Source organism: Lynx rufus, unplaced genomic scaffold (assembly GCF_022079265.1).
Source record: "Lynx rufus isolate CCGP_SWC_20201006 ecotype Redwood Valley unplaced genomic scaffold, mLynRuf1.p SCAF_1, whole genome shotgun sequence".
In the NCBI taxonomy this organism is placed as follows: domain Eukaryota; kingdom Metazoa; phylum Chordata; class Mammalia; order Carnivora; family Felidae; genus Lynx; species Lynx rufus.
Window position 1 is genome coordinate 28,312,649 of NW_025814823.1, and position 210,751 is coordinate 28,523,399.

A 210,751-nucleotide genomic window follows, 5' to 3' on the forward strand; every position below is an offset into this window, starting at 1 on the left:
ACTAGACCAAAAACACAGTATATCCAGTCAGCCAGTCCCCCCAAACCAAGCCAACTCTAGGCTCTATGCTTATTTGTTTCTTCTCACTCCAAGCAAAGCTGGGGTGCCTGGGTGGCTCAGTCGGTTGAGCATGCGACTTCGGCTCAGGTCATGATCTCATGGTTTTGTGAGTTCAAGCCCCTCATCGGGCTCTGTGCTGACGGCTCAGAGCCTGGAGTCTGCTTTGGATTCTGTGTCTCCCTCTCTCTCTGCCCCTCCCCCACTCATGCTCTGTCTCTCTGCCTTGGAAATAAATAAACATTAAAAAATTAAAAACAAGCAAATGAAGTTGACAATGTGGCCCCAACCAATCAGATATTTCCCACTTCTCCTTTTCCCTGTTCTTTTTTCTTTAGTCTATAAAAGCTTCCCGACTTCTGCCCCATTTTGCAGTTCTCCAAAGGAAACTGTCCACTTAAGGAAGTGTGAAATAAAGTTTATTTGTATCACCTAAGTTGTTTCCTTTAATCATTTTTTAATACTAGGAATCTTCAGTAAAGTCTTGATAAATGGTATAAACCAAATCTGTCCTGTTATAAGAGGAATTAATGGAAAGCTTGTTCTATGCCTGGGATGGTGTAGGAGGGGCCACAAGTGCCCCTTCCCATGCTCCTTATACAAGGTGATGTGGAGAGGGGAAGACCAGTACTAAGGAGCCAAGGCAGTGTGTGACCAGTCAGAGAACACAGGCTTTGTCTAAGTGCACCTAAGATTGTACCAAGGAGCAAGAAATGTCTCACGTGTCCCCAGGGGACATTTTAGTGGGCTAATTTCTAGTAATCAAGTTGGCAGTGTCTCCTCCAATGTAATTTTGCTATTTAACGGAAATGTTACTTTCATCTGTTTGCATAGTCTAACGGAGCCAAGACATTTGGATTATATGCACAGGAAAGAAATTTGGCCCAGCAAGTTCCAATGAACTGTTCTAGATCACATAGGGGCACTAAATGCCACCATTTAGACTAAAATTAGCTGGTTTAGTCTGGTTCCACCTATACAAAACTAGCCTCTCAGCTTAATGCCCCTAATGACCTTTAGACTACAAAGGCAGGCATCGGCTTTCCCCCGGAGCTTTACACTAGCAATCTCTGACAGCCAGAAGCAGATTCCATGTCGCTTCCTGTTTGAAAGCTTAGGTCTCCCTTTGGCCCACTTGCCGAATTCCTGTTTCCTGCCTGAGTGATGGCCCCAGCTGGCAGTTCTTGTAAGAGAGAGAAGTCAAGTCCTTTTCTTTTCACATTGCTCAGTTTTTGGATTTTGTTTTTTTGTGGTAATAAATTAATATACAACTCATTATGTAGAACACTGGAAAATACAGGAAAAGATAATGGAGCAGACCACCTCTTTTGGTGGGTGATTTACATACATTATTTAATAGTAGTTAATAAACCAAGGTAAAACATACTGGAAGTGGAAAACTGTGGACATTATAAATTCATCAGCCATTTAAACATATAAAAATGCTTTTCATATTTGAAAGATAAAGTACCTTGGGGTGCCTGGCTGGCTCAGTTGGTTAAGCCTCCAATTCTTGATTTTGGCTCAGGTCATGGTCTCAGGGTTTGTGAGATCAAGCCCTGGGGTGGGTTGGGCTCTGCACTGACAGCAGAGATCCTGCTTGGGATTCTCTCTCCCTCTCTCTCTTCCCCTCCCCCCTCCCCTGCCCACCCACCCCTCCAACCCATCCCTGTGCACGCATGTTCTCTCTCTCTCTCAAATAAGCTTTAAAAAAAAAAAGCTAAAGTATCTCATCAAGCCTTTGTTTTAAAAGTATGTATATTATACCACAATCTGATATGCCTTTTAACTTACATACTTACCTAATTCTTTTGTAGTGAATCTCTTGAAGAACAGAAACACATCTGAACCATTATAACATAATACCTAGTAATGGCTTCATATATTGTAGGTCTTCATTAAATGCCCAATGACTTCTAAAATCATGACTATAATTATTAGCAAATAGTACAGATGATAATTTAGAAGTACCACTCCAAATTGGACTTCTGAATGAGCAAAATAAAGTTGACCGCTATTATATATTGTACTAGAGTAAAATGAGTCTTCCTTTCTTTTTTAAGATTATTTATTTATTTTTGGAGAGAGAGAGAGAGAGAGAGAGAGAGAGAGCACATGAGTGAAGGAGAGGCAGAGAATCCTCAGCAGGATCCACACGGTCAGCACAGAGCCCAGCACCAGGTTGGAACTGAAGAACCATGAGATCATGACCTGAGCTGAAACCAAGAGTCAGACGCTTAACCAGCTGAGCCACCCGGGCGCCCTTGAGTCTTCTGATTTAAATCATCATTGTCATAACTAAATTACTGACTCAACTTCCAATAAATAAAATACTACTTCTGTACTACCTTTTAGGAAAATGTAATACGTTTTTGTCTGAAATTCAAAAACAAATAATCACTCATAAATGTAATTACTTCATAAGAAAGTCTTAAAGATACCATTGCCCGACTGATTTTAAATGGTTGATACAGAGTTAATTATAAAATAGAAGCACAAAGTTTTATAAAAAGCTTTCATTATAGGGGTGCCTGGCTGGTTCAGTCGGAGGAGTATGTGACTTGATCTTGGGGTCATGAGTTTGAGCCCCACATTGGGTGTAAAGATTACTTAAATAAATAACTTTTTTAAAAAGCTTATGTTTGACGTTTCTAACTCAAAGAAGCACAAATGTAATCAAACATTTCAAATGCACTTAGTATAAGTAAATGGAAAAATGCTTTAATTTGCAAAAAAACATTATACATAACTTTTCAGAAATGTCTTTTGCAAAGATGAAATACACTTCCTCTTCATGTGAGCCAACAGTATACATGCTAACTACTTAAAAAAAGATATTTGATAACTTCTCCTGGATTAGGTATCTAAAGGGCCAGGAAAGTCCTTTGAATAGTGTCATAAACTTATGACAAGATAAAGCAGATCCTAGAACAAGTTGTTCCTGGGTCTATCATTCCTTGTTGCTTGGCTGCTTTGCTTTTCAAAGGGAATATTAACATGCAGATAAGAACATCCTTATTTATTAGTTAACTCACACGAAATTCAGCCGAAACGTCTTTATGTGATTAGATCTTTAAAAGTAGGTAATACTCATGCATGCGAAGCATGAATATTGATTGCATGCCTATTTATGGTCCAGGAAGCATTAAACGTTGTGATAAAAATCTAGGCCCTAAAGTAGCAGGACTTTTAAGATACCTTAAATTCTTCCTAGGCTTTATTCTACTTGGGGTTTTAAGTCATTGAACCATGCTAGAGATGTCTAGTCTAGCCCCATACTAATGTTGATTCCTATTTGTTTTGGGTTTCCTGGGATCAACCTTGAACAAATTGGCTCCCCTTCCCCGCAATGGAACTTGTGACCTCAGCCTTCTGCAGGACAGAGTGGGATTCCTCAGAGGCAATCCTCAAGAACTCCAAAGTAGCCCACTATCTCTGGTTTGGGCTAGACAAACCACTAAGACAAAAATGTCTTAGACTTTGGTTCTTCCAGAGGGAAGGGTGTGGATTTGGGTTCAAGTATAAAGGGGAAAATAATCAGTACTGCATTAGAACGGAAAGTGTTATCTTTATAAACAGTGGGTATCAAATTTCTTAGCATCTATGCAATTTATTTTTAACATACCCTTTTTACGCCCAAATTTATAAAGTCCCAATCTCTTTCTTTTTCGTATTCTGCTCTTATCTCTAAATTGATTTTAAAATTCTTCCTTTTGAAGATGTGTCCTTATCTCACATTTGATTATACAGGTTGCCATCCTTATCAGTTGCTGTAATAAGATTCTTACCAAGATCTTGTTATCTTGAAACATCATGCCTATAGGCAGGGTATAATGGGCGTAACAAGATTCCCGCAGAGCTCCAATTTAACAGTTTAATGGCCTATAATTTTCTCTCTCTCTTTCAGCTGTTCAGTAGCTATTTTGAAATTGCCGAATAAACTCCTGATGAAAATAGGTGTGCAATAAAATGAAGTCTGATAAATTTTGTGGATGGCTTGAGGAAATGCCATTATTACTATTTTTTTTTAACGTGTTTTCATTTTTGAGAGACAGGGAGAGACAGAGTGTGCATGGGTGGGGAGGGCGGAGGGGCAGAGAGAGAGAGGGAGACACAGAATCCGAAGGAGGCTCCAGGCTCCGAGCTATCAGCACAAAGCTGGACGCGGGGCTCAAACTCACAAAACGAGAGATCATGACCTGAGCTGAAGTGAGACGCTCAACCACTCAACCGACTGAGCCACCCAGGTGCTCAGGAAATGCCATTGTTTTATGGGAAACAGAAGTCAGCATTTTACATGGTGCTGATTGGATTTTGGTTTCAAACCCTGTGCCATTCAAACTTTAATATTTGCCTGCATTTTCAAAATGACTTTTAAAATTATCAGGAGCATTTCTTGTTCACTGAACTCTTTATGCAATTCTAAGAATTCTCAACAAGGTTCCAGGAGGAATTAAAGTGCTATAATTGAAAGCTGCTGAAATGTACATTACCCTATCCAAGTTTTATTGATTTATTGATTGATTGATTGATTTTATTTTTTAGTAATCTCTACACCCAATGTCAGGCTCAAACTTGTGACCTTGAGATCAAGAGTCTCACGCTCTTCCAACTGAGCCGGACAGGCACCCATATCCTATCTGATTCTTAATCATTATTACCTCTCCACACCAGCATCCACTGAAGTGCTTGCATTTTTAGCTCTATCCACTTATAAGGTCAACGCTGTTTTCTGCTATAGCAACCCCACATTAAAATATGACCAGACAATGCCATTTTGCAAATAGCTCTTTCTGCAGAAATAACACTTGCTTCTTAGATACTGTACAGAATCCATATGCCAGTCCCTTCTGCCAGTACCTGGCAAATGCTTCCCCTCCTTGTTTTCAACAATCTGATTCACCACCTCCATTGGGCACAGGGTTCTGTGACACCACAATGTTTCCTCTTCTGTTCTAGCTTGTATTGGACCTCTTGTCTCTCATCCTGAAATGTCAAATAATATGTGAAGAGACCAAGTAAATCCTCTACTTGGCCTCAGAAAGAAGTCTCTTGCAAATCACGTGCATGTCATAGAAAATTAACTTGAATTCTGCCCTCTGCTCGTTTGTTAGCTTCAGCCAACTTAAGGTTCTATTTACCTTAACTCATGACTTTTGATAACCGCGGGTCAAACAGTGAAACGATATACAACACATATGCAAGAACAAACACCTGCTGGGAGAGGCAAGCCAAAGACTTTTTGTGCCCACTGCCAAGCATTCAGTTTCCCTGGGCCACCTTCATAATGGATTTCCTCACTAAGCTCCCTGCCTTTCAGTAATATAAAACCAACTCCATGGCTGTTCCAATAACAAGTGGCTGGCTCACTTCCACCCATGCCAGGAGCCACTGGGATATTTTCATGTTGGTCATCTTTTACCTCCACAAAGCATCAACAACATTGCTCTGGTCTGGGGATCCCCCTGCTTTTATATTCAGGGTGACTTTATACCCTGTTTTTACCCAGTGCGATCACATACAATCCTGGCACACTCAAAGTTTTTGCCTATTGTTAGCGCCTCTTTTCTTTCTCAAAAATATCTCAGCGTAGAAAATAAATTATTAGGACATCTTATTTATATCCTGCCTTACACAGAATCTCTTCTTTACCTCCCGGGTCTAAAGGACCTGGCCCAAGATACCACCCAGACCGCTAGCTGGGCAGAAATAACCAGCCAAACCTAAAGCTGTCTCTTCAGCTCCACTCTCCTTCCCACTACCAAGCTAACCAACTGATTGTTTCTCCTTCCCACCATCTAACTTGTTTCTTTAAATGTCATCTGCCCTTATCTCAGAACACCAAATGTACATGAGCTACATTTTCTAACTAAGGAACTTCCTGGGCTTTATTCTCTTTGTCAGTGTTTGTGGTCATAGAATAGGTTGAGGAATTCTAAGCCACAAAAGATCATTCTTGACAGGATCTCTCGAGGAAGCCCAAATTACCTTGAAACCATATGTCAGCAGGGGACCCCAGGACACCCCTAGCGGGATGTTACTAGTCTCCATAACATCTTCATAACTTCTCTTCCTACAAACTTTCAGCCAGCTGCATGACACCCTTATCATCTTCTCAGCACTATAGCTGTCGTGTGGGTGACCTACAACTACAGCCCCTAAATGCTCTCAGAATCTACAGCTCTCAAATTCATCAGCCTCTCCTGTGTTTTGCCAAATTCAACTCCTACCCTTCGTGTTAACAAAGGCTATTCAGGAATACGCAGTTCATGGCATACTAAATTCATGGATGCACTGGAAACAACAGCAACAACAACAACACTCCAAAAAATGTAATGCAAGCAGAAGGGGACTGCCACCTCACCTCTGCTTGCCATTTGGAGACCATGGCTACTACCCTGCAGAGATGATGCAGAGGTCCATAATGCTGGGATTTCTATTGCCATCTTGTCCCTAGAAAACTTCGGTCCATTTAAAGGATGTGGCATCACCTCCTATCCCTAAGGATCTGACTCCCCCTGAGAATTCTTGAAAAAATATTTGGCAGGAAGCCTTCATAAGATAAATCTCTTTAGACTCTGACTCTGCCCGGCTCCTGTTTCACCTATCATTTTTTGCTTCTTTACGACCAGTTTGACAGCTATGCCACTTGAAGGTAGGCAGGGACGATGTCTTGTTTATTGCTGTCACAGAAAAAGAGTAGGTCTCAGATTTTGGCAATAGCATCAGTTATACAACAAACACGTTTCTGCTGCTCTGCTACATCTTTTCACTCTCTCTTTTCATATGTTTGCCTGAAGAATGGGCACCAAATAGCAGCGGAGGTCTGGAATCAGGGTCCATAGATTTGAAAATAATGGGGCTTCAGGTTGGGTACGGCTCAGTTGCTAAAGAAACTAAATTAGACATGAGCCGTAATAGTCTCTAAGAGGACAATAAACAGAGGGATCTTGGGGAGAAGCAAAAAGCCCACCTAGGTAGAGCCAGAAAGAAATCTTCAGACAGCAGAAGGGCCAAGCCGTTCAAAGGCAGAGGTATTCAGGAGACCTAAAGGAATTGCTTACAGATGTTGTATTTCACAAGGCAAGTAGCTTGGGAGCATGCCTTCCTGGGCACACACTTAAAAAAACTCACAATGCCCCAGTCATCTCTAAGACAAATGGTTATATTCCAAGAAGTACTTTATCTCTAGGCTGAGGAGTGAGTGAAAGAGAGACAGCTGTGTTCTAATAAGTGGATTTCTATTTTGAGGGTGTGGATCTCAAGAGTCTTTAATTTGATCGGTCTGACACAGGTTAGGAAGGAAGTCCGAAAGCTTAGCAAGTGCTGAGAGCTGTAAATTTTCATCACTCTTAGCTGGGCTATCTATTACCCTCCTCCACTAGATTGGGACAGGTTTTAGGCAATGGAGCTGAGTGGAAATCCAGTGGGAGCTCTGAGCTTCACATCCAAAGAATAGTTCATGAATGCAACAGGTGTCAAAAGATCCAATGCCAGGTATAAGAGGAGATCCAAAAAGCTGATAAGATAAGACATCAAGGAATCTAGGCTCAACAGATACTCAACAACCCAGGCTGACATCTGGCAAGCACTAAGAAAGGGTATCAACAAATAAAATGGCCTCTATCCATATGGGTGCAGGAGTAGGACATCAGCTGGCAAAGAAAAATGGCCCAAACAAGGGAAGCCTCCAATCCCCAGTCGACACCATAGTTACCGAGAAACAAGGTTCAGTGAAGAACTACATTATATGAATAAAGAAACAAAGTTATTAGATTTGGGGCACAAGATCAGAGTCAACACTAGGATATTTTGTGCATCCTAAAGAAATTTTGAAGTAAGGATAAATCCTAGAGCTGGGTTCCGGGTTGTTCTACAGAGAGAAGATGGAGGCACAGGTGGGAGTTGGTGGAGTAGAGTTTTAAATTATGAAACACTTAAAACAAACTGAAAATAATATAACATAGTTTTGAAGAAGCAAAATGTTCCAGGTACAGATAAAGCTTTATTCTCACTATCTTTTCTGTTTTCTTTCTCTCCATAGAAAACCACCATCCTGAAACTGATGCATATCATAACCATTCATGTCTTTATACTTTTACTACATAGGTATGAACCTGTAAATAATATATACTATTTGAGTGTATAAATTTTTACATAAATGTTATGTGGTGTATATATTTAGCAACTTGCCTATTCTTAATGTTTGTTTGTTTATTTATTTGTTGAGAGACACAGTATGAGTGGGGGAGGGGCAGAGAGAGAGGGAGACACAGAATCCGAAACAGGCTCCAGGCTCTGATCTGTCAGCACAGAGCCCAACACGGGGCTTGAACTGTGGAACGGTGAGGCCATGACGTGAGCCAAAGTTGGCCATTCAACCAACTGAGCCACCCAGGTACCCCATCAGTTGTCTATTCTTTTATTCAGCATTAAGAAATCCAACATACTGATCAATGCATTGATTCATTTCATTCAATTGTATTAATAAATGACTTTATCCACTCTACTACTATTAAATGTCTCTATTTTATTTACTACAATCTTGCAGTAAACATCCTTATACATATCTCTTTGGGCCCATATGTATATATGAGTGGAACTGTTGGATCATAGAACAGACACATCTTCAACTTACTAGGTATTACCAAATAGGTCTCCAAGAGGTTATACTGATTTATATTCCCACCTGCAGTGTGCACAAATTCCCATTTCTTTTAATCCTTATTAAAAACAGCTTTGCCAATCTGAGGGACCTAAAATAATATTTTATTTCCCTGCATTTCTCTGGCTACGGTACCATTGAACATATTTTTAGATATTTATTAACATTGATTATTCTGAATTCCTTTGATGGAAATAGCCTGTTCATATAATTTGCCCATTTTTCTAGTGGATTGTTTGGTTTTCAAAAATTGATTTGTATGAATTTATACAGATGGCCAAGAAGCACATGAAAAGATGCTGATAATGACTAATATCATTAGTCATTAAAGAAATGTAAAGTAAAACCACAGTGAGATAACCTTACCTACTAGAACTTACCTCTTAGAATTGCCTTAAAAACTGATAATAACAAGTATGGCAAGGATGGGAGCAACAGGAACAAATACTCATACGTCAATGATGGTAACAAAAATGCCACAGAACTTTGAAAAGTATTTGGCAGTTTCTTATAAATACATGAGTACATATCTTCCATATGACCCAGAAATCCTATGTTGTTTAACTGAAAGAAAAATACATGTTCATATAAACTCCTGTATGCAACTTTTTATAAAGGTTGCATTCATAATCACTCCCAACTGAAAACACCACAATGTTTTTGATTGGCAAGAGGACAAATAAACCGGAATATCCATATAATGAAATCCTTCTCAGCAACTAAAAGGAAAAGCTACTGTTATAAACAATGAGATGGATAATTTCAAACTTTTTAAAGCTACATTAATTATATGAGACCTTAACTGCAGTGCTGATTACACAGCTCTATGCAGTTGTCAAAATGTATTGAACTGTACTAAAAGGGATGAATTTCCCTGCTGACGAATTGTAGTTCAATAAACCTGACTCTAAAAAATAAGTGATTTGTACAAGATATGTGTATATATTACATATACATGTGTGTGTATCATGTATACTACTCCATGGCGGTTTATTATTTTTTTAATTTTTTAAATCAGTTTTCTTTATTTTTGAGAGGCAGAGAGAAACAGAGCACGTGTAGAGGAGGGGCAGAGAGAGAGGGAGACACAGATTCCAAAGCAGGCTCCAGGCTCCGAGCTGTCAGCACAGAGCCCGATTCTGGGTCCGAACTCACGAACCGTGAGATCATGACCTGAGCCGAAGTCAGACACTCAACGACTGAGCCACCAGTCTCCCTCTAATCTAATCCATGGTGGTTTATATGCTTAAAAAACATTTTTTTCAGCCTGTGGTCTGTCTTTTGACTTTTATATGTTATTTATTACTTAACAGAACACTTACATTTTTATTTAGTCAAATTTATGAATCTTTTTTTTTAAATGGGCTATGTTTTTAGTGCCTCACATAAAATAACTCTTCCTTAGCCCACTGACATAAAAATATTGTCTTATGTTTTCATTTTGACATTTGAAGTTTTGCTTTTCATATTTATGTCTTTTATTTATTAGAATTAATTTTGACTATGGGGTGAGGAAGGGATTTAATTTTTTCTTTTCAACATCTAATTATTCCAGCACCACTTACTGGACAGTTTTTTTTTTCCCCCTTAATTATTAAGCATCAACCTTTTTTTTTTTAAGATTTTATTTTTAAGTAATCTCTACCCCAACATGGGACTCAAACTCACAACCCTGAAATCAAGAGTTACAGATTCTACTGACTAAGCCAGCCATGTGCCCCTAAGCATCAATTTTCTTTCTTAATGTCTAGGGAACATGACTGACACCACCCAGATTTTTCTACATACATTTTTCATCCTCTAAAATAACATGACATTCGGAGTATCTGGCTGGCTAAGTAAAGCGTGTTCCTCTTGATTTCAGGATTGTGAGTTTGAGCCCCAAGTTGGGTATACAGATTACTTACATAAAACCTTAAATAAACAAACAAACAACAAGCAAATAAAATAACATGACATTCTACAAGCCAAAAACGTTGTCACTTCTGAGAGATGACATTAATAACAAATCAAGTGTTTATTATATGCTCTTTTTTAGAATAAAAATTCTAAAAAAAAAAAATAGAAATCAAAGTCTCCCCCAAAGTTAGTTTTTAACAATTATTATCCATTTAAAAAAAAGGAAAATCTGCATTCATGCTCGTAATATATAAACAAACTAAGAAGTATTCTAACTATATATTAAAAATTCAATATACAAAAGATGAATCTAATGCTGTGGTTAAAAATAAATACATTTCCTCAATAATATTACAGACCAGATTATTAAAATGAGGACAGTCTAAAATAAATCTAATGTGAGCCATGTACATAATTTAAAATTTTGTAGTTAACAATATTAAGAGTTAGGAGGAACATGCAAAATTAATTCCATAATATATTTTCTTTAACACAATATATCCACAATGTTATCATTTCAACACTTAACCAATGTAAGAATTATTATTGAGACATTTTACATTCTTTTTTCATATCAGGTTGCAAAATCTGATGTGTATATCTAAATTCAGACTAGCCCCATTTCAAGTGTTCAATAGCCACACATAACTAGTGGCTACCATATTGGGTAGTGAGATTTGGTCTTTCCTTCACAAATGACTAAAAGTGCTGGATAAAATCTAAATGAAGACAAGAGCCTAGAACGTTAAGCTTATCACTGAAACAGATTTTATTTGAGGGCATTTGCTAAAAGGGCTAAATTGAGCTCACAGGATCTCAGGAGGGAGATAGTCAAACCAGAACCCACCCGAGGTGGGGAATCTAACAGGAAAACCTCCTTCCTCCATTCAGCTAAAATACCAAAAGGTATTTTGACTTACTGGGGGAGAGTGTGAGGGTGAATCAAGGTAAGGGTGAATCAGAAATTAACCTGTCCCATGGGCCAGGACTAGACCATCTCCAGGGTAGAAAGCTACCTTTAAAACATTATTGATTCTTGTGAATAAAGTAAAAAAAAAAAAAATCATAAAGCAAACGACTAAATGATTGAAATTGGATAATAATGAAACCACATGTTAAAAGTTGGGGGTTGCATGAGACCTTGCCCAGGTCTTGCAAGGGCCCAGTCTTTCCCATTCAGTCCTGAGCAGGGCGTGGGCCTCTGCCCATTGGAGGGCTTATCATCTGGAATTAGTGTGCAATTACAAGTCTGGTATCTGGGGGATTTGCTCTCCGGTCTGAACACCCATAGGATTTTTCCACTGAACTCCATCTCTCTGATTTAGAGACCTGTCCTGGGTTTCAGTCCATTGACTTCCCTTATGTGATTGAGCTTGTCCCTTGGATTTCTAGACAAACAGATGACTATCTTGCACCCATGAAAAGTGCCTAAAAAAAAAAAAAAAAGAAAAGAAGAAAAAGAAAAGAAAAATTCTTTGTGGGAATGTACCTAAAGTAGTACTTAGAGGAAAACTGATAATTTTACATGCTTTTATTAAAAATAAAGATGATTGGGGCGCCTGGGTGGCGCAGTCGGTTAAGCGTCCGACTTCAGCCAGGTCACGATCTCGCGGTCCGTGAGTTCGAGCCCCGCGTCGGGCTCTGGGCTGATAGCTCAGAGCCTGGAGCCTGTTTCCGATTCTGTGTCTCCCTCTCTCTCTGCCCCTCCCCCGTTCATGCTCTGTCTCTCTCTGTCCCAAAAATAAATAAACATTGAAAAAAAAAATTTTAAAAAAATAAAAAAAAAATAAAAAAAAATAAAGATGATATACTAATCATCCAACCAAAGAAGTTAGAAAACTAAAACAGAAGAACCCCCCCCAACCAAATAGGAGGAAGTAATAAAGCTATGAGGAGACAGCTTTATAGATAATTCATACATTCAAAGAACAGCTCTATTCTTACACAAGTTCTTTTACAGAATAAGAAAGAAGAAATACTCCCTCAACTCATTTGAGTTACTGTAAACTTGAATCCCAAACTGGACAAGGACAGTGAAATATCACTTAAGAACATAGAGGTAAGAGTTCTAAACAAAATATTGGGTATCTGGGTGGCTCGGTTAAGCATCCAACTCTTGATTTCTGCTTAGGTCATGATCTCAGGGTTTGCCTGAGCCCTCCATCAAGCCCCACGTTTGGGGGTGCTTCACGCTGACAGAGGGGAGCCTCTTTAGGATTTTCTCCCTCTCCCTCTCTCTGCCCCTCCCCTGCTTGGGTGCACACAGACTCTCTCTCTCTCTCCTTCTCTCTCAATCAATCAATCAATCAACTTTAAAAAAGAGTTCTAAACAAAATATTACAAGTAAGATATTCTCTTTATTCATTCAACAGACATGTTTTGAAGACCAGCCAGAAGCCAAGCTTTGTGTAATGCAATGGGAATGTGATGAATAATATATATTCTCTTGTTATTAAGAGAAAGCGAATTTGGTGGGAACAGAGCTGCATTAATAATTATGATGCAATATAATCGCTCTAGTCAAGATATGCAATGGGAACACAGGGTAATAAGAACAGAGACTAGAATGTCTAAGTTTGCCTTGGCAAATTTTAGAAGGTTCCACTGGGAGATTCCTTGAGCTGAGAATTGATGGATAAGCAGGAGTTTGACAGGTAGAGAAGAAGTGGTGTTGGTAGTAGAGATAGAGAGGAGAGTAGGGATGTATTTTAGGGTAGTTGTGTGTGTGTGTGTGTGTGTGTGTGTGCGCGCGCACTCACACGTGTGTGTATGTGGAGGCAGGGAAGAATGGAACAGATGAGGACAAAAAAAACCCTAGCAATTCAGAGGAGGGCTTAGAAGTTTTCCTTTAATTTATACACAATACACAGGGGAAAGAAATGACTTTTGTTAGTATCTAAAATACTCTGTAAAGTTAACAGAGACTATACAACAAATATGAGTAGGTATAAAAATGAATATAGGTTAGGGGCGCCTGGGTGGCTCAGTTGGTTGAGCATCCGACTTTGGCTCAGGTCATGATCTCATGGTCCGTGAGTTCAAGCCCTGTGTTGGGCTCTGTGCTGACAGTTCGGACCTCGGAGCCTGGAGCCTGCTTCGGATTCTGTGTCTCCCTCTCTCTCTGCCCCTCCCCTGCTCATGCTCTGTCTCTGTCTCAAAAATAAATAAAAACATTTTTTAAAAATTTTAAGATGAATATAGGTTAATATTTAAGTTTACAGAATTTACAATGAATTAATCCACTAATCTTAGTGTTTAACTTTAAATTTTTGCTTAGGCTTGTTTTTGCTATTGTTTTTACTTCTATTATTTCAATATATTGAGGTCCATATAGAAAGTCTATGTCAAGATAACTTCTTTTCTTGATGAAAATAGAAACTGATTTTTACTTTTAAATTTAAAAATTACTTCAGGCCAAAAAAACTAAAAAACATATTGCCAGCATGCTATAATCACTTTCAAATCAGCTGATGTGCTTTAATAATTTGATTTCCAGTTGAAATGGCATAGTTCATCAAATTATAATTAGGCTAATTACAGTGTTCCATATTACTGTTTCTTGTTGGTTGAAAAATTGTCATCATGTAATAATGAGCTTTTAGCCATTTATGCCTTTGGGCTGAATGAACTTTTAAAGTAGTCTTAAGATATTTAATATTCTTATTATCAGTTTAATGGCCATTGGCTTCTGTCCCTTAATTGGTTATCAGTGTTGCTGAATTTCTGCAGGGATATATATTGAACAAATTATAAGAGATACATTTTATATCCTGTTTCAGATTTCTTATTAATTTCCAACTCAACTGCACTTGGTGAGTCCCCAGTTTGTATGACTTGGGTTTTTGAAATTCATGGACAACTGCTTGGAGCCCAGATCTTAGCCTTCAAGCTTAACTTTAGTTTTGTTAAATGGCGGCTGTGGGTGAATGGAGAGGTTGGATCAGATCAGTGGTTCCTAAACTGGCTGCAGATAAGAATCCCCCAGGGAGGGTGATTTGAGGGTGCCCTGACCCCTCACCCAGAGATTGCAGTTCTGTAGGGCTGGAGTAGGTCCTGGACACTTTTACACATGCTTTCTGGATGATTCTCAAGCAGTCAACTGAGCACTGGAAATTGATGAACTAGTGTTGCATTTGAAAACTTGGGACCTGTGGGCGCTGACCTGTCAGTACAGGGGTTGGGATGCAGTCTGTCTCTGTAAAGAACTTTATTGGAATATAGTCCTGCTCATCATTTATATATCATCTATGGCTGCTTTCCTGCTACAGTGGCGGAGTTGAGTGGACCTGCCAGGGACTGCATGGCTCACAAAACCAAAAATATTTACAGGCTGACCCTTTACAGAGAAAGTTTGCTTACCCTTTCACTACTGGGTTACAAAATCACTTCGATAGGTGGCAATCAGTATTAAAAAAATAAATAAAACAGAAAATACCAATACTATTTAATGCATGTAAATACATGCTATGTTGTTAAATTTGCTATTATATACATGCATGTTTGTAAATGTGTATATGTATGTGTGTGTGTAAATATATATATATGTATATATATATATATATACACAGATATCTGTATATACACATACATTTATGCATAATGGGGAATATGTATTTCTAATTGTGGGTAGCCGCCAAAAAAATTTGAAAAAATCAAACTATAATCTGAGGTAGCTTTCATCTGTGGACTTTGAGCTGCCAGCGTGCTTTGGCAACATGGATGTGGGTGGGAGAGAGGAGGGAGTGGGACAGGAGCTACGCAGACAATATGCTTTACCTGACTCACTCTATGCTTCTTGGGGGCTGCTTCCTACTTGGTAAGGCAGTGTCACTCCTTTAAGGAATGGTAGTGCTCAATGTCCGTGTTTGTTCAAAATGTCATTGCTAGAAATAGAACCAACTAAAGTTGTGTGCAGGGTGTGAGGGTGCTCTAATGGGGCAAATACTAAATTTACAGGGTTGTCATAAGGATTAAATGTACATATAGTGCTTCAAACTGAGAGGTGCTATATGGTGCTGGGATGCTACTAGCTTTTATCTGCAGCCTCTCATTCTTACAGTTGTACCCACATCCCATTCGTAAGTCTAGCTCCCGAATGTTACCAACCATAGCACTGATTGTCACGTTTTGTGAATGCACTAGTGGCGGTACAGGGACTAAGGGAGACAAACATTGGGGCCAGAGCTAGGGAAGGAAAGATGGGGTTCAAATTCTTGGACTGCTGGGACGATTCTTATTTCTAAAAATAATAATAATACAGAAAAATCTGTATTTAGACTTCCCGGTGAAAATTCTAATTTGCTAGCACTATGCTATGGTCTGCGTATTTGTTGGAATCCTAACTCCCAATGCTATTAGGAGGTGGGGACTTTTGGAGGTGATGAGGTCACGAGAGCACATCCCTCATTAATGGAATTAGTACTCTTACAAATGAGATGCCAGAGAGCTCTCTGGACCTTTCTGCCCCATGAGGACACAGAGAGAAGATGGTCTTCTGTGGCCAGAAAGTGGGCTTTCGCCAGACACTGAACTTCCTCGCGCCTCGATCTTGGGATTTCCCGGCCTCCAGAACAGTAAGAAATAAATTTCTGTTGTTTAAAATCCACTCAGTCTATAGCATTTCGTTAGAGCAACCCAAAAGGACAAAGACAGACTATAAACTGTTGGCTGCCAAGATTAGGAAATGGGCTTTCTGATTAATCAAGAATCGTAATTATGTAAACACACTGCTTGTTAAGAAAAGCAGAAAGAATTCGTATATAATAAAAGATAATTTGCAATGTAAAGTGTAAGTAATTTAATATGATTCAGAAAGCCCTTTGGAATCAAGCTGTGCCTCAGGGTCGCCATGGAGATGCATAAAAGTTTCGGTTGCTTTTAATGGGATGCTGAATGACAAGCTTTTTCAGAGTCTAAACTCAGGTTCCTTTGTTTCCTAATTTGGTTAGGGCCCTGGATTTTTTCATTTATGTATAATTAATTGCAGGATTGATAAAGAGACACCAAGGTGTTCTGGTCTTCTGATCCGATGCTTGAATCACTTCTGACTCAGTCAACAAATAGATATTGTGCATGACCATGTGCCAAGTACTTTTCCATACACTGGGTCGTACTAGTGAAAACATTTTCTTCTCACGTGGAGTTCACGTTCTTGCAGCCTGTGTTTGAACACTTTTCTCAAAAGGGAACACATTCTGTGACACAGCCCAGTGCATCTTTAGACGTTGCAGTTTTTCTTGCCAATTTCACTTGCTTCTCACATTTAGAACGAATGCAAAACCAATCCTCTTTGATAGTCCTTCAAAGATTTGAAGACAATTCTTACATCCAACCTCCTATCCTCTTGTATCTACTCCCAATCTCCAACCTTGAAACACCCTCTACGCATTGTCTTCCTCTGTGCTCCCCACATATGTGGTGGCGTATTTTTTTCATCGCATGCCACTCTGTTACAATAAACTGTCTTCATCACTTGACGGTAATCTCAAAGCATTACTCACAGCTCATTACCACTGGGGACAACACCTGCCATGCATTAGGTAGCAAGTGCTTGTTGGTGAACTTCAAGGATTCATTGCTATAAGGATAAACTAAACTATATTTTACCATTAAGAATTCCCCCTCCTGGGGCATGTGGGTGGCTCAGCTGGTTAAGCGTCCAACTTTAGCCCAGGTCGTGATCTCATGATTCGTGGGTTCAAGCCCCACGTTGGGCTCTGTGCTGACAGCTCAGAGCCTGGAGCCTGCTTCGGATTCTGGGTCTGCCTCTCTCCCTCTCTCTCTCTCTGCCCTTCCCCTGCTCATGCTCTTCCTCTGTCTCAAAAATAAGTAACGTTAAAAAAACAAAAAAAGAACTCCCCCACCAGATGGATCTTACTAAAAAATAAAAGAACTGAACTATCGTTACATGTAACGGTTTGGATGAAATCTCCACGGAATTGGGCTGGGGGGTGGGGGTGGGTGGGAATAAGTTGTATACTGTATGATTCCATTAATATAAAATGAAATGACAAAATTATAGAAGTGGGGATAGAGAGGACGGAGGCAGGAGGGAAGTAGGTGTGGCTATAAAGGGCAGCTTAGGGGATCCTTGTATGGCCTTGGGGTGAAAGAACTGTCCAGCATCTGGACTCTGTCAGTGTCAACAGCCTGGTTGTGATATTGTACTATAGTTGTGCCGGATGTTATCATAGGGGGGAAATGGGTGAAAGGTACACATGATCTCTCTCTGTACTATTTTGTACAACTGTATGTGAATCTACAATGATCTCACAATAAAAAGTTTAATTAAAAAAATAAGACTTTCTCCCAGAAAGAAAGTAGGCTTCACACATTCTCCAAATGCATTCTTTTTATTTTGAGAAGGACGATCTCAAGGCAGTGCCCTTTGGGAAAGGCATCTCTCATCATCATGTACATCGAGATCAACCATTACTCCCAGCAAAGTACAAAAATACACACATCAGTGACTTCCGTACAATAAATACATAATCATGCATCCCACAATAAAAGGCACGGAAAACTGGTCACTTAGTAGTCATAAAAATTACTAGCTACATTAACAAAGCCACCCAAATTATCTGTATAAGTAACTGTAACAATATATTCCAAAGGTGAAAACACATAAAACATCTTTAAAATAGTATGCAATAAATATCTCAATTGTATATATTTAAAAAATTATGCCATTGTAAACAGCATGTAAACAAACAAAACACATTTCCTTACCATTATTAAAAGTAATTAGAGCCAAAGTTATAACCTCTGCTCTGTCAGGTATATTTCACTGGCAAATGTGCTAAGCAGTTAAAAGTTTCACTCTTTTCTGCAGCAAACAGAGCCCGTTGTGTAATAATAAATAGACATGATCTGCATCTTTCAGATACAAGTAAAAGTTTCAAAACAGACTACCAAAATGTAGTAAATTCTTAACTATAAATAATATGGCAAAGGCTAGAGTAAAACTATCTTTTGCAATGTGAGGGACAAAAGGAGCTACACTGTCAGGTTTTCAACATGATAATAAACAGGAGGCAAATAATTATGATTATCTTTATGGGAAGGTAAATTAAGTGTCCAGCCAAGTCTCCTCCTTTTGTGGACCTTTTACAGTATCGAACAAAGAGTAAAATTGTATCAAACTAAAAATTTCTTTTCCTAGAGAAGGAAGAAATGGTTGATACTTTATTTATATTGATGGGAAAGAATGACTTCAAAATATGCCTATCAAAAGGTAAAAATACACACACTTAATGTTTTTTCCATACTTACTGACAATATTTTTTTTTCCTTCTCATAAAGGAACCCTATTGCCTAACCATCAATAAATATGCAGAGAAGTTAATTTTTTATAAGTCAAATATTTTTGCTTTCTTTCATCAATATCAGTGCATTGTGGCATACAAATACTTGTAGTATATTTACTATATGCTCAGATAAGTATGCTACCTGTTAAATATTATTACTCTCTACTCCCCATTAAAAATTAAAAATAATTGAGGTGGAAATATCAACCCATTAATTTCAAACGGAGTCTTTGAACTATACTAGAAAGCATTAGTTTATAATTTTTTTCCTTCTGCTGTGGGTTTACAGCCATACCTCATATATTTTAGTGTATGGCATTAATAGGGATATATGCCTTTCTAAAATGGACTTGACATTGAATTCATGTTCTAGAAATCTATTAGCCACTTGGACCACACATAGCACCTATAGAGATGGGGTTCTACGGGATCGATGAAAGATATACTTGACGAGTGATGGTGAAAAATTATTTATGGCTGACCTGAAAGTGCAAAAACTGGACATAAAAATGGGATTAATTTTTCATGACGCAAAGTTGATTTTTTGGGGTGGAATGAGATTATTCTAAAATAACCTGAGGAACATTTGGTTTAAACAGTGTCCCCCCAATTTCTCAGACTGTAGAAAATAATTCTGAAGACAGACTATTTTATTGTATAACCAGCATCTAATCAAGTGCCCCGTACAGAGCAGGTGGAAAAATGTCTCTTACATGAGCAAAGGAAGAGGGCATTTAATTTAATTACATGCATTTTTGATTACTATTTAACTTTAGGAATTATTAACTGTAAAGAATTTTTGTGTTGACCTCTATCACGATTTGGGGACATGGCTGAAGTGTTTTATAGAATCAGAAAAGAACAAAACAAACGCTTAGGTAATAGATCTTAGTCTTTATGTTCTAGAAGGGGGGGACAACAGGCACAAACAAGCCATCTTACATTTGCATCATAAAAAATGAAATAATCCTTAGCTATAAATGACCTGAAATCACACCAATTCAGCCTAGATCTCTGGTTGGCTATTACTTTTGAGAAACTTTCACCTTCATTATTAGTTCTGATTCTTTCCCAAATATCCTTCCTTATTTTGTCTAGGTGATCAATGCATGTGTTTATATAGACTGTAGACACTAAATGTGTCTGCGAAACAGCAAGGTGGTCTTTAGGGCATATGCATGAATTACAAACAAGAATTTGACAGCGATTTGAAAATTTTGTAAGCCTCGTTTTTAGAAACAAGAATTCAGGTTTGGTCACATTTGGTAAACACTTCTGACGAAAAACTAACAAATGATTATCCTTTTCGAAACAATCTCTCTTCCTTGATGTTTATCTCCTGTTGGCACGTGTGCCCAGAGTGCACACATGCTCACCTGCTCATGAATACACACATCCCTCGTGTGGCTCAGGGAAGTCTAAGCTTGCATTTGTGAAAGTATAAAATTATAGAGAAGTTTGGGTTCCATAGGACCTTCATTCTTTCAAAAACATTTATTGAAGTCTTATTATATGGTAGCTTCACACTGAGACTACAAAGATGGAGAAATTTGGTAGGGGGAGGAAAGGCAGGCACACACACACACACACACACACACACACACACACATGAAATTACTGAAATATGATGTTATTTTAACAGAGAAAGTTTCAAGATGCTATGCAACATGAATGAAATACTTAACTTTGGGAAGTCAGGTAGAGCTCCACGGAAAGTTAAATCTGAACCGAGTTTTGAATGAGTTGATCTCTAGCAAGTGATTATGCTAAGGCAATGAATTACAAAAGGCCTCTAGAGGAAATGGCAGCTGAACATGGGAAGAGGCAAAGCCATAGAGACCCTTATCTATCACAGTAAGGGGTTAGGTTGCTATGCTCCAAAAAAAAAAAAAAAAAAAAAAAAAAGAACCTACCTAAGAAATTGTAGCAAAGGAATGACAAAGAAAATACATTTCAGAAAGACCACTCCCACTCCGTTCAACCATGTGGAAGGTGAACTAGAGGTAGGAAACAATGTATGTAGGAAAACCGGTTGCTGAAAAACTACGGCAAAAGCACAGGAGAGAAAAATCACGAAGGTCTGTATCAGCAGAGGGCTGAGCTACGGCAATGGAATTATCACTTTACTGCATATAATTAGAAATGGAACATAAAATGCCAATGCAACTTTTGAGACGGACAAAAAATGAAATATGCAACTGCATAAATACTGAGAAAACTTTGATATATGAAATGCTTTTGCAAACACAATCCAAAAACAAGATTGGGGTTAAGCACTTGTTTTGTTCCATATTTTAGTTCAGGAGTTTCTTGGCAGAAGCAGGCAGTCACATCATGTTGCTATGAAAATTATGTCATCTCAAAAGCTTTTTGAAAGCTTTTCAAGTCAAAGAAGGAGAGGAAACAAAAGAACTGTCCAAGTTCGCAATTCATTCATCATTATGTATATTAAAAAATCGCTGCACAACAGATTTGTAAACAGGGTAGGCTCTAACAGAAGTTATAATTAATGTTAATTATACTAGGGCCGTCTGTATATCAGGTCATTGTGAGACACAAATACCCAGAAAAATAATTTCTTCCCGTCACTCTACCAAATCATTCTGGAATTGTTTAGAGACCCGTCTTCATGAAAACTAGGCTGTGTCATTAAGACAGATCCAAATCCCATGCAAATGAGTTCTGCTTTGGTCTTTTCTCTATATCATCCAGTTTACAGCCTCTTATAATTTCAACATTTTTAGGGGAAGAGGATGTAACAGGACTTTCAAGTTATCATATTATGCTATATTCAGGACAAAATTTTTAAGTTATCAGTTAGTGACTGAATTCAAATGTTAGGTAAAAATAGAAGGCAATATTCACTTACCTTCATCGATATTTAATGATTTTAACATGGTTATTCGAATTTTTTCCCCTAAATTGTACTCAGATTTCCATTATGGCAATAATTAAAATAATCTCCAGTTTAGTTTCTTTACAGGAAGTTTTGCAGGTACTTTTCATGAGGGAGTACCATTCCACAGCCAGGAAATGTAGCTAACGATCCATGCTTCAGATCAAACAGCAAGAAAACCATTCAGAATTCATTTAGTACAGAGAGCAAGCGATGTCACAGCATGAAACAAGTAAGTCCCATATTTCATTTTTGTAACCACTGATTTAAAGTGACATTTTTCTCTTTTGGGTGTTAATCTAAGAAAAGACATGAAGGTCTTAATTAAAAAAAAAAAATCAACCAATCTGCTACTATACAATGGTTGTTTGCGGTGAATGTAGAAAAAACAAAATGAATCTGAATTTCTGAAGATTTTAGAAATGAGAGTTTAGCCTGCCTTTAAATGAATAATATGAACCTGTAGTAAACAGGTGAAAATACCCATCCCCTACTCTGCTACAGAGAGGATTAATGTAACTTCACTTTCATTTCAAATGCAACATCAGGGATATTAATCTGGACTTGTAATCTTCATGCTATAGTTTTGGAAGTCTTTCTTTGTATATCAAATGACAGTGGGAAAGAACTGGTAAATTTAAGGGGCGCCTGAAGGGCTCAGTCGGTTGAGCATCTGACCGGCTCCGGTCCTGATCTTGCAGCTTGGGAGCTGAAGCCCCTCATCAGGCTCTCTGCTGTCAGAGTGGAGCCTGTTTCAGATGTCTGCCCCTCTCCCACTCACTGTCTCTGTGCTCTCAAAACAAATACACTTAAAGAAAAAACAACTGGTAAATTTAAGTATGATTCACACTTCCATCATTTTTTCGGTAAAAGAAGAATTACCAAGTACTTATAATTGATCATTTTGAGTGCTATGTCTCATTGGGAAAACTGCAACACCAAAATATACATAGTTTGTAGAAAAGGCATAGCGAGCCAGTGCCAGAGTCAGTTACAGAACCACCTAAATCTAAACCATATACCCATCTGCAGAATCATATAATTCAGCTATTTATAATATTGTAAATTCTAATAATCTTTTGTTGTTTCAAGTAAAAGGAAAATCTATCACTGCTAACAAATCTCAAGGCTTAGCAAGTTCATGAAAATCTCTTCAACTTGTGTGGTATGGTCTGATCCACATTTACAAATATTCTATAGGAACTAGCTAAGTCCTTCTGACTCATTCTCCTTCTGTCAATCACAAAGTTGACAAAGCACAGACATTCACTTTGTAATAAACACAAATGATGAGGTCATCCAAACTACCTGCCTAAATGACTTCTAAATTGCAACAGTGGGATGAGCTCCCTGAATTCATTGGCTATTTTGGTAACATACAGATACAGTCTCAGACATCATCGCGCGTAACTATTTTAGGTTTTGTGGTATTGTGCCTACTAGACACGGAACACATGTTCTGTGTTTCTACCGTACAAGGTGAAAGATATCTATGTTCAAACTATTCATTTCCAAATCTTTGGCAAATATCCAGCTCAAGCTCCATTTTCTTTATAATGTTTCCATATTTCCATATAATGTTTCTCATATGTTTTTTTCTCCCTTTAATCATTGCTTATACAACAGTAAAATTAATATAAAACTCCATATCTTTAAAATTATAGTAAATTCTTAATCTCCTACTATTGTTCTTAAATAGTTCACAATTCACCTATTGTTCACACTGTAAAACAATAAAATGGTTGAATTTAGGGCTAGTTAAATTGTTTTCTTTGGTATGCAACATTGCCTCACCTTAAGTCAGAACATGTGATTTTATTCTGGTTGGTAGGTTATGCCCTTACGTTTTCAATTTCTAGCTTTTTAAAGAGTTGAACAGAGAATACTTTTTTAAAACAAAAATAACTCAAAACTCAATTCAAGCCTCACTGACTTAATTGACAGAAACAAATAAAGCATTAACCATCATGGTTACTATTTGTAAAGTAGACAAGAGTCAAATGCAAACACGTGTTTAAAAATATTCACCCTGGAATCTAAAGCTGGCCCCTTGAAGTACGCGGTATTTTTGGGGTTTGAGAGTTTCAATGTTCAGTTTAGTGTTATATTGGCATACAATCACAGAGCTCTCTCTCTTTTAAAAGAAAAATGGAAAGTTTATCACAGAAGTTCTGACTTGAAGATAAAATATATATTGGCAAAATCTAGCACAGTGAATCCCCTTGGTTACATTAAATTCTTAATATTGGTGATTTTATTTTGGCTTTATGCCTTTTTTCTATATGTATTTTAAATATGCAAATTATTTTTTAACAAAGTCCCTATTACTATTCAGTTACCTACGATGGTAAAAACAGAAAAATACCATTTTTTTTAAGAAGGAAAAAAAACTGGGCATCTGTTTGACAGAAATGAGTACTTCAAGTACGTAAGTAAATCGTTAACAGAGCTATTATACCCTAAGCCACAGCAGTAACAAAGAAAAGAGCTAGAATATGCATTTTGTATAAAGATTAAATTTCACAACATAATAAATAAATGCACTGATTTATACAACTTGAGAAAACCTTCTACTGATGATCACAAGTAATACTGTCTTATTATTCAGTTTGTTGATATGAGCACTGCCTCACACAGAGATTCAAAGGTAGAATTCTCACCTCCAAAGCCACAAAATATACAAAGCTGGTTTGTTATTAAATATTTTGTCTGCCAAAATTCCTGCAAACTAAAATACATCTTGGCAGTTTGAATAACCAGCAGGATAATTATTTTGGTATCAAAAGATAAGAAAAATTTTAATATGAAAATTAATAAAACCAGTAAAAGGAGAAACCTGTTGTATAAATAGACATTTTAACACAAAAGTGAGACTTTTATCTCACTTAAGAGGAAGAAACAAATTTGATACAACTTACGTGAAGATTTGAAAATAATTATCATATCTTCCCAGCTCTAGATAAATATATTACTCCAATTTATTAATCATCTTCAATATACAATATATAACTCACAAAACTGGGAATGTTACAATACCAAAACCTTTCACAGCACTAGTTACCAGTTACCAGAACTGTAAGAAATCTTTAGCTACATATCAGCTTAATACTTAGAATATACAAAGAGATATGGCTAACCTGTGGTAAACAATAGTGCAAACAGTAAGGACCACAAAATATATTCTTTTTCTTTTTAGCTTGTTTATCTAACTGCATTATCCTACTTCAATAGCATCATCAATGGAATATGAAACTTATCTTAATGCATTTTAAAAGTATCCCTATGTTCTTTTAGGTACGGTTAATTTACTCTTGAAATGCAGTTCCTATGAAATACCCAGGCTATTTATAAATTCCTATACAATGAATAACTTGTAGCTAAAATGAAATATTTTAGGTGGAGTTTTTATAGCTTTTAAGTAGTGGCTTGGTTTCTATTTTTCCAACTTAAACTTGGATGTGCATAAGAAATTAAGAGAGAAGATATAAATATATGTAAATAGAAGATCTTAGTTACATAAGGGGAATCAATCTGTCCATCTACAGTAGTAATATGGGTCTTTATCTTAAACATTGTTACTGAGTTTAACGAAGTCTCAGTTACTGTAAAAGTTATTTTCCCGAAAATAACAGAAAGAAGTATAGAAATAGGTACAGTCCAGCTGTCTTTTATCTCTCTGTTCTCTGTAATGATAAACATTTACAGTTTTTTCTTCTAACAGAAATATCTCAAAACAAAATCTGGAGACAATAACAAAGAGGAACAATAATAAAGGTAAAGAATCCTTTGGGTATTATAAAAACCAATAATCTTTGCCTTTTTAAAGTTTTGCGTGTTTCTTTAAGAAGGCATCCGATTGCAGAGGCATTGTGTTACCCATCTGACACGGAGATTGCTACACAAAAGTCACCTGGGAGATGCCATAGCAGAGACGGGTTCCAGGCTCCATGGCCCTCGGCAAGGGGAAGCCAGAGGGGGAGAGGTGAGGCTACCGAGTGCTGTGGGAACTGCCCAGAGAGGTTATTCCATTGACCAATAGTTAGTATTTGAGGAATCTTCACTTTTCACTCTTTCCAACTGACTTTAAAAGCTTGGTGTTTTAAAACTGCCTCTTGTATTATTATCAAACTCTGAACCCATGGTTTTACCCAACTTGCATCTGAAAAATGCAGGATGAGTTCGTTTGGCAGGAAGAGGGCAGGAGAGATCCTAAATCTCAAGGTTGAGAGATGTAACATTTAAGGAACTTTAGTGAAAAACTATATCCATGTAGGATTCACATGTGTAGAACATGAGAGTCCACTGTGTTGTCAGTTCAGTCAGAAATAACAGATAATGTACTTTAGAAATGATGTATATGTAAGTTTCCGCTGTAATTTTCTAAGTCATAGCTTTGCATGAATATTTTCTTTCTTGATGCCTGTTAAAAATAACTTCTATCAAGACTCAAGTGGTGCCCTCTTTATTCATTAAAATTAGCTAAAGAATCTGTAGCCAGTAATGTTTTGGTAAATGATATCAATATGTAAAAATTATTAAGTGAAGGATTACTGACAATATATCATTGGGAAAGATCTTATTACAGAATAAAATAATTTGTATTTTGAGGATCAAAATATATCTCAGGTACTATTTTAAGGAACTATTAACTGTCTGAAAATCAAGATAAATTAGCATTAAAAAAAAAAAAAGTCCAGCAAAACATGCCTTCCCGAGAGCTTTAATGACACATTCACTTTACTTGGAATCATTTTGGCTCTTTTTTTTTTTTTTTTCCATGCTTACTGGTTCATTTAATGTGTGTGTGCTGTTTGTATCCTCAAGCATGAACTACGTCAACAGGATAATCTGATGATAAGAGAAAGTGAAATGTACGAGCTGTAGGAGACTGACCTGGTCTTTACTTATCTCCTTACATATTCTTCTGAAATGTTCCCTGTGACTTAAGTTGTGAACAAATGAGAATGTGACATTAGGAAGAAACTGAGCAAACGTAGATTGTTAGTGACTTCAACATGAGGTAGGGAGCTGGAGAGAGGCCAGTTACGCCTGCTAGCCCATCCCCTTTCTATCTTAGCTACCCAAATACAACTCCTGGGTAGGCAGGGTTTATCTAGAACCAGAATTAGGAATAAGCATTCAGAAGAAAACTTAGCAAAGGTGATGAATGAGCTAAAGCTCCTTTCTGGGATTTCTAGGAAGTAGTGGGTTGGGGAGTGAGCTATTTGAGGGCTTTTTGAAGCATTCGGATCCTTAATATCTGGGAGCGATAAAATGTGGCTAGGCCAGTGCTAACCACCACCAAATCTTGTTTACAAAGAAGATTGAAATTCAGTAGGTCTGGAGGGGACCTGAAATTCTGCATTTCTATAAGCTCCCAGGTGGCATGGGTGCTGCTGGCCCAGGGACCACGTTTGAGTAGCAATGATCTAGACCAGTGTTGGCCAGTACGATTTTTGCAATGATGGAAATGTTTAACACCTGCACTGTCTATTGTAGTTACTGCGCACTTGAAACGTGGCTGGTGCAATGGAGAAATTAACTTTCTAATTAAATTAATGTAAATTTAAACAGCCACATGTGGCTAAGTGCCTATAATACTGGACAGCAAGGGTCTCAACATTCACAGGTCATCTCTTCTCAGCCAGAGCAATCTATATCACGGTCCCGAAATCATCTAACCCATCCGTTCATTTAGATTAGCAAGTTTCCTTTTTTAAAATGTGAACTGTAAAATTCGTTTTCTTTAAATTGTTTTCTTCCTAGCACTTTGTTCAGAGGATCCGCAACAGGCACTCAAGCGGGGAGAGGTGAAAGCAGTCATTCTGTAGTATGGAAGTTGATGAAGAAAAGGTACCAAAGAGTAGTGAGAATCTGAGCAACCATCACTGCATTGGGCATGTGGGAAATGGGAGGCCAAAAGCTGGCAAGGAAACTCAGAAAGGGAGGTGGAATAACACTGAAGGGAAGAATTGAGTCCTTTGAAATTTTACTTAGGCCTGACCCTGTCCCTTTCCTTCTTGAAAAGCAAGTTTTGGAATGCCTGGCTGGCTCAGTCACTGTAGCATGTGACTCGGTCTCGGGGTTGTGAGTCAAGGCCCATGTTGCGTAGGGAGATTACTTAAAAATAAAATCTTAAAAAAAAAAAAAAGCCAAGTTCTTCCTCACGGAAATAAGACTTGAAGGAAATGGATGCTGGCTGTGATTCCCCTTCACCTCTCCCAAATTATCCAGGTGTGGGAGAGCATAGCGGGGAGGAACAGTACAGTTACAGCTGACAGTCAAGAGTAGGCTTAAGCTTCTCACCTCAGCTTCTGAATGGATCAGGGTACAGAGGCCACAACTGCACTCCCCTGAGCTGGGATCACCTCCCAGAGAGAAGCTCTTTCTACTTTCTATTTATAGCTCCATCTACTGTAAGAAGCTGGCTCCTCTGTGAGGCTGACAGGGGCCTAAGGAGGCTCTGAGGATACCATCTTGGCAAACAGGTGTGGGCAAAGTCATGTGGGTCCTACACAGCCATGCATAGACAAAGCATACAGGAAAGATTGCTCTAATTTAACGACAAAAAAAAAAAAAAAAAAGATACTGAAATTGTCATTTTAAAGGATTTTCCTCATCCAAAAGCCATCTGCAGGAAAACTCTAGTTAAGAGTCTATTAACTGAGGTTTTACAACATAAAGAGTTATTACCTAAGAGTAAAAAGATCACCATCAGCCAAAAAAAATTAATCATTTACATCTTACTCTCAAATTCTGAACATGTAATAGCTTAAGTCTCTTCTGTTGGCAAAGGGGTATTTTGGGTGAGTGAAAATCAACCCAAAATTCATTGGTGAGTCCCATGCCTCTCTGCACCTACATTTCTCTTTTTGGTAGAGCTGGACAGGTATCTGTGTCCTCAGCAGAATTCCGAGACTCTGCCATCTCTATTTTAATTTCACAGGGAAGTGCCTGGAAGAGAGCGGGACAACTTGCAGGGGACAGGGGGTGCGGATTATCAAGGGACTGGAAGAGAAGCCCTTTGATTTCATAGATGAGGGTAACAATACACTTACTAAGTGAGTGGTTTTTTACTCTTTCATGCTACTTGATATAATTTCCTTTGAAAATTTTCTATTTATTCACAACTTAGACAGGTAGAATATATAGTCAGACATATTTGGTCAGGAACCCATCAGGCTCATTTATTTTTAAGATGTCTTAATTTTGTGATTTTACTAGTAAATATGCAATGTATAAATAAGAATAAAGTGTCAAATGTTTAAACTTCTTTGATACAATTAAATTATGTCTGACAATAGTTCACTTTAAGTGCTTTCCCGTTAATATTTCTCATTAAGCATTTGGCAAATAATTGTCTAGAAAATATCAGTGAGAGTACATTTCAAGATTATGTGTGTTAAGCATGAATATACAAACACGGTATATGTGTACAGACACATATATGTGTATATGTGTATGTGTGTGTATTTGTATCTACAGAGCACCTGCTTAGAAGGCTACTTCATGAAAATTGTTACCACTGGGTCAATACCCTGTTTACTTCTCTTATATAGGAGATTTTGAAATATTACAATTAATTTTTGGTACATAACGCCTAAAGAAAGATGGTCTGAGGATATTTTGGTGACTTTTTAACAAGTATGCCTTTGGCTTTCAAAGATTTGATAATTGTAATGTTGACTCGTACTGAGCTACACTGAAGTAGAGTGGTTTAGAAACAAGAAAATAATACCTGCCTGATATAAGAATTAGGTGAGATAATAGTAATAATGGTATAAGAATGAGATGAGATAAAAGCCCTTAAGAAAAAATGTAAATCTCTTGTTGGGAAGTTGTGTCAGTAGTCACTCTAGCTAGTGGATAAGTCTGGGTGACCAATCGGCATACGATCAGTATACAAACCCCAGCTGAGACCTTCAGAAAACTGGATGTCAACAGCCCACTATATTATAAATACAAACAGAGTATTGAATAAACACTAAATTAAAACCAAAGATAAGAACAAAATGTGGGAATTTTGGTTTGGGAAGCTATAACAAGTTTTGTTCGGCAATAGAACACATACTTTTATGAAAATATCCAGAAAATTTTCCTACTGTGCATACCTAGTGTTGATAATAGAGTGAAATAAAATTGGCTTGCATAAAATGTGTATCATTTGTTGATTATGGCACAGGCACGTGTTCACAAATTCTCAGATACAGAATATTTATCCAAAATCCCACATCAAAGAACAGAAAAGTGCCTTTAACCAACAAAAAGGTACTTAGGCAGTAATAAATTAAATTACATTAAAACTGACATGGAAGCCAGGTTTTAAGATATTACATGTGACATGCAAGAAAAAGAAAGACAATTCAGGCAGGAATGTCGTGCATTAAGATTTGCATTCATTCATAATATTTGAGGGGTTTTAACCATATTCTATGACCACTGAATGCTAGCAAAGTGAGGCGATACCCATCTAACATTCAAAACACAGCTTAATTTACATCTTAATCTCCTAACCAACTATTTTAAGGAAGAAGCCAATGCCTCCAATAGTGAAACCTAAGAGTTTTAGCCACATATTGTTATGCAGTCACAGAGTAAGAACATTCCATCTGACCAGGTTTAAGGAAAGTAAACATTTCCATCTTTTAGACAATGCAATTGTCTCAGATTCCTCCTACCTTCTTACTTATATGAGCATATTTTAACATGTCAAGTTTGCACAATAAGGAAATGGCTTTGTGGAATGTATTTTTTTGGCACGAAAATATTTTCTAATACCTCAAATCAAAATTTTCACCCACAGCAAAATATCAAGCCACAGAGGTGCTCAGTGGTGCTTACTTTTCTAGGCAGAAGACTACAGAAACAGACAACTGCTTCCAAGAGCTTTGTATTAAGTAGCAATTACTTCCCTTCCAAGGAATAGCACCAATGTGATTACACCTCAGACTGGGGAGTGCTCCTTCCAAGCTCTTTAATTCCCTGGAGAATTCGCTTCATATGGCCCACTTTCGTTATCCCCAGGTCCTGAAAGAAAAGAAAGAAAGAAAGAAAGAAAGAAAGAAAGAAAGAAAGAAAGAAAGAAAGAAAGAAAGAGAAAAAAGGTGGAAAGAGAAAAAGAAAAAAGAAAGAGAAGGAAAAGAAAGAAGTTTATTGACCAGAGAAGACCGAGGTTTAAATATTTCACCAGCAAATAGTATAATTAGCATCCAGTTCATTAAGTTTAGTTTATAATCAATGATTTAGGAAGCAAAAACTATAAAAGTCAATTTATAAAGCAAAAATTGCCAACCAGTAAAAAAAAATCGCATCCTACACAAACTCTTAAACGTTAACACTATCATAAATTATACACAATACAATTCTTTAAGAGTCAAAATTGGTTTCTCCTATTCTTCTTCTTTTTAAAACACAGGTCCTTTTGGGATCTCTGAGAAAAGTGGCATGTGACATCAGGGCATCCACAGTTAGTCCTAAGGCAACCATGAACATCCTTCCTAAAGTAGTAAACTTAAAAGTAAAGCCTAATCCTAAAGAAAGATATTAGTGGCCACCACCTACATGTGGAATTTAAATGCATTTACAGTTACATTTAGAGTCTTTGATTTGAGTGGTCTATTTAAATATCCTTTCTACTTTGTAATGCAGAAGTATAAAAAAATTACATAAACATAGCTCTCTGTGGGTTGATGCTTTTCCTCAAAACACTCGTGGCTCCTTTGCCTCAGAACTCTCCTTGTTTCTTACAGAACTGTCTTTCTATAAAGAGCCAAGAATTCAATATTTAGCTTTCAGAAGTGGAGGATGGTTCCAGAGTGTGCAGCACACAGCAGGCACCTGGCAAAGAAATACTTGTTGCAGGAAGGAAGGAGATGCATACAAGACAGCCATGATGCTCACTACCTGAAAAACTAAAAGAAAGGGTGAAGGCCTCCAAACCCTGTAATTTCTTTTTTGTTTAATTAGCTTTTATTTTTTTTATTAAAAAATGTTTATTTATCTTGAGAGAGACAGAGAGAGAGAGACAGAGAGCAAGCAGGGGAGGGGCACAGAGAGAGGGAGAGAGAATCCCAAGCAGGTCCCTCACTGTCAGCACAGAGCCCAATGTGGGGCTCGAACTCATGAAACTTGAGATCATGATGACCTGAGCCGAAATCAAGAGTCGGATGCTAAACCGACTGAGCCAATCAGCCACCATCACCCACCGCCATAGTTAATTTAAGTGTAATGAGTATGATCAATTTGCTAACAGGTGAAGTCAAACAAATTCTGAGTAAAACAGAGGGTTTGGTATATTTGAAAATTAGCAAAAAGATGGCTTCCAAAGTAGCATCGAAAACAGGATTATGAGGTACCACAAAATCATGTGTCTGAGAAGATAAAGATTCCAAATATCCATTCTATTTTGTAGGCTAAGAGCATTATTTATTTTTAAGCTTTAAATGAAATAGATCAGAGTATTTGAAGTGCGTGCACACATGTGCTCTCTCTTCCACACACTTTATGGGCTCTTTGAATTCTATAGCAGTAATGCTACTGACACTTTTTTTTTCTGACAATTTTGAATCTTTCTAGAAAATACTTTTTCTACAGCAAGTACTCTTTTCCAGCCTGAGATCATTTCTAGGTCATGCTTCTACAATATGTAACTGACCCTGAAAAATATTTTCTCATATGACACCAGGTCATTCTTTTTTATTTTTATTTTTTTTAGTGTCTATTTTTGAGAGAGAGAGAAAGTCAGAGTGTGAGCAGGGGTGGGGAGGGGCAGAGAGAGAGAGGGAGACCCAGAATCTGAAGCAGGCTCCAGGCTCTGCACTGTCAGCGCAGAGCCCAGTGGAGGGCTCGAACTCACGAACTATGAGATCATGACCTGAGCCGAAGTCGGATACCTAGCCGACTGAGCCACCCAGGTGCCCCAACACTGGGTCATTCATAACCAGTCTTAAGGAAGTGTGTGCTAAAATAGCAAACTCAAAAGCAAGACCAAAACCTAAAGAAAGATAGCTGCTCCTGCTACCTAACTTTGAGATATAAATGCATTTACAGTTGCATTTCGATTCTTTTATTTGAGTGGGATATTTAAATATTCTTTCTGCTTTGCTAACATAATTATCTGATTAATAAATACACTTAATATTAAATATTTTATTTCAGGCCATATGCACATTGTATTCTTGAGAATAAAAACTTCTCTGGGAGAGGCAGACTCTCCTCAGAATTACCAATTTGGTGTAATGAGATGAATGTTTTCCATAGAGTTATACTAACTCCTAGCTGTATTTTCTTTATTTTGAGTTCAATACTCTCATGTCTTCTAGGAGTTAGGCTGTGATAAAGTTATGCCATGACATCTATTACACCTTTCTTATTTTTTCATATTCTTTATTAGTGGCCTTTTCTTTCTTTGGATGAATAGGCCTGATTTGGCAAAAACATACTTTGTAGACATTCAGTTACCTTTGAAGCCACACATATGCAACTTTCCAAATGGAAAAAAACAAAAACCAACCACACAAACAAAACCACTGGATCTTTACCATTTTCTTTGGTGTCCCTCACTTTTGCCTACTGTCTTCCTGGGGGTGAAATAACGTAATCAGTTTATATGTCTGCTAAAGCACCTTAGAAATATTTTTCCTTTCCCACCTTTACAGGGTCACATTGCTATCTCTAGTCGTCTTGCTAAGAAGAAAGTAACACTTGAGCCAAGATCTGAGCAGGAGTTAGCTAGGTGAGGAGGGGTAGTGAGGAGGGGCAGGGCTGGAGTGGGACAGCAGAATAGAGGTTTGGTTTTTGACACGTGAAGACTGACACCCCTGTGTGATAGGCAAGTTTCAAGTAGAGGTGGTGATATAATCCTAGAGCTCTCAAATGAGGTCAGGGCTGGAAATACAACCCTGTGAGCCACTGCCATATTCATGGACCATACCTGAAGCAATGGAAATGGGTAAGATTACCCAGGGAGTAGGTAATCCTTTACCAACATTGGTAGACTTTATGCCAAAAAGTCTGCTCCCTCTTACAGCTACACCCAGAGAGCAAGGGGAGCTCATCTTCTACCTTCATGAAGGCTTTGTCCGACAGCTGGTTCTTTCCGTAAGATTATTTTCCTTTTCTCATTCCCTCAGACCGTGTTTTAGAACCAAAAGAGTTAAAAAGGACAGTGTCAATACAGATTTCCAAAAGACAAGTTATAAGGGAAAGAATGTAGTTTGTATTAAAAATAAAAACAAAGTAGGGGTGCTTGGGTAGCCAAGTCAGTTAAGTGTCTGACTTCAGCTCAGGTCATGACCTCACGGCCCGTGACTTCGAGACCCGCGTTGGGCTCTGTGCTGACAGCTCAGAGCCTGGAGCCTGCTTCAGATTCTGTGTCTCCCTCGCTTTCTGCCCCTCCCCACTCATGCTCTGTCTCTGTCTCTCAAAAATGAATAAACATTAAAAAAATTTTTAAAAATAATAAAAACAAAGTAGACCAAAAAGTTCCATGAAAAGCTAAAGAGAAAATTTACTAAAATAATTCTTAACCATTTCCTTTTTACTCTTACTTTTTTCTAGCCAAGTCCTATCACTCTAACTTTGACTTTGCATACATATGAGCTTTGTTTCTTCATTCTGCAAATATTTGCTTTGCTCACTGTGTATGTGTGTGTCTATTTGTATGCTTATAGGTGCATATACATATATATAACATACAGAGATATATTTATATATACATACACATACAGTCTTTTCCTTTAATATACGCTTACTCATGGCAAATGAAATGTAAAGAGAGACTGGCATAGCATATCAATCAGTAGCTAGTCAATAAATATTGCTGCCTGCCAAGGATATGAGAAGCTATCCTTAGATACAATGATGCCTTACATTTATTTTTTTGTGCACTCATTCCACGTTTTGAAGCCAATCTTTACTCTATGAACTTTAGCACTGTATATTTTGGTTTTTTCCAGATTTGGGACTCTCAACTGTGATAATTAATTAATCTACTTCTTTATTATTATTCTGGTTAAAAAACATTTACATATAAATGGTGTCCACTTTTAATGTGCTAAAACTGTATGACTCTGCTTTATAAAATCCTACAGATTACCCATACATTGTTCAAAGATCTCTGCTACCGTATTTATAGATAAAGGCACAACAGTTCACAAATTTGTTAGGGATTTACTGTACCATAATTCCATGAGAATCAGAACCTGGCCTACTGGAAAAGGATCACTCCAAAATATATCAAAGGCTTTGTCATTTTCTTATTACTCAATCTTGGAATTTTAAAATGGCAGCGTTTGGTAAGAAAATATAAGATGACAAAATTCTACTCCCAACCTTAAGAAAGAATACTCTACTTTGGCCACTGGCAGTCTCCACCTGAAAAATCCAAGAGAACCACTGCTTACCGCTAATTAATGATATTCTTTCTGGTCATAAATGACAAAGGGGCTCTAAGCTGCATTCCAGCAAGAGTAAAGCATAATTTTTACTTCATTTACTAAAGAAAATAATACATTTATTTTTGAGCATAATACAATTTTAACAGTAAATCATGGGAAGGGCATTTGAATTTATTGGTCTAGTTGTTCACGTGACTTCTGAAAGGGCAATCAGAAACACAACAAAATCAGAGGACTCTAAGTAGCCACTGCTGTGAGTCCCTTATTTAGTTCCATATATTAGGAAGACTTTGTTACTGGTATTTTCAATTGATTTTTAGTTGTTAACCTTTGGTTAGATTTTTAAGTCGTCTTCAGCAACAATTACCACCTTTCATGCCGACTCAATAAAGTGAGCTGATGGAAACATGAGCCATTTGGAAATATTAGCACAGGAACAGCCGTATGCATGGATGCAGAGAAAAATTACTAACTTCATGCTAAGCTTTAGCTACAATAATCAGAGAATGATTTTTGATAGGAAAATATTGCTGACATTCTTGTTTAAAAAGCAGAGGAACTCCAACCACAGGACAATGCATATTAGATTACTGCACATTTGCATAACATAAGCCAAGCTAGAAGCACATAACAAAAGAGGTGCAGGATAAAGGATTCTGTTTTGCCAGGAAATTTTCAAAAGCAGAAGAGTAGCACAAAGGAAATACCTTAAGATCTCGCCTTTCCAGATGCAAAAGTTCAGCCCCTCTGATGTCATGACGGATGAAGATTTCTTTGTACTCTCCCAAACTGAGCAGATCCAGCCAAGCAGCAACTTCCTCTGTGCCCCATTTTTGAACTACCAAAGTTAAGAGCAAAACCCCCTTAATTTCTACATGCTCAATGCATTACAAAGCAAAGGTTGGCCAAAGAAGATGCAAAACAGAGTACAGCGGGCAGTGCTAGCAAAGGGAAAGGTTAAAGGTGTTGTTTCAACAAAACTCCAATTTCATTGTTCCCCATGCAGGTTACAGACCATCAATCAACACAAAGGTCTGACTAGGCAAAAACATTCACTGCTGGGCACCCAAACTACACAATAGGAATAAAAAATGTATTTCTCATGATTAGGATAAATAGTACAAGATCAAAATAAGCTCTGATGATTTCTTTAAGACCATATATGGCACTAATTTAATTTAATTAGCTACAAACGCTAATCAAAATATGAAATCTGAAACAGGGTACTGAATTTTACACAAACTTCTGTTTTGGGTCTTGCTGTCTTCAAGTATCGCCTTTATTGATTCTATTACTATTTATAATTATAATTATTGATAATTACAGCACCAAACGTGTTGTTAGATCATTTTAATGTCCTCTAAATGCCGTCAATGCTTCTAAGATTTGTTGGATTGTTATTTTCCAATGTACATAATCGTGGTTGTATACATTTTATTCAACGTTGCTTAGCTGAATTAAAGATTATTTATTTGCCCTATTTGGTTTTAAAATGCCCTTCAATAGCTGCTCTACGATTGTCAAAAATAAGGTCATGTATCACTTTTTAAAAGGAGTTAGCTAACTCGGAAGAATTATAAAATGGCTTGATTATGAAAGGCACCTACTGTCCCATACACAGAACTTGAAGGTGTTTTAGCACCAGTGCAGCATTAACGTTAATTTCTAGGGGAAGGTGGAAAGGGAACAAGACAAACAACATCAAAGGCAGAGTTTAATCTTCGCTTGAGAATGCAAATGTCACAGTAGATTGTCATTACTGAGGGAATGAAATGGTGTAGTAAGTCTTTGAAACAGGAGAAAAAGAACAGGTAACTTTAGGTAGAAGATATATTTAGCAAGTTAAAAGATATATTTAGCAAGTTTCTATATTTCATTTATGAAAATCTCGATTTTGAACTCTGACGAGAAACAAGTTATCCACTGATGCCTTGAATTGTTAAGCAAGACAAAGGACCATCTAAACAGATGCACTGATGTCCACTGAAGAGAGTACAAGCAAACCTCGTTTTCTTGTGTGCATCATAACTACAGGCTCTTACTGGTTTTTGGACTTTGCTTGAGTATGATATGATTTACTTTATTATGGTAAAACGAACACAAAACTCTCCATTTTAGCCGGTTTATGGTATACAATTCAGCAGCATTTAGTACATTTGTAAAGTGCAATGGTCACCACTAATAGTTCCAGAACATTCTCATCACCTTGGTGACACTGCTTTAATAAGTTATTTTTTCCATAATGTAATACTTTCCCTTCCAGTGTGGATCACCTACCAGGCTGTGAACCTGTCTTCTGTTTCTGAACCTTTTCCTTTTTAAATTTTGGCACTATACGAAATACTGTGCTTCTGCTGTTTCTCTTGGTGCAATCCATGGGGGGTTCCTGTTCGGGTCGAGCAAGAAGAGAATTTTCTCAGGACATTAAGAGAAGAAAAACTCACTCTGATATTACAGACAATGCAGGAATAAATGCAAAACACTGCTGAAATGACAATGCAGGAATAAATGCAAAACACTCCTTAAAATAAAAGTGTACAATGTTATGTACTACCGAACATGTACTGATTCCCCGAAGATACCTCTGTTCATAGGAAAGCCTTTTCTTGCTTGTTCAAGAACAGCACATTTGAAAGTAGCGTCCAGAATTCGTTTTCCCTGGAATGTCCCTTTTTCAAAAGATGATTTCAAATTCTATTGTCAGAAAGTCTACACTTACAAAGAAACAGGCCAGATTTTACATACCTCATCTTCGTTTGGATGTAAGATATAATAAAGCCAAGGAATCTCTGTTAACTTCTGCAACTCCACCTCCACAGAATGTAAGGCATTAGATACCCGCTCTTCATGTGGGGATTCTAAGTGCTATTTACCAGCAGGTTAAAAAACAAAACAAAACAAAACAAGTCTCAGTGACCAATCTCAAACAGAATAAACATATTTTATTTTTCTAGCAGACATCCTCAACTCTTACTAGGCTAGGTTATTGTTGTTGGTAATATGAAGGAATATAGAAAAGAGAACACATTATTTTATATTGAGCTCATTTAAAAAAAATCTGAATTGATTTATCTGTACTTCCCAAAGACAATATAAGTAGTCAGTGTGACTTTAATAATGTCACAGAAAAAAAAAGTATGGGTGGTGGTGTTGGTTTTTTTTTGTTTGTTTATTTCCTATGTAAATTCTTTCCTCTCCCTCCCTTCCAAACCATGCATCCATCCATCTATTCTGCGGCATTCTGGTAAGTAATCTCACTATTCTACTTATTTGAGGCAGAAATCCTTCTGATTTCCATAGGTCACTACGTAACCAAATAATGCTATTTTAAAACTTGGTCAAAAACATGTCACATAATAAGAACTGGCTGGTACAGAAATCTCCTGGAGAAATAGAAGAATAAGTTTAAGGGGGGGGGGAACCCATGAATCTCAGAAAAATTTATGACAAAAAGCTGTTGTCAAAATAAGGGCAAAAGCTACATGGTTTGAAATCTGGAAGGGGTTTTGGAAACTTTATAGAGAATTTAACCAGTCACCTATTTCCCACTTATTTGAAACAGTTATTAAAAAGCATGTAGAAATTCAATGGTAAAGGTGAAATACTGTTATGTGTAGGTCGGGAAGGGAGGTGACTACATTCCAGTTACTTGTTACTAACTATGCAACCAAAGGAAGGCTGGCTGATTTTAAGAGTCTTAGTTTCTTCCTAAAATAGTATAAAGATTATTTCTAAGGTCTATTCCAGCTAATCAATACTTCCATAAACCACTTTAAAATTGTAGAGTACCTACATATAGGCTTGCAGAATTTTACACTTAAAGTTCAGAGAAAATGTTACTGTTATTTATTATGGTCATTCTTCCCCCCCCCCCCCGCCCTGTTATTCAAGGTATTTGCCATTTCTAGCAGTTAATAAAAATTTGGAGATTCTCCAGTTTGTCATGTAAAATTCACCATTTTCCTTTGAGTCTAAGAATATATGCCTTATAAAATTGATAAAATGGTATTATACATTTATTCAAGAAGCAAAATGAAGTGTAAACCTTAGTTGATCTCGAATATGAGTGACTCTGTATTTTCACATCAATGTTATCAAAGGTTATGGAAAAACTCACTGGTATACATTTTAAACCAAACACCCACATTTGACAATGACAGAAACAGACTGAAATGATTAAAAGTCTGAGTGGGTGCTCCTTCTATATTAACATAATGTAATTAATAAATATTAACCAACTAACACTCAGAGGGTACTTTCAAAGTAGAGAGCTAAAATACAGAATAACTTATGCTTCTAGTTCTCGTCAATCATAAGTTATCTTAATCATGTTTCAAATAAGGCAAAAAATACATGTCCTTGACCTAAACTTGGGACCAAAGTCACAGCTCATTGGATTTCATTGGACACATTTTAGAAAAGCAGCAAAAAGACTCCGGTTAATGACAGAAGTTCCAAGAATTGGCAAAATGTTCCATTGGTTTTATCATAAAAGATAACCAACGTTTCCTCCTAAAAGTTTTTCTTCACAGCCAAAGCATCAGCAGCCACCTGTGACCCAAGGAACTTCTATTTCAGCTTCCTCTGGAGGTGGGTAAGAGCAATGGACACCATTCAACCTTTATATATTCACTCTTCTTGGAGTAGAAGATGCTCCAAGGATGCTCATCTGGACCCCCAGCAAACAGAAATTCCAACCACAGTCACTTAGTTGGCTAGCTAGCCTGTGACACACCTCCCATTTTCCCACTAGGCCAGACACTATGACTTTTACTACCACTTTTATTTAGGTGTGTATTTTCCAAAGCAAGAGATAATATTAGTCAAGAGAAATGTTTTAAGATCACCACCAATCAGTTAATCAGAATTGTTACAAGGAAGTTAAAAACAGCTAACACATTTAGGCTTTCTACACAGTTAGGACAGCACGTGTGAAAACCCACAAGTGAACACTAGGTGACAAGAAGACCCAATATTCTAGAACATTTGAAAAAGGGGAGAGAAGAAAGGCTGACCGGTCAGACTCTGGGCAAACCAAACAGGATGTCTGTGGAACAGTTCCACTGTAGCACTTATGCTTGAGGTCCATGGACTGTGGTTAGATTCACACCTGCCCTAAACTTGATTTCCAGGACCACTCTGAGTTAATCTAGGGATATGGCTAGTTCTTGAATTTAGTTCTTGAAACATCCAGTCTAGAAAGAGTTGCCCTTTAAGCAAATCGAAAAATCATACCAATCACATTTCAAAATATCATGTTTCAAATCTATCAAAGCTGACTGGGGACAGTAGAACTGCATAAAAACACGATGGCATATGCGAGGGGAAACTTCTCCTGTTAGTCTGAATCATTACTCCCTGGTTTAGCCATGTCCTTTCCTGAAGGCAAAAGCTAGGTACAGAGAAAGCTGTAAGGATGGAGGCCAGAAGGCTGATCCTGCCTTAGAATCTGATGAATGCATGCTCCTGACTGAAAGGGAGGCCCATACATTGATCATCATTCTTGTGTTATCAGTCGTTTTCTCCTTACCAAAGGAACCCTGCCAACTAGTAAAGATTCTGTTTCATTATACAGTGCCTTCACATTGATGGCTATTTCGGTGGCAGTGTCTCTCGTAAGACTCTAGAAAAAAACACAACAACACATCAAAGACAAGTAGTTCTGTATTAAATTGGGATTCAATCATCAGCAAATACCTTAAATTTTATTCTTCCAAGAAATTCACATCACAAATGTTTTTTAAAAACCTACCAAATTTGTATTGCCATTGAATAACTTCACACTCATGTTTGTTAGTATGATTACTTCTTCTGACCTTTACAGCACAGAACCAAACAAATGCTCTGACTGTACTGAGACACTCAGGACCATATCTCCTACATACAAACGTGTGCCTGCTCCCAACAACATACACATATTCCCACAAAAAAGTTAAGTCAAAGGAAACGATGCCTTAAAGGGGCATTATCAGATCATAGTCAGTTCTATCCACTGACTTTGACTCTCAGAAGTTCCAACCAGATTGCTTTTTTAGCACTTATCTATTAATTTAGGTGACTTCCATCCAGTAATTAAAAAGAATAAAATGATGCTATATCAGTTTTCTGTACCCTACAGTCTTGTACTGTGAATCACATTTCAAGAGAGTTATATTGTATCCCTTTTATTCACTATTAATGTGTACATTAAAAAGTTTACAGAAGTTAAAAAATTGTAGTCTCTACATTAAACATTACCAGTTTAGTAGAACAAAATGAAGTGAGAATAGCTTCTGTGTACAACTTCAACAATGAATAAACATCGCTAATAAAATACATAGTATCTACCTGTGCCCACATCAAGGTGTAGGGGACAAGGTGAAAGAGAGGACAAGGAGGAATGGTAGCAGCCTGAACAGAACGAGGGGAAGGAAGATGGCAAGGTGACAGATGACTGAGAGTGAAGTGTGTGTGTGTGTGTGGGGGGGGGGGGCGGGAAGAAGAGAATTTAAGAGCAGGAATGGAAAAATGGCAGGAAAAGAAAAATCAGGAAAAATGTGGGCACAGATTTACCATAAGCTTCTGGCAGACACTCTTCTAGATGTATGTTTTTCAAAGGGTGTGGCACATTGTATAGCATCGAAATACATGTGTAATACCAAACAATCCGTAGAATAAGAATGTACCATGAGCTCCTCACCTCTGGGAACCGTGGGTTGGCTTTATTCAGTGCGTGGGAACACGCATTCACAGCGTGGGCCAGTTCTTGTTCCAAAAGACAATGGATGGTGGCTGCGTCACAGATCCTGAAAGCAAAAGTAAAGCAGACGAACCAAAAAAACTTTGAGCACTGCTGATTTTTCTCAAGTGCAGAAGTGGTACACTAAGGCAAGTAATAATAATAATAATAATAATGTCATTATGGAAAATTTTTTAATGAGTGCTCAATTACGAATAACAAAGGGTAAATTTAAAAACTTCAAACCCCATTGCGACAAAGAATACTAAACCAAAAATCTTAATAGGAAAAGTTAGGCTGAGCATCACAGATAAGCATATTGAAGTGCTATTTGGAAGAACAAAATATAAGAACACTTCATTTTGAAGTATCATTGTAAAGTGAGACAGGTCCCAAATGTCGGGAGCAGAAACTTAATCTTTTATTCATTGAAGCTTCGACTAGAAAGAAACAGAATGGATTAAGGGAAGAACATTGCTGTATTTGTCATCTATTGCTAAAGTTCTTTACAGACATTATCTAATTTAATATTCACAACTTAAAAGGTAGCTGTGATGAATTTTCTCTACTTTATAGATGGAGACCTTGAGGCTTGGAGAGATTCAGTATGCATACAAAGCTAATTAAGTAATAGAGCTAGGATTTGAATCTATGTCCATCAGTTCCAAAGCCTGTTGTGCCACAGTCCTCTAGAATCTCAACCTTCAAGAATGTCCTGAACAGACAGGATCCTGGAGGGCACTCAGGCCAAAGAAGAGAAAGGAGGAAAAGTTCCACCAATTGCTAGAAAATGATGGAAAGTTTGCAGATAAGCAAGAAAGCCAAACTATTCAAATCCTTTGTTTCTGGCATCTTCAAGGAGAATGAGCTACACACAAGAGAAGAGACTAGTCCTGTATGGTTGAACCAAAAGTAAAGGAAAAGAGTTTAAATCTTAAAGATGATACAATTGATATCCAAGCCACAAAGGAATTTGCAAATGTCGTCTCAGTATTGCTACCAATAATCTTGAGAAATGATGAAGAATGGGACATTTATCAGAAGGACAGAGGTGGGTAAAAGTTATTCTAACTTTCAAACAAAGGAAAAAAGGTAAATCGATTTCAGATGAATACTTCGACTGCCTACTAAATCTAGAAATTTCCAATGTAGTTTAAATTCTGTAAGTCCAACATAGACCCTGTCATTTTCCCCTCTCAAATCTCCTTTTCCTCCTGAATCCTATGGTTCCTTGAAAGGCTCCATAATCCATCCAGCCATTTGGTAGAAACCTTAGAGTCGCCCTGTCTCATAATTCAGGCCATTTAGCAAGTTTAGATCCTAATCTATCTTAAGTCTCTCTTCTTCCCATCTCTATTACCTCAATCAGCTGTTTCCTATCAGGACCATTCCAAGAGTGTTCACCCTGCCCCTGCTTTGCTGTCTTGCAGACAACACTCCACATTGCTTCCAGAAACATTCTGATAAAGACTTGGCTCTTCTTCACCTCTCCATCCACATATCCCACTCTATCACATATACCATGCCACCCTAGTTTCCTGAGATTTCCTAAAAATACTATGCACTCACACTCCTCTGGGCCTCTGCCCAGGCTTGTTCCCATGTTTAGAATGCTCCTTCTCTTACTCTCCACCCAAGACTTGGCTGGGAGATCACTTCTTCCAGGCAGCCCTCCCTTACTTTTGTGGCCTCCTCTGTTCATCCACAGTGCCCCACTGTGAGTCTTGTAAGTCCTTTGGCCACATTTTTCCCTACTACCCTGCCAGCAAATTAAGAAGAGGGACCACAACACAGCCATTTTGTCATCCCCAGGGCCTAATATGGAGGTTGGCATGTAGCAAAGACTCAAAATTATTTGCTGAATATTAAATGAGTAAGTTTTGAAAATAGATGAGTGAGCCTGATTTTCATCTTTTACAAAATTAAACAAACAGACTAGTGAATATATGGGGAACCAAACTAGGTTGACCAAAAGCAAGTCTGGCCAACCTTCACTTCCCTTTTTTTGATAAGGTTATTTGGTTAGTTGACAGGAAGTTAATATAGGAAGTATATTTGGTTTCAAGGGAGATAATATAGGAAGTATATTTTGGTCTCAAGAAAATGCTGTAGCTCTATTTTTGATTTTTTGAAAAACCACCATATTGTTTTCCATCGTATGTTAATTAGCTAGATTATGGTAATTATTTTACACTGTATACATATATCAAATTATCACATGTATACCTTGTGTATATAAGTGATTTTATTTGTCACTTATCCCTCACCAACCTGGAAAAGAAAGAAAAACAACCCCATTGTAACGTGGAGTCCACAGAAGTTGTTTGTAGTACCCTAAAACTAATCTCTCTGTGAATAAGAAGCTGGGAGGTACAATAATGCAGTTCTGTGCATATAGCTGACTATTCATTTTCCTTTACCTTGCTTCTAAGCTACTTAGTATCTTGCAGTTATACTTTATTCTAATTCTGAATGTTGGTCTCCAGCTATAGGGAGAAATGCATATCTTTTCTCCTATATCCCCAACTTCTAGTACATTCTAGGTTTCTAACAAATATTTAAAGAGCTTTGCTTTCCTTCTTTTCTTTTTCAAGATTTTTATCAGTGACCAGATGAAGTGTGGGAAGAATATAATAGCTACCACTACCAGAACACTAAATAGGCCAGACATGATGCGACAAGACACGGTGGGTCTCATTAAACCTTCACAAAGACGTGCAAAGTTAGCTCTTATTATCCCCATTTGGTAGAGAAGATTTAGGTGAAGAGGTGGTAAGAAACTTGTTCATGGTTGCCCACCCCCCCTTCCTCCATTGAAGTTTACTCCTGCTCATAGTGATTTATATCTGTTCTACATTCATGGAACTTGGTTTTTTGCTTGTTTGTTTAATCTTTTCCCTTTTTGTCTACTAAAATTAATTTCTGTGCTGTCTCCCGATCTCCGGATATGTCTTTTGGAAACCGATTCTCGGACTCTTCCCACCCCCACACCCCCAAACCTCCTTGCAAGCAGGATTAATGTCTGCATTTCTTTCTACATTCCATAACCATTTAATAATTACAAGGTAACATATCAGTAAGTAGTATAGTGTAAAGATTGTGTAAAACTGGGGAAATAAACAATAACAGAAAGAGCATTGTGTGTTAGGTAACATTAGGCAAGCTCCCCACTGGGGTTCAGGAAGTCCAAGGTCTGTTCGACAGAGAACACAGGGTGTGCACCTGTACGTGTTGGCGGGGGTCTAATGAAGGAGTGCAGTCCTTAAGGAGGCATGAATGAGGCAGCAAATGCGGAAGGGGAGTAAATGCATCTCTCTTAGATACCCACGAACAACTGAAATTATGTATCAAAAGTAAAAAAGCACATTTGCCAAGGCTAGAGTTCTCCCCGCCCACAGCCGGCAGGCCCACCATACCTAGTGATGAGCTCCTCTGCCGCCTGGGAGCATAGCTGCATCTGGGACACCTCCTCTGTTGCCAAGTCAACGGCATGCTGGATGTACAAATGGGTTCGAAGAACTGGTTTACCGGAATCACACTTCTGTTTATCTTCCCAAGATTTTAGAGTGCTTTCAAAAGCCTATTTACAATCAATATTGCAAGGAATTGTTAGTTTGAAGCTCTGAGACCCAAATAAGTGTGTATTTAGATGTTACATGAATGACTTTGAAACTATTGCTGTTTTCCTAATCTAAAGCCTCATTAAAGAAATCATAAGATACAGAAAAGGTATCTTAAAGTTTTCCAGTGTTATCAGAATAGGTAATGTGATCAATGACAATGAATGTATCACTGAAAGTTTTTAAAAAGACAGCTTCAATTTATGCTTCAATCTTTACATGCATAATGGATAAGATGGGTGTTGGCAGTCTTATCTGTTATGGGTGTAACCTTAATTAAAACATGTATTCTGGAAAAGGCAAAACTGTGGAGGCAGTAGAAAGGTAGATGGTTGCCAAGGGTTGAGGTAAGGGAGGGAGTGGTGGATGATAGGTGGAGGACAGGGAATTTTTAGGATAGTGAAACTATCCTGTAGGATACTATAATGGTAGATACAAGTGATTACAGATTTATCAAAAACTATAAAACGTACAGCATGAAGAGTAAACTATGAACTTTAGTTAACAATTATCAATATTGGCTCATCAACTGTAATAAATGTACCACATTAATACAACATGTTAATAATAAGGGACTATATGTTCGTGAGGTAAGGAGGTATATGGGAACAGAATTAGAATTCTCAGTATTTTCTGATCAATTTCTCTGTAAACCTAAAAGAAACAATAAAAATATAGTCTATTAACTTTTTTAAAAAATTAAATGTTCATATTTAAAACTACAATGACTTGTCAGATTTAAGAGACAATTTAAATATTTTTCCGTGGTTTCTATTTTTCATAACAATTGAATATTTTTTAAAACTCTTGATAAAAATCTAGAAGAATATTTTTTTACATACCCTGTCCCTTGTTAGCATCTGAGCTCTGTTTTTGTGCACAATTTTGATAATCCCTGGAGGCTGAACCCATGCTTCGCCATCTACCTGCACTGGGACTCCCTCATCACCAAATATAGTGATTTTTACCGTACGGCACTGAAATAAAACAAGTCATTTTAGAGAACAAATCATCCTGAGAAACCGACAATTGGCATTCAAGCTTGACTTTTTGTCCATTCCGTGGAATGGAATGTCTATTTTTCCACTTACCACGGCACGGTAACAACTGACACGACAAGAAAGTTCATATTTTATAGATGAACAGACAGCGTAGGAATCATTTGGAATAGCTTCCCCAGTGGCCCGAGTAGTGAGGTCAGGTCTGATCAGAGAAAACAAACCTGGGCTATTCGATGATGCTGCAGTTTAATGACCCTGGAAACTGCCATTTGCATGCTATCAAATATTGCAACGACTTCCAGGATCTTGTCATCAAATGATGGTGCAGCAAATATCTGAAAAGAAAACCTATATTACATTTCCCCTGATGAGGTTAAGGTTTCGATGAAGTGGCACATCAGCAATGTAAAGTCTGCAATATATATAGTAAAACCTACAGAAATAGTAAGCAGGAAAGTAAGTCAATTTTAATAGGAAATGATAGTCCAAGGACCACCCCCCCCCAAAAAAAAACCCACTGTAGATGATTTAATGTAAACAAACTTAATACAAAAGATTTAAAACCCACATGGATAAAATGTTCATGCCCTTCATAAAGCACTCTTTAAACCAGCGAACTATTCTATTCTAAATAATCCATCTTGGGGGGACCGAGGTGGCTCAGTTGGTTGAGCATCTGACTTTGGCTCAGGTCATGATCTCCCCATTTGTGACTTCGAGCTCCGGGTAGGGCTCTGTGCTGACAGCTCAGAGCTTGGAGCCTGCTTCGGATTCTGGGTCTCCCTCTTGCTCTGCCCCTCCCCTGCTCATGCTCGGTTTCTCTCTCTCTCTCTCAAAAATAAAATAAACATTAAAAAATTTTAAATAATCCATCTTGGCATAAAATGCATCAAATATCTGTTCACACATAACTCAGATGTCTTGATAAAATGATGCACATAATTTCAGGAAACCTAAAATACCCAGTTTACCTGGCATGTTCTAAGGGAAATCCTTCAATGTTTACAAGCAATATGTATAATGTGCTTTATATATTAATATGACAACTTTTTAGGGCATTTGAGAAGATGGTAACAGACACCTCAGAGGCTAAAAATGATGCAGGCTTACTTTGTTTTGATGTTAAATGCATTCCCACAAAATCAATTTAATCAAACAATTTAAGTTCTGGCTGTCTTACTTTGTCCCCTTTTTTCTCTCTTTGACTATATGATAAACAATTATGCCTCGGAAAAAAAAATTATTCAGCATAAAGCAGTATCTAAATTAAAACTGAAAATATCAGGGCATGAATTTGCAAACATTGATGATTTCTTGTCATTAAAAAAATTTTTTTTCAATGTTTACTTATTTTTGAGAGACAGAGTATGAGCAGGGGGTAGAAAGAGAGGGAGACACAAAATCCCAAGCAGGCTCCAGGCTCTGAGCTGTCAGCACAGAGCCTGACATGGGGCTCGAGCTCACAAACTGTGAGATCATGACCTGAGCTGAAGTCAGAGGCCTAACTGACTGAGCCACCCAGGTACCCCGATTTCTTATCATTTTTGTTAGCAGACTGCGTGGTTTTTTTTTTTTAATTAATTAATTAATTAATTAATTTTAATTGTATTTTTTTAATTTACATCCAAGTTAGTTAACATATAGTGCAACAATTATTTCAGGAGTAGATTGAGACTGCGTGGTTTTAAATCCTGTCTGTGCTACTTCCTATGTGAACTTTGTGTCAGTTTCTTCACTGGTAAAATTTAGATAAAAATCGTGATTGTCAGTAATGAATGTGAAGCTCTCAGAACACTGTCTGATTACCTAGGAGGAGTCATTAGCTTTATTTACCTTTATCTCCTTGATTTCTTCCCTTTAAGATATTTAAGAGTGGAAGAGTAGTTATGGGCTGACAAAAAGTTCACAGCTAATGTAAATTTTATAGTTCTTACATTATTTACATTATTATATGTGTTACATTGTTAAGTTGTGTTTTTTTCCTCCTTTGACAGGAAAGTCTAAAAGGACGACAAACATAGACCTAAATGTTAACGGCCAAATGAGCCCTGTTAACATTTCTAAAAATAAAAATAATAGCCACATAGATGTAGAGTTAAAAATACAGAAAGGTATTTTGGCAGGCAGAATAACGTCTCCCTTTCTACCCCAAAAATGTCCATGTTCAAATCTGCAGAAGTAGTGAATGTTACTTTACGTGGCCAAAGAGACTTTGCAGATGTGATTACAGGGGGAACCTTGAGAAGGGGAGATTACCTTGGATGATGCAGTGGGCCCAATGTAATCACAAAAGTCATTCAAAGTGGAAGAGAAGGGCAGGAGGGGAGATCAGAATGATGCACTGTGAGACTCAACCTGCCTTTGTTGGCTTTGGAGACGTTGGAAGGGGCCATGAACCAAGGAATACGGGCAGCCTCTAGAATCTAGAAGGCGCAAGGAAATACTTACATCATCTTCTTTAGTTCCACCCCAAAAGTTGGTGCCTCCGGCATAGCTGGGAATGTTCAACACTGCTATTCCTTGCAGACTGGGGAGAGGAATATACTGCCCATCACACTGTAAGGTAAAAAGCTTAGAAGTTAGAGAAAAAGAGCAAAACCACTAGTTGGGAAGCCACTAGAATGCCAAAGACAAAGGATGATGGAGGGAAGTATGTTGGTAATGTTTGCTCTCCTAGAAACATACTCCTACACATTACCTTTATCTTATTTTTTTAACTAAAAAAAATTTAAGGTGTAAATTACTATAGTTGTTACAGAAAACCAACCTTAAAAATATTAACTTTTCTGCCCAGATTGGGAGGTACTTTTCTTTTTTTTCAAGTCACTTACATTTTCACTTGTATTAGGGTCATCTTTGTGCTTATTATAAGCAACATTTTGAAAGCAAGCTGAGTGAGGGCGTCTGGGTCCTAGCCACCCCATCTAGCCCCTCTCAGAACTCCTGCTACTGGGCTGCCACTCTGTCACTAATGGTGGCTGGCCAAAACTCTGGGTGAGTTTCTCCAGTAGCCAAAACCAAAGCCAGGGAGAGAAAAACCATGCATGTCAGGAAGTATCTTATACTTACTGTGTCTTCTAATTAATCACAAAAATGAAAACTAAATTACCACTGAAATAGGAAACAAATATCATATGGCTGGTGAGTAATTATACATGACATGTAAGTCAATTCTCAATCCTTCACCTTAAAAAAGAAGAGCTTGCAGATGTCATTCTTAAAATAGGGGCTATATTGTCATTAAATAACTCCTGCAATAAAAGATAATTAATGTAACTTTATAACATTGCCTTTTAATACCCAATCAAAATCATCTCCACTCCTTAGAACAAATGAAAATCCAATTCCAATCCATATTCAACCATTTGAAATAACTGAGAACATTTTATGCTTGATTGTACTCCTATAGGTATTTTTTACACATTCTTTTCTTTTTCATAAAAACACATTCAAAGGTCTATACTCTATCCAAAGGGCCAATCATGGTACACAGCAGGTGCTCAATGTGTATTTCTTAAAATGAACACACATTAAGTATTTAGTAGAATAATGAACTTTTTCTGAATCCAATAAATTGAACAGGTAGCTCTGTGTGCTTTAGAACAGCTGTTCAAATCATATCACTAACTTAAAGGAAATGGAAAAAATGCCAGTAACATCCATCTTAATTTTTAAATATATTTTTTAATGTTTATTTATTTTTGAGAGAGGGAGACAGAGCATGAGCAGGGGAGGGGCAGAGAGAGGGAGACACAGAATCCAAAGCGGGCTCCAGGCTCTGAGCTGTCAGCACAGAGCCCGACGCCAGGCAGGCTCGAACTCAGGAATCACGAGATCATGACCTGAGTTGAAGTCAGACCCTTAACCGACTGAGCCACCCAGGCACCCCACATCCATCTTAATTTTATAAGCGGTGATAAATCAAACTAGCTGATCATGTGGTTATGTTCTAGTGTGGAAGGCATAACGGGTTTATCTTTACTAAAACATTTAGTTGATAATGAATGAGCCAGTGCTCATTCCAGTATTAAGATAACACCTAAAATAATAACGCTCTGTTTAATCTACATACTTCTCTGTACATAGGCTATACCTTAATTTAAAATATCTGGCTATAAAAAGACACAAGAAAGAAAGACATGCATATTGGCATAAACTATGAATCCTGGAACAAGGGTGAAAGAAAATAAAAGTCACAGAAGTTAGTAGACTTTTCAGAGCCAGATGGTCTCCAACCATCTTTCTCCTCTTATTGGAGGAGATTAAATAACTTTTGCTGTCCTTAATTTCCCATTTAAATTAGTAAAAAACTACTGAAAAATTTAAATGCTCAAGATCTCTTTTTAGTTTACTAACTATTGTTAGAAATAATTGGAACGAACATACATTTGAATTAAAACAGTCTATTTACTATAAATGTTTTTTTCAGGGATTTCTGAAACATCAGGCCATCATAGAATTGGGTCAAGATTTATAAACTTAAATGAGAAAATCTGTGAGAATCTGTTACAAACGCTCTCCTATAAATGCACTCTCATGGCTGCACCTTCTCACAGGGCACCAAGACTCCACAGTAGCATCCAAATTTCAAGTGCCAATGATAATGATAAGTGTATTGGTCATATCCAGGGTCTAGCCCTCCCTTAGTATAAAGTTGGTAATCACTTCCACTGAGTGTTTAAACACTCAAAGAGGAATTGAAGCCAATTGAGTTGCCCAAATGAAATTATTTTTCTAAGTAAGATAACATGAAATATCTTTACTTCAAGATGAACTTACCTCAAGTTGAACTCTCTGTTCTAAATTCTTATACGACCTTTGTAATAACTCCCGGGTTCCGAGGACTCCATACCACATCAAATTTTTAGTTCGGCTCCTGAAAATAAATATTGGCAGACATTTCAATAGCTATTATTTATTCATCTTTAAAGGCAGAGCAAGCAAAAGAGGTAATAAATGAAATTAAAGTGAAATTGCCTTCCTGTAATAACATTATAACTATTACCCAAAATTACCTGCATTTTTCAGGGTGTTCTTCTCTCTTATTATTAAATTCTAATGAAATTTTTGCGTCTAATCCAATCCCAAAGTAATTGTTCATGACACATTTTTCTGAATATCCATCTCTGTGATAATATGGAAAAGTACATAAGAGTCAATTTCAGATTCATAACAATTACAACTTGCACACAAAACAGCACTTAAAACCATTTAAGTTTCCATTCCTTACAGAAGAGAGTAAAACTTAGCAGGAATTATTTCCTGTTCATATGCCATGTGTACAACCCCAGTACATACGTGTAATTTTTGGTACATGTGCTAAAAGGGATAGGGGGCCATGCAGAGACAGAATCATAGTAACGCTTTTCTAAAACTTGTAATAAAACCTTGGTTCTTTTACTTCCTACGTGAGCCCTTTACTACATACATAAGTGGGAGGGTCTTGCAGTCAGGTGCCAATCCTCCTTTCTTGATCATTAGAAAGTCTCATCCGCTGTACTCTTATCAATGGACAAACTATATGTTAACTAACATGAATTTAAATTAAAAAAATATGGGGACGTCTTTGAGGAGTGTCATTAGAGAAATGAGATGTAACAAGAGAAAAATTATATGCAGAAGTAAAAGTTCATACTGAACTGCCAAAAAAAAAAAAAAACCCAAAACAAAAAACAAACAAAAAAACACGTGTACTTTTAAGAAGGGAAGAGATCAATGTGGGCCAGATGCTTCCTGAAATAAATAATACAATATTCCAGGGAAAAGTGAATACAGGTATGCCTCATTTTGCCATAGGGAAATAGGCTAGACAGGACCTACCTTGAGAACAGATCCTGAAAACAACTGTTTCAAATGCATCAATGTACTCATCATCATCAACTTTTGAAATTTTCTGATGACCCCCCCTTTTTTTTTTTTTTAGCATTTATTTATTTTTTGAGACAGAGAGAGACAGAGCATGAATGGGGGGAGGGTCAGAGAGAGAGAGGGAGACACAGAATCTGAAACAGGCTTCAGGCTCCGAGCTGTCAGCACAGAGTCCGACGCGGGGCTCGAACTCGTGAACCACGAGATCATGACCTGAGCCGAAGTCTGACACTTAACCTACTGAGCCACCCAGGCGCCCCTGATGACCCTTTTTATATGGGGAAGCATATTTCTTGTAACTCATTGACAATTTTACCGTTCGTATAAAGTAGAAACAAGAAAAGTCAAAACGAGATATTTACAAAAGTATTTCCTTACACGGAATCTGGATCTGGGTCAATAAATGGCGTTGCACCAAAAGGATCAATATTTGCCAGTAACATTTTGTTGATAATAGAACTCCCAGCAATTGAGGCAGCTAATCCTGCTCTTAAACCTGGACAGAAAAATAAATACATACAGGATCACATGTTAAGAAAAAAGATAAAGAGCCAGTGCATTGTTTTCAGACTTAATCTCAGATACCTTGCCCCCAAAGCATGATTTTCGGTGTCTAATCTTCTCATTATTCAAAACCAAAAACTATAACATTGGTGATTACAACCAGGATCCATATGTGGTCATAAAAAATGCAGCTGATGAAGACTCAAATAAGAGTCTCTTTGTGACAGTTTCTCATTTACCATTCTAGTGATTCTATACTTCAACAAGTAAATATTACCTCCTATGTTATAGCAAATAAGGCAGTAAATCTGTAAGGAATTTGCAATAAAGGCTGAATTAGCAAGAATGTCACGGTGTTACTACTTCCATATGCTCAAAGCATAGATAATAATATTCAATTAAAAGTATTAACAGATATACTAAGTGAAATCCCAGTGTTGGTATCAACAGTAAGTATGAAAATATTAAGCACAGGTATTTAAGAGCAGTATTGAACGTAAAAAAGTGAAGCATTTATCTTACCTCTAAATATGTAAAACCTCAAATTTATTTCAACAAGCAGTTAGCTTTCTACTAAGTAGTTACGATATTCAAAGCTAATCAATTTTATGATCTACCCAACCCAAAACTGAGGCTAGAAGCATTAAACTCTGCAAAGAAGAAAAATAACAAGGGCCTAAGGGAATAAACAAACAAAAAGGAAAGAATAGCGAAGGAAAGTATGTCTTGGAATTGAGAACCACTAGGAAATTAGGAAAAAAGTCCTTTTTTTAAGCCAATATTCCTTTCCTCAACAATGTGGTCTTCTTAGAAGATAATTATTCATTATTTCAGCTACAAAGTTTAGCTGGTTATTAAATAATCAAAATGAATTTTATTCTGTCATTTATTTTCATAGTTTTGAATCTGCCACGGCAGACTTAGTTATGCCAGTTTCTTTTATGTCTACATAAGTAAATAAATGGACAAAGCCACTATTTTGGTAAGAAAAGAAGCACACTTTAGACAGGTGAAGAATCAGGCTCCAGCCACAGAAAAGGATAATATTTTCTAAAATGTTTTAAGGTCAGGCATATTTACAGCTTTAGCCAGAAAGGTCATCTCATGGTTTCAGGTTTGAATAGAAATATAACCTCTAGACGTGGAGGTCTTTTTCCAGAATCAAACATGTTATGGGTTTATCTACTTTAATATTTCACTGAGATATAATTCACATACCATGAAATTCACCTTTTGAGTAAGTGCATAATTTGTCTGTTTGTAGTATATACACAAAGTTGTGCAATGATCACTACCATCACATTTAGAACATTTTTTATTACTCTACAAAAAACACCCTGTACCTGTTAGTAGTCATTTTCCTTGCCCCCCATTCCCCACATCCTCAAACCCTGGAAACCACTCACCTATGTTCTCTCAGGACTTGACTACTCTGGGCATTTTATATAAATGTAATCATATAGTATGTGGCTTTTTATGTCAAGCTTCTTTCACTAGGCATAATGTTTTCAGAGGTATTCATGTTGCAGCATGTATCAGTGCTTCATTCTTTTTTTTAAAGATTTTATTTTTAAGTAATCTCTACACCCAACACGGGGCTCAAACTCACAACCCTGAGATGAAGAGTTGCATACTCCCCTGACTGAGCCAGCCAGCACCCCCGTTCTTTGTTCTTTTTAATGAATAATAGTCCACTGTATGGATATTGTACATTTTGTTTTTCCATTCATCAATTGATGATTATTTGGGTTGTTTCTTCTAATTGGCTATTATGAGTAATGTTGCTATAAACAGTAACATACAAGTTTTTGTGTAGACGTGTATTTTCACTTCTCATGGGTGTATACCTAGTAGTGGGTTTTTGGGTTATATGTTAACTCTGTTTAATTCTTTGAGGAACTGCCCAACTGTTTTTGCAAAATGGCTGCACCATTTCTTTTTTTTTTTTTTTAATTTTTTTTTTCAACGTTTTTATTTATTTTTGGGACAGAGAGAGACAGAGCATGAACGGGGGAGGGGCAGAGAGAGAGGGAGACACAGAATCGGAAACAGGCTCCAGGCTCCGAGCCATCCGCCCAGAGCCTGACACGGGGCTCGAACTCACGGACCGCGAGATCGTGACCTGGCTGAAGTCGGACGCTTAACCGACTGCGCCACCCAGGCGCCCCATGCTGCACCATTTCATATGCTAACCAACAAAGTATAAAAGTTCCAATTTTTCCACATCCTTGCCAATATTTGTTATTATCTGCCTTTTTTGATCATAGCCATCCCAGTAAAGTGAAGTGGTATTTCATTGTGGTTTTGATTTGCATTACTCTGATGACTAATGAAGATGAGCATCTTTCCATGTGTTTATTGGCCACTTGAATATCTTTTTGCAAGAGATCCTTTGCCCATTTTTAAATTGAAGTATTTGTTACTGTTGAATTTTAAGAGCTCTTTATATATTTTGAATACTAGTCCCTTATCACATATACTATTTACAAATATTTTCCTTTATCCTATGGATTGTCTTCTTTCTTTCTTCCTTTTCATTTATCCTTTTTGATTTATGAGAGGAGAAAGTTTCATGGAAAGCCACAACAACCCAGAATCTGCCAAAACTAAAAATCAATGTATCATTTTGATGATGGCATATTGTCAGTTCACCAGACCAACTACCCCTCCTCACTTTGAGGGAAAATTGAAAAGCTGAGCAAAATGTAAAATGAATTTATTTGAAGATCATTAAAGAGGTAGACCAAAGATGAGGGCTTACCAACCAACCATTAGAAAAGGAGGATGACTCAGTCAGGTGAGCCCAGGACTCAGGGATAGCCCTTTTTTTGTTTGGTTTTTAACTTTTTTTCTAATTTTTATTTATTTTTTTTGAGAGAGTGAGCACATGTGTAAACGGGGAGGGGCAGAGGGAAAGAGAATCTTAAGCTCAGCATGGAGCCTGATGCAGGGCTCAATCTCACAACTGTGAGATCGTGTCCTGAGCTGAAATCAACAGCTGGACACTTAACCGACCGAGCCACACAGGCGTCCTTAACTTTTTACTTTATATTATTGTGGTAAGAACACTTACTATGAGACCTACCCTCTTAACAAATTTTTAAGTGTACAAGGCAGTATTGTTAACTCTAGGTACAATTTTGGACACCAGATCTCGAGAACTTACTCACCTTACTTAACTGAAATTTTATGCAGCTTGACTGGCAACTCCCCATTTCCTCTTACTTCTAGTTGTTGGCAACCACCATTCCACTCTTTGATTTTATGGTTTTGACTATTTTAGATACTTCATGGAAGTGAATCATGTAGTACTTGTAATGTGACTGAATTATTTCACTTAGCATAATTTCCTCCAGGTCCATTCACATTATGACAGATTACAGATTTTTTTTTTTTTTTAAGCTGAACAATATTCCAGTGTATGTATATACCATGTGTTCTTGATCCATTCATCACTCAGTGGACATTTAGGTTGCTTTCACGTCTTGGATGTAGTGAATAGTGCTACAATAAACATGGGAGTGCTAATATCGCCTCAAAATAATGATTTCAATTCTTTTGATAAATTCCCAGAGTGGGATTGCTGGATCATATGGTAGTCCTAATTTTAGTTTTTAAAAAAAATTTTTTTAATGTTTATTTTTGAGAGAGAGAGAGAGAGAGAGAGAGAGCAAGCAGGGGAGGAGCAGAGAGAAAGGGAGACACAGAATCCGGAGCAGGCTCCAGGCTCTGAGCTGTCAGCACAGAGCCCAATACGGGGCTTGATCCCACAAGCTGTGAGATCATTACCTGAGCTGAGATCAAGAGCTGGACACTTAACTGAGCCATCCAGGCACCTCACATCCTCCCCAACACTTGTTGTCTTTTGATTTTTTTGTTTGTTTGTTTTTTGATAATAGCCATCCTGAGTAGTGTGAGGTGACAGCTCATTATGGTTTTTAATCTGCATTTCCCTGATGGTTAGTGACCTGAACATCTTTGGTTTGGTACCAGGGTAATACTGGCCTCAAAGAATGAGGTGGAAAATGTTCCTTCCTCGTTTAGTTTTTGGAAGAGTTTGTGAACTGCTGATATTAATTCTTTAAACACTTGGCAGAGTTCATTAGTGAAGTGATTTGGACCTGGCCTTTTCTTTGTAAGAAGTTTTGTTATAGGTCTAGTTAGATTTTCTCTTCTTGAATCGGTTTTGTGGGAATAAGCTTAGGAATTTTCTGAGCCTCTGCCAATGGGTTAACAAGGTATAAAGAATTAGAAAGTCATAGGATGTTCACACCCAAGTTTGGGTAAACAAGATTAGGTAAGTAAGATTAGATAAGGTGGAGCAAAGGCCCCAGTATAGATAGGGCGGGGCAAAAGCCCCAGTATAGGTAAGGCCTGGGCACAGGCCTCAGTATAGATAAGGTGGGACAAAGGCCCCAGTATAGGACAAATGTATATGAGGTAAACAAGATTAGGTATTCAGGGCGGAAACAACCCCCAATTTAGTACTTACAATAGCAGAAAGCTGCTTTCGCAGGAAGGAAGGACCAAATTAGGTAAACAGGTAAATAAGGCTTGAGACTGAAGCAGGGCAAAGTTGCAGCAAAAGAAAGGTGCCTTGTTGACCCTGAGGTAGCATGCTCTGTCTTTCTTGTCCCCTAGACCAGTTTAGGTAAACAGAGGTAGTGCCTCATGTCTGCTATAAACAACCTTCTGCCCAACACCAGGATTTTGTTTTGTATTAACCCAAATCCCTAACCCCCGCATATCTTCAAAACCCCCTTTCCCTCACGCCCATGAGTTAATGTTCACGATTTCACTGTCTCTTTGTGCACACCCATCACCACATTTGTAAGCCTTCTGATCCTAATAAAAACAGAACAAGGACCCTTACTCAGGGCTCTTGTCTTCTCCTGGACATCAGCTTCTCTCTCGCATTTTTAATTCTGCATCCCACTTTCTTGCTAGACGAGAAAGAACTCCAGACCCAGAGTCTACGACACAGTTTTAGTAGTTTGCATGCTTCTAGGAGTTTGTCCATTTCATTGAAGTTATCTAATTTATTGCCATGTAATGTTGATAGCTTTCCCTTATTTATAATCCTTTCTATTTCTGTAAGGTTGTTAGTGATATCTTTCCTCTTTTATTCCTGATTTCAGTAATTTGAATCTTCTTTTATTTCCTTGGTCCCTCTAGATAAAGACTTGTCAATTTTGTTGAACTGTTCGCAGAACCAACTTCTGGTTTCATTGATTTTCTGTATTGTTTTGTATTCTCTTTGTCATTTATTTACACTCCAATATTTCTTCCTTCCTTCCTAGTGATTGCTTTCAGTATGTTTGCTCTTCTTTTTCCAGTTTATTAAGGTGGAGAGTTAGGTTTTGAGATCTTTCTACCTCTTTAATATAGGCCTTTACAGCTATAAATTTCCCTCCAAACACTTCTTTAACTACATCAAGTAAGTTTTGGTATGGTGTATTTTTGTTTTCATTCATATCAAAGGATTTCAAAATTTTTCTTATGGTTTTTTTTTCTTTAACCCACATATTGCCACATTCCCAACATTTCCATCTGTTATGGATGTCTAATTTCATTCCATTGTGGCCAAAGATCATCCTTTGTATAATATCTCAATCTTTCTAAATTTATTGAAAGTTGTTTTATGGCTTCATATATGGTCTATCCTGGAGAATGTTCCATATGCAATAGACAATGTGCATTCTGTGGCTGTTATGTGGAGTGCATTGTAGACATTTGTTAAGTCTACTTGTTTTATGTGTTTTTCAGTTCTTCTATTTCCTTGTTGATCTCTCTCTCTAGTTGTTCTATTCACTACTGAGAGTGGGATACTAAAGTCTCCAACTATTATTATTTTTGAATTGCAATTCACCTTTTAAAAGAGCATGTAGGAGAGACTGACTTTAAGGGTGTAATTTGGGATCCAATCTACCCTGGAATAAATCTTGACAGTTCTCACTAGGTCAAACAACTGGAACTTAAGGAGACATCTGAGACATCTCTATTTTCCTCCTTCCCTGCTGTACAAGTTCTTTGGTTTTCACTAGCACTAACTGAATCCCAAGGTAAATTCATCTCATCAGAGCTGGCATAGATGCCTCAGATGTTCCAAAACGAAGCAATATTAGTAGTCTAAAAATGACTACAGAGAGACCTGTGGCTTACAACTAAAAGGAAAGCTGTGGAGATACTTAAGAGGTAGTAGAACATAGGATTAGATTTACCCAAGGTGCTTAATAAATGCAGATTCTTGAGCTCTATTCTAGATAAAATTTCTCAGGGCAGGGCCCCAAAACATATATTTTAATACTTCCAAGGTAATTCTTACACATACATACACACACACACACACACACACACACACACACACACACAAGTCTAAGGATCTAGAGTCTGGTTGATAAGAGTGACAAGAACATTCTCTCAAAGGGACATTTATCTTTCAGACCACATTTCAATAGTTCATGGAAGTGAATACTTAATACATTTTCACAGAAATACTTAAAAAAATACCATGTTTCAGAATCTATACTACCTGGGCAGATTATTCTGGTGTTGAGCACAGGCAGGTTTTCTTTGCTGGTTGCCACAGCTGGACCAGGGCCAGAGTCAGTTTGGGAACGACTTGCCCGGCCATCTGGAGACCGAGGCGCAGGTGCAGTTTTAACTGTTGGCAAAAAGTCCCAATTATAAAAAAGATAATGGTAAAGCTATTAAAGTAAGCAAGTCCTTATAAATTCAGGACATAAGATAGTTTAATACATGTTGAAATCAATTAGCAGAACTGAAAATATTACATTGCGTTTACCTATTCTTTTCCCTTTGTTTTCACTTTCTTGAGATTTACTGAACGGAGGGATTCTGCCACGGGTCTTGATCACTCATTTCAAACAGATGGAGATCAGTAGAACATAGACGCCTATCATAATTAAAGCTCAGTAATACTCATAATTTGAATGTGACCAACCCATAGTGTTTTAAATTCTTTTTTTTTTTTCAACGTTTATTTATTTTTGGGACAGAGAGAGACAGAGCATGAACGGGGGAGGGTCAGAGAGAGAGGGAGACACAGAATCGGAAACAGGCTCCAGGCTCCGAGCCATCAGCCCAGAGCCTGACGCGGGGCTCGAACTCACGGACCGCGAGATCGTGACCTGGCTGAAGTCGGACGCTTAACCGACTGCGCCACCCAGGCGCCCCCATAGTGTTTTATGTAGGTGATGAATCGTGGGAATCTACCCCCAAGACCAAGAGCACACTGTATACACACTGTATGTTAGCTAACTTGACAATAAATTATATATATATATAAACAAAGATAAAAAGAAACTTTGAAGCCTGATGATTTTTGCAAATGGAACATATGTGTTATAATGTATACTACCAATGCATTCTTTTTGTCATAAATGTTGAGTGATCAGAATTAATTAACGTAGTTCCTACAGCTAATGTGCGAAACATGAGTTAACATTGTCTTCTATACATGAAAGGAAGATGGTATTTTTTTTCAAATGAAACCGACATATGTTTCCTGCACTTCTCAATTAATTATAAATTCATAACAATGATTTACCCAGAACGGTTCTATCATATTCTTGTAAATGCTCAATACATTTAAAAAGTTATACCAAACCAGAATTTTTCTCAAAGTAAACAACAAAAAAGCAGATTTAATTCTGTCTAAACTGGGGTCATTTTTAATGGAGAGCAAATAGTATCTTTAACTCAATTAGGAGCTATTGGCAGGTGTTTTAAAAAAACCAGTAATCCTCAAACTCAATTTAAAAATACTTGAAAATTTAATTATCTTTACTCTCCCTAAGACTAATTACAAACTAACCATATTAATCTTACACTCTCTCTGTCTCTTCAAAAACAGTCCAGTTGTACCAAAGAAAAGTAGCTGAACAGCTCACTTTTTTCTTTTTTTTGGACAGATGTGAGACCTGGGGCTAATTTCTAATAAAAACAATCTTTTGATATTCATCTCTGATCAAAAGCAGACAGCATCTTAGTGACTAAGATTGATGTAATATTGCAGGTAACTAAATTACTGTTTCATGGTTTTTCTTAAACATAACATCTCATTGATCATAGTAACATACTGTATTATACATTTCAGGCATATGAATTATTGCATAATTTAATAATATAATGAATGTTCTTAAAAAAATAACGATTATTTAATACAGAAATGCTTCAATTGCTACTGACTCCCACTAAATTGGATTACTAGCTAGAAAACAAAATCAAATATTGCAACATTAAAGACTTGTATAAATTTATGTCTATTTCAATATCAATATCTATAGTTGCATACCCATATGTTTCAGTTTTCTTTGCAGACTACAATGCAAGTGCTCAGTTCATGAGACTATAGTAAGATGGGGTGGTAGCTGGTTGGGAAACCAGCTACCGTTTTACAGTGAGTGCTGAAACACCAATCGTCCCAAGAGAGCCTTCCTTATCTTAGGGAAAATTGTCATGCAGCATATTGTAAGAATGCCATTTGCAGTCCTGCTTAAGTCAACTTCGTTAAGGGATGAAAACACACAAGTCAGCTTATTAAATTCTAGATGAAGTAAATTTGAGACGATACAATGAAGCTTCCAAAGATTTTGACAGGATGTAATGGTAGATCCAAATTGAAAAGATAAAAGATCAGAGGGATGAGCATAAACTACTATCATTAGATTTAAAAAAAAATCACTTGCACGAAACAGGAGGAAAACAGGCTTATATGGCATTACTATAGAACACTCCATAACAAGAACTCTTAGGGAAGCCTTCGAAAACCAAAATTGCCCAGAATGTGTAGTGTATGGCTAGCGGCGTGCTATTATCTGGAGGGCTGCATTCAAAATGGGGCATCATATTGACCAATTGAGTGCAACCAGAAAAACAAAAAAGTTTGAAATCAAGTTAAAAATTGGTAAAAGAATTAGGAGATAATATGGAAAAGAAGATATAAGGGGTAGAAGAGGCTATGATGCCATGAAAGCTGTTTTCAAAGGTCTGCCACATGGTAGAGTTATCTTCAATACTGTGAGGTAATGTATAGGAAATTGTTTTTAACTATTCATAAAGCACCACACAAACGCCAGCAGTTGTTACTATTAACATTATCACACATAAAACTCCATTAGTTAGTGTGGTCATGGGTAGAAATTTAAGAAGAAAATATAAAGCTGAATATAGAGAAAAGCTTTCTAACAATTGAGAGCTGATGTTAAGAATGGGATGTATTGAAAGTGAGTGGTGGGGCATCTGGCTGGTTCAGATGGGAGAGCCTGGGACTCTTGATCTTGAGGTCATGAGTTCAAGCCGCACGCTGGGTGTAGAGATTACTTAAAAAAAAATACAATATTAAGAAAAAAAAACAAAAGAAAGTGAGTGGCCATCTGTCAAGAGGGTTATAAAGTACGCCTGTATTGGATTATATGCTGCGACAGGGACCGTTAAGGTCCCTACAGTCTAAGGTTATAGAGTTGAGTCGTGTGCTGAAATAGGTACACGTAAAGTCTAAAAGGGCTAAGGTTGTAGAATATGTATGCATTGGTTGCATGCCAGACATGTGAGGTCTAATTTCAAAGTTGCTAAGAGTTTCACATATAATTAAGGAGAATTCTTTGGAAGTTAATGTAATTAGTAGCAACGGCAGTGGCAGGAATAGCACTGGTAATAGTGATAATGACTGCAAACACTCTTTCAGAGCACTATGTACCTGACTCTATTCTAGGCACTCCACATATCTTAACTTCCTCAACCTTCACAACAGGTAGGCATGTCATTATCCGCATTTCACAAACGAGGAAAGCACAGAGAAATGAAGCAATCTGCCCAAGTGCATATGTAATGAAAATAAAGCAAAAGCTTAATGAACGCAGTTCTGATTTAATAGTGTTGACTTTTCATTAGTATTATGTGATTACTTTCATATTACTTGTCAGCTTCATTAATACTTTAATTTCTGCTTTGTTTTATTCTACTAAATTAACAGCTATTCCTTTATACAAGCTGAAATATTAAAAATATAAATTCATCTTTGAACTTCAACAGGCAACTACATATTAATTTCCTGGAAAAAATAATTTTAGTAGAGATAGGGTTGTAAATAGATGTCCAGTGATTTTAGAGATTAATGTAGCAATAGGAAATTCGCAAACCATCCGAGCTGATCAGTGGAATTCAAGGGACCGCTAAACTACTGACATGCCAAATTTCGTGCCTGTGGGACCTACTGCTTTCACAGAATTCTCAAATGCATCTGTAGGCTAAAAACAGGTTAAAATCTGTTGATTTAGGTGTTTCTTCCTTTTTTCTTCAGGAAAATGAAGATATTTAGCTATGGTTGGTCCCAGAATCCTTAGTTCATTATGATGATCTCCAGATTATCTGATAAAAAAGGGATGTGACCACTTGACAATACTCTAAATGTTACCTTTATTATTTTACTATTCACGAATATCTAAGCTTTAACTTTTGAAAAGCCTTGTTAAAATTAAAATACAAAGTTTATTACAAACCGATAAGCCTTTTGAAAAGTAAAAGCAGAATTACATTTTATTGAATTCCAAAATAATTAGTTTTCTTACCAGTTGAAGGCTCTTTTGCACCATCATCTTTAGATTCTTCTTTAGATTCATCTGTTTCTGTGCTATCATTATCGAATGACTGGCTAACTGGTTCACAAGGGTGAACACTCTGTTCATCCAGAACTTTAAGTAGTAGGAGAGAAATATGTTTGGACAAGTAAAAGTAAAATCCATAAATATTAATGTATGCTTAAAAAGGAAAATGAAACATAAACCAAAAGAAATTCCATATTCACAAATTAATGCTAGTTGATAAGTTTGGGGTGATGTCTCTAAGTACTAGAGATTATACAACTAAATATTTAAAATTGTAAAAGTTATATTTTTACCAGAAGAAAAAAATAAAAAATTTGAGAGTGAAATACAAGTCCAACTACAAGTTATAACCTATAAAAGGGATTTCAATGTTAATTTTTAATTAAAGTTAACTTTAGTCCACTATTAAAATTCTAAGAGAGGTATATACATTATATTAATACAAAAAATTAAAATATAGGTGGAGCTTTTACAAACTCTTTAAAAAACAACATAAACATTCAGGAAACAAATTTAAGAAAGTATTTTCAAAGTAGTTTACAGGTTGGATTTTCTTTGAGAACTCAACAGATTCTAATGACGTAGAAGATATTTAAAATTTTATAATTATTACTTAATTTTCAATATTTCCAGTGTACTTTATCTCTGAGATGTTACTTTATTTAACATAAACATGCTGATCCTTACTACTAAAACAAGAGAGGGGATAAATTTCATTCTAATGGCCCTATCTTCTGTCTTGCCTGAAAATTTTCTATGTGTGTATAGCCTGACCAGTGTGAAAATTCCATTGTGCTTGCAATATAAGAATGCTGCTAACTTCTTCAAAAGCTGATTTCGTTCATGTGTACCTTTGCCGGCTTCTTCAATGACTTGCCTCACTGCTTTCTTTAAACTGTTTGCCCGCAACATTATTTCGTTTGGTCTCACAGCTTTCTGGGAGGAAGGTTTTGCAGGGTCATCGGTGAGTTGTTCTTTGTTTTCACACAAAGATTCTTCACTGGAAGATTCCACGGTATCTTCTTCTACAATGAGAGAGCTGATGCCTGGGAGAACGGGGGCAGCCTGGGAATCTGTGTGCAAAGCTTGAAGCAGTTGTTCAAGCTTTTCATTTAGGACTGAACACTAAGAAAACAAAAATACACTAATGAATCTCCATTTGGTGGGAATGGAAAATGATAATTTAAGTGAATGGCTTCTGATTTTAGAGGAAAGATGCCTATATTAATATTTACCATTAACAGGCCATCTATTATAGATTATACTTTAGATAGTTTATGGACTAAGTAATCTATCATTTTTAAAAGAAGTACAATTATGTGAATTTTTACATGCACGTCCAGAATATTCCAATTCTACCATCTTTATATAACTATTTTCCCTTAAAAGAAAGTCTCTATTATCTTTATATAGTTGTTTTTTCTTAAAAGAACAAACACATTAAAGTGACACATTACGCAGAAAATTTACACGTTACACAGAAAATTTATGCATTATAGAGAATATTGCATAAACTTTTTAAAGTAATCAATGTATGGTACTGTTTTGAGCATCACACATTGCAGGTCTGGCTGAGCCTTGGTAAGCTCTCCTTCAAAGCTTTGGTTTTAAAAGGAGTGAAGGGCACCTAAGGGATTAATGGCTCAAAAAAAGAGCAAAAAAGGAAAATGCACAATGATAAAGAAGTAAAAGAAGATGGAGAAAGAAAAACCAGCTGTCGGACCTTGTTTCTGTCTGCTTCTCTTGAATGACTATGGGTAAAGAAATATTTAGGACTGAAGCTGTTGATGTGACTGCCTAATTTACCTTTTATTCCACACAAGTTCCAGTTCCTTCTGCCTCCATTTATTGGCCTTTGATGTCATGCTAACACAAGGTTACAGTGGAAATAGTTAACAGAAAAAAGTGTGGCTACAGAGGCCTTTCTGAAGCTCTCCACAGAGTAGAAAAACAAGAAGAAAAGAGGCTGAAAATGTCAAATGTATGTTTACTTCCATTTTCTTTTCCTTTCACTCAGTTAAACCACCATCGACAGCATGAATCTGGAGGAGACCATTCCTTTTCAAGCCCAAGAACCTTTTGTAAGAACTCCCTGTCATGAACATATGAGAGCAAAGAGAGTAGCTTTTAAGTTTCTTATGTTAGCCTCAGAAAGCTCATAAAGGGGGAAAAAGTCTATAAAGAAAAAGGCAAAGCAAGAAACAGAACCCTGAAAGGGACCAAGGGCCATACTGTCTGGGGAACTTAAGGAATGGCGCTAAGATGGATGGACAGAGCCTGACGCCCAGTTTGCCTGGAAATGGAAAGCCATTCCTCTCTCTGCACTGGAACACCAGTGGCTCTGCATCTCCCACCTGTGACCCGACTACTGTGCATTTCTCCTTCAAGATGTCAATCAGTAGGGAAAGGGATGAGTTATAAAATTCGTGTTGTCAGATGGTCTTCAGTAATGCAGTTTTCCTACCAGATAACCATAAAATAGAATATGTTTTAATCCCTTACATCTGATTCAAAGGACTTTTTCTCTTGATTTAAGATGTTTTGGTAAGAAAGCCACTTAATCAATCTAGCTGTAAAACACCGTTCAATGCCAGCATTGTTAGTCAAAACTTTCATGCTCTAAAGGTGACCTGCTTACTTTATTGGCCACAGCATCAGCTGCAACAGCATTTTCCAACGTTTTTTCGTATGCCTTCTCTACTTTGGCAACAAAGTCCTTTACAGTTTCACATAGGATCCTTTGAGGAAAAGAAATGGTGAAATTCAGTAAACCCAGTAGGCTGATTTGGTTTGATTGACAAACATTTTAAAAAACAAGCACAATTAGGTAAACTATACCTAAAACAAGCACAATTAGGTCAAAATATAGGGACCATTTGTATAAAAAACCCATACTCTTATCTGCTGTGTAACACGTACTATAGAAGTTCAAGACATTCTAAGTGATAAACGGAAATGTACGTGAATAAACTTTGCTTTATATAATTTAACTAACAGTCCTTTTAAGGTTATAATAAGTCCTTCTCAAAAATTTAAATTAAATTCTTGAGAGGAGCATTTGTAAAATTTTTTTTTTTTAACGTTTATTTTATTTTGGAGACAGAGAGAGACAGAGCATGAACGGGGGAGGGTCAGAGAGAGGGGGAGACACAGAATCCGAAACAGGCTCCAGGCTCTGAGCTGTCAGCACAGAGCCCGATGTGGGGCTCGAACTCACGGACCGCGAGATCATGACCTGAGCCGAAGTCAGCCGCTTAACCGACTGAGCCACCCAGGTGCCCCTTGAGAGGAGCATTTGTAGATCCCATCTACAAATTTAAAGCATTATCTCCGGCATCTTATATATTTTCATAACAGAACTTGCAATGTTGAAAAAACAAGGATAAGTTTGTCACTTAAAGTTGTCACTGTCACTCTAATGTTCATTATCTGGGTATCTTGAAAGTATATTGTTCCTAAAGAGGAAAGAGATTGTGTAGCCAACCTGCCACTTGGATTGAGTTATATTCTCTGCAAATCTATTTCCTTAAGGTGACCAGTATAGTCATAGGCAAGACTAATTTAATTTAGATTTTGTTAGTGTCAATAACATATGCTTTACTTGTTCCTTTTACATAAATTTGGTTTCTTTGCAATAGAAATAGATTAGGAGAAAAAATAATCTGAAACCCCAACACTGACGAAAATCTGTCTTTCAAAAGTCTTTGGGACTGGTGTTGAAACAATCCAACAGAATGGTATGTGACCAGCTTTTTGTAGCGTGGGCTTAGTGAGTCTGAAAACAAAATCAGAATTATTTTAAAACAATTATATTTCTCTTTATTATGGATACAGTTTAGGAATTTGAAGGAAAAAACAAGCAGGTTCCAGCAATTATTTTTTTCTATTATCCTCACAATTTTCTCTGGTATGTGAGTGATATAATGATTAAGTTTCCAGATATTTAAGTGTTATGAAATCAAGCCATTCAATAGATAGAGTACACACACACACTCCAAACGTTCACATTTATTATCTAAGAAATAAATGAATTATTCCTAACAATTTAACAATTTTTATTTTCTTTGTTGTTTTTTGGCAACCATCTCTAGATTTCACTCGGACAAAAAGTAGTATTTCCTAACCTTCAACCTTTCTGTTGGCTTTTTCAAAATTTTTAAAATTTTATTTATTTTTTATTTTCTTACTGTTTATTTATTTATTTTTGAGAGAGAGAGGCAGAGTGTGAGTGGGGGAGGAACAGAGCGAGAGGGAGACACGGAATCCAAAGCAGGGTCCAGGCTCTGAGCTGTCAGCACAGAGACCAACGCGGGGCTTGATCCCACGAACCGTGAGATCATGACCTGAGCTGAAGTCGGACACTTAACTGACTGAGCCACCCAGGCGCCCCTCTGTTGGCTTTTTAAAATCACAATTCTCCCGAGACTCTAGATTACTATTTATTAGAGATGCATTCATGTGCTCCACCTCAAGGTTTGTCCTCTTTGTTCATGTATAGCACTTTTATAGAACTTGTTGAACTATTAAAGTGAGGCTACCGTGAAAGTTTTTCTATGAAGTTTACTGAAAGTTTCTCTAAGATGTCCCACCTCTAAGAAGAGGAGACACGGACAGTTTCCCCTCTTTACAGAACTCCAAAATAGACCTTTTCTTTGCTATTGTTACAACACTGCCCTGATATAATTTTCTGTCAGAATTTGTGAAATTGCATATGCCATAACATTATCATAACTACTTTTGCTGGCATTTTCCTAATTCTTAGGGACAGAGCCTGTTGGTCCATCGGCCTAGGAATGCAAGGGGCAACAAAGGTACCATGCTGTTGAGGCAGGTGGAGGCTGGAGGGGAGAGTACGATTCTGTGTTAGAGAATACTTGCCATGGAAGTTGTGGGGAAAATTAGAAGAAATGGTCTATCTTAGGATCCAGTAAGTTTCATATTCCAGAAGATATAAAATATGTACACTCGGGAGAAATGAACTAACTTTTTACTACACCTAAATAGTGACTGTAGAATTCTTAAAATTGAAATAAAACGTACACTAGTATGATTTCAAAATCATACTACCTGGGAACTTGCAAACTGGAGAAAAGCAATTTAAAGACGTATTTACTGTAGGGGTACCTGTGTGGCCCAGTCGGTTAAGCATCCAACTCTTGATTTCAGCTCAGGTCATGATCACCCTGTTTGTGGGTCCAAGCTCTGGATTGGACTCTGCACTGAAGGCACAGAGCCTACTTGGGATCCTCTCTCTCTGTCTCTCTGTCTCTCTCTCTCTCTTTCTCTCCCCCTCTCTCAATGTCCCTCCCCACTTGCTCTCTATCTCTCTCTCAAAATGAATAAAAAAATAAATAAATATATTTACTATAATAACGTAAAAGACATTCTCCAACTGATACAGTTTCTACTTTAATGCATAAACTTCCAGAAAACAGGTTTAAAAATCAAATAAATGAAAGTGGAACATGGATTTTCTCATAGAGTTATAAATATTTTTAATCCCTAATTATATTTTAAATTAATGTTAGTCATAACTTTGACAAGCTATTTCCAAGCATTTTATTTCTTTAGTTTTGTTCTCTTCCTTCCAAGTTGAACACAAATATGTAGTTGATTTTGCACCAAATATTCAGTTGGAGCCAACCATAGTCCACATTTAGCATGCTTGATGATTTCCACTATGATCTCAATCAGATTGTATTCATGGCATCTATACTTTTCATCACTAGTAGCAGTATCTTCATTTATCAATTTTTCACTTATTTTTTTAATAGTGGCAAATGACAATAAAACATGCAAACACTCCATGCAGAAAAATATGGCAATGGTGCCCAAACAGATGTGCATATTGGCAGGCAGGTATCATCTGAAAAATTCATTTTCCATCTGATATAAAGAAGTTCCAATCAGAAATTAAAGATGATTTTCAAATATCAATGCATAATATATTAAAAAAACCATTACCTACTCTGTGCTCTGAGGAAAGATTGTAATAACTACATATCTTATCTCATCTATTTAATGGGGGAGAGGAGCTAGCCTAAATTATCTCTAAGATAGATTCCAAATCTAAAATTCTATGGTTCTAGGGGCATCTGGATGGCTTAGTCGTTTAAGTGTCCGACTTCAGCTCAGGTCTGATCTCACCGTCCGTGAGTTCGAGCCCCGTGTCGGGCTCTGTGCTGACAGCTCAGAGCCTGGAACCTGCTTCTGATTCTGTGTCTCCCTCTCTCTCTGCCCCTCTCCCACTCGCACTCTGTGTCTCTCTCAAAAATAAATAAACATTAAAAAATATAAATAAAATAAAATTCTATGGTTCTATGGCAATAGTTCCAATCTTACTATTTTTTTCTGGCCAGCGATCCCATATTCTAAGAAGTTTTATCCTCAGAACAACTTGCATTTACTTAATAACTTTGCTTTGTATTTTTATTAATAAATGACATCTATAATTGCTAGCTAATGCTTCTGATTCTCAGAAGGTAACTCATGTTTACAAAATTTCAAAATCAAAGAAATGTTGACATTATGTTGGTTAGTTCATAGTAACTACGTTAGTTAACCTACATATTAGCTATGCTAATGGAATATATAGCATTTCCATAGTATTTTCAGCATTTAAAAAATAGTTAAGACAGCTTAGTCTGCTGGGAATTACTATTTTATAAAACAAGTTTAAACATGCACAAGGAGGTTAAAACATTCTTCCTGAATATTATATCATTTAACAAGTAACTAGCATTATCAAAGGAAGGGAATTATTTATGTTATCTAGGTGGTGGTTACAAGAATGTGTATGTGAATGTGAATGTGTGTGTGTATTCTTTTCTCTCATCACTTAAGTTATACCTTTATGATTTGGGTACTTTACCGTGTATATGTCATGCCTTGATAACAATTTATTTTACCTTATTTTATTTTTATTTACTTTATTTAACTTTTATTTAATTTAATTTAATTTTAATTTTATTTTAGAGAGAGAAAGTGAGAGTGAGTGAACATGACTGGGGGAGAGGGGCAGAGAAAGAGAAAGAATCTTAAGCAGGCTCCATGCTCAGCATGGAGGCCGACGCAGGGCTCGATTCCATGACCATGAGATCATGACCTGAGCCAAAATGAAGAGTTGGATGCTTAACTGACTGAGCCACCCAGGTGCCCCGAAATTTTTTTTTTTTTAAGCAGGGAGAACTATTTTATACTTTACAAGTCTTAAAGGGACATATAACCCAAATGCAATAATTGAACCTTGTTTGGTTCTTGACTTGAATAAAACAACTGTTTAAAAAAAAACTTTGAGATAATTAGGGCAAATGGAATACGGATCGAGATGGTCTTAGAGAATTATTACTAATTTTATTAGACTTTTTAATAAGATTATTAGGTATATATACTGAAACTAGAATAAAAGGATTTCTGGGACTTGCTTAGAGATACTGTAGCATGGAAAAGTGGAAGTGGATGACAAAATTTTGACAGACACTGAAGCTGTGTGATGGGTATGGTGGGAAACCATTATACTAGTCTCTCTACTTTTATGTATGTTTGAAAATGTTCATAACAAAAATTAAATTTGAAATATACTATATTAATGGTACAAATTTACTACATTTTGTCCTTTCTTTTCAGTCTTAAATCTTTTTATGGCAAATCCCCAAAATTTTAATCTGGGGTTATAAAGGCAAGACAGCTGGGCAGTATGGGAGCACACAGGAGTGACAAGAGGGGACCAGGGTTGGAATAGAATCTGCTTAGAGGCAAACGAAGGTCAGAGAGAAATCCAAAGCTAAAGTTAATAATAGTGGAGCCTAGAGAAAGAGCCAGGCCAAGGTCAAAGAAAAATTTGAATGTAACTGATTAAAACATGAGATGATGATACCATAATTTAATATAGCACTCTGGAGTTTATAAGCTCTATATTTATTTTACTACTCAACTTAAATCTCCTAGCAGTTCCATGAGAGAGGAAGGACATTCCTACACTTGATAAAACAGACCTGGGCCACAAAGCTACTAAATGGTTGAATCTCAGCTGGGACCTCAGATTTACTTCTACTTGGCCCAATACTGTGACTTTCAAACTGTGTTTTTCAACACTGTGTTTTTCAAACTGTTTTCCAGAAAGACTTCAAGGATTTTGCAAATACTTGATTCAAATTTCACTTAGAAATATAGGATATATATATTTTTTTACATGCTCAAATAATCATTAGAAATATGAGAGACAAGTAATATGTTAGCTTTCACTTCAGAATTCACAGTTTTTTGGGGAAAATCTTAGACTATATTTGATGCAGTTTTCAGCTATTTCTGTGTTTTATTTTGGTTACATGTTAGTAAGGAAATTGTCTTCAATAATCAAAATAAAATACAGAAATAATTAGAAACTGCATCAAATAAAAAATTATAACTGTTATCTATAATCTCATTGCTTAATTTTTCTCACAAATGGCTAACAATTTAATCTTGTCCAATTTATTAATGACAACAAAATAGATTTTTAATTATTTAAATATTAGAATTCTACATAATATTTTGTTTAAAAGAAGACAAGGTTATAAGCCAATTATATCTCAGTTAAGAAACATATCAAATGTATAGAAGGCAGTAATCAAACACATCAAACACATGAAGGCCAATATCAAGAGATTTGCTAACATCCAAATTTGAAATATTTAAAATATTAACTGCACTATAAAAAGAACAATTCTTTTTATAACTTGTTATAATTTTAAAAAGTTTCCAATCAGCTTTCCATTTTTTCTAGCAATAGCGTCTAAAATGTCCTATAAAAACAAGCATTTGATTCTTAGAGCAAGGGTGGCAAGCGCAAATGTCTTCCTTGTAGAAGTAACTTAAGAAGTACCTAAGGAATGACGTGGGTATATTTATAAATTTGGCCCAGTATGAGGAAGGCCTAGGGAGTGCTGAGGCTTGGGAGGAACTGGAGATTTTTACATTTCACCATAAGCCATGCAACTTGTCAGAAAACACCCAACCAGGGGTGCCTGGGTGGCTCGGTCGGTGGAGCGTCCGACTTCGACTCAGGTCATGATCTCGCAGTTCATGGGTTCAAGCCCCATGTCGGGCTCTGTGCTGACAGCTCAGAGCCTGGAGCCTGCTTCCGATTCTGTGTTTCCCTCTCTCTCTCTGCCCATTCCCCGCTTGTGCCTCTGTCTCTCCCTCTCTCTCAAAAATAATAAATATTAAAAAAATTAAAAAAAAGAAAACGCCCAACCAAACAACAGCAGCAAAAACCCAGCAGCAGCACTGTGCATCAGAGCATCTGCTGCCCACCTCTCTGGGCAACCAGTCTGCTCCCCTGCCTTAAGCTGTTCCTTCCTATTATTCCTTAAGCAATACCCTTCCTATTGCTCAGCCCGGTTTCCTATTCCTGGGGGTTATGGCAGCAAAAGCAGTCGTTACTGTATTTGTACTCTGTCACAAGCAAATTTGTTTGTAATGATTAATCTGGTCTTCCCTTGAGTCTTTGCAAATTAAATATATAATATACTAAGGTTTGTGTATTTTTCCTCCCACTACTTCCCCAGTCCCTCACTCCCTTTCTTTACTTCTTCTTTGTCTCCTCTTTCTGTATAACAGTAATATTTCCTTGCTAAGCCAGAATCTTAAAGCATGCTTTGACCTTTGCTTATCAGTTGAAAATTTCAGCGGGTTTCACCTGTGACTCTAGTTGACTTTCCAGCTCTCAGGATATCAATATAGGATATTTCAAAACTAAATTCTAAATTCCGGGCAGGCAGCATTTAAGATAATAAAATCAAGTAGCTTTGGCTCCATGTACAGAATCAACTTAACTAAAATCTGATAACTTTGAATTAAAATATAATTATGGAATTCTAACATGCTGATAAATGTCACTTTGAAAAATCTCTTCAATATTTTCCCTTTCCTGATGTAAACAGTTCCTAAAGAGTAGTGTTTATGGAAATAATAAATTATGGTGAAATGTGTTTTCCATATTATAATCATAAATGCTTCTTTAAATAGGAACTTAGATTAATTAAACTCTAATTCATATCACACCTTTCTGATAAAAATATTTCAGGTTAAGCATTAAAAAACCCCTCTAAATATATACTTCACTGCAAATAAGATGCTAAAGTGATTTTTAAAAAAAACAATGCAAGTTTAGTATATCTAACTTTATAAGGTACTCTAACTTTATAAGTTACTTCACCAATATTTTGGGGGGGGGGGAATCACAAAAAAAGTGACATAAATGGTAGGAACAAGCTGTCCTTTCATTTTCACCATATAACTCTTTCATGACTTGAACTCTGTTACTCACTTGGCAGATGATATGACCACGGCATGTTCATCAGAATTGAGGATTTTTGTAAGATGAGCTGCAACTGAGTCCTCATAAATTGTCATCTGAAAAAGTAAAAAACCTACACTGTATTATTGTTGCTGGCATTTATACAACTCAGTTTATTACCACTTCCAAAATGGGATCATTTAAGACACAAGTGACACAGGGCCGTGAGTATAATGAATTATATGAAAAGTCATCATACAAAATAGATAAATACTTCCCTTCTATAAAAGGCTTTTAGTTTCTGAAATTCCTTAATCTATAGTCTTAGAAAAAACCCTAAAATCCATTAAATTAGAAAAAAATGTCGAATGGCTGAACACATAAAGAACTCCTCCAGGTAGGCACAAAAAAAAGCCAGACAACCCAATGAAAAATGGGCTAAAGACTAGAAATTTAAAGAGGAGGATAAAAAAAAAATGGTCCACAAACAGATGAAAGGAAATCAGCCTCATCAGCTGTCAGGCAAACACAAAATAAAACCACAGTGAGGTTCCACTGTATTTGCCAGAAGAGTTAAAATGAAATAGCAGCAACAATGCCTGGAAAATGCCAAATATTGGCAAGGTTGTGGAGCTACAGAAGTCTCATTCACTGCTGGTGGGAGAGCAGGCATTGATATAAACACTCTAGAAAACTGCTGGGTGTCTTTCAAAGCCAAACATATGCATATATAGCATAGGATCCAGCAATCCGATTTCTATACACACACACACACACACACACACACACACACACACACCCAGAGAAATGTGATGTGCGTTCACCAAAAGACATGTGATAGAAAACGTTCATAGCAGCATTCACTCAAATGCAGAATGGATAACACATCGGAGTATATCCTCGCAATGGACTAGATGGGGGCAATGAGAATGCGTGGTTTACAGCTATGCCATAACACGGATGAATCTCACAGACATAATGTTGAATAAAAGGATTCAGAAAAGAACTGCTTACAAAATGATTCATTTTATAAAGTGCAGAATGGACAAAAATAATCTATGCTGTTAGAAGCCAGGAGAGTGGTTCCTGGGGTGGGAGGGGAGGGTGGTGAATGGAAGAGGGCCTGTGGGGGCTCACAGCACGCTGATAATACTGCCTTGTGATCTGCGTGTTGATTACATGGGTGTATTCAGCTTGTGGAAACTTACCAGCTGTACATTTATGATTGGTGCACTTTTCTGGGTGCACAATTCAATAAAAAGTTTTTTAGAATGTTGAGTAGTCTGTCATACAGCCATGTAAATAAATCTCTCAAATTAGGAAGTAATCAAAATGCTCAGGGAGTCCTGTCTCCCCTTTTCTGTTTGACTCAAAATGTAAGATTCTGTTGAAAGAACAGATCTTCCTAATATGCAAACATGTGCACAGTATTTAAACAGCCTCTATTCAGAGCCTTCCATCAAATGTTTGCCTCCAATATGTACAACGTCCTACAGCTCAAAAATTTCCAGTGTAAACCACCTGCTCTGTTCCAGCTGGCCTCCTGTGTTCTTCCGCCCTTCTCTGATATCCTTTTGTTGCTTCTTACCCATTGGCACCAGGTCATTCAGACTTAAATGCAGATTCAGTTACCAACCCCCCTCCTTAAAGCCTTCCTGACTAGCGTCTTTCCAAAGAGATCTCATTCCCGATTTCTGCCCAGTTCCATGAGTGGCTAATCAGTATGTCACTCTTTTACATTTCTATCTTACTTTCTTCAGAGGCAGACCACGTATAGAAAGGAATTCTTACATTAAGGAAAGGATGGGAGGGGAGGAGCCTCAAAGCCTCACGCAATGTTGTGCTCACTTGCAAATCCACTTTATTCATCTTCCAGTGTAAACATTAAAAGTTGTATCTTTATACTCAAGATCAGAAAAATGAAAATACATCTTTTAAAAAAGCAAAGAAAGGAAGTATTTTTCAAAATGATTAGTTTCATTTCTTTTCCCTACAGGATAGATTGTCATAGAGCCTAAGAAGGTAGGGGAAAGTATTTTATACTCTCAGTAATTCCCTTTGAAATTACATGTAAAAATCCAAGTTTTTGCCTGTTAAAAATAAGAAAAGGCAAAGAATACAACCTCTTCCAGAGGAAAATGAAATAACTCTATGTCCAAAGATAAAATTATTGATGTCCCTTATTAAGCTATTATGTAGTCACTTAGAGTCAGGAAGGTAAGGTAAGAATAATAGTTAACATTTTTATTGTGTACAGACACTGTGATGAAGTATTCGATACATATTTATCCCATTAATTGTCCTGTTTTATAGCCAAGGAAACTAAAGCTCAGTGAAGTTGTGTGATTTTCCCACGATCCTGGGCTAATGAAGAAAAGACAAACTAGGGGGCCAGGTCTGCAGCTTATCCCACTATTATTCCCGCCCCACCCCCCACCCCCCCACTCCAAGCAAGTCCTGATCTTTGGTTAACTGTCAAATATAAATTTTGTCATTTCTCAAGTGCACCATTATACCAGCCTTGTAGCTGGGATCCCTATATCTCTCTAACCCCTTTCAAATCATTCTCCACTTCATGATGCAATGATCTTTTTCCAAAACACAAATCTGAGCATGACACATCTCTGCCTAACATGTTAGAGGGGATCTTCCTACTTTCCAGACAGAGTCAAAATTCTTCAGCTAACACGCAACACCTTCCACAATTCCCAGGATTCTCCATGATCTGAACCCTCCTTCTCTCCACCGTCATGTCTTTTGATGCTCTTCCCTTGCACCATGAGCTCTAACTCAACAGAATTACTTGTAGTGTCCCAAATGCATGAAGGTCCTTACTATCAAGCTCTGCATGATGCTCTTTTTCAACTGGCTAATTCCTACTTCTCTTTGTTTGTGCTGAAAACCCAGTTTAGGTACAATCTCTTCTGTAAAGACTTCACTGAGCTTACCAGACTGAGAGCCCTCTCTTCTGTGCAGCCATTATACCCTGAAAATAACCTAAACATAGCTGATCATTTATTGTCTGTCCCTCAAAATATATTCTCCAGCTTTCTCGCTTTGTGGCATCCTTAATGTCTGAATGATTTTGTCACATACCCTTAGGCCTAAAGGAACAGCTAACAGTAGTTAAGTACATACAACTTAGTATTTATGTCCTAACAACTTAATAGCCACTTGAAAAAATAATACACATAGATTAAAAGAAAAAATAGTATCATATTTAACTCTTAAATAACGAGCTGTGAGCCTGTAGGCACCGTGTACGTCTCAAGCCTTGTAATCAGATTGGACAAGAACTCTCTCATTTCCTATTCAACACTGACTTTTGTGTGGTGTTTGCTTTTTGTCACAGTGACTACTGAAAACCCAAGCTGTGCAAAAATGTGATGTCATCAAAAGAAGTGTAGTGCAATGATGTTTCAACTGTCCAGTACTTCAAGCTGTGTGCTGTCCAATAGATGTTGAGTATTACAATTAAATTCTCTTTGAAATTTGAACACATCTTATGGTAGCCCTCTGAATTCACCAGAGTGAGTGCCTGGAGGCCCCCTGCACACAGCTTGGGAATCAGCACTGTAAGCTGACTGGAGCTGGAGGGCAATCTTTTATGTCTACTCCCGGATGCCAACAGGCATTTAATATTGTTAAGTGAATGAAAAAGTAACGTTATAACATCTTAGCATGCTGTTACCAAGCATCTAAGAAACAAAGAATTGAGGGGAGAGGAGCTTTCTATAAGAGTAAATAAAAAAAATAAACTAATAGGAAGAATTTCGTTTCCAGGGATTTGAAGCCATTCGTTCCTGTGGTCAGGATGGAGGTGCAGCAGTTCACATCCTCTTTTTTATGACCTTACCATTAATAAATGAGCATCTAGGGGCACCTGGGTGGCGCAGTCGGTTAAGCGTCCGACTTCAGCCAGGTCACGATCTCGCGCTCCGTGAGTTCGAGCCCCGCGTCAGGCTCTGGGCTGATGGCTCAGAGCCTGGAGCCTGTTTCCGATTCTGTGTCTCCCTCTCTCTCTGCCCCTCCCCCGTTCATGCTCTGTCTCTCTCTGTCCCCAAAATAAATAAAAACGTTGAAAAAAAAATTTTTTTAAATAAATGAGCATCTATTGACTCACTAGACTGGTGTGATTTGGGTATGATACAAAAGAGACTAAAAATAAGACTCTTACATCAAAAAGCTTTGAAACCAATTGGAAAGCAATAGGAATCTGGCTTCCAAGAAACAGACAAGGTCAGAAGGCTTTGATGCCAAGATGCCCCCTAGTTCCAAAAGTGTGTGGTATTTAGACAAAAAATTAACAGTAAGAATTTTTTATTAATTGCTCACTTTGTGTCAGTCATGACACCAGATGACAATATAATGGTGAATGGATAACACGTTGCCGCACCGTGACAGTACAATTGCACCAAGATAATGGCAGGTGATAATGGAAGGGGGCTATGGAACTCCCAAGAAGGAGATAGTAGTGGGATTTGGGGGATGAAGGGTGCCTGCTTGGAGCAAGTGATAGCTGAGGTGAGGACAGGAGTGAACTAAGCATGATATCGCTGGAAGGATACATACTCATTCGTAAAAGGGTACGGGAGAAAAGGACATGACAGCATGGGGATTTCACACTAAATACAAACAATGTGTTTTCTACCAGTGAGTATCAATAGAATCATTGTTACTGGAGGAAATCGTGGAATCACTACTTTTTCAATGTTTAAAAAGTATAACAGGAAACAGAATTACTTAATTATGGCCATAAGGAATTCATCAACAAAACTGTCACAGTTCTTTAAACTCTGCAATTCTACGGTGCCAGCGGAATGCTAAGTTAATAAGATAATCAGGAAGTTCAACCACATTTGTGTCCTTTTAAGGAAAACTGAAAAAATAGTAATTTCACAGTCACGCATAAAGGAATTTAAAACGAATAAAAAATATATAAGCTGGGAAATTAGGTTGGGCCTAAGAAGGAAGGTTCAGCTTGCTGTTCTTACAGTCTTAAAGGTAAAAAAGTCACATGGTGACGAGTCAGAGTGATGTAGAACACTCACTTAACGTGTATTCTGAAGGCATGCTATTCCTTTGTTATGAAATATTTTATTTTATTTTTTTTTCAACTTTTATTTATTTTTGGGACAGAGAGAGACAGAGCATGAACGGGGGAGGGGCAGAGAGAAAGGGAGACACAGAATCGGAAACAGGCTCCAGGCTCTGAGCCATCAGCCCAGAGCCTGACGCGGGGCTCGAACTCACGGACCGCGAGATTGTGACCTGGCTGAAGTCGGACGCTTAACCGACTGCGCCACCCAGGTGCCCCTGTTATGAAATATTTTAATAGGAAACCAAAATAAACTGTTTCATTCAAAACCTTTTATACTAAAAAAGAGATTTCTTCCATGTAGTTACAACCATATCTCGTATTTAACGACTATACATATGCAATAAAAGTAAAATTGTTTACCTTTATTTTTTATGCTAGGAAGTAGACATCTCTTAAGTAAGTAGAGCAAAAGAATTCCCCCTTTTGTCTCTTTGGGGAGAAAATTAATAGCATTTACAAAAATACTATTAAGAAAAAAGACTGGTTCCTATAAAAACATGTATTATATTTGTAGTTGGATAAGATAATACTATAAATAAAAATGCTGCTAGAAAGAAAATAGTAAATATATTAATCCTTAATAGCAATTATCCTTGGGTGTTAGGACTAGAAGTAAGATTATTTTTTCATACATTTTTGTGTTTTCCATATTTTTAGAGGCAGTTTTTGCTACCTTTATGTGAGAAAAGGGCATTATATAATTAGCTGGTTTAAGGCATAGCCCCAGGTTTCTAGTTATCATTCCTTTCTTCAGTTTTGACAAGACCATAATTTTCTTAATGACAAAATAAAGATTTCAACTATAAACAGATGAATTTTCCTAGAGGGAAAAATAAGTTATTATAGACCAAACGGTCTTGTTAGTCACAGAGTAATCCTTTGAAAAGTAGGGTCTGTTTTCATTCTCCAGTGCTTTGAGGTTTAATCAAAATGCTGAATCTTTAAGAACATCTAAAAACTGTAGTTAATGGTCTGTACCAGGGATGGAAAAAAGTGTGCTGTCTTTCTTCCTTTGTTTTTATCTTGATCAGCAGGCTTAAACTGGAAACCTATAATGGTGAACACTCAACAGAGCACGCAAAGTAGGAAGAAATTATATAATACTCTGGCCACAAGTATTAGTGTGTTTGCAAATTGCTTAAGGGAGCTGAGCTAACACCTAATAGACAGGTGATCATGGCCAAAGCAGAAGTTGAGTAAAAGCTAACAGGAACCTGTCATCAGCTGGCCTGCCCTGGAGCCCTGTTGGTAAAAAGAAGCAGGCAGGTGGAATATCAGGGGGAACCATCAGGGGTGAGGAAGGGGAACTTGCATGCCTGGTGCTTTGCACACATTTGTTACTGCATTAACTCTTTCCAACATTGCAACCTTGTTCTATAGATAAAGTAACAGGGGCCCATGACAGTGAGTGATGTGGCTAACTTCACGTTTCCAGTGTGGGTGGTCATAGAATGACTCTAACCTGCATCATATGAATTCTTCCTTCTGAGAGAGAAGACTAGAAGCGGTCAATGAACCCATACCCAAAATAATAAAAAATAAAACTAAGCAAGCATGCTACCGTATCTTATAAAGTTTTCTTACTTGGTCAAGATATTCACCCCTATTTCCAAATGATAAACAGGCAAAAGGTTAAAGTCTTACATAAAATTCTTCGGATGCTTCTGGAGGTTCTGGAAGTAGAGAAGCTTTTGGAGGCAACTTGAGTTCATAGGTCATTATACTCCACCTGAAGGGAGAAAAGTCTTTGGTCTAAAATTCCTTTAAAATTTAATAAACAGATTCTGTTCTCATAAATATGCACAAGTCTGCACAAACTATGGTTTATTGTATCTAAGACAACCAGATACTGGAAAAAAGAGATGGAATTTTTGGCAATCTCATAAAATGCTGAATTCATGCTTTATGATTTCCATATCTTACCAGTTCTCTGGTTAGTGACTTCCAAACTCCATGAAATAAGAAATGCACATAGATAGTAAAACTTCCCCTTCTTCACTAATGCAATGAATTCTGACTTTTGTATTCTTGGGGTGCAGCGAGAACAGTGTTTAAATTTGCAGCAAAAAGCCATTTCAAATACCCTGCATAGTTTGGTAAGCACAGAACTGGGAAATCACCTCTGGGGTCTTTTAAAGACTGGAGACAGAAGCCCCTTTAGGCACCTAAATGACCGGGGTATCCCTCTCCTGAATAGTTTGGGATAACCATAACTTTAGACAAATGCTGTACCACCCAGCTCTCTTTTGAAATATTCTGTCAGCAAAAGAATCGACCATTACAACATTACCTTAGGACAGGGAAGGTTACAATTAATTAGGTTATAGCTCATTTTAGAGTAATTACATTTTAGATTGGTGACTCCCTGATGAGATTTTGTTATTTTCGGGAACAGTTCCACAGATGGCTAATCCTATCAAAGTTGTTTTGATTCATGCTAGCTTAAGTCCATAATGATATTTTGACATTTGTCTTCTACTTATGGTGGTGGTGGGGGGGGTTGGTTACTGCGTACTGAGTCCTGTTGCTCCTAAACTTCAATCCTAAACACTTCCTCTAGAATATTCAGGGTACACATACTGTGATTTCTTTTTTATACGTGCGGCGTTTAGAGAAAAGAGGTTGAGATGTGGTCAGGACATCATAAACACCTCCTTGATATGAAGAGGTCTTTCTAATATTTCTTGGTCCCTGGGAAAGGATTATCTTTTTTAGTATTCAGTTCTTTGTTGGTTCAATTCATTCTTAGTATGCAATAATTAAGAAGAGATATTCTAACAAATCTAAACTTTATGTGTCTTCCGTAGCTTTAATGAAGCCGCAAGATGATGGGGCCTGTTATATGACCTATTATAGTCATCAAAAGCCCCCACACAAAATGAACTATTGAAGCTTTCTGACCTGGAGAACAAGGACAAGTAATTGCTGTATCAGCATAGCCTTCTGTTTTTAAAATAGGGAATAAACTGAGAATTGATGGGGGAGGGAGGGAGGAGAAAGTGGGTGATGGGCATTGAGGAGGGCACCTGTTGGGATGAGCACTGGGTGTTGTATGGAAACCAATTTGACAGTAAATTTCATATTAAAAAAATAAAGATAAAAAGATATCTTCTGTATATAAAATAAAATAAAAAAGTGGGTTCATTAGACTAGTTTTCTCAGTTATTGTTACAATTCATTCATTCACTCAAAAAATATATTTATTGAGTGTCTACTCTATGCTGGGCTCTGTCCTAGACCTCAGGCGTGAAAAGAGTAGGTAGGACCAGGAAGTCTCTGTCCTCATGGGGCTTACAGTTCATAAAATTTAAACTGCCAAAAATGATTTAGTAGGCCATATTCAGTCTGGTTTTGGAAGAAAATTCTCTTTTACCTGTCTAGCATTTTGGTACTGGCTCGTTCCAGCTTCTCTAGTATCTGAGGAAGTTGGGTGTCGTCATCGTATGAACCTCCCCAGCCCAGAACGCGGGCAAGGTCATTTCCTGTACCCAAGGGCAATACTCCCAGCTGACACTGAAAGAGAATACAACAGGGAGACCTCAGACAAGCTGAGAAACAGGAGCTATGGCATTTCTGCACCTCCCTGGTCAGCAGATTAGCATACGTGCATGCTAATGAGTACATGTTAATGTAGTTAATGAGTCAGGAAAGACTGAGTACTTGCCTGTTTATTCAAGTTGAGCTTATCAATTTCTGACAAAACCCAACCTACACTTCCATCTCCTCCACAAACAAGAATTCGAAAGTTGTCAAACTTCTGGAATAATCTTAAACTGAAAGTAAAAAGGATTTTATTTTAATACAAATAAATGAAAATCACTTCCCCCAATTCTTTGTTATTCTGTATTTGTTGGTATTCGTGTTCAGATAACTATAAGAACTCTTACATATTAATTATACTATAAAAATTAAAGTGCAATTCTTAAGAAAACTTCTTAATCGTAAGGAGGAAAGGGGATTATAAATAGAAATGGGAGATAAAATTAGGTGAAAAAGGGAGTTGGAAATGAGAAAACAAAGAAGCAGACCCGGGAAAGAGAATGAAAGGTAAGGGATACAACATGGTAAAAGTTGTGACTTTTTTTTCTTTCCATTATAAGGATATGTTATTTCCTTAAGAATAGTATACTACCAACCAGGGATGGTGAATCTAGGACACTGATACTACTGATGCTCAAGGCAGTTTCTAAAGAGACCCACCAAACCTTGTCAATGTATCACTTTTCGGACACCCACTTGCGTCTCCTCCGCCTCATCCCCTAGACTTGGGTCAGTCTTTTTACTTTTATATTCCTTTTCCTTCATCTCAACTTTTGACACATTGCACCTTCTGAATGTACCTTTGTACACCTCAAGTATTGTGGGAAATCTAAAAAATATAGAGACAATCTCAAGAGGTTTCACAAAGGGCCTTCCTTGGAATTATATAGGTGAGAAAAGGAAATGTTAAGAATGTAAGATATTGGAACTGTGAAGGATTATTAAACAGATGTGCTAGAAAGGAAGACACAGCTAACCAGCAACGGAAAAGACACAAGTGAGGGGAGAAGCCAGGTAAGGAAATACCAGAACCCAGGGAAGGGGTTGGAGACAGATGAAAAAGATGAACATCCATGGGCTCAGAAGGGCCTGAGACTTGGCAAGAAGGCAATGGGAACAAGGAGAAAGACTCTGAAGAGCAAAAGTGAAAAGAAGCACAAAGACTGAGGCAAGAGATAGAAAGGACAGGAAAGGGTAAGGGCCTTCTGGGGGTACCTAAAATCCCCATTCCTACTTCTGTGTTCATGCTTTAAGAGAAAAGTTGAGTTGACAGAAGTAAATCATGGAGAGGTTGCAGGCCCTTGGTTCTAATGACATTGTATCACCTCTTCAACAAAATCATATGCATACACTAAAAATGTATTTAAAGTACCGGAAGGTATATTTTCCCTCACTGAAAATACATTTAATTTTTTTTCAGATTGTAAGTCATAGGATATTCCAGAAAGCTGAAAAGAACAATCAACAACTATTTTTTGTCATTTATATGAATGAGTCTCCAGTCCTTGGGACCTGCAATAGTATCTGTGCTTTGGTTAAATAATTGATTATTTGTATTACATAAAAATCAATGCTAGCCTTCCACGCAGATCATTTTCTAAAATTATCATGTATTTCTATATTTACACAGGTTCCTTCTCAAAGCTAAGTAAACTGTTAGTACTATTTGATGTATGATATATTCTAAAACATTTTCTAAACAAATTTTGGGATTTTCAGCACATAAGGAAGTTGTATAAATATCAAAAAGGGGAAGTTAAAACGTATAATTAGAGCTTTAAAAAGGGAGGAGTGGGAAGGTCAACATAGAGATGTCTAGATGAATTGACAATCTTCATGAACTGAAAAATCAAACATTTCATGCTTGGTGCTACATTTCATTCTAATGAGATTAATCAATAATCAATTACCCTAAATGAGGACCTCCGTTCATTAAATCAAACACCTGAGCCGGATTTAGCAACTGTTTAAATCGACGAAGGAACTTTACTCCCTGATTATCTCCACTCTTAGAATTGACAAAAACCAATAGAGGACTAACACAGAATGAAAATGTCGCTCTACAGAAACCTGTAAAAAAAAAAAAAAAAACAACAACACAGTACAATATGTACAGCTGTCTCTATTAAACCATTAATGAAACTTCAGAGAAAAGAACATAAATTCATAAAGAACCTTGTTTATTACTTGAACAATAAATTATAATTTAGCCCCCAAAATGGAGACAGGTTTATTATTTACACAATAAGACTACAGAACTTATCTCTTATGATATGCTCTATAATGACAAATCCTAGCACAGATGGGAAAAGTGTTAATCATAGATATTTGAGATATACCACCTACCTTAACACTCAATTATCAGAAACCGATCACAGTCTGTAAATTCACATTTGTCAAAGAATTCATATTCATATTCAGCATTATAAGATATTTTAATTTCTCCTTCATGAGGCTTTAGAAAATATTTTGAAAGTTATCATGAGTAATAGAAACTTATTATAGCAGGGCTTGGGGGAGGGCTGTTAACAGCACAGATTTTAAAAAATTACATATTCTGCAGCCAATATTCTTGTATTTATAATACCTATTGGCATAGTTTATATAAAAAGTTTGAAAGCCACAGGCACTTTTTCAATGCAAAACATTACTAACGGTATACGGTAAAAGCCTTTTGTAATATGGTTTGCTTAGAAGGAAGACAGGTTCTTCAGCACTTAACAACCAAGTTGTAAGATTCTGGAAAAAGTGATGGAATTTACAGGAATATAAATTCCTCAAGGAAATTATAGAAAAACAGATTTCAATAAGTGCTATGCTGATGGGTAATTTCAAAATTATGGAGGGAAAAAAACACAAAAAGTTAACCTTTTTGGATTGCGTTTTGTTACAGGGTAATTTTATTTTATTTACTGAAATGTAAAATGTGAAATGTAAAAAGTCTTATATGTAGGAATTTCACCAGTGTAATAATAACTATGTTAAATTTTAATTTTAAAATGTTCTTATAAAAGTTAAATGTACTGGGGCACCTGGGTGGCTCAGTTGATTGGGCCTCCAACTCTTGATTTCAGCTCGGATCATGATCTTATGTTTCAAGCTCCCTGACGGGCTCTGTGCTGACAGTATGTAGCCTGCTTGGGACTCTCTCTCCGCCTCTCCCCTACTTACACAAGCTCACTTGTTCTCTCTTTCTCTCTCTCTCTCTCTCAAAATAAATAAACTTAGGGGCATTTGGGTGGCTCAGTCGGTTGAACGTCCAACTTTGGCTCAGGTCATGATCTCAAGGTTTGTGGGTTCGAGCCCGGCGACGGGCTCTCTGCTGACAGCTCAGAGCCTGGAGCCTGCTTCAGATTCTGTGTCTCCCTCTCTCTCTGCCCTTTCCCCGCTTGCACTCTATCTCTCTCTCTCAAAAATAAGTAAAGGTATAAAAAAAATTTATTAAAAAAAAATAAACTTAAAAAAATTTAAAGGTACTATTCAGCAATTTGAATGAATTATTATATAAAAACTGACCAAAATAACCAATTACAGTTCAACTTATTCTAGGAAAGTGAATGCACATATCAACATTTAATACCAAGAATATACATATTTACACAATGATACATACCATCAGAATCGGTGCTGTTCAGTGCAATTGGAGGTATGACAGACACTTTACACTGGCCAAGGGGACACACAGGATGGTATAAATCTTTGCAGGCAGTGTGTACCTAATAACAAACAAATAAGCCTTCAAGAACCATAAAAACACATCGATATTTTCTTATGGTATAGATTACATCTATGGGACTAATAACTGAAGATCGACTATATCACAAAATATTCAGTAACTCATAAATTACTTTCATGGTATAATGTTTATAACTCTAAGGAATGAGCTAATTATTTTAGAGATGGGAATCTGATGTACTCTGTGCAGCCTACTTTTATGGTGGCCTCGGGCAAGTAGTGTATATCGAGAAATGCCTGGTGAGGGATGCCTGGCTGGTTCAGTCAGTAGAGCACGTGACTCATGATCTTGGGATTGTAAGTTTGAGCCCCACACTGGGTGGAGATATTACTTAAAACACAAAAATAAATAAAAATTTAAAAAAGGAAATGCTTGGTGAAGGCAAGGAGAGAGGAAGAGAAGGGAACAGAGTGCAGAGGAAGGGAGAGAGAGAGGAAGGAGGCAAGCTAACTAGTACTTGTCAATATCATCGTCCATAAAAAAGATGATGGGCTCTACCTTATAACATTCTTACGGAATTTCATGAAAATCCGTGAAATTTTTAATGTGTCTCCTCTTTCTGCAGTGGTCCTATAACTTTTTATTCACATCTTTTTTTAAAAATAACATTTTCATGTTCTTATAGGTATAAGTACACCTGTGCCTATGGGCTCCATAGAGAAAAGGAAAAGGTCCTATCATTATACACTTATCTTGGAAAGTGATAAATATCATAGACACCCAGTAAACATGTGAATTCTGTAAAAACAAAGTTTCAAGGGTAGTCAATATATTATTTCGAACAAGAGCAGGGCTAACTTATTAAGTAGAACCCAGGGAATTTACAATACTTTAGGTACTTACTCAGAGAGACTTAAAATGTTTTAAGCAGTAAAAGCAGACACTTCATAAAGCATTTACTTAATACAGCTTTATTTTATTAGTCTTTTTAGAAAATTGGCATGTTAATTAAACACATATTTATCAAAACTTTTGAGAAAATAACTAAAATTAAATACTGATTCTTATTCTACTGATGACCTAATTTTGGACAGTTCCTTATTATTATTTATAATAATTAACATCCCCAAATGGATTTCAGAAAAAACAAGCATGCACAGATAGTTTTAAAAAGACTTTAATGGGGAACCTGGGTGGCTCAGTGTGTTAAGCAACCGACTCGATTTAGGCTAAGGTCATGACACAGAGCAAAACAGAAAAATATTTACAGCAAAGTTAAATGAAAAAAGCAGAGGACAAAATTGTATCTTCACTTTTTTTTTTTAATTTTAAAGAGAGAGAGGGAGTGTTAGTGGGGAAATGGAGCAGAGGGAGAGAAAGAGAGAATCTTAAGCAGGCTCCATGTCAACGTGGAGCCCCATGCAGGGGCTTGATCCCACAACCCTGGGGTCATGACCTGAGCTGAAACCAAGAGTCAGTCATTCAACCACCTGGGCCCCTCAGGCTCCCCCCTTCCCTCTTTTTACAGGAAAGGTAAAACTATGTCCAAAGACTGGATGACAACCGAAAAAATTAGCAGTTGACTCAGTAGAGTTGTGTAAGACCACAGTTGTGTGAATACCATAGTAAAGACTATGGTCTTACTTTGTTTTGTTTTAAAGTAGATGACTGTTTTACAAATTAGACACTCTGTGGGAAACATTATTTTAAAGGCAAAATAATATGCAAAGACATATACAGGAAGATCGTGTACAGGAAGTACAAGACCGAGAAGGATGTAACAAGGTGATGGTGGTCCAGAAACCTGTGTGTCTAGTGAACGCAGTACAGGTCAGGAATGACTTCAAGATAAGGTGATATCTAGGTTTGCCAGAAAAAAAAGGGAGAAGACATTCTAGAATACCTGCTTCTACATCCTGTAAAAATCCTTCTATCCTGTTTGTGAAAAATTTTAAAGGTAGGGGTGAGTAGGGTGAGAAAGTAAAATATCCAATGAACTCCCACTGTTAAAATTAACAAAGTTTAAAAATGACTGGACCAATACAAGTAGAGTCCTATATATTGTAGGTAAAGACAACTTTCATAAAACCTTTCTAAAATAATTCGTCACACACAAAATCTGCTTTCTTTTCAACAAGTTAGAAAGAAACAGCTGAAGTTCTAGAAATAGAGAAATAGATCTACAGACTAATGAAAATAGCAGTAGAAGCATACATCAGTGGTTGCACCCTGAAAAGGAAGTCTTAGGTGGGATAAACTTCAAAATCTTATTTATGAGAGCACTTTACTTATTTGTTTGTAACATTATCTTACAGGCCTTTGGAGAGCACTCTTTATATTATTAAAAAAAATTTCTTTAATGTTTATTCATTTTTGAGAGACAGAGAGTGATCAGAGGAGGGAGACCCAGAATCTGAAGCAGGCTCCAGGCTCTGAGCTGTCAGCACAGAGCCTGATGTGGGGCTTGAACCCACAAACTGCAAGATCATGACCAGAGCTGAAGTCAGATGCTTAACTGACTGAGCCACCCAGGGGCCAGGAGTACTCTTTTAAAATAAGGAATGTGCCTGGCTGGTTCAGTCGGGAAAGCATGTGACTCATGATCTCGGGGTTGTGAGTTCAAGTTCCACACTGGGTGTAGAGATTACTTAAAAAAAGAATTCAAAAAAGATAAATAAAATAAGGAATTCCACAAGAGGGTTTTAGGGGATATGGTTGCACCAAAACTGCAAAGAGACATGTCTAATACGGTTTATATATTACATGGGATAAGAGAAATTAGAAGTAACACCTGTGGCTAATAAAAGGGGCAATTGATGAAGAATAACAAAAGCATAAGGATAGAGAGAATCACTTTGATTTATAAATAAAAAGGAAACAGGGGTCCCTAGGTGTTTCAGTTGGTTAAGCATCTGACTTTGGTACAGGTCATGATCTTGTGGTCCATGGGAGCCTGCTTTGGATTCTGTGTCTCCCTTTCTCCCTGCCCCTCCCCTGCTCATGCTCTCTCCCTCCCTCTCTCTCAAAAATAAATAAACATTAAAAAGTTTTTTAAAAAATAAAATGAAAAGGAAACAGATTACCTATCAGGTTTGACAAAAAAGCTACAGGACTTATCTTCTTTATGGCCTATGGGATGAATCTCACTCATTGTGAAATCAACGCATCATACTCACATCTTTTTCATTTGATGATCTACATCATACTTATTAAAAGAAATGAGTTTTCCATATTTTGGGGGGGCCTGGGGAGTGACTTCCAAGACTCAAAACAAGACCAAAAAAATCAGCCCAATGCAAGGCAATCACTGTCATAGTTGGACAGCATCGCCCAGTGCTAACATGAGCACCCACAGCGGTTGCCTCCTCACCCTCCACGCCACCCTCTGAGTGGCCTGCGTTCACCCTGTAAGTTCCTGCTCTGACTGCCCTCGTGAAGTCTAGAGCCCAGCACTCACATAGTATGGCATGGACAGGACCATTCCTTGCTGTTGATTCTATGTTATGCTGTGCGTACTTCTCACTGCTTCCTTACACATGTAAGAAAACTTTGTAATGTATAAATATATATATACTATGTAAATACATAAATAATATATACAATACATAATATATAAATATTATATAATAATATTTATCTATATAACATAGATATATCCCAACAAAACTGTGGGAAAGAGGTCTTGACAAGGGAAATATAAAACAACAGTATTGCAAGAAGGATATTTAAAAAGTAACCAGACTGGAAGGAATACTTTGAAAAAGATGAACATTACAATGGGCAGGTATGCTACCAGGCTTTATTATACCATACATTCCTTTCCCCTAAATCACATAGGTTAAAAAAACTATGAAAAGAACGAATTAAAAAGGGCTCTCACCATTGTCTTACACCAAAGGCATTTCCAATCTTGTAGACGCAGAACACTCCCGCATGTTTTGTCACAGACAGCACATTTGGCACTCACGGGCAAGTTACCCTCTAGCCATTGGTGAGGCATAGCTACCTGTGCAGCAGGAGTAAAGAGCAGTCAAATTAAAGACTGGAGGATGTCATTCTCACCCTAGGGAAGATCTAAAATATTTCTTACTCAGTGGAATCAATATATGTACCACTCATGGCATCCATTCATTTAGCCCACATTTATTGACATCTATTGTGCCCAGAGCACTGTAGCGATACAAAAATAATTAAGACTAAAGCCCTGACCTTCAGGATTTGTAGTCTAGCTGAGGAGCAATGAATGTAAAGGCATTATCATAAAGTGATTACAAAGTGCTATCAGAGATTTGAATGCAAGGTGCAATGGAGACAAGGTTTTGAAGGTGGGGGTCACTGTTGAAAGGAGGCCCCAACATCTGAGGAGTGAACATCTGAATAAACACCTGAGCTAAGCCTTAAAGAGTATCTTGTCAGGTCGGGGTCTACAACACCAGCCCAGCACAGCAGCCACTTGTAAGCTCTGTTCACATTTCCCTCAAAATTTAAGAGCTGAAGGCAACTATGAAGGATCTAACTGGAAATAGAAACTCATAATTAACCAAAACCTTCCATTTCATCCTGCTAGTAAATATTCCCACTAACTCTGTCATTTTTCACAGGGCAGACAATAAAGAGAGGAGGTACTGGGAAGAGACCAGAGACAGAACTGGGCTTACTCCGTCTTCGTCCTCTATGATGTCCTTCCCAATGGAGGCCAGAGTCGTCCATTTGCAATTATTTGTTGCCCTCACTGCACATCTTTTGTGAGCCTTGAATTTACACACTAAAAAAAAAAGTCAACCATTTCTAAATGAATATATACTTCTGGAATAATGATTAAAGGAAATCATAGCATGAAATTAAAAAGGAGGGGGTAGAAGAAAAACAATAATTTAAAATCTTAAATTACTCTTCAACAATAATAAAGGTATTCTGAAAATACCTTTCCAGAAGGTATTCATGTATTTATGATACATATGGCTATGTATGTATAAAGCTTTTTATCAATCTATAGATTGCTACTTAGAGAGGTTCTACTTGTTCATAAATAAAACATAAAGGAAATGAATACAAAAGAATTAGTTCTTTAGGAGAAAGGAGACAACAGTCACATACACACACAAACACAGAACTAAACAAAATTTAGTAATACAGAGGTGCTGGTAACATCCTATTTCTTAATCCGGATGTTGGTTACATAAATGTGTTTCATTTGTGAAAAATCCTATGTGCTGTACTCCTCTGATATTTGTATTTTTCTGTCCATATAATAAATTTAAAATGAAAGATTTGAAAATATCAGTAAGATAAAGAACAGGATAATTCAGAGGAGTTTTAAATTGCAAGTATGTCGAGAAAATATCCAGTCATCATGGGAAATAGGTTGATAAGGGTCACAAAGATGGCACTGTCTTTTAAAAGCATTATTGTTGGGATTACTACATCATAATGTAGACTAAAGTAGTGATGAAGAAATACGCTACATGCATCACTAATTGGCTCAGCAACAATATCAAAAAGGAGCCTATAAAAGAGACATAAGAGACACTGAAACCTACAAGACATTGATGAAAGAAACTGAAGACACAAATAAACTGGGGAAAATATTCCGTGCTAATGGACTGGAAGAATTAATAATGTAAAAATGTCCATAGGACTGAAAGCAATATACAGATTCAATGCAATCCCTGTCAAAATTCCAATGGCATTTTTCAAAGAACTAAAACAAGTAATTCTAAAATTTTTATGGAACCACAAAAGACTCCAAATAGCCAAAGCAATCTTCAGAAGGAACAAAGTGGAAGGCATCATGATCCTGATTTGAAACTATGTTACAAAGCTACAGTAATCAGAGTAGTATGGTACTGGCGTAAAAACAGACACATAGGTCAATGGAACAGAATAGAGAACCCAGAAATAAATCCACACATATATGGCCAACTAATTCATGACAAAGAGACCATGAATACACAATGGAGAAAGAATGATGTCTTTAATAAATGTTGCTGGGGAAACTGGACAGCCATATGCAAAAGAATGAAACTGGACCACTTTCATGAAAACAGGACTGAACTGTACATAAAAGTTAACTAAAATGGGTTAAAGACTTGAATGTAATACTAAAAACCATACAACTTGTAGAAGAAAATTCCTGGACTTTAGCTCTTTGACATCAGTCTTGGTGATGATTTTTTGGGTCTAACACCAAAAGCACAGGCAACAAAGCAAAAATACATAATCAGGACTATATCAAACTAAAAAGTTTCTACACAGCCAAGGAAGCCATCAATAATATGGAAAGGCAACATACTGAATGAGAGAAAATATTTACAAATCATATATCCAATAAGGGGTTAACATTTATATATATTAATATACAAAGAACTCACACAAGTCAATAGCAAAAACCAAGCAGTCCACTTAAAAAATGGGAAGTGGATCTGAACATTTTTGTAAATAAGACATACTGACGGCCAACAGAGAAATGAAAAGATACTCAATATCACTAGTCATCGGGGAAAATGCAAATACAAAACCACAATGAGATATCACCTCACACCTGTTAGGATGGCTATTATAAAAAAGGTAAGAAATTACTAGTGTTGGCAAGAATTTGAACAAAAGGGAACTCTTGTGGACTGTTGGTGGCAATGCAAATTGGTGCAGCCACTATAGTAAACAGTATGGAGTTTCCTCGAGAAATTAAAAATAGAACTATAATACAATCCAGCAATCCCATTTCTGGGTATTTATCTGAAGAAAATGAAATCACCAACTTGAAAAGACATCTGTACCTTCGTGTTCATTACAGCATTATTCGTAACAGGCAAGGTACAGAAACAACTTAAGCGTCCATCAATAGACAAATGGATACAGAAATTGTGGTATCTGTATATGTATTTACACAATGGACTATTATTCATTCAGCCATATAAAAAAATGCAATCTTGCCTATTGAGACAACACGGATGGACCTAGAGGATATTATGCTAAGTTGAAAGAAGTCAAAGAGAGAAAGACAGATACCTTATGATCTGACTTTTAGGTAGACTGTAAAAACAACCACAACAAACCCACAAAAAAAACCAAGCTCATAGAAACAGAAAACACATTGGTGGTTACCCGAGGTGGGGGTGTGGAATTGGGCCAAATGGGTGAAGGGAGTCAAAAGTACCAACTAAAATAACTAAGTCACGGGGATGTAATGTACAGAATGGTGAGTATAGTTAATATAATGAATTGAATATTTGAAAGTTGCTATGAGAGTAAATCTTAAAAGTTCTCATCATAAGGAAAAAATTCCATAACTACGGATGGTGACATGTTCCATTTGGGTAATCATTTTACAATGTATACAAATATCAAATAATAATAAAAAAAAAAAACGAGAGAGAAATAAGAGGAAACAACCAGGAAAGAAGCAGCTCATATATGAAAAACAAGTAAACCACAGATTATTTGAGAAATTAACCCTTACTTATGAAAATCAGTACTTGAGTACTACTAAACTGATTTATCCTTTTAAGGATACCAATTATCCAAGCATTAGTGGATACTGATGTTACACCTGTTTCTGACTTTTCAGAATATATTTTTTTATTGTACTAAGTTTTATTCTAAAGAATATAATTAAAAGTTTGAGATCACCTTAGTGGAAATAACAAAGGTAACTGCTGCTAAATGCTACATGTAAGGTGACTCCTTTTCACATGATTTTTTAATGTCTAACTGTAAACTGCTAACAAATTTAAAATGATGGGTTATATGCCACTGGTTTAAGACAGTCCTAATTTAATGTGGCATGCAAATGAGAGGGTCAGGTAAAATAATGTTCAAAATGCTTCAGATGTCATGGATAGCCAATAGGTAAAAGGTTACTTAAGCTGAACTGTTTTTGGGTTTTTTTTGAGAAATATTAGTCTACATTAGTTTCATTTATCTGCTCTTTTGTGCACCTTGACAAATGCTTTCCTGGAAATCATACAGCTTTTGTTCTAAATGATTCTGTGACTCAAGCACAGATTTATATAGAATAACTAATTTTTTAATGGAATCTCATTGCCGATAAACAATAGTGTAAAGAAACAGGAAGTATAAGCTTATACTATAGGAAGTTTAGGAAGTATAAGCTTAGTTTGAAAAACAGTTTTAGCATGACCTGCTCCCTTTCGCTCTCATGTTCTATTTTAAAATTGAGGTTAATTAGCATCCCTAGGTCTTTTCATCTGTTATGGTGTTTCTTAAAAATGTGGTCCTAGTTTTAGTTTTATTTGCAACATAATCCCCAGGCTTGCTTTTTAAGTACAAGTAAGTATTTGGTATTAATAGTCAATAATTGTTTTTTACAGAGAAGGAAGTAAAAGAGAGCAACAGGGAATAATTTCACAGCTTTTTAAAAATTTTGCCATTAAAAATCAAACAGCTCAGTAAAAACAAAAATTACACTTGTAATAATAAAGTGCTTCATGCAAAGAGTCTTGAAAATTGCAAAGTTGCTTAATATAGCATGTAATAATAAAAAAATAAACCAGACTGTGATTATGGTCACTGAGGAATGGAAATTATTAATAAACACTTTAATTTTGTTAGGCGACAATTAGATTTCTCCAAATAAGTTATTGTGAAATAAATCACTTTCCCTGACCTATAAAGCCATTATCTCAAAACCACAGAACTTAAAAATATATACTGACAAGTAACAAAATTATGATTTTTTATCTGCAATTTCCAGTCTACCACACTGAATCTTTCTAAGTGTTCAACACTGGCTATAATAAAAATTCATAGAGTCCCATGTTAACATATTTGATGTTATTGATTAAAAGAGAAAAAAATCACCATTTACTTTTTTTTGTTCAATTACTGTTTAAATAATTGTGAAGAACAATTATGCTTTGAAATTATAATTAACATTCTCAATTGATTTAGGGAATTATTTACGAAAAGTATTCTATCTTCTATTTTTCATTCATATATTTCATGTATGCAAGGCTTTAAAATAACAATTTTAGTAGTTATTCAACACAAACCCAGAAGACAAATCATTACAGCTTGTTTTACTGTGAAACACATTAAGTAAATTTAGTGATGGTTTCACACACTGGAAACTGATTTCCATTCCAATACAAAGTTATTCATTGTCACAGTTGAATGAAATTTTTTGTGTGTGTTTGCATCTTTGTTATGTCTTTTAAAGCTTCTTGTGTCCTATGCCTTTTGTTTTATCAAGCAAGCAGTTTATTCAGATTTGGAGGTAGTTTCTTTTTTTTTTTTTTTTTTTCAACGTTTATTTATTTTTGGGGGGACAGAGAGAGACAGAGCATGAACAGGGGAGGGGCAGAGAGAGAGGGAGACACAGAATCGGAAACAGGCTCCAGGCTCTGAGCCATCAGCCCAGAGCCCGACGCGGGGCTCAAACTCACGGGCCGCGAGATCGTGACCTGGCTGAAGTCGGACGCTTAACCGACTGCGCCACCCAGGCGCCCCTGGAGGTAGTTTCTAAAGTTTAAGTATAACTTGGATTACAAGAAAATTATGCTAAATAACCACATCCTTATAAAATAAAAAGGTAACTTCTTTACACATTCATAAAACCCTTGGGATTTTTAAAGCCTTCTGGTGTATTTCTAACAATACCAAGGTAGGATGCCACAGGTTTAAAATTTTTATCAGCAGAGGGGTGCTCCTGGGTGGCTCTGTCGGTTAAGTGTCCGACTTCAGCTCAGATCATGATCTCACAGTTCATGAGTTCAAGCTCCACACTGGGCTCTGTGTTGACAGCTCAGAGCCTGGAGCCTGCTTCGGATTCTGTGTCTCCCTCTCTCTCTCTGTCCTTCTCCTGCTCAGGCTCTCTCTCTCACTCTCTCTCTTTCAAAAGTAAATAAACATTAAAAAAAATAAAATAAAATTTTTATTAGCAGAGAAAATGAGTACTAACAGACATTTTTCTAAAACTATTATTTAAAAATACAATAAAGAACCATAAAGAAGTCAGGAAGACTTCATTATTAACAGAATAACATAACAAACTTATTTAAAGACTTTTAAGTTTCTTATTCTCATCAGCTAATGTAATTTTCATTTTTCCTTTAAAATGTTTAGAAACGACTTAGTCATCCCAGCTTAAACTCAATTCACAAACAAATATATTTAATAATGCCTAATTCTCAAATCGGAAGAGTACCACAGAGTATCTCAGATCTGATATCTTTTTTTAGCATTTTTTTTTCTTTTTTTTTGGAATAAGAGGTTAGGAGGCAACACTAAGGGGACCTTCAAAAGAACACCTCTGAGTATTACAGACCGGGTAAGAGTAGACTCAGAGCTAGGAACCCTTTCAGATTACTAAAGTCATAAAGAGTAATTACACCTGATTTGCAATCATTGTTTAAATCTAAAAAACACAAAACAAAAGCCAAAAAAAAAAAAAAAACCACATGTAATGGCTCTTCCAAGTGTTTGTTTTCATGCATTTTCATGCATCAATCAGGCCATGATGCAATCTTCAATTATTTACCGGATGGATTTCTTACACAGCACAGCTACTAACTTCCCCAAGTTACTTGACTAGAAAAGTAGCTTTCCTGTTTATATTCTCTCACTTAATTTTCATAGTATCTCTACATAGTATAAATGACTATTATCTCCGTTTTACATATGAGGAAATGAAAGTCAAAAACAGTGGAACTATTTCCCCTGGTCACCGTTTGCAATGCTGGGAGCGGAACCAGAACCCTGAGGGTAAAACTGAGGAACTCTATTCTCAACCTCTGTGCTGTCTCATATTAAATAGCTGGAACTATGATGTATCTCAGATTTTATACCTTAAAATGAACGAAAACTGTGACTCTATTATTATTTTATTATTCAAGAATAGAAAGCTATTCGGGGCGCTTGGGTGGCGCAGTCGGTTAAGCGTCCGACTTCAGCCAGGTCACGATCTCGCGGTCCGGGAGTTCGAGCCCCGCGTCAGGCTCTGGGCTGATGGCTCAGAGCCTGGAGCCTGTTTCCGATTCTGTGTCTCCCTCTCTCTCTGCCCCTCCCCCGTTCATGCTCTGTCTCTCTCTGTCCCAAAAATAAATAAACGTTGAAAAAAAAAAAATTAAAAAAAAAAAAAAAAAAGAATAGAAAGCTATTCAAAATCAAGACGTTTCTGTATTAGAGTAAAAAAAGCCAGTATTAATATTAGATACAGTTCAGAAAGTAAAGTGTGCTCACTGAGGTATGGAATTAAATAAATCTAAAGAAGTTATGAGTTTTCTTTTGGTAATTATTAGTATATTTGCTTCTATTGGTCACTGCTTTTTAATTAAGAAATGCACAAATCCTAACACGAAAACTACAGCATTGGCCTTATTTTTAGAAAAGGATGGCCTCCATGTAAATAAAACATAAAATGAAATAAAAGAAAACATTTAAAATAACGAAATAGAGGGGCGCCTGGGTGGCTCAGTAGGTTAAGCATCTGACTTTGGCTCAGGTCATGATCTCAAGGTTCGTGGGTTCGAGCCCCTCATCGGGCTCTGTGCTGACAGCTCAAAGCCTGGAACCTGTTTTGGATTCTGTGTCTCCCTCTCTGCCCCTCCCCCTCGCATTCTGTCTGTCTGTCTCTCTCTCTCTCAAAAATAATAAAAAAACATTTTAAAAAGTTAAAAAAATAATGAAATAGAAATAACAATAGAAATAACAAACAATAGAAATTCTGTCAGCGTATGTGCTGTCCTCACTGAAAGTTTTGTTCTCCGCAATCAATTCAGAACAGAAAAAGAATTCTAGAAAACCAGCATGATAGACAAAGTCTAGAGATGTTTTGTGGAGCACCTGCTAGTTCCTCGGGAGCGAAATGCTACATTTTGATTTCTACTTCCTTCCTAATGATTCGTATCATCTTTCTCTTGGTAAAATATTTCCCCATCAGTCCTGTGTGCTCTGAGCTCCACTTTAAGCTGCAGTGAAACTTAAACACTGTGTTCCCACTGAGGTGCTCCCAGATGCAGCTCCCACCTGAGGGAAACGTTTCCCTGGGGTGATGTTTCTCTGTTCGCGGCACAGAAGTACCCACAAGATGTGGCACCATCGTGCCACAGTGGTCAGTGCTGAGGGAGAACACAGGCTGGGCGCTACAGTACCTTCGCAGGACAGGCCGTGGGAGGTGACTCCAGAAAGACTCTCTCTGCACACGTTACAGAAAGTGGGTCGGGCATGGGAGCAAGCGTACCAGTTATGCATCCCTGAGAAATGTTCCACGTTAAACTGGGCCACCTAGAAACAACGAGACACAGGTTTGGCAAACAAGAGAAGGAGACGAGAGTGAGTTAACATTTGGAATGCATGAGTTATGATTAAAGTTTCAAATCCGTAATTTTTACAACAAGAACACTCTCCTTTAAGTAAAAAAAAAAAAAAAAAGAAAAAAAAGAAAAAAAGGAAGAAATGTCAATATCAGATTTAAGCAAGTTACTTAATGAATCTACACATACTTTGCTTTGTGGAATATAGCTTTAGTTCTTCAGATAACATTGGTTTTCTAAGAACATGAGGCGCTAGAAGAGAAGCCACTTTACCTCGTAAGGCTCTCTGGTCTGGACAGACTTCAGTGAGCTCATCCAATCCTCCATTTCCTTCCTGTTCTCAGCGCACAGCATTAGTCTTCTGAAGGGAGTGATTATCTGAAAGGGGAATTCAATCTAATGATTGTTAATCACCGAAAGGACAGATTACTGCAAAACTTAGCAATCACGCGAGGAAATTGTATTTCTAAACTCAGAGTCCTCATTTCCTTGATGAAGCAAGTGAGAGTCTCTGTAACGTAAATAATTTTCTTTCTCTGAGTATGATACAATGGGGTCTAGGAAAGAAAACTTAGTTCTAAGGAGGAATTTCTTGTCTTTAAGCTCACTGCTATTTAGACTTTTTTAGTCCATTACCAAAGGCTGTGAATCCAAATCAACAATGTATTCTTACTTCATGGAAGGTATCTTGAAAAGTGATTTTAAGTATGCTTCGAAATAATTCATGGTAAGCTTCAAATTAGTACATAGTTTTCGGTATGGAAATAAAAAAAAATTGAAAACCAGAGGAATGCAACATGGAATGATTCATAATTGGTTTTTGACAATATCAACAATATTCTGTTATTAAATAATGTGGGATTTACATACCATTTCCACTGTCTATTTTAATATGATTTATATGAAGGATTGTTTCTTCATTGTATAGAATTCCCCTATACTACTTTTTAGCGAGAGCCAGGGAGGGAAGAATTAACATAAAAACCCTTCGGTTGGCTTTAAGGGAAGAAAATAATTGTGACTCTTATCTTTTTTCATGTCACTAAAGAACACAGACCAAGAGTCTTACAGCAAATGAAATGAAGGCTTTGTGCTGTTATAGCATCAAAAGTGCTCCAAAGTGAGATTCTGAAATGGCTTGAAATTAGCCCTATTTATGTGTGAATACAATATTCTGTTTGTAATCTTGAAGTTGCTAAGTCCTAAGCATTCACTGCAAAGAAGGGACTACTTATATACTTGTGGAAGAAGAGCAAAATTTACACACGCACCTAGAAACTATTTCCAAATAATAAGTTATATATTTATATAGCAAATAACTTTTCTTAAGTTAGAAGCCATTTGATCGAGTGATAATCTACATACTTCATTATAGCACAGATTTCTGAAGTCATGAAAAAGGAATAATCATCTAAAAATAAAAGGAACAATTCCCAACAGGAGTAAACCAGCGTGCCTCAAATCAGTACTGTTCATCATAGGAAATAAGTCCATTATTTAAAACTGTAGACACCAGCCCAATCTTAGCTACTCACCGCTCATTGCCTCCTTTCTTTGGTCTTTAGTGTAGACTGCACAATCCTTCCTTAAACCAAGGGGCCCTTTCATACATCTGACAGGCACTCACACTTAAATACAGTCAGCCAGAAGTCACATGGAGGAGAAGCATCAACCGTTCAGCTTTGGGTATTTGTTAATTGCATATGAAACTGAACAGAACCTCACTTCTGCATTTTCTTCTGTTTTCCACTACCCTCTTTGGATAAAGCTTTTCAGCAGTTGGTCACTTCTTTTCCTGAATAAATAGTTAATGAAAGAGCACTGACTCCCTCATTACTCAGGAGCTAAATGGATGCTTTATTGCTTCAAAATGTTTTTCTAGGACAGCTCATCCAATGCAGCAGAAGAGATACCATTATATCATAATACTCTCCTGGCTCTGATGACTGGCATGGTACTCCAGAAATCTCCCACTTACACTGGACTGACTGAATAAATCTGACATTTACCTGAATAAGTATTTACCTCTAGCATTTATTTTCATTTATTTATTTATTTATTTAGTTAGTTAGTTAGTTAGTTACTACACTATATGATGAACTCTAAGGATTCCCTCTCTTTCATTATGATCTTGTAGTGAGACAAATATTATTCAGATAAATAAACCAGGCTTGTTATTTTATTCTTTGATTTTGTTTTGTTGTTGCTGAATTCGAAGGAAAGCAGTATATTTGGTGGTTTTAACTATCTTTAATGCCTTTATATTCATCATAAGTCATCGTGAATTCAACAAAAAGGGGAGAAAAAGAATAGGGAAACAGCTTCTAATTTTTCTTATAGCTTTTGGAACTACATAAATGGCTCAATCCTAAAAAAATTTCAGCAATGTATATCACACTGATATGCCAATGAAGTAAATGTATAATTTTGCAGCTTCCTCCTTTTAACATAAATTTGTTTAAAAGTGGTCAATAATAAGCAAGTAAACATCATAACACATTCTTGGGGCACCTGGGTGGCTCAGTTCAGCGTCTGACTTTGGCTCAGGAGGTGATCTCACACTTGGTGAGTTCGAGCCCTGCATCAGGCTGTCTGCCGTCAGCACAGAGCCTGCTTTGGAGCCTCTGTCTCCCTCTTTCTCTGCCCCTCCCCTGCTCATGTGTACATGCTTGCTCTCTCTCAAAAATAAATAAACACTTAGAAAAAAGATCATAACACATTCTTAAAATAAATGTTAAGTTTTTAAGAGCCAGAAATAACTATAAGCAATTTTGATTTATAGGCCTTGTGATCAAGGGTGATTAACAAATCCACTGATTATAGTTATAAGAAATATGTATGAAAAAGAAAATCTTTTGTAAATCATGATGCAGAGATGTCTGGTTTTGTGGCTACCGTATTAAAAATGCTTCCTCCAAAAGCCTGGAGTAGTCTGGGCCTAACTGAAAACAAGGCTGGTTTACCAACCAAACCCATAAAGTCTCCCAGATTGACCCTTTCTCCTCTGGGGTAATCCCTCACCAGCCCACCAAAGCTCTGAGTTCTCTCCCCACCTTTTATTTGAATTCTTCCTCATATTCCACCTTTGTAGGAAAGAATAGGATAATCATAATTGTTAGCTGACAGGCTCTGGTTTTATCCTAACTAAACTCCCTTACACTACAGTGGTTTCTCATCCAAATCTTTATTAGGAAAATATTTGAGAAGCAGCAAACTCTGAAAATTATTTGCTTCTCACTCTGAAAGTATATTGAACTCAGCGTTTTTATTATGATAGGTGAGTAGTGTGGGAAGGTGGAAAGACAGAGGTGTGGGAGGGGGCTATTCCTAGGGAGGGTTCTCTGAGCCTGAGGGGGAGGACGTAGGCCAGGAAGTCTAGAAGACTAGAGCCCAGAGCCCAGAGCCCAGAACCCAGGGGTACAAACCATATGGGCTTTGCCTTAACAGTCCAGAAAAGAGATAAGGAGGTAAACCAAGGTTTGCTTGTCTGAAAAAGTGCTGTATAAGATGAACACATAAGAGAGCCATCTAAATCAGTTTCCTAAATGCTACCTCAAATAATATACAAACTCTCCATTAATAGAGATATTGCTCCATTTGGAGAGTTATTGGCCTATTTACTATTAATCCAACAACACTATTACCTATGGCTAAGAATCAAAAATTTCTTAGTCTGCTAAAGCATATAAATACATAAGAAAGGAGACATTAAATACATAAAGTTCTATAGAAGAGTAACATTACAGTTAAGACTTTAAACACATAAACATGCACAGGGAAAAAAAAACCCACAAATACTGTATTGGTCATCTTTCAGTGAGGGGATTACAGAGAATCATAATTGTATTTTTTGTTTGTCTATGGTTTCTAAAGTAAATATGTAGTACTTTTGTAACAAAACCACTATTTTTTTTACTAACAGAAGAATTTAAAACTTTGCATTGTTCACAAGCAGGAGTTCTTTTTTTTATTTAAAAATTTTTTTTAATGTTTATTTATTTTTGAGAGACAGAGACAGAGAGTGAGCGGGGGAGGGGCAGAGAGAGAGGGAGACACAGAATCCGAAGCAGGCTCCAGGCTCTGAGCTGTCAACACAGAACCCAACACAGGGCTCAAACCCACAAACTGAGATCATGACCTGAACCGAAGTTGGACTGAGCCACCCAGGCGCCCCCGAAGCAGTTCTTAAAGTTGGCTGCACATTAGAATCACCTGGGAGATTTTTTAAAAAATCCCAATGTCCAGGCCACACTCCATACCATTTAACTCAGAACATCTGAGGCTGGGACCCAGCCGCCAGCTTTATTTTTTTTTTAACTTCCAGATAATTGCAAAGTGCAAGTATGTTTGAAAACCAGTGTCCTAAAGATATTTTACTTGTTCCCCACAACACTGTTAGAACTTAAGAAATGACAGAAGTTTCTGTAGCCAAGTGAATTACAGGGCATTGCTAGTCTGCAAATTCCCTATTGGAAGCCATTAAGGTAACAGCATAGTGATTCAGCGCCCAAATTCTGGAGTCAGGCCCACTTAGAATGAAGACCAACAGCGTCCTTTCTTACTTGTGCGGCTGTGAACAATGTTTCCTCCTCTCTATGAGCCATCGTCTTGCACCTGCTAAGTGAGGATAAAGCATTAACTCCCAGCTCTACAGAGTGTGGTGTGGGATTAGTGAGACCATCCAAGTAAAGCATTCAGCACAGCGTCTGTTAGGAAACCAAAGCTCAGTAAATACTAGCATCACAGTTCTTGGCGCTGACAGCAATTATGTATCTATTTACAGACTTCTTCTGTAATGTATATATTTCTTTTTTAAGTGTGGTCCACAGTCCAAGACAACACAAACTGGAAGCAGTTCGCTAACAAAATAGTCACTGACTAGCAAACCACCAAAACCAGAATAATGATAATGAGTTTTCTTTAGAAGATACTAGGAAAATATCAACAAACAGATTAGGAAAAATATTGTCTCCCCCCCCCCCCCAAACCCCTCCCGTTAACTGCACTGGGTCTCAGCTTCCTCACAAAAGGAACATAAGACGGCAAAAGGCTTGGCAGAGTGGAGGGCATCAGATCCCTGTGCAGTACTGAGAGAGCTCAGCATGCCCTCTCTAGTAGGTGTCATGCTTAAGACATTCAAATAGAGAGTTTCTTCTTCTAACTTAGAGTTTTGATTCTGCAATGAAGGGCACTTTACAAACTTTTGTGGTAATTTTTTTTTAAGCTTACTTGTCAGTTTAAAAAAAAAATTTTTATGTTTATTTTTGAGAGAATGAGAGACAGAGCATTAGCAGGGGAAGAGCAGAGAGAGAGAGACAGAGAGAGAGAGAGAGAGAGAGAGAGACAGAATCCAAAGCAGGCTCCAGGCTCTGAGCTGTCAGCACAGAGCTTGACGCGGGGCTTGAACTCACGAACCTTGAGATCATGACCTGAGCCAAAGTCAGATGCTTAACTGACTGAGCCACCCAGGTGCCCCAAACTTCTGTGGTAATTTTAAATGTCCAACAAACTTTTTCCACTAGGAGACCCTTATTTCTTTACACCAAACTGATCACCTCTGCTCTATCAAAATACTTAAAAATAAACTATACACATTTCCTTTTCCTTTTTATTTTTTAATACTGGCTTTATTGAGATATAATTCACAATACTATTCAATCCATCTGCTTAAACGGTACAGTTCAATGGTTTTTATTGTATTTACAGCATTGTACAACCATCACCATAATCTATTTTAGAATGTTTTCACGTCAAAAAGGAACCCTCTTAATAACAGTAACTCCCCATTTTCCTCCGAATCTGGCCCCACCCCCAGCCCTAGGCAACAACGAATCTACTTTGTCTCTAGTTATGGAATGAATACATCATGGAAATAAAAGGCACAGCATAAGGAATATAGTCAATGACATTGTAATAGCACTGCATGGTGACAGAGGGTAGCTAGCTACCCTGGTGGTGAGCACAGCATAATGTTTACAGTTGCCAAATCACTATGCCATACACCTGAAACTAATGTAACATCGTGTGTCAACTACACCCAAATAAAAAAAATTAAATATTTTTAAATTAATTTTTTAATTAAAAATTACTTTTTTTAATTAAAAAATAAAACTAGGTCTGACATCAAGCAAAATTGAAGTCATGTTCGATAATGACTACATAATTAATCCGTTTAAATCAAATCAGTTTCTTGACCCAAATTCATCTATAAAGTTACCCTGCTATCCCGACTTGAAATTCAAAATCAGTATCACTTTCTAGAGATGTCATGGCAAAAATAAAAAAGGGAAACTTTAAAACATGGAGTAAGAAAAGAGATGGACAGGGGCGCCTGGGTGGCTCAGTCGGTTAAGCGTCCGACTTCGGCTCAGGTCACGATCTCGCGGTCCGTGAGTTCTAGCCCCGCGTCGGGCTCTGTGCTGACAGCTCAGAGCCTGGAGCCTGCTTCCGATTCTGTGTCTCCCTCTTTCTGACCCTCCCCTGTTCATGCTCTGTCTCTCCCTGTCTCAAAAATAAAATAAACGTTAAAAAAAAATTAAAAAGAAAAGAGATGGACAGCATTGCAACATGGATGAACCTTAAAAACATTATGCCAAATGAAAGGAGCCAGTTACAAAAGACCACATACTGTGTGATTCCATTTATATGAAATGCAGTACTTATTTTTTTTATCCTTAGTGATTAATCCTGAACTGCCTGATTGAAATAATAATTCATATGCAGTGAGAAGTCTTTCTTGGATAGCAGAACTAACAGGAAGTCTAAGTGTACTCGTAACAATTTTCTATTGCCTGAATTTTTATAACTTAGGGGATATAATTTGACTTTTGTTAAAGCCAAATCAGGTAGAATTATGTCTTTTTAAAACTAGGTTTGCTATACTTGAAGTTGCCAAATGCTGGGTCTTAACATACCTGCCTCTTCCAGCCTCCCTCAAATATATATATCCAACTCTTAAGTGGTGTATGTTGATTTTTTCATTCCTCTTGTATGAAAGGAAATAATTCACTTGAACAATTTAAATGCGCCAGAATGCAATGTAGTCTCTCATCCTAAGTGAGTATCATGAGGGTAGAGACATTTACTCCCTTATTTCAAAAGTGGCCCGGGGCACTCTACATCCAAGAGCACAGGTCCTCAACCACATGGGTGCACCTGCATGGAGCTAAGAGTTTTTATAAAATATACAAAACTTAGCTAGTCATGCTCCAAACCAGACTCGGTAAATCGAAATCTCATTTTGGAGGGAGGCATGGATAATTTCAGATGTAATCAGTAGTTTGGCAAAGCTATACAGGTGATTCTGATGCACATCTTTGCTTATCAGCCGTGAAGGGCAATGGAAGCATCCAACCTGTCCGTTAATCAAGTCAGGATCTGGTCTAAGTGATGCAGAGAGAGTGCTGTTAATCTTTATGGCTCCGTATCTCCCTTTTCAGGACCCCTCTGCTCCCCAATTTCCAGTGTTCTCATCTGTACCTAACAGAATTCCTTTGTATGCTATCAATCTGAAATAGTCTACCACCTACAGCACCCCAAGGGATACAACAGAGGTCACCAAATGATGACCTCTGATGTTTTTGTTCGATCAATCTGTTTGAACCCAGAAGTGGTGAGTTATAAAACAACAACAAGTTAAAATCCATTTTAGACAGGTACTTTGCTCCTCACAGTACAAGCAGCTTAGACCTATTTTCTTCAGCTGGCCACTTCATACACTTAAATTACCAAGTGGCCCCTGGAGGCATTTGAGTTCACAAGTCCTGCATAGATAGACTGACTCCTTTTTCTTCTGGGATCAATACTTCACTGTTTCATCACCCAGTTGCCCCGAGTCCCATCTATTTTCTAAGATGACAACTTCTGACCTAAAAGTAAATTTTTCTGAGGCACTACCAGATGATAAAGATTCAATGCGTATTTTCTCCCAAATGATGCTTGAATTTTAGTGGGAGACTAAGAAAAGTACAGTCACAACAAATGCGCATCTGGCAAAGGAAGAGCTATGGACATTTTCAACAGATAGTATAATTTAAGTCTGTAAAATAACAGAATTGTATATTAGGAAGAGACATTATTATACTGCTGCAATATAGTAAACACTCATGATATAGCTGTAAACACTGTGGAATCTGCATTACGTGCTCGTGAAGAGAGTAGTTCCATAAAATCGCAGAGCACACATTTAACAATATGTCAAATGATGTAAAATAACATACAAAGATGTAGTGGGCTAACAATAAGACTGAGGTTGACAGGTAATTCACATACACTCAAGAGCCAATTATTAACCCATTGCTGGAATTTATAGGGAAATCCTGCCATGCCGATAGCACACTATTGTGAACAGGATCCTAAACCATATGGCTTGGATGCTGAACTAAGGTCTTCCTATTCCCTTTCAGAATGCTTTACAAATTTTTTCAGATGTCTATTTAGAACTATATTTAGATTTATACACAAAACACACATACACACCCTTTACTGAAAGTTAAAGAGGATCTTTGAAAGTCATTCTACCCTTCTGGTTTTGGCTGACTGATCATCCTTCCAATGGATGAGTCATTCTAGCTGAATAACAACGTACTGATCTTTGTGGGCATTCCTGTAATGTAGACTAGGAAGTACCAAACATCTGCATAGGTTCTCAAAATAAAGAGGGAGGCATTAGTCATGAACACAGGGAAGTCTGCCCCAATGCTGCTTACTTTTCTAAGGAGAAGTTATATATCATTTGTATATATAACATTAACTTCAAAAATGAAGCTATAACTCAAGTAATTACCTAAACTTTGGTATAAATCATTGAGAATTCTGTAGCATAGGGGCGCCTGGGTGGCGCAGTCGGTTGGGCGTCTGGCTTCGGCTCACGGTTCGTGAGTTCGAGCCCTGCGTCGTGCTCCGTGCTGACAGCTCAGAGCCTGGAGCCTGCTTCGGATTCTGTGTCTCCCTCTCTCTCTGCCCCTACCCTGCTCATGCTCTGTCTCTCTCTCTCTCTCTCTCTCAAAAATAAATAAACATTAAAAAAATTTTTGAGAATTCTGTAGCATAATATGAAATTCGTGACAAAATTCTACAAAGAAGTGCAAGTATGGACAGAATCAATTTTGATGGAAGTTTTTTTGTAAATATGTAAAACTATTATTCTGACAAATGTACTAATTATAGAAAGGAAAAAGACCTCTGGACAAGAGCAGAACGTCTTTGCCAAGAAGATGTCTGTCTTCTTATCTACAGGAATACTTGACTACAAACTTACGGCAAAAAGACAATATCTCATTGATTCTTTAATCAGCTCTGTAAATTAAGTATGGAATTAGTTTTGTTACAATACATTGAAGAGAAAAAAACAAATGTAGATACTAAAGGGGTTGTCTACAATTAGCTAATACACTCCTTATATGAGAAGTTAACAAAACAGTAATAGCAGTGTTATAACAAGTAAAATCAAAATCAAAAGAAAAGATTATTCCTTCACTGCGAAATACTAAATTCAGAAACTATGGGCAATCTCTCTCTTCCGCAGCTTCTGCATATCCAGGCTTTGTTTGAGAAGAACGATGGAAAAGAAGCAGAGTTAAAATCTAGCAACGCCTACTGAAGAATGAGGGGTCAAGTAGAATGGTGTGAAAGGTTTGCTTTAAAACATTCCAGAGAAAACAGGGAAAGAGAGAGACGAGATGAAGCAATGTGGCAACACGCAGACGGCAGCAGGAGCTGGGCAATGGGAATGTGGGGTTCACAGTTACCCTGAGTTTGTATATATTTGAAAGTTTTCACAGTGAAAACAACTGTACCCAAACATCGGGGAACCCCAAGCAAAACTCTTCAAGGAACTAAGGAGGTGAGGGACCTGGGTGTCTTAGGGATATAGGCTCTATTCAATCCTTGCTCTGTACTCAACTTGCAGACCATACCTGCCAAGACTCAAGTTTCTGACCTTTTATGGCCTTCTCTTGTATCAAACTCAAATTAGATGAATAATGTGGTCTCCTTAATCAAATGACCTGAAATGTCCATAGAAGCTGAAGAGGTAAGTCTTCCAATCACTGAGTGAGATGGGGTGGGATGGACTGAGCTGAAGACAGCGTTGCAAATCTTACTTCCATAATTCTTTTTTTTTTTTTTTAGGTTTGTTTATTTATTTTGAGAGACAGAGAGAGAGAGAGCATGAGCAGGGGAGGGGCAGAGAGAGAGAGGGAGATAGAGAATCCCAAGCAGGTTCTGTACTGTTAGTGAGGAGCCTGAACTGGGGCTCAATCTCACTAACTGTGAGACCATGACTTGAGCTGAAATCAAGAGCTGGATGCTTAACAGACAGCCAGCCAGGTACCCCAACTTCCATAATTCTTTTTTTTAATTTTTAAATGTTTATTTATTTTTGAGAGACAGAGAGAGACAGAGCACCAGCAGGGGAGGGGCAGAGAGAGAGGGAGACACAGAATCTGAAGCAGGCTCCAGGCTCTGAGCTGCCAGCACAGAGCCCAACGTGGGGCTCAAACCCACAAACTGTGAGCTTGTGACCTGAGCCAAAGTTGGACATTCAATTGACTGAGCCACCCAGGCACCCCATCGACTTCCATAATTATTGAGCTTTGATGACTCTGCTTAAGATTAGGTCAGCACAAAACCTGCTTCTTGACTAAGAATAATGGCTTCATAACAAAGTCATTGTCCATGTTAATCTGATTTTCCTCTATAACCTAATATTGTTTTTTTCTACTGCCTTAAAGTATTAAATATAAATAAAACATAAATTCTGATATGTTTCCATGAAAAAAGGAAGCACAGATTTCAATGCTATCAAGTACCAACCTTCTCATTACATACCCAGGATTTCCAATGTATCTCACATTCTAAAAAGTGAATTTTTCCTTTATTTCAATGTAAAAATCCAAAATACTCTAAAATCAAAATTTTACTGAAAGCATTTAATAAAATATTAACAATAAAATAGAGACATGTAAGCTGGCAGGACCCAGGTTTCAAACAAGCAAATGAATTCAACATGGTCTAATTCATATCGTGTTAGAATCTATACAGAAAGTGTTAAAGAAAGCCATCTATTTAAAATCTTTTGGGGACTATCTAGTCTTTAAGATTCTGTTGCAGAGTAAAGGACCTACTTGGAACTACCCAGAAGCCTCTGGTTCACTGGAGAACCAAAGATAGAAGGACATAGTGAAACCGCAGAAGAAAAAGGTGGTCCCTGTGCAGGCTTCGCTGCCCTGCCCTGCTCTCTCTGGAGAAAGGCCATGGCAAAGGCCTCAGGGAGTCTATCAAGAGAGACTTTCCATGATGCTTACTGGGGTATCCTATTCTATCATTTATATAGGTAAATTACATGTATAATAATAAACCACTGCTTCTTTGAAGACTTTGATAAAGAAAGTTTGGATTCAAGTTGGTATTAACAGTTTCTTAGAATTCAAAACAAACTGTAGTTATTAATGTTTGATCAATCCCTATGGCATTAGTTTCCTGTTGCTGCTGAACAAATTCTCTTCAGTTGTGGTGGTAAGAAGTTTAAAGTCAAGGTGTCCAAAGGGCTGCATTCCTTCTGGAGGCTGTAGGGAAGAACCTTGTTTTTTCCTCTTCTAGAGGCTACCCTCATTCATTGGTTCATGGCCCCTTCCTTGCACCAAGCCAACTTCACATATTCCCTGACTAATTCCTCCTGCCTCCCTTTTACAAGGGCCCCTGTGATTACACAGGACCCACTGATAATCCAGAATGATCTCATCTCAAGATCCTTAACATGATCAAAACTACAAGGTCCTCTGCACCATATAAAGTGACATTCACAGGTTACAGACATTCACAGGTTACAGATGTAAATATCTTTGGGATCCATTCTTCAGCCTGCCACACTCATAAAATAACTATGATACACAATTACAGCTTTTGCTATTGTAATAGTGAACTGGGAAATCAATGAGACTATAATCTATTTTCCTATTATATTCATAATTCTAATTACTATCCATGGATGCAAACAACCTTTCCTCAGAAGAATTAATAGTTAAGTTCTTGAAAAATAAGAAGGGTGTAGGGGGCCGTAATCTTGATAAATAAGCAGAATGATTACTTTTGCAGATCTTACACTTTCAGAGTGCTTTGCTGTCAATATGATCACATATATTATCTCATTCCATCTTTCATATGAAAGGTCCATGTAGGATTTGAAAATGAATTCTGTCTGCCTCCCTAGCCATCTACTAGCAAGGAAGGAATATCAAAGAGTTTACTGACATTACCCTGGACAAACAGGCAGAAAAGGCTTCACATGCTGCTCACTTTTTCTTCTCTTAAAAATGATCAGGGCAACTGTACAGTTATATCTCGATCCGATACATACTTGGAGATTCTTTAAAGATGAGCAAGAAAAGGTGCTGGTAAATTAATAATAATGATAATGATAATGATGATAACAACAGGAAGAAGAAGAAGTTGAAGGAGAAGGTGAAGGAGAAGGTGAAGGAGAAGGAGAAGGAGAAGGAGAAGGAGGAGAAGGAGAAGGAGAAGGAGAAAATTTGCTAACATAGATAGGTCTCTGCAAACCAGGCACCTTTACAAAACAAAATATTGACAAGATATATAATCATATATAGTATCGGAAAGTATCACACTGTACATTGGAAACTGAGAGGGTTTTTTCTTAGCAGTAATCACAATAACAAGGATCACAGTGATTTTAGAAATTATTTATGTAAGCTATCACACACACTTCTGCTGTAAATTAGCCATGAGTACTAGTTAATGGACACATTAAAAGTTTTACCACACATTTAATATTTTCAGAATGTACCAGAGATTGGAACAAAGCATTAGCCTCATTCCCTTGGCACAAGCTCTATTTGTTTGTAACCGTAAATTGCTTTGTACAGAACACATATGTAACGGGAAAGTTCAAAACAAAATAATTATCTTGTTTGTACCAGTCACCACAAAACTAAAACATTTCCAAAACCTAAATTTTCCATTACACCACAATCATACTTAAGGAATAGAGAAGACACCGGATATGCTAGAAACTTACAAAGAGCCATGAACATGATACCAAAGGAGTACTTTAAGCCATTTTAATAGTTTTTAAAGCATCTTTCAATTGCCTACTAGACATTGCCAAGATACCTTACCATCATTTCAAATTCTCAGTGTCTAATTCACAGTGCCTTCTTTTCACTCTCCACAAGCCTACTTGTATTCTTGTTTTCTACCTGTAATTAAAGGCATCATTTATATAGCAGTCCTCCCAAATTCAACAACTCTATGTTAGTTTCCTCCTCTCCTCCTTCCTTTCCTGTTGGCCATGGCTCTCCAGTCTTTCCCACAAGATCTCTCATGCACCTCTTCCTTCCCTCCCGTTACAGATGGCCTTTATGATGGTTTGCTTGAACAGTAGAGCAGTGTCCAACATGGGCTTCCTGCTAAATCCATAACTCTTGTCAAATGCATCTGATAAGAAGTTGCCAGAAAGGGCTCTCATGTAGCACTTAGAACTTTTCTTGAATAAGTAATAAGGATTTGTGACACAAACAAAAACGTTCAAAATATATTTAGGACGAAAAATACATCTCCCTCCCAAGCCTGCCCCCAGCTACCAAGTCTCCTTCCTGAAGGCACATATCTGTCAGCTTCTACGTATCTCTCCAGAGAAATGCTCTGTATATACAACAAATACACGATCTTTCAAGGTTTAAATGTATAGCTGCCTGCACATACACACAAACAAGCACAGAGTAACAAACACAGAGTAACATTTTACACATGCTCACTGTTCTACATGTGGCTTTTCACACTGATCACAACTTGGAGTTCGGTGTGCATTATTATACACAGAGCAGACTCCTTCTTCTTCACGGTTGCATAACACTGTACTCTGTGAAATATTTCATAATTCATTTCAACCAGTCTCTAACTTAAACATTTGGGGTATTTCCAATCTTGTGCTATTGCAGTGGGTAAGTAGCCTTGTCCATATGCCTTGGCATACATAAACAGTACCTTTCATGACCTCTGCTAATTCTGGATAGCGTGGGCAGGGAAGCCACTGATGAACCCAAGGACTTAAAAAACCTTCTTTACAATCAATCCTGTGAAGTGTGTATCTTGGTCATATTGTATTAAACCTCAGGTTAAAGTCTTTTGGAGGTTTTTCAGTAGCACTTTTGAGGACAGACCTGTGAGTCCTTGGTGGTAGGCATGCTTTTATCCATCCTGAAAAGGCATGTACAACCTGAAACATATTCACGTGAACAACAATCTACTTGTACAAAACAGCAACTCTAAATTCCTACAAAGGTTCTCAAGGGGAGAAGGATTAGCAGGTTTGCCCTGATAGCTTTTCTTACATTATGAGCCTAACAAATAGAGCACTCCAAGTTTTTAGTTTAGCTACAAAAGGACCAATAGTTTCTTGCTGCCTAGAACTTTGGTCTGAGGAAGCTCATAATAACTTTAAAGAAGTATTTCTCCAGGCTATACTCTTGGAAAAGATGTTATATCGTTACATGAAAAGATAAACATGATGTACTTACAGAAACAATGATAACGCATTTCATTTCTAAAAGACTGATGTCCAAGTTAGAGAAAAAAGAATGCAAATTTCAAACTCCACTTTTAAATTATCAGCTTTCATAGTATAAAGCCGTCTACACTACATATAAGTCAATTTTAAGAGGCAAAACAACCACTCAGATTGCATTAATGTGGTATCATTTTAGAGCGCTATAAAATAGGTTAGCCACAGAGACATAAAAAATATGTGGTTTGCCATTATCAGGCATCAGATAATTTTGAGACCACTGCAATCATCAGTCACAGGCAAGAATCGTGTTTTTAAGACTTATTGTTAGCATAAACATCATCTGGTCATGATGTAAAGAGTTCAACGAGGATACAAATATTTATGGGTATATTATAATCCGTCATCATTGAGGAGAAATGAGGAAACTGTGTGCTTTTAAGCTAAAACTTGAAATGACACATTTCTCTGAAAGGAAAACTAGGGTCTATCATCATTCATTCAACAGCACATTCCTTCCTTCGTTCAACAAATACTTATTGTCTTTCCCCTCTGTTCCAGGCCTTGTGTTAACCCTGGGGATCCAGTGGTAAAGAAGACAGTCTTTGGGTATGCAAGAAATTTCAGTCCCCACCATCTCCCCTCACTCCTTGCCACATACACACACCATGCAAAGGTCTCTCCAATAGCATTCTTGAAGGATGGTCACTTAGCTCTTGCTGTTTGGTAGAATGAGACAGTGTGTGCAAAGTGCCTGGGAATCTCTAAATCCACTCCTTGCCTACTCCCAACAAACCCCAAGAGCCGGGAGCCCCAAATTCTACATTAGCTGTATATAGCTATCAGCCACCCAACCTTGAGAAATTCATTTCAGCCCTCTGAACCTGAGTCCGCTCTGAGAACTCTGTTCTTGAAGGCCCCTTCCAGTTCGTAGGGAATGAGAGGGCTACAGATTTCTAATAATGGACAGAGGCATTACCTCACAAGAGGCCTGTTCTATCAGATGACTCATGTTAGAAAGTTCTCTTTTAAGTAGAGCTAAAATTGTCCCTCTGTGAATTCAACTGTGAATCTTTCTCCAGCACACTGCAGTAACATAAAACCTGTCGACTGCCTCTTAGACATGAGAATCCATCACATATTAAAAAGATGTCATTTCCCCAAATCTTTCAGATAGAAAGTGGCCTCTAAAGTCAGTCAATCCCACGATTCCCAGACCTTTGTATAATATGGGTTGCCTTCCTCTGTGAGCTCTTGATCAACATTTCTATTCAAAATATAGTGCCCAAAATAAAATATAGTATTCTAAATCGGCAGTATGACCAGCAAGTGTTTAGCAGTGTATCAGGCAATGCTATAGAAAATTCTGTGATTGACTTGGAGGAGAAGAGGCAACCGAAAACATAAAAAAAAACCAGAGGAATACTATCTGACCAAACTCATTTAAAACTCCACAATAAATGGGGCACCTGGGTGACTCAGTTAAACATCCAACTCTTGATTTCAGGTCAGGTCATGATCTCAAGATTTGTGAGATCTGCCATCTGAGCTGGTGACGCAGAGCCTGCTTGGGATTCTCTCTCATTCTCTCTCTCTCTCTCTCTCAAAATAATAAATAAATATTTAAAACAATAAAAAAATAACTCCACAATAAAGAGTCACAATGGCAGAGTGGTCAGAGCACAGACTGAAGCCAGATGACCTGGACGGGTTCAGATTGTCACTATTTACATGTATTAGGTGTTGCTTCTCCATTTCAGATTTGTCATCTATAAAATGGAGAGCATAATACTACCTACCAGGACTGATATAATTAACTGAATGAATTATCAGCATTTCAAGACGGCACATCGTAGTTATAGTAAATATTATCATCAGAGTAGGCAACTTATTTATCTAAGTGATTATTTATTTAGATGATAATCTAAACACCTGTTTTGTGACATGCATTCACAGATGACATAAAAATAACTTTTCATTCCTTCCTTTGTAATTGAAGATTGAGGTATTAGTGGATAAAAGTAAACTGACACTTCCTTAGGTTCAAAGGATCTGATATCTCTCTTAAGAGAGAAGATGAACTGAATTATAATAGAGAGGAAGCTAAGGGGAAAACAGAATCAACAAAAAGTACACATTAAAGAAACAAGTTCTGGGGCACCTGGGTGGCTGGGTCGGTTGGGCATCCGACTTTGGCTCAGGTCATGATCTTATGGTTTATGAGTTCGAGCCCCGTGTCACGCTCTGTTCTGACAGCTCGGAGCCTGGAACCTGCTTCGGATTCCTTGTCTCCCTCTCTCTCTGCCCCTCCCCTGCTCGTGATCTCTCTCTCTCCCTCTCTCTCAAAAATAAATAAGGATTATCCATTTCATCAGTTGATGGAATACTACATGGCAACAAGAAAGAATGAAATGTGGCCCTTTGTAGCAATGTGGATGGAACTGGAAAGTGTTATGCTAAGTGAAATAAGTCATACAGAGAAAGACAGATACCATATGTTTTCATTCTATGTGGATAGAATGTGGATCCTGAGAAACTTAACAGAAGACCATGGGGGAGGGGAAGGAAAAAAAAAAAGAGGTTAGAGTGGGAGAGAGCCAAAGCATAAGAGACTCTTAAAAACTGAGAACAAACTTAGGGTTGATGGGGGGTGGGAGGGAGGAGAGTGTGGGTGATGGGCATTGAGGAGGGCACCTGTTGGGATGAGCACTGGGTGTTGTATGGAAACCAATTTGACAATAAATTTCATATTTAAAATTAAAAAATAAATAAATAATTAAAAAAATAAGCATTAAAAAAAACTTTTTTTAATAAAAAAAGTAAACAAATTCTTAAGAACATTTTCCCCTCCCATTAAACGGCTGCTCATTTCAGTTATACTATGAATGTATAATTTTCAGCATTTTATGTGCCATAAACATTATATTCTCTGTATTGGTTTTTATGCCTACTTTTTGAAACTTCATTGGAGGAATCAAATCTAATGATAATCAACTTTCAGTCATGTCTGCAGTGGCAAGTGACCCCTGAACTAAAATGACTCTTTGTTCCAGTGCTCATTTAGTTCTAAAAATAAATGCTACCACATGGTTTCTGTGTTTTACACAACTGAGAAAAGCCAGCATGGGTGTGCAGTAACCGCGAGATTCCAAACGCACCCACAGATAGCTCACTGAAAATGTTCAGGGTAGTTAGATAAACCAAATAAATTGCCTCTGTATTTCTTTCTAGTTAAAAAAAAAAAAAAAATTTAAAAAAGCTTTCTTTACAAACTTCCATAAAAAGTGTTAACAATGTCATACAATAATTTCCTTAAAAATGATGACTCATTTAAGATGTAGCCTAAACGACATTAAAATGTAATGAAAGCAGTCATTTGGACAACACATTTTTTTTTAATTTTTTTTTAACATTTATTTATTTTTGAGACAGAGAGAGAGCATGAACAGGGGAGGGTCAGAGAAAGAGGGAGACACAGAATCTGAAACAGGCTCCAGGCTCTGAGCTGTCAGCACAGAGCCCGACGCGGGGCTCGAACCCACAAAACGTGAGATGATGACCTGAGTCGAAGTTGGACGCTTAACCGACTGAGCCACCCAGGCGCCCCTGGACAACACATTTTGAAAAGCCTAATGTATAAATGTGATTGTGATGGCTTTCAAATCATTAAAAAGCTGTTCTTTATCATATACATCTACATAACAAGGTATGATTGAAATTTCATTCATTATAGCACAGTTGCTTTCCCGAATAACCTATTAATATGAGGTAACAGTGGAGATAAATCTTCACTGCACCTCTGAAACATAGGCAGGGTGGGACGCTTTCTCAAGATAAAGTTCATCCACACACTCCTTCAAAATTCCCAAACTTGTTGGGAATTGGCAACACGCTTCCACTTGTGAAGCGCACAGGGGGGATAATGACCTCAGGGTTATGACAGCCACTAGCGCTTGGTAAACTATATGTGCTCGTCACTGGGCTGGGGATTGCGATGTGTTATCACATTTCACTTAATCCTCAACCCCATGAGGCGGGCTCCGTCGCCGTCCTCGGTTACAGGTGAACTCGTTTGTCCAAAGTCATGTAACTAGACAGGGCCAAGCAGGACACAAACCCACACTGTTGGACTTCGTGGTCTAAAGTCTGCAACCGAGTAAGTCACAAAAAGCCGGGATATACGCATCATGGTAAGTGAGAAAGAGACAAACAGAGCAGCGGAGGTGAGAAGAGAGAGAGAACAGGGGCAAAGACTAACCAGATGGAAAGAACACTGTGTGAGAAGGAAGCACCCTGGCTTATGCATCAGGAGGGCTGGGACCTGGGACCCTTCCCCAGGAGGCACTGGTGTGACCAAGGGGAAGTCAATTCTCTCCGGTCTAAGAGAAGAACACCTTTGCCTACAGCACAGTGGTGTGTTAAAATAAAAACGTGGAAGTGGAAATAAAACACCAGAACACCATGCAGAAATCAATAAAACAAGAAAAAAGAAAGGAAATGAGACAATTAGAAAATGAACGACAAAATTAAGAACGTCTCGTAGATGCCACCATTGTAGACGTGCTATGGTAGAACTTAAACTACACATAAATTCGTGATGAACGTTAATGGATCCTGAAGGATTATAAATTGCCAAGAAGGCTGTCAGGGTTGTCCTTTTCCATTCCCTGATCACATCACTGACACCTAACGTCACGGAAAATGCTTTCAGTTTTTTGTTGTTATTGTCACTGCCGTCTATTGCAGAAGACACATGTAAAACCCGAAACTCCAACCTTGGTTAAAATTAGCCCAATTTAAGGGCTAAATATGCATGTGTGGATGTGTACATACACATATCTGTATACACTTAAAAATCTGTTTTTTTCAACACTGTGAGATCCGGAGGAAAGGAATTTGGCGATGTTGTGTGCCCAACAGAAACAGCTAACAAATGGGCGTTGTTTTAAGCCACAAAGTTTGTGGTAATTTGTTACAAAGCAATTGAAAACTAACATGTACCTGAGGTGACTAAGACAACCAAAAAAAAAAAAAAAACCACCAAGAAAATTATTCATTCCAAGGATGGGAGCACAGGACTGTGCAAGGAAGGAAAAGTAACCATCAAGTAGGCAGGTCTGAACCATGTCCACAAGTCCTGTGACGCAACGCTCATGGTGTTTATGTTCCCTCCCTTGAAGCTCAGTCAGCCTTAGTGACTCACTCGTAACCCACAGAATGCGGCAGAAATGATGCTGAGTAACCTCCCATGTTATGTCAGTTTCTGCCGTGGTCTCTAAAACAGTGCTCTAGGACCCGTTCTACTAGAGAGCTTGGCATTGGGTTTTCAGGCAAAGCACTGCATTTCCATTTTCCATTTGCTAATTATAGATTTTCCATTTACTATTGTCCCTTGTCAATACATCATCCTTAGGGACTTCAAGGCATGGCTGTAGTGAAGCTGAATTTGGCCATTCCTGTATTCTCTAGCCATAATACCACCAAACTACACCATTAACCTTTGACATGAACTAGCTAAAATAACAGCATTAATAGCAGTCAATGCAATCCAGAAAGGTAGGATATTTAAATATTTAAAGATAGAGAGGATTGCCAATTTTTGGTTGAAAATCTATCTCTTATTCTATTTTATTCCATAGAAAGTTCTACCAAACTGATTTGCTATAAGACTCTAAGCAATCTGCCTAACATTTTTGTCTTCCCATTTCTGGACCAACAAACTTCAGGAATAACGTTTGGTTGAGTGGATAAATTTCTTGAAAATATTTCAACCAAAAGTCTTCTCATGTGTAAAATAAACTTTCATCTTATTAATTAAATCAACAAATACTTATGGGTAAGTTACTATGAGGTAAAACAACATGACAGAGTTTCTGTCCTCAGGGAGCTGATAATAAACATAAGTACCTAATTAAATAAAAAGGCAGAATATAGTGAGTTCTATAATAAAAAAGATACAACAGGAGAGACTGAATGTACTTGTAGGCCAAGAAAGAGCTATGCAAAAGATCTGAATAACTTCTCTTAAATTCAAGCTTTTCACTTCCTTTTACCTTTATATACACCAACACCTTGGACCTCATCTTTACCTGAAATTGTTCTATCTTTCAAATCTTAAATTTTGGAACCCTCTTTCAAACTAAATTCTAGATCCCTTTTGGGGGGAAACTCTTATTGTCCACTCCCCCATGAGCGTCCAGTGTCCACAGAGGAGAGAGGACTACTAGGGAAGGCAAGTGGTTCATCACCCTACCCCACCTTCACTTGGGAGGAAGGAAAAAGAAGCAACAATTTATCAGAAGCTCTGTACTTAATGTTGTTGGGTCTTGTTCAGCCATGAATAAAGCCGTCCCTCACTCCCTACGTTTTATTCTCAAGAACCGAGAACACAGAAGGGAAGATGGATGAGTTATTGATCCCTCAAACATCCAATAATCCCTTTACCTTTCTGTCTGATACATCCTACAAACCATCTACCCTGGATCAATTTAGTTGTTCCCTCTCCCCATCCTAAAGAAAATGCGACAGGCATAGAAATAAGGTGCATTATTAAACTTGACCTCGATGTTTGCTAGACATTATTTACCACCTCATAATCTACTACAGGTCCCTGTTCAGTGCCAACTCTCATTTTCTACAGAAGCGACTCCAAAGCCACCTAAACTCTTACTCAGGGCAGAGGACCCTGTCTTCAATTTCATTAAGAAAACAGTAGTATTTAGGTTTGAGATGAATGAACTTTCTGCACACACCTAACTCCATAAACTTTCTGTCTCCTAATCAATGCTGATCTTTACATGAGCTCTGGCTCCCACACCCTTCAGCTTATTCAGCAGTCATGCTCCGTCCATTCTCCCCCTACTTCCTGGACACTCCAACTTTGAGTCTAACACTTCTTTTCTCTCTTCATACACATTCAAAGCCCATTTTAAAGACAAAGCAAAGCAACAACAACAAAACCAAAATTCTCTTCAAGCCTGAACATTCTAGCTTTACTTGTTCTCCTTCTAGCAGCCAAGCTTTTCAAACCAGCAATCCACCCCGGCCTCCCTGCCTTCCTGCCTTGTTCCGGAGTGCAGCCTAATGCATTCCACCCGGTCCCTGAAGTCATTCCCATCAGTGTGACCCAGTCACCTCCAAGGTAACAAATTCCATAAACGCTTTCATCTCTCCTTTGACTTGACCTCTCTGCAGTATTTGATGTCTGAAACTTCCGTCCTAAAACGATCTTCCACAGGCTTTTCCTAACATCATCACCTTCTAAAACTCCTTGTATACTTCCAAGTGCTCTGTCTTTATTGGTCCAACTTGAAATTTTAACATTTTCCCAGGATTCTATTCTTGGCTTTCCTCTCCTCAAACTAAACTCTCCCTGGGGAAGGGGGAGGGGCAGGAATATTTACACCATGAATTATCCCACGTGCCCATAAATCAATATGGCTAAATCTGAATGCATTTGCTTCCTCCCCCACCCCCGCCCCTGCCAGTGCTTACCTCTACCGCGGCACTGCTCTGTGTTTGTTCATCTGTCTGCCTTCCCTGCCCTGGCATGCCTGGGAGAGGGACACAGCTCGCCTCTGTCAGTAGTGGTAGCTTCTTGAGCAGGGGCTGGGAGTGTGCAGGGGGCAACAACACAGCAAGAGCAGTGCATCTTAGAGGGCCTAGGAATATGAAGTTATAAAAAGTACCCCAGATGGACTTCACTGCACTGTATTGTGACTAGCGCACAGTGGGTATTCAAATCATATTTTTTGAATGAAAGAAGTACAGGAAGAATGAGATATGTGGATACGCTTTGCAGAAGTGGCAGAATTCCAACAGCTACAGAAGGAGGAGGAATCATTCGAGCCAGAGGGAACGGGAAAAGCCCGAGCACAGACAGAAAGGCTGGACCAGGGAGCTGCACGAGGACAGAGTCTCAGGAACACGAGAACGCCGAGGCGTGATTTTATAAGACTTTAGGATGGAGCCACAAACGCCACTTGACGGGCAACAGCGAGCCAATGAGTTCCTTCCAGCTATGTGATTTGTAATCGGGAAGGAATTCACTGAAACCGAGGCTACCTCTTAAGTAGCTATCAAATGAATTACTTAAGTGAGAATAAGTGAAGGCCTGAACTATAGCAACCACCTGAACTGCAGCAACAGAGCAAAAGTAGAACAGAAGGAAAAAACATTCTTTTTAAGATTGAAGATAAACAACCTTTTTGAATATTCATAAACAAAAGAATTAAAGTATTACATTTAAAGGAAGTGAGGGGCACCTGGGTGGCTCAGTTGGTTGAGTGTCTGACTCTTGATCTCAACTCAGGTCATGATCCCAGGTTCGTGGGATCGAGCCCCACATGAGGCTTTTTGCTAAGCGTGGAGCCTGCTTAAGATTCTCCCTCTCTCGGGGCGCCTGGGTGGCTCAGTCGGTTAAGCGTCCGACTTCGGCTCAGGTCACGATCTCGCGGTCCGTGGGTTCGTGCCCTGCGTCGGGCTCTGTGCTGACAGCTCAGAGCCTAGAACCTGTTTCAGATTCTGTGTCTCCCTCTTTCTGACCCTCCCCGTTCATGCTCTCTCTCTATCTCAAAAAATAAATAAATGTTAAAAAAAAAAATTAAGATTCGCCCTCTCTCTCTCTCTCCCTCTGCCCCTCTCCCAAACTTATGCTCTCTCTAAAATAAAATTAAAAATTAAAAAATTCAAATAAATAAACTTAAAAGAGGTAAAAATGTTAAAGCACAAAAACTAAAAGGTCTAAAATGGAAAACACTGTAAATACTTAAAAAAATACATTTAATACCTTGGTTTATTAACCCAAACAATCATGAACAGTATTGGGTACACAACGTACTCATCAAGTGTATTGAGTTGGCAGGAATTCCAACGCACAACAGTTGACACACAGTTGGTAACTAAGAGGACTTTCTGTACCTGTTTAGGAAAGGTCATTCTATGACTTTTGAGAAGGGAGTCAGCAGAATAGAACCATACCGTGAAACTGTTGTTAGCATTTTTGGTGCTTGCTTCAGCTACACTGGCATCTGAGAGGTCGACTTCATCAAATATCAGAGACTGTTAATGAAAAAGAACACAAACACATTAAATGAAAACCTAACTCAATGCTCGTCAATAATTTTTGTTGTTGTTGTTGTTGTTATCGGGCCATGACTACGAAGCGATGTCAGGAATTAGGAATAGAAAAGGAAAGGAAAGTCATTCGTGACACTTTGCCGTTTCTTCTTAAGAAGAGTGAGTAAAACCATGAAGCACAATTAACTCTTAAATCACAAACTGGGAAGGTCTTTAAAGAACCCTGGCACAGTGTTTCAATGCAAAATGCTGTGTGCCCTCTAGAAGCATAATTTATGGGGACCCTCCTAACTGTGTCACACACACGTACACACAAAGCAACACCTCCTGACAGGCAACAAACAGCCTGTAACAACTTTGCCAGCAGGCAAACATCCTCCTTCCCACATTTGCTAAGTGAGAAATGAGAACTAGTCCTGAGTCGGATCATGGTGAGTTCCTGAACTTTCTGAACCCTATTTTCCTCATCCATACATGGGTTCAGATGAGAAGGTGAATGTGCTCTGCAAATATAAAATGGAAGTTTCTTTTGTACTCTTCAAAATGGTTTCAATCAAAAAAAGTTCCCGTGAGAAAAACTCCAGAGAAACGGAATCTTTAATATTAGTGTTCCATTTGGAGATTAGGAGATTCTAGTAAATGAACGTATCCGTCCCACTTTGGGTCATTTGGCCATTTTCGCACTCATTCCACGTCCCTGCAGCAGGGCAGGGATGGCAGCACACATCTGGGGCTGCAGACAAGGGACCGTCCTCTCATAGCTTCCGCCACCACCCCCAAGATCTCCAGGGCGCTTGTGAGTCCACTTCACTCCAGCCAACCTGTTAGACTTGTTCCCTGACCAGAAGGAACTTAAAATCTAGCACAGGAGAAGAAACAGACACAACCCATTTTAATGCAAGAGAGACTATTAAAAGTGGAAAAGAAGAAATCTGACAGAATACTATGAAATTCAGATAATTTCTCCAGCAGAAGACACTTGAACTCTTGCTCTCATGAATGATGCAGTAAGAATATCTGAGGGGATCTTAAAGAAAGCAGGGAGTTTCATCAAGTGGAGACAGAGGGAAAGTCATCTGCCGATGGTACACATGGGGTGAGGCCAAAGGCTGTCAAATGGCCAATGCTTCCCTAGAGATGAATGTGAAAAGTCAGCATGGGGCCAGATCAGGGACAACCTAGAACATAACGACTTTTAAAATAGAATTACTTGGTTTGGTTATTACTTCTACAGCTGCACAGACCAAGAATTAGGTTTGTTTGCATATTTGATTTTATCTCCTGGTATATAACTCTACTAATTATGTCAGAAACATACAGTTTTTAATATGGAAATTATCAATTATCCAAGTGAGACAGCAGCAAGACATCTTAATGTTAACTTCTCAAGGAATATTAAAATGTCAGTTTTAAATGGAAGCTCATCATTACTCATTTTTTTCTTACCCAACCACATCATTCTTATTTTATTCAACTGTTATGTAACAATCATTTAAAGCCTTGATTTTATTTCACTGTGGTTTTTATTCTTAACTGCTAGCACAATGGAATGATTGTTTGTATTATCTCATTTAAGCCTCCTCAGAACAACACATGCTGCCCACAGCCACTCCACTAGAATGTGCTGGAATTGGGATACGAATCTTGTCTGAAACTGGAGTATGGATTCTTAGCAACTATAGCAATTCTCTCTCTCATGGTCAGGGAAAGATTTATAAGGTAAAAAGGTAGCAAGAAAAGAGGGAAACCCAACATTTTTGAGTTTATTACATTTAATAAACTTTACACTTAAAGTTTTACTTTAATTGTAAGGGAAGCGGAAAGGAAGAAAGAAAACTACTTTAGAACCTTCCCATAAGATTGTCCTTGGTGGACATGCCACGAAATTGACTTAAATAGACTCCCTTGGGATTTGGTCCAAGGTGGATCACATTCATAATACTAAATGCACAGAACAGTTAAGGCTATCGTGAGCACTAAGACAAAAAGTTTACAGAACCAAAATTTTTAATCCATTCACAACTTCAAGCGCTTCCAAGTAATATTCTCCCAAATTACCTTTGAGTCCTTTGCATAATAAAGTGTACGGCCTCGAAGTTTGAAGTAACGCTTTTTCCACCTCTGGAAAGAACTGGTTTGCTTCAATAGCTGTCCCTCTTTAATACTGGTCTGGGGAGAAACAGAAGCATAACAACATGATGAAAATCAAATTCAAAACCAAGTAAAATTCAGGGGCGCCTGAGTGGCTGAGTCAGTTGAGTGTCCGACTTCGGCTCAGGTCACGATTTCACAATTTGTGGGTTCGGGCCCCCCATTGGGCTCTGTGCTGACAGCTTGGAGCCTGGAGCCTGCTCCTCATTCTGTGTCTCCCTCTCTCTCTGGCCCTCCCCTGCTTGCACGCTGTCTCTCTCACTCTCTTAAAAATAAACATTAAAGGGGCGCCTGGGTGGCGCAGTCGGTTAAGCGTCTGACTTCAGCCAGGTCACGGTCTCGCAGTCCGTGAGTTCGAGCCCCGCGTCGGGCTCTGGGCTGACGGCTCAGAGCCTGGAGCCTGTTTCAGATTCTGTGTCTCCCTCTCTCTGACCCTCCCCCGTTCATGCTCTGTCTCTCTCTGTCTCAAAAATAAATAAACGTTAAAAAAAAATAAACATTAAAAAAAAAAAGGAAAATTCAGAGTTAATGACACCCTATCATTGACATTTTGAATATTATTTCCCAGGTCTTATAAATTACATGAGAGAATGTTTTCTTCTTTCGACTCAACCAAGGCAGAGCATGTACAAAGCCCCAAGGAGCTAAGGTGAATTTGACATGGTTCCCTGCCCTCCAAATAGTCACACATAATATAGGAGACACATACACCAAACTAATATTTACAGTCAAGTGTGATGTATACATTGCCTCATATATAGTATTTAATAATGGTGGACAACGTAGAGGGGCAATATAATGTAATGATTAAGAGCATGGGGTCTAGAGCCAGAAACCTTATGTGTACCTCCTAAGGCCACCACTTAGTGGCTGAATGATCTTAGGCAAGTTACTGAACTTCTTCATGCCTTTATTATTCATCTATAAAATGGGGATGATACCAGGGCATACCTTAGAGGGTTGTTGTGAGGAATGCATTAAAAACATATAGAAGACTTATTGCATGGCATACAGTAAGCGCTCATCACATGTTATCATTAGCTGTGTGTGACTGTAACAAACACACAGTCAAATCACTATGCATGGTGGTCCAGAGAAAGTCCAGAGGGCTCAGGGTGGGTTTTGAAGGAGTTTATCAGAATGACAAGGGATGGAAACGTGTACCTGAGGTGTGTGCAAAAGTAGAAGGGTTTAAAACAGCATGCATATTTGGGAAATCTTCAAAGGACTTTCGGTTATAAACGCAGGGTAGGGTTTGCAGCAATAGAGCAGCAAGAGTTGTGGCTGGAGGAGGTGGGCAGGGGCTCTGTGATTCTGGGCCAGCCCCTGTGGCCACATGCCTCGTGTATGAAGTTCATTTCAGTATCACCAACAAGACCCTGAGAACCCTCTGGCCTCATCTAGTATCTCTCCATCCTTTTCTCCCCTCTGTCCACAATGGTGCTTTGTTTTTAAGCTGCCATCAATGCTCCTCTTAGGTTTGGACACCACCTACTCTCTCCTCCTGGGCCACCCTTCCTCAGATATCCATCTGAGCAACTCCTTCACCTCCTTCAAGTCTTTGACCTTCTCAGTGAGACCCACCTCACTGACCTCTTATTTAATACCACAATGAGCTCCCCTGATTTTCCCTCATCTTATTTACTCCCTCACACAAAGGACTTTCCTCTTCTAACATATAATGTAATTTTCGCACGTACTACGTTTATTGTGCTACCTCTATTAGAGTAGAAGTTACCTGAGTTTATTATACCTAATAAAGTTAAACTTAATGCTTCATTTTAATTGGAAGGAAAGAAGAAAGGAAGGAGGAAGGAAATTACACTTACAGCAAATTGAACTTATAGTCTTGCTCTGAGAATGTTCTTAGGAGACACGTCACAGGACTGACTCAAATAGATTCCACTGGGGTGGGGTCCAGGAAGGGTCACATTTATACTGAATTCATAAAATGCTATAGTGAGTCTCCAAGTCAAAAACAGCTCATAGAACCAAAGTTTAAAAACCCATCTCACTGGACTGCCCACTGATATACCTCAAGTGCCAAAAATATCATTCAGCACACACGGTATCAGGATCTATATGAATGAAGAGCAGGTACTGAGTTTAAACACATGTCTGTCTGACTCCAGAGTTTACTCCCCATTTCTGTGCCATACCATCTTTTATTATTAACGAGACATAAAATATTGAGAAAAATCTGTTGCCACCAATAAGGTAGTTAAGGTATATGAACGTTTACTTTCACTTTCAGTATGAGATGTTCTCTATAGCTTGCTCTAAGACTGTCTTCGAGGAATTGTAAATTTAAAAAAAAATTTTTTTTTATATTTATTCATTTTTGAAAGACAGAGAGAGACAGAGCACAAGCAGGGGTGGGGCAGAGAGAGGGGGACACAGAATCCGAAACAGGCTCCAGCCTCTGAGCTGTCAGCACAGAGCTCGACGCAGGGCTGGAACTCATGAACCGTGAGATCATGACCTGAGTCGAAGCCGGAAGCTCAACCGACTGAGCCACCCAGGTGCCCCGCAAACAAGATGTTTACATGTTGAAACTCTAAAATTAAAAATAGCTGCTACTTTCATAATAATCTTTGTTTTGCAAAATGTCTCACCTTATTATGCACGTAAATTTCCATACAAACTCATGTGATAAGTGAAATCACTGTTAAAGATATTAAACAGTTTAATGAAATAGTTGGATGCCATTTCACCTGACTTTCTCTATGCTTATCAAAAATTTTAGGAATTGTAAATTTTGATGATAACAAAATATTTTCGAAACTTCGTACCAAAGAGCTCGGTTTGGAGTCAGACAGACAGACTGCAAGCCAGGCTCCATCAGACACCAAAAATAGGAACGTGGGCAAGTTGCTTCAGCTCTCTGTGCCCTAATTTCCTCTCTTGAAATACAGCAATAATAATACCTACTTCACAAGCTTGTTGCATCTAATTTAATTATACAGTAATGGCTGCAGAGCACTTAGCACACTGTCTGGGTTACAGCAAACATTCAATAAATGGCAGAAAGTGTTATTATTATGATATCATTATGCTATTAAGTTCAGGGAGTATTTGCCAGGCACCAAATCCTAAGAGCTTCTTGGAAGAAGAGAAGTGTTTCCAGGCCACCATAAGGGCAAAGAACAGCTGGAGCAGAAGGAGAACGTCAAGAGATGAGGTTCAGGGAGATAAGAGCCAGAAGATGCGGCCACAACGGGGAGTTCGCTTTTTATTCTAAGTGCAAAAAGCTAGTGAAATGGTTGAAGCAGGAGAGCGAGAATGAGGAAATGTCCCAGGGAGAGGGGCTGGAGATCGAGCGCAGGTGGTAGCATCACTGAGACGAAGGCAAGGACAGCAATTTTATTTTGGAGGCAGAATCCACTGGACTTACTGATTGGCCTAAAAGGCAAGAGAGAGGAGAAGAGCCAACAAAATGTCTAAGCATTTGGCTTGGGCAACTCGATGGGAAAGCCTGAGAGAGAAAGGGGCAGGAAGAGTGAGGCAGTGAGCTGCTTTACTGTACTGCCGTAGCATCTGGTGTTGCCCGGGGGAGAGAGTCGGAATTCTTAAATCTGAACACAAAGCACTGAAATGCTGTAAAAAGATAACTTACCTAAAGAACAAATCATTTGTTCTGTAAGCGAATGTATCGGGATTTCTTACAAAGTTTCCTTTAAAGCAACGAGGAAGAAAACTCCATGTTTGCTCCATTTATATTCTAGAAGCATTGTCTGAGGAAAGCATAAATACCCTACTTCATTCTCCACCTGGTTATCAGAGTGATTTTCTAAAATGAAAACCTGAATATACCAAAGCTTGACTCTCTTTTGCCTGCAACAGAAAGCCCAAACTTCTGCATGTATCAAAGAACACCCTGCATGAGCTCCCCAACCTCATCACCGCCCCTGCTCATGCTCCTCCCTCTGCCCTAAATGTCCTGTCCTCAATTTGCCTGTCTTGAAAGCTCCTCTTCATGGAAAACTCTGATCCATGCCAGTGCCCCGTGACAGCTTCTCTGACCCTTAGGAGGAAAGAAATAACTACTCCCACGTTTGCCCTCTCAGGCGCCCTTACCCTATTTGTATAGCAGCATCTATGACACAGAATGGCGTCGATTTACAGGTTGTGGCCAACCATGGTGTGAACCTCCCAAGAGCAAAGACTGCATCTCACACCATCTAACGCATTAGCCAACGCATTAGCCAACACCTTAGGGCCTCCGTAAACGTTGCACTGAACAACTTTTAGCTGAATGTAAAATAGCATGGAAGAGAACTTTGTATTTAAAAAAAATTTTTTTTTTCAACGTTTATTTATTTTTTTTTGGGACAGAGAGAGACAGAGCATGAACGGGGGAGGGGCAGAGAGAGAGGGAGACACAGAATCGGAAACAGGCTCCAGGCTCTGAGCCATCAGCCCAGAGCGTGACGCGGGGCTCGAACTCACAGACCGCGAGATCGTGACCTGGCTGAAGTCGGACGCTTAACCGACTGCGCCACCCAGGCGCCCCAAGAACTTTGTATTTTAGAAGAACAAAAGAATTGGAAAACCGAGATAGTGCCCGGAAATGATTTCACGTTTTCCAGCATTGGGCAGATCTGAACCTGATTCTTTGCATGTATATAAAAACAGCAGACACAGTGCACAAAGGTGTATGTGGTCCCAGATGCACTCCCTGGGTGAGGGCTGGGGAGAGATGGGAAGAGGGATAGGAAAATGTCTATCTACCCTGATTTTAAGGATACTGCTAAATTCAGAGATGATCCCTACATCATCACTTTCAAAGCAAAAGATGTAGCTTTTTTCTACATCACTTTTTGTTCTTTAAATCTTGCATAAGCATGGGTTAATCTGCAGTGTGTGAGGCTGTTGGGGGGGAGGGGTTACAGACATGTGTAAGACATAATCCTTATCTTCACGCATTTACAAACTTCTTTATGTTACACAGTTCATCTTAAATTCTTAAAAACGAAAAAAGAAAGAACATTCTGAGGCTAGCTTACTTACTTTTAAGAGATGGGATTTAAAATACTTAACTAGAAGGCAGTTATTCACATGAAAGTCAATCCTCAAAATAAACATCTGTTTATATGCGGCTACTTAAACAAACACTTCTGATAAAAGAAGCAGCATAACAAAAAAAAATGATTAATTTGCAACAGTCCTAGAAAATATAATCATATTATCAAAGTGTGGTTCAGAGAAAAACATGCGTGGCTCCAGAAATCTCAAAATACTGCATACACTAAGAGAACAAACAGGGACTCTTTCTTTAAGATCACAATATTTATTATTTCAATGTTAATGCTCAACTAGAGTAACTACTTGAGGTTAGTAACAGATACAAGAAAGTTACGACCAGATAGTTATAATTAAGAGCCTATTAAAATTAAGTATTACATCTTAATTTTATTTTGTTCATAATCTCTAGGATAAGGGATAAACTCTCTCCTCCCTCAAAAACGGGCTTAGAAATGTTTACATTTAATTGACATTTAGTCGTATACTCTGGCAGATACTGGTTTAGTAATATCTAACACGTATGAAAAATCAGTGAAGACATGTAGACTTGACTATATACCAATAACCCAACTTGCAGATGTTAAAAACAAAAAGTCAGAGGTGCCTGGGTGGCTCAGTTGGTTAAGTGGCTGACTCTTGATTTCGGCTCAGGTTATGATCCCACAGTTCATGGGACTGAGCCCCAGTTGGGCTCTGGGCTGATAGCGTTGAGCCTGCTTGGGATTCTCTCTCTCCCTCTCTCTTCCCCTCCCCATCCCTCCCTGTCTCTCCATCTCAAAGTAAATAAGTAAAACTTTTAAAAAGGTTAAATAAACTTGGCTTTGAAAAAATTATTTCAATGAGATAAACTTTAAGTTGAAAAGTCTCTTGTTTAGCTGGCTTTCTAAAATGGCCTGCAGCCTCATGTCTCAAAACTGTGGAATTGTTCATTTCGTGCCCCCGGTTTATATCAAACAAAAGTAATTTCTCTCTTAAGTCATACACAGACACGGTGCTCTAAGAGTTCCCCTAAAGTTTCAGCAACACTTGTGTGTCACAAGTTGAAGCTGCTTGGACGGAACACCACTTTCACGTCCCGAGGAGAACGCAACTGAGTCAGTCACTCAATGAGTCTTTTTGTAAAGCTAAGAATTTTCGAAAAATCAGTTACTGCCTGATTTATCTGATAAGTGCACATTTTCGTATGCTGACTTTTTTGGCCATCAAATAGGTGTGGTGAAAAGCTTGATATAGTGAAATGGAAATGTCAGCGATGACTCATCGCTTACAGATGTCTTCAAAAATTCCAGAAGAATCTCTGCTTCTCCTCATGGTGTCCCTACATGACCCCTTAACTTCTCTTCTAAGAAATGGTAATAATAAAATTTGTTGTTATGGAATGAATGTCTGTATGCCCCCCCTCCAAAATGAAATCCTAACCCCTGATATGATGGTATTAGGAGGTAGGGCCTTTGGGATTTGTGCCCTTATACAACAGACCCCAGAGAGTTCCTTCTGCCACTGTGAGGGTGCAGCGAGACAACGGTCATCTATGGACCAGGAAGCAAGCCCTCACCAGACACTAAATCTGCCGGTGCCCTGGTCCTGGATGTCCCAGCCTGCAGAACTGTGAGAAATGAATTTGTTGATTAAGCTCCCCAGTGTGTGGCATTTGTTGTTACGGCAGCCTGAACAGACTAAGATGTGGTTTGAGAGAGTTTTCACACCACTTCTCTCCCATCTTTTTTCTCTCTAAAGATTTTATTTTTAAGTAATCTCTACCCCCAAGGTGGGGCCTGAACTTAGAAGCCAGAGATCAAGAGTTGCGTGTTCTACTGACTGAGCCAGCCAGGCACCTCCCTCCCTCGTCTCTTGTGACTTCTGTCAGCTCCATCCCCCCCGAGAAGAGAACTTTTCTCTGGTGCCAACATTTCCTTATCCATTTTGTTACATAAGCTCCAGGAAAGCTGTCTATGCCTTCCTGGGTGGACACCTATAAGTGTTATGGGTAGGTGTTATAGGCAGACAGAACCTATAACATCGTCTGTTTGACTTTCTTTAATGGTGAGTCTCTTTAGCTTTACAGACTTTAATCCCTAAGTTGGCAATAATACCTGTACCTGTATATCACTATGTGCTATGATGACACGTGAGACAATGGATATGAAAGCACACACAGTTCTTTAACAATGTGGTATGACACGGTGCCTGGGGGGCTCAGTCGGTTAAGTGTCCAACTCTTGGTTTCAGCTCAGGTCCTGATCTCCCGGTTGGTGAGAGTGAATCCCGTGTCGGGCTCTGTGCTTACAGCGAGGAGCCTGCTTAGGATTCTCTCTCTGCCCCTCCCCTGCACACTCTCTCTCTCTGTTAAAAAAATATTTTTAAATTAAAAACTGGTATGGCAAGATATTATCTTGGCTAACATCAGTCCCCATCATAAGCATTATTTATTAGAGGAGGGTTTCATTTCTTCAGTCCGTCTCTTTCCACTCCTCCTGCCATTGCCTTGTTTCAAGCTCCTCTATGTCTCTACAATTCAACAGTCCCCTAAATGTCCTCCACACTCTCGATTTTTCCCACCGCTAGTCCATTCTTCCCACTGTGGGCGGAATTATCCAGGAAGAACAGATCTGGTGCCAGCAAAGTTGGTTTAATATGTCCAGTGGTTTCCTATTGCCCACAGTATAAACCCAGCCCTGTGAGCTGGGCACACAGCCTCTTGCTTCTGCAAGGGACCCACCTCCTGGACAGCTTCCTCTTCAGGAATCCTCTTAAATTCACCTGACAGCAGGATAAACGAGAAGCACTCGCTAATTCCCAAATCCCCCATGCTTCCTTATGTCCAGCCTCTTCCACAAGTTCTTCCTTCCACTCATCGTCCTCTCCTCTGCTTCTTCTTGCAAGCCCCACTGCATACTGTCATCTTTTGAGGCTCAGGCCACCATCACACCCTAGGTGTGCCCAGAGCACTATGCTCACACATCAATCTATAGCATTAATCATGTTCGGGAATTTTTTAAAAAATTGTGTCTCTCTCCTGCATCTTATTTATTTTTCTATCCTCCATATAGTCCTGTCCTTGACATTAATAATTAATACATGTGAATCAATTTATTGAGTAATCAGGAAACACAAAGTAAGAAATTAAAAGGATTAAAATATTTTTCCCTCGGTAAGAACTTGGGGAACTCAATGGAGAAACGGATTTCAATTTTTCTGTCCAGCAAGTCAATATGCTGGCAGAAAGTACAAGAAAGATAGACTTGACTTCCTAAGAGAGCCCCAAGTTGGGTTCCACTTCTGACTCCATTTATTAGCTTTGTGACCACAAGTAAGTAACAACACCTATGAACTGAAGTTCCCCATCTGTAAGGTGAAGATAAAGATCATCTGCCCTGTACGGAGAAATACCTTCCATAAACTCCCAAATGCTATATAAAAATAATATAAAGCGTTGTCAGTAAGGTACTATTTTAGTAGGTCACACTTGGGGGAAAAGGTGTTTTAACTGGGACTGACACAAGTTAAATAAAGAGATAACACTCCTGAACAAGGGCCTGATGCTTACATAGAGAAAAATTATCACACAAAGAACGTGTGTGCACACGTGCGTGTGTGCACGTGGGTGCACCAACCACTTATTTTATTCTAGTGCGTGGTGGACGTAGACAATTGTGTCCAAGCCTTGTATTTTGTAAAAACCTTAACGAGATGAAGAATTCCAAAGAGAGTAAAAAAAAAATTAATATCGTATCCTAAGGGATAAATGAGACGTTTTTAAAGAGTAACATAAAGCAATGTGTGCATCCGTGTGCAAAAGATTACAGTGGCAGACATAACAAAGAAAAGAGAGGATTGCACCTGTACGTAAAATCCCCATTAATGCACCAACAGCAAATGCCAGCCGATACAGGAGTGAATAGTATGGCAACCAGGGACATAATTTTCTGAAGTTGTAATTAGCTCATGGTAAAGTTCTGATCACAAACTGAGCTATAAGCTTCCCTTTTTACACATAGTAGTTATATACCTGGAAAATTAATACCTTGTAGCAATATTTCAAGATTTTGTGTTGCATGACATTAAGTTTTAAGCTTGGTGATTATAAACAGTGTCTGCCCATAATAATACCCTGTAGGATATCTGAATACAATTCTTGGAAGTTTTAACCTGGCTAGTGTGTTGTAGGATTGCTGGCTAGTAACGCTTACTATGCCAAAAGCACTAGGGTGAAGAAAAAAAATACATCCACAAATTTCTGAAATGCCTCTACCGAGAATCACTGAAGGGTTCCAGGTCTATCTGAACTTCTGTCTTTACCTGAGCCATTTTTCAGGAGCAACTATAGTATCATTTTGGTGACATATCTGGCAAGTTGTGGATTTTGAACCACTTCCACAAAGACCATGTTTAATCACATAAAATATCCAGTCCCAAAATGCTCAAAGCTTTCTAAACATTAAACATAAGAACATGATGCAATCATGTACTGGTACTTAATAATGGAGCGGCGTTTACAGCTACTGTATAATATCACTGTGTTAAAAAACAACCAGTGTCTTACTTCTTGGACTATTGGTCTAAGAATAGTCCAGTAAGAATAGAAAAGATGGCAACGATTACTGGATAATGCCACCTGGATGCCACTGGCACTCAAAATTCAATTAGCTGAGTCAACCGAACTGCTGTATCTATGTCCCCAACTGGCCTGTGAGTGGAGTAACAGGGCCAGCCCCACTATATTCATCACTGTACCCCCAGCACTTATCACACTTCCTTGCACAGAGAATAGCTCCTAACAATTATTCATGGGGACACATGAATGAATGAAGGAAACTTGAACTGTATGTTTTCTTAAGGGCTCTTAAGGGAGAGTCTGGGCAGGAACCTTGCCAGCATTCTGAGAGCTGTATCCAGACGAGCTGCTTTTGTGGCCATCTTTCTCCTTTGCAAATGTCCCTGCAGCAAATACAAGCATTTAGTTGACGATTCTTTCTTTTTTCTTTCTTTTCCAAATCGAAAGTCATTCTGTTTTTATCCACTACCATTTCATCATGCTTAAGGAAGGCCATCTATCTTGTCAGCACTAACCTTGTGTTCGGGTGGCATACAAGGCAGATATGCCTAAGAAATGTATAAATCAACTATTACTTGGAATAGATTCTCTAGCCTCCCATATTTTACCCAAGAGTTGAACTTCCATCAGTTGGCTTGAAAGGTGGTCAAACACACATCACTCATTTGACCCAACATCTCTGAAACTACAAGTCTACCTTCATCATAGGTCTCAACTTAATGGATTGTGTTTCCTATCACAACATTTTTTTTTCTTTTATTAGCCCTTCTAAGTAGTCTTTGTGTGATTATAAAACAAGAACTACCGTTCTCCACAAACATGCCAGATGCTGTACTGAAGGATTACTGCCCCTCTTCTCACAGTTTTGGAAGGTCGGCCACTGGATCTCATTCTGATTCAGTCTGTCAACCTCTTTGATCAGTCATGGGTTAAACTGCTTCAAGGCTGGCTCTTCTATCAGCCTCCAAAATTTCCCTCAGTTCCTCTTGATTCTGGACCCTTTTGGGCTTTGTGCCTTGTATCCTTCTTTCCCCGTTGGAATTTTATTCTACCATAAATTTCCTACTTCCTTAAAAACAAATTTGAGGGGCGCCTGGAAGGCCTGGTTGGTTGAGCGTCTGACTTTGTCTCAGGTCATGATCTCATGGTTCATGGGTTCGAGCCCTGCTTCACGCTCTGTGCTGATAGTGTGGAGCCTGCTTGGGATTCTCTCTTTTCTTCTGTCTCTGTCCCTCCTCCACTGGCATGTATGTTTTCTCTCTCTCTCTCTCAAAATAAATAAGTAAACTTCAAAATAAATTTGAGCCTTTTTATTAAAAGGAATCTACATATATTACATTAAGCTCTATTAAATACACCAGTTGTTCTAAAATCTGGCTGGTCATCTGAATCACATGGAGAACATTATGGACATTAAGAACCTCTATTCATCTGGGAGGTTTTGATTCAATTGATCTTGGATAGGGCATAGAAACTCATATATATTAAATGCTCTCTTGGTGACTCTAATCATCAGTCAGGGTTAATAAACACTCACATACACAATATTTATGTAATAATTTGTAGAAACTCTACACTTCAAACATGTCCTTCTCTGTGTGTAGAGTCCCATCAATAAGCCACTCCTGCCCTCTCTGCATCCCCACTGGCTCTGCTCCAGCGGAGATTGGGGGAGTAATTTGTGTTTAATGATGGAACATTATTAACCCACTCCAACTCTCCCCTTCCTCCTCTTGAGAGCCAACTGCCCACAGGAGACCAGGTTCTACTCAACCATCATTCAGAGAGAAAACAGATTTGACTTGAGCAGAAGATAAAGAGTAAAGAGCTGGGATCTGCACTGGACACTACCATGTGCTGGGTAACAGGGGGTTGGGGGGGAGGGGACACAGGAATTGCCCACCTGCTTATCCTCCCCCGTCCCCTAACATGCCTCCAGCCTGCACCACCGCCCAAGGCATGTGCCAACATTGGCCTGACCCGGCCAAGGAAGCAAATGCTGGCAGGGGGGCTGCAGTGGTTACAAAGAGGATGTTTCAGCAAGAGGATGATGCAGTAAGAGAGGGTATCCCAGCTCACAGCACAGTGGACACAGGGTGCATTTCTAGAACTAGTGTTTAATGATAATGTAATAGTGTGTAACACAACACAGTTCCCTTTTTATAAGCTGCCCCTGGGAGCAGTTGTCCTCAAGCAGTTTTGCGTGTCAGAATAATCTGAGGACACATGACGGGGCACTTTGAGGAAGTCACCTAGAACGTGACCAGCTCAGTCTTCTCATTCTGGGGTACCTCAGAGGAGTTCTACAGCTCCATGAAATCCAGTTCACGAGCTGGGAGGCAAAATGATTACATTCATTTAAATATAATGACATTTAATATTCATACAGCAAAATCTTGATATTTAATTTTCTAGAAGTTTGTGAAATAGTTTTATTTGTTTGTATTCTCAGAAAAATATACACTCTATCGGTTTCAATTTTACCAGAATTAATTATACATGTAACACACATATGCGCGCGCGCACACACACACACACACACACACACACACACATTCTGACTCAGGTTGTCTGGGTAAATGTAGTGTGGTCATCCATCACATACCCGGAGCACAACCCTCCAGTGTTGTCAAGTCAAGTGAGGCATAAAACTCTAAAATGGGTCTCTCAGTCTGCAGTTTTTTCATCCTGCTGCGCTCAATCCAATGATGGAAAAGGCATTCCACCACTACTCCTGTCTAAAAAGGAAAAAATCCAATGTGGCAAACAAAAGCCAGTCGTGCTGCAGCAGGCCCAGACCCGGAGAAGTGATCAGATCTGCTCTTAAAGAAATCGAGAGAAAACATGCACCGGAAAACAGAATGACGAGCCTATCACTTCCTTGTGCCTACTGAGGTATTCTGAGAATTTTCAATACATTCAAAATATCTTCATTATTTTATTTGAAGTCCTATTAACTCTAATATTTGGGATATTTATATTTAAATGTAAATTAATGCATTCTAAAGCAAAATCATGGAGATTACCCAGCATATTCTAATTACCCTCTTTACCAACAAACCATCTAGTTCTTTTTTTTTTTTTAAGTTTATTTTTGAGAAAGAGAGAGATAAAATGGGTGGGGAAGGGCAGAGAGAGAGGGAGACAGGGGATCTGAAGTGGGCTCCATGCTGACAGCAGAGAGCTCGATGTGGGGCTCAAACTCATGAACCTGAGAGATCATGACCTGAGCCGAAGTTAGATGTTTCACCGACTGAGCCACCAAGGCACCCCTAAACCATCTAGTTTTAACCAAAGTATTTTGTCCCTTATATTGGTTTGTAATTTTCTTGAGAAGAGCTATAGATATAAATTACCTTCCTGAGACTGGTTATTTTGTGACGTTTTGTTTATTAATTGCTAAAGTTAAGTTCTATCTCTACTTTCAATGTGTTCTTTATTTAGGAGTTTCTAAATGTATTTTCCTAAATAACATTAAAGAAGTAAAAATATACGATCTTATAAAGTGCTACTACACTTTTATTTAAACGAAAATATATAAAATGCGCAAGGCATATCATCAGACTTTTTTTTCATAAAATACAATGAACTACAACAGATTACCACTGGGTGGCAGCGGTGTTACGCCTAACGCTCAGGTTTTCTTTCAGAGCCGAACATTGGATAGGCCTCTTGTCAGAGTTACATGAATCTTTACCTACACCTGTGAGTGGCACGTAATAACTGCATTGTAAAGGGGCAAAAAACAAATCTATTTTTTTTTATTTATTTATTTTTTTTTTTCCAACGTTTATTTAGTTTTGGGACAGAGAGAGACAGAGCATGAACGGGGGAGGGGCAGAGAGAGAGGGAGACACAGAATTGGAAACAGGCTCCAGGCTCTGAGCCATCAGCCCAGAGCCCGACGCGGGGCTCGAACTCCCGGACTGCGAGATCGTGACCTGGCTGAAGTCGGACGCTTAACCGACTGCGCCACCCAGGCGCCCCAAAACAAATCTATTTTTCCAACTCTGAATTTATTTCTTCCCTTATCAAATGCCCCTACTCACTTCCAAGAATAATCCCTTTGCCCACACATGACGTTCTGATGTAACCACTTTCCTACAAGGCCACAATGACACAACTATTTTGATGTACAGACATTTTGATGTGGCCTAAAATAAACCACTAAATGCTATGATAATTTTTTTTAAGTAGTAACTAATGTACAAAAGAGAACCGCATGCCCCAGGCAGAAACTGGGGGTCAATGGTAAGGCCAACCACGGGATGGGAAATGGGGTGAAGCTCAAGGTCTGGAAGACAACTGCATATAACCAGGAGTCATATATTTACCCTATATACTTATTTCTGAATGGGCTATTAACCATTCTATGCAAAATATCTGCTTAGTTTCTGGAGTTTCTATTTTATTTCCCATAATCTGCCTCTCAAATTCTCTGGTTCTTCTCCAGAGATAATATATGGGTCCCCAGTACATAGGAAATTCTCAGATTACTGCCAGTTCTCTGAACTCACAGATAATTAGGTAGGTAGGCAGACAGACAGACAATGTACTTGTATTCAAATCATAAACTATTTTAACGATGGTTTCAATGAGCAGGACTGATATACCTAAGGGGATAGCCCACTTCTATCAGATTTTTTAAAAAAACATCTTAATTGCTTACAGAAATGAATGAAATCGAATGTGAGTGTCCTGTGTGATTAGGATGGGGCAGAGAAAAGGTCAGAGATGAAGTCTGTGTAAAATACTAAGTGGAACAGTAACACATACACACAGACCTCATAATCAACATGGGTTGGATCCCAATGAAGGAACCCATTGTCGTGACCAAAGCGACTTCCCTCATCGGGATCCATTCCCCTCTGAGATCTTCCCCGCCCTACTCGATCCCTTACCAGAAAAATTTGACCCCTCCCTCCTCTGTGCTACTTCAGTAATTGCTCTTCTGTCTCTCTTTACATTTTAGCATAATAATCTGTTTACATGATGCGTAGAGGTGCAGCACTACGGCCTGGGGTGCAAATCACGGCTCTACAGCTGACTAGTTGTTAAAGACATTGGGCAAATTACTTAACCTTTCTGAACCTGAGTTTCCTCTCCTTCACAGTGCAGATAATGACGATGGTAACTAACTCACAGGGGTGTCATTTTGGACTACAAGATTCAATGCACGTAAAATACGTTTCCTGATACGTAGCGCTCAGTAGACATTAGTTGTTCTCATGTTATTCTTCTTCCTGTCGTCTAGTAGCAGTAGACTTCCCAAAGCCAGAATCAAATTTACTTCATCTTTGTTTGGCTTGTAGCCAGCACCGTGTCCATCATCCCAGGCATACTCGTTCATAATCAGTTTCTTGATCTAAACTCAACTATCCTTTGTTTACATATCCAATTGTTCCCTCTCCACCCATTGTTCCCTTAGCCTGTCTGATCTTAAAAACTAAAAAGTTTTTTCACCTGTTCATTACATCCTAGGTCACAATCGATGCCTTCCTCTCTATTACTACACAATTTCTTAAAAAAAATTTTTTTTTGAGGGGCGCCTGGGTGGCTCAGTAAGCTAAGTGTCTGACTCTTGATTTCAGCTCAGGTCATGATCTCACGGTTGTGAGATCAAACCCCACATCAGGCTCTGTGCTGAGCATGGAGCCTGCTTAAGATGCTCTCTCTCTCTTCCTCTGTCCTTCCTGCATGTGTGTGTGCTCTCTCTTCAAAGGAAAAAAAATTTTTTTTAATATGCTTGCTGCATAATCAGTCTTACTGGATAGCTATCACTTTTTCTTCAAGAAAACGGCCCTATGGCTATTTCCAATAATACCCTACAGGCCAAAAAGACCTTTGGGTGGACTTACCCTTCACATAGCTCCAATTATGTCCTGTAAATATACACATAGCTCCCAAAAACAAACTTCTACACTTATTCTCCATTTTTCACTCCAGCTCCATTTACAACTGCCTGGTGACTTCCCCGCGTGGAGACACTCTCACCACCTGAAACTCAACCAGTACATTTTATCTCACGTAACGTATGTCTTCGTATAATGGAAAAAACATCGCTCTGGTTCCGGAAACCTAGATTCTAATTTTGAAACTTCTAGGTAATGACTATACAACATTGGGTAAAAGTCACCCATCCGGAATTCAAACTGAACACAGCACCCCTTCCCGCGGCAACTCTGCTCCTCTTCCTGTGCCCCCATCTATCAGCAGCAGCATTGTTTCCCGAGGCACCCAATCTCCAAACTTCCAAACTACCATCTACTCTCCCTTGCTCCTAAATCCTTTAGTCTGCCATCAAAATGGTTTTGAAATCTGGCCTTCCTTTCTGCTCTTACCACCCAATTCCAGTAACGTTGTTATTTCTCACTTAGACATTAACAATTACCTTCCATGACACAGCCAGGACTGGCACTGGAGAAGGAATTGCTTGAGACATGAGGCAGACCAGCCGACTGCCACCAGCGCTAAGCCTTCTTTTGGAAGTTACTGCTGCTCTGGTTTGAGTTTGACCCAAGTGTGGAAGAGAACTCTACTCTTAATAACTCCTAATAGAGGCAAGACAGATTACTCAGACAAGTCGTTGCCAAAGGTTGGCAGTAACAAAAGGGACAAAACACCATATGAACAAAATACCTCCTGTTCTCCAGGTCCATGAGCCCAAACAGGGACCCTGGACCTTTCTGTCTGGGTTCCGCCAGCAGGTGCACACCAGGTATTTCCTTATCATCAAGAAGCACAAGCTCAGAGAAACACCACACTCAAGGTCTCCAAACTAAAACCAAGAAGCTGACCCCTCCTGCTGGCCTGTCTGGGGCCCCGTCCTCACAGCTCTGGCTCCTCTGAATAGAGGAACAAGGGATGTTGGCTAACTGGGGCGGGCCTCCACTGAACACTGCAATCCAAGCCAAGTTTCCAACTGTTCATAAAAGAAAATCATATGGACATAAACTACTCCCTCCTTCTAATTAATTATCCATTCTCCTTCCCTCAGGAATTGATTCCTTAAGATACAGCCCTCATCCTAACACTTCCTGGCCCCAAATCTTCGTTGGTTGCTCATAAACCACAAAACAAATCAAAAACTCCGTACGTAAGGCCCTTGCCTGTTTACATCTTTACTGCTTTTGTAGCCTCCCATCAAGGTGCAGTTTCCCTCCTCACTGCGCTGGAGCTTATGCTCCCAGCATACTGGTCTACCTGCCACTGCCTGAACAGAACACACATCCTCCTATCTAGGGGCCTTTATTTAAGTGTCTTTCCACAGGCCCAGAATGCTTTGCCCCAGGATCTTTCCTCTCATTGACTCATCCTTAAATGCTGGGCTTAAACACTCTCCTTCCAAAACGTGTCACCCAAGTAGAGCTCACTCATTCGCAATACCATGTGCTCAGTCCTCACAGAGCCTTATTTGTAAAAGGTAATGGATTCACAGAGGAGAGCAGTGTGCTAAGATTATGTTTACTCTAAGAAGCTTATCTCTCTCATTTTCAATATTGTCAGCGGCACATGAATTCTGAAAAATATATTACAGTATGAGAAGAAAATAAATCATAAAATAGGTCAAGTTACCCACTCAGTCTTTAGAAGATGGTTTAACCCTATCTCCCTAACCCTCAAAAGTCCTTCTAGGACCCAAATTATTTTATTTCTTCTTCATCCTACTTGAGAAAACTGCAATCCACTTGAGAAAACTGCATTTAAAAAGTGCACATTTTTGTTGTTGTTGGGATGGAGTGAAACATTTCCTTTCCCTCTCTCCAGCTCACATATTCCGACATCTTGGATGCTTACATTAGGCCATATTACAAATGTGTTACTTTTATTATATATGACTCTTTGAATACACATAGAATTTGTCTGCTGAAGTTATACAGAGCAGGGAGACTCTGTTGTTTGCTGCCTCACTTTCCACTTGGAAGGTGAGGCAAATAAAGACTACTTCACTCAGTTGCCTAAGAAATACGAATTCCTTAAGTGCAGAGCTAAAAATCAGATTCAATGGAATATATTGTGTTTTATATCTCTTTCATTCATTAACACATATGTATTGTCTACTACATGCCAGGAGTTAGTCTAGGCACTAAAGACAGAACAGCAAAAACAAAACAAAACAACAACAACAATAAAACCCAGCTAAAAATGCCTGCCTTCGTGGAGCTGATAATATACTGAAGATCATGCTTAGGATTCTAGAAAAAAATCTAATTCATAATTCATGAATCTAATTTCATTTTAGTCTGTCTACATATAAAAGCTATGTATAATCTATTCATCGACTTATAAACCTAACAAAACTAGTTCATAAGTATGACCAAAAATAAAATCTGAAAATAGCATATAAAAGGGTAAATACAAAAGTTTAGGACAACATCCTGTGAGTAGTTTCCTACATGAAAAAGGAAGCAGCCACCTGAGGGTAACAGAACCAAAGTATAAATGGGCTTTGAGAAGAAAATTTACCACTCACTTCCAAAGAAATGCCTGTTGTTTTCCTTTCGATTTTATACATCAAATGTACAACCTTAGTTATTCAGTTTAAAACTACACACAGATGCATGCACTCACACACAGCTATACAAATTGTTTTAGAAGGCCAAGATCATGCATAACTTTTTAAAAAGCACCTTTGGAAAATTTTCTATTCAGAATGACTCCACTAATACTGTTTTACTGCTTATATTGGTTTTTCCTATAGTGGAAGAATGGAAAGTAACCAAACTCAGAAATGTGACGATGGGTGACTAGTGGCCTTAGGCATTAAACAGAACTTTGTTTAGTAAATAAACAGTCTCCGGATAGAAAGATCCTATGCAGAACCCAGAGAAACCTTTGTGTGAGAGAACACAGCCTACCGTGATCCATTCTTCCCTTGTCCTGATACCTGGCCTTCCAGCATCACTCCATTTCCTGGCCTCCCTTGCACGTGGCCACGTGACTAAGTTCAGGGTAATGGGGTGTGAGTAGAAATGATGGGTGAAACTTGTCATTCCCTTACAGACACTTCACCTAGGTTTGAACTCACTTTCTGCTGGTGATGCCATGAGCAACTCCGGAAGCTGCCCGGTAACACTACATTTCTCCCAGGTGTGACAGAATGAATATTTGTGTCCCCCACCCCAAATTCCTATGTTGAAGCCTAATCCCCAATATAATGGCATTTGAAGGTGGAGACTTTGGGAGGCAAATAGGTCATGAAGGCAGAGCCCTCATGAATGGAATTAATGCCCTCATAAAAGAGGCTCCAGAGAGCTTGCTCTCCCCTTCTGCCATGTGAGGACACAGGGAGAAGATGGCCATCTGCGAACGAGGAAACCGGCCCTCGCCAGACAGCGAATCTGCCAGTGCGCTGATCTTGGACTTCCCAGACTCCAGAGCTGTGAGAAAAAAATGTGTTTTTAAGCCATCCAGCCTACTATATTTTGTTATAGAAGCCCAAATGGACTAAGACATGAGGCTTTTTGCAACTGCATATCCCCTGTGGTTAAGATCTTGCCAATGGAATGTGAGTGGAAGTAAGAGGTCACTTTGGTCTAGGCCTTTATACAGGGGCCCACCTCCCATACACTCTCTTCTGCCATTTTCTGGCAAGAATCTGGAAATGGTGACACAGCTTTGCCCCCATAGGAAAGGACAATCCCCTGGGGAGACAGCAAAGAAACGACATGGACAGAACCAGGAGCTCTGAATGGCCCAGTGCAGCAGACATATCCTCTCACCTCAGAAGCTTGCCACAGACTGTGATGTCAGAGTGAAATGTCTTTCTTTTCTACATCTCTCATTTGGGGAGGTTTCTTTGCTATCACAACTTGGCAACTCTAATATTCAAACTATGTTAGAGCCACCCCACCGGCTCAGGACCAAGGGCTTTGCACTATTAATTGGGAGAGAACATTTTGGGGTTTTGTCACAGCAGACTAGTTAGCCTACCTAATACGTAATTAGTCATTATATATAATTCTAGGAATAGCTACAAGACCCTACCCAACATCCATTTTCCTTTCCCTCCTTCCTAACAGAACCCTGAATTGGTTTAGACATCCACTCTTTCTCGGCAAGTCATATGTTTAGGCGATACTAACCCTATTCCTAGTTTCAGCAAGCACCTATTGATTAGTTTAATAAGTTGCTAGGAGGAATCCTTTTCCCTTACCATAGGTAATTAGTTCAGAGGCAGGATGTGACCCATTTCTGGCCAGTGAGATGTGAGTGGGGGTCTCTTGGGAGGGGCTGGGGGAGCTGCTTTTGGTATACCTGAGATGAAATTCCGTTGAGACCTGGAATTGATTCAGGCATTTATTAAGGATGCAGCTAATATGGAGAGGAGGGCAAAATCTGGACTATCACGAAGAGAAGGGAGTCAGAGCCTGCCCTCCTCCAGATGCATAAGCCAATATGGTTTTGGGTTTTGTGTTACCTGCAGCTGGTGGCATCCTGACTGGTAAAGTATAACAAGGGTCCCCATTAAGTATACATAATAAATGAACCAATCCTACAAATAAATTAGAGATAATATACAACCCCAGCCAATCATGAACTGAAAGAAAGATATTTAATTACTACCATCCTAAAAGCATCAAGGGGCACTTGAAGAGCACACGAGAGCAGAGAGGATAAGGGCAGGATGGGGACTAGGTGGGTAAAGCTAGAGATGGATCATAAAGACCACTGGCAGCTGGGGGAAAACTCATGGAGGTAATGTTTAGAGCAGAGAAGATACTTACAGATGAGAAAACAAAGATTTGCCTAAGGCCACACGGCATTTTGTGGCAGAGCTACAGCCACTATCCAGGTTTACTCTTCCCCACAGCAGGGTTTAGTTTCAAGCATTTAATGAAAAAATGAAAAACTTCACTGAAAATTAATTCTGGCAATGGTATACAAGAGAGGTTAGAAAGACAAAGTCTGAAGGTGCTGAAGGCGACTACGATAATCCAAGAGTAAGGCAAATTGAATTCCTACGATTCCTTGGTTTTCAAATAATATTAGCAGTGGATTCTCAATATATGAAATACGTAGGTGAGAGGTTTTATTAAATTCATCTTTAGGTTTAATCGGGTAAAATCATACATTATGGAGATAACTCATATGAACAGAACTCGTGGAAATCAAAGTCTTTTTCCAAACATGAGCTTTCACAGTGGCACAAATTTATGTTTCGGTGGAATCTAGCGTGTAAAATTGTGTACTTAATGTATTATTTTTTGTCCATACGGTTTCTCATTGCTGTTTTCGAAATGTTTCAAAACACCTTAAACAACACAATTCAGAACGAATGCTTATTGACCCCCTGAAGCACTTCTCGAAGCACCCGGGGCTCTCTGGAGTACAGTGTGAAAAGTAGTCGACGGCAGGTTAGGGCTCAAGATCCCCGTCTCCATCATCCTGCTTTGCTGTTTTCCATCACAGTTATCACCTTCAAATAGACTACACAATCTACTTATTTATCATCCTTTCACTATGTTATATGATTATATAATTTACGTTTATATCTGGTTTCTGTATGTTTTGCTCACTGCTGCACCCAGTTGCAAAACAATTGCCTGGCACATAGTCGATGCTCAGTTAATATTTGTTGAATGAGTGAGTAGAGTACCTTTTGAGCCTTCACCCTTGTTTACAGTGCTGCTCCGCCTGCAGTGAACATGGCCTCAGCCCCACCACCTTCTACTCCAGCCACGCTAACCCATGTCCAAATACCCTGTGTGGTGTGGGGCCTTTCTCCCTGGTGGATTCAGCATCAATCCCCTGCTGCCAGTAGGATCCTGTGCAAAACACTTTCCAAATACGTCTGCTTTTCTCCTGAAATTTTCAAGTCCATGTCTACTGTGTCCATGAGGGGACACAAGCTCCTTGCAGGTCTTTATATGGCCCCAGCTCTTTGCACACTCCCTGGCACATATTAGGAGCCTAAGTAAACACGCTGAGACGCTAGAACTGAATAGATGAACGGGAGACATATTGCAAAGGAGGCATCCACAAGACCTGGTAATGTGAAATAGAGAGGAAAGAGAGAAAGGAGAATGGAAAAATCGGTACTGCCATTACCATAAGGAGACCTCAGTGGGCTGCCCAAGCTCTGTGATGTTCAAGCAGAGGCAGGACAAGCACTTAATGGGGAAGCTGTGGGTTGGAATCAGACAGGAAAGAGTTGGTGAACTGGGCACCTTTGTGGTTACCCACAAATCTGTGGCTATATGAATCAGTGTGGATGAGGAGTTTTAAACAAGCATTTGTTACAAAAGGATAGCCAAACAGAGATGAAGCATCCCTTTGATGGGTTTCAGTCCACGTGGATTTCTCTCTACTGTGACCTTCCGTAGCACTTAAGTCTAATATAAAATTTGCCATTTAATTATGTGTATATGTGTCTATATAGAAATAGAAAATGCAACAGAAGAGTTGGAAACTGAAGTTGGAAAATCTCCCAGAAAGCAGAGCAAAAATATGAAAAGATGGGAAATGGGGAGGTGGAGGGAAGAGGAAAATGAGATGATGGGTGGAGAAGGTCCAACATTCACATGATAATAATTCCTAAATAAATAAATAAATAAATAAATAAATAAATAAAACAGAGAAACAAAAGAGAAAATTTAAGCCAACTTCTCAGAACTGAAAGGCCATACAAAAAGCCCATACAATGGATGAAAATAAACTGAATATCGCTGTGAAGTTTCAGATTCCTGAGGAAAAGTGAACTTTCCAGAAGCTTCCAAAAATAAGGGGGATAATAGGCATAAAAAGCAACTGAAATCCAAATTGTACAGGATTTCTCATTTCTGGAAACTAGAAGACAGGAGAACAATGTCTTCAATGTTCTAAAGGAAAAAATGGCTTCCAAGCTAGAATCCGGAACCCAGCCAAGCCACCAACCTATGTGATAGAAAAACAGAATCATCTTGACATGGAAACCCCCCTGCCCAGGACTCTCTCTTCCTGTGTGCTCAGACTCATCACGAGTCCCTGAATAATCTTTGCACATTCTCCTTTCCCATGTGGTTCCTTACACCCCATCCAGATGACACCTTCCCTTTGAACCAGTCCTCAGTCAGGTAACAGGAGATTCTCTCCCAGTAGGGCAGCAATTTTATTCATCGTGCAAATCCCACCAAGCACAGCAGAATGCTCAATGCATTACTTACTGAATAAAAACCACTGAAATTCATTGATGGAATGGACTAGGCTATTCTGGAATGACTGTAAAAAGTTTATAACATAAATAAGATTTAAGCTGAATTTGAAGTCTCTCAAGAATTACTTTATGACCTAAATCTACTGGATTTACACAAGTCAAAGCAAAATTATTCATAAAATAAAACATTTTCAACTCGGGGTGTCTGGGTGGCTCACTTGGTTTAGCGTCTGACTCTTGATTTCAGCTCAGGTCATGATCCCAGGGTCATGAGATCAAGCCTCAGCATCAGGTTCTTTGCTGGGCGTGGAACCTGCTTGCGATTCTCTCTCTCTCTCTGCCTCCTCTGCCCCTCTCTCTGCTCGTGTGCACATGTGCATCTTCCCTCTCAAAAAAATTTAAACTCTATTAAGAAAATAACAATAGGGAAATGACATAATTTCTAAATAAATGGACGTTTGCAAGTACACTGCTCTCTAAATTAGACGAAATTTGGGGAAATCAAACATAATGTTTAAAAACCAGAATACCAAAAAAATAAAAAATAAAAATAAAAACAATAATAAAAAAATAAAAAAAATAAAAACCAGAATACCAACAATACGTAGTTATTTGTCAATTCGTGAAACAAGTCAGGTTTAACTTTAGGTTTAACCCTGAACTTTAGGTTTAACCTTAAACTTTAGGTTTAACCTTGGGGCACCTGGGTGGCTCGGTCGGTTGGGCGTCTGACTTCGGCTCAGGTCACGATCTCGCGGTCCATGAGTTCGAGCCCCGCGTCGGGCTCTGTGCTGACAGCTCAGAGCCTGGAGCCTGTTTCAGATTCTGTATCTCCCTCTCTCTGACCTTCCCCCATTCATGCTCTGTCTCTCTCTGTCTCAAAAATGAATAAACGCTAAAAAATTAAAAAAAAAAACTTTAGGTTTAACCTTAACTAAACTATGTTAATTATGACAATATCAGGTCAACGGTTATTCATGGGTACCAAATCAAATACTGTTTTATAGAAGTGCTATGTACAAATACAAATATATATACATTCATAGGTGGACAGAGATACAGTAAAATTTTAAATTCACCCTAAGAAAAATAGAATAAGCATCTTTAACCTTTTCTCTGAAGTGAGAGAATATAGAAGAAGATTGGAGGTAATAAAGAATGACTAATCATCAGTGTTCTAATAATGCAAGTTAAAAGACTGCTCCACATTGCTGAAAACACAATTCCTAATGCCAACAGTGACTCTGTTCTTCCGACAGGTATTAAACACTAAGTAAAAGTAGTCAGCATTTATTGAACAACTGCTGTGTGTAAGAAAGTACTGATATCTTCCACACTCACAACAGAGAAAAACACTGTGGAGCAGGTGAAGTATCTCAGGAGCGCGGTGAGTCCTTCCATGCCCCTACCGGCTATCTTTCAGTGACCTTTCACACCCCAGCCTTCCCTTCCTCTCCCCACTTTACCGCGTTTTCTACCTATATTTCAAGTATAGGTAGAGAGTAAGTCAGGGAACCAACTGGCACACTTCACACTACTTATTGGCTTTCTGCTACCGCTCTAGGGTTTTCTTTTAAAACTCAGTGACTAGGGGCGCCTGGGTCAATTAAGCGCCTGACTTCAGCTCAGGTCATGATCTTGCAGTTGGCAAGTTCGAGCCCCGTATTAGGCTCTGTGCACAGCTTAGAGCCTGGAGCCTGCTTCAGATTCTATGTCTCCCTCTCCCTCTCTTTCTCTCTCTGCCCCTCCCCCACTCATGCTTTTTGTCTCTCTCTCAAAAAAAAAGAATAAACATTAAATAAACAAATAAATAAAACAAAAAACCACAATGACTAAAAACCTATAAGGAAACCAATGAGGGGTAGCTGTGACACATGAGATACAGATGTAGGAATCTGTCGATCAGCATGTCTCTCTGACACTGTGTAACACAACATATGGGCTTTGCATAAACAAAAATTAGTTCTGAACTTGAAATTTGGCAGCAGTTTGGATGAAAATTTAAGTCTCCCTGTTCAACAAAATTCTGACACAGTACACTGTTATATACGGATCCCTTAACTCTACCCAACTGAGAGCACTCAGTTCATGACACAGATCCAGGCCCATGAGAAATAGGAAGGAAAAATATAAACCCTTTACAAAACATGAAAATTGAAACAAACCATCACTAGAGAGATACCAGAACAAATCCCTGTGACCTTTGTGGTGCTTTGCACAGACCCATACTAAATTCTATGTCTCCAAACCCAACTTTAATCTATGATTGGAACAATGTATATTTAAAGATGAATATGGTATTCATCTTTTGAGTGGTTTTGAGTCAAAGTTTGGCTTTTTTTAGTTTTTAATTTATTTTTTTAATTTACATCCAAGTTAATTAGCATAGAGTGCAACAATGATTTCAGGAGTACATTCCTTAATGTCCCTTACCCATTTAGCCCATCCCCCCTCCCACAACCCCTCCAGTAACCCTCTGTTTGTTTTCCATATTAAAGAGTCTCTTATGTTTTGTCCCCCTCCCTGTTTTTTATCATTTTTGCTTCCCTTCCCTTATGTTCATCTGTTTTATATCTTAAAGTCCTCATATGAGTGAAGTCATATGATATTTACCTTTCTCTGACTGACTAATTTCGCTTAGCATAATAACCTCCAGTTCCATCCATGTAGTTGCAAATGGCAAGATTTCATTCTTTTTGATTACCGAGTAATACTCCATTGTATACATATACCACATCTTCTTTATCCACTCATCTATCGATGGACATTTGGGCTCTTTCCATACTTCAGCTATTGTTGATAGTGCTGTTATAATCATGGAGGTGCATGTGCCCCTTCGAAACAGCATATCTGTATCCCTTGGATAAATACCTTGTAGTGCAATTGCTGGGTTGTAGCATAGTTCTATTTTTAATTTTTTGAGGAACCTCCATACTGTTTTCCAAAGTGGCTGCATCGGTTTGCATTCCCACCATCAGTGCAAGAGGATTCCTCTTTCTCCATATCCTCACCAACATCTGTTGTTGCCTGAGTTGTTAATGTCAGCCATTCTGACAGGGGTGAGGTGGTATCTCATTGTGGTTTTGATCTGTATTTCCCTGATGATAAGTGATATTCAGCATTATTTTCATGTGTTGGTTGGCCATCTGTATGTCTTCTTTGGAGAAGTGTCTATTCATGTCTTTTGCCCATTTCTTCACCGGATTGTTTTTTGGATGTTGAGTTTGATAAGTTCTTTATAGATTTTGGATACTAACCCTTTATCTGATATGTCATTTGTAAATATCTTTTCCCATTCCGTCGGTTGCCTTTTAGTTTTGCTGATTGTTTCCTTCACTGTGCAGAAGTTTTTTATTTTGATGAGGTCCCAATAGTTCATTTTTGCTTTTGTTTCCCTTGCCTCCGGAGACGTGTTGAGTAAGAAGTTGCTGCAGCCAAGGTCAAAGAGGATTTTGCCTGCTTTCGCCTCGAGGGTTTTGATGGCTTCCTGTCTTACATTTAGGTCTTTCATCCATTTTGAGTTTATTTTTGTGAATCGTGTAAGAAAGTGGTCCAGGTTCATTCTTCTGCATGTCGCTGTCCAGTTTTCCCAGCACCACTTGCTGAAGAGACTGTCTTTATTCCATTGAATATTCTTTCCTGCTTTGTCAAAGATGAGTTGGCCATGTTTGTGGGTCCATTTCTGGGTTCTCTATTCTGTTCCATTGATCTAAGTGTCTGTTCTTGTGCCAGTACCATACTGTCTTGATGATTACAGCTTTGTAATACAGCTTGAAGTCCAAAAAGTTTGATTTTTAAAGCTGCTTAAAATCTACAAGTATAACCAAATCAGAACAGTTGTTTCTGAGCACTGTTTTAACAATCACCTTTATATAATTTCTGCGAGCTTTTCTAAAACATTGTGGTAAGATACACATACCACAACATTTGCCATCTTAACCACTTCTAAGTGTACAGTGTGGTAATGTTACACTCACTGTTGTTCAGCCAATCTCCAGAACCTTTCTCAAGCTTGCAAAACGGAAACTCTATATCCTTTAAACAACTCCCCATTCTCTTCTACCCCCAGCCCCTGGCAACTACTTTATTTTCTGTCCCTACTCGAGGTAGCTCATGTAAGTGAAATCATAAAGCATTTGTCTTTTTCTGCTGGCTTATTTCACTTAACATACTGTCCTCAAGTTTTATCCATGTTGTTATCATGTGTCAGAATTTCCTTATCATGGTTGAATAATATTCCATTGTGTGTGTGTGTATGTATGTGTATATATATGAATATACACACACGTATGTATATATATATGTATATACATATATATGTATACACACACACACACACACACACACATATATACCACATTTTGTTCATCCATTCATCTGTTGATCGACATTTGGAATGCTTCTATCTTTTGGCTATTGTGGATAATACTGCTAGGAATATTCTTGAGACCCTGTTTTTAATTATTTTGGATATATATCCAAAAGTGAAATTATTTTTTTAAATTTTTTTAATTCAAATTTTAGTTAGCTAACAGTATTTAGTTAGCTAACATTATTAGCTAACATCATTGGTTTCAGGAGTAGAATCGGTGATTCATCACTTATATACAACAGCCAGTGCTGATCACAAGTGCCGTTCTTAATAACCATCACCCATCTAGCCCATCTCTCACCCACCTCCCTCCATCAACCCTCAGTTTGTTTTCTGTCATTAAGAGTCTCTTGTGTTTTGTTTCTCTCTCTCTTCTCTTCCCCCCCTTCCCATTCATCTGCTTTGTTTCTTAAATTCCACATATGAGTAAAATCATATGGTATTTGTCTTTCTCTGATTGACTTATTTCAGTTAGCATAATACATTCTAGCTCCATCCAAATCATTGCAAATGGCAAGACTTCACTCTTTTTGATGGCTGAGTAATTTTCCATTGTGTATAGACAGCATCTTTACCCATTCATCAGTCGATAGACATTTGGGCTCTTTCTGTAATTTGGCTATTGTAGACAATGATGCTATAATGTTCATTAAGGTGCATATACCCTTTCAAATGTGTATTTTTGATCCTTTGGGTAAATATCTAATAATGCAATTACTGGGTCATAGTGTAGTTCCATTTTTAGTTTTTTGAGGAACCTCCATACTGTTCTACAGAATGGCTGCACCAGTTTGCATTCCCACCAACAGTGCAAGAAGGTTCCCCTTTCTCCACATCCTCACCAACACCTGTTGTTTCTTGTGTTGTTAATTTTAGCCATTCTGACAGGTGTGAGGTGGTATCTCATTGTGGTTTTGATTTGTATTTCTCTGATGCTGAGTGATGCTGAGTATCTTTTCATGTGTCTGTTAGCCATCTGGATGTCTTTTTTGGAAAAGTATCTATTCATGTCTTCTGCCCATTTCTTAAGTGGGTTATTTGTTTTTTAGGTGTTGAATTTGATAAGCTCTTTATAGATGTTGGATACCAACCCTTTAACAGACGTGTTTTTTGTAAATATCTTCTCTCACTCCGTAGGCTACCTTTTAGTTTTGTTGATTGTTTCCTTCACTGTGCAGAAGCTTTTTCTCTTGATGAAATCCCAACAGTTCACGTTTGCTTTTGTTTCCCTTTCCTTCAGCATCATGTCTAGCAAGAAGATGCTACGGCCAAGGTCAAAGAGGTTGCTGCTTGTGTTCTTCTGTGGCATTTTGATCGTTTCCTGTGTCATATTTAGGTCTTTCATCCATTTTGAATTTATTTTTATGTATGGTGGTCCAGTTTTTGTATGGTGGTCCAGTTTTATGTATGGTGGTCCATTTTTATGTATGGTTCACTCCCCCGAAGTAAAATTACTGGATCACATGGTAGTTCTATTTTTAATTTCCTGAGCAACTACTATACTGTTTTCCATAATGGTTGCACCATGTTACATTCTCACCATCACGGCACAAGGATTCCAATTTTTCCACATCCTCATCAACACTTGTTATCTCTTGTCTTTTTTATATTAGTCACCCTAACAGGTGTGAGGCGATATCTCATTGTGGTTTTCATTTGCATTTCCCTGATGATGAGTGATACTGAGCACCTATTTATGTACCTATTGGCCATTTGTATGTATTTTTTGGGAAAATGTCTATTCAGTTCCTTTGCCCATTTTTAAATCACATTGTTTGGGCTTTTTTTCTATTGAGTTGTATGAGTTCTATATATATTTTGGATATTAACCCCTTCCCAGATATATGATTTGTAAATGCTTTCTCTCATTTGGTAAATTGCTTTCCTTGTAATGATGGTTTCCTTTGCTGTTACAGATGCTTTTAAGTGCAGCCCCACTTATTTATTTTTGCTTTTGTTGCTTTTGCTTGCAGTGTGAAATAAAAAAATTACAGCCAAGACTGACATCAAGGAGCTTACCCCCTACACTTTCTTCTAGGAGTTTTACGGTTTCACATCTTATAATCAAGTCTTTATTCCATTTTGAGTGGACTTTGTGTCCATTTTAAACTATGTTTAAAATCATTTTATAATTGAAGTTTACTGAATGCTTTCTACATGTCACTTTTAATTCTTAAAACATATGAGGTAGTTCTAATTCTTTATGAGGCAGGTATTATTTATTCAGTTCAGAGGAGTGAAGTCACCTGCTCAAGATCAAACAACTGATAGCTGGAGGAGGTAACATTTCAACTCCAATGCTTTCTCGTCATAAAACATTAATTTGTAATTATGACTGAAGAAATATACGGATGTCTTACTATGGCTTTTAGGTTCTTTCCTTCCTATACCTTAGCTTATCGGCCACGCTATATGAACTAGGCATCGCTGGCCCATTTTACTGAGCAAAACAAAGCACTGAAAGTTTAAGGGACGTGCGCAAATAATAAGCGACAGAATTCAAAACAGGCCCACTGTCTTCCCACTACGCCACACTGTCTAGTGAAAGAAGCAGAGAAGGTTGACACTAGTCAGAAAAAGGTATAGCTGCCACTTTACAGCATTTTGTAACATCATGAGCAACATGTGGAAATGCGGGAAGTTAGACAAAATTATACAAGGATGTAACCATCTTGCAGGGTTTTTTCTAAGTGTAAGAGAGACAGTTGAGTTGGGTGACCTCAATTTACTAAATTTATGCTGCTCATATTTTTCCTATGAAACTCTATGAAATGGATATTAAGGACTTAACTCTAAGCGTTTGGCTTAATACCATACATGCTAATGTTCGGCAATGTACATGGAACTTCTTTCTGAACGTGTTCATTTTTTTCCATACCATGCTTGCAAATAAAATATATTTGTTTATAAAATTTTTAAAGATTGCTCTGAATTGTTTTCATTTATTTAAAAAAATTTTTTAATGTTTATTTATTTTTGAGAGAGAGAGAGACAGAATACAAGTGGGGGAGGGGCAGAGAGAGAGAGAGGGAGACACAGAATCCGAAGCAGGCTCCAAGCTCTGAGCTGTCAGCACAGAGCCAGAAGGGGAATTCGAACCCATGAACTGTGAGAACCTGACCTGGGCCAAAGTTGGATGCTCAACTGACTGAACCACCCAGGTGCCCCTGAATTGTTTTTTAAAAAAATAATTCTTTTATATTTACAGAGATAACGTTATTTTTCATTTCCTTTAACTTAGTCATATGATTTAAAACATTTTTTTTCCCTAAAGTACACAAAGATACCTGTTCAATGTATTGAGTTTAGGAAAAGTTAATTATCTTACTAAATACCTAATATTCATTCATTTACTAAATACACATTGAGCTCCAGCTATGTGCCAGAAATGGCCTTAGCTGCCAGGATACATTATGGACCTTTGAATGTGACTTTTTCATGAAAAAGAAATGCACAGTCTGCTGTTGGATTGAGTGCTCTCTGCAAGATTCAGTCAGATCAGATTGATCAATAGTGGTAGTCAAGTCTTAATATCCTTAATGATTTTTTTACTTGTTCTAGCAGTTATTGGGAAAGGGGTGCTAAAATTTCTAAATAGAATTGTAAATTTGGGCATTTCTCCATTCAGATCACTTTTTGTTTCATATATTTTAAAGCTGTTATTAGCTGCATACACATTTAGGAATTTTAAGTCTTCTTAATGAACTGACCACTTTATTATATGTAATGTACCTTTTTACTCCTTATAATAGTTCCTGTTCTGAAGTCTATTTTGTCTGACATTAATATAACAACTGTAGCCTACTTTTGATTAACATTTGCATGGTATACCTTTTCCCATTCTTTTACATTTAACACATTTGTATCTTTATATTTAAAGCAGGTTTCTTAGAAACAGTAAATAATTGGGCTGTGTCTATTTACCCAGCCTAGCAATTCATTCAAAAGAGAGTATTTAGAACATTTACATTTAATGTCATTACCGATATAATGAGGTTTAAGTCTACCATCTTGCTATTTGTTTTAATTGGTCTCACCCGTTCTTTGTTACTCTTCCCCTTTTTTCTTGTCTTCTTTGATATTAAATGAATATTGTCTAGGATCCAATTTAATCTCCATTTATTGACTTATTAGTTATGTGTCTGTTTTTAGGGCTTTGTATTTTTTAAAGTGGTTTCTCTATTGTTTATCACATACATATTTAATTTATCACAGTGTACACTTAGATATTACTTTCTTTTCATGAGAATCTCACAATGGGGGCATCCAGTTCCTTCCAACCCCCTCTCCTTTGTGCTACTTCTATCTTACATTTTATTTCCACATATGTTACAAGCTCCACAACACACTATTAGTTTTGCTTTTAAAGGGCCCATTATCCTCTAAGTTTTTAAAAAGAGCATGAAAACAAAAGTCTTCTGTATTTACCCATATACTATTTCTGATGTTCTTCATTCCTTTCTGCACTTGTAAATTTTCATCTGGTACTATTTTGCTTTTGCTTGGAGAGTTTCCTTTAACAGTTCTTTCAGTGTGGGTCTCTTGATGATGAATTTTCTCGGTGTTTGTCCAAAAGACTTTATTTTACCCTCATTTTTGAAAGACTTTTGCTGGGCAGACAATTCTAGGTTAACATGTGTTTCCTTTCAGCAATTTAAAGATGTCACTCTATTGTCTCCTGGCTAGCATAGTTTCTGTTGAGGTCTGCTACAATTCTTATCTTTGTTCCGAATACAATTTTTCTTTTTTCTCTGGCTGCTTTTAGGATTTTCTCTGTGCCACTGGTTTTACAAGTTAATTTTGATGTGTCTTGGTGTCATTTTCCTCATAATTTTTCTCCTTGGGGTTTATTGAGTTTCCTGGATCTGTACATTTAGCGTTCATTAAATTTGGAAAAACTGTGGCCATTGTTTCTTCAAATACGGTCTCTGTTTCTCTTCTCTCTTGCTCTTCTCCTATTGGGATTCCAGTTATACATATGTTTTAAGTGTGATATTGTCCCACAGCTCATTGAAAAAAAGTGAGCAAAGCATCAACTCTTTACTCTTGATTTATATTAGGTATTTAAGGTTACATCTTCAAATTCACGAATCTTTTCTTCTATAGTATCTAATCTGTTGTTAATCCCACTCAGGGTTTTGTGTTTTTTTTTTTTTTTCATTTCAGATATTGTATTTCTCATCACTAGAAGTTGTGTTTAAGTCCTTTTTTGTATTTTCCATTCCTCTTCTCATCATGTTCATGGTTTTCTCTGCCTCCTTACACAAATGCAGCATACTTATAATAATTATTTCAATGACTATCGGCCAACTCTATCATCTCTTTCATTTGAGGTTCAGTTTCTATTACTTTTTTCTGCTGTTTAAAGGTCCAATTTTCCTGCTTTTGTAGACCAGGTAACCTTTTTATTAGATATTGGAGATTATGAATTTTGTCACTGGGATCTGGAATTCGTTGTATTCCTTTAACTATCATTGGGTTTTGTAGTGGAATACAATTAAATTAATTTGAGACTGACTTGTAAGCTTTATAATGGCATGTCCAGAGCAGCCTTAAGCCTAGGGTAATTAGTTCCCATTGTTGAGGCAATATCCTTCTGAGGATTCTACCTGATATCCTGTGTATTATAATTTCTTTCCACTCTCTCCAGTGAGAAAATAATCCATTCTCAGCTCTGTATGAGCTCTGAGTATGGTTTTGCCTACTCCTTTCTGGTGTTTCTTTCTCCTGTACATGCACTGACTAATTCTCGGTCAAAGACTCAAGAGGACTCAACAGATCTCTTCATCTTTCTCTCTGTGCAGCTCCCACCCCCTTCAGGAATTTTCCCCACAAACTCTAACCCCTCCTCAAACTCTGAACTCTGTTTCTTCAACTCAGCAAGAACACAGAACATTCTTTGGGTTTCCCCTCCAGCACTGTGGCCTGGAAACTCTTCTCTAGGCAGTAAGTTGAGGCACTCATGGGGCTCACATCTTGGTTTCCACACACCCCTTCCCCCTTTCTCTAAGGAATCACTGTCATGTGCTGTCTGTTGTCTGAAGACCATTGTTTAGTATGGCTTTTTAAGGAGGGCAGTCTCTTTTACTCCATCATGGCCAAAAGTAAACTGTTTTCTTGTTATTGATTTAATTTTTCATCTCTTTAAGCAACTGTTTGTATCAAATCAATTTTAAATGAACATACTATAACTCATGTTTGCTTAAGGAAGAAAGTTAGAGTTGGGAAAATATGTATATTAGAGCAACTTTTTCATCAGTGCATAAAAATATTGAAGAGTAAAACAGGAATCTTCTGGTTCACTGTATTCACTCATTAATAAACACTTACTGAATATCTGATTATATCTAAGCAATGCTTTAGGCACAAAGATTGATACAAAGATGCATGAAATATCTTTGTTCTTATTGCTCTTATAAGAAACTGAAAGTCTAATAGGTGAGATAAAAAAAAAATAGATATCACACATACATACCAGTATATAGTACATGTCTTTGGAAAGGTATTTCTTAAGAGTTACAGAAATTCATAGAGGAAAGGGATAACTCAGACTATGGACTTTAGAGATACCTGGATTTTTCAAGAGTTGAAATAATTTCTTAAAAGCCATTATTTCATCGGCCTACACTAGCTTCAAAAAAAAAAAAAAAAAGCATAGAACTGTGTTTCACAGTCTTAAATCCTGGCGGCACTGTTTTGTTTTCTTTGAAAATGTTGCTTTGACTTTACATTTTTCCCCCCAAACATCCATTCCATCCATATAAAAGACTGCTCTGCTGCAAAACTTCCATCTTTGATGATTTTTTTTTTAACATTTCAAGATGCTTGCTGTATCATAGCAGCCTCACTGCTTCTAATGTTTATTTATTTTTGAGGGGGAAAGAGAGAAACAGAACGTGAGCAGGGCAGGGGCAGAGAGAGAGGGAGACATAGAATCCAAAGCAGGCTCCAGGCTCCGAGCTGTCAGCACAGAGCCTGATGCAGGGCTCGAACTCATGAACTGTGAGATCATGGCTTGAGCCAAAGTCAGATGGTCTATGGACTGAGCCACCCCGTCGCCCCATGCAGCCTCATTGCTTCTATTTTGACAACAGTCAGGACTGTCAAACTAACTACTGCCATAAACTCCAATTCACAATCACTGTACTTTCCCCACGTCAATATAACCCAAAGTATATTCCGTGGAGCATGGCCATCTTGGGAAGTTTATGGAGGCAGGATGGCCATTATTCTGTGGGGGAGGAGGATGGAAGAAGGGAATACTTGAGACTATTTTGTTCACATATATTTTACAAATATGACATGTTATACTGATTTACAAATAGTTGTTATAATCCCAAAGCTTCCAGATGCCCTATAAATATAATGTTGGTCAGTATCCGCTAGCTATGACTCAGTTGCCATTACAACCTATTTCTGCTGACACTTATCATTCCATCCTACATTAATATAACCTAAATTTGCATTTTTTTCTTATGTTGTAGCATATGTGAAATTCATAAAATGAATCACTAGCTCAAAATGGATGACTGCTGGATATTTAAAAGTAGTGATAAAAATAGAAGCATAAAGTACCATGAGCAAAAATAGTAAACAGAAGTCCAGGGTGCATACACAATATCCATTTATGGGATTAAAGGTTATTTTATATTAACAAAGAGCAAGCATTATGAAAACTGTCACCGGTTAATAACACAGGATAACTTTGGACCACTAACTAAATGTTAGTGGACCACCACTAAATGTTAGGACCACTAACATTTATTTTCCAAAGTTGCTATACTTCTCTGTTCTACTCAGAACCTAGACAAATATAAAATCTTTGTCATTTTGTCAGAACATTGCTAACCCAAATTATTATAGGTATATTACAGGAAATAAAAATCTAGCATGTTTAAACTACTAGTCTGAAAAAAAAATCAAATCTTTAGCTATCCTTCTACAGCCTACACAGGATATTTTTAACTGTAAAATTATATTCTAAGAATACATTGGTTGGGTCAAATATAACCATAAAGGTTATTTTAATATTTGTTCAGAGTGAAAAGAATATAGGCGATGCCCTATTATGCTAAAGCTTAAATACAGTAACATACATTTTTCAAGGTAACTACACCTTATTATGTTTATATAAAGTTAACCTTAGTGTCAGTTTTTTTAAATAGTAAAACTCTTTAAGATGAATGAGGCTATTGTGAATAACTTCCTGAAAAAATCTTGGTAGCTTTAAATATTTACACCTAAACTAAAAACATACAAGCACTCTTATATACAACACTGAATAGCAGATGGGATCATTTCCTACAACGTGGTAGCAAAGAAAAAAAGAACAGATTGTACTATTTCTGTTTGGACAGCAATAAAACGAACAGCAAAGAACTTCTAAGATATACCTATGAATAAATAATTCAAAAAATGTTTTTTCTTAAATCACATTAGGTGCAAATGTTCACAAACATGTAAAGTACATGTATGTATAAGTGTATGTTTTTTATATTATATTAAATATTTAATATGTTTACAAAAATATGGGTGACAAGGAGCTCTTTCACTTTGTAGAGGTCGTTGTGAAAGTTTGGGTATCAGTTTCTATTATGGCTGATGAGTTCAAGCCCTGCATCTGCTCGTGTATTTGGTCCTCTGCTGTGGTCACTGCCTCGATCTGGAATGCCCAGGCTGCCTCCTCTCTGTGTCCTTCATGCTCTTTAAAACTGCTGTTAACACTAACTCTGGTTTTCTTTCTTACTGTGTATAATTCTTGAGAAAATATGAAGAGTTTCTGGTTTGTTCGATTTCTTTCACTCTTTCTGTCTCTGTCTCTCTTTTTTTTTTCCTCTTGTTTTATTTTCAGTGTTTTCCTTAGCTTTTAAAGACCGAGAAAGCGGTCCGTCCTAGCTCAGGCACCCTAGAAAAGAACCAAGCCCCAGTAGCAAGAGTTAAAGATTAAGTGAGGAAAGGAAATAGGGTCTGAAAAAAGAAGAGAGTGGGTTAATGTGCCAGTCCTGGATTCTCAATGTGTTTCTCGGGGAAGCCGGAGAGAGCCCAGAGCAGACTGCAGGGGAGAGGGCTGGGCCCTATCCCTACCCCTGGCCACTGCAGGTCAGTGGGTTACCCACCCCCGCTAACTGGGCAAAGCCCACTCCCAGGCCCCTCCCACAGGGCGCCCCCTGCCGGGCCGCAGCGACAACACTAGGTGAGGTGGGACTGTGAATCTGGGGAGTCCAGTCACTAACAAAGGCCATCGATCTGTTAAGCAAATGTATTTAGAAAAACGCGAGCCAGGTTTCTTATTCTCCGAGAAGGGAGAAAACTTAAAACGTGTGGTGTTGGATTGAAATGAAGAATACCAGTGTGAAACTATGGTTTTCAATATGAACAGATACACAAATAAATACGACGTAAATGTGCCCGTAACTCTGGCCATTGAGGGATGCTGGCAAGAGTACCACTGCAACAGCAGCGAATCTACCTGCTACTCAGATCTTGATTTCTAAATTCTATTCTCCTTTTAAGGAACTAGAGCTTCTTGGAGAAGGGGCTTATTTCAAGGCTAGGGAAAGGAAAGAACAAGATGAACCTGGGATATCTCGTCATGTCAGAGAGTAGACTTAAGTAGACTACTACTTAAGGAGTACTTAAGAATGATGGGGACCTACCAGAAGAACAGAGAAACTAAGCTGAGGGGGCCGCTACTGGATGCTCTAAGAATTCAGGCATCAAAATAAAGAACAGTAATGGTGTATAACCCACTGAGCAAAATAGGAAGTCGTGAGTCCACATGGACATACACAAAAATAAATTTTAAAATCAATGGAAAGAAGAGAAAGCATTTCCTTAGGATGGCAACTAAAAAATACAGAAAGAATAATTAAATTAGAGAAGCCACTTGGCATATATCATAGTCATTAGTCAAAAAAAAATTATCTCTAGCATTTAAAGATATTTATATAAAATGATAAAAATTTTTTTTAACGTTTTTATTTATTTTTGGGACAGAGAGAGACAGAGCATGAACGGGGGAGGGGCAGAGAGAGAGGGAGACACAGAGTCCGAAGCAGGCTCCAGGCTCTGAGCTGTCAGCACAGAGCCCGACGCGGGGCTCGAACTCCCGGACCGCGAGATCGTGACCTGGCTGAAGTCGGACGCTTAACCGACTGCGCCACCCAGGCGCCCCAAAATGATAAAATTTTTAATGTTTCTTATTTTATTTTTGAGAGAGAGCACATGAGCAGGGTAGGGGCAGACAGAGGGAGACAGAGGATCCAAAGCATGCTGTAAGCTGTCAGCACAGAGTCTGATGTGGGGCTCGAACTCATGAACCTGTGAGACCATGACAAGAGCCGGAGTCAGACGCTTCACCGACTGAGCCACCCACGCATCCCTAAAATGACAATTTTTTTTTAAATGAATAATGATCTGAACTGTGTTTTCCAGCATGGTGTGGCTTAAGAAGGATAAAAACTAGGAGTAAGACTCTGGCTCAGAGGCTCTGCCTCATCCTCAGCTACTTCTCTGATTGTTAGTTTCCTCATCGTAAAGGGATACGAACTAGATTCATGGTTCTAAGCTGTTAAATTCAAGAGAGCCTTTTTTTTTTTTCCAAAATAAAATCTTACAGCAAACTATAATGTGTAAAATTCAGATAAATAGCTTGGGAATAAAATTTTCTGAGGAAAATTTAAGTAAAAATGGGTATACTTAATAGAAAGTGCTCAGAAATCAGGAGCTTCCAGACTTCAAAAACCAATGTAGAGGGAGGGAAAAAGAGTCATAAACGATTCTGTTACAACTTAATATTGCAGATCTGACATTAACAATAGTTAAGTTTACTGTGATTTCCATAGCGCAGTGGTTATCAAGTTCGCCTAACAATAGTCAAGTTTAGTAGCTTTCCCAGAACCTAAAACTTTTAAGGGAAATTTCTGACAGATGAGTTGACCCATAAATTAGTTTTAAAAAATATTTTTAAGAACTGGAAATAGTTCATTTATTTTTTATTACATCAAACATAATTATCAAAGTATTTCCCCAGGATATTGCCTAGTTATGGGCTGATACTGGAAGTCACAAAGTACTAATTAAGGAAAATCCAAGCTGGGAAGGAACTTAAGGGTCACCCATTCCAACTTTCTATTCCAGAGGACAGAAACATTTCATTTAACAAGTGCTCAGCCACCTATATGATGGGAAACTCAGCATCTCATAAGGTACAGAGCAAATCGGGAACTGAAAAGTTACATGACTTCCCTAATATTCTTACACTTGATCTGAGAAACATTAGCTATTATATGTAATGCACTACATCAAAAAACATAAAGAAAGAAGGCACCAGTAGGTGAAGATAAAGAAATCTAAATCACAGTGTTAAATAGAAAATTTTCTATTTGGGGATAGAGAAAAACTAAGCCATTATTTAACTTCAAGGATAAAGAACAAACTATTCAGGTATCCAGAAAGAAAAAGCAATGTGGGAAAATCAGGCTGTTCCCAGATTTTTCCACAATAAAAAAGTCAGAAGACAATGAAACAAAATTTGGAGGGAAGGGAAATGGGACTCAACAATATTATATACAGCCAAATTATCCATGTATAAAGACCACAGACATTCTCAAATCTAAAAAAACTAAACTAAAAAAACAAAAAAACAAAAAAACAAAAAAAAAAACAAAAATAAAAACAAAAAACATGAGCTATTCTTGAAAATATTTGTAGGTATGAGACAGCTGTGATAGCAAGACAGGTGCTTCCAGAAACAGCATCAGCTTCCTGATCTCTGGATGGCACCAGTGGTGGCCTCTGATTTGTATGCCCCCAAACTCAGGGACTTTGTAAGGACCCAGTTCCCTGAATTAAGTCTCTTTCTACTTAAAATATCTAGAATGTTTTGTTTACCTAATTGAAACCTTGCTGACACAGCACTTTACTACATTCATTTTGATTCTTTACAGTTGCATGTTGTATCATACTTATTTTTGCAAAAGCAATAACAGTGATTTTTGTTCAAGCAAATAAAAAACATGGAAGCAAACGGGACAAGACATTCACGCTTTTTAATTCTGGATGGTAGCATATGAAAGACTATTGCCTTTTGCTTTTTAAATTCCTTTTTCCAGAAATATGCCTGCTTTAAAGAAATAAATAGCTCGTTTTAGCTGCAGAGTAGAAATAGGATTATAGGGAAGCAAGGCTGGAATCAGGAAAACCATTTAGCAAGCTGACGCGATAATCCCAAACTACCCTTGCAGCCCACACTATAGCTAGGTATTTTTATCCTAATTCTATCTGGTGGAAACAGAAGTAAATAACATATAAATCTGGATGGTCAGCAGGCCTTTCTATTTCCTTCAGCCACAACAGCAGATGAATGCCTTGAACCAAAAGTCAAACTAGACCAAGAGGTTTTACTCACTTACTTACTTACTTACTTATTTACTTATTTATTTATTTAAAGATTTATTTTTAAATTTTTTTAAATATTTATTTATTTTTGAGAGAGAGAGAGAGAGAATGCAAGCAAGGCTGGGGAAGAGAGAGAGGGAGGCACAGAATCTTAAGAAGGCTCCAGGCTCTGAGCTGTCAGCACAGAGCCCAGCACAGGGCTCAAACCCAAGAACAGTGAGATCATGAGCCAAAGTCAGACGCTTAACTGACTGAGCCACCAGGCACCCCTTTATTTAATTATTTTTAAATTTAAATCCAGGTTAGTTAACATACAGTGTAATAATAATTTCAGGAGTAGCATCTAGTGATTCATCACTTACATATAACACCCCGTGCTCATCCCAACAAGTGTCCTCCATAATGTCCCATCACCCCTTTAACCCTTTCCCCCACCCAGCACCCCACCAGCAACTCTCAGTTTGTTCTCTGTAAATAAGAATCTCTTACAGTTTGTCTCCCTCTCTGTTTTTATATTATTTTTGCTTCCCTTCCCTTATCTTCATCTGTTTTGTATCTTAAATTTCACATGAGTGAAATCATATGATATTTGTCTTTCTCTGACTGATTTCACTTAGCATAAATACACCCTAATTCTATCCACGTTGTTGCAAATGACAAGATTTCATTCTTTTTGATCACCAAGTAATATTCCATTGTATGTATATGAATATGTGTATATGTGTATATCTTCTTTATCCATTCATTAGTCGACAGACATTTGGGCTCTTTCCATACTTTGGCTATTGTTGATAGTGCTGCTGTATACATTAAGGTGTATGTGCCCCTTCGAAACAGCACACCTGTATCCCTTAAATAAATACCTACTAGTGCAGCTGGGTTGTAGGGTTGTTCTATTTTTAACTTTTTGAGGAACCTCCATACTGTTTTCCAGAATGGCTGCACCAGTTTGCATTCCCACCAGCAGTACAAAAGAGATCCTCCTTCTCCGCATCCTCACCAACATCTGTTGTTGCCTGAGTTGTTACCGTTAGCCATTCTGACAGGAGTGAGGTGGTATCTCATTGTGGTTTTGATTTGTATTTCCCTGATGATGAGTGATGTTGAGCATTTTTTCATGTGTCTGTTAGCCATATGGATGTCTTCTTTGGAAAACTGTCTATTCATCAGACAAAGTTGTTTCTAAATAGGAGGACCTAAACCTCCATAACATTCCCATTAATCAGATAAAAAGTTCAAGGATAAGGCTAACGACAACAAAAAGTTGCTTTCCAATTTCAATCCTATTCCAAATAAACAATTTTCAGAAGCTTGTATTTGTCATTCCTTATATGAATATTAAAATACCTTTTTCTTTCTTGAGTAAATGAGTTTTTCTTTGAGTATTGCAACATTAAGCCAAGTGCCACCAGGATTAATCAATAGTAAAGTTCTGTGCAAGCTTTTAAAGGCCCCTAGTCATAGACTTTCCCTAATGATGTATTTCTACACTAAAGTCTATGACATAATCTGTTTAAGTATTAATAAAATGGAGATGTTTTATTAATACTTAAACTACATTAACTTATTAGTAAACTACATTAATTTATTAATACTAAACTACATCAGAAAAAAAGTCTGTTATTTTTAGAAGTGTTAAATTCATAACATGGGCAGAACAATGAAGCATCTTGTCTCTATACAGTATCTGGTTTCTCAAGGGCTATGTTACATAATTTATTAAATGGTCAAGTGGAAGGATTATTACAAATACAAGCAGTTTAAAAGCACCAAGAAGAATGTCTGAACTAAACGGCCAGAAGAGAGTGAATAAACATTGTGGAGAAAGAGAAAGTGGTGCATAATTCTATATTGTATAAAAGTTAAGGAAGAAAAAAACTGGGGGACTTTTAACAGAATAAAAGTCTTGGGGTGCCTGGGTGGCTCAGCTGGTTGAGCATCCGACTCTTGAATTTGGCTCAGGTCACGATCCCAGGATCATGGGATTGAGCTGGGCATCAGGCTCCACGCTCAGCACGGAGCCTGCTTAAGATTCTCTCTCTCTCCTTCTCCCCTCCCTCCACTCACACGTACATGTACACTCTCTCTTTCTAAAACAGAAACATAAAAGTTTTAAGTTACACACTACCAAAAGAAAAACCTACACATACAGACGTACATACAGAAAACAAGCTGATAACCAATAACTTTTTTCTCAATACTGTAGAAACTGGAGCTATATCAACTTATTTTAAATAGCAGCCTTAGCTGTTTCCCTTGGATAATTGTACTGTCACATTCTTTAGCCCAATATTCTGTTCCTTACATATTCTTGGAGTCATTTATGAAAAAATAGTCAAATTCTCAACATTATATGTTAAAATTTTACAGGCCCAGGAAATGGAAACAGAGTCATCTTCAGTGAAAGCATGGTTGCTAAACATGAATATGAGTAAGATTTCTAGAAAATGAGCAGTAAAAAAAGTTACAATGTTTCCTTACAAAACACTTTTCTGATATAAACATTGTATCTTTCCCCTTCCAGCTTTATATTGGAGGTTGATTTTTCTCTTTTTTCTCCAGTTGGTCATTGGCCAAAAGGGCAGTGCAGAAAGTTTCCATGACAGGGAATAGAAAACAAATTACTACATTAGCACAGATTATACATCCAAATATACATATTGAATTCTTTTTGATATGTGGTAATTGTCTTAGCTCTTTCATGCTACTATAACAAAATGACAGTAGAAATTTATTTCTTACAGGTCCGGAGACTGAAGTTCACAATCAAAGCACTGGCAAATTCTGTGTCAGGTGAGGGCCAGCTTCCTGGTTCATAAACGGCTATTTTTCACTGTGTCCCCATGGCAGATGGGGCGAGGGAGCTCTCTGGGGTCCCTTTTAGAAAGGCACTAATCCCATTCATGAGGGATCCCTCTTTCTACATAAGCACCTCCCAAAGGCACCATCTCCAAATACCATTACGCTGGGAGTCAGAACTTAACATATGAATTTTGGGAAGACACATTCAGTCTATAACATAATTCTTTTATTCTACAGGCCAATAAAGAACTGAGCTATTTCCGCTCCAACATAGCAGTATAGAGGCTACTCAACACCATGAATAACAATTTTACTAGTGAAGTAATTCATTTTAAGTTAGTGTCTTGGAGACTAGAGGCTTGTCTTTTTTTTTTTTTTAAATAATAGACTAAATTTTGAGAAGTTTATCTATAAAACCATTTGTACAATATTTACAAACACCATCTGCAGTTTCCAGAGAAAGGTTATAAGAGGATTACGTGCAATGATCCAAAATGAAAAGTGTAATCACGTTGGACGTCAGATCACATTAAAAGGAAAAAGCTCTTATTCTATGAGATTCAAAGCTGACTGTGTTATATGTTGTTTAAAATTGTTCAAGACATTTTGAGCCTTCAAAAAGAGAAAGAGAGGGTTTCAATTAGGAGCACGGAAATCAAGGATGGAAATAGCTCGTGCTACTGGATCCAAGGCGACAGTTGAGTAAAAGGTAGATGGCAGTGTGAAAATAGAAAAGACTAGAAAGAAGCCGCAGAGGCAGGTAGCAGCAAGTGCTCGTGTGGTAACCACTATAATTAAATGAACAGCCAGCACTGTATGAGACGTAAAGGAGTCCCCACCTTCCCCCTCCCTAAATTTCAGTTTGCGGCTCCAGCAGCCCATAGACGTTAATAAAAGACCTTTAAGTCGGCTAAACAGGCAGGAGCAATGGGGACTAGTTGACAAATGTGTTAGGGGCTAAATTTCAAAGGGACTTCTGAGAGATGTGCAAATTAAGGGAAGAGAATGACAGGATTTCATTTCTAGATTAACAATCGTGCAAAAGAATGAGAGTGGAAGTTGAGCCAAGTACTTCTTGCACTTTGCACTTAGATCTCATGTTCACTGATGTCCTTAGCCCCGAGAGATGCACTTTCATGATCAAGTAAATATTTTAGTTATAAAATTCTTTCCCTGTAGAACAGTGAGAAACGATGCAGCAGCATAACCACCGCTAGTCTGCCAGCCCGAAGATGAATATTCTAAATGTATCACCAAACTGGAGGGATTATTACACTTTCAAACACCACTAGTACATTTAACGTCAACTTAACACATTGCAGAAAAATGACCTACCGCGGGAAAAACTTCAAAAGAGACAGACAGCGAGTTGAAGCTCACTTTTACACCTCATCTCATTTAAACCTCAGCAAAGTGATCTACTTATCTCGATTTTAAAATTAGAAAAGTGAGTCTTGACGTGTTACCTAACTCACTGACTATCATACAACTAGTAAGTGTAAGAGGCAGTAGGGTCTGGATGCCTTGAAAACTAAAGCAATATCTCAGGGCACCTGGGCGGCTCAGCCGGTTAAGCATCTGATTCCAGCTGAGGTCATGATCTCACGGTTAGTGAGTTTGAGCCCCATGTCAGGCTCTCTGCTGACAGCTCAGAGCCCGGAGCCTGCTTCAGATTCTGTGTTTTCCTCTCTCTCTGGCCCTCCCCTGCTCATGTTGTCTGTCTGTCTGTCTCTCTCTCTCTCTCTCTCAAAAATAAATAAACATTTAAAAAATTTAAAAACAAAACTCAAAAACTCAAGCAATATCCATCACCAAGCATTGCTGATCTATTGCTCAATGTGAAACAAGGCACCAGGTACAATTCCTTGCAAGCATGACCTCTACATTCAAATATTCAGTTTCATTTTTCCAAAACTTGCTCTGTTAAATCAAATCATGCATTTATTAGAAGTTTTGAGGTATCATTCAACGTTAGAAAGCTACGCCAGATGGTGAGTAGTTAAAATGTAGATGTGTTTTATTAATCTTTGTAATTCTAGTACATACATTGTAGTATGATGTATATTTAAGACGTTAGGGGAAGAGTGGATGGATGGATTCTGGACAGCAAAGCAACCTGTTTTGAAACATTGTCTGAGTTAGAAATTACACAAATATGTTACAGCACATATGCCAAAGTAGGGCAAAGATGCCTTTTTTTTTTTCCTTTCCATACTGTGGATTGTTTCAAGTGTCATCTTAATAGTTATTTTAATATGTCATGACACATAGTTTACAAATATTTCCTTTGTTTGATTTATTCAAAGGAGAAAGGAAAAATAAAATGTAGTGTCCTTCACAACTGATTTTTGAGTGGGATAGCTGAACTTTTACCATCCTCAGGATAGAGTATTGGTAAATGTGGTGATTTTACTGAAAGCATGAAACTGTACGAATAACAGGGTTTAATCATGACAAAAATCATACTCTGAAAGATTACTTAATATGTCTACATTACGCTTTAAAAAAAACACACATAACTCAGTAATAATTTTCTACGTCCAAACTACAAAAACGCAAATAAACTAGCACCCTTCAACTGTGACTGTTTTCTACTATGTACCTTAAGACCATAATGACTATAATGAAAATTCTTTACTTCAAAAACATGTATAAGATCATAATAAGAGCATGAACTTTGTAAATTTTCTGATTAGTTTTCCCTGTTGTAGACAGCCTAACAAAAACGTCATGGTAATTTCTGGGAGAACTCCTGAAACGAGCTGTGTGAATTCAATGGACACATGCAAAAATGTGTTTGAAAACGAGGGTAACAAAGTATTGATAGAGCAGAGTACTAAGAGGAAAAGCCATCGTGCAGTTCAAGCTTGCTAGGACACAGTTCTTCTCTGCCGCCTGACTTCTGTTACTTATGCTTCAAGACTCAGTTCAATAGGACCTCCCAGAAGTCTTTCACATCTGCCCACGAGTGCCATGTCTGTTTCTGCTACTGCATGCATCCATTACCATATACGTTTGTATACAAGGCTGTCTGCCCACCCATCTCCTACAAGAAGGGACTGCATTCTACTAATTTTATATCTCTAGCACAGAATGGACCCTTAATAAATGGCAACGAAAAAAAGGTATTAATATGCTGCATACCCAGCTATACAAAATACTGAGTGTCTACCCGGCAGGACACGGTTCTAAATTTGAGTTACTCCCACCACACAGATATCAAAGAGAAGGCTGAATATTACCACCATGACTAAAATATATAAACGAGTTTCTCAAGACTAGGACTACTCCCTTATTCATTCAACAAAGACTTTTTAGGCAACAACTTTGTAAGAGGCATTGTTCTAGGTACCAGAGATACAGCAGGGAAAAAACCAAATATCCCTGCCCCTGTGGAGTTTCTATTGCGCTGTTTAGAAGATGGACAATAGAGAAATAAATTACTATGTAGGCATTAGATGGTGATCAGTGATGAGGGGAAAAGTAAAGAAGGGAAGAAATTGAAGCATGCCAGCCTGGTGGCGGGGAGCTGCAGGGGAGGGCAGGTCTCACTGGAGTGACATCTGAGGGGAGGGAGGGAATCTGATTAGTTAAAGATACCTTTTCCTGTGTTTAAAAATTCACTGGTTAAAAACACTATGTTCTATAAGTTGCTGAAATAAACAAAACTCCAATAGACACTGCTCTATCTACCGTTTGGTAATGACATTTCACAATCCAGTAAATTTAGAAACTATTTCCAAATAGAACTAATGAGATGCCATCGTCTGATGACAATGGGCAGATCCATGTTTCTTTGCAAGCTAAACTTTTTTTTCTTGAGCATCACAGAGTAAATGTTGTTTTTAGATGCTGATTTTAATTTAAACATCGAACTTGCTATGGTACATTATTTTTTTCCTTTAATAGTAATATAATAAATGACCTCTATTGAGTACCAGTTATGTTCCAGCCACTGTTCTGAATACTCATATTATCTAATTTAAATCCTCACCCAACTCTATGAGGTAGGCACTACTATTTTCCCAATTTCACAGGTGAGTCTGCTTTAGAGAGATTAAGTAACTTTCCCAAAGTCACTTAGACAGTAAGTCAGACAACTGAGATTTAAAACCAGACCTTTCTCAAAAACAAAGTCCATGTTCTTAACCACAACATGCTACTGTCTCAAAGGTAAGCACAATTGTGTTACACCAGCATTTCAGCATACCTGCTTATTAATTCTTTACATATAGATTAATATGGAAAGAGACCTCATAACAAAAGGTTTTCTTACAATCCAGACATTAATCAGGATGAACTCCCAGAAGCAGAGTACAGCCCCTATTTTTAAAGACCACTTTGGGAATCTATTACATAAACTCAGTGAATGGGGATCCCAGAAGAGTCATTGTGACAGGGAAAAGGAAATAAGTGTAACTGGTAAAAACAAAAGTAAATCACATCCTTCTGTCTCTAAGAAGATCTCTAGTCTCAGAGTTGTTCCTTTCCAGTTAAACCAACACAGAAGCAAGAAATGTATTATTAATCGTTGGATCAATTGTAGCAATAATTAATAATTAACCCAAAGATTAAGACCTAATGTAAGCTGTTGGTGTTCACACACACAATGGTGTCTTCTTGTCATTTCAAACTTTTATGATCTTTCTGTGATAAAAAGCCATTTTTCTGTCACATGAACAGATTATCTCAAAGTCAAATATGTTTGGTGTAGGAAAAATGGATCATTATAATGAAATGAGTAATTCTGTGTTCTACCATCAAAGTTCTTTTTTTAAGTGTATTGAAAATTAAAACATAAACTAGTTTCTCTTCCATCAGAACGGATTTTTTGGTATACTATTCTGATTTGATGGGTTCCGAGGTGACTGGTTTCAACTCAAACACTTGCTCCGCTTTCATGAATAATAAAAAGTATTGAAAAGTTTCTGATAACTCTTTTCTCCTGAGGAATAAAAATAAGAAACTCAATGAAGTTAAACTTTTTAATAGATATTTTCTTGTAGAATCATTTCCTAAATTGGATTTCATAGACCGTTTTAGTCTTCTTTGAAAAGAAAAACTTAGAAATGAATGATACTTTTCCTTTGAAATGGTTTAATATATAGTTGATTACTGTTATTTGCAGTAGTTATGCTCTGTAAAGCTGCTGTGGGAATAGCAAATGATACCAATAAGCCAAAGAGATCTTGAAAAAGAAGAACAAACCCGGAGGTAACACACTCCCTGTTCCAAGCTATATTACAAAGCTATAGCAAGCAAAACAGTATGGTACTGGCATAAAAACAGACACAGGTCAGTGGAACAGAAATAAGCTTAGAAGTAAAACCCATACATATACTGTCAATTAATTTACCAAAAAGGAGCCATGAATATATGCTGAGGAAAGGGCAGCCTCTTCAATAAACGGTGTGGGAAAAACTGGACAGCCATATGTGAAAAAATGAAACTGGACCATACATAAAAATTAACTCAAAATGGATTAAAGACTTGAATGTAAGACCTGAAACCTTAAAACTCCCAGAAGAAAACTCCCTGGCAGTAAGCTCATTGTCATCGGTCTTGGTGATTTTGGGGGGGGGGGGTCTAAAACCAAAAACAAAGGCAACAGAAGTAAAAATGACCAAGTGGGACTACGCCAAACTAAAAAGTTTCTGCACAGCAAAGGAAGTCATCAACAAAATGAAAAGGCAGAAAAATGAAAAATGAAAAGGGGAAAATATTTGCAAATCACATATCTGATAATGGGTTAATATACAAAATATATAAAGAACTCATATAACTCAATAGCAAAACCAACAAACAAACAATCTGATTTAAAAATGGACAGAAGCGGCACCTGGGGGGCTCAGTCAGTTAAGTGGCTGACTCTTGATTTTGACTCAGGTCGTGATCTCACAGTTTGTGAGTTCGAGACTTGCGCTGGGCTCTGTGCTGACAGTGTGGAGCCTGCTTCAGATTCTTCTGTCTCCCTCTCTCTGTGCCCCTACCCCACTGGCGTGCATGTGCTCTCTTCTCTGTCAAAAATATATAAATAATCATTAAAAAAAATTAAAAATGGATAGAAGGCCTAAATTGACATTTTTCCAAATAAGAAATACAGATGGGCAAACAGGTACATGAAAAGGCGCTCAACATCACAAGCCATCAGGAAAATGCAAATTAAAACCACAATGAGATATTATCTCATAGCTGTGAGAAAAGCTATTATCAAAAAGACAGGAAATAAATAACATTTTTGGCGAAAATGTGATGGGAATGTAACATGGTGTAAAATACTATGGAAGTTCCTCAAAAAAAAAAAAAATAGAACTATCATGTGACCCAGCATTTGCCCTTCTTGGTGTTCATCTGGAGAGAATGAAAACATTAAGTCAAAAAGATACATACACCCCTCACCCCCATATTCATTGCAGCATTACTTACAACAGCAAAGACATGGAAACAACCTAAGTGTCCATCAATGGATGAACAGATAAAGATGTGATGTATGTACACACAATGCAATATTATTCAGCCATAAAGAAAGAAATGTTGCCATTTGTGACAACATGGATGGAACTTGAGGACATAATGCTAAATGAAATGCCAGAGAAACACACGTTTATATGTGCAGCCTAAAAAAACAACAAAAACCCAAGCTCACAGATACAGAGAACAAACAGATGGGTGCCAGAGGCTGGGGGTTGAGAATAAAATGAGTAAAAGGGCTCAAAAGGCACAAAATTCCAGTTATAAAATAAATAAGTCATGGGGATACAATGTACAGCTTGGTGACTGTAGTTAACAATACTATGTTGCATATTTGAAATGTGCTATGAGGATAAATATTAAAAGTCCTCGACACAAGAATAAAATTTGTAACTATGTATGGTGATGGATGTTAAGTAGACTTATTGCGGTGATCATTTTGCAATATATACAAATATTGAACCATTATGCTGTACATCTAAGATTACCATACTTTATGTCCCTATACCTCAATAAATTTTTTAAATAAAACAAAATTTAATAGAACAACGAAAAGACATCTCAAAACTCAAACGAAAAAGTCTCTGTGAACACTGAGTGAGTGAATGCTGAACCATAGCTCCTAGGGGAAATGCAGGGCTAAGTTCCTGTGAGCCTTTCCATCAACTGATCAATACCTAGCCCTGTTTTCTGCCCTCTTTAGTATTTATTGTTGATCCATTAACATTGCACTCATAGCCAACAGCACTTTAACTCACACTTCAAGGAAACTTACCTAACACACCTATTTTTTCCATAAGGAACATGCAGCCTTCCTGATTTCAGGAACTCTAAACAGCATTTCAGCACTAAGCTTGGGGCCAGTTTTGAACAGCAAGATCACCAACAGAAAGCACAAAAATGTGGAAAATGTCTCACTAAGTAGATCACAAAAAGGTCACTTGTTTACTGTATGGGAAGGCAGATTGGCACCTGGATCGACCCCGACTGGTGACATGCCCATGCAGCAACTCAAATTTCCCCCCACTCTACACATGTCCACAAATAACCACAAAAGCATTGCAAGTATTTGGAGTAACAAATACATTTTAGTGAGTAGGCAAATTAGCAAATACAGAATCCATGAATAATGAGGATCCACTATATATACAATGTTAAGCATATGCATGTAGTGTTGTTTGCTATGTGAAAAACTGTACTAAATGTTGTGCTGTGTTACACGGTAACATCGGCAAGTTGTACTAAAAATTGCTGGACATCTGAAGGTATGACTTCTAACCTCACAATGATGCAAAAGCAGCATTTCACTATTTGTCATTGGATGTGTGTCATCACTGACTTGGGCCATATATGTTGTCCAATAATGTCAAAATGAATTTCAATGCATCCAAAAAATTTCTAGTAGATGTGCTTATATTGTTTCAGGGGCTGAAAGAACAGAATTTTCCACAAAAGAGGTACACTTTATCAAAAAAGTTCCTATTCTGTATTCTGTCAAAACATTATAATTTACTAAAAAATTTTTTGTTCAAATAAGTTTTAGAAACGCTACCAATAGTCAAGTCTTTTTATTATCAGATTTTTAAAAGTTAATATTTAATTTAGGGGCACCTGGATGGCTCAGTCAGTTAAGTGTCTGACTTCAGCTCAGGTCACGATCTCACGGTTCACAAGTTCGAGCTCCACGTCAGACTGTCTGCTGACAGCTCAGAGCCTGAAGCCTGCTTCAGATTCTGTGTCTCCCTCTCTCTGCCCCTTCCCCACTTGCATTCTGTCTCTCTCTCTCTTTCAAAAATAAATAAACATTAAAAAATTAAAAAGTTAATATTTATTAAAGAAACAAATTAAAAACCTAAGTCATTCTGAAGGCAAGTTCAGCTTATAAGCCATATTATTCTATTTACAAATATGGCAAATTTTAATATCTTGTTTTAGGAACTACTGATTTTATTATCAATATTTGACCTTTTGCTTATTATAAAAATTAGGTTATGCAGACTTTCAGCTTCTAATATCTCAATAATATCTTTATAATAATCATACCAATAAATATGGAGCACACCAGTAGGAGTTTTTTTGTTTTTGCTTTTACAGAAATGATAAATTACTGAATTATTATTCAATTATCCCTTTATATAGACAGAGAAATTAATGCATGCTGCTAGGTGATAATACCATCTATCTTTGATTATTCCTACAGAAATATTTAATCCATCTCTATAAATACGAAGTATTATGCCACCTAATTATCAGATGTTTTATTAATACAAACTGAGTGGTATTTGAATTCCTTTGGTGTATAAGAATTCAAGATTTCTCTTTGCATTTTTCTGTAATGAGGTACATCCAAATTTAAAACCTAAAGGTTTTTCTTATTACAAAAGCAAACAGGTAAACTGTAAAACAGAATTGAAAATAGAAATAAATAAAAACCCTCAGCAAAGTAGGTTTAGAGGGAAGTATACCTCAACATAATAAACGTCATGTATGAAAGACTCACAGCTAGCATCCTTAATGGGGAAAAACTAAGAGCTTTTCCTCTAAGGTCAGGAACAAGACAAGGATGTCCATTCTTGCCACTTTTATTTAGCATGATACTGTTAGTCCTAGTCATAGCAATCAGACAACAAAAAGAAATAAAAGAATCTAACTTGGTAAGAAAGAAGTAAAACTTGAACTATTTGCAGATGACATGATACTCTATATAGAAAACCTGAAAAACTCCACCAAAATACTGCTAGAACTGATCAATGAATTTGGTGAAGTCGCACAATACAAAATCAATGTACGGAAATCTGTTGCATTTCTATACATCAATAATTAAGCAGCAGCAAGAGAAAATAAGAGAACAATCTCATTTATAATTGCACCAAAAATATTCAGATACCTAGGAATAAACATAACCGAAGAGGTAAAAGACTTGTAGTCTGAAAACTGTAAAACACTGATGAAAGAAATTGAAAATGACACAAAGAAATGGAAAGACATTCCATGCTCATGGATTGGAATAACAAATATTGTTAAATGTCTATACTACCAAAGCAATCTACAGGTGTAAAGTCATCCCTACCAAAATATCAACAGCATTTTTCATAGAACGAGAACAAACAATCCTAAAATTTATATGGAACCACAAAAGACCCGGCCTGAATAGCCAAAGCAATCTTGAATGAGAAAAGTAAAGCTGGAGGCATCACAATTCTGGACTTCAAGTTATACTACAAAGCTATAGTGATCAAAACACTGGTACTGGCAAAAAAAAAAAAAAAAAAAAAAAATAGACACCTACATCAATAGAACAGAACAGAAAACCCAGATATGAACCCACAACTATATGGTCAATTAATCTTCAACAAATCAGTAAAGAATATCCAGTGAGAAAAAGACAGTCTCTTCAACAAATGCTTTTGGGAAAAATGGACAGCAACATGCGTAAGAATGAAACTGAACCACTTTCTTACATCATACACAAAAGTAAATTCAAACTGCATTAAAGACCTAAATGTGAGACCAGAAACCATAAAAATCTTAGAAGAGAACACAGGCAGTAACTTCTTTGACACTGGCCGCAGCAACTTCTTTCTAGGTATGTCTCCTGAGGCAAGGGAAACAAAAGCGCATAAATAAACTATTGGGACTGCATCAAAATAAAAAGCTTCTTCCCAGCAAAGGAAACAATCAGCAAAACTAAAAGACAACTGACGGAATGGCAGAAGTGATTTACCCGATTTACCCGATTTGCAAGTGATACACCCGATGAAGGGTTAGTATCCAAAATATATAAAGAACTTATACAACTCAACACCAAAAAAACCCCAAATGATCCAATTAAAAACGAGGCAGAAGACATGAACAGACATTCTGGCCAAGAAGACATACGGATGGCCAAAAAACACATGAAAAGATGCTCATCATCACTTATCATCAAGGAAATGCAAATCAAAACTACAATGACATATCACCTCACATCTGTCAGAATGGCTAAAATCAACAACACAAGAAACAACAGCTGTTGGCAAGGATGTGGAGAAAGGGAAACTCTCCTACAGTGTTGGTGGGGATGCAAACTGGTGCTGCCATTATGGAAAACAGCATGGAGGTGTCTCAAAAATTAAAAATAGAATTACCTTATGATCCAGCAATCCCACTACACGGCATTTACTCAAATAATACAAGAACACTAATTCAAAGGGATATATGCACCCCTATGTTTATAGCAGCATAATTTACAATTGCCAAGATATGGAAGCAGCTCGTGTCCATCAATTGATGAATGGATAAAGAAGATGTGGTGTGTATATATATATATATATATATACACACACACATATACATATACATACATATATGTATATACATACACATGTATGTATACATATACATATACATACATATATATATAATAGAATATTATTCATCAATAAAAAAGAATGAAATCTTTTCATTTGTAATGATGTGATGGAGCTAGAAAGTATAATGCTAAGCAAAATACATCAGAAAAAAGACAAATACCATATGATTTTGCTCATCCATAGGATTTAAGAAACAAAACAAACAAGCAGAGGGAAAAATTAAGAGAGAGACAAATTAAGAAACAGACTTAATTACAAAGAACAAACTGATGAGTTGAACAGGTGATGGGGATTAAGGAGTGCACTTATCGAGATGAGCACAGGATGATGTGTGGAAGTGATGCATTACTATATTGTACACTTGAAACTAATATAACACTGTATGTTAACTAACTGGAATTAAAATAAAACCTTAAAAAAATAGAAGTAAATAGCAAACACCCATAATTCTATAACACAGTGGGAAACCACTATATCTTTGGTATCTCCTTTGGTGGGGCTCCAAGTCTACACATGGTGTTACAATCTCCTTTTCATATATTGTGAGTACCTTCCATGTCAGCATGGTAACAAATAGTAATTTGTTCCTCTATCTACTCTCATAGCACTTATTGAACATCTACAGCCTGCCAGTTACTGTGTACCTGATGGAATTTTTTTGATATGGATATAGCATAATTAATTTAACCAACCCTTTATTTTTGGACATTTTTATCATAAACAATGAATGAGAAATAATCTTTCTGGCTAAATATTGAATAGGTTTGAGAAGTTATTTGCCTTGCCACTTGGTTTATGGTGAGTTTCAATATGTCAGGATTCAACAAGCTTTTACTTCCCATTTTCTTCCTTAGTGTCACATTTTAAAATTCTTGCCAAAAAAGAAAGAAAGAAAGAAAGAAAGAAAGAAAGAAAGAAAGAAAATTCTTTCCAACCCTGAAACTATACAATTACTTATCTATATTTATTCTAGTACTTTTATGATTCATTTATTACAAATGTGATCTTTAACCTATCCAGAAAGTATGTAGTTCATGGTGTGAGGTAGGGATTGGGCTTCCAATTTTTTTTAACTAAATGGTGAGCCAGTTGCCTTAAGAGGAATTACTAAGTAAACCATTTTTCCCCACTTATTTGAAATATTATTGTATTGTGAGACATATTCTTATATATTTATGGACAAATTTCTGAACTTTTTATTCTGTTCCATTTATCTTTCAATTTACTCTCATATCAGAGCCACATTCGTTGTTTTTGTAGCTTTGTGCTAAGTTCAATTACGTCTGATTGGCTAAGGCCCTTTTGTTATTCTTCCTTTTCAGTATGTAACTCGGTATTATTTTATGACCTTGCAGATCATTTTAGTAAGTCAGTCAAAATTCAGATAGCAAACGTATTTGTAATTGTGTAAAATTTACAGACAAACTGAGTAAAACTTAATTAATAGCATTTGTCCAAATTCTTTTTGTCCTTCAGCAAAGTTTCACTGTTTTCTTGATGTTTTCAGTTTTTGTGATGTTCTGCACATTGCTTAAGCTTACTTTTCATTTTCATCTCACTAAAAAAAAAAATTTTATAATACTATTTGAGTTTATAGCAGGTCATTCCTATGAAGCATACTTATAATTGGTTTTAATTACGGTAAAATGCACTTAACATAAAACTTATCATCTTAATCATGTTTAAGTATACAGTTCATTGGCATTAACTACATTCACATGGCTGTGCAACCATCACCACCATCCATTCACAGAACACTTTTCACCTGGCAAAACTGAAACTCTGTCCCCATTAAACACTAACTCCCCATTCCCCAACTTCCCCCAGCCTCTGGCAACCAACATCCTACTTTGTCATTGTTAATTTGGCTACTCTAGGTACTTCATGTAAGTGGAGTCATAAGTCCTTTTGTGGCTGCTTTATTTCACTCTGCGTTACAGCCTCAAAGTTCATCCATGTTGCAGCATGTGTCAGAATTTTTTTCCTTTTTCCGGCTGAATAAACTCCTCTTGCAGATATATACACCATGATTTGTTTTTTCAGCCACTCGTCAATGGGACATGTGAGTCACTTTTTCTTTTTGGCTCTTGTGAATAATGCTGCTATGAACAGAGGTGTACAACTGCTTTATAATTTAAACAGGTTATATATCACGTGCTCATATTGTGTAGATGGCTAATGAAAGTGTACATCAAGTTCCCAGGCCTTATCAGCCTGTAGGTATACAAGAGGTCACAGTGAGGACAATAACCCACACTTTGCTGGCTGTTTCTCTTACTTGTTCATATAGAACCCCAGTCCTCCTCTTTCATATAAATATTTCCCAGGGAATGTCTCCTGTATGTTCACAGTTTCCCTTGACAGGAAAGTCAGCACATGTGATTTCCCCTGTTCATTCCAGCTTCTCAACTACACCACACACACTGGGCCCTGAAGGTAATAATGTCATAGAATGAGTATTTTCCTGTCCCCTCATTATATCTACTCTCGTGTTCCTTAACAAAAGAGAATGAAGGTGCCCATCCAATACAGAACGCTCCTCTTTAAGAACAGGAGGGGAAGGATCACGAATGCTTGAATGGTAATAATTTAGGATTGTTGTGCTATGTATGGATGAATGGACGATGAGAAGATTCAACAGGAGAAAGCTGAATCTCCTTCAACATTGTTCCCTTCCTACTGTGGAACCTTCGCTAGATCTATGATAATGGCTCTGGCCCCTTATCAACTCACAGAAAGGTTTATAATTACACAGCTTTGATTCTGGCCTGCCAAAGGCTGGATATGAATGGGGATTTTTCACTATGACCAAAGGTTTCACCAGCACCTCACTCACTTGTCCTTCTGAGTGCAGAGGTACCTCCGGAAAGAGTGCCCTTCACCTCGAGATTCTTGACGATGTGGCCAACATTTACGAGCACTTATTGTGCACCAGGCACTGAACTAAGGAGTTTATCTCTTCAATCCTCACCAGACCCTTAATGAGAATTTACAGACAAGGAAACAAACACTTAGATTAACCAATAAATACTGGAACTAGGGCTCACGAGTTACTTAATGCATGTTAAGGTTTCATTTGTATGTTTTTTAAAAATTCCAACCTCAATCTATTTATTTCTTCAAGGAGCTGTTTTCATGTTCTAAGTAAAATATTCTTTGTATTTGACTATTGAAGGGACCCCAACTATGCATACATGATCCAGAGATTTCCCCAGCAAAACCTATTATTAAGGCATCCATAAGCATATTTAAAATAATTAAAACTGCATAGCTTTTTTTTTTAGTAGACTTTCTTTTCTTTTTCTTTCTTCTTTTTTAATTTGAGTGACTAAAATGAAATTCTTTGCAATGATTTTCTCTTCTAACCTTCCTTAGCTGCTTGGTCCCATAGTTACTTCTTAAGATGTCTCAAGTGCTCATTCTTTACCCAGCATGAATTCCAGAACTTGTCATTGGAATCTCTCCCTTATATCCACCCTCAATCTCCCTGTCCCCTCGTTCTACCATACTTACTTAACCAAACCGCAACCCTGGTTTACCTTAGTTCTCTACTTACTCTGTGCCTACAGCCATGCTGCTGAACATGGTCCCATGGCCAGGCTGACGGTGCTTACCTTAAACTCATGGTCACTTGCCTCAGGTGTGCCTGAAATGCCACCTGATATTCACACTGCATTTCTCTACTCCATTCCCTTTTCCACTCTCCTATTCAAGTATTTCACACCTTCTCCTCTCTCCCCAGATCTCCAAGATCCTCTCCACGCCCCCCCCACCCCCCACCCCCCGCTCTTATTCTGAGCTGAGGATCTAGATTCTTACTCCACGAAGAAAGCTGCAAAAAAATCAGAAATGAACTTCCAAAAGTGCCTACTCCTGCATCTACTGCAAACTCTGGATAAATAATCCAGCTCCCAGGAAAGGTCAGCCTTTCACAAGACCCCATCCTGCCCCACATATTGATTGGTGAGGGGTGCATCTATATCCCTCAGCGACCCCCACATGGAAGACTGACAGATACATTTCCTTGGGACCTAGGGAAAAAAAATTCTGACAATAAAATTTGTAAATAATCTTGTTGCTTTGGCTGCCAGGAAGTTTGGGGTCAAATTTACGACTCATCTTTAATAATAGACTAGATAGAGAAAAAGAGAGAAAGAGAGAAAGAAAGAGAGAAAGAAAGAAAGAAAGAAAGAAAGAAAGAAAGAAAGAAAGAAAGAAAGAACGAACGAACACAGACCCGGGGCGCCTGGGTGGCTCAGTCGGTTAAGCGCCCGACTTCGGCTCAGGTCATGATCTCATGGTCCGTGAGTTCAAGCCCCGCATCGGGCTCTGTGCTGACGGCTCAGAGCCTGGAGCCTGCTTCCGATTCTGTGTCTCCCTCTCTCTCTGACCCTCCCCCATTCATGCTCTGTCTCTCTCTGTCTCAAAAATAAATAAACTTAAAAAAAAAAAAAAAAAGAAGAAAGAACACAGACCCTACTTTATAGATTAACCTACTAACATCCATGGTCTCTTAGTCCTATCTATATTTTACCCAAGCTTGACACACAATGTTGAATGTAAACCACTTGAAATATTTTCAGAAATGTTGGGAAATAATAGTACATAAAAATAAATCAGGCAGAGAAGTGGGAAGAAAGGAGCATTTCAGGTAGATGGAATATCATGGGAAAACACTTGGAGGTACAACAGTACCTGCCTTTCTTTGGGAACAGAGAAGAATATGGCATGATCGGTCACAGGATGACAGTGACAGGAAACACAACTGTAAGAACATGGCACTGACTCCGCCTGGTAGGCTCTGACACCAGATATCACTTCATTCAGATCTCTGTTCAAAATCACTTCATCAAAGAGAGAGTCCCTCCTGTACCTAGTCAACCAAAATACGTTCCACACACACACACATACACATACACCGCCCCATCACTTTCTCTGCCTTTACCCTGTCTTATTTTCCTCTATTGTGCTTATGAACATCTGACACATGTTTGTATATATATGTATTAACTTCTCCCTCAATAGTGATCTAGTAAGCAGGGTTTTTTTTATATTATTTTATTATTCCAGCACCTACAGTGGTACTCAATAAATACTGGTTAGATGAACAGAAAAGTAGTTTACCATCAAATTGAGAAAGACCTACTAAGCCCTGCAAAGAAATTTAGAACGTATTCCACTAGTAACGGGCAATGTCTAAGAGTTCATGTAAAATGTTCCCTCTTACAAAGATAACTCTGGCAGTGCACCAGAGAGGAAATCCATTGCAAACATCCAAATGATGAGTTTTGCAGGTCAAATGAAGTTAGGGTAGGTGGCAATGGAAATACAAGGGAAGGGATGGATTCACAACAGACACACACAGCAGACAGTATATCACAATAGTTAAACCAGGCACCAGAAAGGTCACTGGACAGCGATGTGACCTTGGGCAAGCTACTTATCAAATTCTTGGTTTCCTCACTTCTAAAATGAGTATGCTAGTTGTACCTACCGACTTGACAGTTTTTGTTATAAAGATTATATGAATAATGTATGGAAAAAACAAACAGAATTGACCACATTTGGTGGCTGCTCCATCCGCACGCCTAGCACTCTGCCCAGCCAGAATGCATACGTGCTGATGAGTTAATGAAAATGATTAGCAAGATAAAAAGTCCAAGTTAGCTACAAGGCAAATCCTGTAAGAGAGAAAAGTAGTGAAGCAAAAAGTACTCAGTAGGTGGGGAGACTATGTACATACCTGTTCAGTTTGAGAATATCGAGGCTGAGAAGGCAATGGGGACCCACTATATTAGGCACTGGTAGGCAAAGGAAATAGAGGTCCAGGTCTCAGAGGCTGGAGAAAGACTGGTACAGCTGGTAGCTGAAGTCTAATCTAATCGATCGCATTAACTAAGACAGAGGCAAACAGACTTAGAATAAGAATCCTAGGAAACAAAAACATTTAGCATTAGTGAAATGAGTTGGGGCTAGAGACTGACAGGCTGTAAAAAGGTAATAAGAAAGATAAGAGAAATTTAAACGTTGAAAACAAGAGGAAGATGCGAGAAAAATGGTCAACATTGTCAAAATTGGTATGAATACGGCAGAGTGACAACTAAAAAGAGACCACAAGACTTTAGCAATTAGGTTGTTAGTAACCTTTTCAAAAGTTTTCATGAAGTGGTTGGGGCAAAAGCCAGATTATATGGGCTGAGGAGTAAATAGGAGTTGAGGAGACAGGGAAGGTGTAGGGAAGATCATTTCAGGATAAAGTAGATTTGGCCACAAAATCACCTAAAAGCCTACCTGGCCAATTATTTCCACTACCACCTCTAAGTGGTCACTCATGAAAGTATTTTTTCATAAGACTCTTGTAACATACATTACTCTAGAAACAAGGGTGACCCTAGCTAAAATCATCAAGTAGAGTAAGCCTATCTTCGTTACTCTTTTGCAACATGAGTTTTCGCCTGCCCAAAGGTAGCTACCCTTTCACGGTAGCAAAGACATTTGATTTTTAATGACCAAATAATGGCCTATAAAATTATAGTCATTTTATCAAGTCTTTCGAATAGTCAGCAAAGAACAGTAATCTATATACCCTACTGATTAAGTTATGCAGAACATATATGTATCATGAATAACTGAGTTATCAGAATTTTATACCAATTTTTTAAAATAATTATAAAAATCAGGGATACAACAGCATACTGTGTATTTCTTTAACCTTCATTACTCACCTACCACCCTATGAGCAGAAATCACTATATCCATTTTGCATGCCAGAAAGCTGGAGTTCACAGAGATGAAGTATATTGGTAAGAGTATGCTAACTAATGTAGCAAACCATGCCCAAATCTCACTTAACACAGTAAAGGTCTATTTCCCTCTTGTGTCACAATCCAATGTGACCAGTGAGGTTTGGGAGCAGGAACACAGATGCTTTGGTCCCTGAAGTCATTCAGGGATCCAAGCTCTTCCCATTAAATTATCTACATCTAGCTGGCAGGTGAGAGAAGGGACAAAACAGAGAGAGTCCCATAAAAGGCTTTGGAGGCCAAATAACAAACATCACTCACACCCATATTCCACTGGCCTGAACTCAGTTACATAACCCCACCATTTCCACCAAGGGGAAATGAAGTCCAATGATGGGCCAGGAAGAACAAGAGAAACACAAATACTGATGAGCACAGCGTTCTCTGTCACATTAAGTGACATGACTAAGGTCATCTAATAGTACCTGAAAGAGCCAAGATGCAAACCCAACTCTGCAAACCCCTGAAAGGAATCTTGCTATTCTATGCTTCTTTTTTTTTTCTTTTTAAATTTTTTTTAACGTTTATTTATTTTTGAGACAGAGAGAGACAGAGCATGAACGGGGGAGGGTCACAGAGAGAGGGAGACACAGAATCTGAAACAGGCTCCAGGCTCTGAGCTGTCAGCACAGAGCCCGATGCGGGGCTCGAACCCACGGACCGTGAGATCATGACATGAGCCGAAGTTGGGCGCTTAACCGACCGAGCCACCCAGGCACCCCATTCTATGCTTCTTAATAAGATTCATTTCGTTGACCCACCCCCAATTTTAGCACCTCTCCAAATGACCACGACAGTGATGGGTTATAGCGTGTGTGTGTATTTTTTCATCTATATTTGTTGCCTGTCCTGCAATTCTCCTTACAGATCAATGGTGTTAGTCTTCCAAGAGGTGTACAGCCAGATATAAAATTTGGGGGGCCCTCTGAAGCCCATCCATGCTATGGAATGCATGAACCCCAGGCTAAGAACTCTTCTCTATAGTACCACCTGACTTTTGACATTGTTAACTTACTTCTAACTTTCTACCTGCTTCCTTCTAACTTCAACCACCCCCAACTTCAGTCCCACTGACCTCTTCCTCCTCGCAGCTTCCGTCTCTTGGCCTTCACAGTTGCTGTTCCTTCTGCCTACACTGCTTTTCCCTCAGAGGTCTACATGGTTCATTCCCTCAAGATCTTTGCTCAGATGTTACCTTTTCAGGAAGCTCTTCCCCTCTCCTCCTCCCCCACCCATACTTTTCCACTATAGTACTTCTCACCTTCTACTATGCTACTCATTTTACATATTTATGAGATCATAACCTTTCCTGGCATTAAATTGTGAGCTCCATGAAGGCACAGGTTTTTGTCTATTTTGTTTATTGCTCAATCCCTGGCACCTATGAGAGTGCTTGGAACAACATAAATATCTTTTTGAATGAACTGGGGGGCAACAAAGGACTAAAAAAGAGAAGGAACACACAGGTAGATGTATGGTGTTGGAAGTGTTCTGGTTCTTAAACTGGATTCACAGGTGCTCATTTTATCATTCTGCTTTGCAAACTACAGAGATATATTTATATATATATGACACGTATATAACATACTCATACACTATTTTAATTGTACACATTATGTTCATATAACATACATAACATATATTAACATATATAAAACACATTTATTGTATATTAATTATATATAACATTATTTTTATGTTATAATTTTAAAGTACTGTATGAGTTTGTACAAACAATCCTACTCAAAACAGTGTGCCCGCTCAGGTATATGCCCTGGCAGCCTTTCTTATCTAAGTAAAATAGGCTGATAGAGAAAATGGCCCCCCAAATGTCATTTGCATTCCTTAGCTAGTTAAAAATAAATTTTACTCATATTTTTTCCTCACCTATGTTTTAATAGGCCATGTGGAAAATTACCTTATATAATTCTTTTTAGTGCTGTATCATGACCTTTTAAAATAGCATCTTACCTATGGAAGTGAAACTAAGAGCTGTCTTTGAGAACCTGTTTGGAAATTTAGATACCTAAAAGCATTTCTTCTAAATTAGCCCTTCCAAAGATGTTTTCAAACATGTTTGTTTGAAATCTAGCTTTATTTGGTCCCTTAAATGCTGATCATGATTTTGCTAACAGTAATTAAAATCCGTATAAGTTTCAGATTTCAGCAGAAATATTTTCTTCAGAAATTTACTTTTCAAACATAGGCTCCAAACATGTCACTGAAACCATGGGATTCAAATGCAGAGAGACATTAAAAAATCTAGCACCTTGGTGAGAGATATGCTTACAGACTAAACAAGTTGATAAAGGGCAGGGCAGGGAGGAGGAGGAAGGGGCAGGGAGAGGGGAAGTAGGGCTGGGAGGGGCAAGAGGGAGGGGAGAAGAGACGTTGAGACCGCCTGCGTATATCTGTGCCTGTACCCTGGGGAGGTAAGGCTCCCAAACCCAAACCCAAACCTAAGATGCTCATGGAACTCCTGAAAACAGGCATTTGGAACATTGTGTCCACTGTGCCAGGGAATATGGTGCAGCAGTTGGAAGTCTTGCTTTTGAGTTTCGGCCTGCCCTTTTACTCAGCACATACTAAACTGAGCCTCAGTTGAATCATTTGTAAAATTTTAGATAATTTCACACAACTGTTAAGTAAACTCATGCTTATTCAGTTAATAAAACTGCTCTGTAAAAAAATCAAATGTTAAGTAGAAAGGTATTTTAAAATTTCTGACACAAATGCCCCAAGCCTGTACAAAAAGATTTAGTATAGTAAATTACATCCTGGTGGTTTGAAAAAGTCCTCATACTCAAATGGCACAGTGAGAAGGTTAGAAATCCCAGCTCTGCACATGATAAAGTTGATCATATTTCTTTGGTATAAAACAAGAGCCTAATAGTCTTCCAAATATCCTCATAACAAAAAGCAAAGCGGGGGGAGCATTATTACCATGTATGTTCATTGGGAAAAAATAAACGACTACCTAAAGCAGAAACAACATGCACTGAATCCTAAATTAAGGCTATTATCAATAATGGTTATTGACCATTTTAAGCCAGTTAAAGTAAAAAACACAAATGTGTTTCAAGTAACTGAATATTCATAGAGAAATATACTTGATACCCAGAAAAACCACACAAATTTGCCAAGGGAAAATGATGTGCTAACATGTTATGGCCTTTCTCAAAGGTCTATTCTTAGATATAAAACAAATGCTCTTTAATTAAAACCTTTGCTTATAAGCACATTTCCTGAGTAAGTAAAGTCTAACAAATCCAATATGAGTGAAACACTGTACCCTGGAAACAGAGAGGAGCCCCGGGTGGCTGACAATAGTCGTTTCATACAACCTTTTGTCATCCCTACCACAACAGCAAACATGCAACCTTAAACGAAGTGAAAGCTTTCTAAATTTAGACACTTTCAAATAAGGTATCTTAAGTTATATGTAAAGGTTTAGTAAATTATTTATTATGCCTCTTATCTTTAATAATGGAATACCATGTTTAACTTGTAATCAAAATGGAAAGAAAGCTGTTATACCATATATTACTGTACCAAGACTCAGAGTTTCCAGTCTATATTTAGTTCACATTAAAATGGAAGCAAAGACGCAAACCAAGCTAAAAATAAAATGTTCTACAAAGATGAGATTTTTAAATGGATTGAAATCTAGCTTTATTTGGTCCCTTAAGTGCTGATCGCATCTAGCAGCACCTTAACTTTGCAGTGCTTTGCAAACCTAACTATACCATTTTCCATCACCTAGAATAGGGGTCAGAAAACGTTGGCCCACAAGCCAAATCTATGGGTCATTTCCTTCCAGCCACCTGATTTTGTACAGCCTATAAGCTAAGAAGGTTTTTACAAGTTTAAATGGCTTTTTTAATTAAATGCTTATTTATTTTTGAGAGAGAGAGAGAGAGACAGAGTGCAAGCAGGGGGAGGGGCAGAGAGAGAGGGAGACACAGAATCCAAAGCAGGCTCCAGGCTCTGAGCTGTCAGCACAGACCCCACAATGTGGGGCTCAAACTCATGAACCGTGAGATCATGACCTGAGCCAAAGTCGGACGCTCAACCTACTGAGTCACTCAGGTGCCCCTAAATGGCTTTTTTTAATAAAGAAGAAGAGGATGAAGCGTATTTCTTAATACCTGAAAATTATAAGAAATTCAAATTTCAGTGTCCTTAAAGTTTTACTGGACATCACCACCCTTATTCATTTAAGTATTGTCTATGGCTGCTTTTACACTAAAACAGTAGAGTTGAATAATTTTAACACAGACTTTATGGCCCACAAAGCTCAAAACTTTACTATCTGGACCTCTCCAGAAAAAGTTTGCCAATTTTTACCCTAGATGAATGTTAATTATTCTTATTATTCAAGACATATTCCTGCTCATTATCCAGCGAAATGTTAAAGTTCTTACTTGCTTTTCATATCATATTGAGTTTCTGAGCTATAAACCTGTCAATATTACTTTATTCTCATTTCTTAACAATCTTCTAGCCATGTTTCTATTTCTCATCATATTTGGATCATTACCGAGCCCAGTGATTCCACTCAGAACTGTGGGTAAAAGTTTTAAGTAATATTTTCTAATCTATTCTGTCTCTGTTTCAAATGTTAGATATGAGCCATCATGGCCCACTAATGGGCCACCACCTACAATTTGAAAAATGCTAAGTAAGTCTTCCCTAGACTATTCTAAATACAGTTATGGTGAAAGATAATGTTTTAATTGCACAAATTGTATCTCATAAAGCCGTGAAAAATACAAATTAATACTTCCATGTATGGCCTTACCATCAATGTACAAGAATTTATTTATATATCCTTCATGTTAAAGTAAAACCAAGGTACTAACTGATGATTGTAGTGACTATTTTCTTAACGTGCTTAAAGACATGTCTGAATGCAGATATAATGTTGCAAAGTTCTGAATATGTTTCCAGTGGTTAGGTAGGTTTTACCTAAATTTAAATACCCATAAATATTCCATATTAACTGTAAGAAGACATAGAAATATCGGAGAAATGAGAGCACAATAAATCTACCTAATTAGGAGATATTTTTGACACATGAAGCTTTAAGAGCTTGGCTAAGATGACTCATTGTCAGAAAAAGTCATTGACTACGGTATTGGCACAAAAACAGACACATAGACCAATGGAATAGAATAGAGAACCCAGAACTGGACCCACAAATGTACGGCCAACTAATCTTTGACAAAGCAGAAAAGAATATCCAATGGAATAAAGACAGTCTCTTTAGCAAATGGTGCTGGGAGAACTGGACGGCAACATGCAGAAGAATGAAACTGGACCACTTTCTTCCACCATACATAAAAATAAACTCAAAATGGATGAAAGACATAAATGTGAGACAGGAAACCATCAAAATCCTAGAGGAGAAAACAGGCAACAACCTCTTTGACCTCAGCTGCAGCAATTTCTTACTCGACCCATCTCCAAAGGCAAGGGAATTAAAAGCAAAAATGAACTGCTGGGACCCCATCAAGATAAAGAGCTTCTGCACTGCAACGGAAACAATCAGCAAAACTAAAAGGCAACCGACAGAATGGGAAAAGATATTTGCAAATGACATATCGGAGTAAGGGTTAGTATCCAAAATCTATAAAGAACTTAACTCAACACCTGAAAAACAAATAATCCACTGAAGAAATGGGCAGAAGACATGAATAGATACTTTTCCAAAGAAGACATCCAGATGGCCAAAGACACATGAAAAGATGCTCAACATCACACATCATCAGGGAAATACAAATCAAAACCACACTGAGATACCACCCCACACCTGTCAGAATGGCTAAAATTAACAAGTCAGGAAACAACAGATGCTGGCGAGGATGTGAAGAAATGGGAACCCTCTAGCACTGTTGGTGGGAATGCAAACTGGTGCGGCCACTCTGGAAACCAGTGTGGAGGTTCCTCAAAAAATTAAAAATAGTACTACCCTACGACCCAGCAATAGCACTACTAGGAATTTATCCGAAGGATAAAGAGTGCTGATACATAAGAGTGCTGATACATAGGGGCACATGTACCCCAATGTTTACAGCAGTACTTTCAACAATAGCCAAATTATGGAAAGAAGCTAAATGTCCATCAACTGACGAATGGATAAAGATGCGGTTTATATATACAATGGAATACTATTTGGCAATGAGAAAGAATGAAATCCTGCCATTTGCAGCAACGTGTCTAGGACTGGAGGGTATCATGCTAAGTGAGATAAGTCAGTCAGAGAAAGACAGATATCATATGTTTTCACTCATATGTGGAACTTGAGAAACTTAACAGAAGACCATGGGGGAAGGGAAGGGGGGTAAAATAGTTACAAACAGAGAGGGAGGGAAGCAAACCATAAGAGACTCTTAAATACAGACAACAAACTGAGGGTTGATAAGGGGGACCGGGGAGAGGGTGATGGGCATTGAGGAGGGCACTTGTTGGGATGAACACTGGGTGTTGTATGTAAGCAATGAATCATGGGAATCTACTCCCAAAGCCAAGGGCACATTGTATACACTGTATGCTAGCCAACCTGACAATAAACCATTTTTTAAAAAATTAAGTGAGATGAATGTATTGGAAATTTCTATATGTATGCTATCCATAAAGTTAACATTACTTGGATCTCTTGGAGAAAAAAAAGAAAAAGAAAAAGTCATTGAGATGGTTCATTTGTTGATACCACGTGGCTTATGATGGTTCAACAATCTTAGCCTACAAATCTGACCAAGGTTCCTCCAGCGATTCCCTGTATTCATGGGCCACAGTATTCACTGGCCAACAAAAAGCAAATGAAGCTTTTTCCACATTCATGTTCAAAACCAAGTTGGTCTGAGTTCATATTAGTGTTGTTTCAGAATGTCTCTTTCTCAATAAATACACGTGAAATCCTCTGTAACAGTAAACCTGAATGTAAAATCAACCTCCTCCTTAAGACAGAACTAAGGATTAGGAATAACGGCCAAGAGTAACGAGATAGGAAGAGATAGGATGAATTATAGCTCCTGGTTTTCCCACATCAGCACCACTTTCACTTTTGTACAGTAAGGATTTTTTTTTTCCTTTGGGGAAATCGAAGCAGCCATAAAATTTTCTAGAGTTTAGCACCTGGGCAGCCAGATTAGACTACCTGAAATTCCACTTAGCTGAAACAGAGATAGATAAAAAGTAAAAAAAGAGAGACAGAGAGAGAGAGAGAGAGAGAGAGAGAGAGAGAGAAATAGTACACAGCAAGGACAAAGAAACAGGAATAAAATGAAAAGAGGAACAAAGATGTGGGGCAGGTACTAAAATGTGCATGAGAATTTTATTATTAAACCACACTAATTTTGAAAGCATGCTAGTTTTATTCTTTACTTTAAAAGTCATTATATCCACTGCAAATAAACCCCGAGATTAGTGTTGTCCTAAAATAACCCGTATTTCCTTCCATAGAGAAGTGGGTAATTAAATGATGATCTATCATGTTAGGTTGAACCACATGAAATTTCCCACATTCAACCTGTATTTTCCAGCTTTACTGAGATATAATTGACAAACAAAATTATATATACTTAAAGTATACAATGTGATAATTTGACCTACACATTGTGAAATAATTACTACACTTAGATCAATCAACATATCCAGCACCTCACATAGTTAATGTGTGTGTTTGTGTGTTAAGAATGCTTAAGATCTATTCTCAGCAAATTTCAAGGATACATGACAGTATTATTAACTGTAGTCGCTATGCTGAACATAAGAACTTACTCATCCTATAAATGAAAGTTTGTAGCCTGTCTCTAACATTTCCCCATCTCCCCTACCTCCCAGCCCCTGGCAACCCACCATTCTACTCTTGACCATTTTTGACCTACTGACATAGCAAATTCTCTTAGTTCAACCTAATATCATGGAATACTTTCCCAACCTAGGAAGAATGAGGTAGATGTATACACGCCATTAGGGAAATGATCATGTTATAGCTCCAAACAAGACACAGCATGTGTACGGAATGTTCCCGTTTGTACTTTTTGAAAGAAACATATGTATATTCATAGACATTTTCTGGAAGCCCACCAAGAAAAATGTCAACAATTGCCTCTGAGATGGGAGACTACAAGGTCTGGAGGAAGAGGGAGATTACTTGTCCCTGGATACCCTCCCATCACTGAATATCCTCTCACAATGTTAAATATCTTATTATATGTACGTATTACTTGTTTCAGTTAAAGAAAAACCTGGAGACTTTCCAAGTGCCACAATTAATTTGAGATTATTCAAATTATTTAAAACATTAACCAGTATTTACAACAAAGAACACTTTAAATAAAGTAATTACTTTAGTGGCCTTTTTGACCCCAAACCTAAACTAACCAAACAGCTTTATGCTCATTAAGGCTCTTAAAGGAAACTAAAATAAGTACCCTGTTTTCACAATAATATCCATATATATGAAGCATTATATGCAAGTGTATAATATATACATTATTCATTTAAGTTATTCATTTAAGAAATATTTTTTGATTTCTAGGTACAACTCACTCTGCTGTAGGCCTTCTGTATATCTACGTACAAATGCTTTATAAAGAGACGGCATATATATGCATACACATGAATATATGTGTATATGTGCATAGGTATGTGTACATGGACCACACACAACATCCTGGGCTGCTATTCCTCCAGGATCAAAGATGCCACTAATAACCATAACCTGTCAGATCTAATGGTCCCTTGATGCATCAATCGTATGTATGAGCAAGAGCGGCTTTCTGTCTTAAAAACCACCAGGCCTTGAGCTAGTCCTGGCCTCCTTTTCCTCCAGACTGTCCCATCTTGCATATCTGTGGAGGTAATCAACCAAATATAGTCTTTTTCTAAAAGATTTTTCCCTTAACTCTTAGCTGGGTCATAATTGAAGACTGGGCACCACTATTCAATTTAGCAGTTCTCATTCTATGAATCCCCTCACTGCACTAGCTCTCTTCCTTGAGAATCAGTACTGTGTGATAAAGAGATACAACTAATGAAATCTGTAGCACGTATGAACAGTCTGGATTGCCCTTGGGGGCAGGGAGAGAAGTTGAGACTCACTGGTCTCAAGAGTTTTAGGCCTGGATCTCAGGTGTTCAGATACAAAAAGGCTGATGAACTTACATGCATTTGTATGAATTAGTATAAAATATAGAATTTCTGAAATTTAAGAAATGTTTCTTGGGAAATTTAAGAAATATTTCATTTAGTGATCACTATGTATAATCATGAGAAAAAAATATGTGCGAAATATTTTTATTAGAAAGTTAAATGGAAACCCAGTAATAAGTATGCTTTTTGAAATTATTCTTAGTCTTGAACACATGCTTTACCCCCAATCACAGAGAATATAACATTTTAAGAGTATAATCTTAGCTATTACCATGAATTCACAACACCTACAAATTTTAGTTTTACCCCCCCCCAAATTTTTAATTAACTACTCAACACAAGTTAGAGCCATAAATTTTCTTTCAAACAGTATAAATTCACCAGCTAATTTTAATATAAGTTTGCATGGAATTTTAACCACTTCATATCAATCTATAAAATATACCATTTTTTAAACCTGCTGAGTTGCCATTAGTAACACGGTTTTATGAACTTTTTTTTTTTTAAATAAGATTTCAAATGTTAAAGGCACTGCTAGAAAGTCCCTATATTCTTTAGGCCTAATCTTCTAAAAATACATGAAACCCCATATCCTTAGGTTAGCATAAATTCTATAAAGAATATCACTATAAATTACAAGATGTGCAGATTTAAAAAAATGACCAAAGTGGGGCACCTGGGTGGCTCAGTCGGTTAAGCATCTGACTTGAGCTTAGGTCATGATCTCCTGGTTGGGAGTTCTAGCCCCCCATGGGGCTCTGTGCTGACAGCTCAGAGCCTGGAGCCTGCTTGGGATTCTGTGTCTCCCTCTCTCCCTCTCTCTGCTCCTCCCACACTCATGCTTTCTCCCTTTGTCTCTCAAAAATAAATGAACATTAAAAAAAAAAATGACTGAAGCAATCTTTGACTCTTTGCTAAGTGCATCTTGCTAACACTTGTGTGTGCTTACACATACTTATTTTAGAAAATAAGGAGGCAGGCTAATAAAAGCACGATTCCACAGACCTACAATAAAAGTTCTATTCTCATATAGGGGTCCACTGACCTTAGGAAACAAATTCTCATAAAAATAACTATATAGTGAATTAACTTTTGCAAATTTATTTTTTTAATGTTTTATTTATTTTTGAGAGAGAGACAGAGAGAGTGAGCAGGGGAGGGGCAGAGAGAGAGAGGCACAGAATCCGAAGCAGGCTCCAGGCTTTGAGCTGTCAGCACAGAGCCCCATGCGGGGCTAGAACTCAGGAACCGCAAGATCAGGACCTGAGCCCCAGTCAGAAGCTTAACCAACTGAGCCACCAGGCACCCTGCAAATTTATTTTTAAAGAGAGCACACAACTCCCGTGATTTGATTGGTTCTCTTTTCAAATACCTCATTAAAATCCAACCAGGGATAATTGATCGTTAAAGTTAGCCTTTTAAAGTACAATGAAAACTTAAAAATATAAATAATCCTTCAGTGATAAGCATTTGCTATGTATACGCTTAAGATCTAATTAAAACAAATCAACTTTGTTGATTTGTCAAGAGTCAAAAGCACCTGCTACATAAACAAGAGTTAACACAACATACTAAGTCCACATAACACAAAGAGGTTAATTTTCATTAAGTTAACCATCGCTGGTAAGATCTGAACTCTGCACTTAGCAGGAACCCACGACTCAAAAGCCTGGCTCGCTGTTGTGTCGCGCAGGGTGTGTTTAACCTCGAACATCATTTACACAGGCAGCAAGCCTCGGCTTCTGCCTTCCAAAGGGCAGCGGGAGGCAAGGGGGGGGGGTGTCCGCTGTCACCTCTTCAAACAACCTTTCGGAGTGGGTCTGGGCCCGCGGGAAGGAAAGGTGGGGGGCTTCTTGCAACTCAGGCTGGTCGGCCTGCACTGGGCTCCCTACGCAATGCACATACTCCACCCAACCATTGCACGCAGGAAGGACAAAAAAATAAAACAGTCCTTTTAAGTTCCCTGAGTGGGAACTCTCAAGAGCGCTTCAGCATTTTCCCACGCTCCCGCCGAGCCGCTGGTTCCCTCTCCTCCACGTCGGCCGCCGAGCTCCCCGGGAGCCCACCCTCGCGGCCTCTCGCGCGGAGCCCGGGAATCCCTTCCTGCCGCGCGGCTGTCCAGCTCCCGCGGGCCCCGCCCCCGGGCCAGGCCCCGCCCTCACCTTGTGGCCCACGTTCCCGGGATCGCCGGCGCGCTCCGCGCGCTCCGGGCGCCCTGGCTGCTTTTCCCCGCCCCGCAGCTTCCCGCCGTCCGCGCTCCCCTTAGACCTCACCTTGGTCCGGATCTGCCCCGAGGTGGACACTTTGCGGATCAGTTTCTGGGGTCCCTCTTGCTCCGCTTCGCTGTCGGAAGAATCGTCTCCGGGCCCCGCCGAGGCACCGGCGGGGGCGACCGCGGCGCCGGCCCCGGCGGCCGCTCCTCCCGCGGCGCCCGGAGGGTGGTGCTGGCCGCCGGCCCCGGCCATCCTCTCCGATTCCTGCGGGGACACAGCACCGCCCTGCGGGGGCGGCGGCAGCGGTCAGTGGGTGCGCTCGGTCCGAGCCGGGCCCAGAGCCCCGCGCCCGGCTGCAGCCGCCATCTTCCGCTCCCCCAGCCGCCCCCGCGGGGAAAGGGTCGCGCGGGATCAGACGCCCTCCCGGCGGCCGCCCTCCAGGCCCCTCTGCCGGGCTCTGGCCAAAGCGGCGACCGCAGTGGGGCACGGGGGACGCGGACCCCGGCCCGCCTGGGACCCCTGCTCACCCAGCCTCGAGACGTTACAGGGTTCCTGACCCAGAATACGACTTGGCGCGGGTAGAGAGGATGGGAGTGACAGAGGGATAGGGGCAACCTACCACCTCTTGTGGGGTCTGGGCTCCCCAGGATGGACGGGAGGGCGGGGGTCGGGGGGCAAGAAATCTCCGCAGCCACCCTCCACAGGCCGGGCAGGGGCGATGCTCCCTCCTTCCCTCGGTTCACGGGCCGCTGGGGCAAGAACGGCCCTAGGAGTAGAAGGGAACCTACAGCTTCCTCCCGACTCCCTTGGGTACACCCTGCCACCCCCTAGACCTAGAATCTCTCTCGAGTCTTGGGCCTTACCACACGGTTCCCACTGAATAAAAGTCCCTTCCGCCCCCTAGATGGATGGGCGCTGCCCCTTGTCAGTCTCACGACCCCCCAGCGCATCTCTGATGAACCATACCTCTCCCGCCTCTGCCTTGGGGTTCGGGTCCTTTCAGCTCTCCCGACCGCGGTGTTTAGTTTCTGGCCCACCCCCACCTCCATCCGGCGCACACGGAAGAGAAGAGCATTTTCCGGGAGGTTCCACTCCGCTCTGAGAACTTTTCGTTCAGAAAGAGCGATCCCTTTGGCTAACAGGAAACTGGGAAGGGCGTGGAGAGAGCGCAGAAACTGGAGAGCACACGCAGCCCAAGACCACAGAATGCAAAATAAATGTCTAAACTGAAGCGCTAAGCGAGACTGCCTGGAAGGAAACAATGCACTGAAGCCATGTGAACGCCAGTGCCCGAGCACGAAAACATTGGAGGTCCTGGGAGAGCCACTCCCTAACCCGGACCAGAGCAGGAGGAAACGGGATCAGCAGGCTGCAGCCACAGCTCACAACTCGTCCCAAGTGAGCTGGTTACGCGGGCACTCGGGAATAGCAGCCTTGCGGCGCGTTCTGCATGCTCAGCGTCAAAGAACCCTTGTAGGTGTGGGAGGACTTGGGGGAGAAGATACTAAAATGACAGATTCCTCTTGTCATCCACAGAGAACTCTAAACTTAGCTGTATTTTTAAGTAGGGCAAAAGTCCCCGCCAGACTGTGGAGTCTCTTCACACTTCAGTAAAGCATTTAATCTCTTAAGCGTGTTCAAGTCCTTCAGTACCCATTCCTATTTTTTCGGTTGACATGGCTTTCCAAGCTTTCAGTTGACATGACCTTTAAGAGTCCTCCAAACTAGCATTCTGTTGGGGTTTTGTTTTGTTTTCTGGGTTTTTTTAGTTGAAATCTTCCAGTAATTTGGTTGCTATGTCAAAACTAATTTGCTATGTCAAAACTAATAGACTAATGTCTATTGGGGTTTTGTTTTGTTTTTTGGGTTTTTTTAGTTGAAATCTTCCAGTAATTTGATTGCTATGTCAAAACAGTTCTAAGAGGTTATAAATTACAATATTCAATCCCAATACTGTATATCCACACTGTTCGTTAAAAGGTAAAATGTGATGGTTTGAATCTTCCAAGATAGGAGATTGATGCCTTGAAATACTAACTGATGGAAGCTACTTCTCTAGCTTCAGTTGTCTTCTTTAGGAAGGGAAGGAGCTAGGCAAAATAAACTTGGAGCCCTTACGGTTTTGTAGATATGTAATTCTATATCTACAAAGAGTATTTTGTCGTGAAGGGAATGCTTTAAGAGAAAAAGTGATCAAAATAATGGTCTTTAGCTCAACCTAATTGTTTGGTCAGTGAGGAGTCCAAAGGTTTGAAAGTGTAGCCAAGAACACCTAGTAAAGGGCCTTTTGAAAGAATAAACCTAGTTCAGACTCTTCCTTTAGTGTTAAGTGAGGCCCAAAATCATGAGCTGGGGCCAAAGTCAAAACCATGTGATTAGCTATTCTAATGTTCTACTCACTGTACCGCACCAACTTTTGTTATACAAAAGTTAGTCAATTATGTTTTTATTCATACTTTAGGCTTTCAAGTTTTGTATAGTAACATTTTCCTGAATCCAGGCTATTAAACTGACACTGTTTTCACACCTATGCCCATTCTGTGGTCTGAATTAGAGGATTCAATACATTTCTCATTCTCATTCAAACACTGGTTGCTTACAGATATCTTAAGAGTTTCATGTGCAAGAGCTGGGCAATTAATACCTCAGAGTAAAGGTATTTATTACTCCATAAAAATTTACCATCAGTTATCCCTGCTCTTCAAACACTCCTGTAACAAGTTCTAAAACTTGGTGGTGACTTTGAAAGCATAGCCAGTCTTAGCCTACTCAGGCTAAATAAATTATCCCTGCTCTACAGTTTATAGGACACTCAGAGTGAAAATACTGTGTAGGCAAACGAAGGAATGTCACTTCATTTCCCACAAAAGGCAACTCATGAAAACCCTCTTTTCTTCTGAGATTGTTTCAAGTAATCCCTCATGTAAGGTACCCAATCCATTAGATTTTTCTCAGGTCTTATCTATAAATTAGAACTTCCCAGAATGAATATCCAATCCTTATATCATATACCTGCAATGCACTTCACTGCCCTTAAAAATCTAATAGCAATGTCAAGAGCTCCATATTTTCAACCATTTTAATGTAGCTCAAAATGACAGCTGAAACAAATTTCAGATATGTAGTATATTGCATGATTTCTTTGATTGACAAGATTCCCTTGACTTTTTCCTTACTTGGTGTTTTCAGATAATTTCTTAGATGTGTCTTACATATTTCTTTTATTATTGTTACTTTGAAATCTTTGTTTGGAACATAACATATCACAAACACACTATTAAAAACTTGGACATAAGCCATGTAGACACTGCATTCAGGATGAAAGGGAAATAGAAGCTACCACTAAATTGGGTTTCTACTTTATAGGGCTTCCTGCCCCATTTAAAGAAATAAAAATTATTACACTCAAGATGTATAAATCACAGCCAATTCTCATTCTGATAACAACTTTATGAATATTAACATATTCTTACTGATAGATATTTTTAATTATATTCTTATTAAGCATTACTTATAAACAAGAGTTTAATATCCACTTGCAACTTTTAAATCCCATATATTCTGTGCTTTTATGTTAAACATTATATCACAAATACATAGAACTCTACCTTTATATACTGAAGAACCCAAGTTGGCACTTTCAAACAGTCACGTCCTAGGATGCACATTCCTAATCAATGGAAACCATGCAAAAAGAACACTGCTGGCTGAATAAGTACAGGCCTGCTTCCATTCAAACTTTCCATAATATACTGTTACATATTTGGAACTTAACATTCAAAACTTTACTCCATTAAAATGTCCTTGGTTGTTACCTGAATGAAAAAGATTTCCTATTAATCATGATATAACTTCATGTATCAATGGTCATCCCTGTGCCTAGGGCAAAACCCACTGTCATCTAGACCTAACGCATAAATATGCTTATAGCCTCTCATTTACATTTTTGCCCTTTTTCCTTTGGAACTCCTACTTTTCTAATTTTCCATTAGTTTTGAACAGTTTCATCAGAGCCAACTAGACAAAAACCACATAAAAATAAAAACAAATTTTAGTAAGTAAAATGTACCCTAGGATCCTAGTATCACTGTCTAAGGACTACTTTGTAAATACTCCCACAATTTTTAAGTTTTGGCTAGAATTCAAACTACCCATCCCCTCACCCCCACCCCAGGATATCATCTATGATATTTGGCTAAGTATCTTCCCACCCATCTATTCCCACCACCGAAATATTTTCGTACTGATTAGAAATGTAGGTAATGCCTCTATTTCCATGATTTGATTGCATTCTAAAGCTAGCATTAAAGAAAATACACAGAAACCTGAATGTTAACATTTATCTTCTTTCAGGCCCAATGCCCTGGCTGGAGGAATGATAAGGCTGTTTATTTAAATGCCCTCACTTAACTAAATAATTTCATTTTATCTTCAAATATGAAAAATGTCATGAAGTCCAGTAACTGACTCTCAACTCCAGACATGGGTACATTGCAGGCCAGAAGTTCTGTTCTCTTTACTATTATTCAGCATCAGTACCTGAGACTATGTCTACTCTTTTGAGTAGATCCATGTAGAATCATGGAATCATATCATCATGTTTTAGGTTTCATCAAAAAAAGAATGAGGAGAGTAAATCCTTACAGGTATGCTATTATGCACAATAAGGAAGAATTCAGGGTCTGTGTAATGTGAATATTTCCTATTCAATATTAAATGTTCCTATTATAAATATAAATGAGTATACTTTTATGGTAAAGTATTAAAGTTGCCTATATTTGCAATCAAACAGCAGATCTTCAATAACTGCCAAATGGACTCCTAGTCAAAGCAGACGTTCCTTAGTCCAAGGTCTTTGAGGATCCACAGATTGGGCTTCAGGAACTCTGGTTTGCTTGAAATATTATTATTGGTTTTATATGGCATGTTGCATAGGTACATCATGGGGAGAGACTCCACAGCTTTGGTGAGATTCTTAAGGGGATCACCCAAGAGACACTGAAGAATCCCTGATTTTGAGGAATTTTGTGTCTTTCAATATATATTTAGATTCAGCTGGTATTTCCTCCCTTAGATCCAAAGGTCTGAAGTAATTAAAATTTAAGTATTCTTTTTTCCCTAACTTATCACCCCTTTTTCTCCTACACATCACTTTTCAGAAATTTGGGTAACATTTTTTTTTTAAAGAACTTAAATGAGAATTCCTCTTAGACTTTGTGGTCATACATGTATGCCCACAGGTTTTCAAATAAAATCACTTAAGTATCATTTTGTGCCACACATGTAAGACCTCTGAAGATTTTTTTTGTACTATCTGAATATCAACTACTAACATATGAAACAAGATGTTCTGTTAAGAATGCATGCTTTGTGAGAATATAAAGATTAATGTCTGTGCTAACTGCTATATCCAACAGTCCCGGGACATAGTAGGTGCTGGATAAAATATCTGCTGAGTAAATAAAAGGGGCTTCAGTGTTTAAAGAAAAAAACCTAATTTTTTAAGGACAGTTCTGCAGTCTGGATAAAGTGTCATGGTTCATTCGTACATTCCTATTAGGGCTCTAGTTTTAAAGGCTAATACATGAGCGTTTTCATTTTTGTCACTTTAAGTAAAGCAACATTAGAAGTTTTTCTCTACTTTTCTAGGCACAAAGTAGTTCTGCCATCAGTACCCTAGAGCAAAATGAACTTAAAAGGGTACTTTTCAATGTGATTGGTGTTGGCTTACAGCATCCAGGTTCAAAAGATACTTCATATAGGAAAGTTTAAAAGTAAAAAAGTAACAAAATCAGGTCAGTAAGTTTAGTTCTCAATGGTCTTTGATTTAAACTTCAAAACTGAACTGTAGTTTTAGTTTCAGGAATAATTTAATCCCCAGTGATAACCACAGAAGAAATACGAGCAGATGGGCCAACCTAAGGACATGTTCAAATTTACAAAAGCAAAGACAGCTGCAGATACAGATGGATCAGAGTCCAAGGACACTTCTGAAAGGTCGGGAAACAAGAGGCAGAGAAATGTATTTGGGCAAAGGAGCTGAGGGTGTAACATACTCAGAAGAGAAAAAGGAAAACCAAGCCTGGCACCTGACCTAGAAGCTCTTAACAGGCAGGGGGCCAGCCTGAGCAGACACGCAGAGTCCCTGGGAAAAGAGCATCCGAACACGTTGAACAGAGAGGCCAGAAATTTCAGACGAGGCTTTCCAGATAGGCTCAAGAATTTCACCCAACACGGAGTAGCAAACATCGAGGCAGGGCGTGGAGAGCCAAAATTCGATGCCAGGGAAAAGGCAGCCCACACAGGATTACAGAGCTCTGAGTGAGACGGGGATTCCGGGGTAGAATCCCTGGAGGGATGTGAGATGGTTCTGACTGTCTGAATTAGAAGAAAGAAGGAAGTTGGAGGAGTTTGAGGGAACAAATCCAAAGCCCCCCGGTCTCCTCCTCCTTATCCTCAAACACACAAAACACACGCACACGCTCCTCTCGGTCCCTAAAATTACCCAACCTCCGGGCTGCAAGTGAAGCGAGATCAAGGTTAGCTTCTCACTCCATCCCTGCCAAAACCCTTGAACCCTGGAAAAGCCGGGGCTGTAGCGGCTAGCGGGAGGCGTGGCTCCAGGCTCCCGGCCGGGAACAGCCTCCGCCGCCGGCGGTCCTTAGGAACCTGCGCGCCCAGGTGACGGCCGGGGCGCGGTCTCAGGAGGGAAGAGCAGTCCCTCCCGGCCCGCACGCTGACCCCACCGTCGGGTTCCTCCTCTCCCTCCTCCAACCCCCCTCCCTCCGGCTCTAAAATCAAGTCAGAAGTTGAGAATTCGATGGAGCAACGGAAACGGTCCTCCGAGGGCCGTCGTCAGCGGTTTGCCAGCGGCCGGCCCCACGGGGAGAGCCTCCGCTGGCCGGACAAAGGCGCTCCGGGCGGCGCGCGAGTAGGAGCCCGGGCGGCGGAGGAAGCGCTGCCCCGGCTGGGAAGCAGCTGGGGACCTCATCCCGGGCCATTTCCTGAACGGAACCCGGCCCGGGCGGGGGGGAGCAGAGGAGAAGCGGGAGGGGGTGGGCGCGGGCGCTGTACCCACCGGTTCCTCCCAGGCCGGGCTGCGGGCGCCGGGCGCGGGGCGCACGTGCTGCGGCTCCATCGCGCCGCCCGCGCCCGCCGGCCGCCCGGGCGCGGGGACCCGGGCCCCCGCCGCCGCCGGGGCCGCTGGATGCGCTTCCCTCGCCGCGGTCCTCTCGGCCGCTGCCGCCGCCCCGGCTCCTGCCCGGGGCCAGCCACCGGCGCTCCCGCCGTCTCCGGCTTCCGCCGCGCTGCGCTCTCCCGCCCCCGCGCCGGTCCCTTCCTCCTCCTCCACCGCCTCCTCCTCCTCCTCCTTCTCCTCCACCTCGGTCCAGCTCCAAGCGGTCCGCTCCCCGCCGCCGCTGCCACCGCCTCCCACGGCCACAGAATCCGCCCCTCGCTCCTTCCTCCGCCCCCGGCTCCCTCCCCTTTTCCTCCCCGCTTCCCGCCCCTCCCCCCCCCCCGCCGCCCCCTCCTCCCAGCGGGCGGCCCGGGACGCACGTGACCCCCCTGTCAGGCCTTATAAGGCGCGGAACCGAAAGCGGCCGCCGGGTGGTCACGGGCACCGGGCGGCCCGGCGGGCAGGAGCGGCCGTCCCCGGGGCCGGGCGCCGAGCCGCGGCCGGGCGCGCCGGGAGCGGCGGGGAAAGCCCGGGCTGGGCGGGCCGACGCGCCGGCCACGGGAGCGGCGGTGGCTGAGAGTCCCGGGAGACGCCTCCCAGCGCCCCTCTCCCTCTCTCCCTCTCCCGGTGCTTGCAGCCCGGGCCCGCCTCCCTCCGAACGCCGGCTGCCGGTGCTGCGGGCACCTCCCCCTCCTCCGGGCGCCGAGGCTCGAACGAAGCCACACTGGACAGTTACCGACTTCCACAGAGCAAGGGAACTGCACTCCAGAGCCGCTCCTGAACCAGCTGTGCAGGGATGGTTTATTCTCTGTGATGTTAAAGAGATTGCAGATGGGTTAGCATCTGCAGGAGGGTTGAAGCTTGAAGGAGTGCTTCTTTTACTCATGTTTAATGATTAACGGTTTCGTGGAAAGAACAGGCTACGGAGTCGATCTGCCTCCCAATTCCAGCAATACATTCAAATTTGGGAAAGGGACTGGCTCACAGTGAGTGCTCAGTAAATGGCAAGTCGCCTCCTCCAGCCTTTGAAAACAACGTTACAAATGGCGTTTCTGATCATCTTTGTGGCGTAGAAATCGGTTTCCATCTAGTTCCAAGCCAAGAATGGCTTTTCACAGGTTATTCCCTAACTTGGACTTCAGGCTCCTTCTATCAGCATCTTCCCAGGGCTCTTAATCATGTCAAACACATTCACGCATTTTAAAAACAAACTGCAAAAATTTAAAAAAACACACAACAACAACAACACTTACTTGATCCAGTCCCCACCTTCTCGCAGCCAAGCTCTTTTGGAGATAAACACCTGTTCTCATTATTTTCACATCCATTTCTTAATCTACCACTCATTCTTCCCTGCAGACCAACTTTCACGAGGTGACCCTGACAAAGGTCACTTATGGCTTTAAAAAGGCCCTAAACAAGTATACTGTTGTTGTTTTTATTTTCAATTCTCTTCTTAATTAACCTATCTGCAGTGTTTGTCATTGGGGACCAGACTTGAAACTATCCCTTCCATTGGCCCCTATGACACTTCGTCTCTAAGTTCTCTGTTTCATGCTCAGCCTTCTTGCCACCTCTTACATGTTGGAGTGGCTAAATAATCTGCCCTTGGTCGGTTTCTAACACTGCTTGGTCTTTCCACACAGCACCCATGACTTCAACTACCAACCATGTGCTGATAACTCATAAATGTCCACCCCTATCCCAGATCTCCAGTTCTGTAAAGCCAATTTCTTACCAGAAATTTCTATCCAGACATCCCATGGGCCTTAAACTCAGCTTGACTAAAACAGAAGTTAATTTTCCTGCCAGCTGGCTTTTCTCTGTAGTCTTATGCTCTCAATAAATACCTTCACGATCCACCTAGTTATCTAAAGGAGAAATCTGAAAATTGTCCAAGGTTCCTTCTTCTCTCTCCCATTTGCCCCCTCCACACACCAGAGGTTCCTGTATATCACCTTCCCTCCAATGTCACTGTTCTTGTCTGGTTTCAGATCCTGTGTTTCAAGCCCCTGAAACATTGCATTTCTCCCCTTATTAGTCTCACTGCCTCAAAGCTGGTAGGACCTTCACCCCTGCCATCTCTCACATTGTTGTGGCCAAAGTAAGCCTTCTAAAACACAAAACTGAGTGGGTCATTCCCTGGATAAGCCCTTCAAAAGACTCCCCATTACCTGTAAGATGAAGTCCTAGTATCTTAGCCAGTACCTATTTCTCCAGTCTTATCAAACAACTCTGAGGTCCTTGCATGCAGTTCCCTGTAAGGCCACTTAATTTTATGCTGTGCTCTCTCATGGGATGCCCTTCCTCTTACTCAGCCTGTCCAAAAACACCTGCTCATCTTTCAGGATGCAACCTAAGGGCCGCTTCGTTATGAAATCTTTTGACACTGCTGCAGGTTAGAACTAGCCACTCACTCTAGATGCAATGCACATCCCCTACCCCATTGCAATGCCTTGGAAGATTTTATTAAACTCATTTTTTAACATATAATATCCCTGATGACAAGTATTATGACTGACTTATCTCCATCTTCCTAGTTCTCAGTACAGTTTCTGGTGCATCAAAGGTGCTCAGTAAATGTTGAATGAATTATGTGATAGAATTTGAGTTTCATCTTTTAAGGCTATAGAAAATCAGTTTCCTGGGCAACTGGGTGGCTCCCTCGGTTGAGCATCCAACACTTGATTTCAGCTCAGGTCATGATTTCATGGTTCTTGTGAGATCCCGACCCAAGTTGGGCTCTGTGCTGACAGGGCAGAGCCTGCCTGGGATCTCTCTCTCCCTCTCTGCCCCTCCCCTGCTCTAAATAAATAAATAAACAAAATTAAAAAAAAAAGAAAATCAGTTTCCCATCATTATCTCATTTAATTCTCACATTTCAGCAAATAAAATATCAACTGTTATAGAGATGGAAATTGAAACTAGACAAGAATAAAGCAATTTGCCCAAGGTTTCACTGTATAAATTGCAAAGCAGGACTATAATCCAGTTGCCTAGGCAAATTCATTACATGTTTATCTGTCCATTGTTTTTCACCTTAAATTTATTTTGCATGATACCGTAGCTTTCTTTTTGTTAGTGGTTGCCTGGTATATATCTTCTCATCTCTTTATTTCCAACCATTCTTAGTCACTATGTTTTAAGTATGTCTTGTAAAAAACAGTTGAATTTCGGTATTATTAACTCATTCTGAGAGTCTGCCTTTTATTTTAATCAGTTTTCATTTATCATGTGTATTAATTAGGGTAAAGGGTTATTGTAAGAAAGAGATCTTCCTCTCTGACTCCTCTGAAACATGTTTATTTCTCTCTCCTGAAACAGTCTTAGGATAAGTGGTCCAGGTTGTCAGGGTGGTTCCTCTGTTCCATATCTCTATTCCATTCCTCAGAGCATTGCCTTTATCTACTTGGTAGAAGCTTCTTAAGGCCTGGATCCAGAAGTGACACACTTCTCATTTGCTCATATCCCATTGGCCAGAACTTAGTTACTTAGTCACACCTGGTAGCAAAGGAGCAGGAAAATGGAGCCATTATCTGGGCAGCCATGTTCCAACCACAACTCTATTACTATGGAAGACAGAAAACAGATTTTAGTAAAAACTAGCATTCTCTTTACATCATGAATACCCTCTTTGGATTTATTACCACCTTCTTGTTTCATATCTATTTAATTTTCTTTTTCTTTGCTTTCTTTTTTTCTCCTTTCTTGCTTTCTACTGGATTAATTGAATTTTCTTTCATTTACTCTCTTTTTCTAAACACTCCTAGTGTTTTGGAATTTATACCTTTTATTTCAATCCTCAGTGATTACCTTTAAAATATTAACATTTATACCTAACACCCAAGATTCCATCAGTATCTTTAACTCCTTCCTTTAAAGATAATCTTAAGCAACAAAAATAAATAAAATACTTTAACTCCCAATTCCCCTCCTATAAACTATGTATTGCTATCTAGCATTGTTTAATTTCCTATTTATTTTTCAATTCTTTACTAAATTAGTCATCACCATTACTACTTTTATAATTATTTAATTAATTTTCCCAACATATTTCATCAGTGTGTTTCCTTACTATTTGCTCTTTTTATCCCATTCTCTCCTCCTGGGCTCAATTTATGTCTTGGTGAAGCATGTTCTTTAGTATTTTTTTTAATCATATCTGCTAGTAAAATTCTATGTTTCATATAATCACTCTCATTTTATTTTCTCTCACATTCTTGAATCAGAATTTCATCAGCTAAGGAAATCTAAGTTGACAATTATTGACTTCAGCACCTCGATGTTTCTATTTCATGACTTTCTGGCATCTACTGTGGGTGATTGGAAGTCTGGTCGGTCTCATTGTTATTCCTTTATTATAGAGTCTTTTTTCACCATAGTAACAATATTTTCTTTTTTTCCCCCAGTTGATGTTTACATTAGTGATTTGTGTCTAGGTGGATTTGTTTTTTAGATATCTTATTTGGGACTTGATATGCATCTTCAACCTAAAGACTCAAGTCCTTCTTCAGTTTTGGACAATTTTCAGCCCTTATGTGCTTCAAGTATTCCTCCCTCGCACCCCAACTCCCACCCCATGCATTTTTTTGTCTCTATTTTATCTTTCTGGAACTCCTATTAAATAGGAGTTTGAGTTTCTCTTTTTCTCAGGTCTTCATTTTTCTTTCATATTCCCCTCTTATTCTCTATGCTGACCTTGGGTGATTTTCTCAGATCTCTCTGATTCTCTTGCTCAGATTCCCCTTGCAGTTGTATTATATAGTCTTTAAAATGGACATTGAATTTAATTTGTTTACATTTCTAGAATTTTTGTTTCTTTTCTTTTCAAATCTACCTGTTCTTTTTTCCATAATATCTTACTTTCGTATTAGTCTATCCTTTTCCTTTATCCCTTTGAACATTCTAGACACATTTACTTAAAAGTCTTTCAAACTGTTCTAATATAGCGCACTTATCATGATGAGTAAGGCATAGAATTATTGAATCACTATATTGTACACCTGGAACTAATAAAACAATGTACATTAACTATACTGGAATTAAAATTAACAACATAATTTAAAAATTGTTCTAATATCTATAGTTAATAGAGTATCAATTCTCCCATTTGTTGCACTTACTGAGTCACAAATGGAGTGGCCTGTTTCCTTGTGCGCTTTATGATGTTTCGCTGTGAGTTCCTCTTCAATGGGACTTGTTTTCCGTGATGGTTATGCACACCCTATGAGGTGTTACATTTGACTCTGCCAGGGAGCTGTAGGTTGTCCTGGCTCACTGTGAATAGCAGTGGATGCTAGAAGACTCAGACAGATGAGGGCTGGCACAGCCTGGGGCTCCTAAGGTCTCTCTCACTCTTTCTAATAGGCTTCTCCACTACTCTTCTCGGTATGGTGGCTTCAAGATATCTGATTTGACTTCTTATATATAGGATCAGGGTTCCCAAGGTGTGTGGCAAGAGGGAGCAAGCCAGATGGATGCTATATTCTATTATGACCTCACCTCAGAAATCACATAGCATCACTTTCACCAAATGAATTGGAGTTGTCGCAAAACCCTGGCCAGTTTCAAGGGTATGGAACGTACAAGTCTCAAACTTGTCAGTGGGAGGAGTATCAGAAACACTCGAAGAGAAACGTTTCGGATGAGACATACATACTTGTGCAGTCCTCTTTGGAACATACAATCTCCCATAATGGTAGATCTCAGTAAGTTTCAGGGTCATGTTTCTCGGCGACCAGAGGTTCATTCTCAAGTTAGATTATATTCACAGAGGGATATTCCTCGTCTCTGACCCAGCACCTGGAGGACATGAGTTATCATTCATGGGGAATACAGCCAACTAAAATGCAGGCATAGGGTCCTCTTCACTTTGAAGAAACACAGAGCAGATCTTTTATGGAGCATACTGGAATCTAACAAAACTTCCCAAAGAAGTAATCTGATAAAGATTCTCTGCTTAAGGATTGTACTTGAGGGTTCCCTGGATGGCTCAGTCGGTTAAGCGTCCAACTTCAGCTCTGGTCATGATCTCGTGGTTCGTGAGGTCAAGCCCCACATGGAGCTCTCTGCTATCATCACAGAGCTCACTTCGAATCCTCTGTCTGTCCCCCTTTCTTTCTGCCCCTCCCCTGCTTGTTCTCTCTCTCTCTCTCTCAAAATAAAGAAACTTAAAAAAAAATAAGGATTGTACTTGAAGCAAGTCTATAAACAGATTACATCTTAGTAATACTGTACCTACCTAAGACAAGAAATAGAAACTGCAGCCCTCATTCCACTTTATCAGAGTAGTGTGGGGCACACAAAAAGAAGAGCCATAATAAACCCAACTCTCTGTGGGTCACATTGGCTGTTATACCTGCTGCCTTAACAAAAGCACCCTTCATGGTTCTTCATGTAGCAGGGTGCTGGGGGGTGTTTTCTGTTTATTACAGACCACAACTTAAGTGTACAAATTATACAAATGATTTTATCTCATTCTTCTGCCCTCATCCCACACAATATCAAGAGAAAAACATCTAAAAATAATTAAACATTTGTTGACTGTGAATCTAAGGATACTAAAAATACAAGTGAAAAGGTAGGTTTTAGGGGGACCTGGGTGGCTCAGTCGGTTAAGCGTCCGACTTCGGCTCAGGTCATGATCTCCCAGTTTGTGAGCCCGAGCCCCGCGTCGGGGTCTGTGCTGACAGCTCGGAGCCTGGGGCCTGCTTCGGAATCTGTGTCTCCTTCTCTCTCTCTCTGCCCTTCCCCAACTTGTGCTCTGTCTCTCTCTATCAAAAATAAATAAATGTAAAATAAAAAAAAAAGAAAAGAAAATGTAGGTTTTAAAATACAATGTATAAATAAAATGTAAATATTATGTGAATATGTCTTAAGAAGTTTGGCAGGATATACCTCAAGGTGTTTAGTGATTATTCTCAGGCAGGTGGATTCCATAATCTCAGATATTTATTCTTTCTTTTTGATGTCTGGTAGGATTATGCATATTCTTTGACGTTCTTATTTTCCCCACAATAAGTATTTATTGCTTTTTAGAGAAGAAAATTGTTAATAATTGATCATATTTAAGTTAATAAAAATCAGTATATTTAGGGAAATATAAATCCTTAAATGCACAAAAAGAGGTATACTGAGACTAGGGAATAAAGCAGAGGAAAAGTGCAAATAACAGGGGCCTAGGGCTATGTCTTCTAGGCCAGATGAGGGTGAAGAGTTGGGTCTAAAAGTTAAAATATGACAAATTTCATTGTGACTCAAACTGGTGAATTGTGGGGTTCCCACCAAGTGAGCAGAGCCAAGGATGGGGCTTTTGTGATCCCTGAGAATACGTTCAGTGGACTTCACCTGGGTGGTGGCAGGTGCCCAGCCCCTTTACATTCAAGGTCAGAGTTCTAGATCCCAGAAGGAGGCTGTCAAGAACCAAGTATCAGAAATCAATCAAAGCAAAATGCTGGGAACTGGGGCAACAGACATGAAGGGAACGCTGACCAGGCGGCCCAGCACCCAATTCAGTGGCCCTCAGGGATGTGCGATCAGGGGCCAACAGGCTAGAGAGGGCAATGGGAGCCAGTGGTCAGTGGTGGCCTTCAACACTGGGATGCAAGCAGTGAACCTCAACAAAGCTACCCCAGATTAAGGGACTAATATTTTTACAGTGGTTTTCTCAGAGCAGATTAAGAGTATAGTAAAACCTTGGACTGCAAGTAACTTGTTCTGTGAGTGTTCCGCAAGATAAACAAACATTTCTAATAAATTTTAACTCAATAAACGAGCCTATGTCTTGCAATTCAAGTAGTACGTGACGCGGAATGTCACATGATTACAAGTGAACCAATGGTTCCTTCTCTCTCTCTCTCTCTCTCTCTCTCTCTCTCTCTCTGCGGGATTGTGGGTGATTGTCTCCCATGCTTGGATGCTTGGTCTCAGGCCATGGTGTTTGGCAGAAATCAGTGATTTTTCAGAGTGTTGGAAGGTGCCCAAAACTGTGTACTAGTGTATTTTTTTTTTTTTTTTGTCACTTCAAAGCACCAATGGACAGTCCTTTGCTTTTCCATACAAGAGTAAGCTTAGGAATGATTTGCTTCTTTCTTGATCAGGCATCC

At 38.4% G+C, this 210,751-nt stretch overlaps 1 protein-coding gene across 3 annotated transcripts; it reads right to left on the reverse strand.

Moving 5' to 3' along the window:
* Window positions 1-25,268: 25,268 nt before the first annotated feature.
* Window positions 25,269-202,591, reverse strand: DGKH (diacylglycerol kinase eta). Of its 3 annotated transcripts, XM_047080327.1 has the most exons (31): window positions 196,089-196,196; window positions 195,530-195,754; window positions 124,091-124,201; window positions 121,934-122,014; window positions 98,701-98,805; window positions 98,266-98,398; window positions 90,814-90,920; window positions 90,036-90,161; window positions 86,093-86,195; window positions 84,390-84,549; window positions 82,604-82,712; window positions 82,313-82,452; window positions 80,584-80,668; window positions 73,869-73,954; window positions 66,198-66,297; window positions 64,411-64,684; window positions 63,524-63,646; window positions 59,464-59,595; window positions 52,806-52,923; window positions 51,575-51,685; window positions 51,339-51,435; window positions 49,008-49,115; window positions 46,781-46,894; window positions 46,401-46,535; window positions 45,355-45,518; window positions 41,900-42,005; window positions 40,751-40,843; window positions 37,966-38,085; window positions 37,498-37,606; window positions 35,928-36,058; window positions 25,269-30,850 (listed from the first exon to the last, which is right to left on the reverse strand). In XM_047080327.1, exons 2-31 carry the CDS (start codon window positions 195,719-195,721, stop codon window positions 30,761-30,763), a joined length of 3,663 nt encoding a protein of 1,220 aa, XP_046936283.1. In that variant the 5' UTR covers window positions 195,722-195,754; window positions 196,089-196,196; the 3' UTR covers window positions 25,269-30,760. The 3 variants fall into 3 exon arrangements, with proteins under 3 accessions (XP_046936283.1, XP_046936274.1, XP_046936265.1); XM_047080318.1 differs by lacking the exons at window positions 35,928-36,058; window positions 196,089-196,196 and adding an exon at window positions 202,548-202,591; XM_047080309.1 differs by lacking the exons at window positions 35,928-36,058; window positions 196,089-196,196 and adding an exon at window positions 196,436-196,670.
* Between the last annotated feature and the right edge of the window lie 8,160 nt (window positions 202,592-210,751).

Excerpts from the sequence above, each read along its gene's own strand:
- DGKH (XM_047080327.1), bottom strand. The coding sequence starts at position 195,721 with ATGGCCGGGGCCGGCGGCCAGCACCACCCTCCGGGCGCCGCGGGAGGA. Across the intron at positions 73,955-80,583 it reads AAGCATCCGAAGAATTTTAT|ATGACAATTTATGAGGACTC; the intron begins GTAAGACTTTAA and ends TTACTTTTTCAG. Across the intron at positions 51,686-52,805 it reads GACCCAGATCCAGATTCCGT|AGATGGATATTCAGAAAAAT; the intron begins GTAAGGAAATAC and ends ATATTATCACAG.